The sequence below is a fragment of the Tursiops truncatus genome, chromosome 1, assembly GCF_011762595.2.
Source record: "Tursiops truncatus isolate mTurTru1 chromosome 1, mTurTru1.mat.Y, whole genome shotgun sequence".
Classification (NCBI taxonomy): domain Eukaryota; kingdom Metazoa; phylum Chordata; class Mammalia; order Artiodactyla; family Delphinidae; genus Tursiops; species Tursiops truncatus.
In genome coordinates this window covers 93,318,721-93,607,078 of record NC_047034.1, presented here as the reverse complement: position 1 = coordinate 93,607,078, position 288,358 = coordinate 93,318,721, and the positions used below count along the sequence as shown (strand labels likewise).

Below are 288,358 nucleotides of genomic sequence, written 5' to 3'. Positions count from 1 at the left end.
GCTGGTCACTGCACAGTTGCACCCAGGTAACGGGGTGTGTGAAGGGTAAAACCCACCCTGCACTCTGTATACCAAGCTGTGAACTATGTATGTAAAGAACTTTTACACTGTCAAAATAAGGAGAAAAACAACCCAATAAAAAAGGAGGGGGCTTCCTTGGTGGCGCAGTGGTTGAGGGTCCGCCTGCCGATGCAGGGGACGCGGGTTCATGCCCCGGTCCGGCAAGATCCCACATGCCGCGGAGCGACTGGGCCTGTGGGCCAGGGCCGCTGAGCCTGTGTGTCTGGAGTCTGTGCTCTGCAACGGGAGGAGCCACAACAGTGAGAGGCCCGCGTAAGGCAAAAAAAAAAAAAAAAGGAGGGGTCAAGAGATCTGTACAAAAACTTTATCAAAAGGACATATGGATGGCAAATAAACACAAGCAAAGGTGTTCAAAATCATTAGTCTTCGGGTAAAGCAAATTAAAATCATAGCCACATACACTACAAGTTTATACAAGTGGTTAAAAATTCAAGACACCACCACCAGTATCAAAAGACTACAAAATGCTGTCAAGGAAGCAGAGTAACTGAAGCACTCAACTAATACATACTGATGGCAATGTAAAATGGTACAGCCATTCCAGAAAAACGTCTTGGAAGTTTCTTATGAAGTTAAACCTATACTTACCATACATCCTAGTTATAACAAGAAAAAGAAAGCATATGTCCATACGAATGTTTATAGAAGCTTCATACATAATAGCCAAAAACTACAGCAATTCAAACATTCATTAACTGGTGAATGGATATATAATTTGCTGTAGTTTCATACAGTAAAATACTATTCAGCAATGAAAAGGAACAGATTTCAGATACAAGCGTCATGCTCAGAAACCAGACACAAAAGACTACATACTGTATGAGTTCACTTATACACATTCTGCAAAAAGCAAAACTGTAGAGACAGAAGTCAAGTCAGTGGTTATCAGGCACGGGCATAAAGAATGGGATTAAATACAAAATGATACAAAGAAAGTTTTTGGTGTGATGGGAATATTCTATATCTTGGATTTGGGTAGTTATTACACAACTGTATATAGTTGCCTACACTCATCAAGGTGCATACATAAAAAGGGTGAGTTTTTCTATCTACAAATTATACTTCAAGAAACAAGAGTTAAAAAACATCACTTGCAAAGTCATCATAAAAGGATCAAATATATGAATGTATATAATAAAAAATGTGCCAGTAAAGAAATTAAGCGGTGCTTTGTGACCACCTAGGTGGGTGGGATAGGGAGGGTGGGAGGGAGACGCAAGAGGGAGGGGATATGGGGATATATGTATATGTGTAGCTGATTCACTTTGTTATACAGCAGAAACTAACATACCATTGTAAAGCAATTATAATCCGATAAAGATGTTAAAAAAAAAAGAAATTAAGGAAGCTCTAACTAGCATTTGGGTAGTTTAAAATTATTAAAGTCCTAATTCTTTTCAAACTGATCTTTAGATTCAATGCAATATCCATCAAAATACCAAGCAGTTGGTTTTGTTTTTCCTGTGTGTGTGGGAATGAGGTGATGAGGATGACAAATGATTCTAGAATTTATAAGAAAATAGGAAATTTTAAAAGCTTAGAAAATTCTGAAAACAATGAAGAACAACACCGAAGAACTTGCACTTCAAAGCATTAATAATTATCATAACATTACAGCAATTAAAACAGTATGGAATTCATTCAAGTGTAGACAGACTATTTGTACAATATGGGGAACCAAGAAAAAACTCTCGTATTTATGGCCACCAGACCTCAAAATAGATGTAAGTGCAAAGTATTTGAGGAACGATGGTCTTTTTCACAAATAATACTGGATCAATGGTATATACATATGGAGAAAAAGTCCATTTTGACCATTATCTAACACCATACAAAGAAAACTTTTCCATTAGTTCATAGACCTAAATGTGAAAGGTAAAATATGGAGCTTCCATAAAAATACAGGAAAATAGCTCCATATATATGCAGGTATTTCTTCAATATGACACAGTAAGTACAAACAATAAAGCATACATTAATAAATTAGCACAAAATCTATAAAGGTCTATCTATTAAAGACACCATTAAGAGAGTGAAAATGGAAGTCACAGACTACAAGAAGATATTTTCACTGTATATATCCTGTTTTAAAAAAACTTGCATCAAGCATACTTGTAAATCACTAAGAAAAATACAAGCAAAAGAAATGACAGTGGAGGATATAAATTAAGACCAAAAACAATATAAAATGTTGCTCAACATCATTAATCATTTACAAAATGCAAATTATAACCCAGAAGTGACAAAACAAATTCACCAACCTGGATTAAGTTAGAAACACTTGCGAAAATTAATAAACAGAACCATCATTAAAGAAGGAGTTGGGAGGCCAGGAGAAGCTCTCTTGTACTACCACTAGTCATCAGTTGCAGATCCAATAGGAAGAGACATACCTGGGTAACTACTCTACTACCCCAGCAGAAAGAAGGAAGAAATTCTCCTTGCAATAACCTTGCCCATGGGAGACTGTCATAACTCAGCCAATGAAAAGCCACTACAACTTCCAATTCCCAGGACTCCAATGGGCTCTATTTATAACAGCCTTCCCAACTCAGCCTTCTCCTCTATAAAAGAAACTTTCATCTCCTTTGTTCTCTAGACTTGCCTGTGGTTCACTATGGATTGTATGCCCCAAATTGCAATTCTCTGACATTCCCAAATAAACCAGTTTTACTGGTAAAATAACTGGCTGTTTTATATCTACACACTGTAACAAGTGCTACCAATGATATGAAGCAAATGGAATTCTCATAACTTGCTGCTGGAAGTGTCAACTCCTGCACTCAATTTGTGCCTCTTGTTGAGATCGGTAATAAGTTGATCCCAAACATTAAGAGAAGCCCCAAGTGGGACAACTCTATTCCAAATAATGGGAAAAAACACATGATCTTTAATATATGCATTCATTTATGTGCCTAAAACATTTATCTGATTTTAAATAAAAACAACTTATATGAACAAGACCAATCAAAAGTGTATCTAGAAGTTATAAAGTACACTCCGCTTTGGCAAAAAACCTGAAGCATAATATATAGAGACTCAGTAAAAATAAACACTGGCATAGTGCTATTTCATTTCTGGAAGACTTACTCTTTAGTAGAAGTTTACCTTTAAAGTCTTCAGTCATATAACCAAACTAAAATCTAAGAATATCATACTGCCAGTTGTTCCTCTGAGAATAGTTTAAAATACATTGGCTGACACTGCAGAGTTAAAAATGGCTACATGATATTCATCTATCCAGGAAAACAAGGAATTGTCTCAACAGTTTGTGAATCATATGGAGGACTTACTAGACTGTGGCCAAAAGCTATGAGCAGTGTTCTGTATGTTTTTGTGTAATATAATCTTCAAGCATGTCTAGAGACTAGCTAGTATTTTACTCTTATGAGGTTCAAAACATTATACATTAAGTGACTGGTAGACAGGCTCTTTAATCTGTAGGGATAGATTTCAGGAGAAAAACCAAAAATGTGATTAGAGAGAATTCTAGTCTAGATTGCCATAATCATAACGACTAGTAAATGATCACTCATCACCATGACCTTCATTTCATCATTGTAAGGAAAAGTATGTATTTGATTTCCTAAGCTTTTATTGCTTTGCTTACAGAAAGTGTATCCATTACAAAATGTGATCGTATAGTCAAGGTTCTGCATCTCACAGAAGGAAAAATTCTTTGAATTGAGTACCTAAAAATAATAATGGTTTCATTCATTATGTCATTATGCATTTCACCAAGTAGCAACTGACAGCTATCTTTCACTTTTTAAAAACCTCGATTAAATATAATAGTAACAAAATCATTCTTTTCTTATTTAACCCCCTGCAATAAAAGGCAAGGAACCAACATTATATTATAAATCACTGTGATGTTAGCACCTGGGGACCACCTCTAACATTTTACATAGCTTAGAAAACTATAATATTCTTCTGTAGTAGAACTAGTTATAAATTACCAACTTTATCCTTCTACATCTTGGTTGAAAGATGAAAATTGAATTTAGAGATTTATATTTAACACAGAATATAAAATAATTCATGAATATTTTTTGTTCAGGTAGAGGCCAGGTGAATTTGCTTATTCAGCATTTGTGTTGTGAAATCATTTATGAAGTAATGGCAAAGGTGACCAGAAAATTGAGAAATAAATGCTAATCTAAAAAGGACTAAATTGAAGCATTTCATAGTACATGGACAAGAATGAGAATTGCAAATGATATTATTATTAACAGAAATGTAAAGAAGAATATATCATTCATATGTCTTTTGGATCTTTTATATAAAATGTTTAAAATCTTAAAAGTTCTCTATAAATAATCGTTTACCTCAAGTGCTTTGGGACTTAAAAGTGGACATTACATGTAATTTTATGATTCTATTTGCAGATTAGTTAAGGGAAAATAAAAAGAAATTTTGCTTATGAAGCTTACATATTACATAATCATTTATGAAACAAGAGAAAATTTTGATTTGGAACCATATTGAAGATGTTTGATGTTTAGAAAATCTTTATATGGAGGTCATCACCCCCTTCATGTTAAAGCAATAAGCTGTTCTATCTCCTATTTTACAGATTTATCTCTTTCATAAACCAAGTTCTAATATTAATAGATCTGGAAATAATAGTTGTATATCTATCTTTTATTCTAATTAAAAAGCCTATTGTGAAATGAAAATTAAAATGAGATACCAGTTTCACCAGTTTTAAAAAAGATGATGAAACAAGTAATACAGGGAAAATGCATCTCAACTTCTGCCTCACCACATCTCCTTAAATGATAACAACAAAGTTTCCAAAAGATGATGTGAAAGAATATCTTCATGATAAGGAAAAGAATTTCCTCAACAGGTTATAAAAATAATGAATTGTTAAGTAAATAACTGTTAGATTACATTAAAATGATAAACCCTCCAATAATAAACACAATTAAGAGAATGAAAGACAAATGAGCAGATATGGGCAATATATATAAGTACCAAGGACTCAAATCCAGAACATAAAAAGAACTCAAAAACAGAATAGACAACCCAACAGGAAAATTGTACAACAGACTTTAACAAACACTCTCTACAAAAAAGAAATCTAAATATCTACACACAAAAAAAGTATGAAGAGATCCTTTTCAGTTGTCAAGCAAAAGCAAATTTTAATTAAAATGTTATCATCTACACTTTCCTCAGAATTGTTCAAATAAAATAGAATGAAAAATCCAAGTGTTTAGGAAAATATGGAGCAACTGGAACTCTCACACACTAATGCTATGAGTTTCAAATTGCATAAGCACTTTCAAATACTATTTGACATTATTTTAGAGTTTAATAAATGCAAGTCCTATGGCCTAGAAATGCAACTGCTAAGCACAGACTCAAGAGAAATTTAAGAATATATGGACCAAAATATATGCATAGAATCTTCATAACTGCTTAGTTAAATAGCAACATCCACAAACAACCAAACAGTTTATGAACACTAGAATGGATAAACTATTTTATTTATATAATAGAATACAACAATAAAAATGTACAAACTTCTGCTGCATGAAACAATGTGGGTGAATCTTATGCATATAATGTTAAGCCAAAGAAGACACACACACACTAATATATACCCTATGATTCCATTTATATAATATTCAAAAACAGGCAAAATCAATCCATTATAATAGGAAGTAGGGTGGGATTACCTTTGTGGGAAAGGAGGATAATGGTTAGGAGAGGTCATAGGGAAGGCTTCTGGGGTTATTTTGATATTTTATTTATTGTGCTGGATGCCATGATCAGATGTTTTTATTTTGTAATAATTCATCAAACTTCTTTCTTACAATCCGTATGACTTTCTGTAAGTATATGATACTTTAATAAAAGTATTTATTTATAAAACAACACCCAGAGTTATTTTCCATGTGTCAACTAGACTATTTGTTGGTTGAAATCACAAAGTATTTTTTTTTTTTTTTTTTTGCTTTGTGTGTATGTGTATGTGTTGGATGAGTGAGAAGACAAATGACTGTAAATTTAGGATGTTGATTTAATTAGGCCATCCAGTCACCAAGGTCTATTAACTCATCTGGAATGCTGATAGTTAGCTGTTTCCTTTAATTTATTATTTAAACAACAACAACAAAAAAGGTGAGTTTTCAACCAAGAAATCTTTCAGCAGAGCTTTTACAGACAGAACATGCTCTCTTTACCCACTCCAGTGGCCTGCTTTTGTGAAGGGGCACATAGATCTTGGCCTGACTTGCTTTAAGTAAACAGAGACTGTAGACAGCATATTAATCTCATTTGCTTCCCATGAGAAGGAACATCCTTATAGCTTACCTTTGAAAATTCATTTATTTAAAAAAATACATTCATGTATTCTGAGTATTAAAAAATACTCCAAAAATGTATTCTTAAAGGCATCTTCGTATTGGGGTTTGATCTGTTTTCAGATGTGGCCAGTATGCATGGTAGCAGTATAGCAATGGACCAATAGAAAAGTAAGACAAGCAAGAAGTGTGAATGGGGTAGGGAGAAAAACTAGCATTCAGGTAGGTAACTTAAATTTAGAGTTTACTGGGACAGTCTCAGGTGTCTGAGAATCAGCTTACACTGGAATGAGTGTGGCAAGAGCCAGATAAATGATCAGATTCTCTACCTTGGATGTGCATGAGGGTGAGTCTCTTACAAGGAGAACTGAGTATAAGTCAGAGAATCAAGAAAGTAATGAAAAAAAAAAAAGGCAGTAGGAGTTAAGCTGCAGATTTGTAGGCATCCAGGGTAAAGTTTTTGTGTCAATTATATCAATCTACAGATTTGAGATAGTGTGTCTTCTGATTGCTGCCTTCTTTAGTCCAGAGTGACTCAAAGATTGGGAGTATCTGAAATAGCAGGTGAAAGGCCCTCAGGTCCTAAACACAAGTTGGGCATTTAGTGGAGTTAATCTAGGCTTTGCATTTTAGACCTTGAACACATTGATTTTTAGAAAAATGTTTTATTTCATTTTCTTAAATTTTTGAAACAAAAATAATCAAGACTGAGAATAGGTTACCCTTTTTATTAATTTCAGTGCTTCTTTGGCTAAATAAATATTGCTCAGAATACAAAAAAAAAGGATGTTTCTGTTTTCTAATATGCCAAGAATTTTACATTGAAATGTGAATATAATAATAAAATTCTAAACAATACACAGTTTCAATAGTTCCAAACCAGAAATTGAGTTTTAAACACGTAGATTGCATTAGTTTTTCCTAATTGATTATTGGTGATAAAAGTGAGCTCTCTGATAATTTTCATTCTTCCTCATTACATGTGAAAATAGTTAAAATCATATCCACAAATTATAAGATTCCATTACTTTTAAGATATATTTTTCCCACCTATTGAAATGTATTTGAATACATTGGCTCGCTTTGTTTTTTTCCTCAGTAAACAAGTCACATGATTTCTCAGCAAAGATTTATCATTTCTGAAAGTCACCCAGGTACTTAAATCATAGACTCAAAGCAGTTTTTAAAATGTAACTAAAGATAGATTGTGACCTTTTAGATGGTGAAAAGACTTATTTTTGAGCCATATGGTCAGCCTCAGGCTTAAGACATTAACATTGAGGTTGGAGGAGTTCAAACTATGACACTAATTAGTGCATATGTCTCTACATTAGAGGCACCAAAAGACAGCAAGAAAATCTTTTATGACAACTTGTCTGTTCCCATTAATGCAATCCATGGAAAAGGAAAGAAATCACTCTTGGATATGTCAATGCCTGAGTTTGTTAGATCCACAACAAATTGTAGGAAGTTATCTGAAATACAATTTTAGGCAAGATTTAGAGGGCTAGAAAACCGAACAGATCATAATTTCGGGGGCACTTTTGATTGCTTTATCACAAAAGACACCTGAATTATCACACTTTTCCTCTATTGATATTAAATCCCTTGATATTTTTTACTGGGGTGTTTTTCATGGGACAAAAATGAACTGACCTTGCTCTAAAGTCATGATACTCATGGTAAATGTCTAGGTACCAACTTGCTTATTCAGTTAGTTAATTTTTTAAAAGTTACTTTATTCCCAGTTATAAGACAATGTAATTGTCATTTTATCTTCTGATTCTCACATTACAGCAATAAGGCAGAGAATTCTTCCTTCTAAATAATATTTGCTTTTTTCAGGCTGAAGAGTGTTTATAAAGATGGAGAATGAAAAATTGATGTGACAGCTTGTAAAATTTCATAGTTATCATTTCTTTTTTCATGATTTAAAGTTAGAACCATGATGCAAATTCTCTAAGACTATTATCTCACCTTATCAACGCAAGCTTGAGAGGCTAAGGGATTTTGAAATACTGACTGGCAGGAAGAATATCAGACACACGTCATATTTTCAGGTTTTAGTATGAAACAAATATGCTTGATAAGACTCCTGTGGTCTCCTTATTTAACAGATCATAGCAGAGTAATAAAATGTTGTTCATGATACTGTAGAATTTTTTGTTTTTTTCCATTATTACCTTCATCATCATGTACCTTCAAAACCATGATAAAATATATAAATATTTTAATGGGCCTTGGATACCTACTTTATGCAAGGTGATTACTCAACTCTAAGGAGGGCTAGGCCTCTCTGGTGCTGACATGAGCTACTGCTGTCCATCATTTACAATCAAACCAACATTTAATTTTCAAGAGAATTCTGAGAACACTGGTCCTTTTAGAGTCTCTTCGAAGGAAAGAGGATTTTCTGTGATCAAATATATTTCAGAAATCCCACATGCTTTACTCTACTGTAAAGACATAAAATGTTCATTAGCAGAGACATGCTTCAATAAAGAAACTTCTTTGACTTGTTCAATTCAAAATTCTCAGTCATTTCAACACAGCAACCTTTTCTAATAATAGTTCTTAAAACCTCTAAGAACTAGTGTTCTGTGAAACACACTTTGAGAAATGTTTTCCCCAAATATTTTAATGACTTTTGAACAAGTTCCTGGACTTGAAGGTAATCATGCCAAAGTAATCAACACATTTTATGATATAACTTCCCTATTAAAAACATTCTATGTATCCCTATTGCCTCCTGAACAAAAATAAGTTCAAACTACTCAAGCTAATATTCAAAATCAAGAACAATATTCCCTGAAGCTGCCTTTTTAGATGAAAATGCCACTATTTATGAAAACAAAATTCTTGCTAAGGTCAAATATGTTCTCTTATTACTCCTACATAGGACAAGTAACCTAAGTAACCTAAGTTCTCCAAGCCTCAGTCTCCTCAAAGCTTATCTAATCATTAAAGTTACATATCAAAACTTTGCTAACTCATTCTCCCTTGTCTGTGCTCTGAAACTCATGAAATGCTGTGCACTTGGACTTATCCTGCCTTTGATATGTTTTGTTTTATTCAATGGGCTCAGAGAAAATATAATGAATAGAAACTGTGGGCCCACATGCTGAGCAAGATCACTTAATACATAGGTGAATTCAAATATTATTTGCTCTTGTATGTTTCTCTTTCCTGATATCAAAAATGCAAAGAAATATTAGTTAGCTGGATTTTCATGAGCATTAAATGAGAATATACAAATATTTTATATATATATAAAACATATATTTACATACATATAAAAGTGCTTTCTAATATGTAGCTTTCGTGACTAAGATTAGATTGCAATTTTTTTCATGTCAACATCCAGCTTTTATGCTTCTTTGTAGTGTCCCCATTTTGTATAAAAGAGTTTTTGCTTATGGAAAGTATTTATAAAATATTTTATGGAATCAAAACTATCAGAACTTTAAGGGTCCATAAGGGTCATTAAATCCACTCTCCTTATTTTATAAACTGGAAACTGATGTACTGAGCAAGTTGTTTACTTGCCACACAATTAGTTGATAGTACATATGGTCATAGTCTTCTGGGCTAAGTAAGACTTATCAGATCCAGATTTTAATTAATTACTTACCCAGGAAAAAAACTGGTAAGCTATAGCTGACTTAATATTTTAGTTTACTTCCAAAGTAAACATTCTTCATGTAGTATGTGATAAAATGCCAAAACACCCCCCAATTTTTCTCCTCCTATGTCCACATCCCCTCACTGAGTAACTTTATGTGGTCTCTTACTTGTGTTCGCCATGAGCAATATGATGTTATTTAGCATGAGAAATTTGAAAACCATTTGTGACTAGGGCTTTTCCTCTTTTGAAGCTTTAAGAACCTTCTGGACACCATATGAAAATGTTCAGACAAGTCTGCTGAGATACGAGAGACCACAGAAAGAACTGATTCAGTGCAGGCCCCCCAGAACTACCTGCCCCAGCCAACTTGTTAGCTAGCTGACCACAGAGCATGAGTCTGGCAAAGTTTAGCAGAAGGATTCACCATCTGAGTCCAGCCCAAATTTCTGACCCACAGAATCATGAGGTAAATAAAAGGTTATTTTAAGTTACAAAGTCTTGGGGACAGTGTTATACACAGTGAAAGTGAACCAACAGAAACTACCTTGTGGATTGGTTATTGGAAAAATAGGCAGATATTAAGCCTCTTGAGTCCAAGTCCCCTCAGACACAAGAAGATCTTACTTACGTTTCTCTAAACAAAACAATTATTTATTTAATAAAAACATCACAGACTCAGATATTATAAAACTGAGTGTTTTCATCATCAACACTTGTCAGTTGCTAGAGGATGTATCAAAAAGATTTTACTCTCTTAGCAGTTGGGTTTCCTTGTTGATGTTCTTTGGTTGTGACTCATTTTTCAGCTTACCAATTGACTCTGGCACATTGTGTCCTTCAAAGCAAGTATTTTATGACATAAAGTACACTACTGACAATGGCTGTGAAAAAATAACTGGCATTTGAAAGCCATCTAGCATATTTAAAGAGGATGATAATATGTTATAACATTCTACCTAGATCTTTGAGACAAAAAATCAGCAATTTGTTTCTCTTCCTTAAGCAATATAAAATTTCACACCCATATTGTTGAGTAAAGCACCAGAAACTTATACCTTAGCTTCACACAAAGACATTACATATATATTCATAGTGCCCTTGGTAAGATAGAGCAACATGATACAGAACATATAGGGGATTATTTGATTTTTTCTATTTCATGCAGATGTCCCTGGAAGCCTGAGAAACACTTCATTGAAATCCACATGGTGTTGATGAATGTTTAGCAAGGACTCTTAAGGCACATTTGAGTATGTAAATTATTCTTGAAAAACAATAAATATATAATCCATATTTTGCATAATGTTCAGAACACATATATGTATCATGAAAACAAATATTTCTATTTTCCCATGAATTTTAGGCAAGCTTATTCTTTCCTAATGATATTTGTTAAACTATTTATAAACATATATATTTTTGGAAAAACTGGTAAACTTTAAACTTACTATACAATGTATCCAGTGAGAGTATACAATTTAAATTTTATGGTGATTGGAGTTTGTGAAATCACTCTAAAAATTTCTGTGAGTCTTGTGGCTGTGGATAGCATCAGGTAGTAGAGGATTGATGAGTCAAGGCTAGAAACAGCAAGGTGAATAGACACAAAATAAGGAAAGAGTGCTTTTTAGCTTCTGAGTAAGCAATTAAAAACAAAGTATATATAGATACCAGAGATACACTATACAATGGATTTCAATTATACAAATAGTCATGAAGTAGGAGGGTATAGTCACCAAAGCAAGTAGATAACTGTCAGAGAGGCAAAAAGGGATGACGCAATTCCCAGATGAGAAACACTCAGACAAGTTAAATAAGTGAATAGGTAAGAGACACTAGTACCTATATGATACTGATTTGAAGTTAAGGTTCTGTTTCCTCTAGAATTTGTATTTTAAATTATGTAAAATTATGTACTTCCTCAGGAGTAGAATCCAATTTTCAAGTCACAGCCATTATAGGAATATTACAGAATATAATCCTGAAAATTTGGACTACATTTGGGCTATATGTAAAAAAGTAAGAAATAAGAATACAGAAATAAAATGAGCAAGAATAATTTCTCAGTCAGTCAAGACATCTTTATGGAAAGCCTATTATGTACAGGAACATCACCTCATCACTGGGGTGGAGGACTACAGCAGACAATCTATTATAAGAAAGAAATTGCTGTACATTTGAAACTAACACAACATTGTTAATCACTATACTCCAATATAAAAAAGTTAAAAAAGGAATTAGTTAAGATATAGTAATAAAATAGTAATTATTTTTCAGATTTTACAGTTTAGGCACTTATTTTACACACTTAATCTACTATTTTACTATATATAATTATTCGTATTAAGCTGGTCAATTACTTTTTCTAATTTTTAGACCTGTTTAGTATTGACCACAAAAGTCCTTATTGATATTTCTTGGTTCATAAATTGCATGTTAATAACCATTGGCCTCATGGCATTTTTTTTTTATCATTTATGGAATCCAGAACCTAAAAGCTAATAGATTGATTCTGCTGTCACAAAATGGAGAAGTCTCCCTCACTGTGCTAAAGTCATGAGTTCATATTCTAAAGTTTATCCTTATAGTAGATGCTTTTTATTTTCTGACTAACCAAAAACAGGATCCTCTCCTGGGGTCATAGAAGACCCTTGAAGTTGGAAGTTACACAATGCATTTTGTATATTTAAAAGGCTGATTCTCCCGTGGAATTTGAGCTACAGAGAGAAGAAAGAATGTCATTTCATTTTGTGTCTCCCAAATCTATCTTAATGCCTGAAACACACTGAATGTTCTATAAGTATTTGTGGAATAAATAAATCACAGATAAATGAACGATGAGGCCATGAGCTCTGACTACTCACTATTCTGATAACATCATCAACTCCAAAAGAATGGACAGGGACAAAGCCAAAAGGACAAAGGAAAGAAATTAAATTGAGTTTGCTCAACATATGTTTGACTCTAAAACTTAAGAAAGTCATTTGGTTATGTTATCATAACCAAATATTGTAACAGTGGCAAACACAAAGCTAAATAAAACCATATCACATGGTAGAGAATACAGTCAGTACGTTGCTTGATTAACCAGAATATTTTAAGGAAAAAAATAAATCTTCACCTACTATAAAATTAATTTGGGGGGTACAGTATACATCAATCAAAGTAATTTTAATCTAGACTTAGCTAAATTCGCTTTCTTGAAATTTGAATGTCCTTTTTTTCTCCTGACAACTAACAAGAACTTTAGGTCAAAGTTGATTGACAGAAGATGCTTGGCAATAGTTGATGTTCTTATAAAACGGAATTAAGTTTCAATTTTTTCATCTTGTTAATGATACATATATGCAATGCCAAGTATTTAGCAATGTTAGTTAATCAGAAAATCCATTGTGAATGATTAAAGCCACATTAAACTTGAAATTTGTAATGCAGGTTCAGGGCAACTATTGCATTTTTGCTCAATGAGTTAATGTGTTTAAAGAAATGATGATGTTAGACTAAAGTTGTTTTAACTTTCAAGAAAAGTGTTTTTAATTAAAATAATGATAGACTTTCCTTGAAAAACTCATTTTTTAAGGGGGATTAAGAAATTGCATCTAGCCCTGCAGTTAAAATTTCAAAATACTAATGAAAAATGTAGTAAGAAATGATCAGTATGGTAATGGAAAAATGCCTGGTTCATTCTGGATGCAGCATTTGTTCAAATTGGAGAACAAGAAGGGCAGCAAGAAATAAACATCTTTGTAAGTCATGGACAAGCTGAAAAATGGTATTCAGCAAAGTGATAGTTTGACTGTTACACAAATTAAATACCCAAATAAAAATGCCTGTAGAAGAAAGATTAATTTGGCTTCTTGCATTCAATTAGATAAGTAAAGATTGTGTCACCTTATAAATTGAAGTGCATCTGACATATAAAACTTTTTTAGGAAAGAATCTATTCCTTTAAAATTTTTAAGTATTATCAGTAAACTCAGACATAGGTAGCTGTTACAATCTGACTTGAGTTTAATATAGTCTGATATGTCAAGACTTGTGGGTTAATATTTGGGGAATATTTTTTATCAATTCTTTGTTGTAGGAAAAATACCTGCAGATAAAGAAATGAACATTATCTTGTCTGAACCAGTGATTTTCAATAGCTAGCAAAATGATATTTTTAAGTTTTTATAAATGATAGGTCAAGAGCTTTGTACAGAAGGTAGATCATATTGTCAAAATGAGCCTTCATTGAGTATTGATGCTATATCTGACAAAAGGACATATCAAGAGAGATATGTTATCTTAGTTATTGTCTTCATTACCATCATTATGAAAATCATCCAAAGTATCTGTCATCATGATGGTCTAAAGCAGTTATACATTGTGCATTTCAGTATATACTGCTTTTCTAAGCATTGTCATAAACAAGACAATAAAGTTGTTATTTTAGTTTCATCCATTCTAAGAGTTGTAATTCCTATTTGGCTTCAAAATGTACTAAATGTGGATGATAACCCTGACAGGAAACTGGAGAATAAAATATTCAATTATATACTAATTTTCTTTTCAGCTTTGACAATTCACCTCTTTGTATAGGTATGAATAAAATTAGAACTTCTTTAAATTAGACAAGTTACATTCAGAGGAAACAAGGTGTTTATAATACTTTAAACTCTTTTTAGAAATATTATTTATATAATGGATATTTCTTACCATCTAATCTAATTTCAACCTGAAAATTTATGTAGAAAATTATTGGAAATTCTATTTTTATATTTAATTTTTAATAGTTCAATTGAAAATTCAAATAAAATGATAAAATACAAAATTGATATGCTTGGAAAAGCAAATATATTTGTCTTTGATATTGTAATTGTTGGAATATTTCTCATATATCTGACTGATATGAACCATCTAGCAAATGTGAAGTTACAGCTTTTTTTTTTTTTTTTCTATAAAGGCAATGATGCCATAGGACAGCAGACATCATTATTTAGTATGTTTACTAAATGGAGCCCAGAGTGAACTTAGAAAACCATGTTTTCCTGGGAATGTGAAAAAGCAGAAAGGCTACTCTATCCTGTTGAGCTCCTTTCCTAAGAAGTTTTCACACAACGGGATGATTTTTCATCTTATGTGATGAAAACCTGCATCTTAATAGGCAACCAGGATCTTTGAAACTAGGGAAGTGTTAAATGTTCTCTAAGATCTACTCAGTTAATAAGCAAACAAAATGCTTTAATTAACAAATTCAAGTCTACAAAGTTTTAGAAAGAGCAAAAATGTGTTAAATATGACTATACCATATTAAATAGACGGAAACATCATGAGCTGAATAATAATTCTCAGAAGCATGAAATACAGACTCAGTGAATAACTGAAAAATGATCTATGGCAAACAATGAGATATAGATTAGTTTAGCTAGAAAAACAAAAGTAGATGATATGAAAAGAATAATTTGCAGAGTAAAATTCCCCATTGAGTGTCAGAATAAGCAAGTAAATACATGAGTATTATCAATCACAGCAGTAAAGAAAGATTAAAATATTCATAATTAGCATTGTCAATTAGCAGTCCAAAGAAAATGATAGAGGTACTGGAAAATAAGAATTGTATAAAAAACCATATGAGGCAAAATTATCATCAACTGTTATGATCAACAGATGCAATGCATGGTGGACTGTTGAAAGGGAAGTGAATTTTTAATCAGGAGCAATCTTATAAAGAAAGAAATCAGAGTAAAAGTTTTCCTTATAATTTAGATTAAAGACTACAAGCAATAAAGTTCTTTGGCTGGGAATCACATTTTTTCTGCTTGTTAAGTTGATTTTTACATTTCTGTTCTGTAGGTCTTTATAAATATCATGATAATACAATACTAATCATTCTATTTATCTTAAAATCATACCTATTTATCTTAAAATAAATATACTCATCTAACTTCAGAATTTAAGTTTGATAATGTTTAAATTACATTAGCATAGTTTCTCAGAAACGGCAGGATGTTTTAGATTTATTCAGAGAGAAAAGAGCTTCTACAGAACTCTTAAAGCAAGATTTTATGCTACATATACACACAGTTTTAGTATATATTTGATTCTGATCTGTTAATTCAGGTATTTCAAACATTTTTATCCAAAACAAATCTTCACCTAAAGACATTTTTTGGTAAACTTTAAAAAATATTGTGTATTCCACTTCTCCAATTAAAATATCCACTTTTTATCAGATACCTGTATGGTTTATGGGGAATCACACATTGAGGGCATTATTTTATCTTTTTAGCTTTTATTGCATTATTTATTATTTCTTTGAAATGAGTAGCAAGAAATATAAGTCACACATGCCAGAGAGACAGAAGTAGACTTAAGAGGAAAGGATTCAGTGTTATATGTGAAGACCATTTCACTCATAGTTTCCATGGAGCAGGTGGAGGCAGGAGTAGGCGCTAGGTATAAAATTCAATAAAAAGAGCAAGAAGCAATGGTTTTTAAGAAGCTGAGATATATTTGGCAGCAAATTTAAGCCTTCTGTTGATCCAGACACTGACTTCAAATGCTTTTCAGACTATCATTCAAAGATGCTGGCCTGAAGATAGTTATCTCTGAATGTTCCAGATGGATGTGGAATGATGTCTGCCTCATTCCCAAGATCCACTGTCTGTGTTCAGTGTCAGGTGTTATCCAAGGGCAGCCAGTAAGGTTGTTTGCTGCTAAAAGTTCACAGTCAAAGGATTCCAGAAGTCTAAAAAAGCGAAAGGAGGCTGAACTGGATGGAATCACTCAGCCTCTGGTGAATGGAAGGGTTCTCCTTCTGCCCTGATCATCCTTAGAACCTAAAATGTTACTTAGCATGTCATAGATGCTAAAAATTATATGTGTGAATGACTTAATAGTCTTGGCTTTGAGGTTTGTCCCCAGTGTATCCCTCAGCTCTACATTGTTAATTATTATTTGCTTAAAGTTATTACTGACAATTATTGTTTCTTTACTATTTTTATTTCCTCTTGTTTAAATGTTTAATGACTTTTATTTGCCTAACCTCATTTCTTACAGGAAATAACTTACAATCTTTTATTTTATTTTAATTAAATATTCACATCATTTTATTTCTTCATTTCTTTTTCCATAGTACACTTTCGACTGCCCTTATCTAATTCTGTAAATGTTTGGTTGATTACTTAGAGAAATTGAGTCACCTCTTGAAAATGTGACTAGACCTCTCTCATCACTCTTTTTTTTTTTTTTTTTTTTTCGATACGCGGGCCTGTCACTGTTGTGGCCTCTCCCGTTGCGGAGCACAGGCTCCGGATGCGCAGGCTCAGCGGCCATGGCTCACGTGCCCAGCCACTCCGCGGCATGTGGGATCTTCCCGGACCGGGGCACGAACCCGTGTCCCCTGCATCGGCAGGCGGACTCTCAACCACTGCGCCACCAGGGAAGCCCTCATCACTCTTTTTTAATATCATACTGGAAGTCTTTGCTAATGCAACAAGGAAAGAAAAAGAAATATAAGGAACACAGTTTGGGAAGAAAGACATAAAACTGTCTTTGTTTGCAGATAACATGATCATCTATGCAGAAAATCCAAAAGAATTGCCAAAAAACCCACCTCACCTGGAACAAATAAGTGATTATAGCAAGGTTCCAAAATACAAGGTGAATATACAAAATTCAATTGTTTCCCTATATATCAACAATGAACAATTGGGATTTGAAATTAAAATATCATTTACATTAACACCTTCAAAAATAAAATACTTAGGTATAAATCTAACAAAATCTATATGAGGAAAACTACAAAACTCTGATGGACAAAATCAAAGAAGAACTAAATAAATGGAGAGATACTCCATATTCATGGATAAGAAGACTCAATATTGCCCAAATGTCAGTTATTCCCAATTTGGTCTAGATCCAATGCAATTCCAATCAGAATCTTAGCAAGTTATCTTACTGATATCAACAAAGTGATTCTAAAGTTTATATGAAGAGGCAGAAGACCCAGAATAGCCAATGAAATATTGAAGAACAACAAAGTTGGAAGACTGACACCACCCAACTTCACAGCTTACTCTAAAGCTACAGTAACCAGGACAGTGTGATACTGACAAAAAAATAGATAAACCGATTAGTAGAACAGAATACACAACTCAGAAATAGACCCACAGGAATATACTTAACTGATCTTTGATAAAGGAGAAAAGGCAATACAATGGAGCAAAGATAGTCTCTTCAACAAATAGCACTGTAACAACTGGACATCTGCATATAGAATAAAATGAATCTATATACAGACCTTACACCCTTCACAAAAATTAATTCAAAATGGTTTATAGATCTAAATATAAAACTCTGAACTATGAAACTCCTAGAAGATAGCATAAGAAAAGCCTAGATCACCTTGGGTATAGTGATGCCTTTTTAGATAAAACACCAAAGGCACAATCCATGAAATAATTAATAAACTGGACTTCATTAAAATTTTAAAATTCTTCTCTGTGAAAGACAATATCAGGAGGATTAGAAGACAAGCCACAGACCAGGAGAAAATATTTGCAAAAGACATATCTAGTAAAGAACAGTATCTAAAATTTACAAGGAAACTCTTGAAAATCAACAATCAGAAAACAAAAACCTAATTAAAAAGTGGGCCAAAGACCTTAACTGACACCTCACCAAAAAAGATATACAGATGACAGACAAGCATATTGAAAGATGCTCTAAATAATACGTCATCAGGGAAATGCAAATTAAGACAATGAGATACCACTACACATTTATTAGAATGACCAAAATCTGCAACACTGACAACAAATGCTGGCAAGGACATGGAACAACAGGAATTCTCATACATTGCTGATGGAAATGCAAAATGTTATAGCTCCTCTGGAAAACAGTTCGGCAGTTTCTTACAAAATTGAACATCCTCTTAACTCAAAATACAGCAATCATGCTCTTACGTATTTAAGCAAAATAGTTGATTACTTGAGCCCACACAAAAACCTGCACACAGATGTTTATAGCAGCTTTATTCATCATTGCCAAATCGTGGAAGCAACCAAGATGTCCTTCAGTAGGTAAATAAGTAAATAAACTGTGGTATCTAACAATGGAATATTATTCAGTGCTGAAAGGAAATGAGCTATCAAGCCACAAAAAATATGGAGGAAACTTAAATGCATATTACTAAGTGAAAGAAGCCAATCTGACAAGGCTACATACTGTATGATTCCAACTACATATCATTCTGAAAAATAGGCAAAACTGCGGAGACAATAAAATGATCAGTTGTGGAAAGGGGTAGGAAAATGGAAAGGAATAGGTGGAGCAGAGGGGATTTTTAGGGCAGAGAAAATTCTCTGTGCGATATTACAATGATGGATACATGTCATTATGCATTTGTTCAAACCCGTGAATATACAACACTAAGAGTGAAACATAAGGTAAACTATAGACTTTGGGTAATTGTGATGTGTCAATATAGGTTCATCCTTGGGGAAAAAAAAGTATACCACTCTGGTGAGTAATGTAATAATCAGGGAGGCTATGTGTGTCGGGGGGCAGGGGGTCAATGAAAAGTCTCTGTACCTTCCTCCAAATTTTGTTGTAAACCTAAATTCGCTGTAAAAAATAATGTCTTAAAAAATTGTGTCCAGGTACCTTAACCAAGACTTGCTTTTTAACTTCATTTCTCCTCATGTTTGTATTTGTTTTACATTACTTAAAATTCCAAGGGTGTTTTCTTCAAAGCTGCTTTTCCCTCAGAATACCTAAAAGTTGCCTAGATGCAGTATTTTGAGATGCTGTCTGAAAAATATAATTAAAAGCCAGGAAACTGAGTAATATTTCTGGAGCCATTCTGTTACATGAATTATATTTAGTGGAATCATATATCAAATTAGAATTTGTTATAATAAAAGAAGGAGAAAATTGTCAACTCAGCCCTCAATTTTACACATTAAGGCAGGTCATCCAGAGAATTTTAATTCAAAGATAATATTTCAATGCCCATGAAAAATTTTGAAACTGAACTTGACTTGGAGGATTTGGGGTGATATGGGACATGAAAGCAAGTAAAATGCTTGTAATAAATATGTTTCTATAATTTCCCTTAGATACAGGTCAATACATTATATGTAAATGCAATGTAGTCTTTTAAATTGCCATTGCCCTCAAATTTCATTATCTTATAATTTTGAAATTTGATTTTTTTCTTACCTAATTGAGTTAGATGCTGTCAGCTACACTTTGCACCTATTTTCTTTCACCCTGGAGCTCTTGATCCCCCATCCTGCTCCAATATTTCTTTTTCATATCACATGTGTTACTCAATATTTAACACAATTTACTTATTTTATTTTTATTATTTACCGTTTGTGTCTTCCTATTAGAATGTAGATTACTTGAAGGCAGTGATGTGTGTGTGTGTGTGTGTGTGTGTGTTTGGTAATTAACGTATCTGGAGCACTTAAGGACCCTTCTGGCACTAAGTAAAACATATATTTAACAAATAAATATTTATTAAAAGACTTTTTAAAACAGTGATCAAAGTAAAACAAATAATCTTTTCCATTTCCATAGGATGAAAAGTTTCAGTGTGACATTAAGGATCTGGATATATTTGCCACCTTTTCAGCACAAAATTTAAGTTATATGTCAAAAAATACTTAGCTCTTTATTGTTTTTGCTGCTGTTGTTAACATTTCAGTGATGATTGTAATTTAAATCTCATCTAAGTTTGCAATAAAGTTCCACCTTCTGGCCACATTCCTAAAACTGTATTATATGTTTGAATAGCATAGAAATTGGTAGCTGTATAATATAAAAATTAAATATTTTAAGTTTTTAGAATTAGAAATGATCATTAAAATTATACAGTCTCAACTCACTGTTATTTACCCATGGAAAAACTGAGTTCACACAGCAAGTTAGGAACAGATAAAAAGGAATAAAACTTAAATATATTTTCTGTCTGTATAGAAACTGTATTTGGTTTTATAGTTTTGCTACTTTGAGAATGAGTTTCTGTAATCTGTGTGGCATGTGTGTAGTTTATATCATACAAAAGAATTATGTTCAATGATTTCATAAGATCTTTCTGAACTTTAAAACTGAAATTTGTTATTTATTACAGGTTCTTTCAGTACATGATATTTATAAGCCATTTCTATAAATTGTAGAATCAGCTCAATAATAACTCCATATCAGAAACTAATAGAGCAGATCGTTTTTTAATAGACATCTCCTTAAAAATCACATTATCCTTTTGTAAAGATAATTACAAGACTATTTTGGCCTTATTTCTCCCATCATTGTAAATCTATAGATGAACATTAGCTTATGGAGCAGTTGGTAAGAAAAACAACTTAAAGTAATTCTTACCTTGAGCCACTTAGTCAAATTTATCCGGTTAAAAACAGTCATGAACAGAGTCAACTGAAAATAAACATGGAATAAAATTACTTTGCCAAAAAAAAAAAAAGAAATCTAAATAGTCTATGTATTTAACTTATTTGGCAATAAATAAATAAATGTAATCAACTTTCCCTGGACTTTTCTACCTTTTTGATGGGGAAGGGGTTTAGATGTCTTACTAATAGACATTTATTTTTCTTACAGATTCTTTGGCAGAATAATGATGAGAGTAGAATATGAGTCATTATTTAGTGACCCAGAATTGTTTATTCTTTACATGTGAGAGAGAATATGTAATTGAGGGGCAGGAGACTGGACTTGTGGTTGTTCCTGAATTATTTCTGGTTGGACATTCATCAGAATAGCATTTTCTTTGAAAAATAGGGATCAAGGCTACAAATAAAAGAATCCTAGTTCAGGAAATTAGGAAGAGGTCAAAGAGTGGCAGAGAAAGAAGCAGGGAGATAGAAGCAGAAACAAGAAAGAAGTGCTTATACACTCAGATGTACCAATGACATTAAATGATCCATCCCAATATGGAATCTTCATGCTACTGATTCTTGTACAGGCTAGTTTATAGTTGACATTGTTAAGTATTACACAAGAAATAACCACTATATAAACTAGCAGACTCACTAACCACTTGTATTATGTAGAAATTTTGACTGATTGTTTTTATTTGCAAAATAATACATGATTATACCTCCAACATGAATATTTTTTCTTTTTTAAAATATCATCTTTGAATGTACAATGAGGATAAATGGAGTTAAAACTAGAAGTGATCCTAATGTTTGTTTTTACCATAATTATTACTTCCCGTGGGAACCATTTTCTATCTTGTTTTTATTTATTTATTTTCTAAGGATTCAAAGACTTAAAAAACAAAAAAAGCAATTAATTTACTTAGGGCTATAGGGTCCGTGGTAGGCTTGTATCTAAAGCTCAGATTTGTTTTCTAGCCTAGTAATTTAATTTATACCAAGTGATGTTTTCTGTATGGATAACTTCGATCCATAAACCTAAAGATAATTTGTGAGTAAACTCTGATCTTGTCACACTTTGTAAATCTGCTGGTGTTTTCCCCATTGTAATTTTAAAAATCATGCTACAGTAACTAATTCTTGCCCCATACTCTTTTTAAATTTTTATTTAATTTTTTTCTTCTTTTTACATTTTGACGCCCTTTGCTCATTTTTCCCACCCTCCATCCCCCACCTTTGACAACCACCAGTCTGTATCTATAAGCTTTTTTTTTTTTAATTTTTTCAAGGTTCCACATATGACAGAGATCATTCAGTATTTGGCTTTCCCTGTCTGACTTATTTCACTTAGCATAATGACCTCGTGGTCCATCGATGTTGTCACAGATGGCAAGAATTTCTTTATCCATTCGTCCATCAATGGACACTTAATTTCCATATTTTGGCTGTTGCAGATAATGCTTCAATGAATATTGGGGGGTGCAAATATCTTTTTGAGTTAGTGTTTTCTTTTCCTATGAATAAATACCCCAAAGTAGAATTGTTGGAGCATACGGTTTTGGTTAAATCTTGCAAAAACACAAAAAAATAAAAAGAACAAAAATGAGAATTCTAGTCTGAGTACCTACTTTATTTCTCTTGATGTGAAGATATGCCATTCATAATCTGGCATTGCTGGAATTTTTTGTAGCTTTGAAATATTTTTGAAGATTTGTAGTAAACTACTTTTAATTTTTAAAAATTTCTTCTAAGTAACATGACTTCTAGATGAATTGCTACATACATGTTACTTTTTCTGTAAATTATCTACTAGAAAGTGCATAAATTAAATTTTGAGGCCTTTTAAGACTGTCAGATTATTTCCTTCCCCACATACTACTCCTGGATAAATTTAATGGTCTGACAAAATTCAAAGGTGATATTGAACACTTTGCTACAGAGGAAATTGAAATGTATGGTTCAGTTCAAACAAATATAAATAATGTAATTGTTCAGTCAAGTATTAGAATACTAGTTGCCACTCAATATCCTTTTTCTCTTTTTGCCTCAGAAAAATAGTTCATTTGGGGAAGCAATACACTCAACTTAGAAACTACATTTTTCAGAATTTCTTGCGATTAGGGATTTCCACTAACTCATGTATGTGAGTGTTGTATAGGCCTTCATGAAAACTGGTTAATGGAATCCTAAAGTTCTTATAGCCATCTTGGACTGTGAGTTTATCCTGAGGTTATCTAATGACTTCCTAGCTCTAGGCATTTGATGACTTCTTTGAGTAGCCACATCAGCCAGAGGATGCTTACATTCAGAATTCTTTTAAGTAAGGCGGTAAAACTGTGTATGTATAAGCCACTGTTAGTACATTGGGTATGGAAGCTACTGCTGATACAGTTCTGAGATTGCCAGTCAGGAGAACTGCACTGATCCCCTCCAGTAATACTTAATATTTGAGATATTTATTAGCAAAAATAAATGTGTTTTAGAGCGTTAATAGTTACTGTTACCGAATGAATCAGGGGTCCTGCTCACCGCTTACACAATCAATACTCACAAATGGTAGGAAAAAAAGGTGCCTTTAATCAGAATGCTGGCAATCTGGGAAGACGGTAGATTTATTGTCCTCCAAAAACCACCTCTGGAGATTCTTCTTGGCCATGAAAGTTATTTAAGGGAAAAAGAGAAGTAATCTCAGTTAATCATTGAGATGAGGGATCAGAGTCATTGCCATCCCCACTGTGTGCAGGCTTGTGTGCAGACTTACGGATTCCTCGTGATCTTCCTCTAGACGTTATTTTGTTCACACAGTTTGGTCACACAGTTTGTTCCGGAGATTACTGAAGGGAAAGCTAGGGAAGAGATCTGGTCATTTGTTAATTACTTATTCTTCATTTATACCTCTTTGATCTACAGGGAGAACTGACATAAACTCCCGAACTCACAAACATTTTTCTGCTCCCTATAATACAAGGTATTCCTCTGAAGAAAGGTACAGATGCAAGCCTAGAAAGAAAACACAGAGAAGCAGGGAGAATTGCTTATAGAAGCAGTAAGGGGATCTGCGTGGATCTAGCAACAAAAATGTCTGATAAATATGTTATACTAATATGCTATATATAGGTGTATTTCTATTATATCAATAATATAATATATTTCTGTTGTATGTATATATAATTTTGGTATATATGTATACCAAAATTATATATACATAAAATAGTTAAGAAATATGAGCTTCATTTTCATATATATCAAAATGGAACTCACGTTTTCTGACTAAACAGACTTTTAGAGGTCTTAAGCTGACAAAAGGGAGAAATTGGGTGTTCTTATCTCTACAATACAAATTGCAAAACTGCAGTGGTGAGATATAACAACATTGATGTGTTCTCTAAATATGATTCCTTGTATCTCCTAAAAGATGGAAGTAAGATGGAATATGAAACATTATAGGAATAAGATTCCAACAGTAATGTATATATACAAACCACAGATCTTGAATGTAAATAGTGCCTAAGGAGGATAGGATGAACACTATAGTGGCTTAGACTGCTTTTCAGGTTTCTAGTAAAGTGAAGGTGGATATCAGAGAGAAAATGGTAGGTTAATTGATCTCTGGCTGATCAGTGATCTGCAGGCTTTGCTCAGAGTTCAAAAGTACAGGTGAATTGTTACCTTGGTATTTCTACTGAGGTAGTTGAAGGTTCATAACTATCTGTCCAGGCAATTAAATTTAAAGAATCAGATCTTTGATTTCTTATCACCTAAAGAAAACAACTGCAATGTGTGTTGGTTTAGAATACTTTTTCTTTATGCAGGATATTAAATTAATGTGATTATTACTACATACACACAGATAAACTTGATAATTGAATAAAGTTTAAAATTAACAAAGAGCATTGAACAAATTATTCCCTGGAAGTTATGATTTATACTAGTTCTAGGAAAATATTTTAAAGAAAACCCTTCCTTATTGACTTAATATTGAGAAAGAAGACTGTTTTGGTCCAAATGCAATGTCTTTCAATAGGTACTAATGAAGTAAAATGTATTAAGTTTTCTTCTGTATAATTGAACATAATAATATCATTTAAATTAAGAGTTGGAAATATCAAATGTCCAAAATACCACATGTTCCGAAAACAAAGTTTAACTTTAAAACTCAGGTTTTTCTCTAATAGAAATGTGTTTCTAAAAACAGATTAAATGGAATAGAACATTACAATTCTAACCTCATTTGCCAACTCTCCGAGGTTCTTGAGAATCAGCTCTTTAATAATAAGGAAAAGAATCATTCTTTAAAAAATATATGTAAGTCTTTAAAATAAAAATCATGTTTTAAAATGGGACAAGTGAGAAAAGCCTGACTTAATTTTTAAGAATAAACTCCTAACAGAACCTTTCTTTCAAGGTCATTCAAAATTATATCACAAGAAGTTGAAAATCATATTTAAACTCTTAAGAAATCTCAGACCAGATTCTCATCATCGTCTTTGAGATAGTTTCATAAAGCTGCAGTGCCCCCTGCTTGCTATTTCATCCACCACTTTGGGCCAGCCTTTGAAGGAAGTTTTGAGTCTCTGTCTGATATCACTCTATGAAATGCTCTTATTCTTGCACATCAGAGAAACTCCTTAAATCAAGCATGTTGCTTTGGAATGAACCCATGTGGGTTATGTTTTAAAATTTGACAATAGTCTAATCATTGTAACATTATAGCTGGCAATCACTGGCTGGTTCATTGCATTTCTACTGTCACCCATTTTGTATTTATTGTATTGGAGATAGCTGGCTTTAATTCCTTCTCATTTCCACATTGATCAATATGAATTATTGTAGATTTTGGACACAAAGCACTGATACTTTTCAAAATGATTCATTTCATATTTTGCTTTAAACACCTTTCTGTACTCCTAGAACACAAGAAAGATAAATATCACAAATAAGGACTAATGATATGAGGAAATTTATCACTTTTTAAAGTTGTGCATTAAGTAGCTGTATTGCCAAACAAAAATAATAAAGTAATGCCTTTCATAAATCAAACAAATAAAAAGCAGACCATGAATAAATGTTAATTGACAGAATTTTAAATTAATAGGGTTAACGATAAAGATTATTTGAAAATATTAGTGAATTAATCATATTTTTAATTAAGAGAGAATAATAGAATAGAGAAGAAAGATATAAGATTATTTTGTTCATTTTTTACATTAAGTTAAATACTGCTCATTTATTGACATCTCAATATGAAGGACAGGAGAAATAATTTTAGTAGACCTTAGGAAAACAAAGTAAGTATAAAGGATTCATGCAATGTTAACTTTAGACTATTCTTACTAGTATCTCTCTCTCTCACACACACACCCCCCAGAATAAGCTTAAAAGACAGAATTCAGGGGCCTCCCTGGTGGCGCAGTGGTTGAGAGTCCGCCTGCTGATGCAGGGGACACGGGTTCGTGCCCCGGTCCGGGAAGATCCCACATGCTGCGTAGCGGCTGGGCCCGTGAGCCATGGCCGCTGAGCCTGCGCGTCTGGAGCCTGTGCTCCGCAACAGGAGAGGCCACAACAGTGAGAGGCTCGCGTACCACAAAACAAACAAACAAACAAAAGACAGAATTCAATAAATAACAGGCAAAAGTGGACTGCGGATAACTGCCTCAGGGAGATCAACTTGAAATGTTCCAAATAATATTATCTCTATATTTCCTTTTTGATTTGATATTTAATAATGAATGTGTCAATGTTATTAGATAAAGTATGAAAACAGCCCCATATTCAACACCATTTTTTAAGACCTTAGTAACTTTAATATTAATTTCATAACTAATTAAATAAGAATATTCATTGCTAAAAAATTCACCACACTTCCAGCCAACAAACAGACAACCAAGCAAACCAAAATCCTAGTCAATGGACCATGTTTTAATTTAAAATGTACCCTATGGGAACTTGTAAACGTTTTTTTGAAATAGCTACAGTTAATGAATACTCACCCAATGACATTGATTAGAAATATTGATGACAACAGCAAACATGCAACAAATCCTAAATTAATCATCTATAGAATAACAGATATCAAAGTGAAAGATTCTAAAATAAAAGAGCTAAATACAAAAGAAATAATTCATTATAAATCTAGAAACTATGACTTCTGTCTATAACTTGAAGAAATTTAAACTGAATTTTATAAACACATTTAACTATGTACATTTAGCATATTAAAAAAGAAAATTTCCTACTTGAAGCATCAATTAATTAATATTCCAACCCTGTTCCTGAATGTTGTATTTTCCTCTAGGGTTTCCTTCAGATGAAAAGGCATTTGTTATACAAAAATGCTAACAAAGTGTTATGATAAGCCCATCTGTGAGAATTCCTCAGTTGCTAGTACAAGAACAATTAGAAAACCTCACGTGAGCAGCTCTGCATCATTTCTTGGCTTTGACAAGCAGCCGTGTACACAACATTTCAACAATATCCTCAGAGGGAGTCATTTCAGAAACAACTGGGAAATACTCACCAAACATGAAAGTCTGTCAAGAAAGTACTCCAACTCAGAAACTTACTGCTTTGGACTCTGAGGCTTAAAACATTTTCAGGACTTGTTTGACACTATAACAGCAATAAAAAGTGGGGGTAGGGTAATGCTTTCAACATGGCATTCATTGTCTCCAATTAATTTATCCTTCCTGTTTAAGTAGGAAATTATTTTTAAATGCACACATTAAATTAGAGAAGAATAAATTAGTAAATTGTTTATTTTAAAATGCATACAGACAATAAGAGAAAAATTGTCCACTAATTGCTTTTCCCGACCATCAAACTCAAATTGTGAAATGGATCGTAAGGAGTAGTGGTATGCTTAGGAACAATGGATGGTGGAAGTGTAATGAAGTGAATGAAAGAATTTTCACAAACGAAATATTCTTTTGGGATGATGTGGTAGAGAAAAATTCATGCTTTTTTTAAATCTCAAGTATTTCCACTAACTTTTTTTTTTTAATAAATAAATTTATTTATTTATTTTTGGCTGTGTTGGGTCTTTGTTGCTGTGCACGGCCTTTCTCTAGTTGCAGCGAGCAGGGCTACTTTTGTTGTGGTGTGTGGGCTTCCCACTGTGGTGGCTTCTCTTGTTGTGGAGCACAGGCTCTTAGGCACGGGCTTCAGTAGTTGCGGCGCATGGGCTCAGTAGTTGTGGCTCGTGGGCTCTAAAGTTCAGGCTCAGTAGTTGTGGCACACGAGTTTTGTTGCTCTGCGGCATGTGGGATCTTCCTGGACCAGGGCTCGAACCCATGTCCCCTGCATTGGCAGGCAGATCCTTAACCACTGTACCACCAGAGAAGTCCCCACTAATTTCTTAGACTATCAGTAGAGTTGCTCATCACAGCCCCACTGCATCCCGTATGTCTGTCCTCTGAAATTTGCAATTTACTAGAATCAGGAATATTATCACCATAATCATAAGGTGAAAATAATTTTATTTCAGAGAGCACAGTAATATATTCCATAGAGGATAAAGCAAAGGGTCAGTTTTGTATTATACTACGAAAAGAAAGACTCATAAACTCATGGAATTTTAGATTGATGGTCAAAGACAGTATAAATGAGTAAGACTAAATGTGTTAAAATGAGAGCTGAAGTGACCAAAAATATTATGTTTGCCAAATTTTTCTATCTCAGTTTTTAAAAATGATCTGCTAATAAATCCAGCATGTCATAATATAAACATCAACCTCAGTAGAAAATACCAATTCAAGTGAGCCCAACTATTTAGACCAAGATTATAGTCAATTTTCTTGATGTTTAACAAGTCAGACCTTCTAGTCAATATCCAGTATTATAGATAAGGAAATAGAAAATTTTTAAAATTATGGCTCTTTCCATGATGAATCTTGTATAGCTGGATTCCTGAAATGTTCTATATAAAATAGCACATTTCATTTGAAAGTTCTTTTAGATTAAATTTTATCCTTTACTTCCACGATAACTACTTCATGTTTATGTATTTTCTCTTCTTGTCATCTGTGCCAACTCTCCCTGATCTCTTTTGACAGTGGATTAAGGTAGTCCACATTCTTGTTAACAGCAGTAAGTACTGAAGGCACTTGAGTACAGCTTTAAATGAAGATGGATCACCTGCAGCAAATGCAGTGTCTATATAATCTGCAAAGCAAAAGACTGTCTTAATGTTTTAAACTGAAATGAGAGAAAGCTCAGATAATTTCTCTGCAATCCACCTTAAATAGAACTGACTGACTCATCTTAGCGTTTGCTTAAGGTACCATATTATTATCATTTTGGGTAAGATGACATTCTTAAAGGCTGACTGCATCAAATATCTCTAAATGGCACTCATGGCCCATAAAACATAACTTTATCTCTTGGTCTTAATTTAGTTTAATTTATATCCTGTAGCATATGGTCAATAAAGACAATACATGTAATACACACTTGGTTTATAAGTACTTTTGAATAAATTAGATTTCTAAAAATTACTCTAAAAACATATCAGTCAGATGGTGAATAGTCCATACAATTATTTTCAGTATGATCTAATATTTCAATAACTTCATTAAATCAAAATAGAATTTTAATGATCACATTCAACAGTTTTACTAGTTAAAACAACAGTAATTCAACCCTCCAATAAAAAAGCACAAAAGATAAAAAACATAACCTTGGTTTATATTGTTTTTTTCCAAAAATTCATTTCATAGATCTATAGCAAAAAGCAATAGCTAGAGGCAATGGCCCTGTCAATCTACAGGATAGGAAATTGAGTAAAGCATTTGGCTACTACTTAGCTGGCATCTGGAGACAGGGGTAAGAAGAGTTTGCTGTGGAGATGACCATCTTAAAGATCTGAAATATAACGTTACTCTGAAGAGAAAAGAAAAGGTTAGCAGTAAAAAAATATATGTATATATTTTTTAACATCTTTATTGGAGTATAGTTGCTTCACAATACTGTGTTAGTTTCTGTTGTACACCAAAGTAAATCAGCCATATGCATACATATGTCTCCATATCCCCTTCCTCTTGAGCCTCCCTCCCATCCTCCCTGTCCCACCCCTCTAAGTCATCGCAAAGCACTGAGCTGATCTCCCTGTGCTATGCGGCTGCTTCCCACTAGCTATCTATTTTACCTTTGGTAGTGTATATATATCAGTGCCACTCTCTCACTTTGTCCCAGCTTACCCTTTCCCCCTCCCCCCGTGTCCTCAAGTCGATTCTCTTAGTAGTAAAAATATTGATGCACTGCTTTCTTTGATAGTGACCTTTGCTATGACTAAAATTTCCAACTCAAAGGTAGAACAATTGATCATGTAATTAAGTGTTTTGGAAATATGTAATATTATAAACTATTATAATGGCCAATGGTAACAACTTTTTAATTTAAAGTATTTTGCTGGAGAGATATCATTACATCCTGGGAAGATATGGAGATTCAATTTTGCAAACTTATTTTTCAAAGTTTATTTTAAAAATGACTTGGTTACCAGTAGATACTATTGTTTATCTCATTTCATTTGTCGGATATGATGGTTCTTCAAACCATGAAGAAACTGGTCAACAGTCAGTTTCTTAGGGAAGAAAAAGTTTAGGAAATTAACCAGATTTCTGTAAAGTTAGAAAAACAAGGTGCAGTCCATACAGCTAAGACATGAAAGATATTATAAAAAGTTTTTTAAATATCGGTAAGTCAGATAATACTATTTAAAAGTTCTTTAAAAAAACCTTCTGTAACTACGTATGATGACAGATTTTAACTATACTTACTGTGTTGATCATTTTGCAGTATATATAAATGTTGAATTATGTTGTACACCCAAAATTAATCATATAATGTTGTATGTCAATTAAACCTGTTAAAAAAATTCTGAATTAAGAGGATCTTGTTGAGAAGGATGAATGTAACTAAATATTTCACAAGTTTTTGCAACCATTTTTCTTCTATGCGTTCTGTGCATTAGGCACAGCTCTTTTGGGAATGGGCTAAAAATTCTGACGCTACTTTATATTTATTTTAGGATTAGGAAAATAAACAAGCACTTTGTGGAAATGAGCTAGTATTCTCAATGTTAGAAAACAGAGTTACAAGTATAGAAGGGAAAAACAGCTAGAACATATATCATCCACTTGTATATGAATTAGAGGTAACAGTATAAACTTATGGCTATAACCATATGTGTGTGTGTGTGTATATATATATGTATATATATATATACATATATATATATATAAAAATACCTTTCCAACCAAAGGAAAAAGGAAAAAAAAGACACATAAGTCAGCTTGTAGAGGATCCCACTGGTCAAATCTGGGGAATTTTAGCAACAAAAATAAATAATTATAGTGATATAATCCATAGAATAAAGTATGTATGAGCTGATATTGATATGAAAAATAAATGGGAATAGAGAAAGCTCATGTAGAAAGCATGATGAAAATAGAAATTGTAATTTGGAAACCACTAAGGCAGTAATGAATTGTTCAGACAAGAATCACCAATTGATGCTAAAATTAGTAGGAAAAAGTATAATGAAAATGGAATATATGCATAGTTTCAAAGCATTCTTCCCACAGATACCTATTGATAAAGGGAAAACATTGTACTAATAATTTTACATTCAAGACAGGGCAGACACCAAGTTAACAAAGTGGTAAATTTAACCTTACCAGTGATGTAACATATCAACACATTGTGCCTCCTGACATCATGTACTAGAAAGAACACCACGTCACTCCTGCAATATTCCTGGCAAATATGTCTAACTTGCATGTAATTATAAAGAAGCATTAGATAAACCCAAATTATGAGCAGTCTATAAAATAACTACTCTGAATTCTTCCAAAGTGTAAGGTTTTGAAACACAAAGTAATGTAAAGGAATTATTCCAGGTTAAAGGAAACTAAAGAGGCAAGACAACTAATGTGGTCCTGGAATAATTGATGACAGTATAATAAGGCCTGTAGATTATATAATAGCAATTTATCATTGTTAATTGCCTGATTTTTATAATTTTGCTGTGGTTTAGTAAGACAATGTCTTTATTTTTTAGAAAATATGCTAAAGTATTTAGAGATAAACGTGTTTGAAGCTTACACTAAAATGTTTTAGAAAAAAGCCAATATCTAATAAGAGAGAATGAATGATAAAACAAGTGTAATTTCCCTGGCAAATCTGAGTAAAGAAAATCTACACATTTTTAATGTTTTATTTGTTTGTGTTTTTTTTTGCGGTATGTCGGCCTCTCACTGTTGTGGCCTCTCCCGTTGCGGAGCACAGGGTCCAGACGCGCAGGCTCAGCAGCCATGGCTCACGGGCCCAGCCGCTCCGCGGCATGTGGGATCTTCCCAGACCGGGGCACGAACCCGTGTCCCCTGCAGTGGCAGGCGGACTCCCAACCACTGCACCACCAGGGAAGCCCTAATGTTATTTATTTATTTATTTATTTATTTATTTATTTTGCGGTACGCGGGCCTCTCACTGTTGTGGCCTCTCCCGCTGTGGGGGCACTAACCCGTGTCCCCTGCAAAGGCAGGTGGACTCTCAACCACTGCGCCACCAGGGAAGCCCTAATGTTATTTTTGTAAGTTGAGATTTGTTCAAAAAATATTTTAAATACATAAACCTGGGAGAGTGGAACTGGTGTACCTGGGACCATGTTTCCTTTACAGGATTAGGACATGGTTGGGGAAAGACTTGATATGATGGAGTTCCCACTGCCACATGGAATGAGGAATGAGTAGTTCCCGATGATACGTATAAGAGTTATTGTCGACGCAGACATAGAGAATGGACTTGAGGACGTGGGAGGGGGAAGGGTAAGCAGGGACGAAATGAGAGAGTAGCACTGACATATATACACTACCAAATGTAAAATAGATAGCTAGTGGGAAGCAGCCGCATAGCACAGGGAGATCAGCTCTGTGCTTTGTGACCACCTAGAGGGGTGGGATAGACAGGGTGAGAGGGAGACGCAAGAGGGAGGGGATATGGGGATAAGTGTATACGTATAGCTGATTCACTTTGTTATACAGAAGAAACTAACACAACATTGTAAAGCAATTATACTCCAATAAAGATGTTAAAAAAATAAAAAAGTTGTTGTCAGTGAGTGGAGCTAGTGATGTTTCTTGGGCCACATGGCAGATGTTTCCACAGAGAAAAATCTCCTTATTTCAGTTATTTGGTGATCATTCTCAAGGTAAACTTGTGGAAAAGATAAAGAAATATATTTACAGACCATAAATACATATCTATAGCTTATTAAAAATAGAGTTGTAAAGTGTGTTGTTTCTTAGAGCAGTTTTTATCTAAATTCAGTCTAAATTTAGAGGAAGATTCCTGTGCTGTGATGGGAAACTCTGAATTTAAAGACGGAACTGTTAAAATAAAAAAAATTTTGATATCAAGAATAAAGGTGTGGCTATCACAGAAGCTTCTGACAAAGTTTGGTTGAGGAAGCTAATATCTTTGATGACATAACACATTTGAAAGGATCAGAAGAATGAAAGGTTGGACAAATTATAAAGGACTATGATAATAGAGAGAAACATAATTGTTTCTAGATTTAACATAAGAATTGAATAAATACAGAAATAGGGATACACACAGACCTGATACAAAGATGACTCAAGGAGGAGGAAGAGGTTTGGAAGAGGTTGAATAACCACATGACTCGCTTTAGAATGGCCAACTAAAATAAAAATACTTTTCTCTTAATTTCTCTTATGTATACTCATGCCCTCCTAGATTCCTGGAAGAGCTCAAGCAGAGAAAAAGGCTAACCTGGTTTATAAATATGAGAAGACTTTATTAATCCTAGCATTTCTGCTAAGTTTATGGAAACAAGCTATTTTTGAATGATTCTGTTTGCATCAGAGTTGAGATGGCACAAACTTTTAACTCAGTTCTATTTTCTTTAGCCTTCCGTGGGACAGCTCATTTAAGTGCTTCTGTCACTCTGGTTGTCAAAGCAGGAGTCTATATATTGGGACACAACATACAAAATAGGAATTAGGTTATATAATTTTTCCACTTCCCGTTTCATTTCTTGGCCTTATCCCAGGTATCTCCAAAGCTCATAAATATTTCCAAGGCAAAAAGGGTGAATGCAAAGTAAATGTCAGAATAAGTACCCTCCAGATAATTTTTTGAAGTAATTCTTGATGAACAGACTCAGCTCACAGCAGGAATGCTGGGAATATCAAGGAATGCAGCCCTCTCCCCCATCAGATCGGGTTGGTGGTTGGTTTGGCATGGGGACTTTATGTTGTGGATACTGAGTTCTTGATCTCAGAACTGGAGCAAACAATTCAAGACAGGATAACTTGTAACTTCTCTCAACTCTGTCATGTCTATGTAGTATCTAAGTAAACCTAACCACAAATTGATTCTATCTCGTATGCCCATCCTAATAACTATCAAACACTCATGTTGCTCAAATTCACATAATTGTAATGCAAACAATTGGATTATATATTTCTCTTCTAAAAGACATAATGGCACCTTCATGGGAGAGTTCAAGCCAAACATGACTCCCCACAATTTTTTAAATATCAAAGATGGAGTAAATAAAGGACCAGGAAGCTTGAAAATAGATAATAATTGCAAAACTTTTATTCTGCAACTGTATATTCAATACAACTCAATCTAACTGGATTTCAATATTCCTGTTTAAGCTTTCACGTATACACCTGATGAATTTATGTACACACGAGGACATACACACACACACACACACACACATACACACACACACCATAGAGTTAGCACTGGAGAACTCTATGCAAAGGAAACCTTTGCTCTATCTCACTAAGACCACACATCTTACCTGCTGCACCAGGTCTTTTTAAAGGCAAAAAATCTGTTCCAGGGTATAGCTACTGTAAATAGACCAAAGGCTCCCACAATTATCAGCTTTTAGCTGCAAGTCACTGTCAACATATTTTAACTATTTGGGAAATATGTTATTTATTACTTCTTATTCTTTTCTTCCTTCTGCAATACCAATTCTAGCAGCTGAAACTTGTATTAAAATGTATATATATCATCATATCAGGCAATGCTATTTGCCAACCTAGTACTTATTTGGTATCCATATTAGAAGGGAAGAAGTGTCTCTAACTCCCTAACCCATATAGGACTAAATTATTTCCATTTTATCCAAATGGAGACCTGTTAGATTCTGTCTTTCTCTAATATCCTGGCAATATTCACCAATGCCTAGATCTGCAGGCATCGTGGTAAATGTTTGCTAATTGTCATTGTGAACTTCTCTGCTAAATCCTAGGGCATATTGTTTTGTATTTCCTAAAAATATGATATGCTTCTTCCTCTTCTTTCCTTAGTTCTCCTATTTCTAACTTCAGTTAGAATCACAAATTCTAACAGCCTTCTTCTTCCTCTCTAATGGTGAAGTGTCAAAAGTGGGAGAAATGACTCACTAAAAGTAAACAGTTAAGAGCTTGGTAGAACAATTGTCTATTTTTTCCCAAAAGTTCTGTTTCATCTGGGTGTATTAGAGATACAGCAGCAAGATGGAGCTCCTCCTTTGAAGATCAGCAGTGTACAGCTATTTGGTGGCTGTCCACCTGCCTCCAATGAAACATCAATAGAGATGGAATGTGGAGCATTGTCTAGTTGTGACAATTGGAAAATGGGACAGATTATAATTAATGCCACTGCAATCATTCTGTCTTCTGCTAAGAGCCTGTCAGATTCCCAAGAGCTGTCACTAATTCTCGGAATGTTCAGATTCTCTCTCCTTTCAAGTAAAGAGGTATTTAATACCACAGATTTCTATCCAATAAATGAGATGGAAATCTATCACTTGACCTCTTAAAGACATTAACATTTTGTGGAATGCTTAAAATTTAAGAAATAAATGTCAGGTTTATATCTAAAAAGTGCCCACCTTTGGAAGCATAATTTATAGAGATTCATGCATTTCAAGCTTTGAAATCCATTTGTGTACCTAGGAGATAATTAATGGCAGTAAGATAAACGAGTCCCAGAAAAAATGACACTATTTTAATCTAATGCAATACAGAAGTCCACTCAAATATATCAGAAAATTTTTCCACCCTGAGAAAATATATCCAGGCAATGATCTAAGTAAAATTATGAGGAATAGTTATTTCTGAAATTATGTAACAATATATTCTTGTTTTGCTTGTAAAAAAAAAAGATAACATAGCACAGTTGATGCTTGTTTAAATTTTGCATACAAATATACATGATGCCAACTGGACTCAATTTATCCTGTCTTAATTTGAATTAACTTGAAGGATCTTTTGACACGTGCTGAACAGACTAATTGTTGCTTATTTGGGTGCACTGAATCAGTGAACATGGTAATCAGAATTCAAGCAGATGTTCATAGTTTCTGTGATTGCCCAGAGCCTGAGGGTGGAAGAAGAGGGAGAATCATTTTGTTGATTTACTTTTGTCAAGGCACAGACTGCATTACAAATACAACTGTTAAAATAGCAGGCTCTGCTAAAGAGTTGTGAAGAACACATATGAATACTAATTATAACTTTACTTTTTGACACATTTGAACTTACATAGTTACTTTAATCAGAATTTGCCAATGGTAAAATTGCAACAGCACATTTATCTTCCTCTAGACTTATTTTTTCAAAATCTTAATCTGTAAATGTCATTAATTTATTATGATTAGTTTCAAGAATACAGAAAACTATAGTGTGATAAAGCAAACAAAAGTGTACGTACCACACTTACTGCCTACTTTGACAAATCTTGTATTGTGTTCTGTTTACTAGAACTTTTTTTTAAGAACTGGAACATTATAGATTCCATTGAATCTTACCCGGAATAAATGGGAGGGATAACTACAGTCTGATCAATTCCATGCATCCTTTAAATTTTTGTTACAAAGTTTTCTATGTTATCAAATTGAAGTAAACATTTCCTGTATACATTTAAAAAAACACAAAATAACAATAAATTATATTAACAGGGTAAAAGAAGTCTAGAGTTAAATAGTTCAGAGATTGTAAAGTGACTTCTTAAAATTGTCAGTGATCCATTTAGTTACATATTTCTTGTTTATTCATGTTTCCTATTCTATGATCTTTTTCTACGTCTTGCCCATTTTACCATTGCTTTATTAAGAATTGGTTTGTAGACATTCTTTATGCAGTTTGGATACTAATCTTTTGTTGTTGCAAATACCTTCTGACAGGCTATGATTTGTTTTACAACTATTTAACAGCAGTCCTTTCTGAATAGATATTTTAAACTTTTGACATTGTAAATTTTATTAGGCTTTTTCTTTGTGGGTTGTGCTTTTTAATTTTTTTTCCAGATCAGAGGCCTTCCATCTAGTCTTGTATATTTTCTTCTAAATGTTTCAACGTTTGTTTTTACTCATTACAATTTTTCATACACTGAGAGTTGATATTATGCATGATGTAAGATGTCTTTCTAATTTTTCTTTGCATAGAAATAATAAATTGTCCTATCACCATTTGGTCACTATGTCTCTGTACATTGTTGTTTTGCTTGCTTTTCTAGCCTCCTCTCCTAAATTGCCTCTAAGACATATATGAGATCTTATTCTTTTCTTTTTTCTCATCATTTTATTTCTCTATTCTTTATTCAGTGTAATATTATCAACCCACTTTCTGGTTCATCAATTCTTTTTTTTTTTTTTTTTCGGTATGCGGGCCTCTCACTGTTGTGGCCTCTCCTGTTGCAGAGCACAGGCTCTGGACGTGCAGGCCCAGCGGCCATGGCTCACGGGCCCAGCCGCTCCGTGGCATGTGGGATCTTCATGAACCCGTGTCCCCTGCATCGGCAGACGGACTCTCAACCACTGTGCCACCAGGGAAGCCACCATCAATTCTTTTTTAAAGCTGTATCTGTCTGATTCCATATCTATCTCTGTGTAAATATATGTAATTATATAATTATTTTAAGTGATATATTTAATTCTACTAACTGTGTGTGTTTCTAGAAGTTTTATAAATTTTTTCCCAAATCACTTTTGTTATATCTTGTTCTTTCTTCTACCTTTCTTTTTTGACTTTATTTTACTTTTTAAAACAGTTACACCATCTTTAATTCTGTGACCCTAATTCTTCTGTTTACTTTCAGTTCTGTCTCATTCATCTTGATTTCTTCAGGGCATTTTTCTAACTTTGAACTGACAAGTCATCTGCAGCAGGTCTTGCTTGTAGAATCCTGTATGTTGAATTGAGAATGTGTCCCTTAGACCAACTACTGTATTTTTATTTTTTTTAATTTATTTATTTTTGGCTGCATTGGGTCTTCGCTGCTGTGTGTGGGCTTTCTCTAGTTGCAGCAAGTGGGGGCTGCTCTTTGTTGCAGTGCGTGGGCTTCTCATTGTGGTGGCTTCTCTTGTTACGGAGCATGGGCTCTAGGCATGCAGGCCTCAGTAGTTGTGGCTTGTGGGCTCTAGAGTGCAGACTCAGTAGTTGTGGTGCACGGGCTTAGTTGCTTCGCAGCATGTGGAATCTTCCCCCACCAGGGCTTGAACCTGTGTCCCCTGCATTGGCAGGTGGATTCTTAACCACTGCGCCACCAGGGAAGTCCCTGCTGCATTTGTTTTTGCTTTTGCTTCTGTCAGGACAGGTGAATTATTGGCATAGAGAAACTTGATGTTAATAAATTTGTAGTAGGGGAGGTCCATGATTAAAAAGGCTCATAAGACTTTTTTTTTAATGCAACCAGAGCCCAAGCCAAGACAGAAAACTTTCTTGTGGTATTCCATTGCCAGTGGGACATTTTTTAACAGTCTGATTTTCACAGAAACTGTAGCATTTCAAGAGTTCTAACTTTATGTGGTGATCTCAATTCTAAATCCCAAACTCATGCAGGCCCAAGGCTCCATCGCCTGATCCCAAGTGAACATTAAAACAGTGTTACTATTTTAAAGACACATCAAATTTGACACTAACAGGGGAAAATGCACAATACGTTTTATTTATACATTCATCTGTTGATGAACACTTGGGTTATTTCCATATCTTGGCTATTGTGGATAATGCTGCAATGAACATGGGAGTGCAGGTGTCTCTCTGAGATCCCGATTTCAATTCTTTTGGATAGCTACTCAGAGCAGGATTGCTGAATCATTGGTAGTTCTATTTTTTAGTTTTTTGAGGAAGCCCCATACAAGAGTTCAAATTTCTCTTCATTCTCACCAACGCTCATTAGCTTTTGTTTTTTAATAGTTAACCTAGTAATTGTGAGGTGATATCTCATTGGAGTTTTGATTTGCATTTCCCTGATAATTAGTGAGTAATATTGAGCATCTTTTAATGTACCTGTTGGCCATCTATATGTCTTCTTTGGAGAAATATTTATGCTTTGCCTATTTTTTTATTAAGTTACAGGCACACCTCATTTCATTGCACTTTGCTTTATTGTGCCTCATAGATATTGTGTTTTTTACAAATTGAAGGTTTGTGACAATCATGCCTTGAGCAAGTCGATAGGTGCTATTTTTCCAACAGCTTTTGCTCATTCTGTGTCTGTGTCACATTTTGGTAATTATCACAATATTTCAAACTTTTTAAAATTGTGATTATATTTGTTATGGTGACTTATGATCAGTGATCTTTGATGTTACTATTGTAATTGTTTTGGGATGCCATGATACTTGCCCATATAAGGCAGTGAAGTTAATCAATAAATGTTGTGAGTGTTCTGACTGCTCCACCGACCAGCCACTCCCTATTTCTCTCCCTCTCCCTGGGCTTCTCTATTCCCTGAGATACAGCAATATTGAAATCAGGCCAGTTAATAACCCTACAATGGCCTCTAACTGTTTATATGAAAAGAAGAGTTGCACATCTCTCACTTTAACCCAAAAGTTAGAAATGATCAAGCTTAGCGAAGAAGGCATGTCAAAAGCCAAGACAGGCTGAAAATGAGACCTCTTGCACCAGTTAGCCAAGATGTGAATTCGAAGGAATTGTCCTTGAAGGAAATTAAAAGTGCGACTCCAGAGAACACATGAATAATAACAAAGTGAAATAGCCTTATTGCTGATATGGAGAAAGTTTCAGTGGTATGGATAGAAGATCAAATCAGCCACATTTCCTTAAGTCAAATCCTAATCCAGACCAAGAACCTAACTTTCTTCAATTCTATGAATGCTGAGAGAAGTGAAAACACAGAAGGAAAGTTTGAATGTTCAGGAGGTTTAAGGAAAGAAGCCGTCTCTGTAACATGAAAGTGTGAGGTAAAACAGCAAGTACTGATTTTGAAGCTGCAGCAGGGTATCCAGAAGATCTAGCTAAGATCATTAATGAAGGTGTCTACACTAAACAACAGATTTTCAATGTAGACACAAAACAAAGCTTTATATTGAACGAAGATGCCAAAATCACATAATCCTATTTATTATACTCTTTATTGTAAGCCTTGATCTCTACTAGGACAAATTTTCCTACCTTGTTCTACTGAATCAGATTTTGGCTATTCTTAAATAAATTGCTCTGTAAATGTAGATAGATATTGCTAATTTCCACATGCAAAATAAGTTGGGATTTTAAATGGGAATTTGTTAAATTATACATTAGTTTATTGAGAGTTGAGAAATTTTAAAACATTGATTAGTTCTTTAAAATTCTTTAAAATTTAAAGCATGACTCATCAATTAACATGTTATAGTTTCCAATTTGTTGAGAATTAATTTAATTCTCAACAAAATTGTATATTTTCCATAGATATTTCCACTTCTGTTGTTACATTTATTGTTGTTACATTATTTTTAAACAGAATACTTTGTATTTTATTTTTAATTGTTGCCACTATATGAAATATATTATTTTTGTATATTATTTTGTATGATGAGTAACCTATTATAATAATTAAACTGTAGATTCATTTGATTATCTAAGTATAAAATTATATCACTCAAGATAATAAAATTTATAGCTCGTTAGTCCATTTGTTCATTCAACCAATTATTTCTTTAATTTGTCCTTGCTGCTCAGCTGAGGAATTCCAGTACAAGAATAAATTGTATTGTATATATTCTTTGATAGGTTATGCAACATTCATTCCATTCTTAGCAACTGTTCAATCATTTTTAAAGAACTGAATTTTGCTTTAATGGAGTGAGAAAAAATCAAATACTTATATATATGCCCCCAATTCCTAACACAGAGCTCCTAAGACCTTTGTATTGATAATTTCCTGAGTGATAGCATCTGACACAGAGCTCCTAAATCCCTTGGAATCCTAAGTGATAGGAATGCCTTTTGCTTTGAGGCAACACTTGGTGGGATCCTGAATGGGGACTGGTCACCAGAAAGACCAAACCATGAATAGAAGTTTGAAACTTTCAGCCCACCTCAGTTTTCTGGAGAAGGGCAAAGAGATGAAAACCAAGTTAATTAACCATCATTCCTATGTGATGAAGCCTCCATAACTTCCCCAAAGTATGGGGTTCTGACAGCTTCCACATTGGTGAACACATCCACATGCCAGGAGGGTAGAGCACCCCAACTCCACAAGGACAGAAGCTCCCAAGTTCAGGACCCTTCTGAACCTCTCCCTATGTATTTTTTTCAGCTGGCTGTTCATCAGTATCCTTTATTATAGCCCTTATAATAAGCCAGTGACTGTAAGTGTTTCCTTGAGTTCTGTGAGCCGTTCTAGAATATTATTGAATCCAAGGAGGGGATTGAACACTTAAGTTCTACTCTCTTAGCAAATTTCAGTTATACAGTAGTGTACTGTTGATTTTGGTGTGCTAATATATTGTTGAGGTTTTTTACATCTATGTTCATCAGAGATATTGGCCTGTAATTTCCTTTTCTTGTCATGTCCTTGTCTGATTTGGTATCAGGGTAAGACCAAATGCTGATTTTGTAAAATGAATTTGGAAATGTTCCTTTTCTTCTAATTTTTGGAAGAGTTTGAGAAGGATTGGCATTAATTCTTTTCTAAATGTTTAGTAGAATTTACCAGTGAAATCATTTGTTCCTGAACTTTTGTTTGTTGGGAGGCTTTTGATTACTGATTCAATCTCTTTACTAGTAATTGGTCTGTTCAGACTTTCTATTTCTTTATGACTCAGTTTTGGTAGGTTGTATGTGTCTAGGAATTTATCCATTTCTTCTAGTTTGTCTAATTTGTGACATATTATTTTTCATAGTAGTCTTTTATAATCATTTGTATTTGTGTGGTATCAGTTGTAATGTCTTCTCTTTCACTTCTAATTTTTTTTACCCTTCTCTCCTTTTTTGCTAGTCAATCTAGCTAAAGTTTTGTCTATTTTGGTTGGCTTTTCAAAAAACCAGCTCTTAGTTTTATTGATCTTTTTTATTGGCTTTCTAGTCTTTATTTCATTTATTTCTGCTCTGATTTTTGTTATTTCCTTTCTTCTACTAACTTTGGGCTTAATTTCTTCTTTATCTAGTTCCTTGAAGTGTAAAATTAGGTTGTTTATTTGAGAGCTTTCTATTTTCTTAGGGTCCATGTTTATCACTGTAAATTTCCCTTTTGGAACCGCTTTTGCTGCATCTCATAAGTTTTGCCACAATGTATTTCCATTTTAATTTGTCTCAAGATATTTTTTGATTTGGACTGAGAACATTCTAGAGATAAAGTGAATTACTTGAAAATGACAAAAATTTAAATTCATCAGGGCAATAATAATTTTATATTTGTTAGAATCCTTTATAATTTGCATTATTTCTTTCATAAAATAAATCCATATATGTAAATATAGATATCTACTTGTTAAATAGGAGTGCATTAAGAAAAAGTGGTAGGTGACAAGCTAGTAGAGTTGAAATTTTGGAGTATATTGGGGAGCAGTTGAAACCTCCATGTTATGCAAGAAAAAAACTAAAGATCAGGAGTAAGGAGCACATTTTGTTTTTCATTTCCATAAGAGTCATCTCATCTTTAGGTCTTAGACTTCTTCACTTAAAGGGCACTTCCAGTTGCGTCTATACCTGGAACCTAAGAGGCACTAGCAAGCTAAAAGTTCCATATATAATTGTTCACATACTTTAGAAACTGAGAACAGAGGCCAAAGGAAGAAGGTCTGCTCTACAATAGTCCAATAATGGGTATAGTGTTACACTTCCCAACATTAAAGGGGATATCAAATTATAAACTATCATAAATTGCATACTAACACTAGTTTTCCATACATATGCTTAAATCTTTTAGCTTACGATTTCAAGGAAGAGTCTAACACCTGCATTACTCTTTTTGTAGCTAATTTTAACATAATAATTAGAGCTAATGTATAACTACACCTGATCTCAGCTGCTTCTACAGGGTACACTTGTGTACCCTGTAATTATAAATTATACTAAACACACCAAATGAGCACATGAAAAACTTATTGTGTACTTGATTATACAAATGCCATTTAATGTTTTTTTAAAAAACTAGGTAATTTCTGTTTCTAAAAAAAATCAGGGAAACAAAAATATCAAATGATATACTTGCAACAAGTGGAATCTCTACTTGTGATTGCTTAATAATTAGTAAAGTGGTATACAGTAATTGTTTTCTGTATCCTCTCACATTCTGGATGTCCTCAAAAGCCCTTAACTATATTTACACTATTTTCATTGCATTGTAAATATTGGTTGCCTAATTATCATGTCAATAAACTATGCTGCACTCTGTTAGGTAGGGATCAAATTTAGCTCATAATTGGACCACCCCCACCCCCACTGACTTGTTAAGTGCTGACAGAAATTAAGTACTAAATAAGAGTATGGTACAAATGGGGAATTAAGGAAACAAAAGGAGGTAGTGAATCATATCTCAAAAGACTAGAAACTCTTCTGGGCAGTGAAATGGACCAAGGGCAGTGGAGACAAAGAAATTTGTTTGCACAGGCAAGTAGATTTTATTCATTTATTCAATAAATATTTATTGAGCCTATTATACATACTAGGCTGTTGGGATGTAATCTGATGCAAAAACATATGTGGTCCCAACTCCCATAGAGCTTGCAATTTATGAAAAAAAGGTGTCCAGCTAATAAATCACTCAAAAAATGTGTTTCTATAAGCTGAAATAAGTGTATAAAGCAAAATAAGTGTATATAAAAGATAATTAATGCCTTCTCCTAAGTTAGTTCAACATGTTTTACAATCCTAATTTTTCTCTACTATGCATTATTTATAACTTTTGAAAATTGAGTGGTTGTTCCTAGGGTGTAAACCCTTAGGTATAATATTACATTATGTGTTATGTTATGATAATGTTGTCTACTTATACAATGTTGTATCACTTAATATGAAGTGTAAGATGCTTACAATGTAACATACCAGTTCTTCCCTCCAATCTTTGGTGCTATTTTTGTCATAAATTTTACATTAACATATCCTTTAAACATACAATATATCACTATTTTTCTTTAGACAGAGCTAACTATTAGAGGTATTAAAAGTAAGGAAAAAACTGAATTTTATGTTTTCCTTCATTTATTTTATATCAAGGGTTCATCCTTTTTAGTATGTCCAAGTTTCTGTCTGGTTTCATATTCTTTATGCCTAAAGAGCTTTTCTTAATATCTCTTGTGGTATAAGTCTACTAGACATAAATTATCTCTGTGTGTGTGAAAGTAGTTATTTCTCCTTTACTTTGAAAGATATTTTAGGGTATAGAATTCTATGCAGGCAGAGTTTTTTTTTTTTTTTTCTTTTAGCAGTTTAAATATGACAATTCGTTGTGTTCTGGCTTATATGATTTCAGATAAAAAATGTGGTGTAATTCTTATCTTTGGTCTTTTTATGTAATGTGTCTGTCTTCTCTGGATGTCTTCACGTTTTTCTCATTTTCTTTTATTTCAGGAGTTTGACAGTAACTAGGGTGGGGTGGTGTGTGTGTGTGTGTGTGTGTGTGTCTTGTATCTGTCTCTAATTTTAGAAAACTTGTGGCCATTATGTCTTTATATATTTTTCCTCCCCTTATCTTTCTCTTCTCTTTCTGGGATTCCAAGAATACATTTATTAGACCAGCTAATATTGTCCAATAGTCCTTGGATCTTCAGTTCTATTTTCTCATATATTTTTGTTTTTGACCTATCTTCAAGTTCACTGATTTTTTCTTTTTTCTTTTTTGATCATATGGAGCATGTTAAATTGGCTGTATTGGGCATAAGTATGTTGAAGGCATTCCTTATCTTTCTTACTGTTGTTTAATTTGCTTGCTTCTAGCATTTTAATTTTTTTCTCTCTTATATACTTTATTTCTCTGCTAAAATTACCCATATGATCTTGGATGATGTCCACCTTTTCCATTAGAGACTTTATTATATTAATTACACTTATTTTAACATTCTTCTCAGAGATTTCTGACATGTGTGTCAACTCTATTGATTATTTTTGTCTCTTGGAGTTCACTGTTTACTTCTTGCCTTTTTATAAACCATTTAATGTTTTGTTGAAAGAAATCAGACATCCTAAATAAGACAGTGGTTACTGAGGTAAATAACTTTATTTTTTTGGTCTGGAAATTGGCATGCTTTTTCTTCTTCTAGATCTTTACTGTGTGGGTTTGAGGCTATCCAAACAGGAGTGGCCTAGGTTTGGGTTGTTTTCTTGCTATTGTCACCCTCAGTACACCTTGGTCACTTAATTCCTTTGGTAATAATTTGTGTTTAGTTTGGGGGCTAATATTTTATATGGCATTATCGTTTCTGCTTTAACCTCAGTTTTAGGGCTTCTCTTTACAATGTGCCCCAGAGATCATTCCTCTCCAGTCTTGTACTATTTTGAACCTCTGTCAGAATTGTTCACCTGTCACTCTTTATTTTTTAGTCTGGTGGTAAAATATAATTACCCCTACTCCAGCTGTAACCCTGGACAAGCATGTATTCTGATTCTGCCCCTCCAGTTCCTTCAGCAGTCTTTACTAATGCCCTAAAGGCTATGGTGTTTATTGATTTTCTACCACAGTAAGTTCTGTAGGGCAGGTAGGGAAGAAATATCATTTAGAACTTTCCTATTTAGGGACCCTATGCTCCTCTTGCATCCATTGCCATTTCCCTCCCCCAACCCTGCACTGTGAAGGAGCTCTCCTCTGAACTTTCACTGATCTTTTTGTGACTATCGTATGAGGTCCATGTTTAAAAACCTACAAGTGGATGTGAACTCCTCCCGAATACATGCAACACCTGAGGTCTCAAAACTCTCACACTAGGGCTTCCCTGGTGGCGCAGTGGTTGAGAGTCCACCTGCCGATGCAGGGGATGCGGGTTCGTGCCCCGGTCTGGGAAGATGCCACATGCCGCGGAGCGGCTGGGCCCGTGAGCCATGGCCACTGAACTTGCACGTCTGGAGCCTGTGCTCCGCAACGGGAGAGGCCACAACAGTGAGAGGCCCGCATAACGCAAAAAAAAAAAAAACCCAAAACAAAAAAACAAACAAACAAAAAACCTCTCACACTAACACATAATCAGCTGCCAATTTGTTAGCAACTATAGCTGCATTCTTCTTGTCAGTGCCCGGCTCCATCATCCCAGGTGAAGAAGTGCTCACGTTCCCCCCTTTCTTTTATTTCCTCAAGGCTCTAGTCTCTTCTTAGGTTTCGGATTAGTTGCTTGGGCGACAAGCTCAGTTCTTTGGTTCAAGAAAAGTCATGAATTTGTAATTTGATACATTTTTTTTGTTTTTTTGAGGGTGACAGTGGCACTCTTTCCATCTCTCTTTATTCCAAGAAGAAACTGAAAGCCCAAAGCCATAATTTTTAAATTGATGTTTGAAAAGTGTATCAGAGTTCACTAAGGGAAATGGAGCATGCCAGAAGAGAATTCCCAGGTAAAGGAAACATCATGGCAGTGTTATGAGGAAGCAAGATATTCTCAAACAAATAAAAATGGAGCAATGGAAGCAGTATGGCTGAGCATTGATAATGAATATAAAGGTGAAACTGGGAAAGACTGGAGAGATAGGGCAGATCACATCATGCCTAGATCTTGTTTAGTTCTTATCCTATGAGTGATAAGAATTCCTTGATGTATTGCAAACTATTTTCAGAATTTGGTTTTGAAATATTTACCTTGGATTCACTCTGGAAAACTAATTTAAAATCATGTGGGCAAACCTATTGGAAACTACTGCAGAAGTCCAGGTAGAACAGGATGAATTCTTGAACTAGGGAAATAGGAGTGGATATGGAAAGAATATTCCTTTTTTGAAGAGTCTGACACAGGTAGAGAGAACAGTGGGAAGTTCAGGGTGGTGATTGCACAGGTTAGTGATAGGAGTTTTAGCAGATTAGGCTGGAAATGAGTTAGAATGAGATTATGAAAGACGATGCAGTCCATTCTAAGAAGCCTGTATTGATTTCTTCTATATGTAATGAGATCATAGTAGGTTGCAAGCTGAGCTGTGACATAATCATATTATATTTGGGAAAATGTGACTTAAATCACTAAATCATAATCTATGTGAATGGGATACTGTTGCATTCTGAAGAGTAAATGCAACATTGTTAAGCCTATGTTAGTAATAATGTACGTTAATATTGTAAAACCAGATAAGAATTGCCTTTACAAATAAACGAAAGAACTATTAAGACAAGAAAATTTAGCTTTCTTGCCACTCCCATTTGAACAAAATAGTCTGTCAGTAAAATATATTAGTTGGAATCATAGTCCATATAAAACCTTATTTTAAGGTGATGAAGATGAACAAGTTGATAGATCAAAAGTGGTTATTTTGACAATATATAATTTCCTTTATGGTTCAAATAAAGCATAAATGAAAAATACATTATATTTGATACTATAGAAAATTTATAAATGCTGCTTTACAAGTGAGCATTCATTACACGTCAATTTTCTAGTTTTCAAATGTTAATTTCTTGATAGATTGAACAATCTAGCCATTTGTTTATTCAAGTTATCAATGAGCATATACTGGGCACAGAACAAGTGCTAGTTATTGTGAATGCAGGACTTCAAAAAAAAATAGATGGCATATATTATGCCCCAAAAAGAAACAAAGACTTTGCAATGCAGCACAGTTTCAAACTAGAGTGCAAAGTAAGGATGGAAGTACCAATGTGAGGCAGGATGGAGACTGTATAATTAAGTAAGCAAGACTTCTTAAAATAATTTGTAATGCATTTATTTCTGAAATAATATATTGATAATATATAGCTTAGCATAGGTAAACCATATGCACAAATATGCATATCTCTCTTCTCTTCATATTTTATCATTCCCATTTGGAGTTTTTGGTTTGGGCCATTTCTGCCTTCAGGCTTGTCATTGGAACTATTGATACATGGCCCCCAGCCTGTCACTTATTGACAGGCAGAAAACCTTCCCTAATCTGCCTTACTTGAAGATGTGAACGACTGGATGGGAATACCCCGGTAGGACTGCTTCATGGATCCCAAGTGGCCACACCACTGCTTCTGGTCCCATCAGGATGTTGTCTCCTTTAGTGCTGCTGAAGCCTTGCTCTTCGGATTTGCTGTGGACTCGGGTTTTTTGTTTGTTTGTTTGTCTTAAAATTTTTTTGATGTGGACCATTTTCAAAGTCGCCATTGAATTTGTTACAATACTGCCTCGGTTTTATGTTTTGTTTTTTTTTGGCCCCGAGGCATGTGGGATCTTAGCTCCCTCACCAGGGATCAAACCCGCACCTACCCACACACACATTGGAAGGCAAAGCTCCAACCGCTGGACGCCAGGGAAGCCCCTAGACTCATGTTTTGGGCCACAGTGGTTACTCTTGCTATTTTCAAATCCTTCCCCTCTCTATCCTGGTATACTGCTGCTCATTCTTTTCCATTACTCCCTACGATACTGAATTCAACCTACTGTTTTTCAAACTCAAGTGGAAGAATTTTCCTTCTCTAATTATGTCATCTCAGTAGGGACAAAGGCAACTTTTAACTTTTAAGCCATGAATTAATGATAAATCTACATAATCGCCTTGGTTATTAGGCCCCATTTTATTTGGCTTTCATATGAACATTTACAAACCACAATTTAGTCGGTACTTTTAACATTCCCAGGTGGCTATATACTGTCAAATCAAAGAGCATTTTTGAATTTTGTTCTTCAAGATTTTGAAAACTACTATTCCCCTTTCCTCTTTTTGAAAACTATCCCACCTGTCCTTCAATTGGCTTTAGAGTCTGAAGAACAAGAAGGCACCCTAATCACTTGAAAGTGAAAGAAAGAGAAGCTCTACCTTTCCTACCATCAAAATTGTTCTTCCCTACTAACGAGAGAATCCAGTGTCACAGAGCCCCCAAATACTTAGTAAACTCTTAAATTTTATTTAAACTTCTCCTCTGCCTTCCTCCATTTGAACTGCACTCATTTAATTTATTCCTATTTTCCGCATTACATTCTTTGTTATCCTTAACTAGGACCATTGTTTACTGCTTTGTCACTAGCAATTTTATTGTTAGCTATAATATTCTTGTATATATATATATATATATATATATAAAACTTCAGGTTTTCCCGAGCTAATTCCTCCTAATCTATCAAAAGTATCAGAAAGCAGAACAAATAATATTCAGAACCATCAAAAATATCATGTATTATGACTTTAAGTTCACTCAGAATGTTTATATATAAAACAACCTCTATGTGACTTACACTACATATGGCCCTGCTCCTTAAGAGCAGACCGGTATATTATAAAAACCCTATCAAATTTAGCACATATATGTTACAATTCTGTAAGCACTTAACTTTCAGATAGTCTCTTCACATTTTTAGCAGGTTTTAGAGATTTCTCAATTAGGTTACTGGACCCAATTCCAACGTGTGAGGGGAGGGGGACAGAGAGAGGTTCCGCACCCCTCCAACAAGCAATGCTTTGACACCAGCTGGGTGTCTTATAATTCAACTCAATTCTGACACTATTTACCTGGAAATAGCATCAGATTCCACAGGTTGAGGGCCCAGTCCCGTAAGACAGGTCCCAACTCCCACCCCCAACACACACCCAGGCTATTACCTGTGTTCTGACAGCCTGGCTACAAATTGGAGATTCCAACAACCCGTTTCAACTCAGGATGCCAACAGTAAGTCCAGGTTGTTACAGGTTATTTCTGACCAAATAGCTATAAATCAGAGATTCCTACCACCACTGCCTTGAGTTCAATTAATTTTCTAGGATGGCTCACAGAACTCAGGAAGATCTGTTTACTCACTGGATTACAGGTTTATTATAAAAGGATGTAGCTCAGGAACAGTCAGATGGAAGAGATGCTTATGGCAAGGTACAGGAAAGGGTGCAGAGCTTCCATGCCTTTTCCAGGCCTGCTACTCTTCCAGAACTGCTTGCCTTCACCAACCTGGAAGCTCTCTGAACCCAGTCCTGGGTTTTTACAGAGACTTTAGTACATAGGCATGGTTGATTAAATCATTGGCCATTGGCAATTTTTCAACCTCCAGCCCCTCTTCCCTCCCTGGAAGTCAGAGGTGGGTCTGAAAGTTCCAATCCTCTAATCACCTGATTGATTCCACTGGCAAGGTTGGTTCCCCATCCTTAGGTGATTTCCAAAAGTCACCTCATTAACATAAAAAGAGACACCTTTACACTCTCAACATTTGGGAAATTCTAAGTGTTGGGGGAACTGTGAGTCAGGACAAAGATCAAATATTTGGACAAATTGCTAACATATGTGAAAAACACATTTTGGTCATGTGAATAACCAAATATATATATTTCTTGTAAATCACATTTTCACATTTTCACATAAAACAAACACAGAAAATTCATAAAATTATAGCCAAAGCAGGATTTAGTGTAAATTGTTAAATATTCAAATAAAATAAAATATGGCGGGCTCCTTCAGTTTTGCATTGGTTGTAATGGAATGATCGCCATATAGATAAAAACCTATATTTACTCAAGAGATTAGAGTTATCAGAAGACAACCTAGTTCACTAAAATTGTTTTTCTCCATTCATTTTGCAGCATTTTATATCCTATTATTTTCTGAGTTATGTGATGTATCTCCATCATCTTTTCCTAGAACATTTAAATATATATACAATTTCTCAAACAGAAAATATAGCCAATTTCAATTGTAACTCTGCAAAAATACCCTCTGTTAGAAAAAATGGAAGGCAGTATGTCAAGACCTGTCATGTGGTATCATGATAAAAATTCTAATGAAAAAAATTTGAAAGCATTTATCACTGGGAAAGAACTACTTGATAATTATTTTTCAGATTATATTGATGTGTGAATACAGGGTCCTACTCCACTCTAACAGTCTAACAGTCTAATACTCCACAGTCTATAGAAAAAACATCTCTCACTAATTAATTTTATGCCAAAAAAGAAAACAATGCTTAAAACAGCCCATTTTATAATAATACTTTAATTCAATTTTATCTAGACTGATACCATTCTGAATTCTCAGAAATTATGGCTCATCCTAGAAATAGTGATGCACAACTAACAGATACAAACCTTAACAGGTTAAAACAATACACATTTATTATCTCACAATTTCAGTGGTTCAAGTCCAAGCACAGCTCAACTAGGTCTTCTGCTCTGGGTCTCACATGCTGCAGTCAAGTTGGCAAGTAGACTGCATTATCATCTGGAGACCTGCCTGGAGAAGAATCCACTTCCACACTCATTCAGTTGTTGGAAGACTCTATTTCTGTGCGACTCTATGACTGAGGGCCCCGGCTTTTTACTGGCTTTCGACAGGGGTCTAGCCTCAGGTCCTAGAGGCCACTGCAGTTTACTGCCATGTGGCCCTATTCATAGGCAGTTCACAAATGGCTCAGCAGGAGAATTTCTTGTTCACCAATCTGCTAAGATGGATTTTCATATAACATGATGTAATCATGATAAGACATCACCTTCGCCATATAAAATAACCTAGTCAAGGGTGTGATATTCCATCATTTTTGCCTGTATTTTACCTTCTACAAGCAAAAGAGAAATCCTGTCCACACTCAAGGGGATGAGATTATACAGGCTTGGCAGCAGGAGGTGGAGCTCATGAAGTCACCTTAGAATTCCCTCTACCACACTTTTCTAATATTCCATCAATTCGTATTGCATAGGTCATATCAAGGATGAATTAAAAATATATATTTGCTTATAATTGTACCAGTAGAAAGGTTGTATTCCAACTTAAGTAAACTCTGAAATTTCTAAATACAAATTTTGACCCATTTGATCAGGCTGTATTTTCACAAACAATAAAGCCCAAAGGCTTTGCCTGCAAAGAAATTGATCTAGCAAGGCTATTTTAGAAGAGTTTTCACTTTTAAAATTTAACTTAGGGCCAGTCTTTCCCCTTGGCCAATTTGTCATGGGCATACAGTGAAGGCCAAACTTTTGCAATGGCATCCCCTCTTACATTGGAAATGTTTGTTATTTATTTACTTCCCCTTGGTTTGGAGGTCCTAGAGATCTAATCTTTTCCAGTGATTTCTTTTATCTTGGAAGGTAGAGCTGCTAGTAGAAGTGCCATTTTGTTCCCTAATTTCCCTTCCATCCCCTTATTCTGTCTAACCACAATGAGTTTCTCAACTGAGGACTGTAAGCAGGACGCAGGTCACGTGCTAGATATTTTTACTTTCAGGCTTGTACATTCCTTGCTAATGTATGTCTCCTCATTTTCTGATAACCAAATTGTGGAATTGGTTGTGGTAATATAAGGGATCTTCCCCCAATTTGTATAACCCCCATAAGATTCACAGTCCCTTTGTCTGTTAATGACAGAGCAAGATGAGGCCTCCTTTCTTCCTACCTTCATAGAGTTCCTTGTGGACTTATCAAACATTTCACTCTAACTATATTAGCGGTTTCACTTTCATTCCCACTGCCAGAATTGCCTGGGCAAAGATGCCTCAGTGATGGATGGCTAAAGTGGTGCTCTTTGTTCTATTCTAATTATTACAATATTTTGACCTTAAACTTGGTAAAATGCTGTCTAAAAACTTTGTCAGGCATCACGCTCCTGTCCTTTAAATAAAATCTTGCAGAAGGACCCTCTGTCCTGGTACCCCAGTTTGTGAGCTATTTCCTCTTTCCCAGAGATAAGTATTTTCTGTACCTCTAGTGAGAACCCTTACATTAAATTTTCTTCAGGAAAAGAGAAGTTTCTCCCTCTGATATCAGTGAGCTCTGTAGGAATTTAAAAGTACACAGACATTTTGAATCAGAAAATGAGAAGGAGAGAGAGAGAGAGGTTGAGAAACAGCTGATATGAGAAGGGGAGTGCTTAGAGCAAACTGAGTTGCCAAAAGATATACTACACTCTGTATGACAGACTCTAGGGTCAGAAAGAGAAAGACAAATACCATATGCTAACACATATATATGGAATTTAAGAAAAAATAAATGTCATGAAGAAACTAGCGGTAAGACAGGAATAAAGACACAGACCTACTGGAGAATGGACTTGAGGATATGGGGAGGGGGAAGGGTAAGCTGTGACAAAGCGAGACAGAGGCATGGACATATATACACTACCAAACATAAGGTAGATAGCTAGTGGGAAGCAGCTGCATAGCACAGGGAGATCAGCTCGGTGCTTTGTTACCGCCTGGAGCGGTGGGACAGGGAGGGTGGGAGGGAGGGAGACGCAAGAGGGAAGAGATATGGGAACATATGTATGATTCACTGATTCACTTTGTTATAAAGCAGAAACTAACACACCATTGTAAAGCAATTATACTCCAATAAAGATGTTAAAAAAAAAGATATACTAGTATATTGTATGGTAAATTTATGTAGATATTTATAATACTTAAAACAATATGACACATGTTTCTGTGGGTCCAGGCTTTGAGGGGATGGGTTGTAGAGGGGGTGAATGAAGTTTGGAGGAATTAGATGTGTTTCATATCTTGATTGCATTGGTGGTTACTTAGGCTTACTTGCTCATCCAACTTCATATTTAAAAACTGTTTTTACTGTGTATATGTTATACTTCCTCAAAGTTGATCACATGAATAATATTATATATGGCTTGTAGTTACCTTAATTTATAGATAAATGTATCCTTACAAGTATGGGAAACATATTACCAACTTAGGAAGGGTGAGGAATGGGAGGAGGGGACATGCCCTTTGCAGTTATCCATAGCTTTTTTTTTTTTTTTTGCGGTACGAGGGCCTCTCACTGTGGTGGCCTCTCCCGTTGCGGAGCACAGGGTCCGGACACGCAGGCTCAGCGGCCATGGCTCACGGGCTCAGCCGCTCCGCGGCATGTGGGATCTTCCCGGACCTGGGCACGAAACCGTGTCCCTGGCATCGGCAGGCGGACTCTCAACTGCTGCGCCACCAGGGAAGCCCCATAGCTTTTTATTTCTCTATTTTATGAAGGGACCACATGTATTTAATCTGAATGTGGGTATATAAGTATCCTATTTTCTATATTATTCTATTTTATAGGACATATTTCAAATTTGAATTTAACTGCTTATTCTGATATAATTGTAAATTCACATGCCACTGTAAGAAACAATACAGTGAAACCCTTTACGTCGTTTTCGTCAACAGTAACGTGTGAAAATATACTACAATAACTAGAACCAGAACATTTCCATCACTACAAATATCCCTCAGGTTGTCCTTTTATAATCACATCCACTTTCCTCCCATACATACCCACTCTCTCCTTGACTCCCGGCAATGACTAATTTGTTCTCCTTTTCTGTAATTTTGACATTTCAAGGCTATTATATAATGCAACCATACGGTATGTGACTTTTGGATTAGCTTTTCTTCACTCAGCATAATTTGCTGAAGATTCATCCAGAGTATCGTGTATATCAATAGTTTGTTTTATAGCTAGAGTATTTCATGGTGTGGATGGATTAAAGTTTGTTTGAATCTTCACCCGCTGGAAATCTGGGTTGTTTCCAGTTTTTGCCTATTATGGAAAAAGCTGCTATAAACATTTATTTACAGGTTTTTTGTGAAAGTAAGTCTTAATTTCTCTGGTATAAATGCCTAAGGGTGCAATTGCTGGGTTCTATGGTAGTCCAATGCTTATTTTTGTTTTTAAGAAACTCTCAAACTGTTTTCCAGAATGTAACATTTTGCATTAACATCAGCAATATATGAATCATCCAGTTTATCTGAATCCTTGACAGCATTTGATGTTGTCACTTTTTTTTTTTTTTCGCCATTCTAATAGGTGTGTAGGACTATCACATATGGTTTTAATTTGCATTTCACCAACGGCTATTGATGTTTGAACATACATTCAAGTGCATATTTTCAGCTGTATATCCTCTTTGGTGAGTTGTCTCTTCCTTTCTTTTGCCCACTTTCTAATTGGATTGTTCATTTTATCTAATTGGGCTGTTTATTTTTATTGAGATTTCAGAATACTTTATATATTCTAAATACTAGTCCTTTGTCAAACATACGACTTGAAATTTTTTTTCTCCCACTCAGTGACTTGTCTTTTCATCCCCTTAACAATACCTTTCTCAGAACAAATGTATGTAATTTTTATGAAGTTATATAGTTCAATTTTTCATTTTCTATGGATCGTGCTTCTTTTGGTGTCATGTCTAAGAACTCATTAGCCTTGAGTCTCAAAGATTTCCTCCTATCTTTTTTCCTAAAAGATTTTTATTTTATATTTTAGTCCACGATCCAAGGTGAGTTATTTTTGTATAAGGTGTGACATTCATTTGTTTTGCCTATGAATGTCCAATTGCTTTGTCATTATGTGTTGAAAGGCTATCTTTCCTCCATTGAATTACTTTTGCACTTTTATCAAAATTAGTTGGACATATTTGTGTCTATTTCTGGGCTCTCTATTTTCCATTGATCTATTTGTCTATTCTTCTGCCTGTACCATAGAGTGTTGATTACTGTAGCTACATAATAAGCCTTACAACCAGGTAGATCAATTCTCCCACTTTATTCTCCTTTTTCAAAATTGTTTTAACTATTCTAGTTGCCTTGATTTTCAGTATGAATGTTAGAATTATCTTGTGCATAACTGCAACATGTCTTGCTTGCATTATGATAGGAATTGAATTAAACCTATATATCAACTTGGGGAAGTTTGGCAACTTCACCGTATTGCTGCTTCAATCCATAAACACTGTATGTCTCTCCATTTGTTTAGATTTTATTTGATTTCTTTCATCAGTGTTGTATAGTTTGGGCTTACAAATCCTGTACACGTTTTGTTAGAATTACACACCTAAATATTTCATTTTTTAAGGCATGTTAAGTGGTATCGTATTTTTAATTCCAGTGTCCATGTGTTCCTTGCTAGTGTACAGGAATCTGTGTCCTTCAACTTCACTGAACTCATTTATTAGTTCTGATTTTGTAGATTCTTTTGGAATTTCTATATAGGCAATCATCCTATCTGTCAAGAAGGACAGTTGTACTTCTTCCTTTCTAATCTGTGTCTCCCCGTACCCATGTGTGTTCTCCTCTTCTTATAGGACACCAGTCATATTGGATTAAAGTCCACCTTAATCCAGTATGAACTCATCTTAACTTGATTACATCTACAAATACCCTGTTACCAAACAAGGGCATATTCCAAGGTTCTACATTGAACTGGATTTAAATGGGATACTATTCAACCCAGTACACCTGTGTTTTCTTTTAGCCTCATGTATACCAGACTTGAAGCTAAAGTTGGAATTCAACAGGCATAGACTTAAACCCCCCTACCTGCTCTACCAAAAAAACTATGAAAGGGGAAGTCCAGTAAGTTAGAAAACTTTGAGATAGTAACTGCTTTTCTCCAACCCAAACCTTGTGGTGCTGTATCCATTGATACCAGGAAAATTCAACTAAGGAACATAATCTTTTACCCTTATTAGGCTGTAACAAGGCTCCCCAGTATTCCTACTGGAGTGGTGTCTGAGAAGGCAAGTAGGAAGCTAAAACTTTTGTCTCTACTGGTTGGTAATGAACCCTTCCCTTCACCAACCCCCTGCTTCCTCTATGTTGTCAGTGGAAACCCATGGGAAGCCTAAATTTCCATTTCCAACTGACAATAAAGAGTCACCCAACTCTCTCCACTGAGGTGGTGTCAGAGGCAGCCTAGCTGAAAGTGAAGCCTTTCACCATTGCCCAGCAGTAATGAGACCACTGCTTTGGGGTATCAGTGGAGATTCAGGGAAAGGGACCCTGAACTCTCTGTAACAAACTGTGACACCCTAGATGATCTGCTGTATGTTTTTGACCTTTCAGAATCTCCTTATATTTGTTTTATATAAAATGTACAGGGTTTTTCAGTTGTACTTAGTGGGAGGAGTAAAAGAAAGTAAATATACTCCATCTTCCCAGCTGCACAAATCACTCCACATTTTAAGAGGAGTTTTAGATAATTTTGCTGTTTAGTTTCCTCAGTAAATTTCAATGAAATTCATAGAAAAAAGTAAAATAAATAAAAACATAGACAGACCCTAAGCACAGGTGTTCATGTAGAGCACAGTACCGATCTAGGTGCGTAGTGCTCAGTGCCGGTCAATGGAGCTTGCTTTCTCAGATTACAGGGAAGGTCAGTTTATATACCAGGCTGCTGTCTGTACTCTTTTCTTCTTAAGCTGTCCAGCCTTCCAGGATGGAGAGAGTAGTGCAAGCAGTTGTGTCTGTATTGCTCCAAATTCTTACACAGGAACCCATAAGAGTATCTCTCTGCTTTCTTTCAGTCCAGAGTTTCAGATTTCTAAGGTTGCTTTATAAACAGCAGTGATTTTTTAAAAAATGTATACTGACTTTATCTGAATCTGAAGGAGTAACAACCATTTAGCAGTATCTGAAGTACGGAGACTCAGGCTACCACTTATGCACTAAGTAATATTTTCTCCTTCATATGTTGTTCTTTGTCTCTGGTATAAGAGTATAAACTCTTCCCAAAGTCTTTCTTAAACATTTAATGTAGAACTAACTAAACCAGGGATGGTCCAGTCTCAATTTACCAGTCACTTGATTTGCAAGATGTATTTTTGTGATGGTTAATATCGTGTCTATCTTGATCAGATTACAGGTATGCAGATATATGGTTAAGCATTATTTCTCTGGGTGTGTCTGTGAGGATGTTTCTGGAAGAGATTAGTATTGAACTGGTGGTAGACTGAGTAAAGCAGATTGTCCACCCCAACATGGGTGGACATCATTTAATCTGTTGAGGTCCTGAGTAGAACACAAAAGCAGAGGAAAATAAATTCTTTTTGCCTGACTTTTGCTTTGCATGAGCTGAAGCATCAATCTTCTCCTGGCCTAGGACTAGGACCTTCACCATCTAAGTTCCTGCTTCTCAAACTTTTGGACTTAGGGAAGAATTTACACCATTGGTTCTCCTGGTTCTTCATATTGGTTCTATTTTTCTAGAGAACCCTGACTACTTCAATTTTCCTTATGATGCCATTATCGGTCAAGTGGGACAGGGTATCTTTGTACAGGGTAGCTTTAATAGAGACTGTCATGGACAGAACATTCCCCTGCTCTAAATCCATATGTTGACATCTTAACCCCCAATGTGCATTTGGAGATGGGGCCTTTTGGAGGTAAATAACAAGAGCTGATGTTATGTTAGTGGGGCCCTCATGATGGGACTAGTGTCCTTATAAGAAGAAACACCAGAGAGTTTGCTCTCTTTCTCCAACATGTGAGGACACAGTAAGAAGGTAGCAAGGCAGAAAGAGGTCCCTCACATGAAGCCAACCCTGGTGGCACCCTGCCTCCAGAACTGTGAGAAAATAAATTTCAGTTGTTTAAGCCACAAAGTCTAGGCTATTTTGTTTTGGCAGCCAGAGCAAACTAATACAGAGACTTTTACTTTGATCAAATCTTTCTGGGTCCTTGGCTGCCTTCACTATTCTGATTGAAAGAGTGTAAACAATCTCATAATATAGCCTGTTTTATTTCCTTGCTTTGTCTATTACCTCTCATGAAATCTGAATTCACTTCCCTGATATGTGGGTGATCTTCCCAATTACCTCTGAATTTATCAATATAACTCTTTTAAGCCTTTGTTTTTTTTCTGGACAATGAATTCCCTGTCTGATCAATATTTCCTAATCTCCATCCTCCTTTGCCTGCTTAGTCCTGGGTTTAGGACTTAAATGCCTAGAAGGACCAACCCACATGAAAAAAAATAATGAAGCAAATGAGATATAAGCAAAACAATGGGGTGTGCTGGGGGGTACAGCAAATTAGAGAACGCATACTCCCCAAAAATGTGCAATGGGCACATATTCACATTGTGTTAGATCCTCCAAATTTTCAAGAGAAGCCAGAAATTCTAATTTTTAAAGGTTAGCAACTAATTTAAAAGATTCAAAAAGAATGTATACAAGCCAGCATTATTCAGACCAAAAAATATAGGTATGAGGGCCAGATGTGGCTCTTTGGTCCCCAGTTTAGGATCTCTACTATAATCTCTTTAATGATTTCTCCCAGGAGTGCTAGGAGTTATTATGCAAGCAGTTCTGCAGGTGGCTCTTATTGATATCCCCTAGATGGCTTTGGAGATCAGGCCAATTTAAAGCCTGCTTATGGTGGAATCATGTCTCATGTCTTTTTTCAGCTCTGTCTGGCAAACAGCGCCCCCTGGCTCAAAGAATCGTTGCCCAGCTGACTGCTAGCAGCAGAGCAGGGCCCCCCCAAAGAACAGAACACAGGATAATTGCCCCAGTCACTCTGTCCTGGGGATGATTCTGTCTAAGCTGAATAGTTTATGATGCCACGAGCTGGTATATAGCTCTGTAGCCACCTCTGCAGTGGTGGCTGAGACCATCTGTCACGCAGAATCTGCAGACATCAATACTATTGTTATCTTAGGCACTAGGATTTTATTTTCCTCAATACTTTATTTACGTCATTGAACAATATTGAATTTTCTTCTGCCTGACTTGGGCTGTGAGATGGAATCATGAGCTGGTGCTTTAAATCGTTCTCTTGATGATTGCTTGTTTCTATTTCTGGTATCGTTTTATCTCTGAAGTACTGCTTTGGGTTTTCAATTTTGCTAGTCAGACCTGTGTTGCTCTTCACTGCGGAAGTTTAAGCAAGTCTCTGAGGCATGTCTTGCTACTTTATTCCTTGTTTCTAATGTGTCAGGCCAGGTTAGGCAGCAGCCTGCGGGGCTACAGCTTGTTTCGGGGAAAGTTTCAGAACTACGCAAGTTCTACGGGCTGATGTAGTCACAGAAAGAAGAAAAGTGAAAAACCTTTTTAACCACCCTCTAAAAGAAAGAGAATAATACTCAGTGTTTTTGTCTTCCAAGATTTTTTTTGGCCCAGATTCATCAAACGATCATTATCTTTCCTTTACTTAACATACTTTGTCTCTTTCACTGTTGTTGAGGAAGAAAATTTCTAAACATGCTTTGGGTCTCATACTAAAGGTCATTCACTCACAGATACCTAACTGGGTTCCTCGTTAAGGTTAGAACCCCTGCCATAGATTACTTCAGCTTCCTATATTTTACCTGACGTAAAATTACTTACTTATTATTATTGTTGTTGTTATCAATTATTCACTTTTTTAATATATCTACCCTTAAAGTCTCAAAGGTGAGGAGGCTATGTCTGTCTTATTCACCATTGTGTCCCCAGGAGAACAAATAAGTAATGTATGTCTCAGCTGAACTGATTACACTTTTATACACCCCTCTTCATATTTGATTTTTAATTTCATATAGTTCATTAACATTTAGCGCCTCTTTGCCAACCACTATTTTATAGCTGCACAGAGCAAAACAGCCCACTTTACTCCCTATGTGCAGTACATGTTGGTCATCTTTTCTGTTTCCATCCACATATGTTTCTTCATCTCATATCTAAAATATAATGTAGAGAATTTAATTATTCTATTGGTCAATAGTTTTAATATTGGTAAACACTAAAAGCTTGTTTTATATATTGTGAATGTGTGATCCAGAAGTTTTAAGTTTCTAGCAATTCAGCCAAAATTTCTCTCATCTAAGAACATAGGATTATTAATTTATACTCATGAGTCTTTCATCTATTCAATTAATCAAACAAAAATAAATATTTATTTAATACTTAATATTAGTTTGCTAAGGCTATTCTAACAGAGTTCTACAAACTGAGCGGTTGAAATAACAGAAACTTCTTATCTCACAATTCTGGAGAAGAGAAGTCCAAAGTTGAGGTAGTGGTTCCTTTTGATAGCTCTGAGGAAAAGATCTGTTCCAGGCATCTCTTCTTGGCTTGTAGATGGCTGTCTTTCCCTATGTCTCCTCACATTGTTTTCCTTCTATATGTGTTTGTCTCTGTGTTCAAATTTCTCTTTTTTATAAAGACATCAGTATATTAGATTAAGATCCACCCTGACAGCTTCATATTAACTTGATTACCTCTGTAAAGATATCTCCAAATAAGATCATATTGTGATGGACTGGGGTTAGGAGTCCGATAGAGGACACATTTTAAGTCATAACATACGTATTATATCATTAGAACTAATGTTTAGACTCTAGGGAATTCATATGTTACACTCTCATTGGGTAGACCAAACTAACACTCATTAAAGAGAAGCATATGATACAAAGAACCATACAGCCAAGAGCTGAAATTGTGTGGAACATATGTTTATACTAGAGGAGTTCAGAAATTAAAAATAAAAATAGCTGTGTGCACTGGAGTAATCAGGAAGCATCTGAGACTAATAAAAATAAAAGCTTAGTAAAAATAAAGCTGGATTTTAATAAAAATAGAGTTTAGTTAAGTATAAAAGATGGAAAAAGGCATATAATGTAGGAGATATGGGTGAGAGCATAGAGATATGAATGATTAAAAATGTAAGACATATTCATGTCAGAGTGAGTAGATGATCTGGCTCAGGTAGAGGAAGTATGTTGAGGAAAAATAGGAAGGGAGGTTAAATTAGATTAAAAATGAAGGTTATGCTAGATGGAAGCCGTTTTGGGATTTGAAATCTTGGGAGCAGAGTTTACATTTTATGAGAATATGAAATAGGTAGTTCTTGAAAGGTTTTGAGTGGGAGATTGACAGTGAGTGTGGTAGAATGTAGAAATCTTCACAATCTTTTACTTCTCCCCACATCCATACACTTTGTAATGTGACTTTGCAGCCCCCCACTCCATTAGAGGGTGGAGACTATTTTCTTTTTCACTGGACTCTGCTAGTCCAGTGACTTATTCTGGCCAATAGAATGTGGCCTAATTAACACCACAGCAGTTTTGACCCTGGCCTAAAATTAATGGTTGTGTATACCTTCTCTCCCTCTGTCTCTCTCTGCCTCTCTGTCTCTATCTATGTCTCTCTCTCTCTTGTGTTTTATCACCATTTGAAGAAACCTGGTATAACTTGCAAGAGGATGAGGAACCATGTGAAAGAAATCCACCACAGGCAGGGTCAGTGTTGATGACTAGTCCCCAGCAGGCCATTCATTTGCCCACAGACAGCAGACACATGAGTGAGCCCAAGCAAGATCAGCCTAGTTAGATGTAAGCTAGAAAGGCCTTCCATCTACGCACAGAATCATGAGCAATAAGAAAAACTTAATATTTAAAACATTAAGTTTTGCTGTTGTTCATTAGGCAGTATTATTGTAATAGAAAACTCAAATGGTGACATTTGATTAATTAAAGAAGGATGAATCAGGCAGCAAATATAGTATGGATTGGAGTGTTTGTGTGCATAGGTAAGAAGTAGAGGTGGACAATTAAAGTAAGGAGTAATAGTTAAAAAACTGACCTAAGAAGGAGCTCCAACTAGGACACTAGTAATTGAGGTACATAGTAAGGCAGTCATGAAAAGCATTTTGAGAAGACTGACAAAGCTTGTGAATTAAAAAAATGGTAGGTAAGAATTAAGGAATTTTATTTTTCTTTTTGCCAAGTTTTGTAGATAAACTTTTGCTATTTCCTTTAGAGATATTTCTAAAGTGATTTTTTAATGGCTCAAATGAGAACTTTCCTTAAGCCGTTTCTTTCATCAGTTCGTCAAAATATACCTAGTGGTTTTGGGGTTCCAAGGATAAAAATTTTACCACATTCTACAAAATACGTGGCCACAGTAAAATATTTTACAAAAATAAAATCTTTGCTTGGGATGATTGGTTTAAAATATACACACCAAAGATACTCCACTGTCAGGGAAAGCAGGTGGATTTTTGTTACCGTAAAAGCTAAGAGGTTACATAAGAAAACTTTCGTCTTTCAGTTAGTAGAATTTCCACATGCTCCAGTTCCAGATTATGTCAAGGATAAAGCAAGATTAAACATTTTCTGTCCAGTTCCTTGGCTTTCTGCCAAAATCATAGTGCTTCCTCATACCTGTCTTCTAACCTAAGCTAAATCCTTCCTACAACTGTTTTAAAGAATGTGCTATCCTAAGAGGGAAGGATCTTATAAAACAAGCATAGGAAGCACAGCCACATACATAACAACGAGAACATGTACTGTTTTTTTTTTCTTTAATGGTCAAGGATAACAAGAAGTGAAGATAAAATTTTGAATATTTGGATAGTTTAATGTTCATGAACATATGTGTCAAGGATAAAAGGGCAATCTTTTTTAAAACGTTATTTTAAAACATATCTCATCAGGTAATTAGGTAATTTTACATTATTTAGGTCTATGTTAATATATATAATATAACTTTCTTTCACCAAATCTTAGAAAACTTATGATGTCTTGTTCATAAAAACTCCTCTCAGGCAAAGCATCCATTAAAACAGAGAACAAACAAGTGGTTGCCAGAGGGGAGAGGTGAGGTGAAAAGTGAAATAGGTGAGGGAGATTAGGAGGTACAAAGTCCCAGTTACAAAATAAATGTCATGGGGATGAAACATACAGCATGGGTAATATAGTCAATAATTTGTAACGTCTTTGAATGGTGACAGATGACAACTAAAAAATGTATCATGGTGATCCTTTTTTACTGTATAGAAATGTTGAATCACTATGTTGTGCACCAGGAGCTATCATAGTGTTGTAGGTCAATTAAACTTAAAAAGCAAACAAACAAATAAAGAAACTCATAGAAAAGGAGATCAGATTTGTGAAGTGGTGATGGGGAGAAGGGAAATTGGATGAAGGTTGTCAAAAGGTACAGACTTCTACCTATAAGATAAATAAGTGCTAGGGATGTAATGTACAATACAGTAAATATCATTAACACTGCACTAGTTTATATATGAAAGTTGTAGGAGAGTAAATCCTAAGAGTTCTTATTACAAGATATTACAAATATCTTTTTCTTTTTCTTTTATTTCGTATCTATATGAGATGATGGATATTCACTAAACTTATTGTGATAATCATTTCATGATGTATGTAAGTCAGATCATCATGCTGTACATCTTAAATTTATGCAGTACTGTATGTCAATTGTATTTCAATAAAACTGGAAGAAAAAATAAAAATAAAACAAAAATCAATAAATTTAGGTAAAAATTAACGAGTGAAGAGGAACAGATAAAGTAGAAATGATGTCGTCTTTGTCTCCCTTTGGTTCTTTAGTTCTTGTGATTCTCCAAAGATCTACATCTATACATCAGCTTTTATTTTGTTCAACAGATGTGCTGTTTAAAGACGACAATGTGGAGACATCAGAGACCTAATGAGTCAGATGATAATGCATATAACTTTCACACAGTTCTGCATCTCTGTGAAGGATTCTTGCTGAGAAGCCTTACATAATTAATAACTGATACCAGTATACAACACTAACCTATCATTGGGTCTGCCTTTGTATGCTTTATATGAATTAAGTTACTAGAATTAGCTTGAAGATCTTCTGTTTTTGACTTGTGTTTATTTTATGATCCACCATTTCTTTTTTGTTACAGATGAGAACTTTATATGGAAAGGACTAATTGCCATGACTTTTGCTGATGAAAAGACTGATATATTTGTAAAGCTTGTTCCCAATAATATGTGATGATTAACAGACACACACACACACACACACACACACACACACACACACATACACACACACAGAGATCATATTTTTTCATATTAGTAATATAGAATTATTTCCAAGACCTCCCATCTATTTACTTATTCTTTATGTTCCAATTTTTACTTATGAAAGTTTCAGTATCAACAGATAAAACTATAACTAAGCTTTAGCAGTTAATTTTTCTTTCTATAAATGTATGTCTTCTGTGGTTGATAATGTACATGAACTTTTATTTATATAGGAGATAGGCACTTGCCCATAATGTCGTAAGCATGTATTGTTTAAGCAATCACAAATTATTTTCATATGTAATCTTTACAATAATGTATGAGATACAATGGGAGATACAAAGCCAATTGATAAGATTGTGTCAGATGTCATTTTATTTTACTGAAACCTGTTGGCTTTTCAGATTTTTAGTAGATTCAAGGTTTCTTTTCTATTATTTTATGATATATGTTCTTAAAGGCTAGGCAACTATAACTTATTTGTGGATATATCCAGTGAAAGCCTCTGGAATATTTTAAATATTGTTAAGATATAGTCATTTCTTCTTTCAAATTGTCTTATATGTGTCCCTTCCTCTTAAATCATGGAGGTGTAATTACTGTAATCGAAATCTGTATTATCACTCACTTAAATTTCCACAACAGTTTCATGATACTTGGTCCCCATTATCTGACTCATCTTACAGATCCATCCAGCATAGAATGCCTACTAGGTCGTTTCTGTAAAAACTGCCAAAAATAGTCATTCTAAACACAGCTTTCATTGTGACTGTCTTACTCAAGAACAAACATTCATTTAAAATTGTTTACTGCATAATATCCAAGCTCTTTCGCGTGATTTTCAAGCTATTACAACCCAACCCTAAACACAGGCCTTGGCCTCACACCAGGCCATGCCCTCTCATGACTGGGGCTTTATCAGACCCCTCCTCTTCTTCAGGTGCCACACCCACCTGTACCACTGGAATTCTTTCCTGGGTTTCCTCCTTAAAGTGGTCTTCCTTCTCACCTCCATACACACCTATCCAAACTCTACAGATATTTGCAGACGTGCCATCTCTTCACGAAACACACTCACAAACCAGCATTAATTGCTCTTTCAGTTCTCCAAACAAACATCTGTATAGTCAGAACCTTGACAATAAACTGTTTTTATTTTATTTTTTTAATAGATTTAATTTATTAAAATTAATTATTTTATTTATGGCTGCATTGGGCCTTTGTTGCTGCACGCAGATGTTCTCTAGTTGCAGCAAGCGGGGGCTACTCGTCATTGCGGTACACAGGCTTCTCATTGCGGTGGCTTCTCTTGTTGTGGAGCACGGGCTCCAGTAATTGTGGCATGCAGGCTCCAGAGCCCAGGCTTAGCAGTTGTGGTGCATGGACTTAGTTGCTCCGTGGCATGTGGGATCTTCCAGGACCAGGGCTTGAACCTGTGTCCCCTGCATTGGCAGGCGGATTCTTAACTACTGTGCCACCTGGGAAGTCCAAACTGCTCATTTAGATGTGATGGTTTTATCTCTTCTATTAATTTGTGATTAAGGATATAGCAAAGACACTTTCTGACCTAATTATTTTGTAAAGTTGAGTTTTTAATAGTGATGGTACTAAATCATATCCTCGGTCATTGATTAACTGATAAGTGACCATCAAGTTTTCTGGCATTGATGTTCTATGATTCAATGATTCAAAACCACTTGCCTCCATCTTTAGAAAATATTAACTTCAAAATTCTGCCCAGCCTACAGCTGCCCCCCTTCTGCTCTTTCACTGCAGGGGGCCCAGGTTCAATCCCTGGTCGGGGAACTAAGATTCCCCCAAACCGCACAGCATGGCAAAAAGAAAAAAAGGAAAAAAAGAAAAGAAATGAGGATACTGCAGGGGTTGCCTATGCACTGATAACTGAACTTGGAATGTTTTAGCAGAATATATTCTGAAAGATTTTAAATTGTGAATAATTCTGCAATCTCTGGATCTCTGGGCTGCAGCTGCATTGAGGAATCATTAGTTGTATGACCACTACAGAGACATGAGACCAGCAAAATATAAAATTTGAGAGACCCTAAAACCAACTAAACTCATCCTTCTTGAGAGCAAAATACATCCCGGGGACTTGAGAAGCTCTGTCTGATGAATTCGGGATTCTTGGATATGGTATATGCTACTGCTTATTTTTTGTATCCTTTGTGAATCTCTGCAAGGCTTGTATTTTATGTGAGTCTGTTTGCTGATTTGGACATCTGTGATGCAGTTGGTACAGTGTTTTACTTTTTGAAAATTAAATCTTTATAAAAGTCTTGTGGGGTAGGTAGCACATATCATTAGCCACGTTTTATAAAGGAACATGTTAAGGTGATGATAGTAGAGGAAGAAATCTAGAGCAGTAGCAACTACTTATTTAACTCTTAGTATATATCAGTGTGCTAGACCCTTAATTAACTCATTTATTTTGCAGCTATCCAGCATGCAGAGGACTATTTACTTGAAACTAATAAAGCTTAAGCTTCATAATCCTCTTTCACAGGCACCGTCTAAGACCTTAGAGAGCTCCTAGAAATATGTTCATGTGGTCATATGATTGGTAAAATTTGCCAAAGATTCTTTAACCATGATCAGCTAAGAACATAGTCTATCCACTCCAACTTCCCCTTGGCATTCTTTCTTGTATTGGGTGGTGTGGAAGGAAACTGTAACGAGGAAATTTAATTAGGGATTCTTTTACTTGGGGTTTGTGGAATATGCTTACATGATGGAATATAATTATGTGGCTTGCAGTTATTATTTACTTATAATTAATGCCAGTATTCCCAGTATAGAAATGGCTTTCTGGAATAACCCTATCACCCACTGTGTTATGATAATGAAACAGAATTTATACCATAGTATGCATGTATCTTATGGTGCCCAGAATCTGAAATCTAGTGATAGTGGAGGAGCAACAAGGTAAAAAATGTATAGAATCAGAGGCTATTCTGTGGAAAAGTCTCACAAATTTATAGTGTGAAGTATAGTATGAAGGAAATATAAAAAAGCTTTTCCTGAATTTAAAATAATCTAAAATTTAAAAATACTCACCAATAACAGAATGTGACACTGAAACATCTCTAAGCTATTGATAATAAGAATTTTTAACCTAACATGTTAGAGAAACTTATTTCTATAAGAAATTTAAATTATAAAATTCTTATTTGAAGAGGCACTCAGAGATTGCAGCCAAAAAATATAAATAAATAAATAAGTAAACAAATAACCACATGGATAAAAGTGTTACAGAAGTACTTCAGAGAATTAATTAATAAAAACAATATTTTCTCGGATGTTCTGATATTTTTGGTATAGGTCCAGTTTTTAATTTAATGATTTGTTATAATATCTTTACTTCTTCTAAATAGTAATTTTTGTATTTTTTTATTTGTAATTTTGTATTATTTTTTTAAAGAGAATTGTACCAAACTTTACGTGCATCAGGCCCAGGACTTACCCATGCCTGCAAGGTCAATAATATTCTCCATAATTTACACATGAATAACTTATACATGCTGGGCCAAGACTAGAATGTTGTATAATATGCTTTTTCCTTTCCACTAGCTTCCTTTTGTCCAGACTAAATCAAGTATAAGAGAGAGAAAAAAATTTGATACTATGCAGAAGACCATATCCATACATGAAGGGTATAGAAAAGGATAGGTGATTTAGTTATTTATGCATTAATTCTACTGAGTGCCAAATCTGAAGCCATTTTTTTAAATGGACAAATGCAGCTTCCCCAATGCAGGTCAATATGCAAAATATTCTCTCATTTTTATGCATTCGTTAAAGTAAATACTCTGTTGTATGGGACTCCTCTTGATGGACAATATTATTTTATGTATGATTTAGAGACTATATTTCAAATAAAAGTTCTGGAAATTCTTTTAATGCTGAAATTGTGAACATATGTTTGAGACTTTGTAAAACATTTAATTATGAAAAACATTTCTTTGAAATTTTAAATATACCCTATCTTTATTTTGTTAATAGAGTATTACCATGCGGTGTTTTTATTTTAGAAATATGGAGAATTTAAACAGCTAATCTCTGAAGGATAATATTCTTTTTCAAAAGTGTAAAACTATTCTAACCTGGATGGTCAAGAAACAAAACTGAAAGCCTTTTCTGCAATAGAGAGTAATTTAAAACATGTTTAAGAAAGAGAATGACCAATCCAGGTAGACAAGACTTGAGTTTATTTATACGATTCATATCTCCCTTCTTGAAAGGACATTTACAAACTTGATTTCAAAAATAAAAGAACTTCTGAATGACAAATGTTCACGTTTTAATTTCAATATTACAGGTATGTTCTTTTGTGATAAATTATCAGTTGAAAATGTTCCAGTGAAATCTGCTATCAATTAACTTAACACTTCATATAAGAAATAATAAAACATTTATTTTCAAGTCTTACATATATTACTTAAAATAGATACAAAGTTCAGTGTGTAATTTTAAAATTTCACTGCTATTTCAAGCTACCTGAAAGAAAATGCCTTAGTGGAAAAAAATGTTTTGATTGTTTTTACTAAGTATGACTTTTAAAACAAGCACTGTTAGTAACAGTCCACCCATATGTTATTTAGCAATTAGGTAGGTCAAATAATGCATGATATAATCTTGAAAGAAAAGAAATAATAGTTGTTGGGCAGGTGCAGGTAAAATAATATTTGGAGACTATTATAATATGCAACTTAGAATCAAATTCAAGAAATTGATTAAAAATATAACATTGAACAAATTCATAAATAATTGTTTAGTTTCCATCTTTTAATATTAACCTCACTGGTTGAAGCACACTGAAGACAATAAGATAAGGTAGTAAAAAAACTGTACATCTGATTGATTGCTTGATGGAGGCATCAATTTGTTAAAACAGCTTCTCATACATATTTTCCTGTCCAAAAATATAAACTTGCTTATTTTCCACATATACAAGTATCCTGTGAAATCCTGGACTCTGAAAAGAAAAAGGTTGAGGTATAGCATTGAATAAAGCATTAAAATGTATGATGTTTTTGGCTGAAATTCAGCAAAATTACGAACAGTAGAGAAGAGTTGATCGGAGTGTGCTTCCAAAAGTCTTCCAGGTTTTGCCCTCTGAGAAATTTGTTGGCGACATCAAATAATTGAACTCTTCAACATCAATATATACAAAGGCATTTTATTATTCATCAAAGAAAGGGAATTAGAGTCATCGGAAATTGCAACTTTATTTTTTCATGATACATGTATTTATTGCCATCATAGTTCTGCAGTTGTCATAAAATTAGAGTCAGATGGAATTCAGAGACACATGCAAGTTTTGGAAATGGACACATAGATAACAGTATAGAACTGTACATAAAATAATTACAATTTATTAAACACACTGTTTTAGCACATCCTTGATGGATGGGAATGAGCACCATGTCTTTTATGAATATATATTTTTCTCTTTTTTTTTCTACAGCACCAAAGAAATCCAAATAGGAAAAGAAGAGATGAAAATTGGGAATCAAGAATAAGGCCTGTTTCCATCTTAGCCACACTATCTTATATTTTTTATGATTTTCAAAGCTTTTTTCATGTGATTCTGCTCCCACAAGGGCATCGATATTTCCTAATTGGTACATATATACGTAGCAAGTTATTTTCTACACCATTCTTATTCAAAACTTGCATGTGGCATAAAATGGGTTGGTGGCACCAAGGTATATTTTCTGTTGATTTCATATGTTCTTTGTCCTAATCTTAGCCAAGAAAACAAACAGGACCAACTTCAAATCCAAACTTCTGATTCTGATCACCAAAGTCATTGATCATTACATCAACGATAGGTACTTGGTCAATTTTTGGTGTATTGATTTCAATCACAGTCTTTTCATAGCCTTTTCTGGACTGTAAAGTTAAGCAGAAATAAAAAGTTATACAATCATTTTATATTTTTAAAATATGTTATTTTTTCTTAAGCTTCTGAGTGGACATAAGAAGGTAAGAAAGAAGAGAGTGGAAAACTAATTTGCCATTATCTTTGTAGTAATTAACTCTTCTTGTTATCACTGATGTCATATGTAGTTTTAAGTTTTGAAAGTTGACCGTATTTAATACTTAGCCATAATTACTCAAGATAATGCTGTAATATACTGCACAGTTGGAGAGAATCTTACTGAACTGAAAAATACATTTTAACATGAAACCTGATATTGGTACTGGGTCATACCCTTACATAAATAATATATCCTTACCATTATTATAATAATTCTATATGTATATATACACACACATAAATATATATGTATATATACACACAGACAAATTTGCTAAGAAAAATTGGAACGCAGTATAGGAATTATAATGCAAGAAGTCTAAAGCTGAAGCATTTCTATTGCTATGTATTAATTTTATGAATAATTATCAATACATTATATTGGGAAATCCTAAACGCTTTCTCCTTTTACATGCATTATGGTCTCTTCTTTGATCTATGTGTAACCTACTCACTTTGTTTATTTGTAATTGTGACTTCTCTTCACTCATCAGCTAAGACAATAAGCTTTTTAGGATGCTCTATTGGTCATTTGCTCTTACGAAATTACCATATGTGTGAGAAAGACAGTTCCAGAGGATAAAAATAGCAAAATGCTAATAACTGACTAAATTGTTGTAACATAGTACCAATAAGCATGCCCCTATAAGCAAAATACAGAGGTTAAGAATTATCTATGGTATAAACAGTATAATGATGATTCCTTTATCTGTCATGTTAGAGTCATGAATTAAGGAGGGAAATGAAATAAGGCTCTTGATTTTTTTCTTTTTTTTCATTTCAGGAGTATCTAGCTATAATAGTATTCAAATATCAGGAATAATTCCATAAAAATAACATACGATCCGAGACTACCTTCTGTTATGACTTTTAAAATGTGTCTATATGTATGTTTCAGAGATTCTGTGTCTCTGTGTGTGTTTGTGTGTGAATATTAGTGGTCTCTAATATACTGTAATATGTCAGTGTTAAGCATCAAATCTTAATAACAATTGACATCCACTTCATGACAGAAATCTGACTTAGGGCCAAAGTGTAATGGTTACACGCTACTTCTCACCTCTGTGAAAGAAGGCAAGCAGAGATTATACTTACCGCACAGCCATCATATAAGGCTTTGATGTAAGGGTTGTTGTCATAGGACATCTCCTCATCATTCGATCCCAGGAACCGAAGTGCTTTGTCATAGCTTCCTGATGACACATCGTACCAGGCTGCTGACTGATGACAGCTGTAGGTGAAATTTTGCCGAGCAGAAGCAGTCAGCAGTTTCAGGAATGTCATTTGCACCATATTAATGGAATTGCCTTCCACATCTAAATATGAAAGCTGGGAATAAGAGGATAAAGAGACACATAAAGACTCTTTTACTCTTTTCTGTTGTAAAAGAATAAAATCACTGTCAACGGTGAACTGTGATCCCAGAAGCATGTGGATGCATCAATAGACCCATTTTCACTTAATGAAAGAAAGTATGCATTGAGAGTCAGAAGACCCAGATATAGGACTTTATGAAATCAGGATGTACTCCCACCTTAGGTACTGTCAGCAATACTTATTTTGGAAAAAAATCACTTTACTTCTATATATACTTCAGTTTCCTAATCAGTCAGTAAGTATTACAAAAAATGCCTTTGTTTCCAAGAAATCTAGCATTATATTTGTGTAACTTTTTTTTTGTCTGTTTTTTTTTTTGTTGTTGTTTGTTTGTTTTTGCGGTACACGGGCCTCTCACTGTTGTGGCCTCTCCCATTGCGGAGCACAGGCTCCAGACGCGCAGGCCCAGCGGCCATGGCTCACGGGCCCAGCTGCTCCGCGGCATGTGGGGTCTTCCCAGACCGGGGCACGAACCCGTGTCCCCTGCATCGGCAGGCGGACTCTCAACAACTGTGCCACCAGGGAAGCCCTATTTGTGTAACTTTTTAAATAATAGAGTGGTAATATAGTAAAAATGAAAACTGAGGAATCTCAGTGCAATGCAAAGGTTAACTATTTTTATGTTGTTTGATTTCACCTATTTTCCTAACGTATCTACTTGACAAATTTTTCAACATGTTCTTGAATTTTTCATTTTGGCGACACAGTCTTCAAAGAGGTTTTTGGTCTTCTAATTTTCAGCACAGACCTGCTTGTTTGTCTGTTCTCGGATGATGTACTTATATTCATCATTGTATCACCAGCACCAAGCATATTGCCCAAGACACGCAAGTGAATATTTGTTGTTCAGGAAATACTTATTTTGTATTTAGAGCAGGAAAACAGTCTTAACTGCAAATTATTAAGAACTCATTTGTCAAGCTCATAATTTGTTTTATTGTATATAAATAAACTATCTGGGATCAGCTGAAACATAAACCTATATTTAAAAAAAAATTAAGAAATTCGCCCAGATTATAGATTCACTCAATATAAAGGCAGTTATCTGTGACTTTCCTCCTTTTTGTTGATTCTACTTAATTCTTACTGATTAACAGTTCAGATGATGAGGATCCTTGAGAGGTTGGAGAAAAACAAAAAACAAAAAACAACAACTGGGAAATCCACTCTAAGGAAAACAAAACAAAACAGCAACAAATAAAACCACACACAGAGTTCTATCTGTGCATGTATCTTTATCTCATACAAAGATACAAATGTAACATGGATATTTAATATGTGACTGGAAGACTGAACTAGACAGTTACGTCAAGTGGAGAACTTCACTAATATGAGTAGGTTCTTATAGGATAATAACTGTGTAAATAGTCATCAATGGAAAAGAATACCTTTTTTAAAGAATGTTAAGCTATTGAATAATTATCTGAATAACTGAAAAACATTCATTTAAATACATTATAATTAACATTTTAAACACATATATATTTTTAAACAGCTTTTAAATGCAAATTTAGTTTTGGCATCCAATTTTAAAATCTCTATAAAATGATTGATCACGAACTGATAATTGTATGGAAATATTTAAGTAAACTTGTGCTACAATATGTAAAAGGTCAGGTCAGTCAGCTAACTTTATTTCCAGATGTAACTATCGGAAAAAAGTTTCACATTCCAAAAGTTCTTACTGAAATTGCAAACAAAGAATAAATTAGTTTTCAAGTATAACGGAAGTGAAATAGGGTCAGAGATACTAAATAGACATTATATTTTCTATATCTGATATTTCTAACATAATCCATTTTTATGATATCTATCTCAGGTACTTAGGGAAATGCATACTTTATTTGATCTTAATATTTTAGTAAATTTAATATATTTCCATTTATTTTGATACAAAAATTTTAGACTTCTCTCTAAAATACCAAAGTGGTCTAAGAGGGAGGTGGGAGGAATTGGGAGATTGGAATTGACATATATACACTACTGATACTATGTATACAATAGTTAACTATGAGAACCTACTGTATAGCACAGGGAACTCAACTCAATGCTCTGTGGTGACCCAAATGGGAAGGAAATCCCAAAAAAGAGGGGATATATGTATACGTATAGCTGATTCACTTTGCTGTACAGTAGAAACTGACACAACATTGTAAAGCAGCCATACTCCAATAAAAATAAAAAAAAAACAAAAAAACGGCCAAAAAACCACAAAGTGGTCTAAGATTTAGATAGAGCAAACTAGGGAATACATGGAATCCTGCTTTTTATAATTTAGACGTTCACAGTAAGGGTCTAGAGATTATATAATTTGAACTTGTATTATGTAAGAGCTTCAAAATAAACCACTTCATGCTGAGGTAATAACATACCAGTTTTCCTCTCTTAAATTCACTAAACCAGCTTCTTGGTTTCTCCTTTGGCCATGATGAAATTCTTACCTGTTGCAAAGGAACAGGAAAATTAGAAAGTAGGTTAAAATTATGAACAGTATTGTTTATGTATATATCAGTAATTTTCAGTAAGACTAGGATGCTAAAGAGTTTTTAAAATGGTCTATCCTGGATTATACAAAATAAGGTAAAAAGCAAAACTTGAGATAGATGTTGTGAATTCCAATTTAGTGAAGATTGAGTCATTTTTTTTCCTGTTTTCTTTAATTGCTCAAAAAGAAGGGGGTGGGAAATAACTTGGTAAAGGCATACTAAGGGTTGGCTGTAGGGGACATGGGTGGAACTCTTAGGTAACCCCTTGCAAAGGAAACCCTCACAATGCCAGTTAGCATCTGCCATCAAGGCAGATACCTTGAGTATTTCACAGCCAAGGGAGGCATCCTGAAGCATCCAGCTAGTAACTCAGGGCGGGATGCTATGGGAAAGTCATTGACAGGAAGCAAGCCCATTATTCCCTGCTGGAGAAAATGTTTAGAGTCTTTTATAGATCTGAATTTATTGTTTTGCTTTACAAAGATCAGCAAAAATAAAGGTATATAAGCCTCACTAGGTATATAGGCCTCACTATAGGGAATTTGAGTAATCCTGTAAGGGGAGGCATTTCCATTTTCCCACACTTCTTTGTGGGTTAGAGGAGCTTTATTCTGCTTCCCCAAATGCAAAGTGTGGTTGGGAAACAGAAATTGCTTTGTCTCCTGCCCCATCCTTCACTTACAAACTAAATGTCTCTCCTAAAGAGATTACACACTTAAAGCTACTTTGTCTTAAGGAGTTTCCGTGCCTCTGCATGCCTAAGCCACTTCCTAAGAAGAATGTGATTTACTAAAACAATACAAATAACGTCAAAATTTCCCACCTATAAAATGTTTGGAGAATGTAATTATGCTAGTGAAAAATCTTTCCTTATATTAATAATTTGCCTGTAACTTTAAAGATAGAGCTCACATGTATTAATATTGCTAGGTGAAAATCAAGGAATGTGTTTGAAGAGACTAAACATTTAAAATGTACAGAAGTGCAGAGAATACTCTTATCTTATGTGAAAGAATCGTTCTCTATAAAATTGTGTATTTTGAGCATAATATACAGCTGTGAGTTCTACCACGTGGTAATTGGAAAGAATACTACGCATGCACTAAAATCTGAGAATCAGCTGTGCTGTGTCATGGAAAGCCATAGAATTTTAGAGAGCAAACAGGTGCATAAAGAATACATCTGGGTAAAAAATAAGAAAAGAAGTATTTGTCAACTCTGTCACTTTGGTGTCTTATTCATATTTATGCAAATGAAATGCTCTAATTACCCTGTAAGAAAAGCAGATAAATGAAAATATGACAGTATAATTTTCCTGCTTAGTTCAATATTGCAAAAACATGGCAGGAACTGTCAACAGTCACCACCAAAACAGATTGGTACTTACGCCCTCTGACTTTCTGTCTGGATAAATGCAAGTCTCACCACCAGATGTGAAATTACAGTAAACTTTGAAGGAATCTCCTGAGCAGCCTTGGTTAGGATCAATCCAATATTCACCTGGAAGTAGGAAAAAATACGTCATACAAATACATTTATACCCAAAACTGAATATATTATATACCAAATTTTATTAGAGAAATAAGGAAAAATGAATATTCATTCATCTTTTCATTCATCTTTTTCCACATGAATCACTTTTATGTTTTTGGTCATATTGAGGTACATGTTTGAATACTTAAAGAGCAACGCTTTGTCTTTGCCAAATGCTCCCATACGCTCTGCCTGGAACATTCTTTTTTTTAATCTTAGCATGACTATTACTTTTAGGTTTCAGCTTAAATGCCACCTCCTCAAATATTAACATTCTCTTATCCATGTGTAATAAATTGCAAGCACATTAGGATGAGATATACCTGACTCTAAATACCATATGTATTATTTACTACTTAAGTAATCTGAGTATAATAATCAATATATTTTTCCTTGATTTATTTATCTGTAATGATGGAGGTGAGAGTATCCACTTAGCCTCAAGTATCATAATTTTGCATTACTTTACAGGAAAAACTTCATGCAGTAAGTGTACTCCCCCTTTGAATGGGCTCCTAAGAAGAAAGTCTATTTTATATATTTAAATGCAGTTTGCTATTAATTCTATTATCTAAATGGTACAGAACAAATTTTATCACGTGAATGACCATGATGATTAATTTGGTGTTAGGTGAGTAAAGATGGTAAGTAGTGGGGCTGACAAAATATTATCCCTTAAGTAATAGACAATGGAGCTTTTATTAAACAAGAATTATTGGGATACAGACTTGATATACATGTGATGATTGCTTTCCTCTTACCATTTTTCATGCTGACACTTCATTTCAAATATTAATTTGAATTATGTCAATCCACTGATTGTGAACTTTGAACAACTTAAAAGCTCCAACTGCTTAGCTTAGTACTGGAACTCCTGAAAATCTAATGCCAGTTTGCTTTTTGAAATAAATTCTTTAACAAAAAATTTACACTTTTTCTGATCGTGCCACTTATAAGTTCACATCTGGAACAAATTGAAATTCACAGGAAAGATTTATAAAAGAAAATAAAAATCATCAAAGATTTTACCAACTGGAATAGCCATTCTTAATCTTTGATATTTCTTAGGGTTTTAAAGAATATATAATTTTGAATTATATGGTAAGCATTATTTTTATCTTGTCTTATTCAGTCAACATTGTTACTAAATATTCTTTCAAATAACATATACTTAATTACTAAGATACCTTTATGGCTTCATGCCATTTCAGCTTGCAAAAGATTTCATAGGAACCCTCTAATTTTGGAGAGCAGAGGAAATCTGTATCTGTCATAATTTGCTATTATAAATTTTATGGTTTACCTGTCTCCATCATTATACAATAGTAGCCTGAGGGCATTATTCTTTATCTGTGAATCTCTGCATGAATAACAGTGCCTGGCACCAATAAGTTAATAAATAAACATTTAATTGTAATTAATTAAAATTTAATTAAGTAAAGAATTAATAAAGCTAGTTAATATATGGAAAACACAGGGAACTGTAGTCCATAGTGAGCTTTCCATCCCCAAAATTTACAAAATTTTTTTCTTGACTGCTCAGGTTCTAATTAATCACACGTTGTTTTATATTGTCAGTACAGGCTGTCATCTTTTACATTTGATTTTCAGTCACATATGTATGACTATATTAGCTAGATCAGAAGTTTGGGTCATTCTCCTTATAACTCACTGAATTAATGTGAAACTAAATGTATCTTTTTCAAATAAATATATTATAAATTTGAATACATTTGATAGCAGTTTGTAAAGCACCCTTAATAATTAACTGTGTTTTCCTTTTAACGGGCTGTGCTTAAGATAGGAGATTTTTTCTTTCTTTCTTTTTTTTTTTTTTTCCCCGGTACGTGGGCCTCTCACTGTTGTGGCCTCTCCTGTTGCGGAGCACAGCCGGACGCGCAGGCTCAGCGGCCATGGCTCACGGGCCTAGCTGCTCCGCGGAATGTGGGATCTTCCCGGACGGGGCAAGAACCCTTGTCCCCTGCACCGGCAGGCGGACTCTCAACCACTGCGCCACCAGGGAAGCCCAAGATAGGAGATTTTAAGACATTCTTTGTCATAAAAAATGTCTCTTCCTGAATTGCGTGAAACTTTTCTATCTATACTGAGTTATTTAGATCTCAGTTACAACATTCATTATATGATCGATAGTGGGAAATAATGTAGTCCCACAAGTAAACAGAGTGGCAAAGTATTTCCACATAAAGTGGGAGATTTAAAATCAGATATAGATCTGCCCCTTGTTAGTTTAGTATTGTGTGAGTTAGTCACTTAACTTAGGGTACTTGGAACTCTTTCCTTCTCAGAATAGGTATGTAAAAGTTTTGTCAAATAATAGGTATAGAAAATTATCCTGATTATTATTACAAATAAATTGTTCACAGTTGTTCTGGTATTCATGGATCAGTGAAATAAATTTTTGCCTCAAACTATCCTAATTCTTAAATATTCTGTTCAAATCATTGCTAAACTGATAGGTCACATATGATTCAGTTATGCTATTTAATCATTAACGCAAAGTAAGTTAGGATATAGGATATAAATATAGTAGCATGCACATATGTGTACACACATCAAACCCATTCTGTGATGGTTATTACAAGGAAAATTACATTTGTTTTATCTATAATCATCCAAAATGAACTTGTCATAATTTAACGAAACCTTGCTTAACAAGACAAAGATTTTCCAGAGCAGACGTTGTTTTAACAGTGTAAATGACTTTTTCTGTCTACAAAATTGGAATTAATAATTGTTCACTCTCGTTTTATTTAGAGACTATATTAAACATTTAACTAGAATTAATGAGCTGACAATGCACCTTGGTAACTTAGAGGCTCAGTGCATTTGCTTGGTCATGCATTATTAACATACCATCTGGGAAGTCAGGATGGCTGAGTTGCAGATCTTTGCAAGTTCGGGCTGGGTTGGTCTGTGTACCCATTGGAAACTTCATATGCTCAATGTCTTGTTTCAAGGAATTGAGGGAACCAAATATTTCCTCCATTCCATCAGTGTAATCCAGAATATTATCACCTGCATCTGATTGGATGTTTTCTGTATGTCTTCTTGTTTTTTTGGGTGACAAGATTGGTAAAGGCTGTATGACTTCACCCGGTGGACCCTGTAAAAGAGATGGATGTGCATGTAACTGTTTCCTAAGGTAAAATATTCTGTAGATATTAGTTATTACTGTTGTTATTGTTATAAGAACTTATAGTTTGTTTAACTTTTCACTGTTTTCCCTATTTTCGATGTTTTCTCTAATTGTTAAAATACACGTATTATGTACATATATCTCTTTATATATAAACTTTCTGAATTCTTTTAAAAAGAATCTAGTGGAGATATTGAGGTAGGCACAAAATTCAGATGATTTCTGGACCTTTTTATATACATGTAACATAGCACAGATTTGTGTGTACATATGTTATATCCATTACTTTCTTATATATTAATTAGTCCTTATTTACATGTCCTATCTCTGCAACTAGATTTTAATCTCTGAAGCTTAAAACAATAATTTAAAGTTCTTGTGCTATATAATGAGTTGTCTATTGTGCTTGAAAATAATTCATATCATGTTTAAAAATACACATTAGCTGGTTCCAAACATCTATAACTTTATAAATAAACAAAATTAAAAGAAGTGCAATCAGACTTGAATTTATATATGTGTAAGAGTAGAACTACACCAAATAGTTAATCCGTATTGTTATGGATTGAACTGTGTCCCACAAAAATTCATACGTGGAAGTCCTAAGCTGCAGTAACTCAGAGGAAGACCTTATTTAGAAATGAGGTGGCTGTAGATATAATTAATAAAGTGAAATGAGGGCCTAAGGGTGGGTCCTCTTCCAATACGACACGTATCCTTCTAAAATAAAAAAATCTGGGCACAGAGACACACATAGACAGAAGACCATGTGAGGAGACACAAGGAGAAGAGAGCCATCTACAAGCCAAGGAGAGAAGTCTCAAACAGATGTTTACCCCACACCCCTCAGAAGAAACCAATGCAGCTGACACTTTGATCTAAGACTTCTGGCTTCTAGAACTATTATATAATACATTTCTATTATTTGAGCCATGTAGTTTGTAATACTTTGTTATTGCCATCCTAGCAAACTAATACACATATAACTTGGAAACAAGTTCAAGAAGGAAGCCTCAAATTTTTTCACATGGATCTAACAGGCTTGTGTGAAGCCTGGAAAATGTCAGTGCTAAAAAAGTGGTAACTATTATCATTGCTTTTATTATTATCATTATATGCAGTAGGAAAAAAATGTCAAGCATCTGAACTTTTGTTTTTATTCCTAGTTGGGTATTAATGTATCTTTGTGGCATACAACCAGTTGTTTTCATGAAAATGTGACATGAAAAATATATGATTTTCTTGAAAAACTAATAAAGGCAAGATTATTACAATAGTTAAGGTATCTTTACATTCAAAGAGTGAAGCCAATTAAAAGACAAGTGTTGGCATGTAGACCTGAGTACTTAATTAAGGTAGTTGCTATTTCCTAGAAAATCAGCACTTTGACAGAATATGCTTTTTAATCCTTCTTATAAATTCAGAGAAATCACTGGCAGTCTCAGGATGCTAACTGTCAGAATATCACGCTTTTTACCATGCACTTACCGGAGGCCCAGGAGGCCCTGGAAGACCACTGTCACCCTTCTGGCCAGCAGGTCCCTGTTAGAAAGAATAAGGAACAACATAAATAGAGAACAAAGCATTTGAGTAGGTGTTACTGAAAAATTTAGATGCCAAAGAGAAAGGTACTTACAGTAGAGCCTTTGGTACCCTTTGAACCTTGAGGACCCTGGAAAATGCAAAGGCAAAAGTACACATAAAAGTCTGGAGAATGTGCGTCTCTTTGGTGTATTTATAAGTTTACTTTATAAAATTCTTTTGTTTTGTACTTACTGGTAAGCCTGGAGGACCAGGTGGACCTATGGGACCAGCAGGGCCTGGAATACCCTACAGAGAGAATCATCCAAATTAAAGAGTTTTTCTCAGCGATTCCATTTTCATATGTTGCATAACAACACACATTGCAAAATTTAGACAATGCAAAAATACATAAGAATGGCCTAAAATTTTCCATCGTGAATCTAAGAAATAACTTTTGCAAGATGAGCTGTATTTTTGTCCATTTTGCTGCAATGTCTCCCTCTCTATGCATATGTCTTTACATTCCTGCAGCCTTCAGAATAATGATTTGTATGTGTTGGGGATTCAATAAATGTTTGTGTAATTAAATATTGAACTATAATTTTTATGGTTTCTAACTTAAGTCATATTTTTATTTATTTACTCTAAGGTTAAATAAATTTCTTTTTGAAAACACCATTGACTTAAGGAGATTAAGATGCTCTAAATTACTTCCTAGGTCATGTTTAAAGGAATGTCTGCAGGTGTGTGAGTGTATGATTGGAAAGGAGTAGGAAAATAATTTATATCTTTACTCACTCCATCCCCTTTTACTCCTGGAGAGCCTTGAGTTCCAGGGAGTCCTCTGTCACCCTTTTCACCTTGTTCTCCTGGAGGACCAATCAGGCCAATTAAACCAGGATGTCCCTTTGAAAGGCAAAGAAATTTTAACAATATATAAATTACAAACATATATTAAATTATAGTCATAAAATAATTGCACATTAAATTTATGAAACATAAGAGTAAAAAATTAGATAAAAACTTTAACCCTTTCTGAATGAAATATAGGATTAAAAACCTCTTTCCCCTCACCTAACAGGATCATTTACTGATTACATTAAGTGAGACCTTTATTAAGGGTTGGGAATATTATTGAAAAAAAATTTTCTAAAAATATCCCCTTCAGTGTTACATTTACTTAAAGGGAATTCCTTCAACTAAAAGATTAATAATGACTACATATAATATTGGTGAAACAAACAACTGAAAATTCATTATTTTAAAAAGCATCTTATTTTATATGAAATTATTTCTATCCTTCACAAATTTTGCAGCATCTAAGAAACATTTAAAGATTTAAAAGTAGTTTTAAAAATATGAATGCCATTCTAAAAATGTTTTATTTTCTTTAATTATTTGGTGCAACAGAGCATACATATCTTTCAAATCATCTGAAAGATAGTCTAGTTTAAATTTTTTATTTTCATGTTTAAAAACATAAAAAATGACCATTTTGTTATTCTATCTGTTTATTTTCTGAATAGTTATTTTAGTATAACCATATGCTTTCTCCATATGGTTCCTACATAGGAACATTGAGAAATATAACACTGAATTCTGGTACATTTTTCACTATTACTTTGTATATTTTCTCTTTTCTAAATTCATCTTGGAAGCTAAGGACTGATAACTTTTTCCTTGGTTAGAATGATAAAGGTATTCCTTGAAATTTCCTTTTGAGTGATATTAGTCTGCAACATTATTGTCTCTGCTATTAAGAAATCAACATTGTAATAACACATTCTTTTATTCTCACCTTCTCACCCTTGGAGCCAGGGTCACCTTTAAGACCAGGTAAGCCAGGAGGTCCCTAAATAATAAACATACATAGAGTAGTTACAAATTAGAGAATCATATTACTATCCACTGGGCAAGTTGGTTTTGATTATATGATAGGGTTTAAAATTAATAATGACCACTGGAAAAAAAAATAATGACCACTGTTTATTTTTCAGGATTCTAAATAATTTTATGTGTTTAAAACTCTACAGTTTGATAGTTAACCATAATAATAAAACATAATATTGATAAGTTTGATTAAATAAATATGAAGTTAGAAATAGGGCATGATTTATATGGTTTTTCAGTTGAAAGAAAAGATGCATTTTTAATTACACTAATTTTAGAAGAAGAGGTTTCCAAGTTATACATTCATTTAATCGAATATTTCTCTGTTAAACTCACATTCAAAGGTTACAATATTTCCAGTAAAATTTAAAGAAGAAAACCTCAATAAACTTTTGACCATCAATTGACCATTGTTAATCATTTTTCCTAAATAAACTCCCAAGATACTATTTTTAGCTGTAATTTCTGAATTCAATCTCTTAACTAAATGATTTGTAAATGTAAAGATAAGATAATTTACTTTTCTCGTATTATTGGACCTGTATTTTAATTATTTAATCCTTTTTATATTCTAAGGATAAGGCATTTATCCATTTAGGCTAAATTATACTTTAATGAAAATTATGGCATGATTTTAGCAACTAACTCTTAGTCTTGGTCCCTACTCATGAAAATATTCATAATGATGACTTTTAAACAGACTTCTAAATATAAAAACTAGTGTACTCCAAATTGAAGGCAACACAAAATAAGATCCTTATTCTGAAATTACAACAAGTTGCTATGCAGGCAACAGATTCTGTCAGAAAAAATGTAACTGACAGATGGTTTGTAAGATTGTGACTGATGAAACCAGGGCCCAGATAATACCACCACACATGAGTCACTACTGCCTACAAGTACCGCATCAAGAAACAAAGACAAAATATGAGTTTTCTCTATGAGTTTGAATTATATAGACTGAATTGAACTATTTGAATTATAATTTTAATAATGATTTTAACATGGCACTTAGTAATCAAATTGTTTTAATTTTTACCAAGCTATATGATTAGTCTTTACTATAGTATGTTCCGCAAGGCTACCACAAGTAATTTTTTCCCCCTCTTACTAGGCACTTTTGAGTCTTCAGTGTGAAAGAGCACATTGAGTCTCAGTCCATCATTTTTGTGAATTTAATATATTAAAAGCCATGGATCTAATCCAAGAAGCATGATGTAATTTAAAAAGTATGGGTTCAGAATACAATAGATTGGGGTAGAAGCCTGCTTCTCTTATCAGCAATTTAAATTAGCTAACCAAAGAGAACTTCAGTTCTCTCATCTATAAACCAAGGATCATAATTCCTGTCTCAAGGGGCTACTGTGAGATTGTGTAGATGAGCGCTTTCCATTCCTTAGTTTCTCAAATCTACTCCTCAAACTGAAGTCCTTAATATCAGAGGAAGGTAAGAATAGTGTTAGTATAAGTTAGTCCTGTGTATCAATAGTATTTTGGACTGTTACCAGAAATATTTATATTTGTTTTAATTCATGAATGAATTTGAAATTCTATAAGTATTGATATAAAAGTGAACAATTTCCCTACATCATTCTATTGAAAATAGATAAATTATTTTTGTAGAAATTATGTGCAATTTAAATGTAAATGTACCTAATAATATTCTAGTAAGAAGAAAATTATTAATCCTCAGATGTAAGTTTATATCAATTCAGTTTAGATTCTCTTTTGTATAAATATAAACAATCCTGTCACTTTGTTAAATCTCTTGTAGATAAAAAGGAGACTACAAAGAAATTACCAAATTTACTTTCAGGAATATTCTAAGACTAGGTTTTAACACTGGACTTTCATCTCATTTGCTAACACTATATCAGAGTGGATGATCGCAAAGTTTGATCCTCAGACCAGCAGCCTTAGCATCATTTGTGAACATATTAGCAAAGCAAATTCATAGGCATCATCCAGACTAACTGAATCTAAAATTCTGGAGTTAGAGATCAGAAATCTGTTTCACAGGTTTGTTACTCATTAAGGTCTGAGAAACATGGCTCTGTGGCATTAAGTCCCATATCTGTTAAATCAATATGAAAATCAGAACAGCATAAAGGATGTCATTTATTTTAAAATAAAAACATTACCTATTTAGTATTATTTGTTTAATAATTTTAAAATTAAGTAAGTATATTTTTCATCTACTTTTTTCTCATCTCATCAGAAAGGTTTGGTGAATTATTGGTTAGGAAAATAATGTTGTCTGATAGCACAATTTTAAAGGAATAATATAAATGAGTAATAGAAATAATAAAATAATTCCTTGAGGTCATGTGACCATCAGGATAGATGCCAAACATTCTATATGTTAGAACAAGTGGGAATAAAAAAGCATGAAAAAATAGTTCTAATAAATATGTAATTGCATGAAAGAACCATATACCTGTACCAGTAGCAAAAAACATTTAAAAATATTGGTTAAAATTGACATATGTCAGTTAAAAGTAAATACATTCTTTAGATTGAAAACACAAAACTATTAAAGAGGCCAGATTTTTTTTCTTTCTTTACTTCTTATTTTACATTCAAACTCTTTCTGGTATGTGATACACTTTACAGAAATTTTGCTGTTAAGTGGGAGAACTAATAGGAATGTCATTTGCTGGGCATCAATATTCCAACTACTGTTTCATTCAGCGTCTCAGGTCTACCACTCATTAGTTGGGTAATCTTGGATCTGTTCCTTTTTATCTCAGAACTTTATTTATAAAGGTGTTCTAATAATAACTGTGTCAGAGAATCGTGATAATGGAAGAAAAACCAGGCTTACAAAAGTACTGCATATAGTGAAGTGTAATGTAAATTATTGTTATTTGTTTCTGATGTGCCACAGATAGTTATTAATCAGCTTTCTCATCACATTCTAATAGTAAAAGCTAAAATGGCAAAAGAGAAGAAATAATGTGGATTCTAATTGCTCGGGGGTAATGGGAAACATACTAGACATTTTTTGTGTTTGTAATGCATTTAAAATCATTTCTATAAGTATTATTCAGGAAGGAGTTAAAGGAAAAGAGTGTTAATTCCTCTAAGCTAATAATCTCATAAAATTGTGAACTATATCTAAGGAGGCATTAGCCAAGTGAAATCAGTTTATTATCATTTTCATCAATTAGAAATAGAAATTGGTAAAGCTATGATGTTGATAGCAGTTATACATAACCCTCTGAACCTGGACCATATCAAAAATAACAACTCTGCATATAAAAATATTATTTCAGGTATACATATTTTCTATTTCCTCTTAGGATATTGTAAATTGAAAAACCCTAGGGAAATACATAATTCATAAGTAATAAAGTGAAAAGGAAAACAGGGATGATACATTCATAAGTGTCTAGAATACACAATCAAATATGTTCCCCTGCTGTATTATGCTGTACAGAATATTTGCTTTGAAATGCATCTCAAAATTCTAATGCACTGAAGTTTAAAGAAAATGCAGATCCTACTGTTTATTTAGAATGTAGTATTGTAAAATAACGTTTAATTTGGTGAAAGACAAATACTTTGTAGTTTAAACCTGCTTAATCATTATGGAATGCTACACATCTCAAATCTTTTTACAGATAAGTTAAATGTAGCATTTAAAAAATCAAAATATAATTCAGTAACCCATCCTACCGTTTATTCGCACACTTATGGTTTAACAAATAATGTTATCAGATATTTTACTTATCAGTATGTGAAAAGAATTAATGTATGATAATAGTAAGGTAAAATTGTCTGAAGATAAATACTGAACAATTTTTCAGCTAAATTGGAACAAATAGGTTCTTAAAATGAAAGATTATGAAACAAAACAAAATAAAAGCTTAAAACTAAAATAGATGCTAATTGTGTCTTCAAAATATAAAATAAAAATTAATTTAAAATGATTAAATCATGCTTATTTTGACTATGCAGCAGAGGAGAGAATGTAGCAACCATTACTGTTCTCTTTAAAACACTCAATTTTATTCCCATCTGATTTTTGCTATTTCCTAAAAAAAAAACCACCCCAGCAGTTCAACTTTAAAAATCCTCAAATAAAATTCTTTATACAATCTCATCATTGTCCTTAGCTTTCTTTTAGATTTCACACGTACTGTTTTATTCTCAGTTCCATATGATTCTGAATATTTATCTGTATATAAAATTCATGCATATGTAGAAGTTTAATTTTTGCCATGAGAAATATCTAAATTTTGAAGTAAAAAGTAAATATTGTACCATATCTAAACTCTAGCAGAGCTGATCATATAGAGTGGTCAGACACCAAATATCATCTTTAGAGTTTTAACCGGTGTTTGTTTCACTCTAGCCCAAAGAATTTCTAATCCAAATGTTAATATAAAGTTGTTAGACTGTTACTTATATAGGAAATGGTCTAAGTTGTTTTTCTGTTTGTTTGTTTTGTTTTTTAGACATAGCTCATCTAATTAACATAAGAACCCCATGGGGTAAAAGATATTAATATCCCCATTTAATTCATTTTAACTTCATAATATTCCATAAGATCGATGCTATTCAAATTCTCATTTTACAGATGAGAAACCTAAGGCTTAAAAAAATTGAATAACTTACTTAAAACTTATTCAGCAAGCAGGTAGTAGTGCTCATTTTTGAAACCAGGGTTCTTGGGTTGAGAGGTGATGACCTTAACCAGTAATCACGATATGCTACTTCTCACTCTAATACAAAATTGCCTACTAAAATAAGTACCAGTATTTCTTAGCTGAGCTGAAAAGTTCACTAAATTGCCATAAATGCATCCTGAAGATGATTTCTCCACCAAACCTCATCTCCTGTAGACCAAGTAGCATTTTCATTAAAATTAGCACAATCAAACTATTTGATGGTATGAAAAAGCTACAATAGATTTGCATTCTAAGTACTCTCTGATAAAACAAGCAGCCAGAGAAAGAAATGGCACCCATGTTGCTCAATTCTGATGCTTTTCATTTCACTGCGGAAAAGGATGTGAGTTGTTTATTTAGCTCTTTGCTCTGTAAAGCCACATTTACCTAAGATTCAGAAATATAAACTTTTGCAAGCCAGAATCAGGTGGTATGTCTGATGGTTTTATTTTTAATATTAGCTGAAGGAAGTCTCCAGCTTGATGCTTTCTTTTTTTTTCATCTGGAGAAAGGTCAGAATACATATTGGAAAAATATGAAATAACAAGAAAAAAAATCTTTGGCAAATTTTAGGGTGATATTAAGGTGAAGTTTTTTTTTTTTCCCTAGGCTATGACTTTGTACAGTTAGGAATTTAACATGTCTAAGAAGAATATTCCCTAAATAGTGATGCAGACATGGAACCCATGATCCTACTTTTGTCAAGTCCCTGTTCCTATGTCAATGGGGCAATGTGCAGATTTGATAATCTCCTCAAAATTTGATAACTTTTATCCACTTATTAAAATAAGTGATCTTTAACTTTTCAGTGCAAGTTAAAAAAATAATCTCTGTAACACTTATGAAAGATCTGAAATGTTAGAGGAAATTTTTCCTAAAGGAATTGGCCAAGTTCTCCTGAATGATTAAGATTGCAAATCCTAGTTTCGATGGCTTTCTGAGCACATACATACCTCTGAGGTAGTTGATATACTCATGAAAAGAGGCAATTTTGTAAAATTTAAATTTCTGTATGGGCAAACCTGCCTATTTAAACCGATAAATATTACACTTGAATAGTGCTATATGTATTGCTTCTTGTTTTAATTAATCCCTTTACATATTACTATTTTGGACAATGAAGTTCAAATATCTCCACCATGAAATAGAATCTGTTACTTAGTAAGCAATAATTTTAAAGGCAAGACTTTGATTCTCACTTTCTGCCCAAATTTTGTAGCAAGAATAGCCTTGGCTCCTATAATAAACTCTATCTATGAACCATATGCTGGTCAACTAAATGCTTTATTGCATTGCTCAAGTGTGTTGTTTGCATACACAGTTTATGAGAGTAACCAAGCTTTGGTTTTATAACAATTATACCTCTCTTCATTCATGGGGGTAAATGCTTTATCTTTCAGCCCATATGACTCAAATTTATTTGGTGAAAAAATCACTGTATGCCTGTGCCAATGTTATTCTTTTAAATGAAGTGCCAGGAAACTAAGTGTAATTGCATGCATTTGAGGGAACTGTTCACATTTGGAAAAGAACTGTCTGGGCCATTAGTGGCATTTTATTCAGAATGGAAATTTTTTTTTTTCATCCATTGGACATAAGAAAGGAAAGATCTTCTGATCAAGGGCATATTTTCCAAATAACTTATCAGTTAGGATTACTTTTCTCTTTTTAGGTCTGAGTAATACGCTTCCTTGAATACTGTACAGAATATAAACCAATTTATAAGACAAAATTTCAGGAATTCTAGCTTATAAATAATTTCATTTCTGCAATTCTAAACAGCAGAAAAAGGTGCTACTCACCATAGGGCCAGGTGGCCCATCTTGGCCTGCAGCTCCAGGGAGACCTTGTTCTCCCTAAGGAAGAAGAAACACGATTGATTTTTTTAATTAACAAAAGCAGACATTTTTTTCTTTATTTTAATTTTGGTAATACGAAAAAGAAAGAAATCAAACATCACCTATGAATTCCATCATGTGGAGGACATCTACAAATATTGTAAGCAGTTTTTGAGTCTTTTTACTTTCTGTGTATGTGTCTACATGCACATACATACACACACACATGGATGGATGGATGTGTGTATAAAAATTATACGTCTTTGAGATCTCAGGGTTTAGTTTTCTATTCTACCTTTAGAAGTTAGAATTTCACCATGAACTTATTAAATAAATGACATACTTAAATATTCTAAGGGTCTCTGACTTTATTACCTAATATTTACTGCACACAATTTATAAAATAATGCTGACATAAATATTTTCATTCATAATTTTTCTTAGAAATAAGACATTATTTTCAAAATGACATATTTCAGCACAGATGCTCACCACAGGGCCAGGGATGCCCCGAAGACCCTCTGGACCAGGCTTTCCGGCAGGTCCCTGAGGACCAACTGGGCCAGTTTTTCCTGAAGGACCTTCAGCTCCTGCTTCTCCCTGTTAGAAAATAAAATATGTGAATGCATTAATAATGAAAAAAGACATTTTATTATTTTATTAAAAGTACTGAAATAGATGTTGTCCAGCGTACACGTTGAGTTTTTCAAGCATAATACCTGTAATGTATATTTTACCTTAGCACCTTTTTCACCCTGTCTTCCCTCTGCACCTGCAGCTCCAGGAGGACCCTATAAACATAAAATTGCATTTAAAATATATATATAACATATAAAAGTAATGCAACTGAAGACTTATTTACAAATACCCCAGTTTAATTTGTAACAGAGTCTAATAAATTGTGAATTTCTATAGCAATTTAGTTTAAAACACTGAGAAAATGCAAAACTCTTTTTATGTACAAATTTTAGTTAGAATATTAAAAACAAATGAAGCACAGATTGAGCAGAATACAGATAATCACATCATATCAATGTAAGGAAACAATAAAGATAAAAATTTTAAAGAAATGCTGATGATTTAGTCACCCTTAGTGTGTTAAATACTCAGATATCATTTATTTTGTTGTATAATTAGGAAGTAATTGAAGGTTTCAGATTTCACTTCCATCATTATATGTGTTTTTAAGATTGGCTCCTTTCTTAATCTTAGAAGATCCATACATTATACATTTTCATAAGATCATGTTCAAACTGGAAAAGTACAAAATTTAAAATCTTGTTGGTCAACAGATATTATATTTTCATTCTCTGGAACTATGTAATTCACATAAGTGGTATAAAAAATCGTATGACTTTTTAAAACCTAGTATTAGAGAAAAAACAGGAAAAAAATCTTCATACTCCATATGACATTAAAAAACTTAAGAAGATATTCTGGTATTTGCATAACTTTTGTATATCTGCATGAATTGCTATGGAGAAATGCTAATTATTATATATAAATTATATATAATTTATATATATTTAAAGCTTTTCATAATACTGCTCTTTGTATATATATATATATATATTTTTTCCCCATCTTTGTGAGGTATCTGTCTCCCTATTTCTCTTTATTTTTAGCTAAATAAATAATGGTTAATTTGGCTAAATAAATAATTAATGATTAATAAATAATTAATCAATTATTAGTATTTTTGAACCAGTTCTTTCATCCATAAAATGTTATTAATAAGAATTCTCTTGCTATAGAATTGTTGTTAAATTTAAATAATGTAACACATGAAAAAGTATTTTGTGAACTTCCAGTAGATCAGTATCAAATACAGGAATGGAATCTGAAGCTTAAGAGCCTAAAGCCAGGATTCAGACTTCCTGGATTCAAATTCTGGCTCTGCCATCAATAAGCTTTGTGATCTTTGGCAAGTTACACACCCTGTGAGTGATTCAGTTTACTTCTCTGCAAAATGTGGATTATAACAGTAGCTATCTCCCAGTATCATCATGAGAATTCAATGAGTTGGTAAATGTAAATGGTGTATAAAAATACCTGAGACATAAAGAACACTACAAATGTTAGTTATTTTATTATTGTTACTAAAATTATTAGATATTGTTATTCTATATAAATTCTATTATTTTACCAATACTTTTCACCATGTTGGCAACCTAAGAGTCAGGTCAAACAAAACTGACTTTCAAAATACATTTATAGACACCATGTCAACAACTTACTTTTTTCCATACATCCTGTTTATAACACCTGAAAAATATGAACTCCATGTATGAAACTACTTGTTTTAACTAGAAAATTGAAAGTCAGCTAAACGATCCCATAATATATAGTCAGATCTTGAAATCTGACATTCAAATTTCCTTCTTACATTCTCTTAGTCATTTGTGAAATATAAAACTTGACATTTCTAATCTTTGTAATAAACATGTAGAAAGGAATCATTTACATTACATAACATATAATATTCAAGGTATCAAAGAAAACAACTACTTTTCAAGCTAGAAATATGCTATAATTCCCACTGTGTCTAAATTTTGTTCCTACTCATTATACTAGGTCATTGATATTTTCACTTATGGCGTCTCAGGTCAACACAAGCAGGGCACTTTGTTTGATAGTCCAATACAATAAGAGTGCTTTTGGCGTCTTACTGTGGTGGGCTACACAATATATATAATAAATGCATTCTAAGACATAAAAAATTTATAATTGTATTATAAAATATTTATTTCATTTCATTACTTAATTGATTTTTATTATTACTTAACAAACATTAAGATTCAATCTGAATCTTAACTGTGCTGAAAATTTCTACACAAGTTCAGACATAAGTATAGAAAGTTTAAAAAAGAAACTTAATGATTTCTAGGAAATTGTATTTCATTTTTCCCCAGACTCTCTTGTTTTCCATTTGTTTACTTCAATTTTTGTTATGAATTGTGCTCAAAATCATCAACTGAGATTGAGGTTGGAATTTGGGGAGAGTAGCAGAAACAGTGTTAATTGGTGAAAATAAGGTGAGACAGGATGACTTTCTCTTTCAGATGCTATATTAATATTCTAATGGTGGATACATGTTAGTCTTTCATATGGTCTTTTAAATCCACATTTGAAATGGGTATTAGGCACTTCATCAAACTCAGAGTTCTGTGAACTCATTTATCTCTGAGAGAGTCAATGAATATATCATTAGTAATTATTTTCTCAATATCATCACTATAACTTCATATATTATTAGGCATTCATTGTGCCTCGACCCTAAGATAAGAAGTGCATAAATCCTGTAAGCAGTCTCTTGAGGCAGCAACAATTTGTTAACAATAATATAGGCATTAAAACTTAAGTGTATCTTTTGAATTTCATACTATTTATGCAAGAGGATTTCTGTAGAGAAGCATAAGCTTCAAATATTTCTTAGTGTTAAAGAGTTGAGTCATTTTGGTGTGCAGATGGTAACTATACTTATTGTGGTGATTATTTTGTAATGTATAAAAAATACATTTTTGGTGTGATGGTTGAAGTATTCCTATTCAAACTGGGTAAAACAGCCATAATGACTATAATTTGGGGAATAGAAATTATGAGATTCAACTGAATAATGGGCTTTTCTTTATTCTATGAAGATTTTTCCATAAACGAATGACATAAAGGTATGGGGTATTAACTTCAAGATTGCAATTACACATATGAACTTTATTGTAGAGAAAATTTATAAATATCTAGCTTTAGGAAAAGCAAGTCATCAGCTGTCTAAAATGTAACAAAAATATTGCTTTTACTGCAAGGGAGAAAAGAAAATCTGAGTTTGAAAAGCCTAGAGAATTAAACACAAATAAACTATAACATGGCCACAAAATTGTGATTCAATAAAAAGTTTCTTCATCCCCAAAGGATTTCTTCCCTCTTTGAATGAATGCCTGATGTTTATCATGCTGGAAATCCACATTAAATGGTTTTACTCTGTTCTTTATCTCATTTTTCCCATTTTCATTTATTCCTTATATTTTTTCCAGATGGCACAGATTTTTTTAAGAAAAACAGGATGAAAACAGGTGACACACTTTTTTTTAAGAGAATAGGAAGTTCCCTTTAAAAAAAACTAAACAATGCCTATGGACAAATTCTTGTTTTAGTCATTTCTTTCTCATATATCTGCATAAGCAGAGAGGCAAGGACTTAATATAGTGAATTACTTCCTGTACTATCATGAAATAATGAGTGTTCTGATTGGAAAATGCCTTGTAAAACATGAAAATAAAATAAGCCTTGGTTAAGTTTCCACCAGTAATCACCGTTACATGAGATTTTCCTTGCTATGAGAAATATACTTTATATAAAATACACAGTATAATCCTCTCTCCACTATTCACATTTTATAATATTATTCTACAATTTACCCATTCTTCCATACATGTTGCAAATAGTTAAGTCTTCCTTATATGCCAGAAATGTGCTGTGCATGGAGAATACAAAAAAAAAAAAAAAGTGAAACCCTAAGGAGTTCACAAAGTTTAGTTATGAAGGCAGACAACAAAATTAACAAATACAGTACATTGTAAAACACACAAAGATGAAGTAGGTGTACAAAATAGGTACACTGATCTAGTTAGGCAGTAGGGAAAGCTTTCCTAAGAACCTAATATCTGATCTTAATCTTAGTGTGGGTAGATATGGGAGGGATGTTTCCTTCTAATCTGACCACCCACATTCATGCATAAAGGCATAGGGATGGAAAGAATACATATATGGTATATATGGGCATATATAGTAGGTTAAAGCTTCCTTTGTATTTCTATTACTTAATAATATTAGTTATTGTTTTAATTTTTATTGTAAATTTTCTTTTGACAAATGAGATGGGACTCCTTAAAATTCCATTTAATATATGCAGTTTCAGGTTAGGTTTAAATCTTTTTTAAGATTTTTTAAATCTTTTTTTAAATAATCTCTAGATTTTTTTTTTCAGTAAAAGGGCTTTGAACTAGTTCTTGGTTTCAAACTGCTATGATAACCTGAGTATTAAAATTCCATGGCTTACTGATATAAACTGTACAATCTTCTAGTGCCTCAAGGAAATATACATTTATTCTCAAGTATTAAAATGCATGAGAGAATGTACATGTACTACAAATGTCAACTTAATTTCCCTACTTGTTCAATAACTGTTAGAACGTTGTTTCTCAGTATCACTGCCACTCGCAACATTCTGACCAATATTCTATTGGGAGGGTTTATTATCATTTATTTGTAAGAGTCACTCAAGGAAAAATACATTTCTATTCATTGCTACTTCTGCTATAGCAAAATTGTTATTGGTCCTTTTCTGTTGTTCCAATGTAGCAAAACAAAGGATAAAAGAAATGTTAATTTCCACAAAATACATACAAAGCTTACTTAAAATTATGCTTTCTAGATGAACTAAAGGGAAATAAATGGTAAGGCAATTCTGTATTCAATTAAGTCATAAGTGTGTAGATTAGATATTATAATTATTGTATAGGAATGTTTTTTGCTGTTTCCACAAGGGTGATATTAAATTGATTCCTGCATCAAAGACATTGCTGCCTATTGGCTGAATGCAAAGGTTGGTGAAGACAGAATTCTCCTCATCAGCTACAATTCACAAAATTCACTCTGCATCATATCACTTTACGCTCAGGAGCTTTGTGTTCACCCAGTGCATAAACAAAGTGACCTCACAGACATACAGTAAAGTTCCCAAGTACTTCCTTCTAACTCATTTTAATCACATTATTATCTCTCAAACTAGTTCTAAATCCCTGTTGCTTGGCAAATCCATTTTATTAAAATTATATGCAGTCATCATGAATTTAATGCTCTGTTTTTTGGCAACAGTTCTCATAGGAAATTCCTTTACAGTTAATGCTACATGATTTTACATCAACTTACACCAAATAAATAATACAAATTTGTATCCATCTCAACAGAATCACAGTATTCTATACTTCAAAAATACAATTAATTATGAAGTTACTATGAATTTATTGCTAATAAACTTTCATCTCAATTTATATAACTCAAAAATTAGAAGAAAACGTCTTTATCTTATCTGTATATTTTATTTAATATGTTTGTTTTGTTTATAAATGATGGCATAATTCAAAACCTATATTTAACTCCTTAAGAAGAGCATCCACTCTTTGAACTCTTGATAAATCCATATATTAGATGTAGTGGTTTAAATATACATTTTATTAATTTAGTCTTCATTCCAGCATGGAATATTAGTTATTTTGCCTACTTTATAAATGAGAAAACTGAGACTCAAAGAAATTAACTTATTCTAAGTTGTATTTATAAGTAGCAAAGCAAGAATTTGAAACCAGATCTATTTGATTCTAATGCAACAGCATTAGAATCAAATTCGGGCTAGTTTGTGCTGATAGTTAGCTATGAAGAGTGTCAGTTTACAGGCTGAGAAAGACCTAAGTAAATAATCTGTATTTCTATTTTTTCATCTTAGCCATCTTTTTTTTTTTTTTTTTTTTTTAGGTTACGGTAGAACTCTTGACTAGTTTGGTTGGTTGTAATTCAAAAGAATGAAAGCATTAATTGCTACTGTTAAATCAGAGCAAATTATAATTTCAGTAATAAGATTGTTGACACTAATCTTTACAGCATTCAAATATATTTTACTCTGCTAAAGAAAAAAGATTATTGTGTAAAACAGAGAAAGCCAATTAAACCTGCCAATCTATCCAATCTTAATACAGAACACAATTTAACATATTACGTTAAATATCGTTCAGGTTAGATTTAATGATGCCACATTTTAAAAGAAGAAAACTTGCATAATACTGTTCAGTTGGGCTGACCTAAGGTTGATTCTTCTGCTAAATCAAAATGGATGTAAATAGCTTTATAAGCAATGCATAGTCATCACAATCTCATATCATTAAAAATTCATAGATACAAAGTCTTCTAATTTTGTTTCAAAATGACTAGAGCAGAATAAAAATAGCATATTATATTCGTAAAAATTGTTTTTTAAAATGAGAGGCTAGAACATCTCTAAAATTTTTGATGAGATTATTTTTAACTAATCTCATCAAAAATCAGAAAGGCAGCACTCCACTATAGAATTTTCTAATAATGAAAAGGATGATACAGGGAATGTATCAGTTAATTACTTTAATATCTAAGAGTCTCAGCCTAAAAATGTATAACTTCCTACATGTCACTTGCAACTACTGTAACCCTCTTTCTCCCAGAGAAATAACTACCATTCTGAATTTAATGAATCATTGTCTTCATTTATTTAATCACTTTTACCACTTATGTTTGAATGTTAGACGACATGTTTTTATTTTTTACATATTATATAAATGAGATTATATATCTTCTCCAGCTCAACACTACATATATTTTCTTAACATCAGGTGTTTGAGATTCATCTTTGTTGATTCACACATCTGCAATACAATATTTTCATTGCCATACAAAATTTCAGTTTATGCCTATCTCAGTACACTTATTTTTTCTATATGTGTATCTTGGTAAAGATGTATAAGATATCATCCAGAGCATGTACCTAGGAATGGAATTATGAGATAGTAGGGAAAGTTCATTGTTAAATTCTGCTAGGTAATAATGAACAATTCCTAAAGCAGTTGTACCAGTTAGCTCACAATAGCTGTTTATGATAATCCCCATTATTTTCTTTTTGAAAAACATCGTTTCCAACATTTGGTTTGTCAGACTTAAATTTTCATCAATTTATAGATGTAAGTGGCATCTCTACGTCATTTTTAACACACGTTTCCCTAACTTCTACACATCCTTTTACGTGTTTGTGGAACATTTGTGTAAAACACCTTTTCATGCCTTTTGTTGATATTTTTCTACTGTTTGATGCTAGTAAATTGTTTATATTTATTTACTTTTTTTAAATTTCAAAATCATTCAGTTTTCAAAATGAGTAAGCCACATGATCCACCACTGTCTCGCTAAAGAAATTAATTCATTCCCTAACTCTGTCACATATTAAAAGAATACATTCCACATAGCAAATGGTACTTAGTTGAACTTATCAAAGATTGTAAGTGAACAATCTGTTTTGACATATTTTAAAATAAAACTGAACTATATAGCACTTGCTGAGAATTTGCTTTGGATAATGGAATAAGCTGAGAAGCTGCCAATGGATGTTAATAAAATATTCAAAATATATTTTTATATAGTCCCTCCTTTTCCAGTAGTTATAATTTGAAGGAAGGTTTAATTCCCTCTGCATCAAAAGCATAATAACCTATACCTATATAAGATAATTTTGTGCTTATTATAACTATCAATAACTGTTTCATAACTAAAGGCTAACACACTAACATTATTATGTTAATACATATTATTTTTGTTCTTTATGAGTTATCTTATAAATCCTAGGTATAGTAGGCCCTCCCTGAGAAGCAATATAAGTAACTTGCCTAAGGAAATACAGGTAATAAATGGTAGAGCTGGGTTAAAAGTCAGGTAGTGTGACTTCACTGACTTATTAACCACTGCATTAAATAACCTTCCATCATTTGACTGGGAGAAAGAAAAAAATGATTTCATGTTTTCTCAGGAAAGATTTCTACCAATTTTCAAAGATATTTTATATAAGTATTCTTCTGAAAGGTCTGAAGTAATAGAACAGATATTCATCCATTTGGAAATTTTTAAGAACATTCAGACGATAGGCAAAAACAGGCAACAGAGCTCAACATCATATTACACTTCGTAATTACTTTCTAAGAATAACAGCCCAATGGTTGTTTTGGGATATATTTCTTTTTCTATCAAGATTATGCTTTTGGGCTGCTGACAAAAAGAAAACAAACAAAATAATAATAATAATAATAATAATAATAATAATAATAATAATAATGAGAAAGAGGAGGAGAAAGGTAAAAAAGGCACTTGGGTCGGTGAGAAGAAAATTGTATTCAGAGAAAATATTTACTATAAACTAAGTTCATTTCCAGCAAAGAGAAATGTTTGCTTGTAAATGTTGACTCAATTTATGTCCTGAGAGACAGAATTAAAACCTGTCACACTCTGTGTATAGGAAGATGTGTAGTGTGAAAATTCTCCTAAGATAAAGCTACCATTAGAAAACCAGAGTGGCCCCAATTGCTCTGTGTCTTTGGATTACTGAAGAGGAAATGAGCATAAGAAATATATTTTAATGTTGACCAAATATTTTGTTCATGGATAGGTTGGAAAATAGACTAAAGGAGGTTCAGGAGAACACTGTGTATTAATAGAAGTGCTGCAAGAGGCAGGTCAACAAGATTGTTTTATTATAAAAACAGTATAATAGTGGGAAAAAGGCAGTAAAGCAAATCTCCTAGGGTCCACTGTAGCCAATATTTTGAACAAGACCTTTATATTTTACTATACCTCTTTCTTAAAATCCTATCAGAGTTGTTTGACAGTGTAAAGCAATCTAACATTATATGCTGATTCCTGAGCTCATTCTACTGATACTGTATTCAAGTTTCTATAACATTTTCAACAAGCACTGGAGTTTGGACAACTCATCTCCCTGTAGGATACCATGAGCTGAAATTCAGGGTATCAGTAGAGTCTTTTATAAGAGCCTATGGCATTTGTACAGAGGAGATCTAAGCACAGAGAAGTGGGAAACTATTTTTCATTGTGACAGATTAAACCTGTCAATTAAATTGGATTCTACTTTAATAAGTATTTTGACAAATTTAAGAAATCACTCTCTAGGACATATGTTTTTCAGCACCATTATAATGCGCTGCCTACAGCTTACAAATATAATATAAATTTATACACACAATGGATAATGAGTAGGTGTTTCAAATAAAGAATTTAAAAAACTTACTCTCTTTCCAGGAGGGCCTGGTGGGCCAGCCTCACCAGATGGGCCAGGAGGACCCTAAAAAATGTGAAAAATACCTTTTAAGCAATTGGGTATTATTTTATGGCTCCCAGCACTGTTCAAACTCTGGACTTAAGCCAACCTGCTTTCTTCATTTCTCCACATCTATCTTTCCTGGAAAATCTTAGCCCTATTTCAGATACCTAAACTTCCTCCAGATATCTATAATTTGAGCTGGTAAATTCATATGGAAAACTTCTTCACAGCTGGAAAAAAAGTGAATCGAATTCCTTCTATTTAAAACTGTTCTTTTTTAAGTGCTAATTTATATCTGACAAGCATCCAATAGATGTACTAATTAATAGAATTATATGGTTAATAATTCTATGTATATCACATACAAAGGTGAACCATAAATCTATTACCTCAAATTTCATCTTGTGCAACACTAGCATTTTTATTCCAAGGAGCACGCAACATGCTGGGATATGACCCACAAGTCTTATCTACACAGAATAAGTCTGTATCTCTTTGACTCCAAGTATCCAGTGGGTATGGCTCTAGAGACAAAGTTATGTTAAGAGTGCAGTTTGCCTTTGACTCCTACTTAAGTTAGTGCCCTCCTTTACTTCCTCCCTAAATAACCTTATGTAGTCAAAGCCCCCTACTGCATTTCCCAAATTAAAAATAAAAAATGAGTGCAAAAATGCTGAGTTCATTCTGGTTAGTAATTGAAGTAATTCATGCTAATAATAGGCTGATAACCTAGTTTTCTTCATTTAATTCTTATTTGTGTTTTTAAAATGACTTTCCACTTAACACAGTTGGAGAGATAGTTCAATGTAATATAATATGACAAAATCACTAGTATGATAGGACTACAGTTTTTATAATGAAGGCTTTGCTTATATTTCTTAAATCACATCAAGTAAGAAATGTTCCATGTAAGACTGACTTTAAACTGGAATTCAAATATACCTGAATGTGTACACACATAGCTATGCATTTGGAAGTATAATTATTTCTGATTATTTATTTAAAATATCTTGAGACTATGCAAAGATTGAATAAAAATAGTGTGCTTACTTACCGGTTGTCCAGGATCTCCATCTTCACCCTTGTCACCACCAACACCATCCTGACCCTATAATGGGCAATAGAAAATGAACCCAGTATTTCTCACTATTAATTAACTTTTATCAGAAAAAAAAGATATGATGTATCATCTTAGTCCTTAAGAAAAATTATTAACCAGACATACAAATAAAAGTATTATTATATTCTTTCAGTTGGTTTTTTTAAGGATTATGGTATCTCTCTTTCCATAAAATGTATGAAATTGCTATGATATCAAATTTAAAATATAGTATGTTCTTAATATAAGGAAAGGGGAGGATGTAATTAGTATAGAAAGACAGTGCATCCTTTAACCATGAACAAATATGATGCAGTTTGAGATAGAATTTTCATTTTAGAATGGACTGAGGTAAAAGCAAAAATCTTGTAACTTTGAAATGATAGTAATGCGGCTACTCAGTTAATTAGTATGTACAACTCAACAAAGTCTGGAAAACTAACCCAATGAAGAGGTAATAATAATCATGCAACACAAGTCTGATAGTGTCCAAATATATGAATTTTTATTCTGGTAGTTGTGATTACAGTTTACATCTTCCTTTTATTGCTGTTTTTGGGGATCCACTGAAGTAATTAAGACTTTTCTTTAATTATTAACTGGGAACAATCCCCAGCAAAATAATTCCTTTGTTTTTCTATGATACTTACTGCAGGGCCAGGTTCCCCAGGGGGACCAGGATCTCCAGGAAAACCAACAGGACCCTAAAATAATGTTTTTAAAGGAAAGGAAATAAATGAAAAATTATTATAAAGTCATGATATTCTGAAATTTAAGAGGTAAAAATCATGGTAAAACCATATGAGAATATCTCTCTTCTCCTGTTAGAATTTTTTTAAAAAATGAAATGATTTGAGAATGCTTATGAATACATCAAACAATGAAAAGTCAACTTCACCAGCTATGGGCCAAAGTCTCATGATTTCTAGTCTTTCTACGAAAAGCTTCAGGTGGCTTTGACATAGATGCCACTTTAAAGAGGACCAAGGTCACTTACCGGGTTACCCTTAGGGCCATCGTCACCTGATGGTCCTTTAGCACCAGGCGGCCCAGCAGCACCAGGTGGACCAGCTTCTCCTTTCTCTCCTCTTTCTCCTTTGGGACCCTACACAATGTAAGAAAAAGAATGATTATCTTACAAGCTTTAAATCAGTTTCTTAACCTTAGCATACGAGGTCAGACAATACTCTGCTGTGGGAGATTGTCTCATGCATTGCAAGATGTTTAACAGCATTCAGGTCTCTTTTGCTTGGATGCCAGCAGTTACCATTCCTCCAAGTGTGATAACCGAAAACGTCTCCAGACATTGCCAAATGTTTCCTGGGAGTGAAATTCACTCTCAGTTTAAACCAATCTAAATTAGAATAATGTAATGCTAATACAGTTCATAAATGTTTACTTGATGTAGCAGAGTTTGCTGGTTTCTTTTGTGGACAGTCCACCAAAGATATATGCAATAAACAGCTTATAGTTCTAATGTTCTAACTTATGCTAATGTAATTTTTTTTTCAGTTTCTGTGTGAATCAAAATATGCAGAGGATAGGCAAAATTATTGAACAAAAAGGCTCTGCATTTGTGATGATTCTTAACGGGTTGGAAAGTGAAAGGAACTGAATCACAGCTAGTAGTTAAGCTACATGTTTAAAATACTCTGAAGGAAATATCTGATCCATAACACACTACATTGAAAATAAGCCAGCACTTACGCCTGTGCCTGCTTCCCCAGGAGGCCCTGGGTTCCCTGCTTCTCCAGGCTCACCCTATAAAGAAGAGATCAAAAGAGTATCATAGCACAGAAACAATGTTTCACATTTGTTAAACTTCCTTCAATGATGACCATGACACTTTAAACTAGCCCTTAACTCATTATATTATTTAAAAGGCAGTGGACAACTTTGATAAAAAGAAAAAACTTTTCCTATTACTGACCTTAATACTTTTATTTCTCAAGGGGGGAGATAGAACTGGATAAGCTGAATGCTACAATTCTCATCAGTTAGTTAATACCCAGAGCATTAACCCAAGTTACCACCAAACCACACAAAACAGACATTTGCATGTTTCCTAAAAATTGTGTATTTGTGTTGCATCAATATTCATATTATAATTAAGTTTATGGATTAAACAATTTAAAATGTTTTTTACTAAAATATGAAGTTACTTTACTATAATAATCAATTTCGTAGTATTTTGATAATCTTATAAAATTTAGTTAGTAGAGGTCTAAAGAGGTCTAAAGTAGAGCTATAAATAAATACAAAAACACTGTTTATAAGATACACATAGATACTTAGATACTAATTAAAACTGCTCTGTTTGAGGATATATATTGGTAGTCTTTATGATCTCCATGTATAGATGTGGATGGATATTTTATGGCTCAGTGCAATAATAAATAAACCTCCTAGCCTAGTAGGCTTCCCTTATGAAAGTCTGTTACTAACTCTTCACACTTAGAAATGCATACAAACATAATATTCGGTTCAAGTAATCATCCAAGTGAAGTAATACAATACATTCATGTACCATGTTTCTATACAAAATCAGTAGTACTAGAAACTCTGAAGTGAAAATTGTTCTAAATTTTTTTAAAATGTGAGGTCTGAATTTTCTTTAATTTGTAACTCAGCTATTTCCAATATTCCTGGCACAGATCCACTGCTCATAAATTGGTTTGAAATGTATTATATTAAATATAAACATAATTCCAGGGGAGAGACTATTTTGTGTACATAATTTCTTATTCTTTGAGAATATGCACATATTTTAACTTCTTGAATTATCTGCATAATGAGTGAAGATATCAAGTACTTTCTAAGAATTCATTAGTATTATGTGTAAATTATTTTCTCTCTCAAGTAGGTAGCAAATATTTCCAATTATCTTGAATAAACTTTACAAGTAAAATATTGCATTTACATTATTTTCAAAGCAATGAATCATTCATCTATCCCAGTATGATGGAAAAATATGCAAGTGATATTTTTATGAGTCATTATTCACATCTTTGAAAAAAACTTAAGCAGTTTGCCATTCAAATCAACTGTAAAATGTCCATATTAAATTCTTTATATATGGAATATATATAGTATACTGCATAACCTCAGTTAGATGTGAAATTTAAAATAGCCAAACTCACACAAGCAGAGAGTAGAATGGTGGTCACCAGGGGTTGGAGAGTGGGGGCCATGGGGAGATGTTGGTTAAAGTGTACAAAATTTCAGATACTCAAGATGAATAAGTTCTGGAGATCTAATATATAGCAATATGACTATAATTAACAATATTGTATTGTGTGCTTGAAATTTGCTAACAGGGTAGATCTTAAGTTTTCTCATCACACAACCAAAAAATGGTAACTGTGAGGTGATGAATATGTTAATTACCTTGAGTGTGGGCGTTATTTCACAATGTGACATGTATCAAAATATCAATTATATGCCTTAAAAATACACAATATTTTTTACAGCTTTATTGGAGTATAATTGCTTTACAATGGTGTGTTAGTTTCTGCTTTATAACAAAATGAATCAGTTATACATATATATATGTTCCCATATCTCTTCCCTCCTGCGTCTCCCTCCCTCCCACCCTCCCTATCCCAGCCCTCCAGACGGTCACAAGGCACTGAGCTGATCTCCCTGTGCTATGCAGCTGCTTCCCACTAGCTATCTACCTTACATTTGGTAGTGTATATATGTCCATGCCTCTCTCTCGCTTTGTCACAACTTACACTTCCCCCTCCCCATATCCTCAAGTCCATTCTCTAGTAGGTCTGTGTCTTTATTCCTGTCTTACCCCTAGGTTCTTCATGACATTTTTTTCCCCTTAAATTCCATATATATGTGTTAGCATACGGTATTTCTCTTTCTCTTTCTGACTTCACTCTGTATGACAGACTCTAGGTCTATCCACCTCATTACAAATAGCTCAATTTCGTTTCCTTTTATGGCTGAGTAATATTCCATTGTATATATGTGCCAGTATGGAGGTTCCTTAAAAAACTACAAATAGAACTACCATATGACCCAGGAATCCCACTACTGGGCATATACCCTGAGAAAACCATAATTCAAAAAGAGTCATGTACCAAAATGTTCACTGCAGCTCTATTTACAATAGCCTGGAGATGGAAACAACCTAAGTGTCCATCATCAGATGAATGGATAAAGAAGATGTGGCACAAAAATACACAATTTTTATTTGTCAACTATACCTCAATAAAGCTAGGGAAAAAGGAAATACAGGAAATCTATTGACTATGTACAAAATGTTTTCACATGTACCACATTAACTCATAGTGATATCATAAGAGTTAGAACTAGAAGGGAAATAACTGCATATTTTGTGTTTTTTATTAATCTGTGTATTTTGTTGTTCCCCTTTAATCCCTGTCCACTATAAAGTTAAACTAGATTCTGAAATGATTCCATTTGTTTATGGTTTTTTTTAATGAGGGAAATAATAGGCGGTGAAGAGACAGGATTAAATAATTGTCAAAAAATAGTACAGATGAACCTATTTGCAAAGCAGTAATAGAGACACAGACATGGAGAACAAATGTATGGACACCAATGGCGGAAAGGGGGGGTGGGATAAATTGGGAGATTGGGATTGACATATATAAACTACTATGTATAAAACAAATAACTAATGAGAACCTACTGTATAGCACAGGGGAAAAAAAAAGAAGGTACAATCTATTTGTAGGACATATATTAAATTAATCTTAAAATGCATTCCAATATACAGTGTATGCAGACAAATACTGTTTGATTCCACTTGTACAAGGCACCTAGAATAGTCAAATTCATAGAATCAGAAAGTACATCGGTAGATGCCAAGGGTCAGGGGGTAAGGGGAGTAGGTCAGGGGGTAAGGGGACCTAGTGTTTAAAGGGGACAGAGTTTCAGTTTAGGAAGGTGAAAAATTCGGGAGATGGATGATGGTGAGAGCTGCACAACAATGTGAACATACTTAGTGCCACTGAACTGTACAGTTAAATATGGTTAAAATAGTATGTTTTATAATATGTGACTTTTACCACAATAAAAAACATTAAAAAAATTTAAAGACAAATTTTTACTACAAAATCTCTTCATTTTGAGAGCAATGCATTAATATTAAATTCTCTAATATATATATATGAAAATTACCTTTTTTGAGTATTAGAGATAAGTGTGCACAATATAAATAGCAATTACTTAAGATGAAATTAATATTAAATCTATAAAGGTCCCATTTAAAATCTTTGGAAAGGGGATAGGACAAAATCACAAGGAAAGGAATAAAACACTGTAACAAGACTACATTATACAAATTAAATATCTCTAGTATCAATGAGGCTATACCATGTTTATTCTAAGTAATAATAATTGATTTAAATACAATAATATAAATTCTATTAAGAGTATTGGCATATAAAGGAGGTGCTAGTTTATACATTTATTATTACTTATCATGTAACTACTTTATCCCATGTTAAGATTAAAGCCCCCTTCAGAAGAGACAGCAAATTACTCTGTATGCCTAAAGTCATAACAGATGTATTCATTCTTAAGGTAATATCCTGTTCTGTCTCCTTGTTTTGAAGAAAACACTAAAGTACAAAATCTATCAATAGAAAATATATATTACATGGAAAACAAGTTAAACTTATTTAAGCAAAGTGCAGCATGACTAAAGTATCGTTGTTTCTCTTTTCTTTTTTTCATTGAATAAGTGACTGGGAATAAATCTTCCAAAATAGAAACGGGGAAGAATTCAAACCAAATCAGAGTTGATGTCAAATATCTGTAATCCACATAATAGTATATTACCCTAGGTTATGAAGAAATAAATAACATTAGGGTTTCATTTCTATCCTGCTGTTACATAGAAACTGTTTTAAACAGAGAAAAAATAAAACTCTGTTTTTTTAGTATAACAAATTTAGATTCAGGTATGTTTTAATTGTAAGAAGTTGAACGCTATCCTCATTGACTGAATCATTCCGTGAAGATTCAAAATTGGCCAAGTATTACCAGATAGGCTTTAAACAAATGGAAACAGTATGGAAAATAAGTTATCCAAAAATCCAAACATCTGGCATCCATGTTTATCTTCAAGGGTAGCACAGAGGATAAAACCATAAAAGAAGCAACTAAAGCACTTAAAGCTTTTCCCACTGCACACAAAAGCTTTAGGAAACAAGTAAAATAGGCTGAAAAGACTATTAAATGGTTTTAGAATTTGCTATATCGGCAAAAAACTAAAATTAGAGGCTAGTTCTCACAACTATCTGGTCAGTATTAGAGCCGAAAGAGGATGATGCAAAGGGAAGAAAGAGGAAAGGTGTGGGCCATCTTCATCAGTCTACTGTTATGATACCATTAGACACCAGTCCTCTCTTCTGCTATTCTTTCTATGACAACTGAATTCAACAAAAAAAGAGATTCTTTCAGTTACACTCTCAACTTATCTGCATTTTTCAACACGAAACTTTAAATTTAAGAATATAAACCAAGAGTTGATCAATCAAAAAAACTAGACCGTTTATGCAGTAAGAATTAGATAATAACTTTCAAATATTTCTAATTTAGTAATTAAGAAACTATATAATAGTTAATCATATAAAATTAATTATAATCAAAATGCTAGAATGTGGGTGTTGAGAAGAAATAAACACCAAAGTATTAGGTTCTCAACCTACTACCTTTCTTTTTCTGAGGGCCAAATACTTTGATTAAGATAAATGAATGAGTATGAGATATGCTATGTCAAAATTTTTGAGACTAAACAACAGAATCATTTTTATGATTAGGATAAGTCTATACTTTTGATATTTATTAACAAAACTGAAGCAAACTCAGGAAATTTCTAAGTTTTTTTCCCTGCATAATATTTTATCATATGAAATTTAATTTTCATCCCTCAAAATTGGTAAATTATTTTTTAAATAAAGCAAATAACAATGTTAATTTTCTTGAAAATTATTTTAAGAAATGAGAATGAATGCATAAATAACAAATCAGAGGATGATTTTGACATTTTCATGAAAAGGAAGAGCAGATATTTTAAATAAAATCATGTTCATGAAAAAAATAAGCTATTCTGAGCCCAGATATTATGGCACATGCCAACTATTTTGAAAAGTGCCAAAGACAGGTCATAGTATTAGTAATGAAAATATAACTCCAAATATGATGAACTGAATGATTAATTCTTTTATAATATGAAGGATTCTTTTCTCGCATTTAAGTCAGTTACATATTTTTTGCTTTTAAGTCAGTTACCAATCTCTTCTATTTTCAATAATGAAGGGTACTAGAGCCACAGTCTAGTCAAACTTAGATGGGTTAGAGTGGATCCTGATTTAATCCCTTTGATTAAAGGAAATAATCCACTGCTCAGCACAATACCTGTCAATCAAAAATGTGATATCTCTAAATCACTTTTTCTTTAATTATTTAACTATTAGAGCAGATGAGCTGTAGTTCATATAACTATGTGTAAAATACTTAGAAAGACAGAACTATTAACAGCACTTATAATACTAGCTAATATTGTCAAATTCCTCAATTCTCGCTGTTTCAAACTGTCTATATCACTGCATTCCTCACCTTTTCTCCAACACCACCAACTGAGCCAATGGATCCCGGGGGTCCTTGTGGTCCCTGTAGTGTAGGAAAAGGAATACAGTTACGCTTGCTCTTAAAATAAAATATAAAATTACAAATATAAGTCCAGTTATTCTCGGAGGGAGAGAAATATTATGCAAGAATATTCCAAGTCATTTGAAAGATGAGACAAAATGATGAACTTTATTGAGTTGTCAAATTTACTGGATAGCAAATAATTTAATTATACTAAATTGATTTTCAAATTCACCAGAATTTTGAAGATAAGGTAGGAGACTTTCCAACTCTAGTCATGTTAGTTGATACTTGAAACATAATTTCAATCTGTCTGCCTATTGAAGAGATCAGATTTAGAGGATGATTTTGTAGATCTTTTTAGTGGATCAAGATATGATTCTGGTTAAGAATTACATAATCCATGCAAAAAACAATATAAACCATCTCTTAAACTTTAAATTACATAGGGGGAATTAAAACCTAAAAGCATTTTTAGTACATCTGTGCCTAATCTATTTTACCCAGTTCTGGTCTGACAAAATTAAAAGCAGGAATAACAGAAGAGCAATAAAGACAAGAATAAATGACTTGTTCTTTGTGAAAAGGGAAAGTCAAATGGAAACAGAACATCAAAGCCTATAAATTTGTTAATGGTAACAGTAAGATAAATATGGCATTACATTCCTGTAATATTGGAACAGTCAGTCAACAATTAAGCTTGGGGGAGGAAAGCTTTATACAGTTGACAGGAAACATTTTTTACATGGTAAGAGGTGCACATATTATCATGCACATATTACTCTAACATTTTTTATAGAAGGAAAATATAAAACTTTTAGATAGTAGATGCATAAATAAAGGCTGTTTGGAGTACAGACCTAGGCTAGTACAATCAAGCCAATTACAACCATCTCCTCAAGCAATTGTAAAAGATAAAGGTTAAATTGGAAACAATTCAGCAACATTGTACAGTTATTATGTGCAAGACAGTATGTTGAACTGAACAATGCAGTTCTTAGAGCTAGTATTTCTAATTCACCAATAAATATTAATATATATTGACTGTAAGCTTTGTACCTATATTATATTTGTGAGGACTAGCTCCCTACAAAGCTTTTCTTTTCCTGTAAAATAAAATGGAGTGAGTAAATGATCCTTGAGCTCTTGTTCTCTTAAACATTTAACAGGAGTGTAATTGTCTCCATTATGTCTTGACACTACCTGCTATTAAATAATATCTATATAACTTCAAAATAATTAACATATTTCACAGTCTTACATCAGCTCCATTGGGACCTTGAGGACCTCTGGGGCCTGGAGGACCAGGTGGACCCTGTAAGAGATGAATATTAAGGTCTATGAAGTCTAAACTCAAATGCATTTCTGATATTTCATTTTGTGATTAAGAAAACTAAAAGAAGTTTCAGCCTGCAAAATCATAGTCAGTGAAGCATATCAGTGTTATAAGTCATTTGTGATGGATACAACATCATGTTAGCAAATGATTATTTACACATAGCTATGGGGAAATTAGAACTGCAGGAAGAACAATTTAATTAAAAACTAGAAAAGTCTATTGTTACTATCTGGTACAATGAAGTCATACAGCTAGAAATATTTTAGGCTAGAATATGCTAGAATGCTAGAGTATAAAAGGAACATAAACTTTGAAGCGGAAATGGTGCTTGAGTAGATTTAGAATTCATTAATTCTATATTTTTATTTGTATATTTTTGTTTTGTTTTTTATGTCAGCTCTCATGTTACATATGCTAGAATTGGAATAAGATTAACTATTTAGTTGTCTTCCTCAAACAAAGGGTCTCTCTCTTGGTTGTACTTTAAGATTACCTTGGGGCACTTTTTATAAAATACTGGTGACCAGAACCCCTTACTTCAAGAATGTATTAATGATTCAGGGAACCATAGCAAGCATATTTAGAGAGGAGTTTGCTATGTAATGATGCTGTTTGAGGTATTAATTAGTTATTTGAATCAGCAATATTTATGTTCTCAGTTTTTAAGTTTATTGTAATAAGAATAATTTCTTATTTGAAGAAAATGAAATCTAATATGCAAATATAAAAATATGTATTCTGAAGGAAGCAAAAATTGGGGGCAATGTTTATTGAAGGGAAAGAACAATTAGGAAATGTATTCATTACATTTCATAGATTTCAATGACCTTGGCTAATTGTTTCCTTAACCAAGATAGTCCTTAATCAGCAAATATATGTATTTCAAGTTTTTAGTTGAATTATTAGACTTAAACTTAGAGGAGAAATCCAGAATCAATAAATGCAAATTTTTATGTTATAGCATTCTGATTAAGACAGAATTCCTTATTAAATTAAGAATTTGTTTCAAAGTACAATTAATTTTTAATACTGTTAACATTTGCTAATTATCTAAATCCTGGGTAACTATTATCTATTATTTACCTGTTTCACATCAAAGTCCAGAGCTAAAGACTAATAAGTAACTGAAGTGTGGCAGTTTATATACACTTCAACAATAAATACACATAGAAATAAAAAATATATAACAATACATCAACCTAAGAATACCATATATGTATAAAACACTACTCCAAAGTGAGAAAGAGAAAAGATAGAGAATTAGTCAAGACTGTGGCGGGAGATTCAATAGCGGCAGATGCAAGTTTGGGTGAGAATCAGGGAGGCATCAATCTGAAAAATCATAGCCTTTAGGGCTACTTTGTTCATACTAATAAACCTTAAGAAAGATGTTAGTAATGTAGAAATTCACAGCATACATCAATTCTAAAACATAGAAACTTACCATGGGACCAACATCCCCATTTTCACCTTTTTCACCAGGTGGGCCTGGCAGACCCTAAGAAAATATAGTAGAAAATAATAAAAGTCATTCATGTATTTAAAAAAATATATATTTGGCTAATTTCTAATATAGAATTAAAAATCAAATATAAGTTAAATAAGAACATGGAAATTGAGTCAAACGAACATTTGTCAAAATACTTACAATGCAAATATTGACTATATAGGATGGAATCTTATATCTACATTCACTAATAAAATTTATGCTTTGTCTAATATACTGTTTGATTTCAGTTACATGAACTAAGCACATTATTTGGTCTGGGAATTTATGAATACTAAATCATTTTCTCCATCTTTTATGAGTAGTATATGGAACTACCATTGTAAAACTTTTTTGGAAAAATCTTGTCCCAAATTATTTTAGAACACCTTATCCAAGGGAGGATTTTATAGCTAGGTATAGTCAAAACTCTTTCAAAAATAAATATTCCATCCAGTATATATCCAGGGTTACAAATATCTTCTGAACTTTTAATCTGTTAATTCCACTTCTGAATCTTAAAAACTCATAGGCCATGAGACCTGATATATTACACTTCCCTTATTCTCTCAATCCATTTCCTTTACATTCATTTGCAGTGTAAATGCTTTAGGAGAGGTTTTGTGCTACTGAATAAACTCAGAGCAGCTGCACACAAATTTCACCGGGCCCCGTCTTTATGGAAAAATTATTTTACTTCCTCTTGCTCTTCCTAACTAGTTCCCCCATGCAGAGCTGTTTATATTTCCTCTTTCATATCACAATGATACTTTGTACATATTTGAATGTACACTTAAAAACACAATTATACCAGTTGTTTACATACTTATCCTCACTGGGCAGTGCTCTTTCAGGTGTCAATTTTTTGTCTCTAACAATAAGCAGAAGGCCAGGGAAAAACTGAGATTTTAATAAAATGTTGAATTTATGATGAATGAATGAATTCTAAGAAAATAAATCAACAGGAAATGCTACATGCAATAAGATGTTTCTTGTAACACTAGCTATGATAGTTAAAATTCTCAATTATTCCAGATGTTTAATCATAAGAAAACATAGTTAAATAAATTTGGTTGTATAAACTAATGGAATATTATGACTATAATTATGATACTAATATTCTAAATATGAATAATGTTTATGATAAGTATTAAATACAAATATAAATGAATGTATACTATAAATTTAACTGTGAAATATGTATTAAAATATGTATGATGACTATTGGACAGAAATAGTAAAAGTGGTAATAGGTTTTAATATGGTAGAATTATGGATTGTTTTAATTTTTAAAATGTTTTTGGGTTTATCATTATGTATATAAATCATACATTTTATACATATTTAAACATTTTTACAATAGTATTTCAGATATAATCTATTTAAGAAATAAAAAATACACGCTACATAAGCTCTACATTTCTACTGATATTTTAGTAAAGTTATTGACTTGGTCCTACACACAGTGGCTACAAAGTATTTGACCAAAACCCACACTAATAAATATACTTATTACCTAGTAAACATGCACATGTAAAATAGTTGAAACATAGGTTTCAAAAAGTAATACTTACCTTGAATGGATAGATGATGATCTTTGATATTTTTATTCTATTTTACCTTATCCTGTTATATTTCATTTTTAATGCTGGTAATAACCCACTAAATTGTTTTTGTGACCTACTAATTCCATATGACTCTCAGTTTGGAGAGAGAGTACTTTACCGAGTATATTTGTAAACATTTTTTAATGTTCCATATATTCATTTTTAGAGGAAATATTAATTACTGATTTATAATGAACAACATATACCAGAATGTCATTTATTTTTTCTCATATATCATTCAGATGTCTAGGAAAATAGCCTATCATATGTACTTCCCAAACAGTTATCATCATCTGATGCTAGCTTCTAGAATTACTAGAGAAGTTCCTAGTAAGTTTCCTGGGAGGAAAGAGCCAGGTAGTGTTTCTGATTTTAGCCTGCTTAAAAATTATTTGAAAGAGATCCCTAAAATTTTAGATTCCCAGATCTACAACCTAAGAGATTCTAATTCATTGATGGAGCACATGAACTCAAATTCTTAACAGACAAGTAGATTTTTAACACAGATGAAATAAACATTTCAGTTTAAGTCCATTTCCTTAAGTAGTAAGCATTACAGCTTAAACATAATTAAGTTCTTATAAACACTGTATAAATTAACAATCACATTCCTTATCTTCTGTACAGGTTTCCACCATTTTTAGTACAGAGCGCATCTAATTTGGGATCCCCAAATTGAATGGTATAAAATATTTGCTCATAGTTGTCTTTTACTTCTATAATAAGCCCAGTCTGCATTTCCATCTTTTATTTACACATGATTATTCCTAATATTAGTTCAATAGAAACCTTCCAATAGAAAAATATTTAAATATTTATTTTTTATGAAGTTTGATTATAGTTCGAGTTAAGACAGAATGTTCTTCTTATTAAAATTAATAGAAACATAATGAGTCAAATTCTCTTGTTGCAGGAACTAAATGTGCAAAATTGCACTCCAGTTTTAATCAGTTTTCACATGTCCTACCTCTTTCCTAGGGAGTAATTTATGCATGGAGAGACTCTGTTTTAAGGTCTGTCAATTTAAAATCATTTACTACATAAGTGATGAAATAAAAAAATGAATACAGGCCAAGAACTCTCATTCTATATGTCTCCTTCATATGCAGACAAATAGTAAACATAGAAATGAAAAATCAAGTCATTTAAACAGAATATTAGATTATTATTATTTCTGTCTATTATAATTGCTAATATCTATTCTGCCATGAAGACTCAATTAAAGTATGCAGATGTGATTGTGAACATGTTAATTACATTAGCATCTTTTCAGATTCCTGATTTAAAGAGGTAGCTGTGGGAAAAATATAATCAATTTTTCAGGGAACTGATTTCTTGAGTCATCCTCATCAAAGAGGACATTTCTTACTCTGTGGAAATGAAGACTTTTTTATGTTTTATGTTAATATGTTGTAAATATAAGCTACAAGGCACCTTTTTTAATCATGATAACTAAATTTCTAAATTACAAACTTTTGGATTCAGAATAATCAGTTAACTGAAAAAGCAGAAAATGAGTGGTAATATATCCACTGGCAATCTAATTTTTAATGCCTTGTTGTTTTCAAATATGTGTACTTCTCATACATACTGATATATACTACTCAGGATTGCTTATTTATTATTGTCTAACAAGTATAAAAGGGCTAAACACAAATATGAAATGAAGTTTTTACATTTTCCAAGTTGAAAAATAATTATTTTGGCATTAAAAAAAGTAGAAAATTATAACATCATGTTCACTGGTAGACATCCATTGAGTGTTATAACAATAATTGTTATGATAATATAATTATATTTTTACAATATAATTTGTACAATTATATATATATAAGCTAGTTAATATTAAAAACTAATATTCTATGGCTTTACTTATGAAAATAGAGATAAAAATTAAATTTATACAAATTCAACTTTTACTTACTTTTCCACAACTTCACAAAATTTTGAGTACAATGAACTAGATGATTTAATTTAATCATTTCTAATATTGCTAATGTGGCATAACTAATATTCACATGGCACCCAAATAGCATTTAAAACAAAATTTTTTAATCTTTTAGAGGATCACTAGGTAGGTATTGAATAAGCAAGTGGGAGAAGAAAGCCAGATGTTTCCAAAGTTTGTAGGAAGTAGTTAACCTCACATGGAAGAGTGGAAAAACAACTCAGAACAGATGTCTACTACGCAATGTTTTGCCTAAGAACCCAGTTGTAAGCCATATTTGAATGAAAATGTTTTAGCCTACAATGTTTTACAATTTAATATTTCCTCCCCTGAAAGTGTTTCATAAAATACAAATTATAATTGTAAATTTAAGAAGTTATTTTAAATGACCAATTTACTGTTAATTTGTTTATTTTACCTATTATTGTTTAACATTTCTTGTTGTTAGTTTCTGTTAATAGTTGCGATTGACAGTTTGCTATTTATCAAAAGGCTTTTAATTTTTGCTAGCCATCTGGAGTACTAATTTTCTTGCTGTGAGATGTGTGAAAGAATGCTTCTAACATCTTGCTTCTAACTGTCACACTTAAAGAAGGTTGTCATTCATTTTCCAAATACAATGAGGATGAAGAAAAGGGGTGTTATACCTATGGTGGGGCTAAATAAACTCCAGAAACAGAAACCAGGGCTGATGCAGCTTCAGAAAAATTAATAATAATTGATTAAAAGCAGTTAAAGTTCAGATACACATTTAAGTAAAACAGTCATTATACTTAAACTTTGTATCCTAGTTCCCAGATAGAAAGAAGGAAAGCTGTTTTGTTTTACAACTTCCGGAAAACCTGGTGTGAAAAGTAAGTGGGAATGACAAGGTTGTGCAACTCAGAGAACATCTTACCTGAAGACCTATGGGACCCGGAGGTCCTGGGAAACCTCTGGCACCTTCATCACCTTTTTGTCCAAACATCCCCTGCTGACCTCTGGGACCTGGCTCACCATCACCTCCCTAGAAAAGACCAATAAAAATGATCACAAAGTGGAAGAATCATGATTCTGCTACAAGTCATCATAAAAATGTAGCCATTTCTAATTTAATCAAAGACAGTTTATTTATAAGTTACCAAGTACAAAGTAAGTTACATTTCCATTATCCACTGCAAATATACCATTGTTAGTTTTGCTTACATTATTTGATTCTGAAATATGACTGATTTTGATTTTCTCACGTATATCAAGTGAAGTAAAAGCTATTTAAAAAGGGAAAATAATGTTCGAAACTGTCTATGAAGTACTTCTCAACTGTTTATTATCTATCTTCAAATGAAGTCACAGTGTTTTTTGTTTATAAAGATCAGCTTGGTTAGCTATATTAGATAATTTAAACTTGATTTAATGTTAAGCATACAAACTTATTACCACATGAAATAGACTGGTTATGTGACAGTTCATAAATCTGATCAGAGAACGGTAAGGCTTTAGATTTGCTGAACAAAGGGGAATACTTACAGCAATTCCAGGGGCACCAACTGGACCTTGAAGACCTGGGGGACCAGGAGGACCCTGCGGTGAGATAAAAATCTGTAATTTTGAAACTGAAACCAGAGGAGCCTGAGCTATGTAGTGCAGAGCATTTGGTTGATCAAAATCTATTAATCATCTCTACATTTCTTGGGGGAAAAAAAAATGTTTTGGCATTCAGTACAGTCAACCATTATTTATTTTACTCCTTGAGACTCCAACTTGCCTACTTGCAATCAATTTTAAATTGGCAGTTATTGAAAGCATTCTCAACTATAATGTTGTGGATATTTAAAAATGGATTTCTATGCTAATATAAATCATGTTGAAGTTTCACACTTGAAAAATTTCAAAATACCAGATTTCTTTAATGAGATATGTATGTGTCAGAAAGAGCACATGAAAAAAGCATCCATATGCTATCTTCTAAATGAAAAATAGGATGTGGGGAATTCTATATGACAGAAAGTAATGATATATGAAACCTCAGAATTTTCTTTATATGTAAACACATGCAAACTCAGTATTATATATTAAGTATACTGGAACTCCTTATTTTGAGCAGTAGATTTCAATGGCTTTATGAGTCTTACATACATAAATATTACTTCTTAACTGTCCTTTTTTCCAACATAAATAACTGATCAGGCACTATAAAAGATCCAAACATTAAAGAGTCATTGGATTGGATTGCTCTTTTTCTTAAAACTGCCACACAGTGGGAAGAGTGCTTAAAGCATAGGTTCTGGAGGTATGTGTGGTTCAGGGACCACTGGAGTACCTGAGTCCCTGTCAGGTTTCCACTAGGTCAAAAATCCTTTTCATAACAACTTTAAGATATTATTTGTCTTTAAACCATATGGTATTCAAACTAATGGTGCAAAAACAATGGAGGGTAAAATTGCTGATGATTTAGTCTCATTCTGTGGCTTTTAGGGTTGGAATTATTGCATTTCTTAACACATAATTTGAAAAGAGGTTTTATTAAAATTGACTGAATCTCAAACTGAATAGTTCCCACAGAGGTAATATAGTAGTAATATTATAATCTTCGGAGAGGTAAGGGAATAGTAATATGAAAAAATATCCATGGTTAACACCAAAAGGAGTTAAATGAATAATGCCCCCTCAATAAGAAATAGGAAACTTACATTTTCTCCTTTGTCACCCTTGCTGCCTTTTTGTCCTGGTTCACCGATTTCACCCTGTATTTGAAAGATTTGAGTTAAAGTTTATCTCTAATATGCCATACCTGCCATTGCATTGTCATCACTATCATTGTATGATTATATTTTACTTTAATGTAATTATGTGCTAACATTTAATGTCACAGTTTAAATTGGAAAAGCCTGCTTCTCACTTTCTAGTATTGACTAATATTGATTTCTAATATTGATTAGTATATAGACAAACAAAAGTGAACTGGACTTTGAGGAATACTGCAGCTGGATTTTTAATTCACAAAATCAATTTTGTCTGAAATATTACCAGTATAAACTAATAATGAAAATACATTAATTTATATAAAAATATAATTACACATTAATCAAAAATCAGTTATTTTTTCTCCTAGTTTTCCAACTGTTAAAACGTTGCACATTATCAGAGCACTGGTTAACAAATTTTGTTATATAATTTCACAATAATATTAGAAAATATATTCAGTTCAAACACAGCATAGCTATACATTCAAAATTAAGAGCTTAGAATCTTTACTTATAAGTTAGTAAAAAATAGGGAAGTATAGGATTATCAAATATGTATGCAGCTCATTCTTAAATTTTAATTCTGCAATATCCAAGACACCACAGCTAAATGTATACAAGTAATTAATTAAATTAATTTCACATTTATTTCAGAAACATATATTTAAAAATAGATAAGCAACTTTGGCATCTGTTATTTTTTCTCACTACCATTGTTCTTGTCTTGTTTATATCCTACATACTATTTCCTGGGAAAACAATAATTCTCAACCTCTAAAATAAAACTTTTGAGCACAAGGAAGCTGTATTGAAACTTTGGAAAAGATATCTTTAGATTTGGAAATTGAAACTTTGGAAAAGATATCTTTAGATTTGACATCTAATCTTAAAAGAGATTATATCCAGGATTCTTAAGGAAAAATTTATTTTTCACAGGATGCACTAATATGAATAAAGAGCACTCACCTTGTCTCCATCCTCTCCTGGGGAGCCAGCAGGCCCAGCAGGCCCTGGGAGACCCACAGGGCCTTGTACTCCATCTCTCCCTGCGGGGCCTTGGGGACCTTTTTCTCCCTGCATTGAAAATCCAGCAGGTCATTACTTTGCCGTAAGAAACCTATAAATTAGCTATTGTTACAATTTTTAAGTACAGCTACAACAGTCATACTCTGGCTTCCATATTTGACAAGGAAATTGCTTTGATTTTCCCCCAAAGTATATTTTCCCAATATATTGCTATTTCCTAGTAGCAAATGATAACACAAAAGATCTCTACATTCTTTCGTGACTAAGAATACTAACACTGTTAACAATTTATGAATCTCAAGTTATGGGTCACAAAAACAATTAAGACCCAACTTGGAATTTTTCTTTCAATCACACATTTTCAAATCAAGCATTATATATTGATAAATCAGATGCTCGATGTTTGTGAAAACTCACTGACCCTTTACTCTTTTTCTGTGCTGCTTGTATACCCAACTTTATAATATGCTTTATGTGTAGACTTTTTCTATTTTTTAACAATGTTTCATGAATTTTTCTAGATTTTGATATTTTCTTTCATTGCTGCTTTTACTGATTCAAAATGACAAGGCTGTTAGCTTTTTAAAAATTTTTGTTTACTTTTTGACAATGACATTATTTTCCTCTTTTTAAAATGTAACTATATTGTGTAGTTTAAAAAGTATAGGCTTGAGGGCTTCCCTGGTGGCGCAGTGGTTGAGAGTCCGCCTGCTGATGCAGGGGACACGGGTTTGTGCCCTGGTCCGGGAGGATCCCCACATGCCGCAGAGTGGCTGGGCCTGTGAGCCATGGTCCCTGAGACTGCGCATCTGGAGTCTGTGCTCCGCAATGGGAGAGGCCACAACAGTGAGAGGCCCACGTACCGCAAAAAAAATAAAATAAAAAAATAATAAAATAAAATAAAAAGTATAGGCTTGATAATAAAGATAGCAAAAAATCCTTTCAGAGCTTAAATAAGTGATTTCCTAAAAGTCAAGACTTCATCAGTTCTGTACAAAATTATTCCTGATTGCAGTTGGTGGTTCTATCTTTTCTCCCATTACGCAAGCTGGGAATCCATGTCATTAGTTCCTGCATTTACATTATCCTGCTCCCCACCCCTCTGTCCCTCACCACCTCCTGTCCATTTACGATGACTAAGTTTTATCTCTTGAATATATTTACTTCTCTTTATCTCCACCATTAGCATCTTACCCCAAAATACTAGTAGGCTTCCTTTCAACTATTGAAATGTTTCCTTCTTATCTCACATCTATTCTTACTTCCAAGCTATCCTCTGTACTGCAATCAGAGAGACAATCATCTTACCAACATTCTTTATAGTCAATTTACTTGTTTACCATTCCTAAGGTAAAGACCAAGCTGCTAGTGTGGTCTGCCATTACCTGGCTCCTACTACCTATGGAACAGCCTCTAGCCTCCCTTGCCCTTGCTCTCTATATTTCAACCCATGTAGATCTTTTTTAGTTCAACTTGATGCCATACCCTTCCTGTCACTTGGCCTGAGCACATGTTGTTCACTTAGCCTGGAATGCCCCTAGGAGGACCCTCCACTTAGTTAATTCCTCCTCATCTTTTACATTCCATCATCAATGTCCTACCCAAGGAAAGGCTCTGATTCCAGCTTAGGTCCCTCTGTTATAAGCTGACATACACCAGTACATTTCCTTATATCATTAGCCAGAGTTTGTAATTATACAGGTACTTAGTGATTCTTTGTTTATTATCTAAAGCCCCATCAGACAATAAATTGTGTGAGGGCAGAAGCTGTCTGATTTTGTATTCCATTGTACCTAGCTGGCCTATGGCCCAGAGTAGCCATTTAAGGCTAATTAGTTAATTGCTTAATGACAACAAAAATAACAAAATGTCTATAAAACAAAGTTAACAAGTTTATTACTTTATTGGGTTCCATACAATCTTATTGTATTTTTCAAAACTATGCCATAATTATCATTTAACACATACCTCTGATGTCACATTGGAGACCTTTTATTTCCTTCAAATTAAATATTGCAATGTCTCAAAACTATCTCCACTCATAAAATGTGCTGTGCTATTCACAGTGAATGTCACTATTTTGAACACATGAGCTGATTCAGATATTTCTCCTTAATTTGGATTTCCTTGAGAGACTGAACTCCAAAAATCAATCCTTTTATATGAGAGTATCTGTAAATAAGACAGATTAATTCTTAACTGCCTTCATTACAGTACACATAATCTCTAGCCAGGAATCACCTGCTGTTTATTTCTTCTGATCCTGGTCTGTGTGGAATCTATACCACTATATCAGATTTATATTTGGGTTTAGGAAGAGGTAAAAGACTTTGCTTAACATCTTAGCCAACGTGTCCATCAGTTTTTACTAAACGTCTGCATGGAGGGCTATGGGTATTTTCACCCAACACTTCTATAACCATTTGATGCTACCATCCCTAGATAGATAACTTCTTCAAAAGTACTATCTAATACTGTGTCCAGCACTTAGTAGCTCTCAATAACTATTTGTTGAATAAAAGAACAGTGGAATGAACACCTTGGAGTTTTTGTTGGTGGTGGGAATAACAGAGAGAACAGGTGGGCAGAACATTCTCCTCTCCCTCCCTCCTCATAATACCACCAATCACCAACAAAACCTGGGCCAAATCTTATCTCTGAAAAGGGCTTCTGTCAATAATTTCTCCTCTATATCACCAAAGTAATTTATTATCATTTTCAATACTTTTCCATATTCTTGTCTTTGTTTCAATATTTTACTTTTTCTTCATAAAGTCAAGGTATTTAAAACCCAGCCTTCAACTTATTATCTTCAGAGAATTCTTGGCTTCTCTAATAAGTATATTCTCAATTGGTATACTAAAGCAATGCATATCTGTTTTCTCTGTATACATTCTTCATTGTGTTGTGCCAATATACGGGTGCCCTGAATTTTTGAATGAACTTGTATGAAAGGGCCTGAATCTATATCTTTTATATCCCCTCCCAGTGCACAGTACACTATAAAAGTTTTATGGACAAATCTTTAGGTCTGAGATTGGTTGGAAATTATAGAAATTGTAAGAAGGAGCCAAAGAACAATTTTTTATAGTTGTCTTTTAACATCTCAGAAAATAATGTCTAAATTTTCAACAAATTTACTAAGCTGGAAATACATTGCTTTAAAAACTTCTCAGCAATTAAAAATGCTTTCTCTGTCACCAAAAGATTCTAACCACAGGTGATATGGTCCTATTCTAAATGTGTCTAAAAGGTAGTAGATTACAGAAAAACAGTCACTTTAATTTGGAAATACTTAAACAAGATCACGAACAGTAATGTCAATGGACAATGAAAGCAACTTGCTAAATCTCACTCAACTTGCTAAAACTAGGTCCTTAGTGATTAAAAGGTATTTTGAAGATTATAGGCTTAAACTAGATAATATATTTCAAAACTTACATATACACAAAAGTATTGAACTCATATTTTTTGCATACAATGATCAGCAATTTTTATATATATTTACTGAACAAGTTTGTGTTTTAACCTTGGAGGATGAGAGAATGCTTTAGTTGTTTTAGAAAATTAATATGATTAAGTGAAAAGCAGGAACAAAATTAGGGGAGAAATCTTGATGATGAAACTTAAACCTAATGAACAGAATATATCCATAATTATTAAATAAATATAAGATAAAATAATTGACCAGATGTTTTCCACCTCTTTCACTGTAGATCAAAACTCAAATCACACGAGAAGTGCAGCCTCTTTCTATGCATTTCACTTACAGACCATGAAAGTGATTGGAAATTAAGTTGTACTACAAGAGGAGTGAAAAGTGAACACTTTTCTAATATAAAGCAGCAAAGTATGGTTTTAATCAAAAGTCCAGTTTTATCTTTCAAAAGGAACAAACTCAGAAGCCTTTCACATTAATAATATCCAACTCCCCCACAGATATTAGGGTTTCATAAAATGTGGAAAAATGTCATCTCATTTAATGAATTTGAAATTTTCTGTATTATAAATATAAAAATAAGTGTGTTTATATGCCAGGCACATATGCAGAAAGAATGCAGTGGACTATGAAGAGCTAATATCCTTGAATAAAAAGTAATAACTTGTGCAGGATGACAGTATAATATATTCCTCCTTGAAATTACTTACAGGAGCACCTTTCTCTCCAGCTGGACCAGGAGGACCCTGAGGTCCTGGTCGCCCTGGCAAACCAATTGGGCCAGCTGTTCCTGCTGACCCACGTTCTCCTGGTGAGCCCTAGCACAGTGGAAAAAAGGTATTTTGTTATTAATGATGGAAAAATTTACACTTAAGAATCACTTATTTAGTTGTGAAATCTTACAGTTTACATAACATAAAAGTCACTTTTAGACAATTTTAAGATCTCAGACAGGAACAGTACTCACAATTTAAAAGATTAAGTTCTAGCCCCAATATTAAGCACAGATACTAAAGTTAAGAAATACTGATAAGAAGAAAAATATTTCAAAATTATATATCTTTAATATTTTACAGATGTTTTCTCTTTTCATTTAAGTGTTCACAATTGTTCACAATGTTTTATAAGACATAAATCCAACAGTACCTTCCTATACAATTTTCTCCCTGTATTATTCTGGATTGGCATGATACACTGTCTAGACTAGCATTTTTCAAAGTGATTTCTGGACTTCACCTCAAACTTGCTGAATCACAATTTCAAAGTCCTAAAAATGAGTTCAGAAATTGTCATTGCTTTGAGGTACAAATATAATTTTTTACATAATAAAGTCCAATAATCACTATCCCAGAGCTTGGACTTTTTCCTGAAAATAAGTCCTTAAATTTATCTTAGAATTCTGTAGGGACCATTGGGTTTTATTATGAACACTAACTAGATAATTCACATTTGACTAGGTACGTCCAATTGAGTTTCAAAATAGAGGCTATATATTTTCAATTAGTTTGCTTAAAAAATACCTAATATGTAAAATTTTAAAAAGTGTGGATACTGCCTTCATATTAATTATCTCTATCAACAATTTAAGAAAACATTATTTAAAGCAAGAATAAAAGAAATGCAAATGTAGATTTACTAAGTCATGTATAGGTCAAAGATAACCTATTTACCATTTCCAATTTTATTTATTGAAAGATAACAAGAATATTGTCTTTGCATTAGATTCCTAAATGGGTGGCTAAGTTTTAATTTATCATTTTCTTTCAAGATTGAACTAATGTGAAATATTAGAAAATATGATTATTAGCAGATTTCCTTAATAATTAAGAAGTCTAAATAATAACATCATCATTTTAAAACTCAAAGAAATGATTTATAAAAGCTGGAAAATATAGTACTGTCACATTTATCTTCTAATATTACTCTCCCTATGTAATTAGAAGTCATTTTATTATACAAATATGAATTATTGACTTTGTTCTAATTTCTATTTTTATTAGCTAGAGAACTAACTAAATATGAACATAAGAACAATGATAATGACAATTTGTATTGATGTAGTGCTTAAGAGTTGTGTGAAAAATAAATTTTTACCAATCATAATTCAAATACTAAAGAAGAAGAGATTACAAAGGAAAACTTCAGTTAGTATTTTTTAAATAATAAACATCTGTCCTCTGTCAAAATGTTATTTTTAATCTAATAATATTAAAATATTTTATGCAAAAGAGTCAACCACAAGTGGTGTGACTGTTAACCAGATGGCAGACTTTGGATGAATGATTCCAGAGGCCAATGCAGAAATTAAAAATGGGAATAGAGTCCTCTGAGTGCATTCAAGAAGTGCAGCCCTAAAAGTTGAAGGCATGCAAAGATTTGTCTCTACTTAGCAGAGACAGCAAAGAAAGAAAGGAAGCCTGGAGGCTGAGGAGGAGGGCAGGGGAGGGAGGAAGATGGACAATGAAAGAGAGAAAAAGAGAGAGAGAACAGAGGAGGAAGACAAGGATTAAAAGGAGGAGAAGGAGAGCAAGGACCCTGAAATTGAGAGGAATGCAAAGAATTCTGAATTACAGAAAAGAGAGAAAGAAAAAGTTCAGTAATGAAAGCACTCTTTTTTGGTGTAAGTATAAGCAGAAAACAATATACAGTGTGACTAGGGTGATTCTGTTTTATTTGGGTAAACACTATCATCCCTAAAGATAAATCTCTAATATCTGAAAATCTGATTTCTTGAGGATCAGTGTGCATACAAGGTGGGTGTGTTACATTTTCATTTTAATATTTTACTTGTAAAATCTCACAAAAGCATTACTACCCATTAGTGTTATCAAATCTAAACTAAGCATCCAATTTAAGGGCTGAAATATTTTATTTGTAATTGATGATACAAAAAGAGATGCAATTTTGATATGTCAGGTCATGAAACCTTTCTCTTTGATCCTGTTTTAAATTTAAACCCCAACTTTTCAAAGACTACCTGAGGAAGATATCATTTTAGACTGTGTTGAGCTTGACAGCTATGAGACCAGAATGATAAAAGAGGAAATTCACTAGAAAACAGATGTGTATATTAAGAAAATTTATTATTTTCCAACTATTGAGTCTACTAAACAACTATTGTGCTAAGTACTTTACAAATGCAATATAATTTAATTCCTGTATGACTTGTTTACTTTTCAGGTAAAGGCGGCCGTAAGGCCCAGTGTCTAGCTCATGCGCCCTGATTCACACAAAGTTTCTTCCTGCAATACAGAGTACTTCATAAATGGTGAAGAAAAAATTCCCTGGTTGTTTGTACCACAATAATTCACACATATTATGCTAAATTTTAATAAGTAGAGGAAATAGAAGCCATTTAAGACCACTTCTACCAGAACAAGCTCACATTGGTTGAACACTTTCTAAAATGAGAAAACTTGAAAGAATTAATGGCAATGCTTATCTCCTTTGTCCAAACAGTCATTCTCTGACATTCATACAGTCTAGATATTTTTGATAACAGCATGCTCTGCAGTGATTTTATTTTATACATCTATAAATGAAAAGTGAAAATCTCTGATGATACCTACTGATTAAGCACATGCTGTTATCAACATACAGAACTTATTTAAATATTCCCAGGTCAACTTTTAAGAGTAAGCCTTATGAATCCTTTAATCCCAATTGAATCACTGAAGAAATTCCATTAAAAATGAAAATTTAAACCCGATATTAAAAAGAGAACATATTTAACAAAAATATAGTGAGACTACTCTCTTGTGACACTGATTGGGAATACAAAATGTATTATGGCAGGCATCAGCCCTTAAGAAGCTCACACTGCAGATTCATTTTTTTCCATAAAGGCTAGACAGTTAGTTATAGAATTTATTGCATTGTCCTATAACTGGCTATAGTGAAGAACAGAGGGCTTTATATTTGTCAGATAAGTGAACAATTACATCTAAGATGAACATGTTTGGGTTTAAACATAGGTTAAATGGATAATAATAGGCTCACAAAGGTAAAATTTTTGCTTGTTTTTAAATTGATCTTCAGCCCTCTGAGTACTTACTGGCACATAGCAAGCCCTACGTAAAAGTGTCAACTGTATGTGTGATCTTTTCCTTCTCAGCACTGAAACCAGTAGCTTTCCCATCTTGAACAAACTGATTAACTTCTATTTGGCTCTATTTTCTCGCCAACAAAATAGGAACAGAAATAATTTGCCCTCTGTTTTTTCTGATATTATTGTGTTGATACATCTAAAGTCTGTCCTAAAATATGAATGCAACAGATGTTGGAGTACTGTACATGAACAGCTACATACTTTAAAAGTAGATATGCAATCTCAAATGATTGCAGAAGTTAAATTTTATAGGAGAGAAAATTAAGATCCAGAATGTGTATGGTACATCTAAGGCCATACAGTTAAAGAGTAGAGCTTTTCCCACAAAACAGTATTTTTAGTCCTAATTTAAACTGTTTACATACTCATCTCTATAGCAATGATAAATATTTTACCCATCAAAAGTGCTTAACTGGAAAGAACTCAGAGAAAAAGAGGCTAAAAACTATAAAAATATTTCCCCAATGTATGATTTAAATAGCAATGGACACAAGGTAAATTAAAAGTTTTCTAAAGGTATGTATGGAATTACAGGAATCATAACAATCGTAATATCATGAAGTATTCTGTTATTTTAATACTAAACAGCAACCACTATAGGTCACTTATTTTCAACTGAAGGTTGGACATTTACTTATTTTTAAAAGAGAGGAATTTACATTTTTATAATTAGTGACCTCTCTTTAAGTTTATGTTAGCTTTATCCTCTTCTGCAGCCCTTTTCCCTAAACCTTGCAATGGTAATAAAACACAAGTCAATAGCATCAGTTTATTTCCTTGAAGCAATGAGAATAGTGGTTATTTCTCTAACTCTTCACACACAGGAGAACCCCAGATAAATATTTTCTGTTATATTCACTGAGTGTTTCATATTCTGAGAAGCATTTGTAAAGTAAAGGAAAGAGGTAAACAGAGAAATCATCTTATCAGCTTTCAATTAGAAGGCAGCCCACTAGAGAGAGGAAAAGAAACATAAACACAAGTCCTTATGAACAGAGCTATACAAGTAGAAAGCAAAAAAAGAAAAAAGTCTGCCCCTCTCTTTGTAAAGCCAAGTTGACCTTTGTGGCAAAACTAGTTTGAGGTAATTTTCACTCTGCAGATTACATGTATTTGAGATCAGATAAGCTGAAAATTCAGGTAAAATATCAAGCATTACCAGAGTTTAAAACATAAATTCTGAATGATTAAGTTAAAGTCCTACAATATCTCAGTCTTCGGTCACTGATCCCACCACCATCTGTCTACATGATTCATCCTGATTGGATGTCATAATAGCCCCCTGAGGTCTAACCGTATTCCAATAGAGAAAGTGTGCTTTAATTTTAAAAAGAATAGCATATGACCCAGTTAGTAAGTATAATCCTTCTAAAAACTTTTCCAGCTCCTTGTTTGAGAAATAAGTAAAAAGCCAGTGAAAAGAAGGTTTTCTGGAATGGGATGTGGACAAATAATTAGAAGAAATAGGAATTATGATAAGAAGGGCATATAAAATCCTAAGGGAGAGACAACAACAGGAAGAAATAATAGCACATAAAGAGGAAAAGAGAGAATCATCAGGGGACAATCATGAAATAGGAGTCATAGGAAAGGAATAAAGACTGATACGTTGCACAGTTGTGAAATCTTGGACTTTTACCTTTTAGCAGCTATGTGCCTGCCCCCTCCCCATATACATTCTCCATATTAACTCCCACTCCTGGGGACGGGGAAGAAATGTGGTTGTAAGGATAGAGGGCCTTTACCCGCACACTATTTTATTTTTTTAAATCTCCTTATTTTTAGAGAAATAACTGCTGGCAATGAGGAGATTTTTTAAAATTATTATTATTATTATTTTATCTTTTGGCCACACCGGGCGGCATGTGGGATGTTAGTTCCCCCACCAGAGATCGAATCCATGCCCCCTGCACTGGCAGCGCGGAGTCTTAACCACTGGACTGCCAGGGAAGTCCCAGAGGGGACTTTTTTTTTTTAATCAGAAAAAGCATATGAGGGAGAGATTATTCAGGGAATACATTTTCCTTGATTTTGTTTTATGAAAATATAGGTGGTAAATGCAATCTGAGAACTCGTTTGCATAATATATTTGTATATACTGTGTTAACATAAATATAAAATGTTTACTCAGTTTGTGTTCAACATATGAGAAAAACGCCGTGCTGCCTTCCTCTCTTGCCGTTCAGCCCCTTGCTTCTTCCTGCCTTGCGTGTGTGCATCAAGACACCCACTTAGCGAGTAAACCCCCTGAGATGAGAAAACATGCCCTGCTTTGATGGGCATCTATTACCAGCTTTTTTGTACATCATCACGCATACAGAGAACGCTTGGTTTTTGCCAGATTTTAGAAGCCCAAAGTCACAGTATCCTGTTGGGATAAATTTTGTTTGTCTTCAGCAGGAGCACTAAAAACTGTTTCTCAATATACATTCATTCCGAGTAGCTAGACCTTCAGAGAACTATGACATTGAGATACCAATTCTTTGCTAAGAGGACTAAAACAGTGATGAAGACTTCAAGACTAAGTCTAACCCACAAAAAACTTGCTTTTCATAGATCAAATTGATTTTTATTTATATCTTTAACTCCAACCTAATTCCTTTAGGGAAAATACATTGTTTACACTTCAACTTCTTTGTTCTATCTTTTAATATATTACTCATTATTTAATATGTTATTTTATCTATTCCACATCCATCATCCTCAGTAAACCATAAGCTCTATGCAGGAAATGTCCATTTAATGAATCTATAAAACTCCAGCTTAATAGATTGGTGTATTCAGATATTTATTTAATTATAGTTTTCCATAAGAAAAAACTTACAGCAGCTTACAGGGAAGACATAAATAAAAGATAATATAAATAAGAAATGTTAGGTAAGAAATGTAAAGAAGCAAGTCACTTTTTTATTGGCAAAAAATAGGACTAACAATATTAGTAATCTAAAAATGCATACTAGAGACCAAGGCTTTTCCCAAATGCAGGTCATGATCCATTGATGGTTTATGAAGTCAATGCAATGGGTCTTGTACAGCATTTTTAAAAAGTAACTCTAATAAAATAAAGAAGATAATATTAAAGTACATTATATGTACTTTTTGTATAGAGTTGAACGCAAAATTACAAAAACAGTCAAAAAGCAAGGAGTTTTCTTCTCTACTGTGTCCCCAATTTGACTCCATTATTTCCGTAAGCCATAACAAAAAGAGAAATTTAATTTTCGTAACAGTTGAAAGAAAAAAAAAAAAAAAACCAGCTAACTGCTCAAGAAACTACAAACATTTCTAATGCTATTATTAGTAAGAGATTTCTTCTGAGGACACTTATAATAGGAGCCTTGCATACAAATCTCCCATATCCTCAAATAGATACCTTTGGTTGATACAACTCTACACGTTATAGTTTCTCTAAATACAAGCCAATGGCATCATAGCTAGACCTATCAGAGTTCAATAAATCCACTTCTATAGGCTGTCATAACAATGTGATACAAACAGTCTGGCCTATGTTTCCAACTGAATAGATTATGAATAAAAAGAATAGATGTTAAATATATTTATAAATGTATACATGTACACAGGTATAGATGGATGACTATTAAATACATTTTGCTTTGTATGGGCCAGAATATATTGAAAGGGTATAGTGTTTGACGTGCATAACTGTGACATGTACACACTTTACAAATCTCACTGTGAGCAAGAACTGTTGATAAAAACCCTGCTTTTAGTTTTAGTTCATTGACGTCCTATGCAGTGAGGGAATTTATTATTTCTCTAGTATTCCAGAAAGACAGCACAACTACTCTCCTTAAGAATTGTATTCTAAGGAAAAAAGTTAAGGATTCAATAGTATACTGGAAAATATTTATGGTCATTAAGGATCCAACTTGTACATCCGTTTAAGCAGTTTAGTCTTTGATTCATTCAAGTTAAGAATGATTATAAAGAGCACATATAGGAATATTAAAGCCTAGTTAGCTGTAATATTAGCTCCTCTAACTCTTTTCCTTTTGACAAATTTTTCACCAAAATAGAGAAGGATGAAGAGGACTTGGAAAACTGCAACTGAGAGAGACAGAGAGAGAGGGAGAGAGAGAGAATGTTAGGCCAATGTTTACAGAGTAAGAGATACACATGTCTGGAAATGGGTCTATGTAATGTGCTGTGGTGTTTCGTTTTCAAAGGACTATGAACTTGGGCAAGTTGTTTACCTTCTCTAAGTCTCAGATCCCTTGCCTTTAAAAATGGAAAGATAATATCTACTGGGCCAGGTTGCAAGAATCAAATAAGATAACAATTATAAAGTTCTTAGCATGAGTTGAAAGAATAAATACTCTTAATAATTTCCTTTCCCTTTTCTACTTCCTTTACCATCCACATCTGTCTTTACATTTTTTCCTTAGAGAACTCATCACTTTGATATTTTTTCCTTAGTATGCATATGTGCTGAATCTCTATCTCTCTCTGTTCCTGTGAATTTTAGTCCTGCACTTACCAATACTTGGTCAATATCCCTAAGGTAAAGTTAATATGAGATTGATACAGACTCAGGAGTTCTACAGGATACTCTTACACCTTTATCCTTATGCAATACAATTTCATTGTCTCTCCCCAACTGACCAGATATTTTCCTCTGATATTTCGATGTCACATCTTTGATCAACATTGCAAAATGGAACATGTTATCTTTCTTGCCAAAGAAGTCAGCACTTCTTATTCTTTGTTTATACTCTCAGTTGCAAGATAATCCCCCTAAGTCTTTAACCTCAAAAAAAGAGAATTAACATGAACAAATTTTCTGAATAAATTATAGTTTACATCTAGAAAATCAACAACTTTTGTTTTAATCGTGGTAATTTGGAATTAAAAAATTTCAAAATCAAATTTCACATGCATGTAATTGCTTTAACTGGAGTAAACTGAGGCTTGTTTAGCACTTGTTATGAAGTGGGAGTCATCATCATGAACCTCTGTTATATTTTACAGCAATTAGAGTAATAGCATAAAGAACTAATAAATGTGGATGATCTCTTTCTTTTTAGTGGTTCCTTTTCCAACAACTTTGAGGAAGAATTTTAATTGGTTGATGCCTATTGAATTGTGTATGTTAATTTATTGTAAGAATAGATTCTAATTCCAAATAAATAAACTCACAGTCAGCATCTGTGGAGCATTTCTATCAGCAAAGTATAAAAGCATTTTAAAATCTTTTGTGACTACTAAGAGGCTTTGAGCTTTCGTGTGAGAGTGTTTTGTGTTTGTCATCGTTTCTGACCAGGTAAAACTGACCAGGCATCACTAAATTATCATTCCCCCAAGGACACAAGCTTGAAGTCATCATTCAGTTTTCATCTTTCCTCACTGCCCATATCCAATCTTAGTAATAAATCCTACTATCCTGCCTTCCTAGTGTTTGTTCCATCTGCACTGGCCTTTGACTTCCCACTGTACTATCATTGGCTCACTCATATTATGACATTGATCACTGAACTTTTATGTTCAATGAGTCTCTCCCATCTCTGCTATGTATTACACACTAATGATAACTTTTTCCCTAAAACTTTATTAAATTTGTTTGCTCCAAAAAACTTTAATTTTTTTTTACTCCATTTACTCCAAAAACTTCAAATCTTCAAATTACTTCAACGTGGCATTTTAGAGCTTCAATAATCATATGGCACATTATATTTCTGCTTTAGCATTATATTATGTAAATACATAGCAGAGTACCTGGGTCCTAGCAAGAATTCATCACACTTTAGTCCCTCTCCCAAGGTGTCACACTTTGGTTAGACCAGATGTTCCCTAAACACCTTATCCCTTTCCTAGTATCATTCTCTAGATCTTAATGATTTTGTAATCCTCTATACTCTTTGAAGCCAAGTTCAAGGGCCACCTCCTGCATGACCCTTTTACTGATTTCTCTTCTCTTCCCCTGCCCTTGAGTAATTAATAATTGTTGTTTGTATATCATTAGGCATTTAATCACTGACTGTCTTATAGTGTTATTTGGTCTTTGGTGTGTTTCTTTTCAAAATTGTTTCCCTTATTTTAAATCTTTTAGAGGTATGTCTTCTGTGGAGCTTAATTGTATACAGGGAAGTAAGTAGTAATTGCCAAATAAGTGGTTCTTGATGCTAAATGAATAAATATTAGATCTTTTTGATCATATTTACTATGTTCTTTCACATGTAACTGGATAATTGTTGAGTAATATTCTATTAAAGTATATCTCTATCTCCTGGGCATATTATGTACCCTACAAATATATTGATTTCAACTGTCCAAAGACCTCAGATAACATTGTTTGCTTGGGTCCTAAAAAATTACTTTAAACAATTTAAATGTTGTGCTCATGATTCAGGTTTCACAGATGCAATAACTATTGATCTCAAAAAATGCATCCATATTCCAAAATAAAATTCACTTTAGAACCTGAAGTTCTGGATAAATAGATTGCATTGCACTGAAAATTTTGAAGATTCTATCTATGCTCAAATAAGCACTTCTGTCTTATTCAACTATTTTTTCCTACTCATGCTACCACCACTAACTTATCTGGATATCTTAAAATGTTCTATATAATTTTATGAATATCAAATATAGTTATTGAAAAGTCTTACTTTTCTTTTTAAAAAATCCTTATCAGATATCCATACCGACCATAATCATTGTAATGACATTTGTATGATCTACAGATTAAATATAATGTTAATCAATCTGCCAAAGATTATATTGCTGTGTTCTCAGTATTATTTATGCTATATACACTTTACTCCAGTATCAGGATGTATGATAAATTTAAATAGGTAAATATGGAATGATTATATTGACAGCACTGTACTGTGAATATAACTAAAGTAACATAAGGAACTCACAGTCTAATGAAAGAGACAGACAACCAAATATATTCCAATGCAATTTCTAAAATGCGAATCATAACAAAGAGCACAAAGAGCAGAGAAATTTCACTAATATATGAAATGGAAGCAAATTGTCCAAAGATGACCTTATAGAGATTTTAACATTTAAGCTTGATCTCTACGGATGAGTAGGATTTTTTTCAAATAGAGAAAGGAAAAATGGGGTTTCCTGGAAGAAGAATAGTATAAACTATATTCTCTGCAAAGTATAAAGATTGTGGTAGTATGATAAGCAAGAAATTCAGTGCATTAAATTGGGTAGAATTAGAATGTAGGCCTTGAGAAAAATAAAATAGACTATAGTGATTGGGATCAAATTTTGAAGAAACTTATAAGGAGTTTGGTTTCCAAAGACAGCGTGGAACCATGAGATATGTATAAGCAAAGCAATGGAAGAGTTAAGGTTGTGTATTAAGCTATAATTCTACAATCAGTGGGCAAAACTAACAGAAGAGGGTAAGAAAGAGAGTCAAGGAGATAAGACACTATTAAGCAAAGAGGGAAAGGAAAGAGTCTGAACAAATGTGGTGGTAGTGGAAATGAAGAAAAGGGGACAAATTAAAGGAACATTTTGGAGGTGGAACTAGTATGACTTCAATATGTTATATAAAGAAGTTGAGATGCAAGTTAAGGTAACTTTCAGCTTTTTAGATTGGAGAAATAAAATGGAGAATGAGAAGAAACCGTTAAAATTGGTAGTTTGGCTCTTATTGGTAACTTCACGCGGTACAGCTAAGAATGAAGGTAAATTAATGGAAAAAAATTAAGGCTGCATTCTAATGCTTTCTGGGGGGTTATATGTATCTCAAGTAAATAAAAATCTGATATTTACTCATTCGCCAATTATTTCATAAGGTTACATTGACTAAATAAAGCAATCTAGATAATATACAAAATGGATATATGCCTTTCACACTTATGGGATTTTTTAAATGAGCATTGATAAAATTCAAGTCTCATCAAGTACTCAGAATCAGACAAATTATGATTTATTTCCTCAGGTATTGTAAGAAGCAAGATAGCTCCTTTTACCTCCTGACAGCAGTGGTAAAATAAATATTTTCAATCAGCTAAACTCTTTTGTTTCTGCACTCATCAGAGCATGCAACTGGTAGAAACCAGGCATTGACTGACTGATTTGATTGACATGTGTTTATTTTCTCTTCCACACACTGTGGGATCACAGCATGAGAGTAATGAAAGAAGAGCTGTAATTTGCAATCATGGATAGCATGGCTATTTATTATAATCATACTTACAACTGGACCTGGTGGGCCCTGGGGACCTTCTCCTCCTTTCAGTCCAGGTGCACCCTGGGAAAAGTGAAAAGCAAAGATAATGAATTGATGTGAATTGAATATAAATAGGAGGAGATGTATGATTGACAAAATGAGAATATTAGGAAGTGTTTCCAGACACTAATGTATATTGCTATATGTATTATGACAACCAATGCATATGCTTACATATTTCCCTTTAATTACTCATGAATCTTTATTTAGTTGAGACCTAAAAAAATACTTCTAATAAGCAATTTTATTCACATATTTCATTAATATGTTAATTATACCTGAGCTCCAGAAAGTCCTCTTTCACCTGGGAAACCACGTAGTCCTGCTGGTCCATCTTTCCCTGAGACACCTTGAGGACCTGGGTCACCCTAAAGAACATAATAAACATCCATCATAGAGAGTAAACTCTACATGTTTCCAGAAACAAAATTGTAATTACCTCTAAACTACTGTGAGTAAAGCCTGAATACCGTTTAATGATGAGAGTATTGTGTGGAATGTCATATACATTAAAATGAGCTACTATTCACAGTTGAGTGTATATAAATGGATGGTTTTATGGTCAATAGAACTAACTGTTCTTGTATATTGTCCAGTCATGCCTTGAGATACAATAAACTGAATATTTTACTGACATATCTTTCTGACATTCATTTAAATACTACACCAGCATTTAGAGAATCTATGGACAAGTAATGAGAAGCTACAGTAAAAAGTAAATGAATATTTTCAGCCAAGAAAATTCCTTGAGCATGGTGTACCTTTGCACCTTCTTTTCCTGCAGCACCGGGAAGACCTTGCTCCCCAGGAGGGCCAGGAGGACCAGGATGTCCACGTTCACCTATGGGACCAGTCTCACCAGTTGGTCCCTAAATTGGATAAATAAACTTCATTAGATTGCTCTTTTATTTTTGGCAAAGATAACACAAACCCAAAACAAATATCACTCCCTTTCACAAAGTTTTATCATTTTCAATTATTTTCATGATGTCCTACAAAACTGCATATAAAGCAGTGAAAGTAAATTACCTGGTAGAAGTCTGAAAGATTATGTGTAATCTTTATTAAAATCTGAGTGTATAGGGAAATATATAGATAAATTCAAAGAGCTGTTTTCTTTATTTAATACCAGATTGTTTCAGAGTGAGGCCAAGTATTGTTAAAAACTGTTTTTTCACTATAATTTCATACCCTCCCCTCTTTTTATATTAGGTGTCAAATGAGTTTAGGAGCAAAAGAGGCACTGGTACCACTACTCAATTAATCACTGCTTGATAATAAGCTCAGGTCCCCTGGAACCCAAACAACCAAAGTGGTCCTCCTTGGAATTTCCATGATTGGAGACCTTCCAATTGTTAATCTATGTTCATTTGACAAAGTCTAGACAATGTGGCAGGGGGACCCTGAAGATCATGAGTTTGGGTTGGCAGTTCCTTTCGGCCAAAGACTATAACAAATAGCCCACTGCCTTAAACTGCTGCAAATGCCAAAGTGAAAAATGTCAGGTCACTTATGTGTCCCCTGAGTGGTGCTGGTTCGTGGTGCTATTTCAAGTGTAAATAGAGAATGGTGACCAGTTGCTCTCTATCTCCACTTAGAGAAAAACAAAATGAAGGATTTAAGTTTAAACATATATAAAGGGAAAGTTTCCAGATGCTAAGATTGTTAAACAGTGGAATGTGTTACTGAAGTTGCTTATGGAATATCATTCTGTTATTTTTCTAAAAATGCAACAGATTCTTACTTTTTGGTCTTGGATAAAAAACACATCTATCCCGAATTTGAGTGTACATTTCTAGGTTTAAATTCCTTTAATTATGTATTGCTGAAGGTCCCAAACTTATCATTAATGCATAAACATTTCTTCCCATAGGAATGTTTCCTTAAACATCTGATCAGAATTTCAATAGTAAGGAATGTAGAACTGATCCTAATTTAATGGCTATCACCACTGAGACAAAAATGAGTGGTGATTCACATGACCGCACAAAAAAAGGAGTATCAAGTATTGCAATCAATATTGCTCCTATTAAATCACTTCCTTTCACTTCCTAACATGAAAATACGGTTACATTTGAAATAGGCTATAGAATTTTCTTTCTTAAAAGGACCAATAAAGAAAAATAATCCAATGAAGATGCATATTCAATAACACACGTGTTATTTTTATGCCTTAAAGTAGGGAGACAAAAAAGAACACGGGGCTCAGAAACCGGATGTCTGCATTAGGCAGAGATGACTTTTCAAAATCGTGAGGACCTGAAATGTTCAGTTAAGCCCCAAGATGTTTACATTCTAGTTGGGGCCCTAATTCTATTTCTGTTCAGAGATAAATAACATAATAGGAATGATTCTTTCAGTTAGATTTTTCCACAGAAAATTGCTGTGAAGTTGTTTGGAATAAAGAAGAAAACAATTATTTAGAGGGTTTTTTAAAAATTAAAACTGATAAGCAGTTAAAAGGAAGGCTCAGCACACACACAGAAATCTGCAAAAAGAGCATCATGCACACTGTTTTCTTCTTTATAAAGTAGCAAACAGAAATTCCCTTGGCTCAAAGTGATCTCTGAAATAAAAGGGATCAACCAATCCAAGAACTCTTCGTTTTTGCTTCTATCACACATATTCCTAGAAAGAAGACACAGTTTTCGTTTCTCTCTGTGTGTGTGGTGTGTGATTGAGTTACAAAGTATTAAGAGCTAATTGTAGGCTGAGAAAAGACTACTTAAAGCAATTAAATAATTAAAACACTCAATCAACTGCTCTTTTGCTATAATTTGTTATTAGCAGGGATAAAATTCCAGCTGAGTAAACTAGATGTGTCGTGTCCATTCAATAGGCTACGCCAGAATAAAAACATTGTTTTCTATCCCTGTGAATTATTTTCTATAAGTAGTTAATACTATAATTCAGGATACTGCATCAAGTTTTGAGATTCTTTCTGCCACCTCCCTTGAAAAAGCTACTTGTCTTTGCCATTATTTCTATATACTCAAAGATTACACACTAATATTTTATCATCGATGGAAATCATTGTTATGAAGACAGAAATTTTAAGAAACATGTAATATAATGCAAATATTAACATTTTAGAAGAATTGTGTTAGAAGCTTTATATTTCTAATATATTATACCTCTAAATCTAATTTATACTTAGAAAACTAAAGTCATTTTATAATTTGAAATCCCCAAAAAAGATTATGGCCAATCTATTTAAAAATTATGTGATGTTTTTAGCAGATGATGCCATGATCAGGCTTTCGTGTCACCTTCATTGTGAACTTTCTGACTTAATGTCATTTATTTTATTCTTTTCTTTTATTCATTCAGGCAATTGAAAAATCGCTTTAGCTAACTGATGGTTTGCTGAAGTTCATTTGATGCAGGCAAATTATATATTTAAATGCCATCCAAAATATAAAAATACATAAATTTCAATTAAAAACTTTTCACAATAAAATGAGCAAATTTTACACAACTTAGCAAAGGTGAAAATATAAACAAGAAAATAAATCTTGTTAGGAAAATAAAGTAAATGGAACGTACCTGTGGTCCAACAACACCCCCTGGCCCAGGAGGGCCGGTCTTGCCTTGAAACCCCTAAGGTAAAAAAAAAAAATCTATAAAAGCTATCCAGGACACAAAGCATAAATTAAAATTCTCTGAGACAGTTGAATAATTCACATTAAAAGAAAGTCATCTTTTGGATAAAAATACTTATTTTTAAATGCCTATGAATTATTACATTCCAGTTCTTTTTATATTGAAAACTTAACATCTTCACTATTGTACACTGTAGTCCTATGATTACTTTCAATAAGCTTAAAAAAGAAAACAAGAAAATGGGATGAAGCTGGAGCAAAAATGTGTTCTTAGCCCTCTTTCACTGAGTCAGACAACATAGAAATTTTAATCGAGAAACGTTTACAGATGAAATAAATGAGGATTTAGACATTCTTTGAAACAGTCCACTGGTTCTTTATACAGAGATAAATCTACAGTCTGTGATATTCATGCATTTCTCTTTCCTGCATTCCAACAATCTCATAAAATAAACAAGATATAAAAATAAATTTATAAAAAGAAAGCTTTGCATGCTTTGTCATTATTTCAACATTTTATCAGTGTTCTTTCTTAAAACCCAAAAGAATATACTTACAAATGTACCTTGCATATAATGCAGTCATTAGAATAAAATCCAGTAGATGTGAGCGCATGTACTCACTAAACAAGGCCTTTGGGCATATATTCTGGTGTCTATATTTCTCTAGACTCCTGGGTTATTCATTCTGCATGACTGTATTATGATTAGCAAATTTCCTTCTCATGTGAGTTAATTGACACTTAACAGTTGGATAAAGATTCAAAATACTGACAAACCTGCCAAAGAATTGAATTAAAGCAAATAGTATTTGCAAAAGTTTTATTCATTATAACATCAGATTGGAAATAAGAAAGTTAGAAAGCAAAGAGCAGAAACTAGCCCCACACTTGTATCATGAACTTCCAGATAATTGTGATTACATTATTTATAAAAACAAAACTTAAAAGCAGGAAAAGAATCTAATTATTTTAATTGATGCCATGGGGAAAGAAAACAAATTTCTCCTATTTTTAAAGTACATTAATTCTTTTTTTTTTGAACTTGAGAACACGGGGTGAGGGGAGAAGCTGGGGCGAAGTGAGAGTAGCATCGACATGCGGGAAGCAGCAGCATAGCACAGGGAGATCAGCTCGGTGCTTTGCGATGACCTAGAGAGGTGGGATAGGGAGGCTCAAGAGGGAGGGGATGTGGAGACATATGTATGCATATAGCTGATTTACTTTGGTGTACAGCAGAAACTAACACAGTATTGTGAAGCAATTATACTCCAATAAAGATCTGTTAAAAAAATACATTAATTCTTAAGACCATCAGGTTTCCATTTGAGTTATCAATAACAACAGCAAAGTGAATCAATTCAAGGGAAATATATTATAGCATTTACTTAGCTTGACTGCTTAATTTTAACTTTTCAGGAACTTAATGGTGTGGAAATTTGTACCCACATATGTAAGCATATATATACATAATTTTTTTTTTCTTTTTCACTGAGAGCTAACAGCTCTTAGTGCTGTTACTCTTATCATTTGTTTACAGCATGTAGTCCCACATCCTAGCTACTCCTTAGATGATCTCAATAACTTCCATGATCACAATTGTTATCAATGCCTTCTTATGTTTTTTCCTCAGCTTAACATTCTCAAAATTGTTCTCACTAAATGAATCCTCTCCTTTGATTTTCCACCTCTGTTCTCTCCCTTTATTAACAAAGTGACTTCAGATCCCAGACTTTCCTCAGGTCCTCAAGCTCAGTCATTTAATCCTACCATGTCATCTCAGAAACTCGCAAATACAGCTTCTTCTCTCTTGTTGAGTAGACAGACCTGTCTTATTTGAACTATACTCGCCACTTTCCTTGACCACTACAGTTTTTCAAGTCAGGTTCACTCACCTGTCCACTTGTTATCATGCCACAAAAGCAAATCTATTCAACTCATTGCTAAGCATATGTCATGAAATATCCATTACCAAGTCTACACAATCTCAACTTTCCCTAAACAACCATGCACCACATGGTTGCATAATCTGTTCCCTCTGTCTGGATCACCTTTTGCCCAATTTCTAATCACAAAGTTTGACATAAAGCTGTAAGTGCAATCAGGACTTTAAAAAAATTAGTCTTATAAAGTTTTTTCCTTAGTAACTGTGAGAGCAAGAATAGCAGATGAAATTGATCACAATAATAATTAATTATGAAAATTAACTGATTAAAAATAAATGCTTAACTGAGGAAATTCTGTGAAAAATTTGCCACCCAGACTTGTATTCATATGTTCTAAGAGGGTGCTAGTACCTCTGAGTGAGAAACAGATTTGGAAGGAGCTGGAAAACAGCATTGACCATACGCCTGCTCATTCAAAACATTCAGAGTTTTGCAAGTATCTTATAAATCTGACACTGAGGATCTTACAGATGAACTATGTGCAAGAAAACTTTTATAGATCAGAATGGAGTGCGATTATTCTAATACTGTCATGTAATAAGACTTTCCTTGCCATTTAATTTTAGGATAATAAGTTAAATTATGTTTTTCAAAATCCCGAAAAACAGAAGTTAATTTGAGACATGAGTAATAAAAATGGAACTCCTATTCTGATCACCTCTACAGTCAAAGAATGATTTGGCACTGTGTTTCTGAGACAAACGTGGGTTGTTTCAGTATAATAAAGACTATCTCTAATTATTCCTAGTGGTCTTAAAAAGCTTTAAATTGTAAGATGTCAGAATGAACCTTCAATTCAAGGATTTCTGAATGGGAACAAATCTCAAATATAATAAAATACTTTCTTCTTTAAAAAAAGGAAACAGATATATCAAAATATAGATGCCCTAGATCCTGACTCTTGGACAAGATAATCTTTTGAATCACAGTCAACACAGAACAAGGTGAGAAAGAAAGGTTCCTGGTGATAGGGTGACTCACTACTGTTCTTAAAGTGGATTTGAAATCAGGAATACAATTTTCCAGACAAAATTCTAGTTGTTGTTTACAAAAAACTACTAGATGAGAATATCCATCCTAGAAACGTTAGTTAATATGCTAGTTTTCCACTTTAACTTTAAAGGTTATATATAATATGGTTACTTTGGATAGAAGCAGAAGCTCTTGATTAAATTAAAGTCAAAAGGGATTTTATAATGATAATTCTCTAGGTACCCCTTCCTCAAAAGACATTTTGGAAATATTTGAGAGGTATTCCCAAGAAGCTATACCATGACTTAGTTAAAAATGATTGACTGCAATATTTGAATGAGAATGCGTTTGCAAATTTGAATGTGGATTATCCTTTAGAGAGTTTATTTCTTGCTCATCATGGAGATGTCTTTCCCAATAGGAAACCCAAACAATTTTACTCTTTGGTCTCACTAAAATCATTCTTGATTTTGCTTCGGTAATCCAAGACTTTGAAGTTTACAATCTGACTAAAACTAAAAAGTCATTACACTAAGAATTGTCACTTGGTGAGCAAAACAGGAATTGGCTGCTGCTGCCAGATTGTTTATCCTATGTAGAAAATCATCATGTTTTCAAATCTGTTATCCAGTATTTCTATTGAACCCCAAATATGTGTTCATGCTGGCAGAATACCCTAAGATAATTTTGAGCCACACAGTCAAAGGTAGTCTGTGTTGTGGTTTCCTTAAGAAATCTGGATAAAATTAATCAATGTTAGGAGCCAAGAATTGATTCCAAGGAAACATGCTAATCCATGGTGATTTCTTATTAGACTACCATCCCACTGCAACAGTCAGATACAAAGTTTTGTTAACAGTGGCAGAATAAATAAACAAAACCGCCAGGATTCTTAAACCACAGTTGAGCTGCCAGTTTCCCCGTTGTCTACCTCTGTTATACACATAAGTTATTCAGAGAGTGTATTTAATGTTATATTCCCCATCATTTAAGTTACATTTTTTTCCATTTCCATTTTCCTACTTGAGAGGAGAGAATGCATTTGACATAGTTCTAGACCAATTACAGCCTTACAGTTCCAATAGCAGGAAATATTTCATCCCTTAATTCTGGATAGAAGAGTATATTATCTGCAGTTTATTGTAATGTGTCTCCTTTAGAGAGTGGAAAGGTGAAAGGGTAGGGTGGAATATATCTGTAACAAAGACTTATGTGAAAGGGTCAAGGCTGACAACCTTGTGGAGGTATCCAAAAGACAATGAGGTCTTTTCCATCAGCTTATCCCTAAAGTGTTGTTATTGAAAACAAGGAAAATCAAGTAACATCCATGTCCTCAAGTATATTTATTTAAATGTTTAGATACAAACATAGGTCTATTTATGTATTGCAAATATATTTTTAAAAGATTAAATGGAATTAATTTCACCATTGTCCTTAACCTGATAATTGACTTGTTAATAATAAAGTATCTTTCTGTGAAATGATGAACTGCTTGAGACAGAAAATTTGAATCAGAAGACTGGGTCACTTACAGTCTCTCCACGTTGCCCAGGGTGTCCTGGCAGGCCATCCTTTCCAGGTGGTCCCTGAAATCACAAATATTAAACATCAAACATCATAAATATTTCTTGAATTATTTATAATCTAAATACATGTTAGGCAATTTTCTTATATCTTCATTAGATATCTTATTTTGATGTTCTATTGACTTCACATACGGTAGAATGTGTATTTTTTTTTTTTTTTTTTTTGCGGTACGCGGGCGTCTCACTGTTGTGGCCCCTCCCGTTGCGGAGCACAGGCTCCGGACGCACAGGCTCAGCGGCCATGGCTCACGAGCCCAGCCGCTCCGCGGCATGTGGGATCTTCCTGGACCGGGGCACGAACCCATGTCCCCTGCATCGTCAGGCGCACTCCCAACCACTGCGCCACCAGGGAAGCCCCTGTATATATCTTTTTAGCATATCTATAGCTATAAATGAGACCAGGAGAAAATTGTACAACTGTAATCTGAATATTTTACATTTAAATTTCATTAGCATCTTTCTTTTCAAAAAGCATATTCATATTGGTTTGTATTTTTGTTTTTGTAAAAATGTTAGCTCCTCAGTACTTGACAAATGAATATTTTTCCCTCTTTTTGGTGATGTGTTCCTAATACAATTTCTTGTGCACTGAGACTTGGATACCAGAGATAGATAGTGTCCTCTAGTGGTGGTCTGAGCTCTTACTAACAAGAATGTGAAAGAAATACAAACATAAACAATGGCATTTTACTTCCCAGTTGCTTCAAGTAAAGGAAACAAGGTGCAAGACTCAATTTTAGAAGTCATCAGGGCAAATTTTTCCCAGCAGGTTTTCTTAAATACCCTCTTGGAAGCATAATGTTTATTAAACACTGGAGAGGACATCTACTATGTTATCACTTTCAGTAAAGGATGCTGTCTTTGTCATGACTGAAAAAATAAATGAAGCCTTTAAGTACTTAAAGTAAACAACTCTGTAAGGTTCTTATGTTTTAGATACTTAGTAGAAATAGATTGCTTCTTTAGACTGCATTATGGATTATTCATACTACTCAGAAACCATTAAGCACCAAGTTCAATTTTCAAAACATGTATAATAAGTATAGGCAGAGATATTCTTAGGTGAGAATGTCTGGATAAATGAAGAGAAATGATCACTGTAATAACATTTTTAACGATAACAGGTATACCTCTCACAGTATGTTAATTATTTGAATAAACCTACTTATTTATTTAAAAATACATTATTTACATAAAGCTATTTTCAAATATCAATTCTTTGTAAATTGAGTTTGAAAAAAGGTATTTCAAAATAAGATCATTTTCACAGATAGCTTTTTTCCCACTGGAATAAGACTTTTTCTAGCTTGGTTATAATGTTTCAGTGGAAAGCCTTCCCAACAGTGACTAGTACCAGCTCTGCTTCCTGATTGCATCTTTATTGACACACTGGTTAAATTACCAGCTCTAATTAAAGCCTGTTATGATATTTCACAAGATCATAGCTTCCTCAGTGATTTGTTCATATTTTCCAGGATCATCTCAGTGATTCTATTCCCATCCACCCAAAGGACCAAAGCTGTAATGTTTTTAACCAATTCCCCAAAATGTTCTTGGATATCATCTACCCAGCCCTTCTTTCAAAAACATATATTACATATCTATGTATTAGGCATTAGGTGTATCGTTCTTGGTTTAGAGGTGAGACACATCTATAAGCAGTTGATTGCTAGTGGACCTCATCTAGGTTCAGTATTTCAAAATAGTAAAGAAAAACAAATCTTGTGCTCTATCACTATTTTGATACATATGGGAAAAAATATGCCATTAATTGAGGGCAGTAGTAAAAGTTTTAACTAAAATTATAGAGGGTGACAGCTAAAGGATAATAAACATGAGTCAGGTTTTTTTTTTCCACCACGCTTAAGTGTATCTCAAATGATGAGTTTTGCAATCAGTATAAGGCATTTACATGTTTTTTAGCAAATCTGTAAATATAAAAGTTAAATATCTTGTTATATTTGCTGGTGTGAAAAGTATAGATTACACTTTTATTGCAAAATATTATAACTCTTTAAAACAGTGATCTTACATCTAAAAAATGTCACATGGGATGAATGCAACATGATTTTTAATGGCTTTCCTAGATATCCTATGGGAGCAGTGTAAATAGACTATATAAAGAATTCATACCCTCATCATTTTTCTTAAGTATTTATTCCTAATATTAAGTGATTAATCCTAAGTAATTTTTTTTTTTTTGGCCATGGCTCACGGGCGCAGCCGCTCCGCGGCATGTGCGATCTTCCCGGACCGGGGCACGAACCCATGTTCCCTGCATCGGCAGGCGGACTCTCAACCACTGCACCACCAGGGAAGCCCAATCCTAAGTAATTTTAATGGCCTCACACTACTATCCAATAAAATAAGCATATTAATTACCAAATAATTGCATGGCGTTAATTTAAATATAATAATTTTATTGATCAAAGTAGACTGCCCCTTTAATATTGTTGGTGAAGAGTAGTGACAACAAATTCATCTAAATGGGGGGAGGGTGCATATACAGCAAAGCAATCCGTGAAACGACACTTATAAATGTTAAGATGTTTTTCACTTCACACTGGCACTGAGTTTTGACTTTTCTCTAAATAGAATGTATCTTACAGTAGTCATGTTATAAATCCTAATCACCTAAATTAATTTTTTTAATTGGGATAACTATATGCTGACACTGGCATGAAATTAACAGACTCTAAACATGAACATTCTAAGTGCTTAATCCATACTCCACATGTGTCTGTGTGAATATATATATTTTTTCATTTATTTTTCATGTATATATCTAACATATGTATGTGTGTGTGTATATATATTATATATATATATATATATAATATATATATATATATTTCCTGATTACAATGAAAATGAATCAATTAATTTGAAGGAAGAGGAGCTTGGTTCTATCTCTCTACCTGAATCCCTCCTTCTAAATATCAAAGAAATGAAGACAGTTCTTTCCTATATGTTATACAACTACATAGCAGAGAAATGATAGGTACTCTTATTTCATGCACTAATGTTGCATTTGTCAGAGAAATAGAGTATAAAACTCATTTTGTTTAGCAGTGAAAGCAATGTTCCTTAACAGTGTCATGTCTGTCCAAGCAGACTACATGTTTCTCAAGTGCAGGCATTTATTATATTTCTAATACTCCTTAGAGACAAAATGCATGCATGATCAATGGCTCAAAACTTGTTGAAAGATATGTGACAGAATGGACTGAAAAAGTTTGAGGAAAAAATGGCTTTATTGACAATAAAATTATATTACATGAGAGAAACTTCTTAACAATTTGTACAAATATAAATGGTATGATAATGTTGAAGTTACACATATCACTGGATTTTATGTTGCTAAACAATGATCTATGCACATGGCTTCAAAATACTTATGAAAGAATCTTATGTGCAAAATCATTTTTGCAACAGTATTTTCACTTCTCTGTATGTGCAACTTTGCATGACTTAATATTACATTTGGAACAAAACTGAAATAGTGAGCAAACAATATTATATGCAGACAGTATCTATATTATCCTTTGTTTAATACTAGCTATTTGTATTAATCCTTTCATAACACAATAATATAGATAAAAAGTTTTCTTGATATGTTTGCTGTACTAGAGCAAGACTGTTAGTGATAAAAATAATATTTTAAACACAGTGTCTAAAATTATTTTAGAAAGTAAGAGAGTTTCAGCATTTAAGTCAGTATTTCACAATAAATAATTCATTTTTCAAATATGTGAGCTAAAATTACATTTGAAAGTAATCAGAGAAAGAGGGGGTTATTCAAACTCAATATAAAAATATTGGAGAACAAGAGTTCCCTGGTGGTGTAGTGGTTAAGAATCCGCCTGCCAATGCAGAGGACACGGGTTCCATCCTGGTCCGGGAAGATCCCACATGCCGTGGAGCAACTAAGCCCGTGTGCCACAACTACCGAGCCTGCACTCTAGTGCCCGTGAGCCACAACTACTGAAGCCCTCACACCTACAGCCCATGCTCTGCAACAAGAGAAGCCAACGCAATGAGAAGCCCGTGAACCGCAATGAAAAGTAGCCCCCGCTGGCCACAACTAGAGAAAGCCTGCACGCAGCAACGAAGACCAAATGCAGCAAAAAATTAATTAATTAATTTTACAAAATTGGAGAATATATTTATTTACTTATAAATGATTTTCAACATGTTTAAAAATATAATCATTTGTAACATTTATTTAAATTTATAACATCTTAATTTATAATTTTCTGAATCGTTCATTTATGCAAGATTGTTACTGGACTATATTTGACTATATTATTTATATTATATATAATTATTAGAAATAAGAACATTGGGATGTACAATTTTTGAAATATTGGCATATATAAAAATCCTCACATAACTTCCTCTCACAAAGTGCATGTTGTTGTGGTTTTGCCAAAAAGATTCAGTTCAACAGATGTAGAAAACAAACTTATGGTTACCAGGGGAGAAGGAGGAGGGAGGATTAAACTGGAAGAGTGACATTGACATATACACACTACTATACATAAAATAGATAACTAATGAGCACTTACTATATAGCACAGGGAACTCTACTCAATACTCAGTTATGGTCTATATGGGAAAAGAATCTAAAAAAGATTGGATATATGTATATGTATAACTGATTCACTTTGCTGTACACCTGAAACTAACACAACATTGTAAATCAACTATTCTCCAATAAAAGTTTTAAAAAAAGATTCCGTTCAAAAATCAGTTTAAAATATTCAGCCAAAAATCTATATCAATGTGCCACTAAGTGAAAATAACCAGGATGTGAGTAAAACTGCCACTAGGAGTTAGTTATTGGTATTATTACATTGAGAAAACATTTGGTTCTCAAATCACTGACTGCAAATTTTAACTATATTTAGTTTCCTACAGCATAGATAATATTCAAACTATGTTGGTCTTATTCTCAGCCAAAACTTTTTTGAACTTTGCTATTCAAAGTACGGCCCATTGACCACTGGCATTGGCATCATCTAGACATTTGCCAGTAACGTCAAGTCTCAAGACCCATCCCAGACCTACTGAATTAAAATCTACATTTTTAACAAAATACCAACGTGATTTACATGCACATTAAAGTTTGAATAGCATTGTCTACTCTGGACTAGAACAGTGGTTCACAAACATTAGCATGCATCAGAACTACCTAGAGAGTTCGTTAAGACACAGACTGGGCCCCTCTCCTAGAGTTCTGATTAGGTGAATGAGGTGGAGACAAGACGTTGCATTTCTAACAAATTGCAAGTGCTGCTGATCTTCTGGTCCAGGGACCACACTGTGAGAACAATTTCCTTAGACAGGTGGGTGCTATGGTTTGAAAGTCTGTGTCCCCTTGAAATTCAGATGTTGAAATCCTAACCCTCAAAGGTGATGTTATTAGTAGATGGGACTTTTGGGCAGTGCTTATGCCACCTTCAGGGAACCTTAATGAATGGAACTAGTGACTTATAAAAGAGGCTCCAGAGAGTAGACAGTGAAAAGTCTGCTACCTGAAAGAGGGTCTTCACCTCACCATTCTGGGATGAGGATCTTGGACTTCCAGCCTTCAGAACTCTAACAAATAGATTCTACTGTTTATACACTACACAATCTGTGCTTTTTTGTTATAGCAGACGGTATGGACTAAGACAGTAAGTTGATTCTAACTCATAAATAAACTGAATAGGTTGCCAAAAAAAAGAGAGAGAGAGAAAAAAGCAGCTGAGCACTGAGCATGTCCTATATTCCCACAAATATTTGTGTGAAAGTAAAAGATTTCAATTAACTTTGTGAAAATATTTGATGAAGATATTCTACAGACTGTGGTTCTAAACAAATTTTATAAAAAGGAAATGATTCAGGAAGGGTTATCATTACATTTTCTAAGAAAAATACATTATAGAGGCAAAAATAGTAAACACAAATAAATAGAACTTAATGTGATATAAGTAATGTCAGAATGTTGGAGGATGTTTAGGAAGTGACATTTGAAGAAGGATACATTGGATAATGGAAGCTAAAAAAGAAATTGATATACCAAATATTTAAGATTCAGTAATGATTTTTAATGCTGGCAATAATATTCATTGCAGGGCTTCCCTGGTGGCGCAGTGGTTGAGGGTATGCCTGCCAGTGGAGGGGGCATGGGTTCGTGCCCCGGTCCGGGAAGATCCCACATGCTGTGGAGCGGCTGGGCCTGTGAGCCATGGCCGCTGAGCCTGCGTGTCCGAAGCCTGTGCTCCGCAACGGGAGAGGCCACAACAGTGAGAGGCCCACGTACCACAAAAAAAACAAAACAAAAGAAAACCAAAAAAAAAACCCATTGCAGTAGAAGAGTAGTTGAGAGAATAATATTCATGTTGTTCTAGTTTTGATATACTTTGAAGGAATATTTAGTAAGATATATTTAAATTAGATTCAGAAACATTTGATAAACTTCATAAGCTGAAAATACATACTCTGGCATTATTAAGCACAATTTTGTTTTTATAGGAGTTTTTACTCATATTTGTACCTAGATATTATTTAATATAAAAGCTATGACTTTCAAAATTTGAAAACACTGTCAAATGAAGAAAGAGAAAGAAAAACCATGACACTTACAGGAGGGCCTTTTGGTCCAGGGAATCCAACTGGACCTTGAGGTCCTTGAGGACCCTGAAGAGAAAAAGCAGTGGGGAAATTTAAGAATATATCTTATAAGGTACATCTTTATACGTTGCAGTTTATTTCCACAGATAAAGAACAATATAAAATACAGCTTCTTTAACATAATGGCAGAACTATTGCATTACAACAAGATAGTCTATGGTAATTTAAAAGCAAAATGGATGATCTTCCACACTATTCACTACTCAAAACTGCACAACACATCAATGGTCTTAGCTGAAGAACACTGTAAATATTTAGAATTCATATTAAAAATGAGTAGAACATGGATGTATCAGGAACCCTGTAGATAATCTACTTTCAACACTGGGTACACACATCCATAAATGGAGGATATTTCAAGTCCACAGTCCCCCAAAAGAAAAATTATTTTTAAAATTGATTCTATAAATGTCCTGACTCTACAGACATACAAAATTAAAAGAAAAAAATAAGTGACTATCTCAAAAAGACCATAGAGGATACCTTTAGCTAATCTCTATATTTAAAACATATTTATTTCTGAGGATGTTACTATCATTTTACTCATGTATAAACTTCTTTTGTAGATAAGATGAACATTATTATATAATTATTCTCATTAACATTAAATCCAAATATACATTTATAATATTGCTCTTGACTTGATGCTTAATTAACTATATTATTCAACACTTAGATTTACATATCTTTAAAAGGCATAAAGTAGACCCTATTACAAGGACTACATTGGTCGCAGCAAAAGGATGTTGAAAGATAATCCTTTATATGACCAGAGCATGATAATTATATTCCTAAAAGGAATATATATAAAATGGAACATAATATAAATAAAATTTCTTAAGTAATACAATTAGGTTAGGATTTATTTATACTTAAATAAAAAATAAAGTTAATAAATTTACTATCAAGAGGATAGCTTTTAAAATATCTGGCTACAAAAAATGCTACATTTTGCCAAAAAAAAACCCAAACAAACAAATAAAAGGCATGCTTACTTATGTATATTTAGCTTTACTTTATACCAATTGAAAATCAAATTACTAAATAGTTTTCCTATTTACTGGAATAGATGTTTTATCTTGATTTGAATGTATATTGATTGTGACTTAATGGCTACTGGTAGCTTGCATTTTACCAGCATAAAGCTGCTGCCAGCTTCAGGAACAAAGTGAGTATCAGTATGGAAAGCAAGAGGAGTGGAGGAGAAGGCATAGGTGTTACATATGTATTTAAAAGAAAACAATTATTTTTGTTTAAAAGTTGATATAGGCCAATTAGACATATAATTTCTCTCATTTCTATAACAAAATTAATAGCACATAATTGATTAAGCTTTTTGTAGGAAAGTAAATTAAAGAATAGGAATTTTTAAAACTTTGACTAGATTTTATGGATGACTGTGTACATGTATTTGCAGAAACACGTAACTGTAACTTTTCCCAGAAATTTAAACATTTGCAACATACTAATATTTACTTTATATGATATGACTGTATCGTACTTACTCTTTCACCAGGAGGGCCAGGAGGACCATCACCACCTGAAGTGCCCTGGCAACAACAACACAAAAACCGGAAAAAATCAGTTTAGATTCCTTCTGTTAACATCCATCCTCTGGAAGAGGAACTTACAGGAAAGCCCAAATGGAACAAGTGCTGATGATACCTTTGGACCAGGTTTCCCAGTGGGACCTCTCGCACCTCTTGAACCTCGAGGACCCTGCACATAAGAGCAAAGATGAAATTGATCTAGTTCCAAGCAGATCTAAAGGCACAGGATCAGTTTTTATTTTTGAAGAAAATAGGAGAGTTAGATGAAAAATGAAAATCATATTTTAAATCAAGGTACTTACCGTTGGGCCACGCTGACCCCGAGGGCCTGGTTTGCCAGCTACACCCTGCCAAAGACAGTTCAAACAGTTTCAATACGCAGTATATCACAGTAAATTGTGAGTCTGGTGCTGAGAGATAGGTACTCATGTAAGAACATTTACATTAGACAGTCCAGAACAATATACTTGTATATCATACCCGGGCACCTTTCTCTCCATTGGCACCTGGAAACCCAGGAAATCCAGTGGAACCCTACAAAAATAAAAATAATAAACAATGAGTACAGTAACTAACATTTTTAGCCACAAGCTGAAAGTCTTTTGGAACACAATGATTCTTACAAGCTGGTAGCATTCAAATCAAAAATATAATTTAAGATACCATACAACCTCCATTTATGTATTTAAAAATGAACTTACAGTGACACCTGAAATCCTGGAAGCATTGAAAACATGAATTGATAAAACATTTTAGTTTTTAACTTTAAGGAAATTAATTAATCAAATATATCATTTCTCATATTAGTAAACAGCAATTCAAGGGCATTTCATATAAAATAAATTTTTAAATTTTTGACTTATAATTCTACATACTTGCTTCAACTCTGAAAAAAAATTTATTTTTCACAAGCATGAATAATCAAATATTAAAGTAGGAATTTTATAAAATATTTTTCCTGAATTAACATTATTGTATTCTTATACTTATCACTTTTTAGTTGAGTATTTTACACCTTTAGAACTGGGTCAAATCATAAAGACTAAAAATCTTCTTCCATCTTTTCTGTTTGATGTTTCAATGTGGTTAGATCTAATTGAGACTCTAAGTCAGACAGTTCAGCATTAGAATCTGTTTGTGGGATTCTGAAGACATAAATTCAAGACTTATGTTTGTCATGCATTCAATTAAGTAATTGGGTACATTACTATAGTATAATAATGAGTACAGTTTTTTCTTCTATAAAATGAGAGCAATCATCTGCATCTTACAGGTACTTTGAAATTTATAGGAAATCGGAATAAAGGAAAGCAAGGTATAAAAACGATAACGATAGCTAACAATAAATAATGATTATTTAAAGATGTAATAAGCACTGTAAAAGCATTATGTAATTTAATCCACAAACAGCTACATTTTACAAATGGAATACGATTCCCCTATTTTACCTTGTACCTATGTCCAGATTTTCATCTGCTGAGAAATTTCTTTGAACATGACTGTAATTGGTTTGCCTTGTCATTGTATCACGAAATAGAGCAGATTAGGGTTCAATCCTTGCTCCTCAATTTACCAATAACTATGAAACCCTGGGAGGGGTTGGCTGGGGGGATTTCCAAACACTCACTATTTTCCTATTCCAACCAGTGCATGGATTAAATGTCTAGCAAAGAGTAGTAGACATGCAGATTTTACACACTTCCCCATGCACTGAGGAAGATGTAACAGCCTTCTTTGACTTGAATACATCTTTGTGTTTTGTTTTGTTTGTTTGTTTGTTTTTGATTTACAATGTTGTATTAGTTTCAGGTATAAAGTGAATCAGTTACACATATGTATATCTGTATTCTTTATTCAGATTCTTTTCATTACAGGTTTTTACAAGATATTGAGCATAGTTCCCTGTGCTATACAGTAGGTCCTTGTTTATCTATTTTACATGTAGTAGTGTGTATCTCTTAATCCCAAACTCCTGATTTATCCCTCCCTCTCTGTTTCACCTTTGGTAACCATAAGTTTATTTTCTATGCCTGTGAGTCTATTTCAGTTTACACTCACTTGGATTGAACTAACCTAAAGTAATCTTTCTCCAAGTGATAAATGCTTCCTCTGTATCAGAATAATCTGGAGTGATTGCTAAAAGTGTGGACTGTCAAATCCCACTGCAGACATACTGAGACAGACTCTCTGGCATTGCATTCCTGGACCCTGCAATTTCCCCAGGTGAAATGTACAGAATGGATGTTATAATTTATATTTCCTCCACAAGTCAGGAAAATTTTATATGAAGCCTTATGGGATTTGATGGACAAAACTTAGTATGAGCTGCTAAACTTCATTTTAGGACCTGTTTAGCAATATATTCTAATTCATGCTTATAGAGACCACTATGTGATCAACCTGAGGACAATTTTTAGGACATGTAATACTCACACAATGGGGGAAAATGTCTGCAAATGACATTTTTTGAAGGGCTTTCAAAGCCTTTTCTCTTTCTCGAGAGAGAATCAGTTAGTTATACCTGGTAGAATATTACTATGTGACTACTCTAGGAATTTGACAAGTGAGTATAATCCAATATGAAAGTAATTCACTTCTATCAAATTCAATTTGAGGACAAATATTCATCTGTCCTGAGTGGAACACAAACACATTTATAGAGACTCCATTCAAATAAATTGCTCTTATGCATCAATTTCACGTTTAATAAGTTTATTTTCTTACATGGTTTCTGCTCTTAGAAATTTATGGGAAATAGACAAAAATGTCCAATCCACCAACTAAACAGTTTGTAATATATGGGCATATTCTTCTTCTTTTCTCACATAAAAATTATCACCAAAATATACAGTTTCCATGAAAAGACATTATCTGCTTTTAAATGGAAAAAATAAACAGCCAACAAAAGGCCAAAAAGTCAAAGGTTAATAGTGAAATTGGCTCTTTCAGTGAACTGAAAATTTCAAAATTATGTTAAATTGTTTTAAATATAAATGAATCCTACCTTAAAATAGATTTTACTTTTTGAAATAGCTATCATTTTATAGTGCATATGGCAGTGCATCTTTTAAATACTCAGTATGGTTTATATTACTAGTAAGATATTGGATAAATTATATTGCCTAATTATAGTCCTTAAATTGCTTGAAAGGGATTGGCAGCCGAATTTCATTTTTAGTACAAAAAAGACTTAAATCTATTCAAAATTCATTGGCTTCCACATAGGAAAAATATGAAACTATCTTTGATCTTTGATGCATCCATCATTTTTTTGTTTTAGAACTGAGAAACATAAATGTTTTTGACCATAGAAAAAAGTTATGAAGAAAAGTAATAGAAAAAAATAAAGACCAAAATTTCAGACATTTAGGTTAAAGGGTAAAAATAAAATGTTTGATTCCTCTAGGAAGAAATATTTCTCTCTAGTCATTCTGGCCCATTTTGTAAATAAAAATAAGTCAATGAATATTGAATAGAGGATTGACTTAGGAAAAACAGAAAAAGATAAAAATGTCAAATAAACACTTAATAGAAAATTGTACTCATTCATGTAACATGTAAAATCTAAACACTAAACACTAAATCTAAACACTACCACATTGCAATTCAATTTAGTAATTAGATAAAAAATTTACCAAATAATCTATGAATAGTTTAAAGTTGTGGGTTATGAAGTAAATATCTTCTTTTACTCAAAGTACTTGTTAAAATGCTTGACATTTGAAAGGCAGGTAACTAGGTGACAGGACAATGTATTAGAGACAGTATTTAAAAGGTAAAAATTATTAATCAGTGTTCTAAATGCAGGCAGAAACATATAAATGATGCTTGCATTATTTTAAAATCATAGATTAAATGAATCTTATTTTAGAAAGGCTCAATTACCTCCTAGCATACAAGGAAATATATTCTAGAAATTCAGTGAAATATTATAGGACAAAACCACATAGCAAGCCTAAAATACCGTTGCCACATGATGATGAGTCACAAGTTCATGCAGTTCACATTAGTCAGGAGGGAGGATATTTTTGTCTCTCATTGTTTATCTGTGAAACATTAATAAATATATATTTGGGGATGTATTCTTTTTTTTTTTTTTTTTTTTTTGCAGTACGCGGGCCTCTCACTGTTGTGGCCTCTCCCGTTGCGGGGCACAGGCTCTGGACGCGCAGGCTCAGCGGCCATGGCTCACGGGCCTAGCCGCTCCGCAGCATGTGGGATCTTCCCGGACCGGGGAACGAACCCGTGTCCCCTGAATCGCCAGGAGGGCTCTCAACCACTGCGTCACCAGGGAAGCCCAGGATGTATCTTTTTTTTTTTTTTTTTGCGGCACGTGGGCCCCTCACTGCCGCTGCCTCTCCCGTTGTGGAGCACAGGCTCCGGATGCGCAGGCCCAGCGGCCATGGCTCACGGGCCCAGCCGCTCCGCGGCACTTGGGATCCTCCCGGACCGGGGCACGAGCCCGTATCCCCTGCATCAGCAGGCAGAGTTCCAACCACTGCGCCACCAGGGAAAACCCCCAGGATGTATTCTTATATACTAAACCTGTCTAGCCTGAATGGATCAAACAGGGATAGATAGATGACAGAGATATAGGTAAATAAATAATAAATAGATAGATAATCTCATGTGCATATAATTACCTTAATATTAAGAACCAAAATTTACATATTAAATCATTTAACCGTAATGTAACTAGTCAATACATCAAATGCAGCCTTAGCAAAGTTTTATAATTAGCTCAAGGAAAATTAGTACACCAAAGTAAACATGTATTTTTAAAACTTCTTTTTGCTTAAAATATGTATATTTCAAATAGTCAAAAGTAGAATTTGAGTGCATTGAGTGCACGGGTTGAATGGTGCCCCTGCAAAAGATATATCTAATATCCAAATGTTCTAGAATCTGCAAATATTACTTTATTTGGAAAAAGGGGTCTTTGTAGATGTGATTAAATTAAGGATCTTGAAATGAGAATATCCTGAATTATCCAAGTGGTCTTTAAATCCAATGACAAGTGTCTTTATAAGAAGAGACGATACAGACACAGAAAAAAATCCGTGTGGAGAAGGTGTTGGAGATTGCACACAAGCCAAAAAGTGACTGGGGCCACCAGAAGATGGAAGGGGTAAGGACAGATTCTCCCACAGGGCTTTTGGAGGGAGCATGGGCCTGCTGACACCTGGAGTTTAGATTTCTGGCCTCTAGAACTGTAACAAAGTCAATTTCCATTGTTTTAAGTCACCAAGTTTGTGGTGATTTGTTACAGTAGCCCTAGGAAACAAGTTCTGTGGAAATGAGGGAAAATAAGGATGAAAGAAGAGTCATTCTTCCTTTAAAAAAAATATGTGGTCATTCAAACCTTCAGGGTACCAGAAAGGAAATCAAAAGCTATTATCCATCACCTGTCATCTACTTAAAGCTTCTATATATATTAATATACTGCCCTGGAATAGTCCTTATTCCACTTACAAGGAAGTGGCTGACTGTGCCTTCCTTTCATGAGTCTGTCTCTAAAATACTCCAATCAAAAATCACCTAAGATCTCTGAACTCTCTGCACTCCAGGTGCCCACACTGCCTCTGACTTTCCCTTATAAGATTATATTTTAAGGATTCATCATCTCTATATTACAAACTGAAAGGTAACCATAGATGATTAATTTTAAGTGTATCTACAAAAGGCTGATAAACTGTAAAAATCAAGCTAATTATTTTACCTTTGGACCTTGTCTTCCTGGATATCCTGGTAATCCTGGAACACCAAGTTTCCCCTAAAGTTAAAATAATAATAATAATAATCAATTCTAAGATGAATTAAGTTTAAATGATGCTTTTAGTCATTTTTCTAGAAGTTAGAACCACATATTTGCACATTTGAAAGGAAGATTTGCAAGTTTTTGCCATTCTTTACTTTCATTATATTTCTTAATTTGAATAGGGAAAAAAATGTTGCTAATGCTATAATGTTCACTAACTTAACCTCTGTTGTCTAAGTGACAGTGCCTTCTTTAGTGACATAGAACACTGAGTAAAAAGAATTCTAGGACTGTTTGTGAGCTAAAGAATATGCTAAGAAATCATCTAAGTTTTATGAACATTAAATACTATTTAAAATTAATGGATGTAGTTAGAACTGCATGTAGATCTTACCATTCCAACTAAAGGTAATCTATTTGATAAAATTATTTCATTTCTCACTGTAAATATAAAGCAAGCAATCATAAGTTAACATTTTTTTTGCTAAGTAAGGAAAGTTTAAATAACTATACTAAGAAATTTGAACCTGATATTTTTTTTTTTTTTTTGCGGTACGCGGGCCTCTCACTGTTGTGGCCTCTCCCATTGCAGAGCACAGGCTCCGGACACGCAGGCTCAGCGGCCATGGCTCACGGGCCCAGCCTCTCCATGGCATATGGGATCTTCCCGGACCGGGGCACGAACCCGTGTCCCCTGCATCAGCAGGTGGACTCTCAACCACTGCGCCACCAGGGAAGCCCTGAACCTGATTTTCGAGCAAAGTTTCTTCTTTTATTCAAATGTCTGAATAAATTGGGTTAATAAATACCAAATGGTGAGAGATATAGCTAAATAATGATTTTTGTGGAGTGTTAATTCCTACAGGTGGGAACTTGAATATGCAGCTATTTTCTTCCAGTGCAATGAGATTACCTCTCAATCTGATAGTGCTGAAACATGATAAATTACAGTGAAGCCCAAAGTTGTATAACAAATACTAAGAGGTTTAAAATGCTAAACGAACAAAATTGGCCCCTTGTGCAAAGCATTGAATTAAAAACATGAGTAGAGAGAAAATAAAATTAAAATAAATGAATTGAATAAAATATGTTTGTGGAATTTTACTGTGACATTTTCCTTAAGATCTTATGAAAGTACATTTCATATATAAAATATTATTTATCAAAGTCTTAAACATTAACAGACACACAGTATCATTATTTCCCATGTGCATTTACATGAAATAAGAATAAAAACAAACAAGTTCAAATTACTATATATATAACATTAATAGATGAGGAGGATTTTATGAAAAAATAAATATTTTACTGGATGAAGCAAGGCAAGAAGTTAGGAATATAGTTTATGACCTTGTTATTATAGGTTGAACTAAACAGTTGTCTGATTCATGATCAACACTGCATAGGTAAGCAGTCTTCAGATGGAAAACATTCAAACAAGCCTTAAGAAGCATACTTATAATGATGTCCCCTTGGATAGAGTAAGTTATCACAGCTTGTTTTATGCTACTGATTTCAAGGTTAATTAAATTCTCTAATTATTATCAGAAAACTTTTGTAGTCTATGTTAATACTACATTAGAATGTAAGTTCATTCATTTTAGAGTCATTTAAAAATAAATCCAGACAGAAAATTTCTTTGTATTTTCAGTGCGGTGATAAGCAACTTCAATAAAAGGGAAAATTCTAATGAAAGGTGAAAGATGAAGCACTGCGGGGTAAAGTCCTGATGCCTCAGAATAGTTTGTGGGACCGTTTACACAGAATATAGTGGGGTTGAGAAAAGAGGAAGGTCCTAGAGTATCCTTAACTATTGGCAAGTGAACACTTTAAGTAGAAGGGTCATAGGCCTTGTAAGCCCTTATTTCCCCAATCCTATCTTTTCCCTCCGTTGCCTAAACACAATGACATTATTAATCAGTTTACAAGCCACAACTGAGAGTATGAAACTGTAGAAGAACTACGATATCAGATGACTCATAATGACATGAGGAAATTATTTTTTATTTGTCTAGTCACAATTCTTATACAATCCTTATATATTTTCCTCTGGGATAGGATGGTAAGGGGCAGAGATGACAATTTTCTTACATAGCATGGAATTTCCATATTTATAGAATAATGGCATGCTCACTATAAAAATTGGAGAATAGTCATATTTACAAAAAAATGGAAATCATTTGATTTATATCACCTAGAGATAATTATTATTTATATTTTCCTTCAGTGTATATAAGCGGAAAGCATTTGTCATAGATATTTCTAGTTTTGTCTTAATTTAACTTCAGGTTCATTATAAGACGTTTACAATATCACTAAATATTCTACGAAGGTATAATTTTAATGTTGCCTAATATCCTATCTAAATGTAAGTATAATGATTGCAAATATTTTTTGACATTATGCATATAGCCCAGTGGCTCTTAAAGCAATTAATATTAATATTATCTGGGGATATTTTAAAACATAGTGGTGCTTGAGTTAACCCCAGATTAAAATTAAAACCTTTTCAAGTTTGGCCTGAACATCAGCATTTTTTAAAACATTTATCCTGTAAAAATATATGTTAATGTGGTAAGAGTGGAAAAAGGACATTTTGGTTTGAGGGCCAAAGATGATTCAAGTTGTTCAAAAATAATAAGCAAACCATCTTTGATTGGTTCTTTCAGCCTTCATTAATCACGCTCAAATTCTGCACTTTTAATATAGAAGAGCATTAAGAGTGGTTGATTCTACATGGCCAATGGAAGCAGAAGGGACTAGAAAATAAGGAAGAGTGAAAGAGGATAAATGTGCCCGTCTCACGATTATACTTCTAAGTAGTAATATGGATATGAAACTGAAATTCAAAAAATTGAAATTCAATAAAACCCTCTAGATTTACATCACAGGTGATTAAAAACACCCTAAAATCACAGTGAAGCATCATCTACAAGAGGACCTGTGAATTTAAAGTTGCTCCCTAACCTTCTCTCCTGCTTGACCAGCAGGACCGGGGTCTCCGGTCGGACCTGCTCGACCTTTGGGGCCTTCAGGGCCATCTTCTCCTCTTGGACCTACTTGACCAACTTCCCCCTGAAACACAGAGTAACAACGTTCTTGTAATTTAAAATATCTTGGAGACTGAATGGCAGAAATTATAGTCTATCAAAAACTTATATTCTTCAACTCTTGGTTTGTTTACTCACATATTACATATGACAAAGAGGCTTGAAAGTATTTGATTTCATCAATCTTTCAATTAATAAACTACTCAATGCAGTCTGAAAGTTGAAAAACTACAGAAGCCCTACATTAAATTAATTTTAATACATTGTGCTGCAGAAAGAGAGAGAGAAAAAAAAATAAGAATCAAAATTAGACACCGTAGGTTGGCTGAATATGCTACACCAAAATATGCCACTGTGGCATAAGGATTATTTTGAACTGAAGGCAATTGAAAAAAGCGGATACAAAAAAAGTTCTCTACCCACCCCATACTTGCTTAAAAGAAAGGCACAAATTTGCAAAGGTGTCTTTCCTCCCCTCTCTACTAGAAAGGACAAAAATTAATCAGTAGTGATAACTAGACCCTTACCAGTCCAGAGTCAGAAGCAGGTACCAGTGGAATCTACCTATGCAACAAACTTTACAACTAGCCTTTATATACCATCAGTTTCCCATATATCTGCCTTCCCACAATTTACAGTACTAGAAACTCGAAGTCCTTTCCCTGCTCAAAATTTATTGTTCCTTTGCTAAAATGCTATACAAGCCCCAGTTGTAACCACTCTATTTAGTTACTCGTCACTGAGTGTTCCCATGTATAATCATGATACATATGCTAGCAAACTTCTGTTTACTTTTCTCTTGTTCATCTGTCTTGTGTCAGTCTAATTTTACAGGGCACCAGCCTGAGAACCTATCAGGGTAATAGGGAAAATAATTGCTCCTCCCAGATGATAGCAACTTTAGAAATCACCGTTTGGAACACAAGAAAAATGTCTCTGTTTTAAACTTGGCTTTCGCATTTAAGGTATTAGGAACTGGAATGTGTAAGTTATTGCCCCTATCCCGGACACAGGCTTTCTGTGCATTTTAGGAAAATCAATATTCTATAGTATCCTTTTTTGCTTAAATTCATTAGATACTATTATACTAGTTATAAAATAAATCTTCCCAATAAAATTTAATTTACTTTAGGTGACACAATTTTGTTTTCAAAGTACTCATTAACAGAAAAACAGTGTACTATTTCTACATTCAAAAATTCAAGACAACTATATAGTGAACATTCATAAAAGTTGCAGATAGAGTTTCCAGGCAGCATAGCTCACTATATGTGAACAAAATTTAAAACAAATCTATTGAATTAATTATGTAAAACAATTTGATCATCATTTTAGAAAATATCTGTAAACAATAATACCATATATATAATATACTATATATTATGTATATATATTATATATATATATAAAACTATGGATGTTCTGGGACATATAGAGATTTAACATAACATCTACAAAACAACTGATACTGTATTATCTCTACAAAAATTAAACATCTAATCTTCATATAAAAATGGAAGTGAAAAATATCACGGGTAGTACATTTTTATTTATCCTGTGTTTGCAATATTTAATTATAAGAAGAAACACACAAATGTATGTATTAGTACAAATTTCTTTCTACTTACTCTGTCACCTTTAAGACCCATGTCCCCTTTGAATCCTGGAAAACCATCTTCACCCTAAAAAGTATAAGTAATAAAACAAGTGTTTAATCAATTGTTTCTATGAATCTAAAATATGACTACGCAAATTATGAGTACTGGTAATTAGGAAAAATTGTTCTGAGAAATAAGTACCTTAGTTGTGAAACCTCCTCTTCCCTATTTTAACCCTTTATCCCCAGTATCCTCCCATTTTCCCATAATTAATGCCTCTAAGTTAACAGAAAAGTTTTCACAAATGTGTCCATTGAATCTTCTCTATCTTATAGGGGGGAATAACCATTTTCTTATAACAAAATGTATCCTATGTTATTTGAACAAAGAAAAAGTAAAAATTTAATTAATTATATTAACTTTGGATTACAAGAACTCTGGACAACCAAATAAAATGTCTTTAATTTACTGATATATAACTAAGAATTTTATATCATTCATTTTGTCTCCTGTGCTTTAGGTAAATGTCTTCTGACTCAACTTGTTCTCTAATTACAATCTCTCTTCAGGTGAAGAATAAGCAAATTAATATTATCCTTAACGTGTAAATAGAGATTGCTTATCATCACATCATATGCACAAACAAATGATGCTGAAAACTGGGTATCCTTTAGCAAAGAGAGGAGAAATTTTGACTATGAAAATATTTCCTGTCATTTTTACTATATGCAGACTTTTAAGAAATAAGCTTCATCAATAACCTTCCTGTCTCTTAATTTCAAGAAAAAATTTAAATTCCTAAGGAATAATCATTCATGTATTCAATAGCATTAATTGAGCAATAACTCTGTTCAGAGTATTGTGGAGTAATTTGAAGTTTTTGTTTTACCAATAATTTGTATTAATTTTGGTACAGGTGGAATAGAATGGGTGTTCAGAGAAGAAAGACATGAGGATGATGATAATGATGATGATGTGCTGTGCTGGTGCTGGTTCTGGTGAGGTAAGAAGTGAATCTGGAGATTTGAGGGGGCAGTTGGTACCTTAATTAGCAGTTGGAGAATAAGCATTCATGTATTCAATAGCACTAATTGACTTGCAGAGTTTGAGAAAAAGGCATGTCAGGCCAAGTCTGAGAACAGAGCTGAGAAGATTAGTTCCTACACTTCCACATCCTGCTACCAAATGAGCTCTACAAAACATAAAACTGATCACGTCAGTTTTGCTTTAAAATACTTCAATGGTTCCAAAGTGCTAATGATGAATATAAGCTGCCATCCCCCCTCTCCTTCCTACCATGATCTAGGCTTTGTTCACCTCTATAGTCTTATCTTTGGTCTTAAATCTCCTCTCTACTTCCATCCAACACACTGATTTTAGAAAAACTGAATTACCTGTATTTCCATTTGTAATTCTTGCATTGGTTAACTACTTACACATACACACACATCTGCAAATCCTTTTCCTTCTCTGTCTACCTGGTGATACTTTCCTCTTCTTTTAGGATTTAGTTCATGATTCTGCTATGAAGTTTTCCATGACCTCAATATTTCCCCCTTAAAATTAACCTCTTTGTCCTGTGTGCCCCACTGAACATTTAGCATTATAAGATAACATCCTGCACTTAATAGATCATAGGTCTCTTTCTTTCTATTAAATGGTCAAAACCAAGAATCATGCCTAATTAACCTCTGAATCTCCAGTGCCTAGTACATTTTGACCCTCAAAAATCATGATATTTAATAAACATTTATTGAATGTACATTTGGAACCATCCTTGCCTCAGTGCTAGTTTGGTAAGGTATGCTAAGGTCCAGAAAATATCAGGTTATGATGGATATATGAGACTTAGACTTGGAAAAGGAATCCAATCTGATATCCTATCTAAACATAAGAATTCTGACAGGTCTAAAAGTTTTGACACAAGCATAATGTTTTCAACTTTCTGGCCACAAAGTAGCCTTGTGGAATTAGGATTCTCTCTGCACTGAATGCAATTGTGCAATAGCAGAGGAGTAAAAGCTGAAAATGACCACTTAACTTCCTATTGACTGGTATCTTCAATACTTTCTCCCTAGAGAGAAAGGCAATTACACAGTTGCCAAGTTTAGTTTAAAAAAATACTGCATTCTATGTCTAAAATCAGTAACAGTTTTTAGGATATTTTGTCCGGGAGAGATTTGTTTTTTAAGAGAGCATATAGTGGACTAGATGATATTTCTGTCAAAACTTTGTTTTCAATACATTTGCAATTTAAAAATACATTAGATGACTCAAGTTATTAAGAATATCCTTACAATAAGTGACATTTTTAAAACAAATAACACTTTCAAGCTACTAAGATTTCCAGTCCTTAAATTATCAAGTCTGAATTAACATTTTTAAAAAGTAGACAGATTTTTAGAAAACATGTAAAAAAGGAATTCACCTGTGCCACTTGGTTAACTGGATTATGTTGCTTAAGTTCTAAGGAACAAATCTGAGTCTAAACAATGGAGAATTTTATTCTAGTTAGGGTACTAACTTGGTATTTCACCTTTGGTTAATTAATTAATATTGTTATTCATAAAAGAAAATAATTTCAACTTCCTTCTTCATCTCTTATGAGATAAATGGTCAATTATAATATATACTCAGAAAAACAAAATAACCAATAATCTCAAATTGTTTTCCTACATATAAGCAATATATATTTATTTTTTTCCTGAGTAGGTTTTTCCTCATATATCTCATCATCTATAATTTTATTTTCCTTTGTCATTTGCTACTACCCCCCTTTCCTAAAAGTTCACAACTTTCCCACACCAATTAAATGCTTTTCCTTTAAACACTGTCCTCCCTAAAAATCCTTCGTGGGCACTAATTCCAGAGAAACAATTTGAATTGATATTTAAATGTATTACCAATAAAAATTGAGATTCCAAATTCCAAACTGAGACAATATATTTTTTTGCATAGGCAACTTGCAAGTAATTACAAGTTCAACACTGTCCAAACTACCATTGTGCTAGCTCAGTAAGACACTATACCCTGAAGTTCATCTGTGATGACCAAGATGAATTGGGATTCAAATCAAAGTAGCTTTGATTTAAGTGCATGACATTTTTTCACACAGTAGAATTGTCAATATAGTTGCATACTTTGACAGTGCCTCAGTATGTAACCTATTTATTCTTTTCAGAAAAATAAAATATAATGTATATAATAAGTCCATCCCTTCTTGTTATCTATTCCTTACTGATATCAAATCTATTCAAGGTGTTTTTGATAATATTATGACTGTGGGAATAAACAGTTATCCTTGAAATCAAAATGTGTATTGCATATATTTCTCACCAAATCTACCAACATTTTATACTTAACTTTGTTTTATAAAATGAAATATAGTAAGAATTAATGCAATAGTGATTCTGAGTAATGTTATTCCATTTCAACACAATCATTGAAGGATTTGGGAGCTATACATTTAATGTTGAACATTTACATGAAAAAAATCTCAATTTTGTTTTCTTCATCAAATTAAACTATCAGCACTCTTTAAAAGAATGCACATTCTTTCAGCCACCTTTCCTTGGCTTTAATCTTAATTTCCTTCTTATTAAAGCTTTTGCTGTGCATGCAGTATCACATATGTAGTCTTCCTGTTCCCCCAGTTGATTCATGTTACTTCTAACTTTCATATTTTGCACTTCATTTCAATTTATAAAATTTGGAGATTTTAGTAGAGAAAAAAATGGAATAAACATTCCTCTGTTATACATATAACTGGATCTAATCCAAGCATAACAAACTAATCATAAGGCCAACTTATAATTTAGAAAAGTTAAACACATGTAAGAAAAAAAGGGATGCAGGATTGATTCTGTTTATGACATAGCTTTTTTTTTTTTTTTTTTTAAATAATGTAGTCATCACCTGAAGATATAAGACTTCTAAAGTTTCCAGGATATAGAGTACAAAATTAGACTTGCATTGTTTGGTACATAAGTAATCACTCAATATATTTGAGAAATGGAATATCTGTTCAATAAACTTAAATTTTTTATACAATAGGTATATAGCAATTAAAATCACCTAAATAAATTATGTTTTACCTTTTCACCTTTAGAGCCCTTGAGACCTCTGACACCATCTGCTCCCTATGGAATAAATTAGAAGGATTAAATAACTATAATATTTTACATTGAAATTAAATAATGTAGGAAAAAATAATATTTACCTTTACTCCTCGGGGACCAGGGTAGCCAATGGGACCCTGTGGACCAGGAGGACCCTGAAAAAGACCCATTGCAATTTAAATACATAATGCACTGAAAGTGCCCCTCACTCACAACATACTATAATTTTACCAAATAATCTATAAGAACATGGTATTTTTCTACTTCTGGTTAAGATTTCTTTGGTACTTTATCATTTGTGTCTAAAGTCAGATATCATGAACAAATCATGTGATGAGCCTTACCTACTCCAAACTTATATATTCATGCAAAAAGTAAGATAAATATTATGAATATGTGAAATAATATAAGTAATTATATAATTAATAACTGCTTTTCTAAGCCTGAAAAAATCTGATGTCTTCAATGTCTACAATAAACAATTATAGGCTAGCCAAAAGGATAAATAATTTCTTACCAAAAACTAGCATTAAATTTATTACATTCCAAATCAAAACTACAATGAGGTATCACCTCACACCAGTCAGAATGGCTATAATAAAAAAAATCTACAAACAATAAATGCTGGAGAGGGTGTGGAGAAAAGGGAACCCTCTTGCACTGTTGGTGGGAATGTAAATTGATACAGCCACTATGGAGAACAGTATGGAGGTTCCTTAAAAAACTAAAAATAGAACTACCATATGACCCAGCAATCCCACTACTGGGCATACACTCTGAGAAAACCATAATTCAAAAAGAGTCATGTACCACAACGTTCATTGCAGCTCTATTTACAATAGCCAGGACATGGAAGCAACCTAAGTGTCCAACGACAGATGAATGGATAAAGAAGATGTGGCACATATATACAATGGAATATTACTCAGCCATAAAAAGAAAATAAATTGAGTTATTTGTAGTGCGGTGGATGGACCTAGAGTCTGTCATACAGAGTGAAGTAAGTCAGAAAGAGAAAAATAAATACCATATGCTAACACATATATATGGAATCTAAAAAAAAAAAAAAAAAAAAAAGGTTCTGAAGAACCTAGGGGTAGGACAGGAATAAAGATGCAGACATAGAGAATGGACTTGAGGACATGGGGAGAGGGAAGGGTAAGCTGGGACAAAGTGAGAGAGTGGCATGGACATATATACACTACCAAATGTAAAATAGATAGCTAGTGGGAAGCAGCTGCATAGCACAGGGAGTTCAGCTCGGTGATTTGTGACCACCTAGAGGGCTGGAATAGGGAGGTTGGGAAGGAGGGAGATGCAAGAGGGAAGAGATATGGGGATATATGTATGTATATGTATAACTGATTCACTTTGTTATACAGCAGAAAGTAACACACAATTGTAAAGCAATTATACTCCAATAAAGGATGTTAAAAAAATTTATTGCATTCACATCATCAAGAATATGATCAAAATTATATATTTTCCATGGCTGGCTTCATTTCACTAGTCTACCTAAAGGAAATAATGTATGATATACAATAGTATATATTATACAATAGTAATGTTGACTATTTTAATAAGAATCCAAAATTAGCTACTCTAAATAAAAATGATCTTACCCTGCTACTGTAATCCAAAATAGTATTAACATTGAAAGCTTTTATTTTGTTATTTTATTTAGATATTTTGATAATCATTGCTCTTACAATTTAGTCTCCTCTTATGTAAAGGTTATCAGAAAGTAATAAGTACAGATAAAATTCAAGTGACATAAACACTTTAATGATATTCAGTAGTTCTTGTCCAATTTCATTATTATTACTTATGGTCATTTACTCCACATATACTACATAGGCAGAATGTGGATTTATTTCTTATCATGAGAATATTTTTAGAAAAACAGAGAATGCTAGTCTAATTGCTCAAATTGCCAATGCAAAATTAAAAGTTATCTAAGACACATCTTTTTTATACCCTAAATAAAAAGCAACTATAGAAACATGATTTATATCTAAATGCCAGCAAAAATTCTTTTGAGAGTAAAGACATATTACAGGTAGTGAATAACTATTTTCTGGCACTTAGTTTCCAATATTCATATCCCTAAATGATCATCGAAGAATATGATGTGTATATATATATATATACACACACACACACACACAGACACGCATATATATATATCGTAGAAATGATCAAAGTAAGGCATTTTCTCTAGGGAATAAGGTGACAATATTTAAATGGATACTTTGTAACATACCAGAGAACCCTTTTCTCCAGACTGGCCTTCTTTTCCAGGATGACCCTACATTTATTAAAAATATAGACTGGTGAGATGCAATATTAATGGTAATTTATATTATGAAATTGTTCCCTTTTTTCCCATCTGTTGAGGTTTTACTCTTTATGTTTCAAAATATATTGCACATTTTGCATCAGTGTGTATGGCTTTAAATAACACTGGAAACTGTGGCATTTGGAAAGAAACATAGTAAGTTTATATTGCATGGGTATAAGTTTCATCAACTACATAATACACTTGAGCGAGAGCTTGGGAAAAGCACATAACACATATTATTCATCAACAATTCAACCCCAGTCTCATTTAGAGTCTTACATAAAGGTGTTTCAATCTAACTTCTATTTTGCATATTGATCAAATAATCATACACACATCTTTAAAAAGCAACTAAAATACGTGGATATATATTTTAAAATATTGCAACATCATAAACACTAATGGTGTTTGTAATCAAGTTATCGAGAGTCACTAAATATTGCATAAAAACATACAGCTCCACAACAAATATACTCAATGAAAACAACTAGTTGCAGAATGAAAATTTTTGTACCCTAGCTCTGAGTAAGTAGTTTGAAGAGAAAAAAATAACAACTGTGGAGATTACATAATTACATTATTTATTACTATGTGATAAGATATAATAAACACTGCTATATTTCTAGAAAAGTAGGGAATCCCTGAAGGCAGAGGAATTTTCATGTAAGATGTCTGAGGAAACTTACAAAAGGTGAGGAATTTCACCTGGACTCTCAAGAAACATGTTCTTTGAAAAGGAAGAGAGAATGGAAAAGTGTTTTCTATGAAAAGAAAAGGACATAACAAAAGGTATAGCAATAGAAAATGTAAAGCACGCTAAGAGAAAAGTGAGTGGTAGGAAAATATGAAATTCTGGCCTAGGGTGGTCCAAAGCCCACTGGGAGCTCCTTAAAGAGTTTGCAATATGGAAGTGGCATGATGAAATAGCATTTTAGAGAGATCAATGTTTAATTATTGGCTCTACTGCTTTTATTACTGAATTCTTACAATCACTTCTAAAGAACATGTAAAATCTATTTTTGCAAATAACATATAGAAATTTTAATGACCAGGTAATTATTACTTACAGGAGGCCCATCAGCACCAGGGAGTCCTCCGAGCCCTGGTTTTCCTTGTGGTCCCTAATCAAATAGAGAAAAAGAATATTTTTCACTTAAAAATTGAAAATAATGAAAAGTCTGGCTTTGTACATAGTGATATACAGCCAATAAAATTCTTAACTTGAGTCACTGACTTTCAAGCAACAAACATCTGAATACTTTTTAACATATTATGTAGAAGAAATGGTATATAAAGATAGATGAAAACCAAATTTAACATCTGTCAGAGACATGCAAGTTTTCATACTGCTTAATAGTCCTAAATGTGTCTTTTTAAATTAACAAGTTAGTTTTTGCATACCCCAATAAACTGGAACTTATAGAATAAAAAGGAAAACAATATAGGTCAATATACAATCAATATACATTGATTTATATCATTGAAAAAGCAAATATTGGCTATTTCCAGCAATGATGTTAATAAGTGCCAATTCACAGGGAACTATATTCAATACCTTGTGATAAAACATAATGGAAAAGAATATGAAAAAGAATGAACTAAATCACTTTGCTGTACAGTAGAAATTAATACAACATTGTAAATCAACTGTACTTCAGTAACTATTTATTCAACAGATTAATCTGTGTTTAATCACAGGGGATTTCAAATCTCATTTAATTTGATCATTGGTAAGGTTGGAACATGCTAAGAATGACTATTACAAGAAGTAGACCCTTCAATGGGAGAAAAATTGGCTTTCTGCTTAGAATAATTAATTTTATCAAGTCTTCAGAGCCTAAGCCATTATTGCTTACTGGTCAAGTCATTAGCCAGAATTTAGAAACAATTAAAAGGGCAAGGATATATTAGCAATCCTAGATGCTGGATGTAGGAGGATTTTTCCATTCTTAGAAAGTATTTAGAAAAAGCATTGTATTCATATACATGAATAGTACAGAATTTAACTAGAAAGCCTCACTTAAATCACTTAACAAGAAAGTCTCACTTAAATCACTATGGAACAACACACAAAAATAAAGGTAACCTTTAAATTGAAAATCTGGACTTTATAACTGAATTTAATTGCATCTCATTTACAGGATTTAAAAGATTCAATTCCCTTCACCACTCTGCAAAGTCATATACAGTTAAGTAATCTAACATTATGAAACAATTGTTATAAAACCTGTTTTTTTTAATGGCAGTATTTTGCCTTTCACTCAAATCATTTTTTCTCTCTCAGTAAATAGTCTTATTTCTTCAAAACAAAATGTAGATTACAAAGGCAAAACTATTCCAGTAATTATTATTATCAGCAGATATATTTCTAAGACCATGACCTTGTGTACAATACTACATGGATTTTATGTTGTTGCTACATATTTAAGGGTAGATGAGAAACACTAAAACTCTTGTACTATAGGATGATTTTTTTAATCAAGTTAAAATCAATCCATCTTTTTTAAAATGGAAGCTCCATGACAGTACAATATTTTGTCTGCTTTCTTAACTGCTTGGTGTCTCCCTACAGGAATGGGGACAAAGTTAAATGAATGAATGCCATATTTTAGATTTTAATAAAATAGTTATAATTTATTGTGTCTCTATGCACTATGTTAAGCAATATATATATATATAATATATTTATATGTATAGTATCCATTTTAAGTCTCAAGCAATTCCATGAAATATCAGCATCAAAGAGCTTGAGTAATTAACTAATGTTAATACATCACAGAATTGCAATATAAATGAATCCACATCTGTAGCCATATCGTCAAAGTCCTTGCCTTTAACTAATATATATGTCATGTCTTGCTTTTTCTTCTTTAGCTCCTATAGTTATACAATACCATTTGTTTTCTGTAAAGCCATTAACATATGTGATGTAAATTCTGAAGCCATAAATTAAATCACAGGACTTAACAGTATATTTAAGTTATCAACGTGTCAGAAAAGCAATATAGTTGTCATCCATTTTAGTTAATTAGCTTGAACTTTATAAAATCTTTTATCACAAATATAATAACAGCATAGGTTATGATAACTTAGGACAAAAATATAAAAGTTATTGGGAATTAAAAATATATGACATTACTTAAATTATATTTAATTGTGAGATTATAGCATGATCCAACTGAAAACATTATTCACCAAGTTTTGAAAGACAAGGCTCTTGAGCCAGAATAAACAGAAAACAGTATATCATAAAGAAAATAAAAGTAATGTAGGTCCAAAATAAACTATATACCGTAAATGCAATACAAATAAAATGCATTTTCTTCATGTTCTTGAGTTTCTTTCTCCTTTTGAAGGAAAGAGGCTGTCTTTGGACTCAAGAGCTGGATATGTTCAAAGCAGAGAAAGAAGCGGCTTGTGCTTAAAGACAGCTCTCTTCCTACCACAAGAAGTGCAGTGAATCAGATTCTATATTTTACCTGTGACTCAACAAAGGGAATTCAGATATAACAGCTTTCCTTAAAAGCAAATTCTTCCTAGAAATCCAGTTCAGAGATGATAAAATTATTGTAGAAAATTCAATAGGTATATGCCTCAAGTGCAATTTATGGTTATGATGAGCTAATCCGAAATATGTTAAGAATATATGTCCAGATTAAGATCTCTGATCTAAAGCAAAGATTTTAAATCACCTTTGGTACCTAACATCTTAAATAAATAAACCATTTTCCAATAGCACTCTAATACTGTAAACATATGGAAAATATGCACAGAGAAAAAGTACTTTAAAGATCATTTAAGTTTGATATGCTAATTCTTAACGTTAATAATAAGTAACTTGGTAAGAATGTTACCAAAGGACTTGAATATATATTTTACCAAAGAATATATAGAAAAGGTCAATAAGCACATAAAAATATGTTCAGCATCACTAGTGATTAGTGAAATGCCAGTTAAAACCACAATAAGATACTATTTCACACCAACAAAAATGACCATAATCAAAAAGAGAAGCAATATTAGTATTGTTGAGAATCTAGAGAAACTAGAATCCTCATAAAATGCTGATAGGAAGGAAATATGGTACAACCACTTTGAAAAACAATTGGAAACTTCTTAAAATGTTAAATATAAATTTACCATATAACCCAGCAATTCCACTTCTAAGTATCTACCAAAAATAAATGAAAACATGTCTACACAAATACCTTTTTACAAATATTCATAGCAGCACTATTCCTAATAGCTGAAAAGTGTACATAACTCATATGTCCCTCAACTGCTGAATAAGTAAACAAAATGTGGTATATTCAATCAATGGAATACTACTTGGCAACAAAAAGGAGCAAAGTGCTGACACATGCTGCAATATGGATAAACCTCAAAAACATTATGCCAAATGAAGCCAGACACAAATGCCACATATTATATTCATTCATATGATTAAATTAAAATATTAATTTCGTTCCTATATCTTGTTCACATGAGATGTTCAGATAAGATAAATCTATAAAGATAGAAAGTAGATCAATGGTTGTCTAGCTTTGTGGGTGAAATGGGGAGTGCAAATTGACACAAGGTTTCTTTCTGGGGTGGTATAAGTATTCTAAAAATGTGATTGTGGCACAACTATAAATTCACTAAAAATCATTGACTTGTACACTTAAAATGAGTAAACTTTTAGGGTATGAAATTAACCCCAATAAAGTTGTTAATTTAAAAAATATTACATATTCATAGAAATCAACAAAAATAAGAAAAAAATATATTAGAAAGAATTGGGTAACACTGTGCTGTAACTATAGGGGACAGGAAATATTACTTAGGGAATCTGTCAGAGGAGATAAGGACAAAAGACATCTCTTTAATTAAAAACTTATTCTTGTTTTGATCCAGACATTGAGTTATTAAAAAGAACATCATTTGCCATTTATACATGAGAAACGGTGGCAATAATAACGTCACAATTTTCCCTTAATTAGACCTTGCTAAAAGCCTTTTGTCACAAGCAAACCTAATTACATTTTTTAAATAACGAGAAATAAAAGGAGAACCAAAATAAAGAGAAAACACTCACTCATATCAGTACGTTTCTGAAATTAATATAGCTGAGAATGTCACATTTGGAAGTTATCCAAATGGAAACTCTGTGAAATTTTATCATTTACAGCTCAGAGACATATGAATGATTGCTGCTTACCCTGTGCTTTCATAATTTAACTCCAGATTAATTCTTTATATGCTGGGACATTTAAATATCTTATTAAAAACAGAAGGCAGGCCTTATACCTCCCTAAAGTTGACAACACAAGCTTGTTTACCAGACATTACTAGAACAACAGAATAACTTACTTTTTCACCAGGAGGACCAATTGGACCTTGTGGACCAGGAAGACCCTATTTTAAAAGAATTCATTTCATATGTCAAGAATCACATCACAAGAATACACTTTTAAAATAGTAAATGATTAGCCCTCTATTTTACATGAAATGATTTATGAGAATCTATATATATATTCCCCCACATTCCCCAGAAAGTTTTGCAACACTATGAGGAGTTTTACATAAGCTACTCTTCTGGCAATGGATATGTAATGTGATCCTATTCAGAACCCTCCTGCAGGTGTCCTGGCATTCCATGAACACCGAATGACTCATTTTTCTCTTGGAAGAAAGAGGCCTCTGCAAATTTGCTCAAATTTTTTTTAAAAAGGAAAAACAAAAAAAAAGAATCGTCTTCCTACATTCACAATAAAAACCCTTAGCCCTACATAGAAAATTCTGAGGCTGTCAATTTTCTTGTATAAAGATACCATCTTATCCCATTATCTCAAAAAAGCTGTGACGGTTTAGACTTACTTGAGGTCCTGGATTCCCTTGCTGACCTGGAGGTCCAGGTTCCCCTTGGGGACCCTGCCATAGGAAAATATAAAGAGTCTTTAATAAAACTATTTCACATAATAGGTTTTTTCTTCTCAGTTGAAAAATAGTCCCCAAATCATGTTTCCCTATAGAGAATCCGGAAAATCTTGCAAAATATTAATGCTGGCAGAAGCACTTGGCAACACATTGTAAGAAATCTTAATTTTAGATTTAGCAACAAAAGTGGTTTGTTAGTACTTAGATTACAGAAACGAGTTATCTTATGGATATTTTCTACATACCATGTTCCCTTTTGGTCCTGTGGGGCCATCCACACCTGCGATACCCTTCAATGACGAAAAAAATATGCTTGAGTGTTAACAAGTTCAGATGCTACAATGGAAAATTTAGAAGACTAACCTAATAATATGACACCCAGTAGCCTAGGTTGACTAAAAAATCATTTTAGAACTTAATGGAAATGAGGGAAAAAGCAAGGTCTATACTCTCCTCTCCATGCCCATGGAGACAACCTAACAGCATTTTCCACTGCGAGTTCGGAATTTGACACGAAACAATAAAATAGGTAAACTAAAAGGAAGAAAAAAGAAAGAAGCCAGTGGAGTAGGGTATGCTCAGTTAAACTGATAGGCAGCACCATTAGGTCTTAGAATATAACAGAGCAGTAAACCCTTGGCTGTCTACTGAAAGCTTTCACAGCCTCCTGGCTTTAAAAAGTCTGGTAACAAGCTTTCCCTAGGAAATCTTGAATGTTTTCAACAATACATACAGGCTGTCCTGTAGGTCCTGGAGTTCCCCTTGGTCCTAGCAAACCTCGTGGACCCTAGGAGGAAAAGAAAAACACATTCTCATAAGAAATGCCTTCAAAACATGCCTCTTCCTTTAAATAAATATTAATGTAATGTTTAGATTAAAATATTTGTTCATCTTCTTTTAATGGTGTTTAAAATGCCATTTTTATATGACACAAATATCTAGTGTTTATATTGATCCAAAAGCCAAGATGGACAAGAAAGTCTTTAATACAGAAGCTGTATCTTTTATTTTTATAAATTTACATATAAATCACTTGGGAAATTTTAAAAATAGGAAATATTTTAATGCTTTAAATAAGTCACTTTTGTGTCATATTCCAATTTGAATAGCAACACTGAATCTTATTAAATCTTATTATTCAATAAGTTAGACTACACAAATAGAAGAGTCCTGATTCTCATTTATTTTACAGTTAAGTAAATTCCATCATGAAAGAATATTCTACTGAGAAAAAGAAACAAACAGCTGGATAACTATGTTAGCAAGATTACAGAAACCATTTGCTTGATTTTTAAAATTATTATGACTTAATTAATTTCTTCTATTCTTCTTCCCCCTCCTCCATTTGTTCCTCCTTCTTTTCCTTCTTTAGAAAAGTGAATACAATGACTTACTGTCACATTCACTTGAGCTACTATGCCTTTTAGTTGACAGGCTCTATAATGTGGAAAACTAGGACTAAAACTAGGAGGCCTGCTTCTAGTCTGGTTCTTTGATTAACTAGCTTTGGGTAAACCTTTCCAATTCAGTTTCCTCATTTGTAAAAATCAGTGGAAAAAAGGATATAATCTAGTAAATTTTATAGTTCTATCTGGTATATACTAAGTACCTAATTTTTGTGTTTCTTCTGATAATAAGATTGATTTATCCTAAACACATAACTAGATTCTAGAGCTATTGATGATATAAAAACTGAAACAAAACAAAAAACAGCAACAAAAACTAGGTAAGGTTTTTGCCTGACAAGATGTTATATCCCACAATTTTTTCTCTTGATTTTCTAAGACTTTCTTTAACAAAAGAAGAGCTCTCAGTATCATTTTTAAATGTTTTTTTCACATAACAATTACCTGCTTAGCTTAGGCAAGATGGCAATAGTCATCTGAGTTTATTATTGACTTTATATATGTAACACCAATCACTATTCCTTCAAAACGGGGTATTATTTAAAAAGAAAAAAAAGAAAGTTGCTTACAGCTTCACCTGGAAGACCCCTTGGTCCTATTTCTCCATCTTCTCCCTGTCATGGACAAAATGAGTGGGAGAGTGATGCAATCAGACAATGTAACATTTCAGCATGATTTTGTTCTATGTTTTAATTTTAAATATTTCTTAAAAGAAATGAAGTTTAATATACCCGCATTCCATCTTCGCCAGGAGGACCAGGAGGACCTTGGGGACCTCGTTCACCCTATTAAATAAATCCAAGTATAAGTAGAACACAAAATAAACTAGAATGTTTGTCTATCCTACAGCTATCCTACCAAATATAACGGAACATTTGCAGAAAAAACTTATGCTCTATTTTCCCTCCTCAAAAAGTTTCAAAGATAAATCATAATTTTACATTAACTGGCGTTATATATTAGTATGCTAGGAAAAAATGTTCCCCCAATTTTGAAAACAAAAAGGTTTAAATGAAATTCCCAAATAATTTTCAGACATTTAATTATTACAAACTAATAGAAAAGTATTTTGCTGAAGACTGTCTTAAACATGGATACACTTTGCTGATTTTTATTTAATTTACATTTTTTCTGCTTCTAAAATAATTCTTATTAAATCAGCACAGTTCTAGAAGACTAAAGAAATTTTTGGAGTTTTTAAAAAACAAAATTATATATTTTTCTCAGCATGTGATAGGCACTTGCTAGACATTCATAGTGCTCTCTTTTCTTTATCTTTCTATTTTTTTATATTCTCCAATTTCCTAATGGTTGTCCCATCTTCCTTCTTAACTTTTGGAGAAGAAAAATGTGAAGATCCAATTCTGATCTTTTTTCGAAAGACCACATCTTTGCTTAATTTCCCACTAAAAATATTGACTGGATTGCCGTTCAACATTGTATTTTGTTTAGCCTTAGTGAATTATAAGCTCTTGCACTGGACTGCAAACTAATATTATCACAAAGAAGTAGCTTGTGGTGTCTCAATCTACTGGAGCCATCTAATTAGTATAATAAAATACAGTGCCCAGTATATTGTTATATTAATGACAAACTGCCTATAGATGTCCTCTTTTGAGTATATTTCCACAGACAAAATGTAATAAGGAAATTGAGGCAATTATCAAAAAATTAGAGGCAAAATTAAATCTCCACACTTGTTCTATAAATGTATTTTCCATATACGTGTACATAAAGATTCCACATCAACTTATATTTGTGTAAACTGAATATTTTAATGTCTAAAAGAAATTAAAGAACTTATATGAGTATCACACATATAATTCTACTTATCTTTCTTCAAGTATCTAGTAGATGTACTAATTTATATGAGTTCACAAATACTTAAATTAATTTTCTTCTTATATCTTAGTGTATCAATATTTCATAGTATTCCTGTATTATCCCAATATAAAAAGTATAAAATGTACAGAATGGTATATCTTACCCTGTGACCCTTGTCACCTGGCAGACCTGGAAGTCCATCAAATCCTCGGTCCCCCTGTAAAATCACCATCATCATCATCATCATCATCATCACCGTCATCATTATCATTACATTTCCAGCCTATTTCTGTACTGTAATTTGAGTGTGAAATGTTCTTTCATATCAAGAAACTCTATTTTAAAACATAAAAATTTCAGGGGTAAACTGAGATATGAGATCTGAAAATACAAATGTATGAGATGAGCTCCCGACCTTGGCCCCGGGTTCTCCTGGCATTCCTCTTCCTCCATCAGCACCCGGACGACCCTGATAATACCAAGAACATGACTAAGCAAAAGGAATTCCAAATAGACAGAATAAAAGAAAACAAAATAACTGATGATTTCAGATGACCTCAAAATGTACAATGAAAACTAACCATACCCTTTTTCCAGATTTTCCTATTGGACCAGGAGGACCTTGGACACCACGAGGGCCCTATACAAAACATCATAATTAATTAACTTTATAGAATTCCTGATCAGTAAACTTAATCAAATCAAGAGAAAGGGCTTTAGAAATTTATATCTTCTTAGCTTTACCTTAATCATTTTAACACAAGAAAATTATTTCTTATGTAAAATTCTACATAAAGCAAAAAGACAAGAGAATCGATTTTTCCAAATGGTTTCTTGCCAAAAAGGAGTCATGCTATTTTATTAAGTTTATATAGACATGCAATTACATTTAAACAAAAGGCATATAAACTGATATTTTAAGTTTGAAAAAATCCTCAATTACTAAATATATTCTCAAAACCTTGCAGTTTTACATTTCACTTGACTGAAAACACTTCCATTTTATTCCTCTTCTCTTTGCCTTCACCTTTCTCTTCATTTTTTGGAGATCCTATTCTGGATATTTATTCTTTTATTGCAAGTATCACATTGAATTATAATTGTCTTTTTTTCATAGTTCAATCTCCCATTAAATTGTTAACTACTGTGATTTTGGACTAAATATTTTTCTCCATTATACTCCTATAATTTAGCACAGTGCTGGTACATATTTCTTTCAATCATCTACAAAATCCTGGAGGATCACTTGGCAAACCTTAATTCAAATTATTGACTGGCACCATGCCATGTCAGATTAAAGTTTAAAGATTCTCAATATCTTTCTTGAAGCAGTATAGTACAGTGTTATATCAATATACAATGTCTTATTTGTGAATTAATATATGTTTTTTTAAAATAAAATTACACAGCTAATAATAGACCCAATATAGATCCAGTAAAAATAGTATATAGGCCTTTGTATTTAATTAACTATACCCTTTTTAAGTTTAAACAATATGCATATAATGAGTGAGGTAGAAAATGCAACACATATTTGAAATTACAAATAATTCTTATGATTACTGTGAAATGTTGATTATAGAAATATGAAATTAAGGTTGCCTAATAATTAGAGGTTAAAAGAATATAGCTTTTAAAAAACTATTGCAGCAAGAAAACTCTATCCTATACCCCAGCTGGAAGGCAAGGAGCAATAATAACAGGACAAATCTTGTTAGTTTTCAATGAAAATGATCCTTCATTTGATATTGCATCTCATTGGAGTTAAGGAAAACTGCAAACACCATGAAATCTACTGCAGCATGTTTTCAGATTCATCCATTTTGTAAAGAGGTGAGTCTGACCCAAAAGTTCATAAACTTTGCAAAAGACATATCAATATTTTTATGCAATTCTCAGTTAAGGTACAAATGTTTTCCATTTCTTTATGGCAACATTTAACAAGCACGAAAAAGAAGGTTGCCACATTCTGTGCCACCCAAATATTTTTCTAAATTTTGGGGGGATTTTTTTCTCATTTCAAAATAAACTGTGGTGCATCCAAACAGGGGAATATTATACAGCAACAAAAAGGAATAAACTATTGATGCACTCATCAACTGCAACAAACCCCAAAGGCATTATGCTGAGTGAAAGAAGCCAGTCTCAAAGATTACATAATGTATGATTTCATTTATGTAGTATTCTTGGAAACATGAAACTGTAGTGATGAAGAACAGATCAGTGCTTGTCAGGTATTGGGGTATGAGGAAGTTGTGACTGTAAAGTGGCACCAAGAAATTGCTTGGGGTTATGACTGTGGTGGTGGGGACGAAGAATACATATAGGTGTTCACATTCAAGTTTACATTATAATATTGTTAAAATAAAACTAATTTAAAAAAAAGAAAAAAATTAGTTGGATGGCCACTTGAGAGCTCCTGTAGCCCAATCTGAGTTTATATGTATTGAGTATATCAGAAAGCATTTTCATTAAAAATGAATTTTAAAAATACATCACATTTTGCTTTTACAGTTTTCTACAATAAGTATAATTCATAATGTGCTTATAGTGAATGTCTCTATCTACTTATTATCATTCAAGGAAAAATAATACTTTTAATTTGGCACCATGTAAATATAATGTAAGATCTTTTTAAGAATTTCAGGTCAGACGTTTTCAATTTCTCTTAATTTCCTCAGCTCTACAAAGGGCTTAAAATTAGCTTCTTTTAGGTATATTAAATATTTTTTCTGAGACAATTTACTAGATTTTATTCTCCACAGGAAACATGTTAGGCTTGTGGCAGGACCACTATAAATACAATTGTAATAGTGCTTCTCTGTTCTGTACAATCTCAAGCCAATCTAATGTTCTGAAGACCTATTACTATCAAGACTTTCCCATTCTAGCTTATTATCTTCTTTTAATATTGTTTAAATTAATAAAGTTATTGGCAGTCAACTGATTGTTAGAGATGTTTCAATTGAAGAAGGTGATGTGAGCTTAAAGGTAATGTAAGTAATTATTTTACTCATAAAACAGATGGTAGACACTTCAATTACCCTAATAGATAAAATAAACTCAAAAATAAAATAAGTGAAATAGGTTAATTTTTACCTGAGGACCTGGATCACCCCTCTCACCTTTGGCCCCAGAGGAACCAGGCCCCCCCTGTAGAGAAAAGGTGAAGACATAATCATTTAATTTTGTAATTCCCTAACCAGTTTTTTTCCTACCATTTTCACTTGAAATAATTAAACATTATTCAAAATACATTTCTTCAAATAGTATGATTTTATTAGTTAATACAACAAAATTTTCAAGTCCTCTGATTGAAATACATCTCTTCTCAGATTTTGACTGTATTCCAGTGTGTGAACTATATTTAAAAGTCTATATTTTACTGATAACTACACAGAAGCAAATTTCATGAAATCACATTGAAATGTTCTTTAATGTGTATGCCACCAGAGCACTTACGATGATACACAGGCGTTATTTATCATTACTCTGTGGTGGAGTACTAGAGGAAATACATTTTTACAGAATCGGGTACACATTGAATTCATTTATGAAACTTGGCAAATATTAATGCTGTTATACTCAGAAGCTTCTCAGACACTGAATTCTATAGCAATAAAATGTCAAGAACAGATGCTATTGTTGTTATTATAATTGTCCTGAAATAATGTCAAAGCATTTTTTCCTAGATTGGTCTATTTTTCCTTAGGAGAATAAGTCCTTATGACAAATGCCTCTTCCAAATATTTACATAATTCACAAAGTGCAACAAAAGCCTGGCAGAGTAACTGGAAAAAAGTATAAAACCACTTTATAAAAGTGCTGTGAGTTTTAAAAAATAAATACTAGGCCATTCATCTTCCTAAAAAGCTTTAGAACACTAAAATTGAACATAGTGGTAATAGTTACTTCATTCTGAAGAAGTATACTTTGTGTGTTTAAGAAGTTTCTGATTTATTTAAATCAATAGAGATTCAATTAAATACTACATTGAATCAAATTGCAAAAAGGTTAAAATTATGCTAAGCCTGAAAATGCTAGGTATCTAGAGCCTCCTGGTGGCTCCAAAGTAAAATAACTATTAATATGACTGCCAAAAAATATGACAAGTCAAGTAACATGAATATTCCAATCCTGAAAATTACAAGAATGATGACTTACAAGTGTCTAATTAAGAATTCTTGCAACTAAATTTCTTCAAGAGAGAAACTGGGGTTCTACATTAAATCAGATTATTAAGCATAGAATTGAATGCAATTAAAGGACAGTCTATTTTTAATTACTTTACTGCATTATATCTTCTGTATATAAGCACAACCTACTCAACGGATTATAATTACTTTGCCCAAACACTTATTCTAAAAATCACCATGTAATAATTGACAGTAACAGAATAGGGTAAAGAACATTTTCTATGTTTCCTGAATATTTTAAAATATAGATCTCTTTTAGTCTATAAAATCAATTGGAAACAAATAATTGAAAAAAGGAATATTTCACTGAAAGAATGAACATATTTATGTATTAAAATATTGTTTCTTTTTTAAATCTTAATATATAAAATACGTTAGACTCTAGAATTAAGATTTTTTAAAGTCTGTTATAATTTTATGTTTTGGAGCAAAGAATAAGAGAAGAGAAAATGGTAAAAACAAACAATGTGATTTTTTTCTCTCAATATCAACCTTTAATATTTTAGGAAGCTAAAACTTTCTATAACAAAGACTTAAGTAGTAAAATCAATTAATCTTGGATATTACATTGAGAATGGTAATGTAATAACATGGCTGTCAATGTTTTCTCTTTGCCAACATGCTGTGAATGTCTGACCCTTAAGGACTGGTGAAAACAGGAACAGCTTAACGTAACAAGCTTTCACTGGTTCTGCTCATCACTGTTCTTACCCTCTACAGGTCCATTAGACTTGTGTTTGTCAGGATGATAAGCAGGAAAATTCCTTTTGATAATAGGATAATAAAAAATCTCAAGAACTTACAGATGCTAGGCTGATATTTTTAATTTAAGCAAAAGGCAGTGTTTCCCAAACACGCTTGACCGTAAGAATCAGCCTGCTGCACTCGTTGAAAATATAGTTTGCCAGTTCCGACCCTGAATATGCATCATTAGAGCCTCAAGTTCAAGGCCCCAGGAACTTTCACTTTTGATAAAATATATGGGTAATTCTTCTGCCCCCAAATTTGTAAAACACTAGCATACTGCTGATTTTCCTCAGTCATGTAAATGTGTTATTATTAACAAGCAATTACATATTAACTCTATTTCTTCCTTTATTAAATGACATGGAATCTTTCATCTTCCCTACTATATTTTGAAAGGCAGAAGAGTAAAACTACATGATAAATACATAATAATGCATTTAGAAGTGTGTATAATTTAAATTCTGTGGAACATATTGCCAGAACACATGTTCCACATGAGCTCATATGATTGAGTATAAAGCCCTCCAAAATATATGAAATGTTATAAAATTTCAAGACTGAAGAGAACCATAAATTTATGGAAAAGTAGATAACAAACTCTTAAATAAACTACATGAAGAAAACTATTTTTCCTCCTAATAAGATCAGTAAAACTATTTAATTGATTCAAATTTGAATAAAATCATTTTGCTGTGTCTACTAAGTAAACCAAAGATAAACTTTGAATGTTCAGAGTAATAATTTCTATAAATACCATTATTTCAATAAAACATTGTGAGCATATAAGATCATATTGAAAGTATACTACAGCTTTTTATATCAAAAGAATACTTAAAATAGAAAGTATTCCATTCATTTTAAAATCAATGAGAACTCAGGTTGGAATTATACAATGTTCTTTTCCCTTAAGAAAAAAGTATGATTTAAAAAGAATCTTTGTTTTGTGTTTGTGTGAATTGCTACACTGCTTAGCACTTGGTAAGTTTCAAAATATTTTAAAAAATATATAGAATATTAGCTTGTCAGTAAGCTTGTAAGGAAAATAAAACACTTATTTGCCAAGAGTCTCTAAAAGACAAAATAATTTCTCTAATATCTGAAGCAGTTAATGGAATACTAGAGGCAACTTAAAGTTTAAGCCAAGTCTCCTGCTTTCTCCTAAGATTATGGAAAAATTTTCATTGGCCTCAAATATTTTTTTCTTTTTTAATAAATTCTGTTTAACATAAAATTAAATCTCAAGAACTTACTGTACACTTGAACTTCAACAACTCAAACTATTATGCAAATAAATTATAGTTTGAAAAGTTAATAATTGGATACGTGATTCAATTATATTTTTCACTGTATTTGTTTGATTTGAGAATTTTCCATTGTAACCTTTTCATTAAAATTTACTGAGGACTGAATTCAGAGAGATTTCTTAAATGGAAACCAAATCCAAGTATAAGTCGGTATATTTACCCTACTTTCACCAGCCAGAGATATGAAAACTGCCTGGCCAAAGTTGCACAAGGAACTACTAATACAGGAATTTAACCATATATTATCTTTTTGGGTAACCTACCACAGGACCCGGTCTTCCAGTTAGACCCATTGGGCCAGGTGGACCTCTCAGAGCAATCTAGAAAATAAAATATAGCAAATTCAGGAATGCCTCCCTGGATGAGCATATTAAACCGCAATATTCATTTGCACAAGTTACCCTTAAGTAGCAGCTCATCAACAGAGGTATAATAGCTACATAGTAGAAAGAGTGCCTGATTACTGAAGAATCACAAGTTTTTAGAATGACAAATTGACCTAATAAGTATTAGACATTTTTTAAGCTGTTGTGACTTATATACAATCTTGTACCATATATATTATGATTTATTCAATGACAAAAGTTAAAATAGATTTTAACATCTAATAAGAAATTTAATATCTGATGATTTTTCTACTCAAAAGTGCATTGAGAATATTGCATAGGCTTCTCTTAAATATGTAGGTGTAATTCTCATTGACAATACTTTTAGATGTGAACAATTTGAAGTGCTTTAAGTGAAAGTTTTCTAGCACTATTTTAGGATAAAAACTATGACAATTCAAGCCAGACAGTAAAAAGCAAAATTGATCAGAAAGTGCTTAGATAATACAGTTATTTTAACAAATCTCAAATTTAATGCTTTATAGAAAAATGCATTTATTTTGTAGAATCATAGGCATGATAGACTGATTACATGCACTATTGACACTGAATATTAGAAATGTGAAATTAGCACTTGGAAAGCTAGAACAAGTAGAGTAAAAGGATAAATATTTGACAGATGTTAAATTAGTATGGTGTGCTATTTTTTAATATTAGTGATTCCAAAAGATGAATATTTAGATTGCCAAAACAGATATAAAAAATAATATTGTAATAGAAATAATGTAAAATCAAATTAGAAAAGTGCATGAGATGGAAACAGTAATATCTCCAAAATTTCACTACTGACTCACCATGAGATTTTTGACAATACACTTCTTAATCCTTGAGATTAAATATCTGAAAAATTGGAATTATAATGCTTGCTACCTATTTCCAAGGAGGTTAAAAGGACTAATAAAATTAGGAATTCAATGGCCTAATAAACTATTTAAGCTCAAATAATTACCTAAAATCTGTTCAAAGTAATAAAATTTATAAGTTGTAGGCATCATTAGTAAATCAATTTAAATATTTTTAGATTTGTATTATGCCAAGTTCTAATAAACAAATATTTAAGTTTTTCATTTTCTTTATAAATGATGTAACCAAACAATGGCATCTTTTCAGATTAATAGACTTACACTCTCAGATAATTTATGCACTCATAAATTTATGGTGATAAAGTTATCACCAAAATGATTTATATCACTTAGGAAGCAGGTACCCATATCCATGTCAACTATAAGCCCTTTATTTCCTTTTTCCTTGAAAAGAAAAAAAGACTATACTATGAATAAAAGTATTATATGACTTTCAACATTTTCCTGATCCATTCTTTTGATTTTCTTATCTATATTTTAACTGCACTGGAGCTAACTTAAAAAGCAAACAATTTTATATTTTATAAGTATACAGATAGTGAAAAGCTTTTAGCTGACAAACAAATATGAACTGAATGGATTTGGTTTAAAATATAGATTACAATGATTCGAGCTTAGAATACATATTTGAAGGTTTCTTTCCTCCACAAGAATGCCTAAGAAATTTAATTTTCTGGATTATTTGGGATATCCTGAATAATCTATAAGATTGGGTGGAAAAATTATTTTAAACTTTATCCTCTTACTTTATTTATTGGTCATTGACATATGCCTTTGCAGGGAAAACTGGATGCGAAAGATAAAGGGTGATACATATAAATCCATCAGTACTCTTTGAAAAAAAATTAGAAAATTTGTGTATTATGGTCTGCATGTTTTTGCCAGAATTATGTATGGCAATACTGCAAGGGTCAGTCATTTAAATTAAATATTAAATTAAAGAAAATATTCCTATCGGAAAAATAGATATTATCTTAGTATCTTCTCCATCTAAATCCAACATACTATTCAGAAGTATTTTGTTCATAATAGTAGCACCCTCCAGATACACACACACACACATGCACACACACACACATGCACACTTTCTCTCTCTTGCATAATTTGGCACAGAATCAGGTTATGGAACTACATGTTGATCCTTTCTTACCCGAGCCTGCTGAAGAATGGCCTGGGCCTGAGCTTCCTGAGCAGAGATGATTGGTCCTTTGGAACCATCACCACCATAACGAAACTAAGAAAAGATAACATACAGAAGCTCAAAATAAGAATTTCTCAAATAGGTGCATTAATTACTAGATTAAAAACTACTTACTTAAAATGGTGGGATCTTACAAAAGTCCATGGTAACTCCATCATGAATCATGATACCTAGATTTTTTTTTAAATTTTCTTTCTGTCCATTATAGAAGTTTTCTAGACCATGCTTTACCACTTGTAGAAGAGACTACAGACTCCTTTACAATTTTAAATTCCATAATTTTTGAAAACTATGAAATAAGCTATCATCCATTTCTTTACCTGCACAAACGCTACCCATTCTACTCACTCATTTGTAAAAATTCTAAATGCACTAAGTTCGGTAGTGTTGTAGATCAACTGCTATTTTGTTGAGCAAAACTTCTGGAATCTCTGTGAACACAGAGGAAATCTTCCTTGAGATAGATTCAGTTTGTTTACCTTTTCTTAAGTAATTATACTAGGAAACTGATCCTTTCTGTATCCCTCTATAAAATGCTAAAGCTCCTTTTTCATTTTAACTCAAAATGCAGCATGAATAAATTTCTCTCTATGTTATTATTACTTGAATCTTTATTACATTTAAACAAATAAATTTTTTCCACAAGAACTTGGGCAACTTTATTTAAAAAAATTTTTTATTGAAGTATAGTTGTATTAGTTTCTGTTGTATAGCAAAGTGATTCAATTTTATATATATATATATATAATATATATATATAAAATATATGTGTATTATATTCTTATTCTTTTCCATTATGGTTTATTATAAGATATTGAATACAGTTCTCTGTGCTATACAGAGGGACCTTGTTGTTTATCTATTTTATATTTAGTAGTTTGTATCTGCTAATCCCAAACTCCTAATTTATCCCTCCCCCCTCCCTTCCCCTTTGGTAAGCATAAATTTGTTTTCTAAATCTGTGAGTCTGTTTCTATCTTGTAAATATGTTCATTTGCATCATATTTTATATTCCACATATAAGTGATATCATATGATATTTGTCTTTCTCTGTCTGACTTACTTCACTCAGTATGATAATCTCTAGTTTCATCAATGTTTCTGCAAATGACATAATTTCATTCTTTTTAATGGCTGAATAGTATCCCGTTATATATATATATATATATATATATATATATATATATATATATATATATATATATATCACATCTTCTTTATCCATTCATCTGTTACTGTTATTCATCTGTTACTGGACACTTAGGTTGCTTCCATGTCTTGGCTGTTGTAAAAAGAGCTGCTATGAACACTGGGGTGCATGTATCTTTTTAAATTTGAGTATTCTGTGGATACATGCCCAGGAGTGGGACTGCTGGATCATATGTTAACTCTATTTTTTAGTTTTTTGAGGAACCTCCGTATTGTTTTCCATAGTAGCTGACTCAATTTACATTCCCACTAACAGTGTAGGAGGGTTCCCTTTTCTCCACACCCTCTCCAGCATTTATTATTTGTAGTCTTTTTAATGATGGCCATTCTGACTGGCGTGAGTTGATACCTCATTGTAGATTGGATTTACACTTCTCTAATAATTAGCAATGTTTAGCATCTCTTCTTGTGCCTATTGACCATCTGTATGTCTTCTTTGGAGAAATGTTTATTTAGGTCTTCTGCCCATTTTTTGATTTTTTTTTTTGTTTTTGTTGTTACTGAGCTGTATGAGATGTTTGTATATTTTGGAAATTAAGCCCTTGACAGTCGCATCTTTTGAAAGTATTTTCTCCCAGTCTGTTGGTTGTCTTTTTGTTTTGTTTATGGTTGCCTTTGCTGTGCTAAAGCTTATAAATTTGATTAGGTCCCATTTGTTTAGTTTTGCTTTTATTTCTAGTACCTTGGAAGACTGACCCAAGAAAACTTTGCTATGATTTATGTCAAAGAATGTTTTGCCTATGTTCTCTTCTAGAAGTTTTATGGTGTCGTGTCTTATATTTAAGTCTTTAAGCCATTTTGAGTTTATTTTTGTGTATGGTGTGAGGGTGTGTTCTAACTTCATTGATTTACATGGGGCTCTCCAACTTTCCCAACATCCCTTGCTAAAAAGATCATCTTTTCCCCGTTGTATATTCTTGCCTCCTTTGTCAAAGATTAATTGACCATAAGTGCGTGGGTTTATTTCTGGGCTCTCTACTCTGTTCCATTGATCCATATGTCTGTTTTTGTGCCAGTACCATGCTGCTTTGATTACCATGGCTTTGTAATATTGTCTGAAGTCTGGGAGGGTTATGCCTCTAGCTTTGTTCTTTTTCTTAAGGATTGCTTTGGCAATTCTGGGTCTTTTATGGTTCCATATACATTTTAGGATTTTTTGTTCTAGATCTGTGAAAAATGTCAAGGTTAATTTGATAGAGGTTGCATTAAATCTGTAGATTGCTTTGGGTAGTATGGCCATTTTAACAATATTAACTCTTTCGGGCAACTTTAAAAAGCAATCTTAAGGTAAAACAAATAATTTTTGGACAATGAATAATACTATAGATATATTGTATTTAAAAAGTATTAGCTAGTGTCTATATGGTAGTAAATAGCATATTAACTTTATGTTAATACATGAAATGCATGTTACTCATATGACTCAGGATAAAGCACATGATTAAAAATATTAAGAAAATCCTCTAAGATTTCTTGTCAAAAAATATAATGAAATAATAAAGCCTCAGTTCTACTGCAGAAATAAATATTTACCAGAATTTTGCTTTAGCAAAATTTATCACAATTTCTGAAGGCTGCTTCATTTCAAGTATCTCTACCTCATACAATGTTTTTTTGATTGATCTATAATATGGTTAAGCAATATTTTTCAGCAGTAGGATGACAAAACATTGGGTCATCTTTATAACTATAAAAAACATACCGGTAACACTAACATGGTACCAGGAGGACCAGGTAAACCATCAGCTCCTGGTAGACCGGGACGTCCTGGGGGGCCCTAGGGAAGTAAATAAAATCATCAAAATTAATCAATAAATAAAATAATTAAATGTATTAGAAACAGAATAACTTTGAATACCATAAGTCTACATTATCTACTTTGTGTTTGTCCTCTACTTCTTGTTTAATCTCCTTTTAGTAAGGATACCTAGAGAGGATTGTATTTCATTGCAGTAGTTTTATATAATTTAAATAATGCACAAATTTATTGCCTACTCAAGGAAGGAGAAAAAAAGGGATTTTACAAGAAGAGTTTCAATAGACTTAACGCAAATGGTCTATTTCTCCATGTGACCCAGGATGTGATCTTCAAATTAGGATGTAGCCTTATTAATTCAGTCTATCAGTATTCAACTAAATAGTCATGGGAGTTTCTGGTAAATATGTCTGAACTCAAAAGGAAGAACTTAATCTAATGTATTGGGTTCATATCAAAATGGAAATTGATTAAAAATAAAAAATTTTCTTACTGATTATAACATAGATAAATGCACATTCTTTCACCTCACTTTTAAAATTATAGTTAGAAAAGTTAAACAAAATTTTGCACAACACTGAATTCATATGTTATCCAAGTGAGAATAATATGTTAAACCTGTAGAATATATTTTAATTCTTTTCATTTATGTTGCATTCTTCTGTTATGAGTCCCTTCACTTACCCTCTCACCAGGGTCACCAGGGGGTCCAGTGGGGCCTTGTAGACCTGGAGGACCCATAAGACCCTACAGAGAAATAAACCATAATCTGAGTTAGATTCCTGATTTTGTTAGTATTCAGGCAAATTCATCCTACCAAAATCAAAGAAGAACTCATATTCATAAATAAACACTCTTCTCCCAAACAATTGCCCTATTTATCTTCCCATAAAAAGAGAACATATAGGGACCACTTTGTAGCTAGCTCAACTCTTCCTCTACGAGGCTGCTCTCAGGGTAGAGACGGACATTCCAAGGAAGAACAGGAAAGGAAATCCTGCCAATGTACAGTCCCTGAGGTGGAAGTTTGTTCCTAGTTCTTACTGAAGAAATGGTATACTCATTTAATTAGACTGCAAAAATGTGACAGTGAAGTTGAAATGTAGAAATCATTTATATTCTTTATGGGTAAAAGTATTTAAAGGCATCAGTATAATATATTTATTTCACATGACAAGAATTTAATTAATTCCACAAAAGAAAGAGGATTTCTTACAAAGTCAGATCAGTACAACTACCTGACAATAAAGACACCCTGATGAGTAACATTAGCCTTATTAGGAAATGACAATGGAAGCTGATAGTCACTCCATTCAGAAGTACAGATAAGGCAGCTACAGTCCACTTAGAATTCTCAGCTCTCTTCTTTGAGATATATCTATACCTCTTAAAAAAAAAAAAGAGGGCTTTTTTTTTACTTTTATAACTTTCAGGCACAAAATTGAAGATGAGGTTAGAAAAGTCAGAGATATTTAAGCAACAAAAATATTTAAAACAAAATTTAATTTCATAGCTCTCAAAAGAATATAATTTGGATAGCCAAATCAGAAAGCGATTGAAGGCCACCGGGTCCTCTGACCAAGTATTTGCCTCTATAATTCAATACTCAGATTAGCCTAAAATGTATAAATTCAACAGTGTAATAGAAATCTTATATCTGATTATTTAAAAAATCAAGACAAAAATAATCTTAAAACATTTACATACCGCAGGTCCTGCTGGCCCTGGTGGTCCTTCAATAAGCATGCCCTACAGTTAAAAAAAGATAGAGTCATTACTAGGGCAATGTGACCCCTAACCTCTTATCTAATTGGCTCTTAGAAAGCACCACATCATTGCATTTTAAAAGGTAAATTATCTGTTCCTACATATAAAACAATTACAAGCATTTTTGCATGGGGAAGGGAGGAAATTAAAAATGATAGAAGACATAATCTCTGTCCTGAGAAAATCTGTGAACTAATTAGCAAGGAAATAAATATTCAGGTAAGTAATATTACAAAGAGAATATGCTAAGTGCTCCCCAAGAGGGCAAAGACATTTAACCAAGTTTTCCCTAGCACCCAGAATAATGCCAGGCACAAAGCAAGAACCTGATAAATATTTGCTGTGTGAATGAAAGGATGGACGAAAGCAGCACCTAAGCACTTTAACTCACGGAAAGGGGAGAAAAGTCCATGTTAAAGAACTGGACATAAATATAAGTTCTTAAAAAGACAAGAGAATAGAATACTATTTCAGGATAAGAACACAATTCTAGAAAGTTTATGATTCTACTGCGAAAACTGTCTTGTCATTTAAAAAGTTGGTTGTAAATTTTCATAACAAGGACAAATTTATTCTGAAAAATTATTTTTAAAGACTTTGGTGAGCATATGATGTGCTTTCTCAGATTTTGGAGTAATAAACAGATAACAATGTTCTTAGAGATGCATCTTTTATAGTTTTATCTCCTCCATCTTTTATAAAAATTTTACATCCTTGTAGTTCCTGAAATGATTTTCATTAGCTTGAGGCAAATAGTTAAACATACTTCCTTTAGTTCTAATGCAATACTTTTCCCAAATTGCTCATTAGGGAGAACAACAGTAAAATTGACTTCCAGTAAGAATTTGCTTCTTACCAATATCTTGAGTGGTAGTAACATTAATATAAATCTTCAAGTCACTTTTGAAGTGATTTGAAGATTTTTTCCAATGGAAGAAAAGCAAGCAAATTTTAAAAAGAACGTTTTCATATTATTACATGATGTGATTTGAATATGAAACAAATAAGTACTATGTCAAATAATATATTTCTAATAATGTTAAGTTATAGAAATTAGAGGAGAAAATCACTGGACTGGAAAATAGAAGAGGTAAAGTCTGGTCATATCTCAACCGCCAAACATTTGAACCCTTTAGGTCTTAGGTTTCTTAGTTTTTAAATGAGAGAATTAGACTGAAACATTGTCGGCTAGTCTCAAATTCCAAAATTCTGTATCTCTATATTTTTTTGGTGTATTGAAATTCTACTTGCCAGAACTGGCCTTACTAACTCATTACTTGTGGCATTATAAACATTCGTACATTAGAATTTTCAATGGTACTATTACAATGTATTCATACCAGTACTTACCGGTTCAACTACTGCTGGTTCTCCTTTCTGTCCTTTTTCTCCATATGCACCATGGCCATTTATCTGTTGAGTGAAAAATTCAAGCAGCCTGTCTTTAAGTAAATAAGGCCATTTAAGTATTTTTAAAAGATCATTTAATCATCTAAGTGCATTTAAAACAATCTATTAAAATGTGTTTTTAACATAGAAACCTATTAAAGTTTTAAATACTGAAAATATACAAACGGAAACACAATGAACATTAATGCTAAATCTTGAATGAGATTGAACAATTGTTTCTTAAAGACACATTATAAAAAGATAAAGATATCTGTCGACCTCATTATTATCCCAAGGTACTAAGCAAAAAGTGTCATCAAATTAAATTCAATAAAATAGAGGTGGAGGGAAGAAATGGGTAAAGGGGTTCAAAAGGTTAAATAATAATAATTATAATGATAAAATGATAATTAATATGGTGCATTCCTGAGCATCACCAGAAAAGAAAAATAAATAAAACAGTCTAAAAATTAGAAAACAGTCTTAGTACCCAGAATGACAATGACTGTAATTTAATCTTATCAATGCCAAGAAAACTTTTATACAACTCTATTAAAGATTATTCTTTCAAATGAAGACTCCAGTAGTGTGGCCTGAGATACAACTGCTGAAGATCCCCATGAGGAAGAACCTATCAAGGTAACCTAGTAGTGATAAATATTCATAATTTATATAAGAACATAACCTACATTTTAAACCTGAAAAGACATCAAGATGAACACGAAAATACTCCAGAAATAAGACATACAATGACACAGAGCAGAATACTGACTTACACTTGTTTCTGTGATATCTGTTTCTGCTGGAACACCTGGACCAAATTCTTCATTACTGGGGCTTGTTGGTTTATCTTCATATTCTTTATATTCATAAAAATCATATTCGCCTAAATCTCCATCTACCAGAAGATCAGAGTCCCTGCCATCTATTTCTTTGTTTTCATATAGCATATCCTCAGAATTTCTCCTCTGGGAATCATAATCCTCTCCAGTTAGATATTCTTCAGTAAATACTTCTTCAACTGGATTTGGCTATTAATTTAAGTTGCAAGGAATTGGAGAACATGAAGTTTACTGTTAGTAAAGCAAGGTAAGCATTTGCAATTACAGTTTGATGGAATGTGACAGGAAGTGGTCTGAATACTACTCAAGCAAGTCTGAAAGCTGGGAAAGACAGCCTTTCAGCATTATTGAAAGAAATATTTTTGTACATTGGTATGTACAAGGAAATATTGTTTTCAAAGAACTTTTGCCAATAAACTGCAAATATTCACATAGATTCAACATGTGTATTTGCTTGTTCCATTGGAAAAAACTTGTTATGCAATTTGATATTTACTTTATAGTTTGACTTGAATAATATATATATATGTATATATAGAAAATATATAGTTAAAGCTTTGCTTAATTTTCAAATCTCACAGAACCTCATAATGAAATATAATTGCTACCAGAAAAGTCATGTAAGTTTGACTCTCAATCCGAAAAATAAAATATTAATGCCAATATTGAGATTTATCATTGCAATATTTATGCAGAGTATCTAGAATGTAGGGAAGTATTATATCACCAAAGAGTTCTTTATAGCAAATAAAATGTAAATTATAGTCCTCAGAATTTAATACAATAGAATATATCACTGTGTAGTCTCATAAAGAGTATGAGATTATTCACTTAAAAGTAAAAATTACATCAAAAATACTATCTCAGAGATATAGAAAAATAAAGCTAGTATAATTTCCTTTTTTCATAAATAATTCTCATTAATAGCATAAATCTGAATGATATTTATTAGGTAATTTTGGGCCATATGATTTTGATAAATTAAATAAATTTGATAAATTAAATAATTTATCTTGCTACTTTTGAATTTCATAAATAACTTGTTTGCTATAACATAGTGAATCTAGATGATAGAACAATATTGAATAATACGCAGTGTTACATAAAGTCATGTGAATGAAAAATGTGGCCAAATGATTAATTTAGTGATTGTTAACTAAAATAAAATGTCCAATAACCATAATATTTTTGTATTCTTAAACAATGAGTATATACTATCATTAGGGGGTGCATATCATCTGGGATCAGAATATTACTATGTTCATAGATCTGAGCAAAAGATGAATGAATTTGGGTATATAAATAAACACCTTGAATCAAGATAACCATTTTTGGAAAATGATTATTTTGGACTAGATGAAACTTGAAATTGGTTCCTACCCTAAAATGTTATTATTCTAAATTATGTGTTTGCATATAAAGTCTCACTCAGTTAATTTGCCTCACTGGGACACATGTTATATAAATTTTTAATAACTAAAATGATTCAGGTATTCCTCATACCAGTTAAACTGAATTGTATACTTATTTTTTTCATAATCAGAATATAGGCATAGTATGAAATTCAGGAAGATTGTTCTATTTGTTCTATTTGTACCTGTATGTACTTAAACATTTTCATAGAAAGGACTGGAAAAGGTTAAGATATAATATTTTAACCATAATTAAGTTTGAAAATGTAAATAGCCACTAAAACCAACTAAGACTATATTTTCTCAAAATATTTGTGTCATAAAAATGCATGATTATTGGTCAGATGGAGTAAATTCTAATTGTATCATTTGATGATACAGTTGTTACTTTAGAGGATTCTCCTCCTCACAGAAGGGTCATGTTGTGAATACCCTTAATCACAACATTTTGAGAAGCTTGCTCAATCCCAGGAGGAATCAAGAAAATGATAGCAGTCAATTCAGTTTGATCAATTTAGCATTTGCATGAAGCAAAGAGTCATGCAAAATCTGAATTGACATTAATTTTAAATGAACTGTTTTTAGTAATAGTGAGCCAATTCTATTGTTTCTCTTACCTCAGTAAAAGAATAAAAATGTCAAACTTTTCAGAGGTTATAGATTCTTCCAGAGTGAAATATACCAAGAAATATTACACATTTTAAAAATTTAATGCTGTCTATGAGCATTACCTCATTTGGTCCAGATACACGCCTAGGAGCTTCTGTTTGGTAACTTTCTGTTCCATAGTTGTATTCTTGAAAATCATCAACAATATTTGCCTAATGGTAAATTCAAAAGAAAATCAATTAGTAAAAATGTAAGGTAATCCAAAATCTATGGAAATCATGATTTAACTGGGGTATCGTATTAGCCAAATGAGTATTTATCTAGTTGGGTTAGGACAATGACTCATCATCAGAGATCTTCCAGCTTATCTAGGAGAGATCTTGATTGCTTTTTCTTTGCTACCTTTACCCCTAGCTTGGCTTTTGCTGCTGCTTGATAACTTTTCTTCTTCTTGGTTGCAAATTTTTCAGATTTAGGGGGTGTAAACTTTTTGGACTTTTTCTTTGAGTTAGTGGCCACTGTCTTCGTCTTCATTTTGAAATTGAATTTCTTTTTCTGTAAAATGTGGTGAAAGATGGAATGGAAAACATAAATAAAATGAAAAGGGAAATAAAGAGCATGGATGAAAGGAAGGATAAGCAAAGCAAACCGGGCATCATTCCTTCAGGACAGCTACTGTCAATAAAAATCACAGTTATCAGGTCATAGAAATCAGATGAATGAAAGGTTTATGATAAGTTTGAGGAAAAGTGGACATAAGGAACCACAGGATGACAAACAGCAGGACCCCATACACAAAGGCGCTACTTTGCTTTTACCTCGGTTTGCGCTATTGTCTCTTCAGTTACAGTGGGAGTCTCTGTTACACTTTCAGCCTCTTTATATTCTGCTTCCCCATACTCATAGTCATATTCCATTATATCCTCAGGTGCATACTACATCGCAAAGGAAAAAATATCAGGCAATTTTGTTAGTTGCGGTAATACTATTAACAAAGTGGTAATCATGTTCTTAACTTTTACTAGTAAAAGTTAAGAGACAAGTAAATACTGTTATTTAAATATTACTTCATGTTACAAGAAGTAATACTGTCTTATACAGAGTATAATAACAGTGACAAAGCAGGTTTTCTAAGAGCAGAATAGTGGTTAGGATTGTGAGGAAATTAAAAGTTTAGAATATTAATTCAAACTTTTAATTGTTGAATATTAATTCAAACATAGCAATTACATACTTGGACATAGTTGTTAAATAGTCACATTAATTTTGATTTGTAAAAATTGCACATAAGCCTCCTTTATCTTACAGCAATTTCAATGGGTCCTTTTTTTTCCCATTAAACTACATGTTTAAAAATAAATGTATGGAGAGTAGTCTTCCCAAGCAAGAAAGAATTTTCATATCTATTATGAGACGGAAAGGGGAGAGAAACGAAAGGGAACAGAGGAACATGAAATGAGTCTATATTTTATTTGGAATACTGGAACCGATGTAAAAATACAATCTAAAGTTTATTCAGAAATAACTAAATTGCTATAGACTTACTTAAGATCAAAATGAGCACAGAATACTTGTGAACCATTAAAAGATTCAAAATTAGATCTGTTTATAATTAATACATTTCAGTTTTACAAATACTGCATTTTTTCTATTGAAAAAAGAGCATAACACTTAGATACCTTAAACCATGTAAATGTAACTCAAACTGAAAAATGGAATACTAGATTATTCTGTATTAAAAAAAAATTTAGGAGAAAAAGGTATGTTTCTCAGTAGAGGGATGTGCAATACAATCATTAATATTGTAAATAACATGCTTGCTCACCTTCAGAGCCAAACACCTCTATCAAAATTTTAATTTTTAAACACCAACATAGGTATTGTGAAACATATTTTAATTATTGGTTTTAATTAAAATAACTGTAAATCCATTAAGATCATATATAACAAAAGATACTAAGCAGCAAACTCAACAAGCTAAAACTCATATATATTTATATATTATTTATAATATATATTTATGTATAAGTATATATATTTATGTATATACACACATATATATTTATTATGTATAATATACATTTATATATATGTATACATATATTTATTATGTATAATACATATTCATGTGTGTATATATACATATATACCTATGTGTGTGTGTATATATATATATATATATATATATATATATATATATGCTAAAAGCAACCTATTTGAAATTCCCTAAGTATTATATTTGGTCACATTTTCATTATATCCCAACTGGACCTCTCTTGGTATTTTCAAATTGACAAAATATCTCTTTTAATGTGCCAGAAAAATAACTCTTCACCACATGTCTTTTAGAGAACTGTGATCACTGTGCCTTCTAATTTTAAAGCTCTATTAGATATAGCAATGCAAATGAGTGCAAATTTCACAAAGACATATAATGAGACATGTTCAAAACTGACCCCCTGGCAATATTGTATATCTGGCCCTTAATGAAATACCCTCACTAGAGGAAACTTTTCTAGATGGTTCAGCTGAAGGTCATATTGATATATATAGACATACTTTCAGTGTTTATGATTGTCAAAACTTCAATTTGATTAAATTAATTGAAATTAATTCATAATTTTACCTATCTAGCAATAGTTTAATTTTCATTGAATATACATTTTAAAGACTTCAACAAATCTTCATTCTAGTTAGTATTTGAGTAGAATTTGTTAAAATAGAAGAATGCATATATAACTTTTTGAACATTTGTGTTTCTTCATGACTCTGCAAGCAAGATATAATGCCGACTATTTCTAGGAAAGGTAAAGTATGTATTAATCAATAGCATCATTAAATAAATAAAACAATTAAATACTGAATTTAGATACATATTAAAATAATTAATGGAAACTGAATATTGTCTAATGAATAGTTTTTTTCCATAGTTATAGTCACACATGTTGGAATAAGAAATAGTGGATTTATATAATTACTAGCTGGCAGCTTGAAGTTAAAACATGAAAAAAGATTAGCCAGGCTAATTTATGCTTTAGAGTTTTAAAATTAAGCAGACTTTTCAGAATCCTATGCATCTATGATGAATTGTAAAAACATAAGACAATATATAAAGGCATAAAGGACTGTAAAAATGGACAATTTAAATGCATCTTAAATGAAGCCTGATATTCAAAGCACCAATTACTTTTACTATCTTTATATCATGTTTTTTTTTTTCCTTATAGGAGGAAACCTTTTCCAACCTCCATAATTCTCTCGTCTATTTAAACTTTTTCCACATGGAGATCAAGCAGACTAGCTGTGGTCGTGGAATAATGAAGGCAGTAACATGCTTACCTGCTTAGGCACTAAAGCACATGTTTTTCTTAGAGCCATCAGCAGTCAGTGAAAAGAATCACTGCTTCTCTTCTCCTTATTTCTTTATCTAAACAACATGCCCCTTCTGGTGGGTATTGATATACTTAGGACTTTGCTGGTCTACACAAAGCTTTACAACCTATTTTTGGAGATGATTCTCCCTTCTTACTATGGAATTTGGGGGTGTCTCAAAGACAGGTAAAGAAGAGAGAACTACTTGTAATCAATCAGATGTATATATGCAAAAAAACGTGCAGTGATGGAAAGATCTCACCTATGATCTGTGAGTTGCCTAGCATAAGTTATAGTATGTGAGGAGAAAGGGTCTTCTTCTAGAAATGTCAAGTTTGTTCTTATTCAGTTTGTTAGAAAAATAGTGGCATAAGTAAATATCTGAACGTCTTTGAGAACTAGAATATATGATAAATATTGAGGGCAAAAAATATTAAGGTAAGAAATTTCTTTATAAAATATTGTTTTTCCCTTGCTTCTTCTTTTTCCATCCTTTATGTATATATTTAAAAAGAAGAACATCAATTGCCTAGTGTATAAAGGGCATTGTAGTCTGTGTAGCACATTAAGAAAGAACCATATGTAGATTTAACATCTAATTTCTTATTAAGATATAAGGATAATTTAACACGATGGTTTAATACAAAACCATCATAATTTTAATATTAGTTACTTTGCTATATAAATGGTATTGTGGAGGTTCACATAGAATAACAGTTTGATATTATCACTATGTCTAAATCTATCTTCATTTTACATTTCACTCTATGATGATGATGTGATACTGTGCCAAACACATAAAAAATGTAATCCTAACAATGAATTAAAATATGTTATTTAGAGGATATGAACTATACAAAAGCACAAGTTGAATAAAACACATTTGAGTTAATTTATAAAATAAATTGATATATTTATTAATCCAAATCAGAATAATAAATATGCAATTTTTCAAATTTATTAATTATAAATTAAGCAATATAAAGTACAACATGTATGTTTGATGCTCTATTTTGCACTTTATGTTCTTTATTCACTGGTAACATTGCATTGCTATTTTGTATAGGTAAAACATCTGTAGTGCAATTATTAAAATGCATATTTGTAATATAATGTATTAATGGCTATCATTCAAAAGTAATATAAGGATGGCTTGCTAATTCTGTTAACCAGGTGTTTTTCATACTAGTATATAATAGTTATCTTATTATTGAAGTATCAATGTAATTTAGTACTGGGGGAAAAAGTGAGAGCTGATTCCTCAAAAAAACTTTTCATTGTGACATACTCAACATAGAAACTGTAAGAAATGCTATTATTGCATCACCCAACCAGATTTTCATGAAGGTTTTATTATAGCAGCATGCTCTTTTCCTTATCAGTTGCTTCCAGTAAAAACAAGTTTGATTTATCAACAGAATGTTAAATTTATGAATCAACAACTAAGGTCAAAAAGGGAAAGTCTACTTCTAAATGAATTTAAGACAAAAATGGTTAAAAATATTATTTTGCTTTAAAACAACTCTGCTTACCTGATGTAATAGCATTAAAACATGGGAATAAAACACCTCAAGGTGATATAATAAGAATGCATACCTTCATTCTTCCAAAAATCAGAGCCATATCTGTTACTAAAAAGAACAAGACTTATCTTTCTTAAAACAAAAGCAAAATAAATCTCACCCATCTTGAACACCCATACTAAATGTTATAAATTTTAATATTGAATCACCACATAATCTCTAAGATATAAAAACACTAAAACCTGATGGACATTTTACCTATCTTCTTGGAATTCACAGACTGTTTTAATAAATCATGAGGGAATTCACAGACTGTTTTAATAAATCATGAGGTAATAAAAAGAATGAAGCACTTGAGAACTGAAAGAAGCAAACACAAATATCCAAGTAATTTCTCTTTTTTCTCTCATATTTGCTTTCCTGTTAGCTTCTTAAGACTTTATCCTGTTTTAAAAAAACATTAATATTAAGTCATGGAAAAGATCAGTGCAACAGAATTCACTATCATACCTCAAAAAGGAAAGTAATGTCAAAAAATATATTTCAAGCACTTAAATGGTAAAATCCAAATTGAATTATCATGCAGAAATAACAGTAAATTAAAATTAAGAGATAAGATCCTAACCTATTCTAAATAGTAGAACTCAAAAGATGGTATCTAATAGTATTTTAATAGTCAAGAAGAAAGCTATTTGAGTTATTTTCAAACATAAGGACAGTCTTGATGTCTTTAAACTTCCCCCCTCACCTTCTAAAATTTAGAACTCTTCACCTTGAGAAAAAAATAAAAATATAGATTTGCTGCTAACTAAAGACTCAATTCCTTCCAGTATTTGCTTTCTAATTTCCAGAAAATTCACATTAAAGAATTATCTAAAAATCTGCATAAAGCATACACTGTACTATATTTTTTTTGTTTTTTGGGATATTCAAGTCTGACAAAATTGCTATGGCTAACTTAAATGTACTTATTTTTGGTTTGAGAGAGAATAGAGTCAAATTTCATTATGGTGAATTTTCTTGCAAAAATAGCATGGAAGAATGGTTTCACACCCAAGTTTCAAATAAAGTGACATAATATTAATCAAAGAATATGAATATTTAGTTACGGCAATCAGTTCATAATGCTTTTCATTTCATTGCTCTCTGTATCAAATCTTATTCAAGAAAAAGAAAACTTACATATCAATATAGCATAGCCTTACAGAAATGGAAAAAAAAAATCCCTCTAAATATTCAACTCAGCCTGACAACTTTAAGATAGCACTAAAGTCCCTTTCTTATCTGCATGAATTGCCAAAGGCCTGTGGATATGGCAAGTATGCCAGAAAATAGTTACCCTTGTCTTGAGGCTGTTTTAATTACTGAAATGCTAAGGACAAAATATATCTTTGAGAAATTATCTTTTTTCTCATCTCCCCCCAAATAAAATATGCTCCTCTACACAGTATATGTGAAGTATCTGTATTTTTAAGAAATTATGTAACAAAATACTTAAGATGGAAACAAACACCAAAAATCTTCTTTAAATCACATATTCTTAGAAATGTTAAAACACTATAAATACAAGGTAAAGTTTAATTAAAAGTGAATAAATGGAGGTGAGCCTCCAAACTGCAAACCTATGTCCTTACCATTGGAATGAGAAAATCTGCCCTTGACCTTACGGTCCTCACCTCATCGATCTGGGGTTCCTGAGCCTGAGAAGCCTTGGGTGCTGAGGAATCACAGTCTGGACTGTAATGCTCACAGTAGTCATACGCTGCTTTGGGGTCACCTATGATCAACAACTGCTGGATGTCCCCCTGCCAAGAAACAAACATGGTTATGTAGTCAGCATATTTGAATACACATATATCCAGAACAAGATTTATCCAAGACACAGTGTAGTTCATCTTTAAATATGAGAAGAAATCGCTTACATTTCAATGTTAAAAACAGTCCTATAGGATTGAGAGAGAAATTCACACCTGTTTAACAAATCAGATCTTCTGCTATATTGTGGTTCAGAGAATCTATAGTATATTCATCTGTTTGCTAAAACTTGGTTTAACTGCATTCACAGTTTACTCTGTGTGGAATAGACAAATGAAATGTGAATAATAAGCTAATAAAAAAGTAAGTAAGATTTTAAAACTATAAAACTGTAATGTATTTCCAATATTAAATAATGGAAGAGTTCGATTGAATTATTTTTTAAGCAAGTTTATACAAGAATTTTTAAATGAAAATATAGATCCAACTATTGAGTTCTGTTAGAGAACTGAATATCAAAAGAAATTTCTACTTACAAATATGAATGAGAAATGCAGAGACCAGAAAAATCCAAATTAAAAAGCATATTTGCTTTTGGCATATTTTTGTTAAAAATGGAGCATCTAAGCATATATCAAACTCACTTATTTAGAAATCTGAATAATTTTAATAAAAAATAAACATTAGAAATAATTAATAGGGTTATCTAAAGAGTTTTAGTTCCAGGAGGTTCTGGAAACTGTGTAAACAAGAGGAAGATCAAATATTTTTCTCTCAAACCCATCTGAATATTTCCACATGGGTCTAATTTGACATGAAACTAGTTTGATATAAATCTATGGGTCATGACCATATTAATTCAGAATTATATTCAGTCCTAGAAGAATGTCTGGGTTAATATCCATTTGACTTGGTGATTCAAGTCCCTGTAAGTCTGAGCTCATGAGTCTGATTCACAGAACTCCTGATATCATTTTGAATAATTTCAAAGTTACTTCAGCTTTCTCTACGTCTGATTAACATAAGCTCTTTAGAGCCTGATGAAAATTTTAGAAGTTTCTAACATTGAGTTAGAGAGCAGGAAAGAATTCATAGCACTTTTATACCACAATATTCATTTATTCATCAACAAATGTGGATTGAGAAGTACTATACACAAGACATTGAACATAGTATCACTGGAGATGGAAACATAAATTTGATGTAATCCTTGCCCTTGGAGAGTGCAATATAGTGGTTAAGATTTAAAACTGTAATAAAATGGAGTATAAAATTTATAACTTGAAAAGATATAGCAGACTCTTGTGAAAAGTGCCAAGAAAAGAATTAAATTATTTAGTTCTAGCTGGCAATCCTTTATTGAATACTGTGGTTCCTATCTTTGGTGTGATAGTTATTTCTATTTGCATTGCTCTTTCTTCTGTCTAAAAAGCACTGTATATTCTTACTCTTAAAATTAGCATTTATGCTAATGGATCATAAATCTATATTTTCATTCATATCACTTTACTGAGATATAATTTACATATAGAATTTATTCCTTTAAAGTGGACAATTCAGTGTTTCTTAGTTCATTCACAGAGTTTTCCATCTATCACCAATGTCTAATTTCAGGAAATTGTCGTCACCCCTAAAAGACACACCATAACCAATGGCAGTCACACCTTATCTCTTCCTTTGCTAGCCCCTGGTAACCACTGAACATTTCATATAAATGGAATCATACATCATGAGGCCTTTTGTGACTAGCTTCTTTCATTTGTCATGTTTTCAAAGTTTACCCATGTTTTAACATGTATCAGTACTGCATTCCTTTTTTGAAATAACAACTTTCTGTATGAACCTACTATTGAATACATTTTGTCTATCTAGTCAGCTGTTACTAGCTATTTGAGTTGTCTCAACTTAGTATATATTTTGCTATTTGTTTTTTATATGTCATTCCTTTTTTGTTACTCTTTTACTCTCTTATTTTGTGCTATCTTCTTTTGTGCTAAATAGATATTTACTAGTGAACACTTTTAATGATTTTGTTTCTTTTACTATATTTTAGAGTTCTTGTTTTAGTGATTACCTTGGAGATTATAATTATCTTAATTTATAACATTTTTCAGATTAATATCAACTTAATATCAGCACTATACAAAAATTTGTTTCTGTATAACTCTTCCCTTTTCCTCTGCTTTGTAATATTATAGTTATACAAATTACATCTTTATACAATATAAGCCATCAACATAGTTCTATAAATTTTGCTTTATGCAATTGTATTTTAAAACAGATAAGAGAAGGAAAGTGCTATAAACAACAACAACAAAAATTTGTACTGTTTTTATATATACTTATGTTGGTAATTTTACCAGTGTTTTTTTATTTCTCTGTGTGAATTTGAGTTACTGTCCAATGTCCTTTCATTTCAATCTAAAGGATTCCTTTTTATTTCTGGTAAGGCAGCTCTACTTTTGATACATTGTTTGTTTTTCATAAATCTGGGAATGTCAATTTCTTCTTTGTTTTTTGAAAGATAGTTTTGCAGGATATAGCATTTTTGGTTGACAATCTTTTTCTTCCAGAACTTGGAATATGTCAACCACTGTTTTCTGGCCTCTATGAAATCTGACAAAAAATTAGCTGTTAGTCTTAATAAGAATCTCTTTTATATTATGAGTTATTTTATTATTGATGCTTTGAAGATTCTTTCTTTGTCTTTTGACTGATTATAATACTTTGTGTGTGGATTTCTACAAATTTATCTTGCAGTTTCTTGAGATTCTCAGATATGTAGATTAATGTGTTTCATCAAAATTGGGAAGGTTTTGGTAATTATTTTTTGGAATATGCTTTGTACCTCCTTCCTCTCTACTCTTTTTGGGACTCATTATTATGTCTATGTTGCTATGCTTGATGGTGTCCCACAGGTCTTTGATGCTCTGTAAACTTTTTGCAAGTTTATTCTTTCTTTTCTTCATACTGAGTAATCTCAATTGATTTTCAACTCCCAATCTATTTTGTTCTTTTTTAAGACACTCTACATTTATTTATCTCTATTTGATAAGGCTTCATTCTCATACTTTCATGTAGTTGTTAAGCTGTGGCTTCCTTTAGTTTTTTTTTTTTTTTTTTTTTAACATACTCATAATTGCTGATTTAAAGTCTTTGTCTGGTAAGTCCAATGTCTGCATGTCTTCAAGGACAGTTCCTATAGATTTGTTTTTCCTTTGTATGGGACATAATTTCCTGATTCTTTGCCTGTCTCATAATTTTTTGTTGACAGCTGTACATCTTAAATGTCACCTGTGGAGACTGGATTCCATTGCCCCCTCCCCTCAATGCTTGTTGTTATTTTGTTTGTGGTTGTTTTTGCTGCTTGTCTGGTGACCTGTTGAAGTAATTATATATGTCAATTTTCTTTGTTTCCTGTGTCCACTGAGGTGTCTGCTCAGTTAGATTAGTGATGAGCAAATGATTGGGCAGAGAATTCCCTAAAAATCTCTCACTATTTGCCAAGAGACTTTGAGTATGTATTTGTGTGTGAGCATGCCTATAATATTCCAACAGTTTACAACTCTGCCTTAGATCTCATTTCTTGCTATGCAGATCCTCAAGGTCAGTAATATTTGAGATATTAGGGTCTCTTCAGGTCTTTCCTGGACCTCAGTGACCTTTATAGACATCTCATTTCCAAACTTTTTATTTTTAGTGTCTTTGTCTGATCCTTGTTTGCTCAATATCCTAACAGTTAAATGAACACCGCCAACTACTTGCTAAAGATCTGCATCTAGAATGTCTCATTAGTAACAGAAAAATGACTAAAATTAAAATGTCAAAAACACACATCTGCCAATAAAAATTTCATTGACATGATATATTACAATGTTTAGTAATCCTTGAGATAAATTTTGTTGAATTCAGAAATTTCTCTACAATCAGATTTAACTGTATTTCTTCAGTTATTTAGTCATTTCATTCAATCATTCATTCAAAAAGTGCTTTGAAAGTGCATGTAACATGTTAATATGTTCAGATAACACCCAAATAAGGAAACACCTACTTTATTTCCCAATAAAACATGAAATAAAGCAGAATCAGCAAATACCCACCCACAAAATTATATGGCTTATAATGGTCATACTATTATTAGTGTGTCCAGCATCAAAATTATTTATTTTTATATGTTATGAGGCAGTACAATCAAACAAATTAGATTGTTTCTGAGATTTTCTTTTATTCTTTTTTGTAAATAGCTAGAACAGACTTTAATATTTAGCTTATGCCTACTGATTTTAAACATTCTCACAGCAAATGAATATAAGTTCTTAAAATTTATTGATAACATTTCTCAAACACTAACTTATGAGTTTAGAACGCTGAGTAGCCACAATTGAATTATTATAAATGAGTAATAACTAGTAACAGAGAAATTTGAATATTCTTCATTCTGTTGTTAAAAAAATGCATCATTCAGTACCTCTTGTGTACTGTCATCACTGAGGGTTTCAATCAGAAATTCTGATTCTTGAATCACAGCCTTGCCATTAATTACTTGGAATTATGCAAGTCACTTACCCTAATTCATCATTTGTAAAATGAATGCATTTATTTATTTATTTATTTATTTTTGCGGTACGCGGGCCTCTCACTATTGTGGCCTCTCCCGTTGCGGAGCACAGGCTCCGGACACACAGGCTCAGCGGTCATGGCTCAAGGGCCCAGCCGCTCCGCAGCATGTGGGATCTTCCCAGACCGGGGCACGAACCCGTGTCCCTGCATCGGCAGGCAGACTCTCAACCACTGAGCCACCAGGGAAGCCCAAAATGAATGCTTTTAGAGATCATATCTAAGGTCCTCTTCAGAACTAAAAATTATAGACTTCCACACTTAACTTATAGATAATATAATAAACCAAATGAAGCTTTTGCTGAAACACAAAAAATTGCCTATCTTATTACATATAGTATTTTTAACAGTATATTTTTTAGAAGAATACTGGTTTCCTGAGTACTCAACTGTTCTAGTCAAGGCACTCCGCTTCATTAAATGGAAGCCTGCCAACCTTTCCACAATAAATTCTTTTTTCAGGTGTTTGATATTCAGCCATTAAATATAGTACTACTGGAAAGAAACTGGAAAATTGTGTTAAAAACCTACAGTACTATTTTCCCCGGAAGGCATTTTATAGTGTTTTATGTTAATCATATGACATGTTATGAGACAGTCTGTAGACAAACAAAGCATCCTGACAGCTTGAATGAACTATAAATATTTAGATTCAACAGTCATAAAAATTTCTACAGCTGGAAAAGGGTGAAGTTACCAAGTAAAATTGGCATCTGCTGTACACAACATATGAAAAAGACATCCTCCTCCTCTAATGCTCTACAAAGCCAAAATTAAAATAGAGCTGAAACAATTACCTTGCTATCTACAGCTATCTACAGTGTCAACTAGGTCTATACTATAGTATTTTTCTATAGACAGAATGAGTCTAGAGGAGGGAAGCAAAACAAATGCAAGAAAACTGAACAGAAACTATATATAAAGATGAGGTTCTTCTGAATGTCACATGCATTGCAAAAGGATCCAGCCACATTTTTTTCAAGACCAATTATATAAATAACAGCATATCCTCCTCTCAAAACTAAAATATAATTCACCTATTCTAACAATTTTTGTTTCTTATTTTTGTTTGTATATGCATACATAGAGTAACTCTCTATAAGGCCTAGCTATTTCCGTTTTCCCTGCTATGAACGTAATTACATTATAACTCAGGAAATACACAAGTTAATACACATTTAACTTTTTTGCATGTACAAGAAATCACATTTATTGAAAAAGTGTTGTACAAGAAATTGGTATAATATCTAAGGTCACATGTCAATGTGTCAATGCTAAGTGTCTGAATTTTCAGATTCAATTCTGCATCCTATGAAGTCAACCAGTGCTTGGTTGAAGTCAGTTCCCAGCCTGAGCATCCACTGAACTGTACAGCAACAGCAGCTGATTCCTGAGAATGAGCAATGAAAAACTGGGTTTTGATCAGCTGTCATGTTCAATTCCATGTGCCTGAATAAGGTAACCTGTGAATGAATTATGTGCTTGAAGCATAATAAGATCCCAAGAATGACAGAGGAAATTCAGACATAACCAAACAGTTAAAGCAGAGGCTGGATCAATATACAACTATAATTGTTCAATAAGCAGTTTGTTTTTAAACAGCTTATTTATAAACACTCTCTCTAATATCAACCTGGCAACTAGTAACTCTACAATCCTATAAGGCTTTTAATTCCACTATGAATCTTGGAAGATTTAAACTTTTAATATTAAAACTTGGGTGTTAGTTATATTCTAGGAGAATAACTTACTTTCGGTAATATCTGGAAAAGAAGACTCCAAGTATTTATTGACTATGTGTCTCACTGAATTTCAAAGCTTTCTAGAGTTAGAAATTTCATCTCCCCTAAACCTGTTGTAAATCACATGCTGCAATTGCATTCTATAAAATCAGCTAGCCTCCAAATTTCCCGAAGCACATTCTTACCTCCATTAACTTTAACATGCAGGAATCTCAAAGGGAATGAATGCTTTTATAAAATGCTTCTTGTTAAAATCTTGACTGTATGTTATAAGCAAATAGGAGTTAGGTTGATGAAGAAGATGGAGAGGGAAATAGTATTAAACAGGAAAACGGGGCTTCCCTGGTGGCACAGTGGTTGAGAATCTGCCTGCTAATGTAGGGGACACGGGTTCGAGCCCTGGTCTGGGAAGATCCCACATGCCGCGGAGCAACTAGGTCTGTGAGCCACAACTACTGAGCCTGCGTGTCTAGAGCCTGTGCTCTGCAACAAGAGAGGCCGCGACAGTGAGAGGCCCGCGCACTGTGATGAAGAGTGGCCCCCACTTGCCACAACTAGAGAAAGCCCTCACACAGAAACGAAGACCCAACACAGCCCAAAATTAATTAATTAATTAATTAATTTTTAAAAAAGACAGGAAACCTCTTAAACAGAACTCTGGATGCATGAAACTGACAAAGTTGGAAAAGTACATATAGTGCTGTATAGTTGGAAGGAAGGCCCTATATGGTGATAATGAGCAGTGAGGGTTGAGGGATGAAAGAGATAAAGTAGAAGAAAGAAAAAGAACCAAGCAAAGAACCAATCTGAGAAAAGCTTTGTGTGTGAACTGAATTCTAAAAGTTACAGAATGTCATTCAAAGACTTTGAACCATGGAGCAAATTGATCAATGACGTATTTTAACAAAATTGCTATGACTACATAGGGAAGGATGATTTGAAAGCAGCTAGTTTGGAAGCATGAGAATCTTGCTTAGGAATCCATCACAGTTAAGCATTGGGAAATTTAACTCAGCAACAGCAGGAATGGAGTAGAGGATACATAGAGTTTATTAGAGAAAAACGTGTGAGATTTGAGAACTGACTAGGTAATGATGATGGAGTGGAATGGGAATGGCAAGTAGAGAGGGAGGAAGTGCATTAGAGAAGAGTGGAAGGTAGTTCTGTAGTTTCTGGTATGAGCAAGGGTAAGACGGAAAATCCATTTACTCAGTTGAGAAACAATAAAAAGGAAAAATTGGGGATCAACCTTTTAAGTCTATGAAGTGAAATGATAACTAATTTTTTTCTAGAAAAAGTCTTTTTTTTTTTTTTAAGAAACTTACCTTTATTTACTTTCGAATTGTACTCCTCTATGTGCCGACTGTCAGGTTATATCACTGAGACCAAACTAAGTTATAAGCATCAATAAGAATCGGCAGAAATTTTCCCTTTAGCTGGACAGCCCATACCTCTTTCTGTAGCAATTTATACCCATTTTTTCACTGGTAATCAAAGACAAAATGAACTTGTCTAGACTTAGTGTTATGGGATGACCTGCGTGCCCCAAATTCATATGTTTAAGTTCTTAGCCTCAGAACCTGACTATATTTGGAGATGGGACCTATAAAGACAGAAGTAAGATTAAATGAAATCTTTATGGAGGGCCCTAATCCAATATGACTGGTCTTTTTATAAGAAGAGGAGATTAGGACACAGACACCACAATGCGAAGGTCATGTGAAGACACAAGGAGAAGATGACTATCTACAAGCCAAGGTGAAAGGCCTCAAAAGAAATGAACCTTGCTAACATCTTGCTCTCAGACTTCAAGCATCTGGAACTGTGAAAATATTAATTTCTGTTGTTTAAGACACAGTGTGTGGTATTTGGTTATGGCAGCCCTAGCAAACAAATACAGACTGATAAATACTAGTTTGTTTTTATTTATATCTTGCAAGTATTATCTTCATAGCAGAATAAAGAAGAGCACTTCAAAACAAGTATTTTTGTTTGTTTGTAACATGGGTAATCTCTAACTGTGTCCAGGATCTGGTATTAAGTAGATGCTGTGGAAATATTGACTGATTTAATTTGGCAAGCAGCTAGAACTCAGGGTAATCACAGGTTATCATACACCCGACAGTATCATCATGTGTAAATATCCCTCAGGCATTAGAGGTAGTAGAAAGTGAGAATGATAAATAAATATTTGTCTCCAAGTATAAATAAAGAATTTGAAGGGAACAAGTTTTTAAGTAAACTTACCAGAGTTTTAAAGATCTTTATCAAATTAAATTATGCTAGAGGTCATAGTGAGTTTAAACAACCATTTATATGATTTTTTTAAAAATGCAATTTCATTACACTAGTGAAAAAGTTAAAATAATTCCTTGTTGTATCAACTCCATATTAATGAAATTATATCCTAATTCTACTTCATTTCAACAATGAAAATAGCAATAGAAAAGTGTTTTATCATTTTTATATATAATGTAAAAATATATATATAATCAGAATAATACATTTTTTGTATTCTATACTTCATTTTATCTATTCATAGTAATATAAATCAAAAGTAAAACAACATACTTGGTTCTTTCTTGATTTAAGAAAAGACATGCAAAGTTAAATTACAAATCATAAAAAATACTGAGATGATCCTCAGATTACAAAAAGACTCTTCATTTCAAATGTTCATTAAATAATGAACATTTAAAATATGAATAATCAAAATTTGATCTTCCTCCCAAAATAAAGTCATCTGATACTTTTTACAAACATCTGTTGTTCAAAATAATATAACTGAAGATAACATTTAAAATCTAAAAAGAGGATTTTAAAACAAAATGGAAATCATTTGAGACCTTATCTTTAAAAATTAACTTGAGAAAAAATATTACTTGTATGAAAAAAATATTATGTATCATTTAATATTTTAAACTTGTATTTTAACACAGACTCAAAGAACAAATTCATATAAGTAATATCAGCATAAAGGTCAAATATGACCTTTGCAAGCAGGTATGACTTTCGCTGCCTGTCACACAAAGTTAACTGCAGAATTTGACATTTACTTTGTATTTCATAGCCTTGACTTGACAGTAAATTTTGAATTTATTTTAAAGTAATTATCATCTTTTGAATATGAAAAGAAGTGATAGACTCTTCATCATTTCATAGAGTTTAACAGTTGAACTGGCACATTTACTCTTTTAACACAAGCAAATAAACTGTATCATTTCTTTCCACATATCTGTTTAGCATCATCATTTTTATTGCCTTTTTTTTTTTTTTTTTTTTTTTTTTTGCGGTACGCGGGCGTCTTACTGTTGTGGCCTCTCCCGTTGCGGAGCACAAGCTCCAGACGCGCAGGCTCAGCGGCCATGGCTCACAGGCCCAGCTGCTCCGCGGCATGTGGGATCTTCCCGGACCAGGGCACAAACCCGTGTCCCCTGCATCGGCAGGCGGACTCTCAACCACTGCGCCACCAGGGAAGCCCTTTATTGCCTATTTTTTTTTTTTTAACATCTTTATTGGGGTATAATTGCTTTACAATGGTGTGTTAGTTTCTGCTTTATAACAAAGTGAATCAGTCATACATAAACATATGTTCCCATATGTCTTCCCTGTTGCGTCTCCCTCCCTCCCACCCTCCCCATCCCACGCCTCCAGGCTGTCACAAAGCACCGAGCCAATATCCCTGTGCCATGCGGCTGCTTCCTACTAGCTATCTACCTTACTGCGTTTGTTAGTGTGTATATGCCCATGACTCTCTCTCGCCCTGTCACAGCTCACCCTTCCCCCTCCCCATAACCTCAAGTCCGTTCTCTAAGAGGTCTGCGTCTTTATTCCTGCTTTACCCCTAGGTTCTTCATGACATTTTTTTCTTAAATTCCATATATATGTGTTAGCATACGGTATTTGTCTTTTTCTTTCTGACTTACTTCACTCTGTATGACAGACTCTAGGTCTATCCACCTCATTACAAATAGCTCAATTTCGTTTCTTTTTATGGCTGAGTAATATTCCATTGTATATATGTGCCACATCTTCTTTATCCATTCATTCGATGACGGGCACTTAGGTTGTTTCCATCTCCGGGCTATTGTAAATAGAGCTGCAATGAACATTTTGGTACATGACTCTTTTTGAATTTTGGTTTTCTCAGGGTATATGCCCAGTAGTGGGATTGCTGGGTCATATGGTAGTTCTATTTGTAGTTTTTTAAGGAACCTCCATACTGTTCTCCATAGTGGCTGAACCAATTCACATTCCCACCAGCAGTGCAAGAGTGTTCCCTTTTCTCCACACCCTCTCCAGCATTTATTGTTTCTAGATTTTTTGATGATGGCCATTCTGACTGGTGTGAGATGATATCTCATTGTAGTTTTGATTTGCATTTCTCTAATGATTAATGATGTTGAGCATTCTTTCATGTGTTTGTTGGCAGTCTGTATATCTTCTTTGGAGAAATGTCTATTTAGGTTTTCTGCCCATTTTTGGATTGGGTTGTTTGTTTTCTTGTTATTGAGCTGCATGAGCTGCTTGTAAATTTTGGAGATTAATCCTTTGTCGGTTGCTTCATTTGCAAATATTTTCTCCCATTCTGAGGGTTGTCTTTTGGTCTTGTTTATGGTTTCCTTTGCTGTGCAAAAGCTTTGAAGTTTCATTAGGTCCCATTTGTTTATTTTTGTTTTTATTTCCATTTCTCTAGGAGGTGGGTCAGAAAGGATCTTGCTTTGATTTATGTCATAGAGTGTTCTGCCTATGTTTTCCTCTAAGAGGTTGATAGTTTCTGGCCTTACATTTCGGTCTTTAATCCATTTTGAGCTTATTTTTGTGTATGGTGTTAGGGAGTGATCTAATCTCATACTTTTACATGTACCTGTCCAGTTTTCCCAGCACCACTTATTGAAGAGGCTGTCCTTTCTCCATTGTACATTACTGCCACCTTTATCAAAGATAAGGTGTCCATATGTGCATGGGTTTATCTCTGGGCTTTCTATCCTGTTCCATTGATCTATCTTTCTGTTTTTGTGCCAGTACCATACCGTCTTGATGACTGTAGCTTTGTAGTATAGTCTGAAGTCAGGGAGCCTGATTCCTCCAGTTCCTTCTTTCGTTCTCAAGATTGCTTTGGCTATTCGGGGTCTTTTGTGTTTCCATACAAATTGTGAAATTTTTTGTTCTAGTTCTGTGAAAAATGCCAGTGGTAGTTTGATAGGGATTGCATTGAATCTATAGATTGCTTTGGGTAGTAGAGTCATTTTCACAATGTTGATTCTTCCAATCCAAGAACATGGTATATCTCTCCATCTATTTGTATCATCTTTAATTTCTTTCATCAGTGTCTTATAATTTTCTGCATACAGGTCTTTTGTCTCCTTAGGTAGGTTTATTCCTAGATATTTTATTCTTTTTGTTGCAATGGTAAATGGGAGTGTTTTCTTGATTTCACTTTCAGATTTTTCATCATTAGTATATAGGAATGCCAGAGATTTCTGTGCATTAATTTTGTATCCTGCCACTTTACCAAATTCATTGATTAGCTCTAGGAGTTTTCTGGTAGCATCTTTAGGGTTCTCTATGTATAGGATCATGTCATCTGCAAACAGTGACAGCTTTACTTCTTCTTTTCCAATTTGGATTCCTTTTATTTCCTTTTCTTCTCTGATTGCTGTGGCTAAAACTTCCGAAACAATGTTGAATAAGAGTGGTGAGAGTGGGCAACCTTGTCTTGTTCCTGATCTTAGTGGAAATGCTTTCAGTTTTTCACCATTGAGGATGATGTTTGCTGTGGGCTTGTCATATATGGCCTTTATTATGTTGAGGAAAGTTCCCTCTATGCCTACTTTCTGCAGGGTTTTTATCATAAATGGGTGTTGAATTTTGTCAAAAGCTTTCTCTGCATCTATTGAGATGATCATATGGTTTTTCTCCTTCAATTTGTTAATATGGTTTATCACATTGATAGATTTGCGTATATTGAAGAATCCTTGCATTCCTGGAATAAACCCCACTTGATCATGGTGTATGATCCTTTTAATGTGCTGTTGGATTCTGTTTGCTAGTATTTTGTTGAGGATTTTTGCATTTATGTTCATCAGTGATATTGGCCTGTAGTTTTCTTTCTTTGTGACATCCTTGTCTGGTTTTGGTATCAAGGTGATGGTGGCCTCGTAGAAGGAGTTAGGGAGTGGTCCTCCCTCTGCTATATTTTGGAAGAGTTTGAGAAGGATAGGTGTTAGCTCTTCTCTAAATGTTTGATAGAATTCGCCTGTGAAGCCATCTGGTCCTGGGCTTTTCTTTGTTGGAAGATTTTTAATCACAGTTTCAATTTCAGTGCTTGTGATTGGTCTGTTCATATTTTCTATTTCTTCCTGATTCAGTCTTGGCAGGTTGTGCATTTCTAAGAATTTGTCCATTTCTTCCAGATTGTCCATTTTATTGGCATAGAGTTGCTTGTAGTAATCTCTCATGATCTCTTTTATCTCTGCAGTGTCAGTTGTTACCTCTCCTTTTTCATTTCTAATTCTATTGATTTGAGTCTTCTCCCTTTTTTTCTTGATGAGTCTGGCTAGTGGTTTATCTATTTTGTTTATCTTCTCAAAGAACCAGCTTTTAGTTTTATTGATCTTTGCTATTGTTTCCTTCATTTCTTTTTCATTTATTTCTGATCTGATTTTTATGATTTCTTTCCTTCTGCTAGCTTTGGGGTTTTTTTGTTCTTCTTTCTCTAATTGCTTGAGGTGCAAGGTTAGGTTGTTTATTCGAGATGTTTCCTGCTTCTTAAGGTGGGCTTGTATTGCTATAAACTTCCCCCTTAGAACTGCTTTTGCTGCATCCCACAGGTTTTGGGTCGTTGTGTCTCCATTGTCATTTGTTTCTAGGTATTTTTTGATTTCCTCTTTGATTTCTTCAGTGATCTCTTCATTATTAAGTAGTGTATTGTTTAGCCTCCATGTGTTTGTATTTTTTACAGATCTTTTCCTGTAATTGATATCTAGTCTCATGGCGTTGTGGTCAGAAAAGATACTTGATAGAATTTCAATTTTCTTAAATTTACCAAGGCTTGATTTGTGACCTAAGATATGATCTATCCTGGAGAATGTTTCATGAGCACTTGAGAAAAATGTGTATTCTGTTGTTTTTGGATGGAGTGTCCTATAAATATCAATTAAGTCCATCTTGTTTAATGTATCATTTAAAGCTTGTGTTTCCTTATTTATTTTCATTTTGGATGATCTGTCCATGGGTGAAAGTGGGGTGTTTAAGTCCCCTACTATGAATGTGTTACTGTCGATTTCCCCTTTTATGGCTGTTAGTATTTGCCTTATGTATTGAGGTGCTCCTATGTTGGGTGCATAAATATTTACAATTGTTATATCTTCTTCTTGGGTTGATCCCTTGATCATTATGTAGTGTCCTTCTTTGTCTCTTGTAATAGTCCTTATTTTAAAGTCTATTTTGTCTGATATGAGAATTGCTACTCCAGCTTTCTTTTGGCTTCCATTTGCATGGAATCTTTATTGCCTATTTTTAAGTCTAGAGAAAATATCAGTGGATGAAAAGAAGTCATTGGTAGTAGCATTTTTATACATTTATTATTCTAGTTCTACATGCAGTGATACTGTCCCAGAAGTAATATTGTCCAGTAATAACTGTCCCAGTAATAGGTCCTAGAAATAATATTTTTAAATACTTCCTTATTTCTACTCTGTTGCACTCCTCTACTATAATAAATGATACATTTCTTTAGTGAATTGAAGTTTTATTAAATCAAAATTTGGCCATTTTATGAAATATATAAGCCTAAGAGGATTTTAAAAGTATGCATATACATTATAAAGTAATTGATATACCTTTTACTCTTTTTTAATTTTGAAAAAATTGTTTTTTTAGTACCAATGTGAAAACTTCTTTGCTTACTACAGAACGTAGTCAAACTGTATATATGTCTACTGAACAGTGAAAGATGGGGGTCATGCTCTCAAATTTGAAAGCCAGAATTCCCTATTGAAATGGGAGTATTTGCAAAGAACTATACTTTTGAAGGAAAAAAAAAAGCAAACCTGTTACACAGCATTCCTAATTCCAGGAGGCACTTCATGCCTTACAATTTTAAGACAAGCTACATTTTTCCCCCCAAACAAAATATTTTCTTAAAAAAGAAAACAGCAGAAGTAACACATAATTTTATTAATAGGCACAGATATATTATAAGTCAGGTAATAAATGTATTTCTTCTATAACTTTTAGTGGTAACTTACACAGAAATTTGACAGCCAGATAACTTTCAGAATCCTTTCCCCTGGTTGTCTATCAATCAGTCATCTATCCATTTAGTCAACACATATTTATTGAGGCAAAGTAACATGCTGACACTATAGATAGGCAAAAGAAAAATAAAGAGGGAAATCAGACCCAGATCCTACTCTCAGATAGCATATAACCTGGTAAGGGAGATTAATTATACACAGACATGATATATAAGAAACATATTTCTTTAGTACTTACTATATTCCAATTATGAAAAATAAATAAATTGGGGTGGCAGGGGTGGGGTAATGACACAATTTTCATCTCGGAAAATCAAAGGAATAATCTAGAAGGAACTGGCATAAATGAGATAATTAATGAGAAAGTGTCTAGTTTTTCTTTTAAATATAAAGATACTTGGTATTCTTTGTTGGCTCCCAGAATCCTAATCATTGCTCTCTCTTACCCTGTGCCTAAAGAATATGACCCCATAGCCCACATCATCAGACTGTCTTGGCAGGTCGGTTTCCAGTACAGACAATGGAAGTGACCACCAAGAGTTAGGAGTTAGGAAGGCGGGAAGAGAAGGAGGTTGGGTAGTTTCGCCAGACACTTTCCTGTCTGTCACGGCAGTCTGATACCTTGACCACTAGTGCCACTGTCAGAAAGCACTAGTGCAGGGCTCCAGCTTTCACTGTACTGCTATTTCTGCCCCTTGCCCACTTAACACTTGGAAAGGTAATACTCCTTGCCAGGTAACTCTGCCTCCTTGTTCAAACCTCTGAAATCACCTGAGTAGAAATTCAGTTTCCTGCTGGAACCCACACTGAACTCACTCACAGAGAGTATGAGAAGTTAGAGAAAGACCCCATAGTTGAAGGCCCTAAAATAGTAATTGGTATCTTCGTTTTATATATATATTAAGTTTAAGGATTCAAGTAATCAGTATATATCACTTTCCAGGAAAGTACACTGTATCTACTAGAATACACACAGTTTGTGGTTGGGGCTCCTCTTTTTTTTTTTTTTTTTGGCCATGCCGTGCGGTTTTCAGGATCTCAGTTCCCTGACCTGGAACTGAACCCAGGACATGGCAGTGAAAGCCTGGAATCCTAACCACTAGGCTATCAGGAACCCCCAGGGGCTCCTCTTCTTAATAAGCCAATCTACATTATACAGCTAAACTCACTGGAATATAAACTTCATGAGAGTAAGGACCTGTCTGTTTTGTTCTCCCAGGTTTCCACAATTCCTGGAATAGGCCTGCACGTAGTGAGTATGTACCAAAAGTTTGTTCGGTAAATAGATATCCAGGCAATTAATTTATTCACCATTATAAGACTCAATTTCAACAACTGTAAATTAAGAATACTATTATTTGTCTTGTATTTCCTACAGATTCTTTAAAAATTAATACCTACTTAAGCAATTTTTAAAGTGTAAGTGTACACAGACGTAAGGTATAATTATTATAGTACTTGAAGCCAATTAAAGGAGAACACACCTTTGAGCTTAAACTTCTAGATGTGTTTATAGACTGTAAAATTTAAGAAATGCTGCTGGAGAATATATTTTTATTAGTTCCATAAATAAATTCCAAAAAAGTTGAGTTTCAGAAGACTTAAAGTTATTATTCTATAAGTAAAGCCCATAAGGAAAAAGTATAATAGAAGAGAAAGAAAAATACATTCAGATAACAGACAGTTATCTGGTACAGACAGTTTCCAGCATGTACCACTGTAAAAGCAATAGCTTAAAAAAATTCTACAATGTTTCCATAAGATATTCCCTGGACACTAAAACTTCTGCTCACATTTGATATTAGAGCTTTGTTGAAAAGTATGGTGGGTCTTGGAAGAGGTTTTTGATTGTATATCCAGGAAAAAGATTGACATTAAATCTTAAACATGGCATAAAATGCGCAAAAAATTAGAGATTATCAGAAGATTAATTGAAAAAATATGCTTCTTGCCTACTAAGACTTCTGAATTTGCCAAGGCATTAACTCACATCATAGTTTTTTTTCCAGACATTCTATACAGTTAATGATTCTTTCTCAACTATTTTGTGTGGAAAAGGAAAGCTGCCAAAATGCTTCAAATTTTAGTTTAATTGAAAAATGCATCAGAGATTGCATCTGAACTATAATTCAAAGGAAAAAATGAAAAAAAACACATAATCACAGACAGAACTGCTACCCACACAGTCCTTATATTTCACTGTGTCCCAAAATCAGCTTAAGAAATCAGTTTTAAGAAAATGAGTAGTGATCCTATGTTACTTGAATGTACTACTAATTCAACAACTATTTAAAAAGTATTACAAAAAATGCAATACTTTAAAACTTTAAAGTTGTATAAAACACTACCACAAAAAGGGCATGTTTATCTTATACTTTCTAATAAACATTCCTACTGAAAGAGAACTATCAATGTGGCTCTATTCCACAAAAAAAAATAAATAAAAGAAAATGAGGAAAGAAAAAATGATTAGGAAAAAGGTAACAAATCTTTCTTCCTGCTTCCTTGTTGGCCAAGATGATCTATACTCCTTGAATTAATAAATGCTAGAAAGCATATTTATTTCATCCATTTAAAAAATATTTTCAGGCAGTGCTGTAGACACTACGGATACAATACAAAGCTTCTGCTCTCTTGGAGCTTACATTCCAGAGAAGGAAAGAGAAAATAAGCAAAATATAGTATCAGAGTAATAGGTGCTTTAAAAATATAAAGCAGGATAGGAGACATTGTAGAAAGTAAGATACTATATAACAAACTGTGATCATGAAAGATTTTGCTGATAAAGGGACGCTGAGACAGAGACAACTGAGGAACCAAGGAAGTAAGAAATTCATAGAAATATCTAAGGAAAAGCCTTCCAGGCAGAAGGACGAGTGGATGCTCAGACCCCAAGGCTGGAGCATGATTGATGTGTTCAAAACGGGATGCCTTGTGGGTCAGAGGGAGCAAGGGGGTAAAGGAATCATTGATGAAGTCAGAGAAAAGGGGCAGAGGGTGTGGATGAATCACTTAGGAGATGACGGAATATTGAAAGAACTTTAACGTACTCTAAATGACATGAAAAGCCACCAGACAGTTATAAACAAGGAAGTGACATTCTTTACTGACTCATTCATTCTTTCAGCCAGGTGCTATTTGACAGGAATATGCCTGCTAGTCTAGGCTTGCTGCTTAGAGAACAGACTAGCAGATGGGCAGACAGACACAGGGAGATCAATTAAAAGCCTCCTGCAATTTTCCAAGAAATAGATAACGTTAATAATTATAATAATAAATAATACTTAACTGGCACTTACTGTATACCTGCCGCTCTTCTAAGAACTTTATATAGTCATATTGTAAACCAAAATGAACTAGGTCATGCCTTAAAAAAAACTACTTCCTAAAAAAATATAAAATAATTTAAATAATTTATCACATTCTTATTCTACTTCTTTGAACTAATAATAATTTCACACTACCTATGTTTTTACTGTAAAGCTCAGAAGTATATAGAAACATGGTGAAATAAGATTATTTGGTCCAGGATAATCCTATGGCCTTTTAAAGCTTCATTAAAAGCATGTAGTTCATCAATCGTAAAAAAGAGAACTAAAGACTTTTGAATTTAGTTAAAATTCCAAATAGTTCATGTTTTTAAGAAGGAAACATCGACTATTTAATACTCTATGTAAAGCATAAAGTATTAAGTTCCTCTCTCCCTTAACCCCACATACCTAATCAGCCCCTAAGACCTGTCAATTCTATCCCACATTAGCATTCTGAAGCAAGACCCTTCTCTCCATTTCTTCTGTCATGGCCTGGTCTCTACTGTAAGTAACCTTTTATTTGAACTAATGTTTCAACATATCAGTTTTGGTGTTTTATTCCCACGAGGTTCTTCTGATTCTAGACTAACTCCTTCACTGCCACAGAAAGAACTTTTAAAAAACAAGACTCAATGTTTAATTCCTCTACTTAAAGAAACTTCTTATGACCTATGGTTTAAAGTTCAACCCCCTCAGCATGTTATAAAATTCAGTCCATACACAGGCCCTAACTCATCCTACCAGCTCGTCTCCCAAATACCCCCGAAGCAAATTGCAGTCTCAGATGTGCTGAGCTCATTCCAAACTTTCATCTTTTGCACAGGTGCCCTCATCTTTAAATACCCTTTTATTTTTCATCATTTTGGATACAGTTGTTATTTTCTCCCTTGAACATACCTATATCTTTATTATGGGCAGAATCATATTTATTACAACTATTTATTTGTATCGCTACATCAATTATTTAAGCACAATATTTGTCATATAATATTTATTCTGTTTCAACAGAGAATAGTCAGCTACTTAATAAACACCTGACTTTCAAATGACATATGCTATCCTATACCTCTCCCTGACCCTTCTCCTCCCAGACACTTCTAACTAAGCCTTAACCACTTGCATATACAGCACTCATTCACATATTTACTAATCTTCATTGGCTATAAACACTGTGCAAACTTTGTGTTTGATGCCATTGCTGGAGTACCTAAATTAAGGGGATATAAATCCTGCTCTCAATAAATTTATAGTTTAATGAGAAAGCTATATATTAATAGATAATTATAAAACTACATGGTAATAGACAGTGACAACAGGAATGCAATGCAAGATGGCTTTTTTGGGGGAGAAGTTAATAAAATGTCACAAACTAATAATAAACCTTAAATGGGAAAAAGGAAGACAAGTAATCAGAGATAAGACTTATAAAAGGGACAAAACAAAATGTGTGACACTTTATTGTGCACTGCTGGCAGCAGATAACCTAATTATGCACTAATCAAAAAATAGACAACAAACCAAACAAGGCAATGATCCTATTAGAGGACAAGTAATATCTTGTATAAGTGGTACTTTGGATCTTCTATTGAGTTCTGAAATCTGAATCCACCTCAAGTGCTATATTGAGTTTCTTGAAACAATTCCAACCATAAATCTTACTAAATATGAAATTACAGTAAATTATCAGTAGAGTCACAAAATAAAAGCTGTTATCTGCATATCACACTACAGTGGCGCAGATTCAATCATAGTCTGAATGACAACAGGATAGCATGTGGCTGTTATATAATAAAGTACAGTGATGTCTAGAATGGAGAACTGAGGAAAAGTCCTACAGCATCGCTGAAGCTTGGTCATAAATAATGCAGCACATTCTTGTGTGTTTTCCCTCACCACGCTTGTCATACCAACTTGGTGTGCAATAATAAGGAATGTAATTACACATCTAGAAGGCAAAAGTAGAAGCTCCTTTCAGACTTGATTAAAAATAACTCTCAAAAAAGGATTAAACTAATGCTGTATCTTGATCTACCCATGCATGTAATCTGTAGGAAAACTTAAATATCTCCCCAAAACAGAAAAATCCACAGGGAAAAATCATATTTGCCATCACAACTTTGTAAATAATTGATTATTAACACCGAGTCTAAATGAAATCTGACAACTTCTAAATTTGTTACTGTCAGGAAGAAAAACTATGTTCCACAAAACTACTACTACAAGATACTGTCATGTAGATACATTGGACTATTTCTGCATAAAAGCCATAAGATCCTCTTTTAGAAATAACTACACATATGCATCATTGTTCTGTATATTAGAGAAATTCAACATGTCCATGAATCCAGTGAGTCTGTAAAGCAGTGTTGTTGCTGAACCCTAATATTACATGGGTGTGTGGTGTGCCTTTGGATTTTAACTCTAATTTGCATTGAAGTTGTGTTTGTTACAATCAATGTGTACTTGGACTATATTTGAACATCAACTCTATCAAATTTGTACCTCATGTTTGGTATCCACATTTGTTACTTCTCTTAAAATTGTACATTATTTCCTGAAATTTATAAATAAATAATTTTGATGTCTTACTACATTCCATAAAACATGAATCACAAAACTGATTCCAGACAATGTTTCAAAAATTACAAAAAGAACCATAGCTACCTTCCCAAATGTACATCTTAACCAAAGATTTACAGGACAAGGACAAAACTGAGTAGCCATGGTAAACTCAAAGCTTTCTTGTTTTTCTGTTTTGCAGGTTCTATGTTACTTTGACAGAGTAAGTAATAAAATCCCATTCCAGAATGACATTTTATTTTTTCTTTTAGCTATTGAAGCCTTCTTTAAATAAACTATAGTGTCTTTTACAAAGCCAAATGTGGCTCCTATGTTAGCCATATCTGTTGTTTTACCCTAGTTTCAGAAATAATCAACAGAAGAAAGCTTTTTTTTCAAACATGCACTTATAAAACATTCAGTACTGCACGACACACATATAAATATTTTATAAATGTTAACTCATTTAATCCTCAAATAACTCTATGAGTTAACTACCACAGCTATCCCATCTTACAGATGAGGAAAAAGACAGAGAGAGGTTGAGTATCTTGCCCATGATCTTCAAGCTGATTAAGTTCCAAATTCAAAAATCAAACCCTGGCTGTCTGACTCGAGTCAATGCTGCTAACTACCATGCATATGGTTAAAAAAGGCAAAAGCTTAATTTAAAAAAGCTTAATAATCATTATCATAACATTTTTTCATTTAACTACTTCTTTACTTATTAGACTGAAAGATACCTTTGTCTTCATCTTTCATTTCCCAAGTGAAACAATGGAAATGACTTTATCTTCTGTGTTCACTCACTTCTACATTTTTGCTCCTAAAGTTCATATTTTATGAAAGATCTTAAATATTTATAAAGAAAAAAATTAAATAAATAATTAGTGATTATATTTTTCAGTTTAGAATCTAGATTGAAATCACATAATGATAATTTTTAAATACAGTGATAGCTTGCTTTTTTCCCTTAATTAAAGAAGATGCAGAGAAGCCAGGGCAAGAAGGTTTTAGAGATAAATTTTGTGATACTAGAATTTTACCAATTTTAGAGATTTTGAAGATGAGACACAGCCAAGTACCAGGCATAAACCTTCATAGCAATATAAATTTTTTCATAATAAGGAATTAACACTTTTAAATGTTTATATTTTGGAAGTTGTAGTACTCCTATAACAGTGTAAAGCCATTACAGCCCAATGCTCATGCTGATGATGACTACAAACACTGAACAAAATGCAATGAACAATTCCCTGAGAATTCTGAAAAGCAGGTAGGTCATGAAGGAGGGTTAGACCTTGAAGAAGTAAACCCACATATGATAAGTTATCTGTGTGTGTTTTGGGAGGGGGGTGGCGTTTCCCTTGAGGTTTTGTCCCTACAGTGGAAGCCAGTAGCTGAGCACTGCAACAGTGCTGTGGCTAGAACTTTGACAGAAACCCTGTTTCTGGACAAAGGAACAAGCTAAAAAAAAAAAATGCATGTTAGAAGACATGGAGGCAATCTGAAGTGAATACATGGAAACAGGAGATCACCTACCTTTGTGTATAAACCACAAAAATATAAAATTATCTCCAGAACTACACATGTGTAATGAACTCAAACCAATTTAGTTAAAACTGAGAGAACAGAACTGAGATTAAAACTATCAATACCAGTCTCACAATAGCTCCTGAACACACACAAACAAAACAAAACTGAGAGTTCAAAGCTCCGGTGAAACCAGTCATAAAGGAGACACTCACCTTCTGAGTTTTACCACCAGAAGCTCTACCAGGCTTCACAGTGAATACTGGAGAAAAATCCCCTCATGCTTCCAGAAGAGGAAAAGAAACCATTTTGAAATATACCAGGGCATTCTGTTCTTCTTAGAAAGACCTGCCCTTAGGCAGAAACAATTTACCCAGATTCTAACCTGTGGGGGTTTTATTAGAACCTAACCTAACCAGAGAAAGGAAAATACCCCAATCCAGCCCCTTTAGCCTTCCATGTGGGAGAAGAAAAATACATCTTCATCTACTTCCTGTCCCGCCCACAGGAGGAAAAACAACTGAAAAACACTGGTGAACTTCACAATGAAGGGGCATAGGCTAACCAAAATACTGAGACCTAATCATAGGACTATAGAATGTTTCCCCTCCCCCTGCATCTTTTACCCAGTATATAATGTCTGTCTTCCAACAAAAAGTTACAAGGCATACGAAAAGGCTAAAAACAAAGTTTGAAGAGACAGAACAAGCATCAGAATCAGAGACAGATATGGCAGGATGTTGGAATTGTCAGACTAGGAATGTTTCTTGAAACTATTATTAATATTTTAAGAATGTTAATAGAAAAAATAGACAACCTAAAAGAATAGATGGATAATGTAAGTTGAGAAATGGAATTTCAAAGATCAAAAAGAAATGCTAGAGATCACAGAAATTAAGAAAGTCTTTGGAGATTGGTTCAATATGGTGGAGTAGAAGGACGTGTGCTCACTCCCTCTTGCAAGAGCACCAGAATCACAACTAACTGCTGAACAATCATCAACAGGAAGACACTAGAACTCACCAAAAACGATACCTCACATCCAAAGACAAAAGAGAAGCCACAATGAGACGGTAGGAGTGGCACAATCACAATAAAATCAAATCCCATAACTGCTAGGTGGGTGACTCACAAACAGGAGAACACATACCACTGAAGTCCACCCACTGGAGTGAAGGTTCTGAACCCCATGTCAGGCTTCCCAACCTGGGGGTCTGGCAATGGGAAGAGGAATTACTAGAGAATCAAACTTTGAAGGCTATCAGAATTTGACTGCGGGACTTCAACAGGACTGGGGGAAACAGAGACTCCACTCTTGGGGGCACACACAAAATAGTGTGTGCATCAGGACCCAGGGGAAGGAATAGTGACCCCGTAGCAGACTGAACCAGACCTACCTGCAAGTGTTGGAGGGTCTCCTGCAGAGGTGGTGGGGTGGCTGTGGCTCACCATGCAGACAAGGATACTGGCAACAGAAGTTCTAGGAAGTATTCCTTGGCATGAGCCCTCCCAGAGTCCTCCATTAGCCCCACCAAAGAGCTGGGTAGGCTCCAGTGCTGGGTCACCTCAGGCCAAACAGCCAACAGGGAGGGAACCCAGCCCCACCCATCAGCAGACAATTGGATTAAAATTCTACTGAGTTCTGCCCACCCCTCCACCCACCACCAGTCCCTCCCATCAGGAAGCTTGCACAAGTCTCTTAGATAGCCTCATCCAACAGGGCAGACAGAAGAAGCAAGAAGAACTACACTTCTACAGGCTGTGGAACGAAAACCACATTCACAGAAAGATAGACAAGATGAAAAGGCAGAGGACTATGTGCCAGATGAAGAAACAAGATAAAACCCCAGAAAAAGAACTAAATGAAGTGGAGATAGGCAACCTTCCAGAAAAAGAATTCAGAATAATGATAGTGAAGATGATCCAGGACCTCGGAAAAAGAATGGAGGCAAAGATTGAGAAGATGCAAGAAATGTTTAACAAAGACCTAGAAGAATTAAAGAACAAACAGAGATGAATAATACAATAACTGAAATGAAAAATACACTAGAAGGAATCAATAGCAGAATAACTGAGGCAGAAGAACGGATAAGTGACCTGGAAGACAGAATGGTGAGATTCACTGCCATGGAATAGAATAAAGAAAAAAGAATGAAAAGAAATGAAGACAGCCTAAGAGACCTCTGGGACAACATTAAACGCACCAACATTCGCATTATAGGGTCCCAGAAGGAGAAGAGAGAGAGAAAGGACCCAAGAAAAATATTTGAAGAGATTATAGTCAAAAACTTCCCTAACATGGGGAAGGAAATAGCCATCCAAGCCCAGGAAGCACAGAGTCCCAGGCAGGATAAACCCAAGGATAAAAAGCCGAGACACATAGTAATCAAATTGACAAAAATTAAAGACAAAGAAAAATTACTGAAAGCAACAAGGGAAAAACAACAAATAACATACAAGGGAACTCCCATAAGGTTAACAGCTGATTTCTCAGCAGAAACTCTACAAGCCAGAAGGAAGTGGCATGATATATTTAAAGTGATGAAAGGGAAGAACCTACAACCAAGATCACTCTAGCCAGCAAGGATCTGATTCAGATTCAATGGAGAAATCAAAAGCTTTACAGACAAGCAAAAGCTAAGAGAATTCAGCACCACCAAACTAGCTCTACAACAAATGCTAAAGGAACTTCTCTAAGTGGGAAACACAAGAGAAGAAAAGGACCTACAAAAAGAAACCCATAATAATTAAGAAAATGGTAATAGGAACAAGAATGTCTTTGATGGGTTTATTGGTTGACCAGACATGGCTCAGAAAAGATCTCTGAGATTGAGGATATAACAATAGAAACTTCCAAAACTGAAAAACAAAAAAGAAGACGATTTAAAAAAAAATCAAACAGAACAGAACAGAATATCCAAGAACTGTGGGACAACTACCAATGATATAACATACACATAATGGGAATACCAGAAAAAGAAAGAGAAAGAAACAGAGTAGCATGTGAAGCGATAATGACTGAAAATTTGCACAAATTAATATCAGACACCCTTCAAAGATCCAGGAAGAACAGAGAACCAGGAGCTGCATAAATGCCCAAAAAACCTCTGACACCTAGGCACGTCATATCCAAACTTCAGATAATCAATAATAAAAAAATTTTCAAAAAATCAGATGAAAAAAACACCTTACCTACAGAGATACAAAGGTATCAACAGTAATTACATCTGATTTCTCTTTAGAAACTATACAAGCAAAAAGAGAGTAGAGTGAAATATTTAAAGTCTTGAGAGAAAAAAAAACAACAAGCTACAATTCTGTACCCTGCAAAATTACCCTTCAAAATTGAAAGCACAATACTTTCTCGGCCAAACACTGAGGGAATTTGCTGGCAGTAGACCTGTCTCTCAAGCAATTTAAAAAGAAGTTCTTCAGAGAAAAGAAAGATGATATAATTCAGAGAAACCAGATAATGAAAAAAAGAATGGGAGAAAGAATAAAGGTAAAACAGAAATTTTTATTTTTCTTATTCTTAATTGATCTGTTTCAGTTTGTTCAAAATAATATATATATATATATATATATATATATATATATATATAAAATGCACACACACACACAGTTGCCCCTCTGTATCCAGAGGCTCCTCATCCATGAATTCAACTAATTGTGGATCAAGAACATTTAGAAAAAAAATTCCAGAAAGTTCCAAAAAGCAAAACTTGAATTTGCTGCATGCGTGCAACTACTTACATAACATTTTCATTGTATTTACAACTATTTACATAACATTTACACTGTATTAGGTATTATAAGTAACTTATAGAAGATTTAAAATGTACAGGAAGATAGCAGGGAGGAATAAGGATTACATTATTATTATAAGGTAACTTGTACTACCTGTGAAATAATATAGTATTTTTTGAAAGTGCACTTGGATTAGTTGTAAATGTATATTGCAAATGATAGGGTAACCACTAAAATAAGTAATAAAAGAAGTATAATTGATATGCCAAGAAAATAGTGAAAATGGAATCATAAAAAATGCTCAATTTAAACCAAAAAAGAAGGCAGAAAAGTAATAGAAGACAAATATGAACAAAAATAAAGGGCAGCAAACAGAAAACAGTAGCAAATATGGTGGATGTAAATTCATCTATATCAATAATCATTTTAAACATCAGTGGTCCAAATATACCCACTAAAAGACAGAGATTGTCAGAGTGGATCAAAAAACAAGGCCCAATATTTTGTTTACAAGAAACCTACTTTCAATATAAAGACACATATAGATTAAAAGTATAGGGATGGAGACACCATAATTTAAAAAGATACATGCACCCCAATGTTCATTGCAGCACTGTTTACAATAGCCAGGACATGGAAGCAACCTAAATGACCATCAACAGAGAAATGCATAAAGAAGATGTGGTACATATATACAATGAAATATTACTCAGCCGTAAAAAGGAATGAAACTGGGTCATTTGCAGAGACGTGGATGGACCTAGAGACTGTCATACAGAGTTAAGTAAGTCAGAAAGAGAAAAACAAATACTATATATTAATGCATATATGTGGAATCTAGAAAAATGGTATAGATGAACTTATATGCAAAGCAGAAATAGAGACACAATTTAGAGAACAAACATATGGATACCAAGAGGGGAAGGGGGTGAGATGGACTGGGAAATTGAGATTGACATATATACACTACTATGTATAAAATAGATAACTAATGAGAACAGACTGTATAGCACAGGGAACTCTACTCAATGCTCTGTGGTGACCTAAATGGGAAAGAAATCCAAGGAAGAGGATATATGTATATGTGTGGCTGATTCACTTTGCTGTCCAGCAGAAACTAACACAATACAGTAAAGCAACTATACTCCAAAAAAAAAAAAAGAAAAAAGTATAGGGATGGCAAAGATATACCATATTATCACTAATCAAAAGAAAGAATAGCTATATTAATTTAGGCACAGTAGACTTCAGAACAAGAAAAGTTATCAGAGATAGAGATATTACATACTGATAAAGGAGTCAATAGTCCAAGAATAATAGTCCTTAATGTGTATGTGCCTAACAACAGAATATCAAAGTATAAAAAATGAGGCAAAAACTGATATAACTGCAAGAAGAAATAATCTAATATCATAGTTGGAAAGTTTAACACCCTTCTACCAGAAATCAACAGATCCAGCTACAGAAAACTAGTAAGGACATAGTTGAACTCAACAGCACTATCAGTCAAGTGGATATAATTGACATGTATACACTTCTTTATCCACAACATCAGATTACACATTTTTCTCAAGCTGACATGGAACATTCACAAAAACAGACCACATTCTGGGTCTGTTTTAATCAATTTAAAAGAATAGAATCATATGATATCAGTCCTTAGAACACAGTGAAATTAAACTAGAGATCAATAACAGAAAGATGTCTGTAAAGTTTAAAAAAACTTGGAGAATAATCTACAACTTCCAAATAACACGAGTCAATGGTGTTATCTCAAAGAAAGTTTTAAAATATTTTTGAACTAAATGAAAACACAACTTATCAAAATGTGTAGGTTGCAGCAAAAGCAGTTGTCACAGAGAAATTTCTAACATTGAATGCAAATACTAGAAAAGAAGAAAAACTGAAAATCAATCATCTAAGTTTCCACCTTAGAAAACTAGAAAAGGAAGAGCAAGTTAATTCCAAAATAAGCAGAAGAAAAGAATGAGAAAAATTAGAGCTGAAATGAGTGAAATTGAAAACAATAACAAAATATGAAGACGACTTACATGAGGAAAACTACAAAATGCTGATGAAATATCAAAGAAGTACTAAATAATTGAGAAATATTCCATTTTCACAGATAGAAAGACTCAGTATTGCCAAGATGTAAGGTTGTCCCAACTTGATCTATAGAGTCAACTCTCCCAGTTAAAATCCCAGGAAATGGACTTCCCTGGTGGTGCAGTGGTTAAGAATCCACCTGCCAATGCAGGGGACATGGGTTTGAGCCCTGGTCGGGAAGATCCCACATACTGCGGGGCAACTAAGCCCGTGTGCCACAACTACTGAGCCTGTGCTCTAGAGCCCACGAGCCACAACTGCTGAGCCTGTGTGTCACAACTACTGAAGCCTGTGTGCCTAGAGCCCGTGCTCCACAGCAAGAGAAGCCACCGCAATAAGAAGCAACAAAGAGTAGCCCCCGCTCACCTCAACCAGAGAAAGCCCGTTTGCAGCAATGAAAACCCAATGCAGCCAAAAAAATAAGTTAAAAGAAATCCCAGGAAATTATTTTGTGAGTATTGTCAAACTGATTCTAAAATTTATAATAAGAGGCAAAAGGCCCAGAATAGCCAACTCAGTACTGAACGAGTAAAACAAAGGTGGAGAACTGACACCACCTGACTTCAAGACTTACTATAAAGCTACAGTATTCAAGACAATGTGGTATTCGTGAGAGAACAGACAAATAGATCAATGGAACAGTATACAGAGCCCTGAAGTAGACCCATATAAGTACAGTCAACTTATCTTTGACAAAGGAGCAAACAAAGACAATACAATGGAGTAAAGACAGTCGTTTCAACAAATGTTACTAGAACAACTGGAAATCCACATGCAAAAAACTGAATCTAAACACAAACCTCACACCCTTCACAAAAATTAACTCAAAATATATCATTGATCTAAATGTAAAATGCAAAACTATAAAACTCCTAGAAGATAACATATAAGAAAGGTTAGATGACCTTGGGTATGGCAATGACTTTTTAGCTATCACATCAAAGGCATGATGCATGAAAGAAATAATTGATAAGCTGCACTTCATTAAAATTAAAAACTTTTACTCCGTGAAATACAATGTCAAGGGAATGAGAAGACTAGCCAAACTGCGAGAAAGTACCTGCATAAGGCACAAATGATAAAGAACTCTTCTCCAAAATATACAAAGAACATTTAAAATTCAACTATAACCTGCTTAAAAACTGGGCAAAAGACTTCACAGACACATCAGCAAAGAAGATATACAGATGGCAAGTAAGCATATATGAAAAGGCGTTCAACGTGTCATCAGGGAAATGCAAACTAAAATGAGATACTACTATGTACTTATCAGAATGGACAACATCCAAATAGTGCCAAAACTGTGAAGCAATAACTTTCATTCATTGTGGTGATAATGCAAGACAGTACAGTCCCTTTGGAAGGCAGTTTGCCAATTTCTTATACAACGAAGCATACCCATACCATATGATCCAGCAATTATGCTCCATGGTATTTACCCTAAGAGATTGAAAACATATCCACACGAAAACCTGCACACAGTTGTTTACAGCAGATTTATTCATAGTTACCAAAATTTGGAAACAATCAGTAGGTCCTTCAGTAGATGAATGGATAAATAAACTGAGATACATTCAAACAGTGGAATATTATTCACTACTAAAAAGAGATGAGTTATCAAGCCATGAAGGACATGAAGGGAATGTAAACGCATGTCACTAAGTGAAAGAAGCTGACATGAAAAGACCAAAAACTGTATGATTCCAACTATATGACATCCTGGAAAAAGCAAAACTAAGCAGCCAGTAAAAACTCCCCTAAACGGAAGAGCTTAGGGGAGACGGGGCAATGAATAGGTGGAGCACAGAGAATTTTTAGGGCATGAAACCATTTCGTAAGATACTACTGTGTACATGTATTGGTGAATACATGCCATTATACATTTGCAAAACACGCAGAATGTACCAAACCCTAATATAAACTATGGATTTTGGCTGATAATGATGTGTTGATATACATTCATCCACTGCCACAAATGTGCCACTCTGGTAGGGATGCTGCTAGTGGGGGAAGCTGCGTGTGTGTGCACACAAGGCTATATGGAAACTCCCTATAACTTTCACTCAATTTTTCTGTGAACCTAAAAGAGCTCTACAGAAATAAAATATATTAATAAATCATTTTTAAAAGATAATAAACAAATGCCAACTCTGAGATAACCCAGTTGTTAAAACTCTAAAAAAGAGACTTCAAAACAGCTAATTGAAACTATAAAGCACTCAGTCCAACAATTTCACAACACATTTTTTATTAAAGACATGTGCTACATTCACCAAGATAGACTGACTACAAGCTGGGCCATCAAACGACTGTAAATAAATCTGAATGGAATGAGATCACAGCAAGTTTACTGTAAGACAGAAATAGAATTAAATTAAACATCAATAATAATAAGCAATCTAAGAAAAACAGGTATCTAGACACTAGAAATTAGGAACTATTTTAACTGAATGTCCATAAAAAAATGTGTATAACACATTTATGGGATGAAGCTAAAACTGTTTAAAGAGAAATGTATAGTTTTAAATGTTTAGACTGGCAAATAATGGATCTGAAAATAATGACTTTCTGCTTTGCAAGACCAGAAAAAAGATTTTCCTCTTCCAAATTTAGGATAGAGAGAACAACAATAATGGAATAGAAAAGAGGTCAGTTAAGAGAGATAATAAAAAGAGCCAAATATGATTTGTTAAAAATATCAACAAAATTTTCAAGGGCCTACTTGAACTGATTGATCTAGGAAAAAAAGAGAGAATACAGATCATTATTATCTGGAATGAAAAGTAGTTACCACCAGTAATCTTACAGACATTAAATGTAGACAAGAAAATACTACAAGCAACTTTATGCCAACAAATTCAACAACTTACTGACCTAGAAAAATTTATTTAAATGTAAAATTTATCAAGATTGATGTTTTAAAAATCAGAAAAAATTAACCTATATCTAGGAATGAAATTAAATATGTTTTAAAAGTTTCTAAAAAGCAAACTCTGACACCTGACATTTTCACTGGTGAATTCTATGCAGCATTCAAGAAAGAAACAACATCAACCATACAAAAAATTTTTCAGAAAACAGATGAGATCACTTTCTAAATCATTTTATGAGGCCAATATTACCCTAACACCAAAACTTGACAAAGACATTACAAATATAGAGTATCATATACTAATAATACCTCTCATTAATAAAGGCTCAAAATCCTAAAGATTTTTTAGCAAATCAAATCCAACACTATATAAAAAGAATAATATATCATATCCAAGTGGGGTCTACCTAAGGAATGAAAAGTTGATTTTAAACATTTGAAAATCAATCAATAAAATTCAATATGCTAACAGAAAAGAAAATTATCTTTGCAATAAAAACATAAAAAGCATTTAACAAAATTCAATATACATTCATGATAAAAAACTTTTAGGGAACTAAGACAAGTAGTGAACATTTTCAAACTGATAAAGTTACATTGAACACTTACAACCAACATCATACTTAATAGTTGAAGACTGAATATTTATTTACATGAGAACAGAAAAACAAAAAAATAAGAATGCCTGTTTCATCACTTCCATTCAACATTTTGGTGGAGGTCCTATCCATTGTCATAGGAAAAATAAATAAAAGGTGTAAAAATAGAAAGTAGTGAAAGGTCCCTGTTTGCAGATTGCATGATTATTTGCATTTTAAAAAGACCTGAACTAACTCATTTATTAAAATGAATCTAACAAGTTTGGAGGATACAATGTTAATATTTTTAAAACCTATTGTGTTTTTATATAATAGCAACAAGATATTGAAAGGTAAAATTAAATATGATTTTATTTACTATAGCATCAAAAAAATAAAAACAACAAAATGAATAAAAGATGTCCACAATGTCTACACTGAAAACTAGGAAACATTGTGAGTGGAATTAAAGAAGATCAAAATTAATGAAAAGTCACACCACACTCAGAAAATGGAAAACTCAATGTTTGTTAAAATATCAATTCTCTTCATTTTGCTCTATCGCTTAAATGCAATCCCAATTAAAACCTTAATTTTATTTTAGGAATTGACAAGCTTATTCTAAAACTTATGCAGAGTGCAGATAACCTAAATTAAATAAAGCAATGTTTACAAAGAGTAAAAGTTGGAGCAGTTACCTCACCTGATTTCCAACATCCTATAAAATTACTGTTTTCAAGATGATTTGGTATCAGTGAAAAGAGAGACAAATAAATCAATGGAATGGGATAGTTGAGAGTTCAGTAAGAGATTTACTCATATGTAGCCAACTGATTTCTAACACAGAAGCCAAGATAATCCAATGAATAAAAGGAAACATTTTTTTAATAAAAGATGCTAGATGAAGTGGATATCCTTATGTAAAAACAATCAGTGCTGACATTTACCTCATGCCATACACAAATATTAACTCAAAATGAGGCATGACCTATGTGTAAAACGTAAAACTTCAACATGTCTAATAGCAGGAGATCTTGTGATTTTGGTGTAGGTAAAGGTTTCTTAGAACACAAAAAGTATAAAACATGAAAAACAAAATTGATAAACTGAACTTTATCAAAATGAAAAGTATTCACACTTTGAAAGACATCATTAAGAAAATAAAAAGACAAGCCACATGCTGGAAAAATTATTTGCACATACCTGTCAAAGTGCATGCATGGGACTTCCCTGGTGGTGCAGTGGTTAAGAATCCGCCTGCCAATGCAGGGGACACGTGTTCGAGCCCTGGTCCAGGAAGATCTCACATGCCGTGGAGCAACTAAACCTGTGTGCCACAGCTACTTAGCCTGCACTCTAGAGCCTGTGAGCTACAACTACTGAGCCCATGTGCCACAACTACCGAAGCCCGCGCACCTAGAGCTCATGCTGCAACAAAAGAAGCCACGGCAATGAGACGCCCGTGCACTGAAACTAGAGAGCAACAAAGACCCAACGCAGCCAAAAATAAATATATTAATCAATTAATTATTTTTAAAGTGTATGCATGATACATAAAGAACTCTTAAAATGTCATAATCAGAATATAGCAGACATTTTTTTTAATGGGCAAGACACCTCACAAAAGAAGATGCATAAATGGCCAATAAAAACCTGAAAATATGCTTATCATCATCTGCCATCAGGGAAATGCCAGTTAAAACCACAATGAAACACTAGTACATAACCACTTAGAATGGCTAAAATTTAAAGGACTGACCAGATAAAGGGTTGACAAGGATGCAGAACAAGTGGAACTCTCATTCACTGCTGGAGGGAGTGTAAAATGATTAATGTCACTTTGGAACACAATTTGACAGTTCAGTTTTTTTTTTTTTAATTAAGTTAAACATGCACCTGCCAAATAACTTAAGCATTCCACTTCTAGGTATAAAAATAAATGCCCACACGAAATTTATACATGATTGTTCACAAGAGCTTTATATGCAGTAGCCAAAATCTGGAAATAATCCAAATGCCTTCTAACAGAATAGGTGGATGAAGAAATTGTGGTTTATTCATACATTGGAATACTGTTCAGAAAAATAAGCAAAATAAAGATACATATGAAGACATGGATAAATCTCAAAAATGGTATGCTGACAGAAAAAAAGCCAAGCTAAAGAGTGCATTCAACACAATTCCATTTATAAAAATTCTAGAACAAATAAGCTATAGTGATAAAAAGCAAATTAGTGATTGCCTGGGATTAGGGTGGGAGAAGAGATGGATCATAAAAATGCAGGAGGACACTTCCTCTGGGTGTGATGGCAATGTTTATTTTCTTGATTATGATGTTGATTTCAGAGGTATATACATATGCCGCAACTGATTAAATGGTACACTTTTGATGTTTGCAACTTATTGTACTTCAATTATACCTTGATAAATAGAGAAAAAAGTCTCAACGACTATGACCTAAATGCATCTAGTCTGGGAAAAGTAGGTAAATGGGAAAGCTACCTGCATTCTATCACACTGTTCTATACAAAAACTATGTCTACTAGCATACAATTTTTTTTTTAAGTATGTATCTTGGAAAATATATGCAGTAAAATGACACATGGACATCACAAGTCAGTAATCAAATTCTTAACAAAATATTTGAGATGGCTATTATTACTTTAAGGTAAGTTTTCAGGCCTTGAAGAACTATTGAAATAGTATAGCTTTTATAAATTATTATTCATTAATTTCTCCAAAGAAAATTGAATGCAAAAATCTCTTCTGAGAAGTTTGAAAAAATGAAAAATTTCATCAACAAGCTTTTCCACTCAAATTGCCATCATATTTCTCTTATTGCTTCAAAAGAAAGAAACAATCTGCCCAAAGATAGATAATTGTTAAAAATATAAGACTTGGAATAACCCACTTTAATTCATTAAAAAAGAAAAATAAGATGGAAATAGCAATGCTTTGAAAACTGAAGTTATAATGGCTACAACTTGATATTTAGTAAAAAAAATTTCCTCTTTATAAGACTCCAAAAGTAATTTTATTAATAATCAATATAGACAGTGTGGCTCTTCTTCTAATTTAGCTTTTCTTCACATTTTTGAAGTGTATTATTAAACTAGAACAAACCAAGGCTGTCGACTACGGTTGGTTGGATATTTTGCGCCTGCATGAAAATATTCATCCCCTCAGACCATGTTCCACTCACTAAGGTCCATATCCAGGTGCTACCTCTGTCTAGAAAGGGCAAATTTATCTAATTCCCACAGGGTACCTTGTAAACAAGCAGTAGCCCAGAAAGAAGCACTTCGTTTACAAGTCAGACCACTAAGGACTTGTGATATATGGATCATTGTTGCTCACTCGTATCAAAATGTATAAGAATATTTAAAAAGTCAGAGTTGTAAGATAAAAAAGAAGTTATAATAATGAAGAAAACTACATATTAGTGCATAAGTAAATTAACACATAACATATAACCATATATATAAATGAAATACTAGTATTTTAAGCACTTTATATACATAAATTCAATTTTTTATAAATACTTGAGAGAGATTATATTACTATTCCCATTTGAAGACTAAGAAATTAAAACCAGCAAAATTTATTGCACAGACAAACATAATTAAGCTAGGTACTGGCATTCAAAATCAGATTTTTCTCATTCCAGAATCAATTCTTAGATTCACTCTGCTATGCTGAAATTATATAATCTGAATTATGGGCCTATATATTCATTTTGGCATTTTCATATAAACTAACTTCATCATACTTTTTTTTTTTTTTTTTGTGGTACGCGGGCCTCTCACCCCTGCGGCCTCTCCTGCCGCAGAGCACAGGCTCCAGACGCGCAGGCCCAGCGGCCATGGCTCACAGGCCCAGCCGCTCCGCGGCATGTGGGATCCTCCCGGACCGGGACACGAACCCGTGTCCTCTGCATCGGCAGGCGGACTCTCAACCACTGCACCACCAGGGAAGCCCACTTCATCACACTTTTTAAAATATTTCCAGTTTTGCTTTCATCTGTTTATTGGTGAATTTTTTAAACTCTTCAGATTGCAATTCAAATATGGACATTTTTAGCATTTATTGCCATTAACATTACCATTGCATAAATGTAGGGTCATATACAGACAAAATTAGATACACTAAACAAATTTTCATCTAAAGTGGAATGATACTATTTCCAAAGAAGTAATATTTTCAGTTTTCGGATTAATAAATCACTGGTGTTTTTATGTCATCTTCATCACTACAACTGTTTATCAAACACTAAAGTAATGCAAACATGGTACCATTCCTATCTCCTGCCATTTTTAGTTCGATTTTTAAACATTTAGTTGCAAAGATTCAAAAATCTAGATAGGTACTATAACACAAACCAAAATGAAAGGAAAAATATTTGAGTAAATTTTAGGGAAAGATACATTAAAAACATATTCAGATAAGATGAACTAATTTCACAAAAGGAGTCAGAAAATTTTATTCCGATTTAAAAATCTGTGTGTCTGAATCATTTACTTTCTTCATAGCATTTTATCAAGTGTAGAAGACTACATTGTTTTTAAAATTTTATATAGCCATACAATAATACACTTTAGGAAGTAAGACCTGAATTTATGTATGATGACTATTCTGATATGTGGATTAGATAAATACAAATTTTCATCCAATTCAAACATTCTTATTCTAAAGCCTTCTCAATATTTTATTAAGTAAAAATAGTTTCCCTATTTAATTGATCAAAGATAGTACAAGATAAACCTAAAAGTGAAGGTTCTGCATTTGCTTTTTCAAAACTAACTGCATTTCATATAAAATAAATGTTATATTTAAAGTTCCAGAGGTTTTCATGAAACTCCAAGATGCGAAGCAGCTTAATAAACTTATTTTTGCTACCCACTGTCATACTCACTAAAGGTTTCATTAATGAGTCTTTTAAAGATTATTTTTCTAGTGGTTTAATAGAGGTTTTCGAAATAAACAGCTGAAGTTACTTCAAGATTTAGAAAATGGTTTATATATTAGAAAGTTAAGAATTAATCAAAGAGAATAATAATAATCTTTGCTTCCAGTACCTTTGTCTTTGATTATTTACTAGATGCCTCTTGGCTAGAGGTATTTGGGTTAGCAGTGGTTGAAAACACATGGAATCAACAGATGAATGGATAAAGAAGATGTGGCACATATATACAATGGAATATTACTCAGCCATAAAAAGAAATGAAATTGAGTTATTTGTAGTGAGGTGGATGGACCTAGAGTCTGTCATACAGAGTGAAGTAAGTCAGAAAGAGAAAAACAAATACTGTATGCTAACACATATATATGGAATCTAAAAAAAAAAAAAAAAATGGTTATGAAGAACCTAGGGGCAGGACGGGAATAAGGACTAAGGACGCAGACCTAGTAGAGAATGGACTTGAGGACATGGGGAGGGGGAAGGGTAAACTGGGACAAAGTGAGAGAGTGGCATGGACATATATAACTTACCAGGTGTAGAATCGATAGTTGGTGGGGGGCAGCCGCATGGCACAGGGAGATCAGCTTGGTACTTTGTGACTACCTCGAGGGGTGGGATGGGGAGGGTGGGAGGGAGGGAGATGCAGGAGGAAAGAGATATGGGGGTGTGTGTGTATGTATGGCTGATTCACTTTGTTGTAAAGCAGAAGGTAACACACCATTGTAGGGCAGTTGTGCTCCAGTGAAGATGTAAAAAAAAGAAAACATGGAAATATTTTAAGGAAATCATCTTTATGTGTTTTAGTTGTTGATACCATAATCAGCCTCTGAAACACAGAGGAATTTATTACGTATTTTTTAATATGCAACATCAGGTTCAATTATTTATTTTGAAAAAAGAACTTACTGTGATAGTCTGTAACTATACTTGAAAACTCTAAACTGGACCCCAGTGAGCCCGAGTGTAGTATATGGGAAAGAAGGTGGAGTATAGTCTGTTTTGGTATGTGTGTTGGAGTGGAGTAAAAAATAAAAATTAAATGATATTCACCTAGAAGTAAGTTCAGGTAAAAATAGAAGTCTCAATGCTACGAAACTGTATGAAAAAAATCTAATCAACATGTACATACATCAAATATTATATTTCAGGGTCAGTAAATTTTGAGGATTAATTAATTAATATTAATTTGTATATTTTCTCTTCTATATTTCCTCTTTATATGTTCTAATCACTTATGACAAAAAAATTCTACTTTTCATTTCTGTTGTTTAACTTCCATGGGCTCTGTGAATACGTACAGCAATAGATTAAACTAATGTATGAAATGAAACCATCCACTGATATATTTCTTCCATATTACTCATTTATGTTCTAGGAAAATAAGGATTTGGATATTACAAAAATAAGTTTAGTTTGTTAAACTGATGTTCATGAAGAGTTTAATTTTAAAATAGAACTTTGTAAGCCTAAAATTTAATTTGTTTATAATATTCATTCATCTAATAAATAAATACTGAATTATCATTTGTGTGCAATCAATGCCTGATATCAGAGATCTGAGACTATATTATTATACACTGCCTGAATCAGTCTGTCATTAATTTAGTATGATATGATGTGTTAAAACATTTTGTTTAGAGTCAAAGGCTTAGGTACATACTAATGCAGAAACTCAAAAACAAATAGAATCCCAAATAATCTGAAAATGTCACAAATATTAATTATATTTAAAATTATGCCATAGATTATATAACTAAGTACAGGGACGCAATATTCTACTGACCCTCTGAATTTACATTGCTTTTTTTGAAAATACATACTGTGTGTGTGTGTGTGTGTGTGTGTGTGTGTGTGTGTGTGTACATCTCTATGTGTACATATCTGTGTGTGTGTATATATATAAATATACATATACACACACATTTCAACAGAATACAGAAAATCTTCCATGTAAAACTTATCTATTAATCCATAATATATTACACAGCTTTACTTTGTTACACTTTGAAAAATAAATTATTCAGAAATTATATAAAAACAATCATCTCAGTAATGACTAATATCTCAGGAGTGCATCCCTTTATGGGGTCTGGTCTGTTTGTTCTGTTAATGATTGACTAAATGAAAATTAAAGCAAGAGTTTCAAATGATTGAAGAATTAAAAGAAAGAATGTGATTATCATAACTGGCAAATTATAATTGGAAAGGAGCTTTTTACCATGACCTTCACATTATTAAAATAGTGATTTTTTAAAATTACAGGTCATCTTTTGCAGTATCTCTATTTTACCTTGGAAACATTCACAAAGAACAGAGAAAGGCAAAATATCAGACTTGTACATTTCATTAAATTAATCTCTGAAAGGAGGAAGTGAAGAAAATGTTCTTTTCTCCAAAGAAAATAATACAAAGTACTAAGAGGAAAGTCATTTGCTCTTCCCAGGAGAATAGCATGCCTGTGTTTAAATCAACCAATCTCTGTTAAAGTTTCCCAGGCGTTACAGTCACCATTGTCTACTCATTCTCTTACTGAACAATAGAAAACATCACTGCTACACCCACGGGGGAAGAAAGTAGGTCACCCTTTAGAGTTTACAACTTTGCTTTATAGCATATATTGATTGTTACTGTTAACTCAGTTCATCTGATTTAATAATATTCAGCTTAAAATAAAGTTTGATTTACCTCAAAAACTTCTTCATCCAAAATTCTTGTTCCAAAAACTGTAATTCCACTGGTGTCAACGATTGCTCTCTCACTTCTGTCAAGTGGTTTTGTGGTTTTCATCTTACAATCAACAATCATTGTCACAGTTTTCTTCTCCACGCTGATTGCTACCCGGTGCCACCTTAAAAAGCCAAGTAATTCTTTTGTAAGTTCCAAAGACGTTGCCAAACCATTATTCACAATTAAAATACAATGTATTTTAAATTATACACATAATCTGAAAGTATACAAAATGTAGGCTCATTTATTAATCAGTTAACAGGTGACTACTTACTATTAACCCAGAACAGTGCTAGGTACGCAAAAAGACACACCAGCACTATAAGATGCACAGCAGGATTGGCTGTCTATGTTGATAAGAAAGTGACCATCCTTTGCTTCACTTTGTGTTGTAACAAAAGCTTAATCTCACCATGTCCTGATGACGGTATTTGATAGAGATTAGGGGCGGGATATGGAGTAATTAATAGTTTCTATGTACGTAAATGCTTTCTTCCAAAACGGAATTCCACTTAAAAAAATTCTGCTGGAGAGATCCCCTGAGATAGACTGTAAAAGGGTATGTCTGCTAATTGAATGAACGCTCCATCTGGAACAACTGAACGTTCTAATTGTAAGACACAATGTGCTTCTCTGTCTTTAGGCACATTTATTTCAAGTGCTTTCATTTTCTTTTTCCACTTCAATTTCAAGACAGTTATAGATCACTACTGTGGGCAGGATCCAAGACTGAGACACAATATCTCTCCTTCTTTCCAGGGTTGGCAGGAAGTGGGAACATTGAAAGAAAGCATAGTCAACGCATGTGTGGAGTGAGTCTCAATTCACTCTGAAGCTACTGCTCCAGCTAATTCAGGGCAGTGATGACAGACCTGGGGGGAGACGTGGCCAGCCCTTTGGAAACATAAATACCCTAATCATACTGTAAAATGGTGGGTTTTATTAACAGTATCTGGTACAAACATAAACAACTAAGTGGAACGCACTTGGATTTTGCAAGCCACTCTATTTTTTTTCCAAATGAAAAGTGCTAAATTAATATTCCAGAAGTTTCTAGGACTAGATCCATAAAATAAAGTACCCAAAAAGTTGCAGGAGGCTTTCTAAAATATCTGTTTCATGTGACTTGGCATGGCTACTGATGAGGACCAAGTATATTTCCATGTACACTTAATCTTTGGTCTTTCCCTAGCACTTTCAACTAGCATAGGCATCTGCTTGGTTTGACTTGAGCAAAGATTTATATGAGGAGGCACTTAATACTGTGAGAGTAAAATTTACACATGTTTCTGCCAAGAAGCCTGTGTCTTAAATTAAACCATCTCTACTATTGTGGGTATGTGCTTTTCATTAACAGAAAATAAAAATGAATTCTTTCAATTGTTGAAAGATGATTAGGACTCTAAACTTGATATTTTTGTTGAATTAATTTAAGCTCTGATAATAATGTCATAATCATGGTATCACATATAATATTCAAAATATTAAATTAACCCTAAGTTTTGGAGTCATTCTTAATTATTCTTTTTCTCTCATACTACACATTCATATCATCAGAAAATCTGTCAATCCTATATTCACAGTATACACAGAATTCAGAGGCTCACAACTTTGTCCAAGTACCCATGCCTCTCACCTAGACTCCTAACTGGTCCCTGCTTCTACTCTGATGCAACCAGAGTGACAATTTAAAAAAATAAGTCAGATCAAGTTTCTGTCTTGCTAAAAACTAATATAATACTCTCAATAAAAACTGAAGTCCTTACTTTGCCTCGCCCTGTCAGTCTCTGATCTCATGTCCAAATTTTTGCTTTCTGATTCCCAGTATCCCAGCCACCGCTGCCTCCTTCTTGTTCCTTTCACATATTCTTCACTCTGCAGGGAATGCTCTCCTCTATATCCCCACATGCCCACTCTCTCACTTCCAATATGTCTTTGCTCAATGCAACTATGTCAATGAGGACTGCTCTGTCTAAAACAGTACACTCTACTTTCCTGCCCCTGATATATTTTCATTCATAGAACTATCATCACTTTTCATATGAATTATTAACAATAATGATGTAAATTACTCATGAAAGTCCAGTTTTCCTTGCACAGAGATGAAGGTTTTTCCATGGTCCTGACAATGATAATCTGAGTGTGAATCTTTTTTCCACCTGAACAGCTATTTCTTTCTTATGTCTACAACCAAATGTCATATTTCCGATAAATATTTTTTTAGTAGTCTGAATTCAGCAATAAAATACCGAGTAAATTTAATAAACATTAATTTGTCTTTAGCTGCTCCCTAAGTGATAGGCAATATTCACAACACAGAATTCAGAATTCAGCATGATTTTGAGAAGAGTGTGGTTGTTACTGGAAAGTGCGACTACCTGAGTTCAAACCCTATCTCTGCCACTTTTCAAATATATGTTACTTAAACTCCCAGTGCCTCACTTCCCTTATCTGTAAAATGGGTTTATTAATATTATTTTCTTCCAAGAGTCGTGAAAAATTAAATGAGTTGACTATGTATAAAGTGTTCAGAACAGTACGTAGCACATATCGATGCTATATAAAGCTTCCTATGATTGTCAATATTAACATGATTGGTAAAGGAAGTCAAATCAGGTCATTCTTCAGCTCAAAAAGTCTACAGTGACTTTCAATTTCACTTAGAATAAAATCCAAAGTGTTTACAACCACCTACAATGTGTTATACCATTTGGCCTCCCACTGATTCTCCATCCTCATCATCCCACACTGTTTCTGCCACACTAGCATCCTTGATGTTGCTTAGACCAAATCAGCCACACCCAGAATCAGAGGTTGTGTATTTGCTTTTCCTCCATCTGGAATAGTATACTTTTAATTATCAGCATGGCATGCACCCCTCCTCCTTCACATGTCACCTTCTTAGTGAGACTATCCCTGACCTCACTCCTTAAAACTGCACTCTCCACCATCATCCCCTATTCTCTTCACTGCTATATTTCTCTCTCTCTCTTACTTATCACCATCTGATAAACTATTTATTAGTAAGTTTTTATTGTTCATTATGTGTCTACCCAGACTGTAAACTATGTATGATTAGGTGTTTTATTGTTTTGTTCATTTCTATATCACCACTCCCTAGAAAACCTGCATCACACTTTATAAATATTTGTTGAATGATCAAATGAAAGAATTGTTTTCAACACAGCTAAAACATTGGATTATTGTGCTACTTACTTTCCATCTGCAATGTTAACAGTTCTAAAGAGGGGGTAGTCTTCTGGGGCAGGTTTCCCAGTGTGGTCTTCATACAGGAAAACAGGTGATCTCCCAACCTCCACACCAATTTGCTGAATACCATGCTCATTATATATAGATAAAAGGAAAGACTGAATTCCTTTTTTGGGTTTTACTGTAAATAATATTGAAAAATCCTCTGGAAAATTTCCTCCTGGGAAGAAAATGCCAAAGAGTCAAAAATTCTAAATTTCCAAATTATTCCTTGATCACCTTATTCTTTTTGAGCTTACTAAGTGGCCTTAACAAGTAACCAAAGTTCAAACAGTAATAACAATACAGATTTAAAAACCAATGGAGAAGGGATTCTATTAATCTTTGTCTGAAACAATTGTTGAAGCTGTATTCAAACTTTACCACCACTCATTTAAAGCACAAGTATTATGTAAAATTGAATTCATGGTTAGGAAACAAGATCATACTGCCAGTTCAATATCAAACACACAATAAGCACTTTTAAAACACTTAAGTAGAAATTCTGGTGTAAGATTTGTATTTTCTGCCCTTATCTAATCTGTGGCCATCTATCCTCTCTTTAAAGTGGCATTGTAAGGACACAACATATGAAGGTACACTTTTAGTCATCTCTTCAAAAGCTAAAGAGTTTCTGAGCAGTTTTTCCTATCACACAATGAAGTTTCACTAATAAAAAGCTTATGTCATTGTAAGTCAGAACTTTTAGATACTTGGTTAATTTGATTCTAAATTCAAGAAGGAAATTTTTTTTTTCTTTTCCCTCTCATCATCATATCCCAAATATCCAGCATTGGGCCATATCTACATAAGTTCTTAGTAAGCATTTATTAAATAAATATATAAATTAAATGGTTACCACAAGTATATCTCAGGTAGTTAAGCAATGACTATTGTATATTTTTTATAAAAACACTGCATATAAAATTGTGGGTTCTATTTTTCAAAAATAGTTTTACATATATATCTTATTTAATCCTTTTACTACCCTGGGACAAAAGTAAAGCAGGCATTGTTATTTGAAGGATGAGATTATTTAAATTAAAAAGTTTTCCATATGCAAAACTGGTGTATATGTGCATATGTAATCAATGATATCTGGGCCAACACCAAGAGATTCCATATTCAGTCCATTCATTCCATATTCTATTATGTATAGTAGTATAAAATAATAAAAATAAATGAATATGACTGCCATGGATTCAAATTCAAAAAACTGTAGGAGACTAGCAATTTTACTTCTAAGAATTTACAGAGGTGATAGGGATGTTTATATGTAAAGATATTTTGTTAAGTCAATTCATCAGAACACTATGAATAATGATAAAATGTTAAAATCACTTGCAATGGTTGGGACTGGATAAATAAAATACGAAACATTTATATAGTGGAAATCTATGCAGCCACTTAATGTCGTGGAAAGATGTCTTATGAAGTGGAAATTATTTAAAATGTTGTGGAAAGTAAATAAGAATATGTCACAAAAAAAACAGCCAATTAATGTTAACTATTTGGTTCTAATCTATCTATCTAGAATCTAGATAGATATCTCCAAACTAAAAAGTGTTTATTTAAAATTCTCAATTTTAATTTTTAAAATAACTTACCAATAATACAACTTCACTATATCACAAATATATCATAAAAGCCTTGCTTTCATGGCAAAAAAAAAAAAAAGATATAATATATATAGAGAGAGAGAGGAAGAGAGAGAGAGAGAAAGTTTTGTTTGATTAGATTTGTGTCACAGATATATCCAATTTTATATTCATGAAAATCAATAGAGAAAAATAATCATGTGTATAAAATTGAAAGGTAATAAAACGCATCAATTAACAAAAACACCTTTTAGCTGCTTATACTACAAATAAAAATCTAGGTAATTCAGCTTATTATTGAGGAAGCTCCACAGCAAATAAGTTTTTTCTTCAAATGAATAGCTCAAAATGTTGAGAATTACAGGACTTCTTTCCCTAAATACCTCAATTTTCAAATATCTCATATTGAAAAATGATGCTGAAATATTATGAGGTGGAGAAAACAATATCTTTTTCATTTTTGCAAAAACATTATGATATAAGATCTACATAGAGACATTTAGAAAAAGAGGAATTTCAGAAAATAGTATATTCATATAAGGCTAAATAAGTTGTAACAAATTTTAATTAATCATCCAGTTTATATAACACAACTTTTGAAAATTGTCAACTTCAAACTACACTGAGTAAAATCTTTCAATTACGGAAGTATTTCCCAATTTAAAATTAAGCAATAAGGTTTTAATTATAATCTTTACACTATGACCTTTAAAAAAAAAATTTAGTTGTCTAAAAAATCATGACTTGATGTCAAAATGTTCACAGTATAACCTAGACATCTACCTTAGATTCCTCCCTATTAGATACTAATCAAAGTTGTTCATAACCAACTAAATTTATGAGAGAGAATTCACTATGAGATAAGTTCAACAACACAAAGTCAACCACTTAAGATGTGAAATTTTATCTAAAATAGTAGTGATCAGTATATATGATCCAGATAAAATGTGGAATTTTGCAACTTAAATAATATGATTTGAAATCTATAAATACAAACTAACAATAAAGCATCCTCTCTGTTAAATGACTGCTGTTAAAGAAAAAAAATGTTATTACTACCTTTAATAAGTGTGTATACATAAATCCTATACATGTGACAATAATCATAATTCACGCTGAGTATATCAGATTCAATAGTGATTCTTAAAATGGGCTTTTAACCTCAACAGATACTGCATCCATGAATACATTCGATATGAAGAAAGCACAATAACTTTATTATTTGATTTTAATTTTTAACTTGTGGTCAATATATTTCCATGGAGAATATGTCTCCGTTTAAATAAAATCTCTTTCTGATGTAGCTTAGTGGTTGGTAGGGTTTTTTAAATGAGGAGTGAAGGTCATTTGGCATAGTGGGAAAAGTCCACTTTAGTCTAAAAAACCCCAAACTGTCTCTCAGCTTCATATCATCCACAGGTTCCGTGATTATATTCAAATGCTTCACTTTTCTAACTCCTAATCTATAATTTGGGTTTAAATATTCCCCTTTCCAGGTGGTTATGAACATAAAGATCAATATACACAGTTTCTTGCATAGCATCTGTCCTACAGCGGGTGTTCTAAAGAGGCCAGAAAGAATTTGTAAATTACAGCTTCTATTCAGTTCACAGGCACAGAGCTCTCAGATATTTAAATTCAAGGTCTCAAATTGGGACTTTGGAGGACATATACCTTAATTCTACAGAGTATTATGACAATCTGAAAACTCTTACCCCCACCCCAATATTGAAGTTTCCAATAATACTGCTTACTTTATTCACTGGAAAGAAGCTGCTATTTTGTGTTTTCGTAATGGAAGAAAAAATATTCCAAATAAATTTTCAAAGATCTTTTTTACTATTTTTTATAGAGAATACTATTCACATTTTCACTGTTCAGATTTTTTTAATGGTGAATGTGTCATTGGTAATTTTTATTAAATGCCGTTTAGTATTATTTGACAAGAAGCTCTATCCTCTAGGAAGATAAGCCTATAATCATTTGCACGGGGAAAAAATGAGGTCTTTACCATAGATATCTCTTCCTATCTGAACTACTCATTATTAGAATCACATACCTAAGACACAATGTTTTGAGAAGAGGGAGAAATGTTGATATATTCTGTTAACTGACATGGAAGGAGATCCTAGACACATAGGTTGTATTCTTTTTCCAAGATAAAACAACAGAAATAATCAAAATAACTATCACACTGGAGGGCATAAAAACTGCCCTGAGATAATAAGCCAAATATAAAAAATTATAAACTAACTTCTTCAGTATTTCTACAGCATTTCCAGTAATCTATTTTTTTCTCTCTTGAAAATTCCCATCCTTTTCCTATTTCTGCATTAGAGTGCAAATAAATAGAAAAGCAGCTTAGTTTTTACTGTTTAAAACTTTCACATTTGATTTGAAAAATATTTTGTGGATTTAATAACCATTTTAATTTTAGTTTGTCAGAAAAATTATGCATTAATAGTCTTTATATTTGCAGTTTGCTACTTTTGTCCACCACAAATAATTGCAAAACAGGAAATATTTTGGAAGAATCAATGATTTATCAAAATAAATGTATTTTCAAAAATACTTTAAAATGTTCTTTCCCAAAAAATATGCTTTCTTGTTTTGTTAATTTTTAGTACTTTGATTTATAATTTTTCTGTTGTTAGAAAACAGTTTTATTTGAAAATAGGGAACTCAAATTCCTTCAGGTGAAGACAGTAGAGGATAATATGAAGAATTTAAATGATAAATTGTTTCTGAAAAGATCCCAAAACACCAAAAAGGGATACTTGATAATACAGACAATATTGGCCTTGGCAACAGACAAACCCTGCATTAAATATTGGCTTCCTGTAATTTGGACAAATCAGAGAGTCTCAGTGAAACTCAATTTCTTCTGTTAAATAGGAGCAAGGCCACTCAACTTAGTGGAGTTGTAACAAAAAATAATCAACATGTATCCAATAGCAGGCAAGTACTCATAACAAGCTACCTGCTTAGAAAATGTGACACTCAGAAATTGTCATTTCACTACTCAACTCCCTTTCCCTACATTATCATGATTTCTAGATAATTAGTACTATTAGGTCATTTAGTGTTTTCATGGACAGAAAGAAAATATTCACTGAGTATTTTTCAAACCATTATGAAAAATCCCCCCATAATTGTGCATTATATAGCATAATAAAAAGGGAAATAATAATTAGCAAAGCAGCAGTAGTCGTAGTAATAAAAAGAACATACCTGAAAATAACTGTTTTGTTGGGGCACTGAGTTGTGCTTGCTTTGAAACTCTGTAAGCAGTATCTGAACCTTTTGAATTCTTTCTGTTTGTGCAAAAGCCCATTGTTTTTGATATTCCCTCTGGAGAACTGTGAAAATCTAGAGCTTTTAGTACATCAACTGGAGCAGCTGAAAAATAAGTTAAAAATAGGAAAATGTAATTGAACAAATAATCTAATATAAAAATTAGTATTTTTTAAACAGAGGAAATAGTTTATAGTCCTACTCCTCAAATCTATTTATCTTTTGCCATGCTTCTCTAACATTTAGGTGGGGGGCTAAGGAGTGGAGCAGCAAGTAAAATATAAACTGTAACATTCTCAAAGTCAAAATATCTCAAATCAGAAATCAAATTACAGAGAAGCAAAGAGATGTTGAAAAAGCCAGCATCTGTATATATTCCATTAATTTCTAATAGATTTACTCTTCAACTATTCATAATCTAAACAAAGGTGATTCTGAAGATTCAAATTCACAATGTTATATATAAATATTGTAAAATGTGCAGTTACTAAGTCATATTGTATACCCAAAGATAAGTTAAAAGATGTTTAAAAGAATAGGTAACAAATATAATCCTCTAGTTTTGAGTGCTTTCCTATGTTAGTTATTTACAAAGTATATGTATATATCTGTGTATTTGTGTGTGCCTTTGTAAGTGTGCATGCATGTATGTCTATGCATAATTTGTTGTTTTTAATCCTCTGCATTTGCCAGAGTAACTTCATGTACACTGCTTCATGCCTTATGATTTAGATTGAAAGTCCCTGGAGATAAGTAATTTTTCCCCCTTTTATATAGCCCTAGGGTGTCTAACACAGGGCCATTTATTGGCAGAAGCATAAATTTTCCATTCCTCCATTCCAGCTACCTCCTGCTACCATGAAGTAGTCAACATAAAATAAGTTTGGAACCTTAAACTTTCCCTTTGGAAGTATAATCCGTTTGGATAAACTTGATGTTTCAAACAGCTTTACTGGAATATAATTCACATACCATGCATTTCACCCATTTCAAGTGTGCAATTTATTAGTTCTGGTATATTATACTTCTTAAACTATTCATTTTCTAATTGTGGTAAAATATACACAACATAAATTTTGCCATTTTAACCATTTTAAAGTATACAATTTAGTAGCATAATTACATTCACAATGCTATGTAACCATTACCCAAATCTTTTTCCAAAACTTTTTTCATTACCCCAAATAGAAACTGTTTAACCATTAGGTGATAACTCCCTATTCCCCTCCTCTGCCCTGGCTCTGGTGACTGATAATCTACTCTCCATCTCTATGAAGTTTCCTATTCTAGAAATTTCATATAAGGGGAATCAGATAATATCTGTCAAAGTGCTAAACACAGAAGTACCATATGCCCAAGCAATGCCACTCCTAGGTATATACTTAAGCAAATAGAAAGTCGGGGCTTAAAACAGTCACCTGTATGCGAATGTTCATTGCAACATTATTCACAATAGCCAAAAGGTGAAAACAACCCAAGTTTCGATCAGTATGTGAACAGATTAACAAAATGTGATAATATACATACAATAGAATATGATTCAACCAAAAAAGGAATGAAGTTCTGATACATGCTACCACATGGAACCTTTGAAACATTATGCTACATGAAATAAACCAGACATAAAAGGACAAACAATTTTTTAGACCCTCGAATTCCCTGGTCCACAACTGCCTAATTCACTAAGCAAGTCAAAAAATGAATTATGTGGTGTAAGTATTGTTATAAAAATAGACTTAGGACTCCATATTACTCAATATACTTATATTCTATTGAATTTCTATTTTATTCAAAAATAAAAATATTCAGAGAAGGCCATGTGTTAGCTAATGCATCACTAGGCATGTCTGAAACATAGTCCTGACTGCAAGTATTTAGTTTCTAATTAAGGAGGGCCCAATAATTACGTAGGAGGCAGTATTTATAGTTCTATAGAGATGCACACAGTACTCTTTTGTTTAGAAGGAAAAGAGATCACTTCTGGCTGAAAGTGAGACCAATATTATTGATTTGAAAAGTTTCAGTTCTTTGTTAAAAAAAAATAGAATTGCCATCTAACTTCAAAATATGTTGGGTTTTATAAGTACACTATTTCTGGGAGGACTTAGAATGAAAAAGGGACTGAGTGTAAAATCAGGAAATACCATCAGCACAGTTTATCACACTCCACAAAATAGACAGTGACCTGCAATAGAGTGGTGTTCTTCGAAAATTACAATGTCAATTAATACTTTTTTTATAATAACTAGAGTTAGTTATAGAATGTACGAATGGATGATCGAATGAGTACGTGAGAAACATGCATCTGGTCACTTCCTTAGTTAACTAAATTTTAGGCATATTAACTTCTATATGTACAAACATATGTGAATGAAGCTTTATATAATTTGTCTTTTACCTTATAACAAATGTACTTTAATAATGACTGTCTACCTATTTCATCAACCTTCTGAATGAAAATCAACATATTTTCCAGTAGACTACACATCGTTTCAAATTATTAAAAAGAAAAAAAACCTTTTTTTATGGAAATCAGACATACTGAAGGGATTATTAACCCTATCAAATATGATCCCCTTTAATTTAGACTTGGAATATTTAAAAGAATAATAACAACTTTCAAGAACTTTTTTTGCAGGACTCCTGCTTTCAATGGCCAATTTTTTTAGGCCAATAGTATACCCGACTACTTTTACATTCTTTTTTTCTCTTATCATAAAGCTAAGATAATAACAACTATATTAACTGCCAGGCCCAGAGAGCCTAACATGTGACAGTCCTTGGGCTAAGTTCTTCCTAGCATTAACCGTCACAAAACTTTGCAAGCCATGTGTTCTTATCCCCATTGTGCAGATGAAGGAATTGAGAACCAGAAAGCAAACTATGGATACTCCTAAAGTCTGTGCAAAATCAAATCTAAGTTCATTCCACTTCATCACCTTCATTGCTATAGCCCATAAATAAAAACACTGTGAAAAGTAACTTAAAACATAAATATATTAAGATAATCTTGAGCCAGTTCATTGATCCCTGATGTTTATATTTGCTTTAAATTAAACTCAATTCACGCTTCAGGGTATAAATTACTCTGAAGGAGACTGTTTCTAAAAGCACAGCATCTTATCTGCTTATTTTATCTTATCTTCTTGCTCTGAAGCCATTAGCAAAAGTACATCTGAATAGGGTAAAGACTCCAGGATCGGCAAGAACACAGCTATGAAGGCTGTAATCCTTCTGTGAAGAAAAGGTTGCAGCCCTTGGTCACAGTCCCAACTGCATATCAGAAAATAATACATAAAATGGACCACAACTTTCCTTCTCTCCAAACTATCTTTTAACAGGATGACCTTTTCCAAGAGCACAGGTTTTGTCACATTTGTTAGTTCCTACTTTGAAAGCAATGTGATAAAAACACACTCCCTCTACAGGATTCAAAATCAGGGCTCTATTTTTAAAGACTAAACAAAGTTCTATGTAGAGACATATGATATGAAATAAAAATTCACTGTACAAAAAACAGTCAAAAAATAGGGATATATAATAAAAATTGCAAATAGTTTTTTTCTAAAAAGTCATCTAAAGTTACAAAACTGTAAAACTCAGTTAATCAAGTCTTAAAGATTTTTCCTTTCAAGTAAACTAAATAATAAATTAAGCCACTTTGAAATCTGCCTCTTATTTGATATCATAATTATAGCATTTAACAAATTCTCATAACATGTGTTCGATGGTTTTATATGCGTGTGCACACACACACACACACACACATACACACACATGGGGGGAAACTATTCTTCATATTTTATTAACTGAACTTCAAAAGTTTAAAGATTAAAAGTAGTAATTTATTATAGCTTAACTCGATATATCTAAAAACTGTAATTTTGATATTCAAAGCAATTCCTAAATGTCCCTAATTTTAATTGTTTCTATGTTGCTAATCCTTATGGCACAGATTATGATTCTCATTTCAAAAGTATCCAGTCAGCACAATATTTGTTCAATAATATTTTTCCTGCCTTTTATTGTATATTTTTTGGTTTATTAAATGGGAAAATAGGATAGCAGACTCAGTGCATTACTACAATAGCCATTTAACTGGTTTCAATGCCTTTTCTCATCAATCTGCATACCACAGCTTGAATGAGCTTCCAAAACTCCATGCCTCAAGTCCTTTTGCTTAAATTCCTTCTGAGAACCCAACTAACTTCCAGATGGTACGCACATACCTTGCATATAAAATCTTAATGATCTGGACACACCCATGTATTCTTCCAGTTCCATGCTACTGCATCTCCGTCCTGGTATCTCATTACCCCTTAATTCCTTCCTCACTCAGTGCTCTAGCCATACTGGACTCAGACTTCACAGACTACCACTATGTTCCTCCTCTTGTCTCTGAGCTTTTATAAATCCAGTTCTGAGGAATAAGTAGGATATAATTAATGTGCAATCTCTTCCTGAAAGCATTCCCTATCTCCCAAAGCTGGGTTAGAAATACTCACCTCTGTGATAGTGCTTTTCACACTTGGTTTTAATTATTTGCCTACACTTGACTTTTTTCCAAAACTAGAAGAGAGCAGGTACACGCGCGCGCGCACACACACACACACACACACACACACGTGCACGCGCATGCGCGGACTATATAAAATATCATTTAAACGTGAAACACAATCATGTGAAACATATAAAAGCAGCTTCCTCTGAAGTCCATGGGGCTCTCTGGTCTTGAAACGAAAATTTGTGAGGCCCTAATATGTCTTTCCTATTGTGTTCTGTTGATCTCTTAAACACCTCCATTCATTCATTGATTAGTCTATCCCAGGTCTTTAATCCTTTCTCCTTCATGTCTCCAGTGTCTACTTAAATTACTGTTCTAAGGTCACACAACACTTTGACTGTTTAGTATCTAATTAATCCCTCCTTTGAACTTCTTCACATACTCCCATGACCAGTAAGTAGGATAAAGCAGCAATGCAGTGTTGGAAAGCCAAACTGATTTGAATCCCACCTCTGGCACTTAGCATCTGTGTGATTTGGACACACTACTTTACTGTTTTATGCCTCAGTTTCCACATCTGTATAATGAGAATAACAAAAGGTACCTACCTGTTAGAGTTTTTGTGAGAACTAAGTTGGTATTTGTAACAATGCCTTAGAACAGTGGCTGGGAAAACTATGCTTATGGTTTAAGACCTCCTGCTGTCTATTTTTGTATGGTACATGAAATAAGAACGTTTCTATATTTTTGCACGGTTGAAAAAAAACTAAAAGAAGCATATTTTATGACACATGAAAATTACATGAAATTTAAATTTCAGTCTCCACAAATAAGATTTATATTGTAAATACAGCTACAACCATTCATTTATATATTGTCCATAGCTGCTTTTGCACTACAAGGACAGAGCTCTGTAGCTGACAGAGACTGTGTGGCCCACAAAGGCTAAAATATCTACTATGTGGTTTTTTTAAGCTGAATCTTGAATGATAGATTCATCAATGAAGAGGAAGGTGATAGAAGTATCAAATATGACAGCACAGATACAAGACAGTACAGAGTTCAAGAAAATGGAACTAGTCATGTCCTGACAAGACATCAATACGGAATAAATTTAGATGTTCAAAGTCTCCTTGGGGGCATCATGGCTGCTGAGGAGTTCTTGAGAAAAATCACATCTCTGCCATGAACACCCACAGCCACAAACTCCAAGTGAGACATCTACACTAACTCCTATACTCAACCCCAAATTTTATGGTCCAGTTGAAATAAACTTCTTTCAGCTTCTAAAATTTACTGTATTCCCTTTGTTGGAGATTTTTTTCAATCCTTCATCAATTGACTAAGGATAGTTGAGTGGTTTTTTCAACCCTAACTGTCAGTAGAATCTCCTGGCAAGCTTTTAAAACATATAGATGTCTGGGTTGGCACAGGGCCCAGGCATTCACATGTTTTAAACATTTCCCAGATGAGCCTAATGGGTAGCTGGGGTTGAAACCTGCTGAACTCAGATCTAATCAATCTTTTGATATCAACCTAGCCATGACTTTCTTCAGGAAGTCATTTCTTATCCCTCCCAGGCTGGGTTATGTGACCCTTTCATATGATCCCAAGTGCCCCATATACCCCCTTGGTTAACTCCATGCTCTATTTTGTTTGTTTGCTTAATTATCTCATTTTCACTCTAGGCTGTGTGCTCTCATCCACAGTGTATGTCTAAATTATGGGTCTGATTTCCCTGTTACATACTTATGCCACTAATTTCTTTCTCTTTCTCTCTTTTTGCTAAGCTTGTAATTTATTGGTTAATGTCTGCCTCCCCTGATAGATTGTAAACCCTCTGACAGCAAACATCAGCACTATTGATGTTCACTGCAGTATTCATAAATAACATAGCAGCTGACACACAATAAATAATCAAGAGAAATATGGTTAATGAATGAATGAATAAGTGAGTAAATGGGCAGCCACATACTGCCTCAGAGTTGAAGCTTCTTTCTTATTAGTCTCAGAAAAAAAGGGTTGAAAGTGGCCTTTACAAACAGCACCCTGAAGAGCTTGACAAGTCTTGTTGTTTCCATTTGATTCAGGTATGGCAAGAACACAGGTCTGAAGAGACCTTCCTAAAGTATGCTAGATGCTTTCCCCACTACTAGGGAGTCACTTATCCTCACCTTGTACCTCATATTACAGGTCATACCTGAAGCATATCATTATAGACAGAAATAAAAACAAAATAAAGCACAGAGTTATAAGTCATCTCCCACCCAGTTATGAAATGCTTTGCTGCTCTAGATAAGTATAAAATAACCAGGAGTGCTACTGTGTTTATGTAGTAGTGGGATGCAGGTCTGGGAAAAGAAAAAATGAGAGAGAAGTGACTGTTATAATTTAACTACTACCAACACCCTGCTATATTTCAAAATCATAAGAGTCCTTAATAAAGAATCTAAAATGTAGGATATGACAAGTGTATAAACGACAATTAACAACTCAGTTTCTGCAGTTGGAACAGCCCAACTTCTAACCCAAGTTTGGTATTTATTATTTGTATAACTTTGGATAAGCTACTTACTTCTCTAAGAGTTAGGTTTTTCAACTTAACCAAATTTTGAGAATTAAATGAGATAAGGCATTTTAATCTCTGAGGATAGTGTCTAAGCACTCAATAAAAATAATACCTGAAAGCACTATTTCATCAAAATTTTAACCTTTCTGAACATCTCTAACAGTCTCAGTGAGTGCCACCAGTGTTTTCCTAGAGCTATAATTCACTAGATTCCTGTCATCCATTTCCTCTGACTACCTTGGGAAATCTCTTTATAGTCAAGTAGAAGACTGAACAGTTTTCTGTCTCTAAAGATCCATTAGATATCATCCATGAAGATTATGCAATGCTTAGCAATCTCTCCAGCATGATTTTATGTTATTCTGAGGACATACAACCCCAGGAGGCTTCCTGGAACTTCGACAGCTTAAGCTGTCATGTTCACTGTTCCATTACCACCCTGTAGCACAACTTGACATTAATACACTGATATCATTGAAATTTTTTCCTTTTCAATAATTTTTTCTTTACATCTCATAGACATTGATATAACTATAGATTAACCCTGACATGTTATTTATTAAAAGGTTTTTTAAAAACTAATATTTTATTGTCTTTCCTCTGATACTATTCCTTCATTTATTTCGAACCCACATATGCCACATACAAATCTTGTATTATAAACTAACATGACGTATTAGAAAATAAAACATATCGACCTAAATTCTCTCATATTTAAAAAGGTGTGAAAGCTCATCTTTAAATGCCTATATGGCACAAATAATGTCGATATAAATCACATAAGTGTCCGAAGTCTCTACCCAACTATTTTTGGCTTAAATTACCAGACTTTTTGTCTGTATTTTGCGATCTAACCATTGTAGTCAAAACAAGTGCAAAATGGGAGAAATGAACTTGACTACATCAGTAAATTGTAAGTATATAAGATTATATATATAATAAGTATATAAGTATATAAGATTATAGATATATAGTTTACATTAAATATTCCTGGGTATGGGAAGGTTTTAGACTACATTTTCCCCCAAGGGGTTCTATAATAAACTTAAATGTTTTGCCATTTTAAGCCTATGCTTAGAGTATATATTTTCCTACAGGAAAAAAAAGAATAAAATAAATATAAGCATCTCAAGGCTCAAGTTTTTGAGAAGCAGTCTCTTATGCTTCTTGGAAAAAATCACTATTTGATATTCAAACAAAGAAAAACATCAAATTGAGAAAGACATGGACAAAGACAATATAAAACAGGAGCCTAGAGCATCTCTGGTGGCGCAGTGGTTGAGAGTCTGCCTGCCGATGCAGGGGACACGGGTTCGTACCCCGGTCCGCGAAGATCCTATATGCTGCAGAGCGGCTAGGCCCGTGAGCCATGGCCGCTGAGCCTGCGCGTCCGGAGCCTGTGCTCCGCAACGGGAGAGGCCACAACAGTGAGAGGCCCGCGTACCGCAAAAAAACAAAACAGTAGCCTAGAGTTTTAGGAATTTTACAGTTAATTTTACCAATCCAAATACCTACAAACCTATTGGTACTACCATTTCAGAAAATAAAAACTCAATGATCAAATGTAAATGTACTTCCTTACAGCTCCGTGAAAATACCAGTTTTTTTGTTTGTTTTTTTTGTTTGTTTTTTTGCGGTAGGCGGGTCTCTCACTGTTGTGGTCTCTCGTTGCAGAGCACAGGCTCCAGACGCGCAGGCCCAGTGGCCATGGCTCACGGGCGGGCCAGCCGCTCCACGGCATGTGGGATCTTCCTAGACCGGGGCACGAACCCGTGTCCCCTGCACCGGCGGGTGGACTCCCAACCACTGCGCCACCAGGGAAGCCCTGTTTTGTTCTGTTTTTTGTTGTTGTTTTTTTAAATCAGTTACACAGTGAAGTTCAAAATTGGAAAGATCAGGGAAAAAAAATACATAGTAAAATACTCTGAAGTGGAACTAATGGAAAAATATGACTCCCATCAAAATCAATTGTATTCACATCCAAATGCTCATGATTTATTCTAATTCTGACCTATCTAGTGGTTAAAAGAAATCCACAAAACACAGAATCCCAGATTTAATGTTGATTAGGAATAATAAATGAATTTGCTTTGAATAGTAACATGTATTTACATTTTCTTGATAATATCTAATCTGTAATTGCTGTCTAGGTCTTCAGTTGGGAACATCTCCCCTTTACTTTCTAGGTAACTAAAAGTCCTGCCTCATGGCTCTGTTAAACCAGTAAAATAAAGTGCAAACTCCCATTACCATTTCTAGACTATAACCTCTTAAGACAACTGGATCAATGTGTATGGTGTCTATCAAATAAGTAAAATGCTTTACTGTGTGGACTTTGACTGTCATATTGACTATATCTAAATAGGTAAAATGAAATGAAAAGCCATGGGAATTATTTGGATAAATACGGCTTAGAAGCTGCCCAAAAAATTTAAGGCAATATTTGTACTACAAAATTATCCAATTCTACATTATTTATAAAGCCTTAAAATAAAATCTCAACCTTTAATTTAAATGTCATAACTTTTTGTAAATGACAAATATTTGAATAGTACCAAGGAGAAAAATAAATCAGTGAATGAGTACAGGGAGGGTTAAGGAGACATGGATTTTAATATAAAATAAGAAAGACAGGAAAAGCCTCAATAAGAAGATGATGCTTGAGTAAATTCTAGAAAGGTATAAGATGTTCCTCTATCCTGATATTTTTACAGAATGGCATTGTAAGCAAAAGGAATAGTAAGTACAAAGAACCTGAGATAGGAGTTGACCCAAGACATTGGTGGAAATGCAAGGAGACAAATATATCTCCTGCAAAGGAAATAAAAGGGATATAAGAGATGAGGTCAGAGAAGTAAGGGTGAGGGCATGTTGAAGGCAGCTTGTATAGGTCCTGTGGGATCTTCAACAAGCTTGGATTTTGTTCCAAATGAGATGGAAAACCATTGGCAGTTAAGGGGAGAGGAAGAACATCAACCAACTAATTTTTCAGAAGACTGTGGTTGCTGTGTTGAGAACAGACTCTAGGGGCACTGGAGTGGAATCAGAGAGCAGAGAAACAACTGTAGTCTTCTAGATGTAAAATTTTATTGATATTGTTTTCTTGGACTGAGAGATGAAGAACTTTGTGAGATTATGCATATATTCTGGGGACAGAGCAGATCAGAGAGGAGTATGAGAGAAAACGAGTCAAAGACGACTCCAAGTTTTTTAGCTCAAACATCATGACTGATTGTGTTGCCATTAACTGAGATGGGGAAGACTGAGAGGAATGGATTTCAGGAGGAGAGTTCTGCAATTGTTATGGGCGTGCTAATTTTGAGAAGACTTAATAATGCCATTGGAAATAGCTGAATAGACAGTTGAGTGAGTATATGAGTCTGAAGTTCAGGGGCAAGGTCTGGGATAAAAATAAAACTTTGGGAATTGACAGCCTATCAAGATTATTTTAAACTATAACTAACTCAATTAATGATATGTTTTTTAAACTCTATTTGATATAACTTACCCTGAAAGAAATCATTATGACTTAAAAATGCTAAAAATGCTTATAATAAATTATTCTCTCAAATAATCAAAATAGAGACCTTGGCCCAACATATTAATCTTCAGAAACAAAAATCACTCTTTACACTTTATGTTCTAAAACATGCTATAATTTGCTTAATAACCAAAAAAATCACAGTTTAAGGTTTTAAAATGTTAGGCAACTTTGTCTCATAATAGACTTTATAAGTGTGTACATGCTTGCTTAACATACTCCTTTATAAAATAAGATTATTCATTCATATATTTTTCGACTTTATAAAGGCCATAACTCCATATCAAGTGTGACTTAACTGTACTAATTATCACTGAGAACCCCAGGTGACTTTACCGTGGGTTGGCTATTCCAGAAAAAGCTGCATCGCTCTCTACTTCCCTGGTTATTTGTCAGAGGATCCAATAGTTGCAACCAATTGGAACCACCTAGTAAGTACAGATATCAAAGTATGCACTGACCATGCCATCTTAGCAGCCTCCCTGGACTTTTAAATTAGTCACATGAATCCATTCTATCCAGAAAAATATACCCATATGGTCTTGTGTTATGTGGCCCTGCCCACATCCCCAACTCCAGCACTCTCCTAGTAACACACGTACTCCATGAGAATGGAGGCTGGCAAACCATCTTTGTAGTCCTGGCATCTAACATAGTGACTGCACATAGAAGAGAGTCATTTAATTTTCTCAGTTATTAAAAAACCTCAATCTTGAACTTTCTCATATCACAAAAAGCATATATGAACTGAAAGTCGAAAGCAGAAATAGTATCACAACTCTGAGAATGGTGAGGCAAGAACAAACACCATTTGAGAGTGGGATATTTGAAAAGTATGGCATTTCTGATTTATAAGTGGTCACAGCTATTAAAATATGTTTATTATAAAACTAAAATTATATTTTCATTACAACAACTTGACTTTAATGTTGAGAAGAGCAATATTTATTGGCATTTAGTTTATCACATGCTATGGAGAGGAGGATTTTTTTAAAAAGCATTATCAATATCATAATCAGTTGATCTATTTAAATCAGTTTTTTGCAGAGCCACTTCTGTCTGGCAATAAGGTATGTATCAACTGATTTCCACATAGCAGATAACCTTTCACTTGATTTCCAGTACCCTGTTACACAAGCTAGGCACATCCTTATCTTTGTATAAATTTATTTCCTACTACAGAAGGTTCATGAACCCTTGGTTGTGCATCAAAATTATATGTAGAGCCTTATAAAGCAGCTGTGCTTGGATTCTGCACAAAATCTACTCAATTAATATCTATAGGGATGTAACTGAAAATGATTGTGATATCAAGCCAGGACTGAGTACACCTGTCTTCTTGACTTTAGTGAAACTGTCTTGCTTATGAGTTCATTAATTCATTCAATGAATATTTACTGGCCATCTATTATGATCTAGGTATGGTGCTAGACCTAGATGCCAGAAATTTTTACATAGATGAAAAAGATGCAGTCCCTGCTTTCATTTTAGCATCAAAAATATTCTATGATAAGTATTCAAGTTGGAGTTAGTACAGTGTGCTTTAGGATGTTATACAAGGTCAATTATCCTAGTCTTCATGGTTAAGGAGAGGTATTCCTAGAGGAGATAATATTTAAATTCTGTGTAAAAAAACAATGCTAAGCAGATTGAGAGAGTGTTCAGGGTGAAGATCATAGCTTGCTTGGAGGAAAAACAGAGAGTGCTATTTTCAGGAAATCACAATAGTATCGCAAAAATTTGTTCAATATACTTCTGTAGACACTGGCAATAACTGATCTACATAACCCTATATCCCATCTCAGATCATGAATTAGGTTATTAAAGGGCAATTCATTAGAGCTGCAATCAACACCTTTACCTCTTTCAACAAAAATTTTCCAAATGTTTACTATGTGTTAAGTTCCAATCTATGTGCTTAAGACACACTAAATTAAGCAGATAAAGACATCCATCCTAATGATTTTAGTGGAACTAAAACATACAATGGATAGGAATATAATATTAAAAACATAATTTTCATCAAAAACAATTCTACACCTACAGACTATTAACCTTATTAAGCCCTTGAAATTTTACATACTCCTTGCTTAAAGATGGTACTTCCTAATATCATAATTACATGTGGAATATGCAAACTGCTCTCTAAAAGAACTAGTTTAGTAAAATAATCATAAAGCAATAAATATAGATAGGCTAACCTTCCTAATAGTCATTAAGCAAAATCAGACAATCCTTAATAGGATGCAAAACTGAAATAAAGGTTTCAAAAATGAATATATGAGAGGAAATTTCCCAATTATTACTTTTACAAATTGAAATCATGTAGACAAATGAAATGATGATTTATGTTGCTGTCAAAGCAAAAACACGACTTCATGTGGTATTTTTCTCGATCAGATTCCTATGTTAAAGCAAACTACAGTTTTAGAGGTAATATGGTCAATCAAGAGCTTCAAATATTTAAAGATATCTTTGGAGAGAATGTGCAAAACTATTTTCCAGATGAAGAAAGCTAGAAAGAAGTCGCAACTCATTCACTTTCAGAGAATAAGTAAAAAAAGGGGGGGAGGAGAGATCTAATTACTGCTAACAACATGACATGAGGAGGTCACTTCACACCACTCCAAGTTAACTAGGTTTTAACCTTGTTCCAGTCTGCTGAGCGAAGTAAGAAGACAATTCGTAATCTAAATAGTGACTATATCATATCCTGTGCATTCTGGCATGTTGGTAGACACCAGGGGAAGAAATAAAACTAAATCACAGTCATTACCCTACAGCAACTCCTAGAGAAAGGGTAACATATAAATGACAAATTTTTAAAATAATTATAATGTGTGTGTGCCTGTCTGTTTGTTTGTTTGTTTGCAAACCATGTATCTTTCAGTTACATTCTCCCAGTTGATTACATTCCAAACAGCTTTTAGATAATCAGATCTGACACTTTTATACTGAAGGTAGTAAGCATACTACCATACCAATCCCCCAAAGTGGAAAAGACCTGTTCTTCCTTGTAATGGATCCTGATTAGAACAGGCAGCAATTTGTAAGTGTCCTTGTAACTTAATGAAACCAGGCCAACCCCAATCTGAACGTTGAATGCCAAGAGATACAGCTGTCGACTTCTCCTTCAATCAGTCAAAGGAAATAAAGTAACATTTACTAGCTTCCATCCACTCCCCTTTGGGTTCTCCACCATCATTAGGGCTGAAGTTTGTCCCTAAAATGGGAAGGGTGACAGGTCCTCCAACACTGAACTTTAGTGCAGGCTGAAGAGCTACCTGAATTATAACATCATCTTTAATGAGAGTCTCTTTATATTTTTCCTTGGTGGCATTCAAGTTATTCACACAATTTACGATATTCACTACGGTGCAGCTGCATGATTTGTGCATTAATGTTAGGCCCCAGGGCACCATAATCATAAGCAAAGTCACGAAGGCTGTGTAAAAGCATTAAGAATACACAGTAAACATGGGCAAGTGATCAAAAGCAAGGTCTCTGGAGCATGATTGCCTCGGTTCAAATCCCAGGTATATCACATAGTAGTTGTATGGTCTTAAGCAAGATAATTAACTTCTGTGGCTTCCCTGGTGGCGCAGTGGTTGAGAGTCCGCCTGCCGATGCAGGGGACGTGGGTTCGTGTCCCGGTCCGGGAAGATCCCACATACCGCTGAGCGGCTGGGCCCATGAGCCATGGCCACTGAGCCTGCGCGTCTGGAGCTTGTGCTCCGCAACGGGAGAGGTCACAACAGTGAGAGGCCCGCGTACCGCAAAAAAAAAAAAAAAAAAAAAAAAAGATAATTAACTTCTCTGTTTTTCAATTTCCTTATGGGTAAAATGGAGATTTTAGTATTAGCTTACTTCCAGGACAATTGTCAGAATGAAATGATATTTTATACAAAAAGTGCTTACAACAGGACCTGGTACATAATGGACATGCATTCAATGTGAGAGCTTGTTATTATATCTGCCTGGAGTATGAAGCTTGAGGTAAATCTTGAAGTATGAGAAGGCATCTGTGAGATGGATGAGAAGGAAACATACATTCTAGGTACAAAGAATAGTGTGTTCAAAGATAGGGGAGAATATGGGCAAGAGGTTCAACATGCCTCAACAAGTGCAGGGTGAATGGGAGTGGGGTGGCAGCAGGTGGAAAAAGGCTGATCCTGAGCCTGGACGTACCCAAGGGCCACATCCTGAAGGGCACTCTACACCACGCTAGGCCATTTGGACAACACTTTTGTCTTCAAAACCAGTGAAGTATTTTGAAGATTCATCAGCGTTCAAAGAGTGACAGCAAGTAGTAGGTTGTCCTCCACAATTAGTCTAAAAAGAGAATTAAGGGCAAACACCACTCTAATATTTATGGCTCTTTCTCTGCAGAGCTATCCAAGAGCACAAAGTAGGAAAGTGCGCTAGAGCTTCTTATTAGTTTTGTCAGGAATTTCAGCTACTGCTCTTTCTGGCAGGCATCCTTTCGGGAAGTTGTTTGTGAAAATCTGAGGAAGGAAAACCAACCACCTCATACCATCTAAGGTTCGCTCGTTTAAGCCCGGATGTGAGTTTACCAGTCAGACAGAGGAAGGAAGCTTCCACTGACACCCTATGCGCTCAAGTTCTATGAATAGGGACCTTCATTTGCCTGTACAGTACAGGGCCATTCAAGAGCAATTAAATTTGGTTAAAATAAGAAAGAAATGCTTTTTAAGGAAAAAAAAGAAGGTTTGAGGGAATTGCAAAAGTTGATTGTGCTAAAGCACTTTTACACAGGTTTGTTTTAGTTCTCAATTGTCAAGTCGTATTTAAGCTGGTCTCTTACTCTGAAATATGATAACCTTTCTTTTCTCTGAGTTCTTTCTCCTAAATTAATAGCACTGTCTCTAATTCCATGCGCAGCAAGCAAAGAGTTTATTTTACCAGATAACAGTAGGTCTGGTGATCAGCCAATGTCTAAAGAACCACTAGCCAAGTCAGTAGTAAGCCAAAGACTGCAACTGATAGATACTACTCAGTAAATCACTTTAAAATTGACTTTCATCTTCTCTACCAGATAGTATTATTCATGTTGAGTTCTGACACTACTGAAAGTAGAAAAAAAAACCCAAGATTATCTATAAAAATAAAATCATATTAGGGTTTTGAAAGGAGAAATAAATATATTAGATGCATTAGAATATAGAAGGCAGTTAAATGAAAAACAAAACCCCTTAGTTTCTGAATTAAATTGCAAAATAAATGAGTAGAAAAAGTCCAAATTTAGAAAATTTTTTATAGTATACTTTTAGTATATCTGAAAACTGAATTTAAAATGGACTCTTCAGTGAGACAACTTAGGGAGCGCTGCAACTTTTTATAGCACCTGTGCATACCTCTCTTTCTTCTTTGCTAAGGAACAAAACTTCAACAGACAAAAAAATGTTTGGTTTCCTCTCACCACACCCAGCTCAGGCCACATTTCCCCACTATTAAATGAAGGAAATGGAGGAGTAAAAGCAGAAATGCAAATCAGCCCTCAGCTCCCACTCTGCAATTGCCCTGAATTCCTGATGATCACAGACCAACTGCACTTAATTATTTCTCCAAAGGTAGATGGGAAAGGAAAGTGTATTTAGGATACAATACGATTCTGGCTTTCAAATACTTAAATACCATCACTAAAAATTATATAAAATGATAGGACTGGCTCGATATTTATAAAACCCTATACTTATATAAACTGTTAGAGTTAGCCATGAGTATAAATATTAACTTCCATAGTTTCTTCTTCAGGACCCTAAGGACATATACTGCATTTCCCAAAAGAGAGGAAAAAACTTCATTTGGTTGAAATACTAGCTCTACCATAGTGGCTGCCAGCACAACATATCATGGTAGCCCATTAAGAGGGAGTACTTCCCTACAAATTAACTGTCCATTTATTCCTGAAGTAAAAGGTATTTATGTGATTTCAGACACTTTGACAATCCAAAAGAAAAATCTGAATTAGAATTTGCACTACTAAGTGCTCTCTTATTTTTTACCAAAGTTGACCACTTGTTTGGAAAAAATTATCTATTAAACAAATAACCCATATCAAGTAAAAATTAATTTATTGTCTGACTTATTAATAAAAGCCAGACTATTATATATAATATATATCACCCAATCAATCTAAAATTAACATGAAAAGCATAGAAATTTGACACTATTTGCCTTATTTGAAATAAATATATAATTTTCTTAGCTTCTTGAAAATTCAAAGCTGTACTGGGTCCTCCATTAATAACTTTAGAGAGGATAAAAAACTATGTTCTTAATTCAGCAAGATATGTATACAAAAAATATTTTACAAAGTGCTGTGCTTTCTACTTTGATACAGATAATCTTATAGAATCACATAATTAGGTATATTAACATTACAAATTACCTATCTCCAAACTTGGGACTTTGAGGAATTTTTAAATGCTTTCTATAATTTCCTGTTTTTCTTTAAATCAGTCATTTTCACTTAATCTATCTTTTCACTAATTTAAACTCCAGCATGTACATTTAAGTAATATTTGGTCATTCCATATTCTATAAATACATATACATTAAGTAATAATTGTTTATTCCATTGTCTCAGACTACTGTTATTTAAAGATATTTTTATCACTATTGCAAATCTTCACCTTACTCATTAGAAAAACCTTGACTATTATAAGAATATATTTTTTTGAGAAAGAGGACTCAGCTAATAAATTTTCTGTGCCTTAGTTTCCTCGTTAGTAAAGTGACAAGGTAGTAGAGATGCAATTTTTATAAGAATTTCTATCTCAAGCATTCTCTTTAAAAAATCTAACCACCTTTTCTTCCTTTGAAAAGATTCAGCTTTTTATTACACACTCTCACCCAAGCTTGATTCAAGTCCATTCATTATCATTACATAGGTAGTACTTCTATAAATTAACCAGAGTGAAGAGAAATTTGTCTCAGAAAAGAAGAAAAATTTTAGAAAAGAAAGGTGATTACTTAGGTTTTTGGTAAGAAATCCTATCCACAAATATGAAAAGAGGCTCATATTTGCCTTGCTATATTTTAGTGATAACTTGAATAATGTGCTCCTTCAACTTTAGTCACAAATTGAGGCATATACAGAAGCTAAAAATTAATTAAATAAATCATAAGCAATCATACTATCTAGGTATATACATTTCTTGTTTTTCAACTTCATAACTATTTAAAACTCTGAGAGTACCTCTTATAGAGTGATTTTTATAAAGTAGATTCTAGTTAAGTATTAATTATAAAGTGAATTGTCACATTAAGATATTGATAAAATTAATTTCAAAACTAATAGACAATTTTGTGAAAGTGTCTATAATTAGCTGAATATATATGTGTCACTTAAGCTAAGGTTATCTGTATAAAAGATTCAGGAAGATGCTTCTCATAAGATACCTATTTTTCTTTATTGTTTATTACAGGCTTTGTCCATTTTGATTTAAAAAACAAATGGAAAGGCAATATTAATAATCATAGAAGACATTACATTTGTCATCAGAAGCATATCTGATCTTTTAACTGATTTCTGATTAAGTAATCACAGGGACAAACTTGATCTCTTTGCAAAGTTGGATTAGCACATACTCTGGAAGCCAGCACCATTTCACCTGCTGATCCCAGGCACTCAAAACACTCCAGCAGGGCTCACTACCAATTGCTGACAAGCTTTGAAAGTTCTTCATAAAATTAATCAACTTTTTGCAAGGCACATTACTGGCTCAACCACCAAAGGTTGAATACCATCTTAATTAGTGAAAAATGATTCAATTAGATATTTTTTTCCCTTCGTACTCAATTTATCTTAACTCCTTTAAAAACCGCTTAAAACCATCTATCTTAAAACTCTCTATCTTAACACAATCACAGGCTATAGTCACTATAAATTCCAGGTAAATCTCAGGTTCTACCTATAATAAGTAATGAATTAATTGAAAATGAAATTAATAAATTCATGAGATAAAACATTTATATTAACCATAAGCAAATATATGAATCATGAAATTGAAGTTAATGCAAATAAATATATTATAAAAAATAATGCTTACTCTTTTATGCTAAATCATAATAAATACTAAAATTTTAAATAAGTAAGTTAAAGATTACCAAGTTACAGAGTTTGGATTTGCAAGGTAAAATAATATAACTCTGTGTTTGTTCATAAATTTTCTTTTAATTCATTCACTCCAAGAACTTTTCTCTGTAAGATTAGATGTTTCAGGATCCTAACTACACATTTTTAGAATCCAATTTATTATGACTCAGAACTTTTTAAGGCTTTAGTGTTTTTAATCCAAGAAATAAAAATTTTAGATGAAAATAGGCTGTTTTAAATTATCTTTTGGTTTAGCAACCAAATCACACCAGTGTGCCTCAGTGAAATCAATAAATTATAGTATAATGCTAGTACATAATACCTTATTTAGGAACTTATTCATTGTTACATCAATTGCAAATCTGAAGGCTAGTATGAGAGCTAGACATTGAGTTTATTTTCCCCTTGTGAGATGATTCAGGCTAGTGTTTCCTTTTTAAGCATTAATAAATAATATACTATTTCCTTTTTGAAGTTCATTAAGGGCCAAAGAATGACTACAAGAGTAGGTTTAAAATGTGTAGCTTCCCACTAAGCAATAAGCACCTAGTAACTTGGTGAAACAAATACCAAATCTTACAATATGAAGATCCAAATAACCATAAAACTTTCGAGACATTTCTTCAAAAATGACAAACAGAAACAACATATTATCCTTAAAGTTCGCTCTTTCTCACATTAGATGGCTTTATAATAATAGAGAAGGTTCTTTTCCCACCATTTATTTGATGTGGTACTGAGATGTTTGTTTAAAAGGGTTTTAGGTATGCAGCTACATTTAAATGAAAAAATTATGCATCACAAGTGTAGAAATTTGATCTTTCTGATCTCCTTAGAGCTTTAAGGAAGTCCCAGTGTGCAAATGAAACATCTTCAGTGAAATAACCCCTGAATGCCTATGATAACGTCTCTTGAGTTTATAGTGCATCTGTCTTCACTGAAGAAAGTCTTAGTTTCCATATTAAAAAAAAAATAGCTGCCACTATGATACTTTTTCCTACGTTTGAACAAAAGAAATAGCTGAAGAAGCTCAAAAAGAAACAGCATATCTGTTCTTCCTTAATCGAGTGTCCTTTTTCAGCATCACTGTATATCCTTAGAAGGATTTTAAGAGGCCTCATTTACTAACACAGTTGCTTGAATTCCAAATAATAAAACCAGCAGAGGGCAGACCTGCTGACTGAACTGACCGATCCAGCTGGTGACCAGGTACCAAAGGTAAAATACAAATTTTTGATGGATTCCACTTTCAAGACTCTACTATTTATCTTTTAAAATGTAGAAATGAATGAATCCACGTAATTAGCATAACTTACTTCAAAATTCAAATATAGTCCTAATGAGGCTCTGACTGTATTCTCCAGGAAAAGTCACAGAGGAATAATCCACCACTGCCCGCTACTCAGGAAGGTGAACATCACAAAGTGTGGGGAAGAAATACAGACCTGGTTTCGCAGAGTTCGGCCTCCGGGAGCGCTAACTCCCATTAGGGAGAACTCAGATCTTGGCACTCACAGGGTCAGACTCAGGTTTCCACTAAAGCCTGCGCATTTGGGGTTGACAGTTTCTTTCTCCCTCAGCCAATCATCGCCACCCTCCTTCTTACCCCCCCACTTCTCTGCGCACTCCTGACAAAGCTTGCTTTTTTACTCTAAGCTGTTTGGGCTCCCTTAACTCCAAAGGAGTCCTCCCGCCAGCCGTGTCTACAGCACCTAACGGACCGCTTCAGCCAGATGCCTTTGCGGGAAAGGGCGGGGGAAGGGGAGGGAGGAGGCGGAGGGGAGGAGTGAAGTCGCTCTCCCTCCTTGGGTACTGACAGGGCTGCAGTCTCCCGAGCAGGTCTGGTCATTGAATATTTGGTGGTGCCACGTAGGAACTTTTCCTTACCTCTCTCCTCCCATCCCACCCCACGCCCCCTCCCCTTCCCTCCAATCCCTATTCCTCCACCCCCACCCCATTTGCTTGGCGAGTTTCATCATTCTCCAAGAGAGCTGCACGTCCAACCTGCAAGAAGAAGTTGGGGGTGGGAGGGGTCACAGGAGGAGGAGGGGGCTGAAATCCCGGGAAAAAAGTTCTTCCTATCTTTATCTATTTCTTATAATCTCCCATTTTTTCCTCTTAACATCTCCTCAAAATGCCACACACACACACACACACACACACACACACACACACAAACACACACAGTGTTCTCAGTCTTCAAGATTCAGGCCCCCTGCTTCCTCTCATATCCCTAAAAGTAAAACAGCTTGAGAACTTCATCAAGGTTCATTTTATACACTTTCTCTGTATTTTCTCCTCAGCTCACCTTTAAAAAAGCATTTCCATTAGTTAGAATCTGAAGAAACCAGAATATGTGTTCAAAGGGCAGTCTAAGGACTGTTCCTCAAACAAAAGCTTTGTACAACTGCCCTTGTGTTCAAGGTAATACTTTTCCTCTTTTCAAAGCCCCTGGAAAGTGGTGAAGGGCATTTCAGCAGGCTCTGTGCCTGACAGATCTTTTTTTCCTGCTACCTCTTCTCCCATTACTGTCCCGCCTACATCCATCTCTCTCTCCAGTCTTCACTTCCAACCTGATGGCAGCTACAATCTGGATTTAAGAGAATTGCTTCTTTGGGTGGGTGGGGGGGGGGGGGAGGCGGGTTGGAAGAAGGAAGGGGGGAGGGGCACAGAATGAGAAAGACAGCAATCTCCCACCTCCCCAAAACCATTTTTTCTTACCTCCTCTGACCTCTCTAGCCTGGAAGAGGAAAGTCAGTGCGAGAGTTGTTATGGTGAAATCCCAGAGCCACCGTTTCGTTTTCCACCTAGAGGACCACCGCTCCATCTCCGAGCCCCGCACTCACAACTGTGAGCTCAACCCACGAAAACGCGACTGCAGACCAACTCCCTTCCAAGGTATCGTCGGGGATGTTTGCTACACAGCCATTGGAGAGGGAGAGGGGGAAAAAGTCAAAGGGCTTTTTCTTTAAATTTGATGGTTTGCTTCCTTCCTGTCTCTTGCCCCCTCCTCTCCCTCTCGGTCGGCCCCGCTGGTCGGGACCCTCCGATCCGTCCTCTGCGGGGCCCTGCCTTCAGACTGAAGGCAGATGAGGGGCTTCAACCAAAAATCTGTGAGGACTGCGTGCCCCTAAAGGCTTCATGCCGTCTGTGGGCCGGACGAGAGGCTCTGGGCAGCCCCCTCCTCCGCCCACTCCCCTCCGGCGCCCCCCTTACCCCGGGCGAAACTGACAAGCCCGCTGAAGGTCAGACCCAATCACACGCCTCGCGGGCAGCCCCGAGCCCGCCCCCCTCTCTTTTGCCCAAGAATCAGGTCTCCCTGCAAGCCCAGCCCACCAACCACCCCCCTCCCCATCTCCCCACTCCTCCCCTCCCTCTTCTCCTACCCAAATCCCCGAGAAGAAATGGGAGGGAGTTACGGGGGACGCGTGCTTGGCTCCAGCACTTTGGGAATGAAAGGAATTGCAGGAGAGCCCCGGAGTCCACAGAGTTTTCAAGGAGCTTCTGTATTCAATAAAAACAGCTACTTGTCTTCTTGCACCCGTCTGTTAGCCTCTCGTTCGTCGGCGGGGGAGGGGAGGAGCCCAGCGTCTGATCCGCCACACCGCTGGAGTTCTGGGCTGCCAGCCGTAACCTTATCCTTGTGCAAAAGTCTGCTTCTTATAGCAGTCGTGGAACCAGCGGACTCATTGCTTTGCCTGCTCCGAAAAGAATTTTTAATACTTTTTTTAAACCGGGAACTAAAAGAAAGGGATGAAGGTGAGATGGAGGGACCCAAGAGGTCAAAACCCATGATCTTATAGGGAAGCTCTCCGTCGAGGTCTGAAACTGACAGGTTTCTCTCTTGAATGTTTAAATTCTACGCTAGCTTCATTCAAAGGCTTGTCTCTTAAATAGCTGAACTGTACTCTGAGGCGGGAGGAGAAGGAAATATATGGGAGCTGACATTAAGGGGGTGAGTAATTGAATTTTCCAGCTGATTCCGTCCTGAACCCGGATGAGGGGGCAGAGGGGGAGGTGAAAAGACAGGGAAAGCAACTCACAGAGATCTCCAAGCGTCTAGGCCCACAGCTCCTCATAAAGGGCCTCAGGAGCTGAAAATATGGTCACTCCACAGTGAAAATAATAAGAAGGGGGCAGGTTTCTAAATTCCTTCTACTTACCCCTGCTCAAAGTAATCCACTTAAACCTGGAGTATCGATTCTCTGGTCATTTTTTCCACGTTTAAATTATTCCCTCTTATTGGCTCCTTTTTGTTCCTTAATATTTCTTAAGACGTCTCTCAAAAATTTTCTGGAACAGAGCCAAACAAGGTGCCAGCATACATTAGCCATTCAATAGAGATGTGCTGAGTGAATGAATACATTTTCCTGTTGGTAAAGACTGGAAGCTTTGGCCAGGACCTATGCTGAGTATTTAAGATATTTCATGGCTTAAGGATTCTCAACTAAGTTTATGAGGTGCATATGTCCACTAATTTTTAGAAATCTAATTTTCTATTAGTTACCAAAATATACCTCATGACCCATGAGATTAATCAGATATTCTAGCTATGTGGTTTAAGAGTTGGAAGGAAGCTGTTCAGAGACTATACTGAGGCCCAAGATGGAATTGTATAAGGACATGTATAAGAGGCATGTAAAATGAGGAAAGCAACTAAAAAATACTTTCAACAAGACTGTCACTCTCTGTGACAAAGAACCATTCCCACATCAAGAAATTTACCTCTTAGATAATAGGTAAAAAAATACTTTGTATTAATAATGTTGCTTGCGGAATGTTTGAGATGTCTTATATCAGCTGCAGAGAAATACCACCAAATAGTTTTTCTGATTATAACCTCAAATTGTTAATATAATTTAATAAAATAATTAAATATCATACTGTGTTTGAATTTGAAATGTATAATTAAAAATTAAGAACCTTAAGGTAAAAATATACCTAAATTTATCACCTTCATTATCCTTCATCTTCTCAAAGTGAAAAATTTGTGTGAATTTTCAGTTAACACAATTTTTTGAAATCTGAATTTTTTGTCCAATTCTTAGTATATTTTTAAACTTATTTCCTAGGTCTTCTTTTAAATGTAAAACAGTGAAATGAATACAAAGTTTAGAAACACATTATTTATGAAGCTACCAGAATCCTAAATCAACTCAAGAGCTAGAGAGAGTTACAGTGCTTGCAGCAACATGTAGAAATGGTGTTCCAAACTGTTTCTCAGTAACTCTCTGGATTTATAGAGAATTCCATAGCCTGATGCTGTTCTAGGAGGTGAGAAATGTTGCAGTCAGTCTAGCAAGCCCCACCTTCTGGTCACATCTCAGGCCTTCTCAGTGCGGTGAATGGGTCCTTTCAGGCAAAGTGGCTTGGGTGAATAGAGTTATTACTACCTTATGCTCTCTGTATTCTGTGGTCTGAATTCTTCTGGCCACTACCCAGAGGGACATAACCTGGGTCTGAATTAATGCTCTGGAAGGAAATATAGTGGATTCATAGTACGGAATAGTTAATAATGCCTAACCCCTCTAGCCTATAGCTAGCTGCCAGGTTAAGAACCTCCTAGGAACTTGCCCATGGATTTGCAGGAGGTGGAGTCAACAGGAGGAAGTATAATGCTAAATAGTAAAGTGCATAAAGGGAAGCTAGAAGAGACCCACCTCACTACCTTCAACTTCACAGGGGATGACTTCCAGGGACGTTGTTTCCTAGGCCATCTTTCAGCCAGTCCTTGCTAACTGTTATTTAGAGCTTCAAAAATGTAATAGAATGTGACAATTTTCTTGACATATGTCTTTTATTTGGAGCACAATTAGCTGTAGGACATTTCCTATCTTGTTATATTTATTCAGCTTTGTAGAATTTGCTTTCATCACAAGTCTTTCAAAAACAAGATGAAAACAGTTTAGAGAAAAAATAGTCACATCCTTTGTGGCAGTATTTTAGATTGACCACTTGTCCATATTGGCTTGTCTGGGAAACTTAGAGAGTAATTTGATAATTGATTAGAGGTCATATTAGGGGAACTTAAATGTTCTAGACAATCTTCAGAGTTCACAGAGCTTTATTAAACATTGTGTAATGCTCATAACTCTCCCTTAATATTGTCAAAAATCCCTAGGAATGAGGGGATGCAGATTCAGAAGCAATGTTTTAAATATTGAGACCTCAATAACCAAACTGGAACTAAAGAAACCTTGTCCATAGCTAGATGTCCCTAATGCAAACAGTAATAGAGTATTTGAGGTAGAGGGAACGCTACACTAAGACTTAAATTACTACAGGTAGAATTAGGTGAAAGAAGTAGAATTTTGAAAAGATGCATCATCTTTGAAATGATTTGGTATTCACAACAGAAAGGGAGAAAGAGAGAGAGAGAGAAGAGATATATATATTTATGAACATTTTCTCCAAATACTGTGCAATAACTAAAACCATCAAATTTGACTTATTGAATGAGAAATTATTATGGAGGTGGGAAACTCTTGCACATATCAGAAATACTTAAAATGTTTAAAAGAAAATTGCTGTTGAATGTAATCCCTCTCTTACTGTGCCTAATAGTTTGTCTTTCTTGCCCTTTTCTGAACTTTAGGTCAATTATTTTAAGAAAGAAATGACTAAGCAGTTTGACATTTATTTTACAGCTTTTTTTTTTCTAATACATGAGTGGCTAAAAAATATTTTCTGTTTTAAAGTGGAGTTGGTCCCTCTTACCTCACAGATGGACCATTGTATTATAGAAAGTTGGGGGGTGGGGAAGGGATAGAGAAGTTTATTTTCATAGTCAGCCTAGCTCACAATTACCCCACAGTGATGATTGGGTATTTTTCTGCACATTTACTGTGAAATAACATACAGAACTTGAGAGGAATCTAAATTTAGTGCAATTTTAATGATAAAACAATCTTCAAATGAAAAGTTTGGTCTGTTAGGGTGTTGAAGGAGTCAATTCAGAGATGACAGACCCATGCTGTTTAAAAGAACTTAACGTAAAATCAAATCTAAATGAACCCCAAACAAGCAAGACCTATTGCCTTATACATTCATGTACATCTCTCTTAAAAATATCCTTTAGTTAGCTATACTCACAGGAAGCTATCATAGTTCTTTTTCATAATTATCCAAACATAGAAGAGAGGAACAGAGAACAGAATGACTCAGGGCAAAACCTTAAATATTTGTTGGACCTTTGTCAAGATATTTTTACTCTCTGTTATCTTTTTTCTTCTTAATTGAATGGATTTGGCATTTACGAAGCTCCTGTGTGTCAGCAAATATTAAACAAGACTTTCTACAAAGTGTTATAGAAAACATCAACATCTCTATCAATAGAAGAAGAAGATGGGATTTTTTTTTTAACATCTTTATTGGAGTATAATTGCTTTACAATGGTGTGTTAGTTTCTGCTTTATAACAAAGTGAATCAGTTATACATATACGTATATCCCCATAGCTCTTCCCTCTTACATCTCCCTCCCTCCCACGCTCCTTATCCTACCCCTCTAGGTGGTCACAAAGCACAGAGATGATCTCCCTGTGCTATGCGGCTGCTTCCCACTAGCCATCTATTTTACATTTGGTAGTATATATAAGTCCATGCCACTCTCTCACTTCGTCCCAGCTTACCCTTCCCCCTCCTCATGTCCTCAAGTCCATTCTCTAGTAGGTCTGCATCTTTATTCCCATCTTGCACCTAGGTTCTTCATGAACTTTTTTTTTCTTAGATTCCATATATATGTGTTAGCATACAATATTTGTTTTTTCTCTTTCTGACTTACTTCACTCTGTATGACAGACTATAGGTCCATCCACCTCACTACAAATAACTCAATTTCGTTTCTTTTTATGGCTGAGTAATATTCCATTGTATATATGTGCCACATCTTCTTTATCCATTCATCTGTTGATGGACACTTAGGTTGCTTCCATGTCCTGGCTATTGTAAACAGAGCTGAAATGAACATTGTGGTACATGACTCTTTTTGAATTATGGTTTTGTCAGCATATATGCCCAGTAGTGGCATTGCTGGGTCATATGGTAATTCTATTTTTAGTTTTTTGAGGAACCTCCATACTGTTCTCCATAGTGGCTGTATCAATTTATATTCCCACCAACAGTGCAAGACGTTTCCCTTTTCTCCACAATCCCTCCAGCATTTATTGTTTGTAGAGATTTTGATGACGATTCTGACTGGTGTGAGGTGATACCTCATTGTTGTTTTGATTTTCACTTCTCTAATGATTAGTAGTGTTGAGCATACTTTCACGTGTTTGTTGGCAATCTGTATATCTTCTTTGGATAAATGTCTATTTAGGTCTTCTGCCCATTTTTGGATTAGGTTGTTTGCTTTTATGATATTGAGCTGCATGAGCTGCTTGTAAATTTTGGAGATTAATCCTTTGTCAGTTGCTTTTTTTGCAAATATTTTCTCCCATTCTGAGGGTTGTCTTTTCATCTTGTTTATGGTTTCCTTTGCTGTGCAAAAGCTTTTAAGTTTCATTCGGTCCCATTTGTTTACTTTTGTTTTTATTTCCATTTCTCTAGGAGGTGGGTCAAGAAGGATCTTGCTGTGATTTATGTCACGGAGTGTTCTGCCTATGTTTTCCTCTAAGAGTCTTATAGTGTCCAGTCTTACATTTAGGTCTTTAATCCATTTTGAGTTTATTTTGTGTATGGTGTTAGGGAGTGTTCTAAATTCATTCTTTTTCATGTAGCTGTCCAGTTTTCCCAGCACCACTTATTGAAGAGACTGTCTTTTCTCCACTGTATATTCTGGCCTCCTTTATCAAAGATAAGGTGATCATATGTGCATGGGTTTCTCTCTGGGTTTTCTATTCTGTTCCATTGATCTATATTTCTGTTTTTGTGCCACTACCCTACTGTTTGATCACTATAGCTTTGTAGTATAGTCTGAAGTCAGGGAGCCTGATTTCTCCAGTTCCATTTTTCTTTCTCAAGATTGCTTTGGCTATCCAGGGTCTTTTGTGTTTCCATACAAATTGTGAAATTTTTTGTTCTAGTTCTGTGAAAAATGCCAGTGGTATTTTGATAGGGATTGCATCAAATCTGTAGATTGCTCTGGGTAGTAGAGTCATTTTCACAATGTTGATTCTTCTAATCCAAGAACATGGTATATCTCTCCATCTATTTGTATCATCTTTAATTTCTTTAATCAGTGTCATAATTTTCTACATACAGGTCTTTTGTCTCCTTAGGTAGGTTTATTCCTAGATATTTTATTTCACTTTTAATTTTAATTTCACTTTCAGATTTTTCATCATTAGTGTATAGGAATGCAAGAGATTTCTGTGCTTTAATTTTGTATCCTGCTACTTTACCAAATTCATTGATTAGCTCTAGTAGTTTTCTGGTAACACCATTAGGATTCTCTATGTATAGTATCATGTCATCTGCAAACAGTGACAGCTTTAATTCTTCTTTTCCGATTTGGATTCTTCTTATTTCTTTTTCTTCTCTGATTGCTGTGGCTAAAACTTTCAAAACTATGTTGAATAATATTGGTGAAAGTGGGCAACCTTGCCTTGATCCTGATCTTAGTGGAAATGGTTTCAGTTTTTCACCATTGAGGATGATGTTGGCTGTGGGTTTGTCATATATGGCCTTTATTTTGTTGAGGTAAGTTCCATCTATGCCTACTATCTGGAGGGTTTTTATCATAAATGGATGTTGCATTTTTTGAAAGCTTTCTCTGCATCTATTGAGATGATCATATGGTTTTTCTCCTTCAGTTTGTTAATATGGTGTATCACATTGATTGATTTCCGTATATTGAAGAATCCTTACATTCCTGGGATAAAACCCACTTGATCAGGGTGTATGATCCTTTTAATGTGCTGTTGGATTCTGCTTGCCAGTATTTTGTTGAGGATTTTTGCATCTATGTTCATCAGTGATATTGGTCTGTAGTTTTCTTTCTGTGGGACATCTTTGTCTGGTTTTGGTATAACCATGATGGTGGCCTCGTTGAATGAGTTTGTGAGTGTTCCTCCCTCTGCTATATTTTGGAAGAGTTTGAGAAGGATAGGTGTTAGCTCTTCTCTAAATGTTTGATAGAATTCGTCTGTGAAGCCATCTGGTCCTGGGCTTTTGTTTGTTGGAAGATTTTTAATCACAGTGTCAATTTCAGTGCTTATGATTGGTCTGTTCATATTCTCTATTTCTTCCTCATTCAGTCTCGGAAGGTTGTACATTTCTAAGAATTTGTTCATTTCTTCCAGGTTGTCCATTTCATTGGCATATAGTTGCTTGTAGTAATCTCTCATGATCCTTTGTATTTCTACAGTGTCAGTTGTTACTTCTCTTTTTTCATTTCTAGTTTTATTAATTTGAGTCTTCTCTCTTTTTTTTCTGATGAGACTGGCTAATGGTTTATCAATTTTGTTTATCTTTTCAAAGAACCAGCTTTTAGTTTTATTGATCTTTGCTATAGTTTCCTTCATTTCTTTTTCATTTATTTCTGATCTGATCTTTATGATTTCTTTCCTTCTGCTAAATTTGAGGATTTTTGTTCTTTCTCTAATTGCTTTAGGTGCAAGGTTAGGTTGTTTATTTGAAATGTTTCCTGTTTCTTAAGGTAGGATTGTATTGCTATAAACTTCCCTCTTAGAACTGCTTTTGCTGCGTCCCATAGGTTTTGTGTCATCGTGTTTTCATTGTCATTTGTTTTTAGTTATTTTTTGATTTCCTCTTTGATTTCTTCAGTGATCTCTTGGTTATTAAGTAGTGTGTTGTTTAGCCTCCATGTGTTTGTATTTTTTACAGATCTTTTCCTGTAATTGATATCTAGTCTCATAGCATTGTGGTTGGAAAAGATACTTCATATGATTTCAATTTTCTTAAACTTACAAAGGCTTGATTTGTCACCCAAGATATGATCTATCCTGGAGAATGTTCCATGAGCACTTGAGAAGAAAGTGTATTCCATTGTTTTTGGATGGAATGTTCTGTAAATATCAATTAAGTCCATCTTGTTTAATGTGTCATTTAAAGCTTGTGTTTCCTTATTTATTTTCATTTTGGATGATCTGTCGATTGGTGAAAGTGGGGTGTTAAAGTCCCCTACTATGATTGTGTCACTGTCGATTTCCCCTTGTATGGCTATTAGTATTTGCCTTATGTATTGATGTGCACCTATGTTGGGTGGAAAAATATTTACAATTGTTATATCTTCTTCTTGGATTGATCCCTTTATCATTATGTAGTGTCCTTCTTTGTCTCTTGTAATAGTCTTTGTTTTAAAGTCTATTTTTTCTGATATGAGAATTGCTACTCCAGCTTTCTTTTGATTCCCATTTGCATGGAATATCTTTTTCCATCCCCTCACTTTCAGTCTGTATGTTTCTCTAGGTCTGAAGTGGGTCTCTTGTAGACAGCATATACACGTGTCTTCTTTTTGTATCCATTCAGCCAGTCTATGTCTTTTGGTTGGAATATTTAATCCATTTACATTTAAGGTAATTATCGATATGTATGTTCCTAGTACCATTTTCTTAATTGTTTTGGATTTGTTAATTTAGGTCTTTTCCTTCTCTTGTCTTTCCTGCCTAGAGAAGTTCCTTTAACATTTGTTGTAAAGCTGGTTTGGTGGTGCTGAATTCTCTTAGCTTTTGCTTGTCTGTAAAGGTTTTCATTTCTCCGCCAAATCTGAATGAGGATTTTGCTGGGTAGAGTAATCTTGGTTGTAGGTTTTTCCCTTTCATCACTTTAAATATGTCCTGCCACTCCCTTCTGGCTTGGAGAGTTTCTGCTGAAAGATCAGCTGTTAACCTTATGGGGATTCCCTTGTATGTTATTTGCTGCTTTTCCCTTGCTGCTTTTAATATTTTGTCTTTGTATTTAATTTTTGATAGTTTGATTAATATGTGTTTTGCCATGTTTCTCCTTGGATTTATCCTGTTAAGGGACTCTCTGTGCTTCCTGGGCTTGATTAACTATTTCCTTTCCCATATTAGGAAGTTTTCAATTATAATCTCTTCAAATATTTTCTCATCCCTTTCTTTTTCTCTTCTTCTTCTGGGACCCCTATAGTTCAAACGTTGGTGTGTTTAATCTTGCCCAAGAGGTCTCTGAGACTGTCCTCAATTCTTTTTTTTTTTTTCCTTTATTCTCCTCTGCAGTAGTTATTTCCACTATTTTATCTTCCAGGTCACTTATCCATTCTTCTGCCTCAGTTATTCTGCTATTGATCCCTTCTAGAGAATATTTAATTTCATTTATTGTGTTGTTCATTACTGTTTGTTTTCTCTTTAGTTCTTCTAGGTCCTTGTTAAGCATTTCTTGTATTTTCTCCATTCTATTTCCAAGATTTTGGATCATCTTTACTATCATTATTCTGAATACTTTTTCAGGTAGACTGCCTGTTTCCTCTTCATTTGTTAGGTCTGGTGGTCTTACCTTGCTCCTTCATCTGCTATGTGTTTCTCTGTCTTCTCATTTTGCTTAACTTACTGTGTTTGGGGTCTCCTTTTTGCAAGCTGCATGTTCGTACTTACTGTTGTTTTTGATGTCTGCCCCCAGTGGGTAAGTTTGTTTCAGTGGGTTATGTAGGCTTCCTGGTGGAGGGGACTAGTGCCTGTGTTTTGGTAGATGAGGCTGCATCTTGTCTTTCTGGTGGGCTGGTCCACGTCTGGTGGTGTGTTTTGGGGTGTCTGTGGACTTTTTATGATTTTAGGCAGCCTCTCTGTTAATGGATGGGGTTGTGTTACTGTCTTGCTAGTTGTTTGGCATAGGGTGTCTAGCACTGGAGTTTGCTGGTCATTGAGTGGAACTGGGTCTTGGCATTTAGATGGAGATCTCTGGGAGATTTTCGCTGTTTGATATTACATGGAGCTGGGATGTCTCTTGTGGACCAATGTTCTGAACTTCGCTCTCCCACCTTGGAGGTACAGCCCTAATGCCTGGCTGGAGCACCAAGAGCCTGTCATCCACACGGCTCAGAATAAAAGGGAGAAAAATGGAGAAAGAAGAAGATAAAATAAAATTAAAAAGTTATTAAAATAAAAAATAATTATTAAAAAAAATAAGTCATAAAAAAAAGAAAGAAACAAGAGAGCAACCAAACCAAAAACTAAATCTACCAATGATAACAAGCACTAAAAACTATACTAGAGAAAAAAAAACAACAACAGACAGACAGAATCCTAGGACAAATGGTAAAAGCAAAGCCATACAGACAAAATTACACACAGAAGCATACACATACACACTCACAAAAAAAGAAAAGGGAAAATAAATAAATAAATAAATAAATAAATAAATAAATATATATATATATATAGTTGCTCCCAACCTCCACCTCCTCAATTTGGGATGACTCGTTGTCTATTCAGGTATTACACAGATGCAAGGTACATAACGTTGATTGTGGGGATTTAATCCGCTGCTCCTGAGCCTGCTGGGAAAGATTTCCCTTTCTCTTTGTTCGCACAGCTCCCGGGGTTCAGCTTTGGATTTAGCCCCATCTCTGCATGTAGGTCGCCTGAGGGCGTCTGTTCTTCGCTCAGACAGGATGGGGTTAAAGGAGCCACTGATTTGGGGGCTCTGACTCACTCAGGCCGGGGGGAGGGAGGGGCACGGAGTGCGGGGTGAGCCTGTGGCGGCAGAGGCCACTGTGACGTTGCACCAGCCTGAGGCGCCGTGTATTCTCCCGGGGAAGTTGTCCCTGGATCACGGGACCCTGGCAGTGGCGGGCTGCACAGGCTCCTGGGAGGGGCAGTGTGGATAGTGACCTGTGCTCACACACAGGCTCCTTGGTGGCTGCAGCAGCAGCCTTAGCATCTCATGCCCGTCTCTGGGGTCCGCGCTGATAGCCGCAGCTCGTGCCCGTCTCTGGAGCTCCTTTAAGCAGCGCTCTTAATCCCCTCTCCTCATGCACCAGGAAACAAAGAGGCAAGAAAAAGCCTCTTGCCTCTTTGGCAGCTCCAGACTTTTTCCCGGACTCTCTTCCAGCTAGCTGTGGCGCACTAGCCCCCTTCAGGCTGTGTTCACGCAGCCAACCCCAGTCCTCTCCCTGGGATCCGACCTCTGAAGCCCGAGCCTCAGCTCCCAGCCTCCGCCCGTCCCGGCGGGTGAGCAGATAAGCATCTCGGGCTGGTGAGTGCTGGTCGGCACCGATCCTCTGTGTGGGAATCTCTCTGCTTTGCCCTCCGCACCCCTGTTGCTGTGCTCTCCTCCGCAGCTCCGAAGCTTCCCCCCTCCGCCACCCACAGTCTCTGCCTGAGAAGGGGCTTCCTAGTGTGTGGAAACCTTTCCACCTTCACAGCCCCCTCCCAGTGGTGCAGGTCCCGTCCCTATTCTTTTATCTCTGTTTTTTCTTTTTTCTTTTGTCCTACCCAGGTACGTGGGGAGCTTCTTGCCTTTTGGGAGGTCTGAGGTCTTCTGCCAGCGTTCAGTAGGTGTTCTGTAGGAGTTGTTCCACATGTAGATGTACTTCTGATGTATTTGTGCAGAGAAAGGTGATCTTCACCTCTTACTCTTCTGCCATCTTGAAGCTCCTGAAGATGGGATTTTAAACATTTTAGTGAAATACATACCATGGCCAAAGGAAGTTACCACACCAATAACATATCCCAATGATATTTCACTGTATATGGCTTCCTAACTATCGTTGGGTAGTAATTGTCTTGATTCACATTGGCTGTTCCTAATAAAATAAGGTTGCTGGAGATAAGGATTTTACATTCTTTATAGGGATTATTTACTCTTAAAAATCTACTCATAACAATTTCATGAATGTTTAAATTTAATTTTGGTAGTAAAATGAGAATATGCAAATAGTTTTCCTTTGACACTTATTATTTCCTAATATAAATAATAAAAATGACCAAATATATCAGTGCACTTTCCAAAATAAGTGAATCCTCTTTTTCACCTCAATCATGTCTTCATAGATTTACCCATCCCAATGACATTTGTCAGTACTTTTGACTTAAATGAATATTATTTCCAGACAACCATTTGTAATCTGTTTTGTGCCTCTACCATTTGTACCAATTCATTTAATCCTGAAATCAAATGCATATGCTTCAGAAATCTGAAGACTCACACAAAACAGATTTCTGAATTATAAAAAAAATATTTCTGTTATTTTTATATGACAGTCATACATACTCTTGATGCCAAAACGAATGCCAAATATAAGATTTAAGGTTGGTAAGTATGGTTAAATGTTGAAATAGATATGATTTTTAAAACATCTGTGATGAATAACTCCAACTTAATTTGTTTTGCAGATTCTCAGTGTTTAATAACCCTCCCAATATTATATGTTCTGCCAGAACTGGTATGGTCAAATTATTGCACATTCATATGCTGGACAAACAATAGATCTTATTTCAAAAGTTTCCCCAATCTACTCTATAAGGCTGGAAAATCACATATGGATTAAAATTGTTGCAAAACAAGCAATATTTACCATGAAGGTATAGTTTTGAAGGTAAAATACCTTTGTCACTAAAATACAAACTTTTTAATTTAAAATACTTAATGGTTTTGTTGTTGTTGTTAGTCTTCATAGTATCTTCATGAGGTAGGAATGTGGCAATTTCAATAGTTTCATTTTAAGGATGAGGTTAGGGACACTCAAAGTTCAAACTAGGGATACAGAAGCAGAATATGTGAAAAACATTTTATTTTCACACTTCTGCTCTCATTATCAATTCTTTCCTTATAAATAACGCATTTTTAGAGCATATTTTTGTATCTTATAATGAGCATGTTGTTTCCTTATAGATTAATTATTAAAATGAATGAGATCCCCAGTAATACAAATCTTAAAATAAGGAAAGGTAATGTCAGTGACCATAGCCTTATTAATCTATAAATAAAAAGAGTTACATCTTTGAATACATTCAAAGAACCTCTTTTTAAAGCTAAATGAAGATGAGTTATTTTTATTCCAATACCGACCCTTAGGTTTCAATCTCTTCTGGGATTACTAAACTATTTTATAACTTTATATGCATCTGCAAACAGAAAACACTACTGAAGTGAACCTCAAGTCATTTCACACTTCCTAAGAAGAAAACATTCAATATGTTAAAGAGAAGAAGTGCAATTATAACTACATCAATATTTTGTAAATGCATGGAACATCTTAAAAGTTGTCAAGTACTATACAAGAACTGATAATTCAAGCTTTAAACTTTGGAGTAGAGTATATATCAAGCCTTAGATAAGTATTTTCTTCTAGAGTCTAAATTCCTTGAGGGCAAAAACCCTCATTCTATACTGTATCTTCATTATCTTGCTTCTCGGTTCTTATTGAGCTTTGAATGCTTTTGTTGACACTTACCTTAATTGTGCATTTTAATTCTTCTTTAAAACACAAAAGAGTCTGTTTATGTAATTTTGTCCATTATTTTAAAGCACTGGAACTTTAGACATGAGTCACTATATTCCTGAGACCCAATCTGAGATTGGACCCCCTGGAAGCTACTGACAGTACCATGGAGCTCTGACCAACATGGAAGGAAGATTAAACACAGCACTACCTATGAAACTAGCTTTTGAGGTCTGGACAATCAAGACAAAGTTTGACATACTCCATGAGGCACAGTTTATTGGAATATTTCACTAAAATAGGGTTCAAAACTTCAGAAGGATCAGTTCTGCTGATAGAGGTGCCACCAAGTTCAGATCTTCTTCTCATCTCCACCATCTCATGTTAATAAGAATCCTGCATGGTTTGTGTCTAAGCTCCCATGAACATTGATATTGACAACTAACCAGCACTTCTTCCTGTAGTCTCCACTGTCTTCTCTTGTTGATTCTACCCAGTGATTCTGAAGCAGGGTAACTGAGTAAATTTTGATGAATGGGTAAGAATGGAAGATGAAGATGTCAAGGAATTCATATAAGGTTTTCAAATCATTGGGTTACAAATAAATTTTTTATTTTATATGTAAACACATTCATATCATACAGCAAATATATAACAGCAAAAGTAGTGCCATGAGTTATCCTCAAAAATATGTCATAAATATGGAGAGTGATTCCATAAATATTTGAATGGGGCATTGGCCTAAATCCTATAACTTTGCTCATATTAAAGAAAGAAAAATCTATTAATGAGTTAATTAGTTGCCTAGTAAATCAGGCACCCTATCTTGGAAGTAAATGTTATTTCTTACAGAAAGTGATTTTTTAAAAATCTACTTTCTTTAGTACTGTCTTAAATAGATCTTTATTTGAGATTATAACAAAAAGTAATAACATAATAATCAGAAATAGTATTCTGACAAATGTATAGTGGCTTATTTTGTCTCATGACAGAACAGAAAATATACTCATTGCTATTTATTAAAAACCTGGGTCTAGGGCTTCCCTGGTGGTGCAGTGGTTGGGAGTCCGCCTGCCGATGCAGGGGACGCGGGTTCGTGCCCCGGTCCGGGAGGATCCCACGTGCCGCGGAGCGGCTGGGCCCGTGGGCCATGGCTGCTGGGCCTGCGCGTCCGGAGCCTGTGCTCCGCAGCGGGAGAGGCCACAGCAGTGAGGGGCCCGCGTACCGCAAAAAACAAAACAAAACAAAAAAAAAACCTGGGTCTGTCTTTGCTTCACCCTAGTTTTTAGAAATATGCCTGGGGGAAATTCACAGGGAATGCCTATCCAACCTTATATTCTCATAGTTTATGGACATCTTTGAGACATTTTCAAATCTATTACTAAGACATTTTCCTAAACTTGGATTGCCAGAAAAGTTTATGCCTCAGGATCTCAGGGGCTAGGATAGGGATAAAAGTTTGAGTATTTTTGCAAGAAAAGCAATCAGTATGGGAGAAAATTATTTATCCTAAGGGAGAAGCCCAGGGCAATAGTAGGAGAAAGAGATGTGGAGAGCACATGGAAACAGAGAAAAAAAAAAGAGAGACTCTTAACAGACTTTATAAATGAGAAGTGTTGAAGAAAGAGTTGTCTCAGAAAATGTTTTAAGAAGTGCTGCTCTATGATACATTTTCTTGCATATTCTATTTAGATGGGACATCTCATCTATCATCTTCTCTTGCCCTTGGACTAGGATTTACCTATTGGCTTCCCTGACTATCAGACCTTTGGATTACAACTGAATTATGCCATTTGGATCCCCATCTTGCATAAGGCAGATCATGGGACCTCTCATCTTCTATAACTGCATGAGCCAATTCCTCATAATAAATCACCTTATATATATAGGTTTTATTGGTTCTATTTCTCTGGGGAAACCTCACTAATACACCATTTTTTTTGAACTACTTTTGATTTCATTTTAAAATGGAGTACTCAACTGCTTTGGAAGCTCTTTCAGAAATATTTAATAGTATTCCTTTCTCCATACTCTCCAAAATATTTGCTTTTAAAAAGACTGCTAAATATAAACAATATTTGTTAAATGATATAAAAAATGAATTAAAGAGCACATGTAGAGAAATCAATACTTATACAAGAAGCATTAGAATCATTAAATTATTATTCCTCCATATACAATTAAACCATAATGACAGTAGAATCCAGAAAAAAATTTACTACATTGGCAAATTTGGTACAAACTGATCTTCTATTCTCTAAACAACATTTTAGGAATTATACCCAGCTGTATTTTATATATATATATATATATATATATATATATATATATATATATATATATATATATATAACCTAAAGTATGTCTTTCCATCACTAACAAAAGAAGTAACAATAAGCCAAGCTTAGGAACAAACTTACAAATATAAGAAGCAAGGATTTGTACATAATTTCAAGTAGGACAGCAACAATCTGCTTTAGTTTTATTGTTAAGGATTTAAGATAATTTCAAGAGAAAAATGTTGTTTTAGTCTGTTTTGGCTGTTATAACTAAAACACCATACACTGGGTGGCTTATAAACAGTAGAACTTTATTTCTCACAGTTCAGGAGGCTGGGAAGTCTAAGATCAAAGTACCAGCAGATTCAATACCTGGTGAGAACCTACTTTCTGTTTCATAGATGATGAATGTCTTTTAAACTTACATGGCAGAAGAGGCAATGTAGCTCTTTGAGACCTCTTTTATAAGGGCACTAATTGCATTCATGAAGGCTCCACCCTCATAACATAATCACCTCACAACGGCCCCACCTTCAAATACCATCACATTGGGGATGAGATTTTAATATATGAATTCTGGTGGGAATAAAACATTCTGTCTGCCACAAATGTCATTCATTGTACTTATCAGATAGCAATGTAAATTAGTCATCTCTTGGTTCTTATGCAAAATATCCTGTAAGATATGTATTAAGCAAATCAATTGAAATCTGTGTTTGCTGTTTTTAAATGGTGATCCTCACTAATGATAAGCTTAAGTTATTTCAGTTATCAAGAAATGGTAAATTAACTCCTCTATAACTGGTAGACAAATCTCGAGTTTTGTCAGGGATGTTTAACTTCATATGAATTATGTAATTATCAAAAGTTCAACAGATCTTATGTTTAGACACTATTTTTGACATTTGAAATTTAATAATCAAAGACAAATATTCATAGAATGATCAGAGGCTGTCAGCAAAAATGACAGAGTAAGCAAATCCAAGCAACTATCTTTCTACAGCAATACTGAAAAACCAAGCAAAAGTGGTCAGAATCAACTCTGTTAAAACTCTAGAAAAAAATACTTACTGTAATTAAAAAAAAAACACCAAATTAAAAAAAATGCAGTGTAAACAGCACACTTATCATCTGAAACCATGGAGGCCAGATGAAAATAGGTTTAAATTTTTTAAAGTGCTGAAAGAAAAAACTTTCAACCGAGAATTCTATATCCAACAGTAAAATTATCTTTCAAAGGTGAAGGAGAAATTAAGACCATTTCCAAATAAACAAACATTGAGTTTGTTACGAATAGACCATTTTTGTTGTTTTTGTTTTATTTTTTTGTTTTATTTATGAAATGTTAAATGGAATCCATCAAACTCAAATAACAAAACACTAGACAGTAACTCAGAGCCATATGAAGAAATAAAGAACTTTGATAGTGGTAACTACATAGGAAAATATAAAATCCAGCATGGCTTTAGTTTTGGTTTGCAACCACTCTTTTTGATTTTTTACATAATTTAAAATAAAAGGCATAAAATAATTGTAAATCTATGTTTGTTATGGACTGAATTTTGTTCCCCCTAAATTTATATGTACCAGCTTTAACCTCCAATGTGACTGTATTTGGAGATAGGGTCTTTAAGACAGTAATTAAGGTTAAATAAGGTTATAAGAATGGGGCCCTAATCCAATGGAATGGTGTCCTTATAAGAAGAAGGGATACTTGTCCTGCACTCACGCAGAGAAAGTTCATGTGAGGATACAGTGAGAATGCAGCCATCTGTAAAGCAAAAAGAGTTGCCTCAGAAAAGCAAACCTGCTGCTAACTTGATCTTAGACTTCCAGTTTCTACAGTTGTTAGCAAATAAATTTCTATTGTTTAAAGCAGCTGATCTGGGATACTTTTTATGATGGCCCTAGCAAACTTATGCAATGTTAATGGGTGCACAGTGTCTAAAGATGCAATTCATGACAACAACAACATAAGGGAGTGTGGAACAAAGCTGTATAGGAACAGAATTTTGTATGCTATTGAAGCTAACTTGGTATCATTTCAAACTACATTGTTGTAAACTCTTCTTTATCAGTAATTAAATGTGAATGATTAAACTCTCCTACCAAAACACAGAAATTGACAGAATGAATTTTTTTAAAAAGATTCAACAATATGCTGTCTAAAAAAGACTCACTTTATTTTTTTTATATATATTGTGATTTTTTTAACTTTTTTTATTGGCATTTTTAAAACTTTTTATTTTGAGATAACGATAGATTCAAAGGAAGTCACAAAGAAATACACAAGCAGGTCCTGTGCACCCTTCACCCAGCCTTCCCATATGTTAACACCTTACAAAACTACTGTTCTATAGTGAAATACCAAAATCAGGGAATTGATAATACAAACCATAGAGCTTATTCAGATTTCACCAGTTATACATTCGTGTGTGTATATGTTGCTCTATGCAATTTTATCACATGTGCAGCTTCAGGTAACCACCACCACAGTCAAGATACTTTCCCATCACCATAAGACTCCCTTGTGTTACCCCTCCTTAGCCACGTTCACCCCCATTCTCCCCACATGAACACCCCCAACTTCTGGCAACCACTCTGTTTCTATAATTATGATTTCACAAGTGTTTTATAAATGGAATAATATTGTGTGTATCCTTTTGGAATTGGCTTTTTTTAAAATACAGCATAATTTCCTTGAGGCTTATCCAAGTTGTATATATCAGTAGTTCATTCCTTTTCATTGCTGAGTACTATTCTGTGGTATAGATGTTACCACAGTTTGTTTAACCATTCACCCATTGAAGGACATTTCTGTAGTTTCCAGTGTGGCTA

At 33.6% G+C, this 288,358-nt stretch overlaps 1 protein-coding gene and 1 pseudogene across 2 annotated transcripts; both read right to left on the bottom strand.

The window, feature by feature from the left end:
- Positions 1-69,504: 69,504 nt before the first annotated feature.
- COL11A1 (collagen type XI alpha 1 chain) lies at positions 69,505-270,063 on the bottom strand. 2 transcript variants are annotated; one of them, XM_019919166.3, is made up of 67 exons: positions 269,659-270,063; positions 248,139-248,306; positions 243,277-243,490; positions 240,019-240,181; positions 200,969-201,097; positions 195,216-195,332; positions 194,520-194,609; positions 192,311-192,565; positions 191,496-191,558; positions 190,086-190,127; positions 189,063-189,125; positions 188,325-188,399; positions 185,363-185,446; positions 183,227-183,283; positions 179,816-179,869; positions 177,303-177,356; positions 177,132-177,185; positions 176,880-176,933; positions 175,624-175,677; positions 175,462-175,506; positions 174,220-174,273; positions 173,732-173,776; positions 173,427-173,480; positions 172,920-172,964; positions 168,635-168,688; positions 167,490-167,534; positions 165,328-165,381; positions 165,203-165,247; positions 161,139-161,192; positions 159,428-159,535; positions 156,422-156,475; positions 151,183-151,236; positions 151,005-151,049; positions 150,818-150,871; positions 150,658-150,702; positions 149,105-149,158; positions 142,421-142,474; positions 137,917-137,970; positions 135,132-135,239; positions 134,649-134,738; positions 134,338-134,391; positions 122,755-122,862; positions 118,546-118,653; positions 117,526-117,579; positions 116,363-116,416; positions 115,755-115,862; positions 111,260-111,313; positions 109,738-109,791; positions 108,444-108,497; positions 102,549-102,602; positions 101,839-101,946; positions 101,492-101,545; positions 100,797-100,850; positions 99,710-99,763; positions 90,573-90,626; positions 90,328-90,435; positions 89,800-89,853; positions 83,233-83,286; positions 82,233-82,340; positions 81,687-81,740; positions 81,547-81,582; positions 81,399-81,452; positions 79,628-79,877; positions 76,608-76,720; positions 75,107-75,175; positions 72,453-72,686; positions 69,505-71,209 (listed from the first exon to the last, which is right to left on the bottom strand). In XM_019919166.3, the coding sequence occupies exons 1-67, from the start codon at positions 269,762-269,764 to the stop codon at positions 71,063-71,065; spliced, it is 5,418 nt and encodes a 1,805-aa protein (XP_019774725.2). In that variant the 5' UTR covers positions 269,765-270,063; the 3' UTR covers positions 69,505-71,062. The 2 variants fall into 2 exon arrangements, with proteins under 2 accessions (XP_019774725.2, XP_033718689.1); XM_033862798.2 differs by lacking the exon at positions 269,659-270,063 and adding an exon at positions 268,383-268,598.
- LOC109547300 (superoxide dismutase [Mn], mitochondrial pseudogene) lies at positions 261,647-262,265 on the bottom strand (annotated as a pseudogene).
- Positions 270,064-288,358: the final 18,295 nt, after the last annotated feature.

What these genes read in the sequence shown, in the direction of transcription:
- COL11A1 (XM_019919166.3), bottom strand. Translation starts at nt 269,764, where the DNA reads ATGGAGCGGTGGTCCTCTAGGTGGAAAACGAAACGGTGGCTCTGGGAT. An exon ending in TGGATGAAGAAGTTTTTGAG is followed by an intron (nt 201,098 to 240,018) that starts GTAAATCAAACT and finishes GTTTCTTGGCAG; the next exon opens with GGGGACATCCAGCAGTTGTT. An exon ending in AACCAGCAGTAGTTGAACCG is followed by an intron (nt 190,128 to 191,495) that starts GTAAGTACTGGT and finishes TTTTAACTGTAG; the next exon opens with GGCATGCTTATTGAAGGACC.